The 227,291-nt window shown below is 41.8% G+C and overlaps 5 protein-coding genes across 7 annotated transcripts; 3 read left to right on the top strand and 2 right to left on the bottom strand.

The window, feature by feature from the left end:
* Positions 1-14,049: 14,049 nt before the first annotated feature.
* Positions 14,050-21,717, bottom strand: DNAJC25 (DnaJ heat shock protein family (Hsp40) member C25). The gene is made up of 4 exons (XM_081943562.1): positions 21,170-21,717; positions 16,856-17,008; positions 15,217-15,687; positions 14,050-14,358 (listed from the first exon to the last, which is right to left on the bottom strand). Exons 1-4 carry the CDS (start codon positions 21,488-21,490, stop codon positions 14,236-14,238), a joined length of 1,068 nt encoding a protein of 355 aa, XP_081799688.1. The 5' UTR covers positions 21,491-21,717; the 3' UTR covers positions 14,050-14,235.
* Positions 21,718-29,619: 7,902 nt separating this feature from the next.
* On the top strand, positions 29,620-118,009 carry ECPAS (Ecm29 proteasome adaptor and scaffold). Of its 3 annotated transcripts, none has more exons than XM_081941601.1 (49): positions 29,620-29,706; positions 38,216-38,346; positions 38,860-38,976; positions 41,161-41,279; positions 41,843-41,992; positions 45,700-45,871; positions 46,648-46,787; positions 48,834-48,915; positions 54,423-54,542; positions 55,165-55,250; positions 56,008-56,086; positions 57,491-57,540; positions 59,518-59,584; positions 59,688-59,810; positions 65,217-65,320; positions 68,168-68,291; positions 68,704-68,784; positions 71,002-71,221; positions 74,372-74,463; positions 75,336-75,470; positions 76,047-76,212; positions 77,462-77,634; positions 78,184-78,285; positions 79,215-79,338; positions 80,123-80,268; positions 84,326-84,380; positions 85,275-85,389; positions 86,137-86,205; positions 88,515-88,632; positions 88,934-89,101; positions 90,191-90,270; positions 91,112-91,217; positions 91,794-91,841; positions 91,986-92,107; positions 93,085-93,235; positions 93,952-94,017; positions 94,623-94,712; positions 96,059-96,125; positions 96,713-96,804; positions 96,893-96,959; positions 97,198-97,389; positions 102,341-102,549; positions 103,117-103,160; positions 104,836-105,028; positions 107,072-107,216; positions 108,365-108,470; positions 108,850-108,938; positions 117,195-117,266; positions 117,716-118,009. In XM_081941601.1, exons 1-49 carry the CDS (start codon positions 29,673-29,675, stop codon positions 117,853-117,855), a joined length of 5,541 nt encoding a protein of 1,846 aa, XP_081797727.1. In that variant the 5' UTR covers positions 29,620-29,672; the 3' UTR covers positions 117,856-118,009. The 3 variants fall into 3 exon arrangements, with proteins under 3 accessions (XP_081797727.1, XP_081797726.1, XP_081797728.1); XM_081941600.1 differs by lacking the exon at positions 29,620-29,706 and adding an exon at positions 29,858-30,327; XM_081941602.1 differs by lacking the exon at positions 29,620-29,706 and adding an exon at positions 30,511-30,529.
* Positions 118,010-123,187: 5,178 nt separating this feature from the next.
* Positions 123,188-156,220, bottom strand: SMC2 (structural maintenance of chromosomes 2). The gene is made up of 25 exons (XM_081943561.1): positions 156,080-156,220; positions 154,767-154,978; positions 154,086-154,235; positions 153,750-153,872; positions 152,548-152,586; positions 152,351-152,461; positions 152,189-152,233; positions 150,195-150,428; positions 148,847-148,996; positions 147,874-148,107; positions 145,083-145,242; positions 143,957-144,074; positions 143,618-143,756; positions 142,287-142,406; positions 140,793-140,997; positions 136,887-137,022; positions 135,473-135,597; positions 134,955-135,148; positions 130,131-130,274; positions 129,014-129,208; positions 127,816-128,016; positions 127,107-127,223; positions 126,273-126,433; positions 125,377-125,524; positions 123,188-123,900 (listed from the first exon to the last, which is right to left on the bottom strand). The coding sequence occupies exons 2-25, from the start codon at positions 154,932-154,934 to the stop codon at positions 123,709-123,711; spliced, it is 3,609 nt and encodes a 1,202-aa protein (XP_081799687.1). The 5' UTR covers positions 154,935-154,978; positions 156,080-156,220; the 3' UTR covers positions 123,188-123,708.
* Positions 156,221-165,553: 9,333 nt separating this feature from the next.
* Positions 165,554-188,111, top strand: LOC309387500 (uncharacterized protein). Its single transcript, XM_081944003.1, has 8 exons — positions 165,554-165,627; positions 166,255-166,338; positions 167,054-167,113; positions 168,534-168,599; positions 182,300-182,365; positions 183,075-183,128; positions 185,089-185,251; positions 187,779-188,111. The coding sequence occupies exons 1-8, from the start codon at positions 165,618-165,620 to the stop codon at positions 187,930-187,932; spliced, it is 657 nt and encodes a 218-aa protein (XP_081800129.1). The 5' UTR covers positions 165,554-165,617; the 3' UTR covers positions 187,933-188,111.
* Positions 188,112-191,480: 3,369 nt separating this feature from the next.
* Positions 191,481-223,991, top strand: SNX30 (sorting nexin family member 30). Its single transcript, XM_081941324.1, has 9 exons — positions 191,481-192,043; positions 204,693-204,881; positions 205,738-205,848; positions 207,389-207,547; positions 208,023-208,218; positions 208,596-208,795; positions 213,816-213,902; positions 215,887-216,039; positions 217,512-223,991. The coding sequence occupies exons 1-9, from the start codon at positions 191,873-191,875 to the stop codon at positions 217,569-217,571; spliced, it is 1,326 nt and encodes a 441-aa protein (XP_081797450.1). The 5' UTR covers positions 191,481-191,872; the 3' UTR covers positions 217,572-223,991.
* Positions 223,992-227,291: the final 3,300 nt, after the last annotated feature.

Genomic DNA, 227,291 nt, shown 5'->3' with positions numbered 1-227,291 from the left:
TATAGGGTTTCCTGTCTGAGTAGGGAGTCAGACTAGTAGACCTCCAAGGTCCCTTCCAACCCATTCCATTCTATTCTATTCTACTCTAATAATTCTCTGAGTTTCCAAGCACTGATAAATCCACCCAATTTGTTATTCATTACAAATTGGCTGGATTTGCAAAAGCAGGCTAAGTCCTAAACCACGGCTTACGAGCTCAAAATGATTAGATTCAACAGCAGCCTAAGCCAAAAGAACACAAATCGCATTAAAGCGTTAAGGGAGGAGGGGGAGGAACTGGCTGCTACCAAGATATGTATAAAGATTTTACTTAATGTTCCAGCAGTCTTGTATTCTAATTCAGCAATTAAGCTGAATACAAGGAGAAAAACAACCTAGAACTAAGGAGAAATTTCCTGACAGAACAATTAACCAGTGGGACGACCTGTTATGAGTGCTCCATCACTGGAGGGTTTTAAAAAGAGACTGAATAGCCATTTGTCTGAAATGATATAGTGTCTTCTGCCTGAGCAGGGGGTTGGACTAGAAGACCTCCAAAGTCCATTCCAATTCTGTTATTCTATTCTGTTAACCTATATGTACCTAGATATAATACAATATGTTACATCGGGTAATGGAAAGGCACACAGGGCTAAGGGCAACAACAGCTCTTTATTATAATACAATAAGTAAGAACAATCCAGCGAAGGTTGATGTTGTATTCCCTTTTCTTCCTCGACTTACGACCGGGGATTCCCTTGCTGCCGGCTAGCAACAGCCAAGCCGCGTCTTAGCCAATCAGGCGCGGCTTGGCTGAAGGCGGGCTGTTCGCGCTTCCCGGTTGGTCTCTCTGCTTGACAGCTCTTGTATAAATAGCTGTCAAGCAGAGGGACGCCTGCTTCTCTCCTGTATTGCCTGTTGCTGTGTGTTAAATAAATTGTTGGAAGTTTCCTCAGCTGTGTCCAGCCTCGTTCTTCCCCACTATTCATCAGTTGAGTCTGACAGCAGCCCTTTTATAGGGAGCTGTCAGATCCTTCGACCAATGAGATTAAACCTCTGTTCCCGCCGGAACAGAGGACTTTGGTGGAAACCACTATAACTGAAGCTAGTATCTAACACCCTTCCCCTCTTAGATGGAATAATCCTACTGGTAACGTAGTCATGCAGGTAGGCGGGCTTTTTGGTAGCTCTGCCTGACCTGCGCAGTTCAGTCGGAGGGTGTTCTTCAGACAGATCGGACGGACCTGTTTGCTCCGCAGCTCCACTTGGTGGAAGCTCCTGGAACCTTTCGCAGGCCGCGCCAGGAGCTTTTAGAGCCGGTTCGCTCGGAGGTCACTGCGGGCCTGCAACACAAGAAGCTAAATATCCCGGTGACTTTGGGTTTGAGTTAGCTGTAGCAGGAGTGGCTTTGTGCTCCTTTTGGGTAGGGCTTTGGCTAACTCATGCAGGAGTTACCTCTGGCTGCCTAAGAGTGGAGTTGGAGAGGCGGCCACGGAGTTGGTCAACGTCCCTTCTCTAATTCCGACCGTCCTCGAGCTCAACGAGATAAGAGCGAGGCCTGGTGATGCCTATCACTGTGGCAGGAATCCACAGAGTTCCCCTGGCGTAGTTGTGGGCGTATACTGAATCCCCTATGTTAAAGTTCCACATCTTGCTTGTGGAGTCGGGGCGATGCGGCAGAACAGTTTGGGTGTAGCCGATATAAGTGGGACCTTAGCTAGTGACCCATGAGAAGCCCGGAGGGGCTTCTCCCTGTAGTGGCACTGGGCGTGATATGTTGGATTAGTAGATAATGGTCAACCCGTGTTTGCCAATCTCCCGGGCCCATCCTAGATAAGGCCTCTTTTGCAGATCTCACCATTCTCTCCGCCTGACCATTGGAGGCCGGATGGAATGGCGTGACCAGGGCATATCTGATTCCCTGTGTTGCTAAGTAGGTCTCGAATTGCATGGCCATGAATTGGGGCCCGTTGTCAGAGACCAAGACGTCGGGCAGGCTGTGTGTGGAGAAAAGTCTCCGTAGTACCTTGATGACCGCTTCTGCCATGGTGGAGGTCATCAGGACTATCTCTAGCCATTTCGAGTAGGCATCCACAACTATGAGGAATGTCTGGCCATGAACTGGGCCAGCAAAATCAATGTGCACCCTAGACCACGGTGCTTGAGATTGCTCCCACTCCTTAGCGGGCGCCTCTGGGGGAGCTGGTCTGAACTCCTGGCATGGTGTGCAGATAGCCACCCATTCTTCGATCGCCCTGTCCATGTTAGGCCACCACACGTAACTTCTGGCCAAAGACTTCATCTTGACGATTCCAGGATGCCCTACATGTAAAGCCTCTAATACTGCAATGCGTAGTTGGGGTGGAACAATGACCCGGTCCTCCCACAGCAAACAGCCATTCACAACAGGCAATTTGTCTCGCTTAAAATGGTACATTTTGAAATCAGACCCAGCAGGCCCCCTGGGCCACCCCCTCCACACCCAGTTCAAAATTTGTTTGATGGTGGAGTCCTTTGCAGAGTGGCGGGCAACGTCACTGGACGAGACAGGACCAGTCTCTAAGCAGTCAATGAGAAGGACTGGCGTCTTGGGGGTAGGATCAGCAAGAAGTTTTGGCAATGGGCAGCGGCTCAAAGCATCGGCGTGCCCCAAAGTGGAGCCTGGTCAGTGGATGAGATGGTAGGAATAGGCAGCTAGGAAGATGGTCCATCTGGTCATCTGCAGTGATAATGACACAGGAGTAGGTCGGTCCCCAGCCAGTAAACCCAGTAGCGATTTGTGGTCCGTAATTAGTTCAAAATCATGGCTGTATAGGTACTCATTGAACCTTTTTACTCTGGCCACTGCAGCCAAAGCCTCACGGTCCAGCTGGCTGTAGTTCTGCTTGGCAGCGAACAAGGTCCTAGAGTAAAAGGCTATGGGAACCTCGGTTCCGTTGGGCATGTGGTGGCTGAGGATGGCGCCGTCGCCGATGCCAAACGGGGAAGCGTCGCAGGTCAGCACCAGTGGCAGGGTCTGGCTGTACTGCACCAGGAACGTGTCCGCCGGGAGTCTTTTTACCGCGGCAAATGCGGCAGCCTCGGCTCTGCCCTAGGACCACTTCGCGTTCTTTGCCAGGAGATGGTGTAAGGGCTCAGCAATGGTGGCTTTTTGCTTAAGGAAGACGGTGTAGAAATTAAGGAGCCCAAGGAACGCCTGTAGTTCAGTTTGATTGCGAGGTGTAGGGGCGTCCTGAATTGCTTTAATTTTTCTCATGGTCGGGTGAATCCCAGAGGCATCGATAACGTACCCTAAGAATTCAACCCTTGGCACGTTAATTTGGCATTTTTCATTTTTGAGACGGAGGCCTTTGTCTCTAATTCTAGCCAAAACAGTTTGTAAACGTTTGAAAAGTTGCACCTCATTTGCAGCTGATACCAAGATGTCGTCAAAATAGGGGATGACTCCTGGAATCCCCTGCAAAAGCCGTTCCATGACGCTTTGGAACAGTCCAGAGGTGATACTAACACCAAATTGCAGACGGTGACATTTGAATGCACCCCTGTGCATCACAATGGTTTGGGCCTCCGCTGTAGTGCCATCTACAGGCAATTGTTGGTATGCCTGTGCCATGTCCAATTTAGCGAATACTTTGCTGGGGATCTAATGAATGTAATAGATGCTGTACAATTGGTATAGGGTAAGCGCTTTGTTGTAACGCTTTATTGATTGTGCATTTGTAGTCTGTGCAGATGCAGACAGACCCGTCAGATTTGACAGGTGTCACTATAGGGGTCTCCCAGCATGTGTGATCAACCAGCTCTAGGATTCCCTGGCCTACAGCTTGTCAATTTCCAGATCGATTTTGGGGCAGAGAGTGAAAGGTACTCTCTCGGGCTTTAGCCTCATGGGGGCTATGTTGGGGTCCAAATTAAAAGAGATTGGAGTCCCCACATACTTACCCAGACCGGTGCCGAAGACGTCTTCGAACTCCTTAAATATTGCTTCGCCGCTCTTGTCTTTCAAGGTGTTGATACCAGTCACTTCTAGCCCCAGGGCTTCGAACCAGTCAAGCCCCAGGAGGCTCTGCAGGTCCCCACTGACCACCGTCACTGGGAGCTGGCCTCTGTAGTCTTTGAATTGCACCCAGAAGGTACCCTAGCCCACGATGGGGACTCGGTTTCCCTGGTAATCGCGAAGGCGGATGTCAGTGTGCGAAGGTGTTGCTTCTTTAGGCTAGGGATAGCCCGCTTGAGTGTAGACCATGGCAGGATGGTTAGTGATGACCCCGTGTTGATCTCCATCCCGCATGGAGAGCCCTCGATGAGGACTGTGACCTTCAGCTTTTTTGACTGCCTAGTGTGGACCGATTGAGGTGTGGTAGGTGACACTGGTGTCACCCTCTGAGCACCGTGGTGGCTTCTGCCATGCCCCTTGGTTGGGACTCTGCTGGCGGTTAGCTCGGCTTCTTGGCTGCCAGGTCGTCGTGGGATGCTCGCTTCTGCAAACTTTGGCGATGTGCCCCTTTCGCTCACAGCACTGGCAGATAGCGTCACGGAAAGAGCAAGCCAATTGGGCATGGTATCCTCCACAGCTAGCATAAGGCGGGAATCGTGGTTCAAATTTGTGCAATGGCTTGGCGTGGCTACTGCGCATGCAGCAGCTGTCATCTTCTTCGCCTTCAGAACTCTCGGCCTCTGCAGCCTCACTATGTACGCGTGTGCTCTTCCGTGCATCTTGCTGAGTGCTTTGACACTGCAGGGTCTCTGTGGACTTGACGGCCGATTCTGACACCCTGGCTTCGTCCAAGGCAATTTGTAGAGTGAGGTTAGATTTGGCAAGGAACCTCCTCTGTAAGTTAATGTCCCGCACACCACATATAATGCGGTCAAGAATAAGTTCGTCTAGGTCTCGGAACTCTCAGTACGCTGTGGCCTTTCGTAGCGCCGCAACGTACTCGTTGATTGATTCACCTTCCTTCTGGTTGCGAATATTAAATTCGTGCCAGTGAAAGTGCTTAGATGGCTTGAGAGCGTAGTGGGTCCTCAGTGTCTGCTGGGGCACGGACCAAGCAACCAATTGTAACAGCGTTGGTTCAGAGAGGTCTTTGGCAGTTTCGAACACTTCCTGTCCACAGTAACCGAGGAACATGTTTTTGCGGCCTTCAGAAAGGCCCATGAGGTTGTTGGCTTCGAGGAAGCAGTTGAACCTCAGCATATATGAGTCCCAGTGCTCAGTGACTGGGTCATATGGAGTCGGTGGGGCGTGCATGGCCATTTTGTGTTCTGAGGGCATTTTGAGTTTGCCGATCAAAAATGGCTGCTCGAAGCCATGCTGAGCTCCGGGCTGGATGTACTTGCTGGATTGCTATGCTCTTTTTAGTTCGCCTAGTTGCCTTCCAATCCCATCCTCGTCGCCAGTGTTACATCAGGTAATGGAAAGGCACACAGGGCTAAGGGCAACAACAGCTCTTTATTATAACACAATAAGTAAGAACAATCCAGCGAATGTTGAGTCTGACAGCAGCCCTTTTATAGGGAGCTGTCAAACTCTTCGACCAATGAGATTAAACCTTTGTTCCCGCTGGAACCGAGGACCTTGGTGGAAACCACTATAACTGAAGCTAGTATCTAACACAATACAATACAATAGCAGAGTTGGAAGGGAACTTGGAGGTCTTCTAGTCCAACCCCCTGCCTAGGCGGGAAACCCTATACTGTTCCAGACAAATGGCTATCCAACATCTTCTTAAAGACTTCCAGTGTTGGGACATTCACAACTTCTGGAGGCAAGCTGCTCCACTGATTAATTGTTCTAACTGTCAGGAAATTTCTCCTCAGTTTTAAGTTGCTTCTCTCCTTGATTAGTTTCCACCCATTGCTTCTTGTTCTACCCTCAGGTGCCTTGGAGAATAGCTTGACTTCCTCTTCTTTGTGGCAACCCCTGAGATATTGGAACACTGCTATCATGTCTCCCCTAGTCCTTCTTTTTATTAAACTAGATATACCCAGTTCCTGCAACCGTTCTTTATATATTTTAGTCTCCAGTCCCTAATCATCTTTGTTGCTCTTCTCTGTACTCTTTCTAGAATCTCCACATTTTTTCTACATGGTGGTGACCAAAACTGAATGCAGTATTCCAAGTGTGGCTTTACCGAGACATTATAAAGTGGTATTAACATTTCACGTGATCTTGATTCTATCCCTCTGTTTATGTAGCCTAGAATTGTGTTGGTTTTTTTGGCAGCTGCTGCACACTGCTGGCTCATATTTAAATGGTTGTCCACTAGGACTCCATGATCTCTCTCACAGTTACTACTATTGAGCAGGGTACCACCTATACTGTACCTGTGCATTTCGTTTTTCTTGCTTAAATGTAGAACCTTACTCTTTTCACCATTGAGTTTCATTTTATTTGATAGTGCCCAATGTTCAAGTTTGTCAAGATCCTTCTGTATCTTAAGCCTGTCTTCTGGAGTGTTGGCTATTCCTGCCAGCTTGGTGTCATCTGCAAATTTGATGAGTTCCCCATTTATTCCCTCATCCAAATCATTGATGAAGATGTTGAAGAGTACTGGGCCTAAAACAGAGCCTTGGGGTACTCCACCAGGGACGTGCGGTCAGGGGAGGCAGGGGAGGCAGAGCCGCACCACTCTCATCATGAAAAAAAAAAGGGAAAAGGCGCTGAGGAGCCTTCTGCACACGTGGTGGGGAATGGGAGCGCTCCGTGGTCCCCTTCATGTTGACTCAGGAGTCAGGAAGAAGAGGAATGGGACCACGTGTGCAGGAGGCTCCTCTAGCCTCAGCCTCCCTCCTGCGCACGTCCCATTCCCCGCCTTCCTAAGTCAACATGAAGGGGACCGCGGAGCGTGCTCCGCGGGACCGCGGCTCACGCTGCGCGATCCCTCCTCCGCGATCCCTCCAGCCTCCCTCCTGCGCACGTCCCATTCCCCGCCTTCCTAAGTCAACATGAAGGGGACCACGGAGCATGCTCCGCGGGACCGCGGCTCACGCTGCGCGATCCCTCCTCTGCAATCCCTCCAGCCTCCCTCCTGCGCACGTCCCATTCCCTGCCTTCCTAAGTCAACATGAAGGCGGGGAATGGGACGTGCGCAGGAGGGAGGCTGGAGGGATCGCGCAGCGTGAGCCGCGGTCCCGCGGAGAGTCCCCTTCATGTTGACTCAGGAGTCAGGAAGGAGAGGAATTCCCCTCCTTCCTGACTCGTGAGTCAACATGAAGGGGACCGCGGCTCACGCTGATGACGTCACCAGCCTCACCAGCCGTAAAGCTCACTGCATGTCACTGTACTCCACTCCATACTTCCCTCCATGTAGATGCAGTTGAGGTCTACACATTGAGTGTGGTTGGTCAGCCAGTTATGAATCCATCTGCTAATGCTGTCTAACCCACACTCTTCTACTTTATCCAGTAGTAGGTTATGGTCTACCTTATCAAATGCCTTACTGAAGTCCAAGTAAACTATATCGACGGCATTCCTCCGGTCCACTAATTTTGTCACTTTGTCAAAGAATGCAGTAAGATTAGTCTGGCATGATCTGTTTTTGACAAACCCATGTTGGCTTTTGGCTATTACTTTGTTTACTTCTAGGTGTTTGCTAATTCGTTGCTTGATTATCTTTTCCAGAAACTTTCCTGGTATTGAGGTCAGGCTGATAGGTCTGTAGTTTCCTGGATCTATTTTTTTTCCTTTTTTGAAGATGGGAACCACATCAGCTCTTTTCCAGTCCTCTAGCAGTTCCCCGGTGCTCCAGGATCTCTGAACAATATAATCCAGTGGTTCTGAGATCTCATCTGCCAGTTCCTTCAGATCCCTGGGGTTTAATCCGTCTGGTCCTGGTGATTTGAACTTGTCTAGGGTAGACAGGTGCTCACTTACCATTGTGGCCCTGTCCGTGTTGTTCAGGGAGTTGTCGATTTACAACTACAATGGAGTCTGCCTATTGTGTTGTGAGATTGTAAAATGGAACACCTTGCAACCAGATCCATTTTATGACCGTTTTATGACCGTTTTTGTGTTAAGCAAATCCATTGTTTACCATGGGGCTTTTTTACCCAAAACTAGAATGCAAATGCCGATTTTTAGCAAAAATGTAAATAGTGATTATGGGATGCTGCAAATGACTGTAAAAGTGAGGTAGTTGTTGAACACCTGGAATGTGATCATGGGAGGCGGGGGGGGGTGGCCATTGAAACTTCAGAACCAAGTCATACATATTTTCGGGAGGAGAGATTTGTTGTAACTTTGAAATGTCACTAAATGGTCGGCCGTAAGTCAAGAACTGCTGTATATGTGCCTTGGTCATGTCACATCTGAGCCTTTCATCTCCTGTCATATGTAGGACAAAAGCAAATACTAAGAGAAGCCCAAATCAACTGTTTGGCCCCTGTTCTACTGTTCTTTGCAAAAACATATGGACTTTTCAATTTTTGAAAATTATTGTCACGTTTGTCATATTCCAATGAATAGAAGAATGTGCTCTTTAATCAAGGAGGATCTGGATTAACAATCAGCAACAAAACCAGTTATCTCAGGATAGATGAAAATTTACTGGTTTGTTTATTGTTCCCCAATGTGGGGATCTACAACATACAATAAAGCATCCAATTTCAGAAGATCCACACCCTTCCAAATTTGATAGAAAGGAACACTATTTTTGTATTTTCTCAAATGATCTTTCTGTCTACATTTTCAAGGAATATTATTTCTACAAAGATGCCATAACTAACATTAGCCTTGAGAATATTCTCTCCATAAGGCTCCCACTAAAAATTTCATAATATTTACTTCCTTCCCACTGGGTATGGTGTGTGTGTGTGGGGGGGGGGGGGGAAGCAAAAAGCGACAATAATGCTTAGCATCTGTTGGACCTTTTCGTTTTAAGAAATATTTTGTCTATGAAGACAGCAATTAAATAAACTACATGTCGGCACCAAGTAACTGGTTTTTTTTTCTACTACTGCATTTGCATTCCTTACACCAAAGCACTGTATGTAGCTGGCAATTTCACGATAACTAGCGTCTGAAAACAGATGATAAAAACCCATTTTGGACAGTTCTGTATTTGCTGTTTAAAGGAAGTCAGAGATTTTTTTAAAAATCCTTCAAGGCTGATGACTGTTTTGTGGAACTCCTAGAGCCAGGCAACATTGAGAAACAGTAGCTGATATCCAAAGCCATCTTTTTTTAAAGCTTTTCATGTTCCAGTACTTTGAGCATAGTCAGTGGAATGTTTTGACTTTCTTTTTCCAAACAGCAGAAACGCAGACAACCAGGATCTATCGTTCCTCAGTTACAAATGAGGCTTGCAGGTACAGTAGCTTCTTAAGAAACACAACTTGGTAGCCTTGGGAGTTACATAGGTGTGTCATTTTTTTAAAAAGCAGGGCATAAATGAGATCCTAAACAAGACACGAATTAGCTAGCACTGTGATTAAAAGCTACTTATGTGAGCCACTCTTTAATTTTGTGACATGTAAAGCTGTGTTATTTATTATTGGGACAGAAATAATTTCCTCTCTGGATGGATGGCTCCCCATTACCATTCCATGGCCATTCCCCTGCTTTCTCCTCTTCTTTTTACCTAATATAAATAAAAGAAACATATATGAATGTCCTGTTTATGCCGTAGGACAATGAAAGGAAAAAATGTCTAATTCCCATTCTTCTGTATGGCATAGAAGAATCTTTTCCATATTGCAGAATAAAGAATTTCCTCTCCTTTTCTGCTTCTCACCTTGAGAGCTGGATAAAGTTCCTCTTTCAGCCAATCACTCGGAGCAGTGAGAAGGAAAAAGATTTTCGTCTTGGTTCCAAATGTGCTATTATTATAATTCATTGCAATCAGCCAGATATTTAGAGTGTATTTGACTCCCGAAATAAGTGCTTGGCCTTATTTTCGGAGAGGTCTTATTATTTTTATGGTGCAGGAGGCGGCAAGCGTGGTCACCTCATGGCTGCTGCTATGTTGCAATATTTTTGTGGAGGGCTTATTTTGGGTTGAGCATTCGCTCAAAAGCACGATTGGGCTTATTATCTGGGGAGGTCTTATTTTTGGGGAAACGGGGTATTGAGTCCTTCCTAAAGGACATGTGATAGGCAGATGTTGTTGCTTGATGGTGTTAAAAGTATTGTTGCAGGATGTAAGCGTTCCAAGTAAAACTGCCTTTTGCAATTGACCGACAGTGATTTTGTCAATGCTGACAGACAGATGTGTCAGACAGAGCATCTGATGTTCCAGATGTTTGGAGATTGCACCCAAGCCACCAACCACTATTGGTACTGTTTTTGTTTTCTTTTGCCATAATTATTTGCAAGACTTTGTATTTTGTGATTTTCTCCAGTTCTTTCTCCTTTGTTCTGCTGTCTCCAAGTTCTACTAGGTCCATTATACAGACTTTTTTGTCTTTTTTATTGACATTTTTGTCTTAACTTATTGATACCTGGGTTGTGTGTTTGTGCCTGCTTGTTTGAATGCTAACGTTATAGAGCATTATGGCATTTATCATTCACCTTATATACAATGTAAATCTTTCTTCCTCAGCAGAATGGTCATTGCAAAACTATTCTGAATATGAAGTTTGAAGCAGAATAGATTCTTGGAAGATCTAAGCACAGAAAACACTTCCTTTAATTTTTAAAAAGCTTTCCTTCTAGCAAGACCATGAATAATCCAGAACCATCTTCCCAAGCTTCAAAACCAAGAAAGAAGAATCACCATCACATGCCCATGTGTATATAGTGGAATATGTTGTATATGAAGCTGACTGAAAAATAGCAAAAATAGGAAAGGGCTGGAGGCAGGAAGGTTGAGGAAATTGAAGCTAGTTGAACACAATGGAGCAGCTATGATTCTCACAATTACTTTCCCGTTTAGAAAACAATTTATCAATAATACAAACATCGGCAGTCAGGTATAAATGTGAATCCTAAAGTCAAAGGCTGAGATGACTGCAAATAAATGGGATTACATTTCTTGAAGCTATTTCACAAAGCGAACTGAATTTCTAACAATCCAAATGTTTGCTTTTAACAAGGTATGGGTGGCACACTTACTAGAATATGGAGCAAGTTCCATTGGACTTGGTGTAATTTACTTCTGAATAAACACACTCACTGCAAAGAATTGTAGCAGTAGTTGTCTGAAGAGGAACCTAGACATTTTCCCTTATAGACCTTGTCTAATATAAAATGTTAACTGCCATGTTTCTTGGGGAAATAATTTCTGATTTAATTAATATAGAACTTAGTTTTAACCTTTTCTGTCACAAGTTCTACCTGTCAAATTGATGAAGAAGCTGCATCTTACCATCGATGATAGAAACAAAATGCTCTGAAAATTTCAGTTTAGAGACATTGTGGTATTATTTTATCATTTTCATTGAAAGTTTAAATTAAACTGGCCGTCTTTTTCTTTGTCCCACATCTGGTTACCTCTAGATTCCATCTTGGTATACTAGCAGCAATTGAAATTCCAGGTTTAAATACAGTTACTCTGGACTTGTTATGCCAAGGTTCTGAAAGCACCCATTTTACACTTCTGAGCAAAATAACATAAATAAAATTCAATATGGCTTTGAGGTTGTAAAATTACTCATGACTCATCAAGTCTTATTGAATGGGAAAAAGTCTTCTGTTCTAAACACTGTAGGTGTAAGGTGGTAAAAACGCCTTGCGAGTTCACAAAAAAGCAAGGCATGTAATTAGGGAAACACTCCAAAAACAATGTATAACAGGAAAGCGTAGAAACATTTTACCATAAACTACTTTAAGGGTACATGTTTATATTTGAAGAAATCCTCATCTGATCTGAGAATCATTCAAGTCCTAAGGAAAGATCTCTCATGCTCCTGCAAGTCTAATATATTTCTGTCTGCCACTTGGCTGAGATGCGCAACAACCTAGGCAAAGGAAGCAAAACACCATTTTTTTAGTTCAGAGAAACAAGGTAATAGAGAGGTCCCCAACCCTCGACCTTGGGCTGGCACTGAGCCGTGGCATGCCAGAAACTGGCCCATGCAAACAAGCAAAGTGCCATCCGCAGGATGCAGGCAGCATGCTAAACCACGCCCACTCTGGTCCACGGAAAAACCTCTCCCCGTGGAAACAGTACTTGGTGCCCAAAAAGTTGGGAGCTAGAGGTAACATACTGTAAAGCAGAAGCTCGGGTTGATCACTCTTCTCTATAAAAGCAGGCTTAGCCTTCCTTTGGAGTGGATTTCTTAGTTCTATCTGCCTAATGAGATTAACAGCTACACTGTCCATATTCCCCTTTTACTGCTCCTCAGCAGCTTCATTCATTATCCAGAAAGTGTGCCTGCCTGGGGATAATAGGTGCTGTAATTAAATACAGCTAGACATCAGGGGGGGAATGGGGACATAAGGTAATGATGATCCTGATTTTGGTCTGTTTACATTAGAAATTATGCTCATTCAGATATTTCTCAGTTTAGCCTTAGATGGTCTTTATGAGCATTTATCTGGAGAAATGCTCCCAAAAGCAGCCCAGATGGATTGTTTTACGTTACATTCACATCTCACTAGTCACAGTGGAGCTTTCCCTAATGAATAAATATAAAAGCTCTCTGTACGTGAGAGTTAATGTGTTTCAGATTCTAGGGTTAATATCTGTTTTATTCAAATGTTCTTATTTTAATACTTACTGGTATATTTGTAATGTCAAACAAAGGAACTGGAATTTAAACAATAGAAGATAGATGTAATTTAAACAATAGAAGCAGTGGTGGGTTTCCAATTTTTTTACTACCAGTTTGCTTGTATGCGTGCGCCGCTACTGTGCATGTGCAGAAGCCTCCGGGCAGGTGGGTAGAGCCTCCTGCCACCGCTACTACTGGTTCGCCCAATCCGGGCCAAACTGGGAGCAACCCACCTCTGAATAGAAGGTAGTTTATCATCAGCCAAATTGCACACCAGTTATTAATAAAGGCAGTTTAAAAGTTAAATATTTTTTCAGCAGTAGAAATCTACCTGTTCCACTGTACTACATACACTAAGGTTTTGAAAAACCTAAAGACTGTAAAAGATATAAGGCATACTCCATTAACATTTTAACTTCTCCTATGTAGATTTAGCCAAACAATTCGTTGAAATAATTCTGACTGTTGCAATTGTACATGTTTCACTAATACTATGGAATTTTAGCAGATGCTTGCCAAAAGTACTATTCCTGCTCTTACTGGAAATCTGTCTTTGCCAGCTCAGGCAACGATACAACCAACCTGCCATTGCTTTCAATCTTTAATAATTATTGTTTTTCCTGATATATAAGCAAAGGTGACTTTCATAACAGGATTATTCCTCCAAGTGCTGAGATTGGGTGATTTCAAACTGGAAGGAGATTGAAGTGAATGACATCAGAGAAGAGTAGTTGCGGCACCAGATTTTTCTTTTTTAGGTTTTATGGTTTCTTGTGTTTTTATTGCTGTAAATATTGTTTGCTTTTTGGACTGTAAGCCAACCAGAGCTCAACTTTAAGGAGGGTGACTGTAGAAATGTTTTAAATAAATAAAAATAAGTTTATAGAGAAGAAAAGCAAAGACAATTGCATTCCCAAGATTTGTTCAATACCGAAAAGTTTTTGCAGATTATATCTAGATGATTACAGGCCGTCATCGATTTACGGCCACAACTGAGCTCAAAATTTCCATTGCTAAGCGAGACAGACAAATGAGTTTTGCCCCATTTTACCTTTCTTGCCACTGCTGTAAAGTGAATCACTGCAGTTGTAAAGTTGGTAATACAGTTGTAAAGTGAATCTGGCATCCCCTTGACTTTGCTTTCAGGTCACAAAAGATTATCACATAACCCTGGGACAACCGTCATAAATATGAGCCAGTTGCCAAGCATCTGAATTTTAATCATGTGACCAAGGGGATTCTGCAATGGTCATAAGCATGAAAAACTATCATAAGTCGCTTTTTCACTGCCACTGTAACTTTGAATGATTCCTAAATGAATCGTTATGAGGACTACCAACATAATAGCAGTATAAAGGAATTAATGCATCTGCCTCAGTTTTAATTCCATAGCACATCAAGAGTGAAAAAAATATGTATAATTAACATATTTACTTTTATTTGTATGCACATATATAAAATCATAAAATGTTACTAGTTTTCTCCCTGATTAATTCCTGAGTTTTAGGACACCACTGAAACACAGCAGTTAAACTCTGAACATTTTAGATATGAATAATCCTGTCAATCATCTGTGACATGATTGTACATGTTTCGCGCATGTCAATCATCAATAAATGTCAGTCTTCCAGGGCCTTCATTCCTCATCCACCGCCGGTATCTTTTCCATCGAGGATCCATTGCCATTTTTTTCTTCAGCTCCTCCTCTTGCTCTTGTTTATAAAGCTAAAAAGGGAAGGTTTAATGAAAGCCACATCAGTCTGCAATAGATACCTACACAAACTCATTGCAAATTTCAGTGCAGACACATCACTTTCAAATGAAGACTCGTCCATATATCATCAGGTATTTCAAATAAGATTATTCTGAGTTACATAACTGTTGAGTGAATAACTGGTTCTAGAACTCTGCTTCCTGAATTACTATCTTGTGTTTATAAATAGTGAATAGCAATAAGCAGAACAAACAGCTTTTAAAAAACGTCTCCATTAGAAATCTATTAACTAGACATTATAGAAACGAACAAAAATGTACCTTATGAGACTATAGTGACTATGCATTTATTGTGTATTATTTAAAGAGAAAGTGACCTTTCTACACCAATGAAAAGTAGGAGACTATCTGTTGCACCTTAACTGTCAAACCCAGATAACAATTGCACTGTGGATGATAAAACATTAAACAGCTTGCCTCCAGAGGTTGTGAATGCCCTAACACTGGAAGTCTTTAAGAAGATGTTGGATAGCCATTTGTCTGAAACGGTATAGGGTTTCCTGCCTAGGCAGGGGGTTGGACTAGAAGACCTCCAAGGTCCCTTCCAACTCTACTATTGTATTGTATAAACCTGTGGTTCAGTATAAATCTATTAGTAATTATTTGGGATTTGCTGGGATTTGGGATTATTTATAATTATTTGGGATTATTTATAATTATTTGGGATTATTTATAATTATTTGGGATTTGTTGGGATTTGCTGAATGAGACCAATGCTGTAAAATTGTGAAAATCATCTCTATAGTTACTCTCCAGGCCTAGATTATGGGGGGAAGGGGGGGTTACTTCTCTGGTGCCACCATCACTCACCTCGTAATTTTCTTTTATCCAAAGCTGCCGTTCAAGAAAAGACTCTCTCTGATGATCTTCCAAAGTGTCAAATTGGGATTGTGACATTTTCATATGTTTGCGTATAATGTACAATTTCTCTTCTTCACCATACTCTTGCCTTTTGATATTGAAAGAATAAATCCACCAAAAATACCACGCTATGTATTTGCACAGATAAAAAGGTGTTAAAACAATTTGAAAGAAGAGAATGTCAGAGATTCGAGGTTTCTGGTAGCCACCCTTGATATCTATTTTGGTTTTTATTACCTTTTTGATAATTTCTTCTTCTTCTTTGCGGATTTCTTCCTTTGATCGCCTGCTTTTGCCCTTTTCTTTGGCTCTGTTCAATAGCCCCTGTTGCCTAGCAATCTCAGTAGCTTGTATTCGATATTTTGGCATAGTTGCTAGGTAGTTGATAGCTTCATTGTAGCTAGTCCGCCAGCTGAAGAACTAAAACATGAAATGGCAAGTTCAAATTTATCTACAGTTTTAACTTTTGAGAATCCTTTAACCTTTATTTTCCCCATACTATTTGGTCTAAATATAAAATTCACTTTGTTGAGTGTGTTCTTTTTGCCTGCATAAGTACAACCTTGTTCATTTCGTATTTTCTGAAATTCTGCAGCTCCTATGTATCTAGAGGTATGAGTCACGACATGCAATTTTTAAGGAAATCAAATACATTATTTTCATGTGATACTTGCTTGTGTTTTTATCACATTCTCTTTTTGTTCAAACATGGACAGATAATCCTCACCAGGCTGAATTGCAGCCATTATGTGAGGATTACCTGACTACGTACTTTTATACATAATCATGTCATGACAAAAAACAAAGAAATGTGTAGTGATCTGAGGCTTTATGAATCATGATACACAAGTTCCATATTAATAAATGACACAATTCCCAATATGTGGCAAGTCTACATACCAAATTACAGATAGTTCTCAACTTATGAGCCCAAAATTTATGTTGCCAAGTGAAATAGTGAAGTGAATTCTGCCCCTTTTTCCAATCTTTCTTGCAGTTGTTAAGTGAATCACTGCAGTTGTTAAATTAAATTAAAGTGAATTTGGCTTTCCCATTGCTAGTCAGAAGGTTGCAAAAAGTAATCATATGACCCCCCCAACCCTCCACCCCAGAACACTGCAACCACCATAAATATGAGTTGCCAAGCATCTGAATTTTGATAATGTGATCATGGGGATGTTGCAATGGCCATTAGTTTGTAAAACAGTCATATGTCACTTTTTTCATTGCTGTTGTAACTTCTAATGGTCACTAAATGAACTTTGTAAGTCAAGGACTGCCTGTATGCACTGTGTCTTGACCAAAGAAAATCTGCACAAGAACAATGTTACAGGCTTTATTGCTTGCTATTCACATAAAGAAGAAAAACACTTAGCATATTTACCTTGGCCTACTGAGCTGTAGCATGAAGGGAGAAGTAATCAATTCCCTCTTCCCCATGTAGGCTCCCCACACAATGGGCACTAAAGAGAGAAGGAATTTTCCTCACCTCCACCCTCCAATTGGAATTCTGGATCCAATACCACACAGTATGTCCAAACTAGAGGAGAATACTGGAACAGGTAGGATATAAGCATGCAGTACTTACCTGAAATAAAGAAATGGCACACACAGTGACAAGAATCACTATTCTGACATCCACCTTGGGTGCCAATCTTCTAGAATAATAGTGATAGTAATGGCTGTAATACTCCTCAGGATGATCCAGCATATAATCATAATCCTTACGAGTTTCTTCATCCTGAAAAAAGCATTGGCAGTTTTTAAAATGTTGAAATATTTCATTTCAGAATGAAAGAAAATAAATTGTATGTCGGTATAAGTAAATGCTTTTTAATGTAGTTTTTATGGCAATTATATATCTATCATTGCTGATTTAGCAATTAAACTGTCAAAACAAATTAATTATATTTATGCAATAAAACAAAACAACTAAGAAAGCTGAATTTAAACAAAGCAATACATTTTCTTTTACACACAAATGAAAAAATACTATGTACTTTCAGAATAACATGATAACTCCATGGCTGGAATGTTTCCTTAGGTAAGATAAAGGTCCCAATTATGTTGACTAGAGGACATACATATATATTTGACAAATTGCCTGATGCTTTTACAAATGTCTGGCAAGGAAAAGTTTGGTAGTTCATAAAATGACTGCAATAAATAATATGATCAATCACAAATTATATCTGAATGCTTCCTTCCATTCCATGTAGTCTTCCTGAAGGGTACACTTTACCACCCCTGCTTATATTTGTCTTTTTTACCCAAAAGACTTCCAACCAAGCCACTAATCTCTAACCATCCATTAATTTTATTTTCTAAAATAAAATGTTTATTTTTCTAGAAGAAAGGAAAGCACTGCTCTTGAATTCATTTGCTTTGAAGACTTTTAGCAACTGCACTCGCACAACTCAGAAATCCTCTTCAATTTCCTCACATATTACTTATAGTGTGATTAGACAACATCATGTTACTAGTTTTTTGTCCATACTGAACTTAATGAAAGAATGCCCTAGCTCTTAAAATATTCGATGTACTGAAAGGATAGAGAAATTACAGAGCATCTGCTAAGTTTCCTAAGATTTCCATTGCAGTTATTTGGATGAAGAGCTGAGATACTTTGTCTACTCATGGATCAATTTACTATTCCTCATCTGATGCAGATGAAAAAGATTTATCCCAACCTTCACATACCAAAGAGGTCTGGTTTTGAAAGAACTGAAACTTCTCCACTCTTGCACCTAACAACTAAACAGATGTACCCCTCCCCCTTACATTCAAGAATAAATGAAATAGAGAAGATGCTTCCTAAAAACTGAAAGCAAGGTAAAGATTGCTCCTTTTTACAGCAAATCTCAACACCACAGCCTTTGTAGAAAGGCTGCAAATACAGAGGGAAGCAAAGAAATACACAAAACACTAAAATTTTACTGCTATGTACTCATCATCCAGATTTTTAAGACATTGAAAATGGAAAGCCCTTTTTTAGAGATACTTTAGAAGAGGTATAAGAAATAAGGGATAGAAAATTGATTTAAAGATCAGACCACTGCCATTCATCTTGGTTACTTTCCCAAATATGAATGACAGTTACTCTTTGCTCATTTCAATTTTTTTAAAAGTCTCTATTGGAGATGGAAGATGTTGAATACTGTATGGGACTTGCTTTTTGTCATGTTACAGATAAGTAGGACTGGAGAAATTCCACCATGAAGCTATCGCCCACTCAGTGTTGAATTTATCTTAAAAGAGGAAGCAGGAATATTTCTGATAAAATTGATTCCTAAATAAAACTTTTTAAATATATGTATTACAACCACTGTATTTTTATAGTCCTCAAAGTCAAGCATTACCTATATTTAATAATTCAAAGGATTCTTTACTACTCGAAGTCCTTCATGGACTGGTTTGCAATTATCTAACTTGGCTGAAGTTTTTCTTAAAACATTCTCAGTCCTCATCCAACATTTTGAATGGTCTTAAAAGCACAATATAATTGAAGCTGGAGAGAAAAAGTAAAATTAATGATTTTATTTGGATTTCAGCCTATCCAGAAGGCATGTTTTAATATATGATAAAATCCTCAACTTGGGTTTTGGGGACCTCTAAAAATAATGCTCATAACTCATTTTTTCTAATCTTGTCAAGTTCAAGGGATTTTCATTTCATGGCTGACTTTCATCATTTTTAAATATGCTAATTCAAATTATTGGAAATTAATGATGTTACTGACTATCTGTATTTTGTCATTCTGTACACTGCCTGGTGCAATCTAAAGAGCTATTTTAGACTCACCCATGAATCCTGGCATATCACAAATATGATACCCTACACTTGTTTGTTTGTTTTAAGTCACAAATCTCTTGCTGCATAAAGTTTAGAGGACAGGATTACTTTTACACCTAAATTGCGTGTTTACATGAATACACCTCTTGAAAAAGCATATATAGAAGTGGTGGGATTATACAATGTCTCTAGGACATCTCCAATTTATGACAATTGTTCTTCATTGCTAGGAAACATTCACTTCAAATAAATGATCTGTCTCAAAGCCCTCTTCTTTGAAGTTCTGTTTCTTTTGAAGTTTGAGGATGAAACTTAACCTTAAATTAGAAGTGTAGACACTACTAAAGTACATGGGACACTTTAAACACCTGCATGACGTGATGTGTTATTTCCCATCTCAAATCCTAATGCTGACATTTCAAATATTCAGAACATAGAAAAGCCTCAAAGGGATTTAATTTTAAAACTTTTCTGCAGGCTCCCTTCCTGAAAACTGTGGTGTTGAGACAAGTCAAAGATTTGTCTAGCCCAGATGTTGTCTGTTACTGCTGCTAGGCAAATGCTCCTTGAAGCCCGCGAGTATAGTACAAAAGAACCCATCTTCCCTTCTTGTTGTCCCTAAAAGCTGGTACCAAATATAGGTAGTCCTTGACTTACAATAGTTCATTTAGTGACCATTCAAAGTTATAATGGCACTGAAAAAAGTGAGTTATGATCCTTTTTCACATTTATGACTGTTCAGCATCCCCATGCTAACACGATTTACATTTGGATGCTTGACCGTTGACTCACATTTATGACAGTTGCAGTGTCCTGGAGTCATGTGATCCCCCTTTGCGTACTTCTTCTGACAAGCAAAGGCAACAGGAAAACCAGGTTCACTTAACAACCGTGTTGTTAATTTAAGAATTGTGGTGATTCGCTTAATAAATGTGACGAGAAAAGTTGTAAAATGGGGCAAAGCTCCCTTAACAAATTTCTCACTTGGCAACATAATTTTGGGGCTCACATGCAGTCGTAAGTTGAGGACCACCTGTATACTGCTTCTAATGCACGACGGTTCCATTTATCGGTAACTGTCAAAGCTGATTGTCCCGAAGGGGCTTTTTCCCCCAAGAGGCAACTGGACTTTCTTGTTTTTGTTTGAAGATGTTTTGCTCTCAGCTAAGAAGCTTCTTCAGCTCTGACTGGATGGTGGGGAATGGAAGGATTTCAAGATGGCTTTAGGTTAGATTAGAATTCTTTATTGGACAAGTGTGTAATTGGACACACAAGGAATTTGTCTCAGGGGGCCAGAGGGACACAAAACATTATTTCTAATAACGCATGCTGGATAATTGAGAAAGCCGAAGATTTATACTCAATGAAGACAACTGGCCATCCCGTCAAGGAGTATAAATCCTTCCATTTCCCACCATCCAATCAGAACTGCCTCTTGGATGAGAAAATGTCTTCAAAGAAAAACAAAAAAGTCCAGTTGCCTCTTGGTGGGTAAAAAAGCCCCTTTGGGGCAACCATAACCTGGAGGACTGAAAATCTCCATAGACATTTGCCAAAGCTGAAGGCTTTTCCTGAAGAAGCCCTATTTTTTAAGCTAAAGCAGGACAAATTTCTTGATTTTATGGGAAAAGCAAGACTGCTAGATTAGAAAAGACTTGTAACATGATGCAACAGAGCGCACTCTCTCTCTCTCTCTTTTAGTTTTGACTTTAAGTAACCTTTCCTAATTTGACACCTGTGGGTCTGCCTAGCCCTGGCATCGCTCCATTAACATGGCACTACACTTTGCATCATCCCCAGCCAGCCCGTACAAGCACAGCGACTGGGGACGAAAGGACCTGCAATTAAAGGAAGGAAAGAAGAAGAACCCAGCATCCTAAGGAAATACTCCAGAGACCCGAGCAACCAAGGCCACTTCTATCCCTGAGTCCTCCATATCGGCGTCAGCCATTCCTGGCCCCCTCAACAGCTGCTCCATCCTCTCTCAAGGCGACCGGCGGGAGGAGATGCGCGTTCGCGGGAAGGGGAGAGGGAGCCGTGGGGGATCTTACCGGAGGCATCCGCCCAGGCCGGGAGGAGGGAGGGGGCGGTCCCGGCCCCACTCTCTCACCTTGAGGGTCTCGTAGGCGGTCGCGATCAGCAGGAATTTCTCCTGAGCGGCCTCGGCTCCTTTGCCATCCCGGTCGGGTTCCCGCTGCCGATCCGGATGGTAGCGCAAAGCCAGCTGCCGGTAAGCCCGGGCGATTTCAGCCTTGCTGGCGTCTCGGCTGACCCCCAGCACGTCGTAGCACACCAGCTTGCCGCAATACAAGCCTTCCACCAGGGCTTCCGCCGGCCGCGGGCACAGGCACTGGAGGGCCCACACCAGCAGCAGCGGCCAGTGTCCCGCCCGCCGCCGAAAACGGCCCCGGGATGTCGGCGCTGCCGCCATCGCCGCGGCCGCTCCCGGGAGGCTTTCGCCGTCAGGCCTGGCGGGCGAGACGGCCGCAACCTCCGCCGCTCCTCCTGGTCTCCTTTCTGCCCCGCCGCAGCGCGAGCCTAAGGGCGGGGCCAGAACGTTTAGACGTGGACAAAGCGAATAGGGCTAGGCGAAGCTGCCACCTTACCTTTCCCCGAACCGCCCGGCGTCAAAAGGGAATGGTCGGGAAGGAAGAATAATCGGCCAATCGGCGAGCGGAGGGAGGAGTTCGCAGGCAGAGGCGGGATGCCGCGCGGCACAGGGAAGAGATTAAAGACGCACGGGGCGGGGGGGGGGAGGCGGGGATAGAGCGACCCGAGCGGGCCAATGGAATCGAATGGATGGGGTTTAGAGGGAGGCGCCTATGGCATGGGAGCGACACGTGGAGCCGCCTCAGCCAATAGATGGGAGAGAAAGTGTGCCAAACTCCCAGATGAAAGAACCAAAATCAATTGTATATAAAATGAGGCGCCCAAGAATGTGGGCAGTGCTTTTTTTAAAATAATTGATTGGATTGTGCTCGACTCTTAAGGATCACTTAGATAAATTTTCTCCAAGACGACTGACGGACTGTCTAATCTCAGCATGTAGGTTGAATAAACGACAGTATACAGCTTTGTCTCATTTTCTGCGCAGACTGCCTTTTTGACCTGCAATAGGTTTTTGCATGAGGACAAGGAGATGATCTGGGATTCCCATTGCACGGCTTGACACATTTACACGATCAAAGGCCTTTCTATAATCAGTGGGCACATATTAACCTTGATTCTGGTATTCTTTGGCTTTCTCAATTATCCAGCGTGCATTATTAAAAATGTTTTGTGTCCCTCTTCCCATCAGAGACAAATTCCGTGTGTGTCCAGTCACACTTGGCCAATAAAGAATTCTAATCTAATTTAATCTAATTTAACCTAACCTAATCTAATCCCATCTTGAAAGTTGGGCTTCTCCCTTTCTATGCGTGACTCTATTTTGCATTGGGTGATTCTAAGCATTATTTGGCTAGCAGGTAGAAATTATGAAGGCATACTGCTGAGTTTCCTTTCTTTGGTATTGGTATATAGATTGATGTCTTCTAAATCTGTTGGCCACTGTTGTTCACTAGACGTGGCATAGTTTGGTTGGATCTTTTACAGGTTCCTCTGTTACTTGCCATAGTTCTGAAGATAATTCTACCAATCCCAGAAGCTTTCTGATTTGATAATGACTGCAATGCTAATCTAATCTGATGTTCTAATGCTAAATGTAAGCAAATATCTTCCAATACATCTTGGATGTTGACATCTTTAATCCTTCCATCTTTATGCGATGTTTGTAATCAGTTATTATCTGTTGATTAGAATCCTACAAATTCAAGGTTGGAACAAATTCCAGATTTCAGTCAAGATCTTTTGAAAGACCTTGTTTTCTATGTCTGCTTCCATCTTTAACGTCTTTACAGGTATCATTGTAATACTCTTCTGGATCTCTTCTAACAAGTCTGAAACTCTCTTCTTTCCTGAGATGTTTGTCTTTCATAGCTTTGGTTTCTCTTTTTTATTTATTTTTTGGCTATTTTCATAGTTTGTTCCAATATCCAGTTGTTTTCTTCTGCTTTTGGGTCTTTGGTAGTCTCTTTTCACATTCATCCTTAGCAACATTTGTATTTATTCCACAGTTCTCATTCCCCATCAAGGAAGTTCAAAACTTCAAAATGATTCCTGATGTCCTCCTTGAAAATGGTAGGTATTATGCTCAAGTTCATATTGTAAAAACAGATTGGTTTTCTGCTCCGTGACTTTAACTTTCAACTTGCAACATGGGTAATTCCTGCTTTGTTCTTCAAGCAGCCCCTGACCACATCTTTTTGTTATAACTGAGCTCTTCCACTTCCTTGTGCCAGTCATGTCATCTGTTTCATTTCCAAGTACTCCATTTGGTGCTGTCACTCATCCGATGACAGTGATAGCAATTAAGAAATATTTGGATTAGGAGACATTGCTGAGTCATTCTCTTTTATTTCATTTCTTCAATTCAAATACATTTTCCTCTGTATTTCCAACTTTGGCTTTCCAGTTTCTAATGAAAAGCAGCACATCTTGCTTTTATGTTCTGTCAAGTTCAAACTGAATATAGCATATTGAGTGCCATCCACCCTAAGGGGCTCATCATCCTGCACTGAATTATCAATAACTTCATGTTGGCTCTCCATGTGGTTTTCTTGGTAAAATACAAAAGTGTGGCTTATCATTGTCTTCTTCCGTGAAATGATGCCTTTATTGTTGTTACTAAAAGAATGATCTGCCTCCAGTATCTTATATCACTGCTATCCAATATAGGTGTTTGCTTACTTTAGCTGGTCACCTGGGAATGACACCTTTGGTGTCATGCCTTGGGGTTTTTAATCGTGCTGGAATAATATGCTTTGGACATATACTTCTGGTGTTCTCATCATTCCTGACATTGGATGACAATGAACATTTATGGAAGATAGGGTATTTTGAATTATTTTAGGATAGGTTTTTCCATCCTGGACCCTTCAGTTACATTGACAGTAACTCCCGTTATCTGAACAGCATGGCTAATGACTATGAAGTCATTACTGCTCTTCTTAAATAGCATTGCTCATTTGGAAGGGCAAAGTTCCCTTCTGGTGAGGACCCTTGTAGAACGCTTTTGCTCTATTCTCCTCTCCACACAGTGAGTTCTTGGGAGGGGAGTGGCAGTTTAGACTCCTCATCTTCTAAAACCAGTGACAGCTGTGTCTCCTTGGTACCAGGCAGCATAGCTTCCTCTGCCTGCAATTCCCGAATGGCTAAACGACACAAATTGATTATAATTTGTACTGATCATAATTAATTATCCAAAATAGCACCTGTTTTCTGGACAGAACTAGAGGCCCAAGGATGCCGATATATGGGGCTGTCTGCTTTTCTTTCCAGTTCCAGAGATCTTCCAAAGATAAGTACATGATCAGTGATGGGGGCCAGGAAGAGTGTGGGATTCAGTGGGATAGGGAGCAGATTCAAGGTATGTGAGGGACCTGGTTTGGTGGGGGAAAGTGTTAGATACTTCCCCTCTAGTTGCTTCAGGACAATGGCAGTTTTCACTCTGGTCCTCTATTTGCCGGCGGGAACACAGAGGCTCCTGATTGGCTGAAGCGCAAGACAGCTCCCCTTTAAAATGGAGCTGTCCAACCCTGCATTCAGTGGGTGCCTGTACTTGACCAAATAAAGAGCTATTGTTATCTCTAGCCTTTTGTGCCTTTCATTACCCGATCTAACATTGGCGACGAAGGTGAGATTGGAAGGCAATTAGGCAGACAAAAGAACGAAACTCACTGACAAAGAGAAGAGCGAAACTCACTGACAAAGAGCTGGTCACAAGGCAGCATTCCCCCCGGAGCGCAGGAAGGCATCAACAGGCCATTACGAACCCAGAGAGAAGCACAATGGCCACCTATGCCCAACTGCCTCCGTTCAACCCAGCCACGGATGACTGGGACACATATCTGCTGCGGTTCGAGGTTTTTCTGGAGGCAAACGATCTTGGCGGTGTCCCGGAGGTCCAGAGAAAGAACCTGTTCCTGGGTTACTGTGGCCCCGCAGTCCTAGAAACTGCCAAGAACCTCTCTTAACCGACGCCGCTGCATGCTGTCTCCTGGTCAGCGTTGCAGCAAACCCTGAGGACTCACTACACCCCGAAACCATCGAAATACGTCCGGCGCTACCAGTTCAACATCCGGAACCAGATGGAAGGCAAGTCCATAAACAAGTATATCGCAGCGCTCCGGAAAGCCGCAGCCCATTGCGAATTCCACGAGCTGGACGACCTCATTCTGGACCGGATAATACTGGGAGTCCGAGACCGGGGCCTGCAAACGAGACTGCTGGCGAGATCCAACCTCTCTCTCCAGATCGCTCTGGATGAGGCAAGGGCTGCCGAATCAGCGAACAAGTCCATGGAGACCCTCCAGCGGCACAACGCGACTGCAGAGGCACCCAAGAGTGCCTGAGTCCACTGCGAGACAGTAGAACCAGAGAGCTCCGAGAGCAACGAGGAGAGTAGCCACCGCATGTGCAGCAGCCGCACAGCCCCGGCGCGAAAATTCAAGTCGCCCGGCCTAACCTGTGCTAGCTGTGGAGGCGACCACACCAGAGCAACCTGCCGGTTCCGAGACGCGACGTGCCAGCAGTGCGGAGAGGAGACATCGCCAGGGTATGCCGCAGCGAGTTCCCTGCGACCACCGGTCGCCCCGAGAGAGCTGAGAAAGGACCAAACCGGAGGCAGCGACCCAACCAGAGACACCTCCGGAGGTCAGAATCCGATGATCAAGTGGCCAACCTCACCGCGTCTGTCTGGGGGCACTAGGGTCACCACCAAAAGCCATACGTCACGGTTCTGGTGCGGCACATCCGAACCAGCCACCCCAGGAAGCTAAAAATCACCGTTTTCCTCGAGGGCGCCCCTTGCGAGATGGAGATTGTCTCTAACTATTATCACATGGCCAGTGTTGAAACGGACAATCCCCAAGACCCGGAAGAAGGATCTCAGAAGCCCTGACGTTCGCCTTCACGACTACCAGGGCAACCTAGTCCCCCTCGTTGGTCAGGGCACGTTCACGGTACGCTACAAGCAAATCACGAAGGAGCTGCAGGCAATAGTGGTCTGGGACAATCTCCAGAGCCTATTTGGACTGGACTGGCTTCAGGCTCTAGGGATGGTCGTGGCCGAAGTGAACACCCTGAACGAAACAATTTTTAGGGAGTTTGAGGACGTTTTCGCCTCCGGTCTGGGTGAGTACAAGGGGGACCCCATTTCCTTTAGCCTAGACCCCAATGTGGCCCCAATTCGGCTCAAACCCAGGAGAGTGCCTTTCGCCCTCCGACCAAAAATCAATAAAGAGATAGACAAACTCGTGAGCCAGGGGATCCTCGAGCCCGTCGATTACGCCCGCTGGGAGACACCGATCGTGACCCCGGTCAAGCCTTACGGATCTATCAGATTGTGTGCCGATTACAAATGCACAATCAACAAGGGGTTACAACAAAGCGCGTACCCCGTATCCGTAGTCCAACATTTGTTGCATTCCCTCAGCCCGGGAAAAATATTTGCAAAACTGGACTTGGCGCAGGCATACCAGCAGCTGCCAATAGATGGCGCTACGGCGGAGGCCCAAACCATCGTAACACACGGGGGGGGGGCATTCAAGTGCAACTGCCTGCAATTTGACATTAGTATCACCCCTGGGCTGTTCCAAAGCATTATGGAACGACTTTTACAGGGGATACCAGGAGTCGTCCCCTATTTCGACGACATACTGGTATCCGCCACAAACGAAGCGCAACTTTTGAAATGAGTTCGCGCTGTATTAGACAGAATCCGGAACAAGGGTCTTTAAAAAGGGAGCTGTCCGACCCTGCATTCATTGGATGCCTGTACTTGACCAAATAAAGAGCTGTTGTTATCTCTAGCCTTTTGTGCCTTTTATTACCCAATCTAACAGAAAGTAGCCCATGGCCTACAGGGAACCCAAGGGATGACAAGTGGGGAAGGGGATGCCTCAGGGGATGGGAGAGGTATTGAAAGGCCTGGGGCAAATAGGATGTGCCTGTGCTAGATCTCCCAGATGTCATGTGAGAATAATTAGACCCATACCTGAAGAATTTTAACTAGTTTAAATTATCTAGTTTCTATCTAAAGTATGTAAAGATTCTAGACTACTCTCTTGCTTGACCCTTCCTCCCAACTGTGCCAATCTCTTTCCAACATCAGGGTCTCTCCCACCCAAGTCACCCTGTGCTCCACTTAACGACTGCATCAGAGAGAGGACAGGTGGGAATCATTAAGTGAGGCAATTATGTGGCAGGCTCCATTAGTTGAGGATTATCTATATGGCCACTTATTTTGGCTATCTTCTGTTCTTTTTCTCCATAAAATATGGTTAAGCCTAGGATTATTGATTGATGGTTGATCAATCAATAATCCTAGTCGCATGAAAGACATTGCACAAATCATTTATATGTGTAGCCGGCACAACCTTTTTGGATATGAGATTTTAATCCCAGTGGTGAACTAACAAGGAACAAAAGCCAAAAGAAATTCCTTTTGCCCCTTTCTGCTTCAAACCTGTGGTGGCCTAACTCAGACAACCACATATCCTTGAACCATTTAGTTAACAGACTTCAGAAAGTGTATAGAGATGAACTACGCAAATCTCAAGGTGAGTCAAGATAGTGAAATACAGCAGCTATGAAGATGAGAAATAATCCACAAGTAAATACTAGCAATTTATGGCTATAGACAAAATGCTATATGTAAGATACCTGCTATATATTCTTGCATTCTACCTTTACCATCACTTACTGGGATCGCACATGTATGAACATGGACAGTGCCTTTCTCTATGTCCCAACTGCCTTCAACTAATCCTGATAGAATGTCTCCAATAGCATAGTTAAGTTTGCAAGACAAACTGCACAGGATATACATTATATACTATATTGCAAGCCTCTAGAACAGTGATGGCGAACCTATGGCACGCGTGCCACAAGCGGCACGTGGAGCCATTTGTCAGGGCACGCAAGGAAAGCCTCCGGACGGTCCCTGAAGCCTTCGGAACGCTTAAAACCACCCTCCGAACAACCCAGAAGTCACTTCCGGTTTGCTCGGAGGGTGGTTTTAAGTGCTCTGAAGGTGTCAGGGAAGCCTCCGGACGGTCCCTGAAGCCTCCGGAGGGCCTCCGGGGGGGCGGGGGAGGCTCTTTTCGCCCTCCCCAGGCTCTTATAAAGCCTGTGGAGCCTGGGGAGGGTGAAAAAAGCATGTAAAAATTGGGGGGGGGGTCACGCGTTGTGTGCGCATGCGCACTGGGGGATCGCGCGTTGCATTATGGGTGCGGCACACCCACACACGACCCCCCTGCGCTCCCCCCACTTGTGGCACGTGAGCCAAAAAAGGTTCGCCATCGCTGCTCTAGAAACATCGTAACAGTGAGATGGGCAGCATAAAAATTTAACAAACAAACAAACAATACACCAACATTGCTTTGCATTGCAAGGATTTTACTGCCTGGAGCTGCTGGCTCTTTTTGAATGGAACACCCTGCATTCTTGCAAGAGATTTCTAGAAATACATAAGACCTTTCTTTACATAGAGTTACCACATTTGTACTATTGCAAAACCTGGATAGCTAGATGGCAATAAAATGAGTTTTTCACCATCTAGTAGTCATAAGGACTACATTTTATATCCCATGCTTGCTAGGACATCAACAGCAGCCACATTTTAGAGATCTAAAACGACTACTTTCCTAGCTGTCTTAAATATCCCTATTTTCCCTTTATAAATTTACTAGCTGGATACCCGTGCTTTGCAACGAAACTGTGATCGGGAAATGCAGGATAAATCCGTTTCACTCCAGTTCAAACCGTTGGCTCAGTAGTGATTGAAACACATAAGGGAATATCGTTCCCGACGCCTTGAGTCCAGAAGCAGTTCCATTGGTGGAAGGCGTAGACATGTTGGTGAGATACCGATATTTAGTACTGTAAGGAGCCCCAGACTGCTCCTGAGTAAAGAAGTGGAACGTCTGCCAGTTTGAACTAAGGTAACTAAATGTGAGGCAACTGGCAGTCAGAACAGAGTTCTTTTCAAGTGGGGAGGGGGAGTAGAACTCCTTAGCATCAGAGCGTAATTATTGTATTAAAATACTAATGATCTGATGGTCATTTTGAAAAATCCTTTCTTAGCGAGCACCTAGAAGCCAAGAGAAACGTACATCTCAAATTTCAAGTTTGTAGGCTTTACGGTTTTTGTGATGAGTGAGTAGTATTTAGCTTTATATGTATCTATAGATATAAAAAAAATTTGAGCAGAAAAAAGGTACAGTACATCTCTGCTTGAAGATTGTTTAACTACGTACCTGGCCCCAATGGATAGCATACGTTTAGGAGGCCTGTGCATGAAACTTATCTCAGGTTTTTCTAAAACCAACCTAACTGAACACCTTTCAAGGTAGGGATGAGTCAGCTTGTAAGAAATACCTTCTGCAGATAGGGGGAGAAACTCATTAAAAAAAAAAAGAATGCTTACCCTTTCTCCACCACCCCTTTTGGTGGTGGTGGGGAACGTGTAGGAGTGTGTGAGTGTGTGTGTGTGTGTGTGTGTGTGTGTACATATGTTGCCAATCATGGAGGTCAGCATGGATTCAGGTAATTTCCTATATATATATATAAATAATTTCCTATATATATATAATTTCCTATATATATAAAAAAATGTGCCTTGGCTCCAACAGTTACGTGGAGCTGTAAGCTTGGTTCGCCAAAGGAGACACCATTGTAGCTGTGTAGGTAGTCCAAGGAGGAGGTGGTTAAAGAGAAGGAGCTGGACACGATCGCCGCCCCGTTCTTTTTCAATCTATAAAAAGTAAAAGTAAAAAAGGCGGAGAGGGTGGAGTGCATGTGTGCACGAAGCCGAGGCAGGCAAGGAAGAAGAGATTTGCCAGGTTACTTAAGCTTTGCGTGTCTCTCAACTGCGGTTGGCGTTTTGAGGGGAGAGTCAGAGGAGGGAGGAGAAAAAAAATCAACCATCGGCCTCCCCCCCACCCTTGGACGCCTTTCTCTGGCAGCTCAGTCGCGGGGGGAAGCCTCGAGGAAGGGGCTGAAGGCCAAGGAGGACTGAAGCCCCCACCCCGGTTGCCTTCTCCTCCGCTCCCTTCGGCTCCATCGCCTCGCAGCCCAGAGCGAGGAGAACTGCCGGCTTAAAGCCGCCTTCTCTCTTCCCAGCTGACAACATGGCTGCGGCCGCTTCTGCAGCCCAAGACGAGCAGAGTAAGTGGGGGTCCGGGGCGGCGGCGGGGAGGGGAGGACATTGTTCGTGCGGATCCGTTGAAAAGGGGGCGATCTGGCCTCCTCGAGCGTGTGAATCCTTTCTTTTAACGGATCGGCTTAAGCGCGTACTCCGGGCCTTCGGGAAGCACCCCTGGGCCTTTCTCGGGGAGGGTGTAATTCCTTCCCCCTCCCGACTGGATGGGTACTTTCCACCTCGGAAACGGGAGACCTTTACAAAAAAAAGAAGAAGAAAGACAAGGAGAGAACTGGGGGGTGGAAGGCTGGTTGTCTCCTAAGCGATGCAGGATCGGGAGAGTGGGGAGAGTGAGGAGGAGCCCCGGCCATTAGGCCTCGGTTGTGCAGAGTCATATTAGGAAATGGACCTTAAAAAGCTTCAGGAGGATAGAAAGAGGGGACGATCTCGTCCTCCGAATTAGCCTCTTCGGTTACTGATTCTCTCCCTCTCTCATTCTCTCTCTCACACACAAATCTCTTCTTCCTCTCGCGCCCCCCCCCTTTTAAAGATACGTGGGTACGGGCGCTTTGGGTCACTGTTTTGCACACACACACCATCCCACACATCCCTTCCTTTCGCCCCCCTCCCCATTTTAAAGATATGTGGGTACAGCGCTTTGGGCCACTGTTTTACACACACACACACACACACCATCCCACACATCCTTCTCTCGCCCCCCTCCCCATTTTAAAAATATGTGAGTACGGGCGCTTTGGGTCAGTTTTACACGCGCACACACACACACACACACACACACACACACATCCCTTCCCCCCCCCTTTAAAAGATTTGCGGGGTATGGGCGCTTCGGAGATCACTGATACATACACACACACCACACCACACATCCCTTCCTTCTCTCGACCTTCCCCTTTAAAGATATGTGGGGACAGAGAGTTCGTCCTTGCGAGGAGGGGGGGATTCCTCCTTCCCCCCCCCCCCGGGGGGACCCCTTCACTGGAGGAAATTCCAGATTGTCTTCCTCCTCTCAAAGTCGGATTCTTAAAAATCTGGTGGGAAGCGCAGGCCCCGCCGTGACTTTGCTTTTTCTCCGGGGATTAAGATCCGGCCTTGGGAGAACCGTGCGGGGTGTTTTTGAGTTGGAGGGCGGGGAAGAGGAGAGGCCCTCCGCCCTTTGCAGTGCCCAATTTGGCGACGGCCGGTCTTTCCGATGTGCCTTTACACCCTCGCCCTTAGTCCCCCCCCCCCCCCAAATAGGAGAAGGGTGTTGGGTATTGCAAGTGCAGAGGGTGGCTTGGCCGCTTCGAGGCGGATTTTTGCCGGTTCCGTCTCGCCGTCCCTCTTGGCCTTTCAAAATGTGGTGCTCCCACTTCCCACTCCACATCTAAGGTATTGAGGCCTCGCTCGGTGAGGCGTGGTATGGCCGGAAAATGCTTCTTTGTGACAGGAAATGACTATAGTCTTTGCCACTGAGGCAAGCTTGAGAGTGTGTGTGTATGTATGCATGCATGCATTCGTGCACAGTACATAAATAGAGGTAGTCCTTGATTTATGACTACAATTGAGCCCGAACTTTATGTTGCAAAGCGAGAAATGTGTTAAGTTTTGTCCCGTTTTGCGACTTGTTTGCCACGTTTCTTAAGTGAATCACTGCGGCTGTTAAATTAGTAACAGCCTTGCTCAGTGAATCTGGCTTTCCCATTGACTTTGCATGTCAGAAGGTCGCAAAAGGGGATCACATGACCCCAGGACACAGCAGCCGTCATAAATATGACCCAGTTGATAAGCATCTGAATGTAAATCACATGACCGTGAGGAGGCTGCAACAGTCATAAGTGAAAAATGGTCATGTCACTTTTCAGTGCCATTGTAACTTTGAATGGCCGCTAAATGAACTGTTGTAAGGCGAGGACTAGCTGAACATATGGATACATACCAAAACACATGCACATAAGTGTGTGTGCACTCACATATAGGGGTGTGTGTGTGTATGTAATATATATGAGTGTGTAATATATACAAAGAAGTATGGTATCAAAAATATACTTGTATGTTTATATTACACACACAAAGTGTCAAAAATGTGCAGTTATTTATTGCAGAGTTCAAGAAGGCTAGGCATATTAGCATACACGTGATCCTCGACTTACAACAGTTCATTTAGTGACCATTCAAAGTTACAATGACACTGAAAAAAAGTGACTTATGACCATTTTCACACTTGTAGTAGCATCCCAAGAGTCATGTGATTTACATTCAGATGCTTGACAGCTGGTTCATGCTTATGACGGTTGCAGTGTCCCCAGGTCATGTGATCCCCCTTTTGTGACCTTCTGTCATGTAAAGTCAATGGGAAAGCCGGATTCACTTAACAACAGTGTTACTAAATTTAACATTGCAGTAATTCACTTAAATGTGGCGAGAAAAGTTATAAAATGGGATAAAACTCACTTAACAAATGTCTACATAAATTTTGGGCTCAATCGGGTCGTAAATGAAGGACTATCTGTAGTAGGCCCCTTTCCTCAATTTTATATCCACAATACAATCCTGTGAAAGAAGCTGGATTGGGAGTGGCCCAAATTCATTTGTGTTCACAGGTACTTGTATATATGTAGGGAAGAGGTACTAATGAACGTACAAGATTATGCAATAGTTTAGGAGAAAGTACCATTGCACTCGATGGAATTAAATGTTTTTGGAGGAGGAACAATTGCACTTTAATTGCAGTGTCTTTGATGTTTGGATAAAGCATCCCTGTAATAATGTTTTTGACTTCTTTATTTGGAGTAGATATTATCCAATCTAGTGTAGGTAATCCTTCTCTTTAAACTTGCATGATTTTACGCCATGCCTGAACAAAGAATGTTGAGAAATTTAGTGATACATATGAATGATTGTAGCTTTTTCAAACCTGTTGGCCATGATTCCTAGTCAAAATCTACTCTGATTTGGAATTGTGGTCATTGTAGTCCATTAGGGAGGAATCAGGAAGACTAGTTTGGAGAGCATGAAAGACAGCACAACTTTTCTGTTTGTTTATTTCCAGAATTGTTAAGAAAACACTTCTTTCTCCTGTTATCTAATTAGTTTAAGTAAATGTTTAAAAGTCAACATCTATTAGCCTATACTAATAAAGGATTCTAATACTATAAAAATATTATGGCTGTGCAGGACAGCCCTGTCCATAAAGCCTTGTGCAATTAATTTAGTACTTTGCAAGACATTAGATTACATCCGGTACCACCTGCATAGCTAAGATTTAATCTGTCAAACCAGTATGAACATGATGAGAGAGCCTGCTTCTAATTCCTTCACATATTGGAGGTTGAGGGCGAAGGACAAGAAGACTGTCTTTTTGGATGTAATCCTCATGTTGTATAACTTACTTGTGGTGCTTCATGCACTTTGGAAGATGATTTCAAAAAAATATGCTTTGCTATGCTTTCAGTTTGAGTTACCTGTGTATGATTATGGTTCATCCCACAGTTAGATAGATGTTCAGACTGGATTTGACATTTTTATCTACCTTCCCAAAGATCTGCGATAGGCATATGTTAATTGTATTATTATTATTATTATTGTTGTTGTTGTTGTTGTTGTTGTTAGTAGTAGTAGTAGTATTAGTATTAGTATTTATTATTAGTATTAGTATTACTTTGTTATACTCTATCCAATGTTATGCACTGGGCCAGGCTACAAAACTGTAAATAAATAAAATAATCATTAATACATCTATAGATGTTGGTACCCCCATGGAAGTATGTCTGTTTATGTAGACAATTGGGAACTGCTTGATGCTTGTAGTATGAGTACTTTAATCTTTAATCCTAGCCCCAATATCAAGAAACTATTATTTCAGTATATAACTGTATGCAGTAAAGATCTTAAAACAAAAGGAAAATATATGTGCTATGCTATTAGAGATTTGGGACAACAGTGGTGAAGAAAATCTTTACACTTGGATTGTGAAGTTTGGAAACCTGGAACAACATTGGTGGAGAAAGATGTTAACTAGGATATGAGAAAGCCTTGGGGGAAAAACTGGGGAAGGAAATCCTTATATTTCCCCTATTTTTTCCATTTTATTCTAAGCCTATTTCTATCCACATGATAGGTCCCAGAATGTGTCATTATTCCAATGGTAGAGGAAGAGGGATATTGCATTTGGAAGTCATCCAAAGGGTTTTCTGCCTCCTCTTAAGTTTATTTTCTACTGATATTTATTCTCTGCTCATGCATTGATTCATGGCACTTTTCACTAGAGATAGTCCTTGAGTTACAACTATTTGTTTAGCAACCGTTCGAAGTTACAGTGACACTGAAAAAGTGACCTACAGCCAGTTGTCACACTTAAAACTTACAGCATCCCCACATGATCAAAACCCAGGTGCTTGGCAACTGGCATGTTTCTCTAGCAGGTGTCGCTTCCTGGGATCATGTGATCATCATTTGCAACCTTCCCAGCTGGCTTCTGACAAGCAAAGTCATTGGGGGAGCCGAATTCTCATAATGATCTCATGATTCATTTAACAACTGCAGTGATTTGTTTAACAACCATGGCAAAAATTGTAGAATTGGGTGCAACTCATATAACAACTGCCTTGCTTAACAGTTGTTAAGAATTTCTACAAATTCTGGTCTCAATTCTTGTAAGTTGGGAATGACCTGTTCCTTCTTTTGTCTATTTATCAGATCAGTATTTTCTTCCATTTTTGAAAAGTTTCCCATATTGCACTATAGCCCTTTATTTTTCCTAGAGTGAGCGGGGCAACTTAGCTTCATTCTTTCTTTTAAAAATTAATCTATATTTTTCCCTGGCTCAAGGTATTTTATTGCTCAAACTAAGAAATAAGTTAGACATTGTCTCAGTGTTTGATTGAATAAAAACAGATAAAATGAATAAAAATAATAGGATTCTCTTTTGAAATTAAAAATAATATTTTAAATAATACACAATTTAAATAATTCCCTGAATTTTTTTCCTATTTCTACAACCACACCTTTCACTCTGTGTATTTGTAATTGTTAACATGTCATGCCTTTAACTGAATAAATTATAGGAAGATTTAGGCTGTAATACTGTTTTCTCCAACCGTGCACTAGACTAGACAGTATTCTCCTGCTATGGTGGTTACAGGTTGTCCTTGCTAAGCACCCACAGTTGGGGTTGTCAACCTGGTTGCTAAATAGAAAATTACATGAGTGCAATTGGATGTATAATTTTACTTTCCCTTTGGTCTTTAAGTAAAACAGTTGCTAAGTGAATTGCTACTGAGCTTACAATTTTGCTGTATTGTATTAACTCTGCTTGTCGCAAGGAAAAATGTGTGCTGGTTGTGAAGCACATGAATAGCAATCATGACTGCAGCGGTCATAAATGCACACCTGTTGCAAAGCACATGATGGCTACTGTGTTGTTGACGGATGCCGCAATTGTAAATGCAACAATCAGTTGCAGAACTATTTTTTAAGTACCATTGTAACAACAGTTGCTGCATGAGGCAATCAATAAGTGAGGACACCCTATTAACTATATGGTTTCATGCAATACAAGTTGAAGTACTCTACAGTATATATAGAAAATTCCTGTTGGGTAAACTTGCCATAATTTGTCATAATTTTGTACAGTTTAAAATTTAACAGTTGGTTTTGGTATATCAGTGGGAAAAATGAAAATAAGTACTCATACAATGATTTTGTTGCTGAAATATGGTTTTATGCTAATTTGTATGGTCAAGCTAGAGTTTCTGTTATATCAAAGTTTTGAAATATAAATTACTAGTACAAGCAGTTGGAAGTTTAGCACATGTAGATGCTATATGAAACTGAATATATTTATATATATTGAAATGTTATATAACCAATCTCAGATTTAAGATTCATTTTGTCATAAACAAACAGCCCATATTTTGTTTTTTCATACTCCTAGAATGGCTAAAATAAAACCTTTTTTCTGTTAAGATTACAATAGAATAATTTATGTTTGCATTACTCAGATCCATTTATGTTGTCATTTTGCTCTTTTATGATTACCATCTTGTGTCTACTGTGTTGGAGAACTTTCATTTCTCTTGTCAAGGAGAACATTGTGCCTTGGAACACGTGTGCATGCATGCGCATGCATACACACACAATTGTGAAACATTCAAATTTCCCTCCTCACTTTAACTAGGATATTTTGTTTTCTAGATTAATGCTATTAGATTTTACATACCATATTTATTTTCTCCCGTACTTTTCCTCTTATCAGACTTAATAATTTTAATTTTTAAAACCAACGTGTATTCTGTTTACTTTTGAATAAATTGATTACATAATGAAATATTTCCTCTTACTGTATCAAAATATATTAGAAGTCTCTGAAATCCATTTATCCTGATTTGTCATTAAAAAAATAAGGAAATTAGGTCTGTACAGGGTATTTTGACTGGGTTTGAGTTCACTTTCAAATGACCCTGGTTTCCCTTTTCACATCTGAAATTTGGCTTGGAGTAGTACTCTCTGGTTTGTGTCCGTCTTAGATTAAGTAAGGAATAAATGTTTTTTGTGTTTATAATCCTCCCTGGATGTCACAGCATGATACATTGAGCAATTCAAGGTAGATTGTGTAAACTACCTCAGAGTAAGACAGTTTGCATTTTTCTAATTATGGCTGAGATTACCCTAGGCAGAAATGTGTACAGATAGTCCTCGATTTATGACCACAATTGAATCCAAAATTTCTGTTGCTAAGTGAGACTTTTGTTAAGATATTTGTACATGATTACTTGTACTGAATTTAGGTAGTGAACAAATCTTGGAAGGTTTGTAACATATGCCATGATGCAATCGTCCCTGCTTTTCTTCTCTATGAACTTATTTTTACTTATTTAAAACATTTCTTTAGCCATTCTCCTTAAAGCTAAGCTCTGGTTGTCTTACAATCCAAAAAGAAAACAATATATATAGTCGAGAACTATCTGTATAGACAGTCCATGAAGTTCTGCAGTCTATTAATCTAGAATCGGGAAATATTATATTATAGCATGAAATTATTACTTCTGAATATAAGGGATATACTTTGCAAATTAGTAAACTGCTTTATAAGGAAAACATCATATGTTTTTTTTTAATTTAAGAGGAAATTTGACTTCATTAGATTCAATGTTCTCAGAGAATCAAATGATATAACTGAAGGCAGTGCAATCTATAATAAAAAAGAAAGGCAATTAACTTATTTTGTTTTAAATTTTGCATATTTACTTCTCAATAATAGCGAGATCTAATGCATACGTATTATACATGACTTGTCTTTTAATACATTGATTACAAAAAAGCAACTATTTTTTCTATTGTACTACTGCAATTATTCACCAAAATCTGAGTACATAAAACAATGTGTCCTGAGCCTATCGTCTGTTTGATTAAAAATTTCCTTCATTGATCAAAGTAGCATTTATTTCATAAATTGAAATTTGCATTTAATAGAATACATTACGATTTGTGTAAAAGAAGAAAAAAGTATGTGAGCCAAAAGCAGTGGCAGAGTTTTTATGCTCCAAGTGTGGTTCAGTCTTACTTGTTCAAGAAACCTTTATCCAATGATGCACATATGTAATAATCACAGCAAACTCGAGTGATCAAATTAGAAACAGATGGGTCTCTTTTTTCCTTCCCTTGAACAAAACAAAGAATCACTAGACAGGGAGATATAAATTTAATACATAATTCCCTAAACTTTCTGATATTAAATATGTGTTACATCTGTGTAAAACACACATGACAAATGTAGGGTAACCTTGCAATAAGGTCATTAGTAAAATCAATTGAGAACTAAGCCACTATTTAATGCTGAGCTTGCTGGTATAACAGTGCTTCTTTGAACTGTTTGCTGTTAGTTATAGATCAGTTTTTCTTCCTTTATTTTAGATCAGCTTGAACGTGTATTCTTGCGTCTTGGCCATGCAGAAACAGATGAGCAATTGCAGAATATTATATCCAAATTCCTTCCCCCTGTTCTTTTGAAACTTTCCAGTACACAGGAAGGAGTGCGTAAAAAGGTATGAATATTATCTGTATACTGAAGTCTGTCAAATATGAAGTGCTTAAAAATCCTCCCCTGTTGGTTTTATATATAGATAGAGTGTCCTTTGAGACAAATTTAACTCATGATCACTTGATGAAAACATGTAATTTTCAACACAAAGCTATTGCTTTCATCCGGGGTGCATTTTCAGTTGCCCATTCCAGTCTAGAGTTTGTGTGATGATCTTCTTCTATACAAGTACTAACCAGATCCGACCTTGTTTGAATAAGGTGTGTTTCCCTCAATCTGGAAGCTGTATATCATAATAATATATTCCTTGAAGCCATCACAAGTATTGTTACCTTGTAATTCTTTCTCAGGTTCCGGTCCAAATAATATAGTCACTTGTTTCTTTTTTTTCTCTGAAAGGTCAAATGGAAAGACAAATAGGACATTTGATAATGTAGATATTTTATTTATTATATTTCACAATTGGGAAATGAAACCTAGATCAATAAAATGAAGGAATGATATTTTTTCTTTTTAGGTTATGGAATTGCTAGTTCATCTGAACAAACGAATCAAAAGTCGCCCAAAAATCCAACTTCCAGTGGAGACTTTATTAGTACAATATCAAGATCCTTCTGCGGTCTCCTTTGTTACAGTAAGTCCTTTCTTCTTAGAGAATTTTACACATGAATTCTAAGGTTATGATTGTCTTTGCACATCGTGCTTAAGTATAATAGCTGGTTGTCTCCCGCCTAGGTATTCTTTGTCTTGCTTTTGAATAATAAGCCTTCTATATAAACAGCAGATAAAGAGAGGTTTGCTGGCTTGCAGCTGCTAGGAAGTTCTTTCCTAAATGTAACCCTTGAAGACTCCAATTGTGTTTTAATGAATGTTTATATGTAACTACACCCATTTGTCATAGTTAAATAGTCCATTGAAATAGATAGAAACAAAATATTCTGTGTTTTATTTTTGTATACATTTAATGTTCTTGCCAATAACTAAATCTCATTAGGAAAGTTCTGTTTAACAAGTTAATGTCAATGCTCTGTCCTTGCAGTTTAAGTTTACACATAACATATTACAACAAAGACATTGTGGCTTTACTGAGAATTGGTAGAGTTAAACAGTAATGTTAGGGTTATGGATTGCCACCACACTAACTTGGTTCATGAACCCTAAACTATAATTTGTATAATTTTGGTGTAATGTATGTGAACTGCACTATTACCCCACTTGGTTCACACATCACTCTAAGCCATGGATTATACAATTATAGCATATGGAATAAATCATACTTGGTGGAGTCTATGCAACACATTAAGCCATGATTTAAAACGTCAGTGGCTGGTACACTCAATAGATGTGTGCATTTAGTCACTGATAGTTTCTGTATGTTTTCCAATTTATCTAAAGATGCAGGTGGATTGAACTGGGATTTCTGCCCAAAAGTCTTTACCACTGAATGTCAGCTTTTCTCAAATTGCATAGGAAATATATAAATATTTATATAGATGGGTATGTAAATAGGGCAGTTTTTAGTGGAAGTTTAGGTAAAGATAATCCTTTAGTACATGATTTTAGATTTATACCTAGTCCATTCTAGTGACAAAGACCTTATTTCATGTCCAGGTAAGGTTTTAATATACTAGTGCAGTATGGAATGCTTAGACATGAACTGTAATACACATTTTGGCCCGTTAATAACAATTGCTTTTAGGTGGCACTAAAACTTTCTCAGGTAATTGCTAAGATGAAGTGTCCTTGATATAATGGTCCACATCTTTAAGGTCATAATTGGTTGGAATCAGAAACTTGAAGATAATGCAATCACTAGAATGCAGGCATAAGAGGCTCCTAGTATGAGGAGTCTTTTTTATTATGAAATTGGTAGATGCATTCCCCATGTCAACTGTTAGCTTTAGAGGAGGAAAACAAGAAAAAAATATCTGCCTCTGCCTCCCAGCATCCATTCGGTATTTATCTGGCTAGCATCCTTGCAGCAAACAGCAAACAGCCTGGTCAGCTTCAGGACATCATCGCAACTCCAGCACTTGGCTCGTCAGGGTTCCTCTCCATTGCGCCCACCACCAGTCAACTGAGCTGAACTGCTGCTGCCACTGAGCCTTTGCTGCCGAGCAGCTGATTGGCAATTGGATTGACCTCCCTGAATACAGCCAATCAGCTGTTGTAGGCAGCAGGGATCACCGCCGCTGCTTGCCACTGAAGCCAATCGCCACTGCCCCATTCGGCGGCGGTGATTGGTGGTGGCGGCGGCGGCGAGCGACAGCAGTGATCCCCGCTGCCTAGAACAGCTGATCAGCAGTATTCCGGAAGGCCGATCCAAGCACCAGTCACCTGCTCAGCAGGGAGGGCTGCAGCATTCTCCAGCAGCAGCGAGTGGTGGCAGTGGTGACAACCCTCCTCCAGCCCCGCCGCAATATTCGCTGTATAAGACGCACAGATATTTCCACCCACTTTTGGGGAAGTGAATTGCGTCTTATAGTGCGAAAAATGTGGTAGTTCAAAGACATAAATTTTGGTGAGTTGCCGTTTATGCTGTTAATAAAATGTGTTAGTTGGAAAAGGTGCTATCAGACCTCATCTGCTCTTTTCCTTCTGTAGACAACTCCTACATGTGAGGAGTATTTTTCTAAAGTTATCAAAATAAATGAAAATTGTGGAATATTTTTGGTGAGCTGGACTACTTGAACAATGTAAACATTTCAGTGGTATTCATCAATGAATTTTAGTCACAAGTTTCTTACAATTTGTGGATATTGTACTATAGGGCTGTTTTTTGTAGTGGTTCTTTTCAGATATATCTTGCATTTTACAGAATTTTACAATAATATATGTTAAGATGGGTTACCCTCGTTTGCCTGTGGAAAAGCAATGTGAGCTGGCACCCACTCTCCTTACTGCGATGGAAGGAAAACCTCAACCCCAGCAGGACAGGTATAATATTCTTAGCAGAAAGCTTTCATTGTTATATTTTTTTAAAAATACATTCCTTTTAATAAATTAGCCATTACAGACTGCAAATACATGTTCAGAGAAATGATGGTGTAGTTCCCTTATTGACCTGAACCTCCACTCCTTCTTAAATCCCAACAAATGCGGGATTTGTCTGAATATTATCTTGTTTCCTGGGACCTAAAAAAAAAAGGTTTCAACCATCTTTCCTAGGCAACGGTTATATTTTAAATACCTTGCTTTTTTGCCATCCAACTTTTTGTCATACAGGTAAATCTTAATTCTTGGATCCAACCTACTTAACATTTAAAGTTTCAGTTTAATTCATTTCAGAGCAATTTGAATAATACAGATCCATTTAGAATTAGCTACTAAATATGAAAGAAAGGAAAGTGGTTTCATGAAAGCCATGAAGCTTTGTGGTCTTCCTTGTCTGCAATTCCCACTTAAAGTTTTTAAAAATGCAAATGGAAACAAATGAAAATGTTTATGAATGTTTAGGCAGATTTTTACATATAATTGCAATGTAAACAATTGTTTTGCAGCCTAATGCAACTTCTAATACCAACACTTTTTCACATGAAATATCCTGTTGAACCTCTGAAAGCAGCTTCTCCGTTTAATCTTGCTGAAAAACCAAAGACTGTACAACTGCTGTTGGATTTTATGTTGGATGTTCTCCTCATGCCTTATGGGTAAGTAATAATGAAGTTTATCAGGTGATAGGTACTACTGGTACTAGGAGAGGGAAGACTCGTCTTTAAAGTGATATTCTGCCATTGATGACATTCTCTAGAGAGTATTTTTGTTTTTATTGTTTTTTTAATGAAAATCATGTTTTTGCCTCAGATCATTTAAAAATCCATAGGCAGCTCAGTGAATGCAGATTCTAAAGGTACTATAATCACAGGGAAAGTGCTAGAAGCATTGAGTGTCTTACCCAGATATTTGTTAGCTTTTCAGCAGGAGTCACATATCACATTAAGTTCTAATTTGATTGGTTTAGTTTTGGCTTACTTTCTCATCATTGAGGGAAAGTTTGTGTAGTGCAAATCACTGTGATTGGCATGGTTGACTTGCCATCTTAAAGCCAATTATAGATAGCCCTTGACTTAATTAAACCTGGAATTATGATCATAAGTCGTTAAGTGGCATTTAACCAAACACCATAGTCATTAAGCAAATGCCACAATTCTTAAATGAGTCCATTATACTCAGTGGGTGTTTTTTGTCAGAAATAAATGTCAGAAACCACATAACCATGTCAGCAAATAGCCCAAATCTATAAAGATGAAGTCAGGAAAGCTAAGGCTCGAAATGAACTAAGGCTTGCAACAAAAGTCATAAATAACCAAAAAAGCCTCTTTCAATATCAAGGAACAAGGAAAAATAAGGAAAAAAGACAAGGAAACAATTGGTCCATTAATAGGAGAAAAGGACAAGAAAGTGATGAGTAGCAGGGAGAAAGCAGAACTGTTTAACTCATTTTTTGCATCTGTTTTTACACAAAGAAAAAAAACACCAAACCAATATATATAAAAAATACTGCAGATTAAATGCAGATTAGAAATGCAAATAAAAAAGCAGAAAAATGATAACACAACACCTATCCACTCTAGATGAGTTCAAATCATGAGGACAAGATGGATCGCACCCAAGGTTCTGCAGGAATTGGCAGACATGATTTCACAACCATTGAACCATATCTTTCAAAGATCCTGGAATAGCAGACCACTGGAAAAGGGCTGATATAGTTGCCATCTGCTAATCTATATCCAATGCTGTGGATATAATTTACTTGGACTTAAGTAAGGCATTTGATAAAGTAAACCACAACCTACTACTTGATAAGATAGACATTTGTATATTAGACAGTATCACCACCAGATGGATTCATAACTGGCTGATTAAACGCACTCAACAGGTAGACCTTAAAGGAACTGCATCTACATGGGAGAAGGTATGCAATGGGGAATCCCAAGGCTGTGTCTTAAGCCCAGTATTCTTCAATATCTTCAGCAGTGATTTAGATGAAGAGATAGAAGGGGAACTCATCCAATTTGCAGACAGCACCAAGCTGGCAGGAATAGCTAACACTCTAGAAGATAGGCTCAAGATACAGAAGGCTCTTGACAGACTTGAATACTGGGTCCAATCTAACAAAATGAAATTCAGTGATGAGAAAAGTTAAGCTCTATAAATTGGACAAGAAAAACAAATGCACAGGTACAGAATATCTGGCTCTATTGTAGTAGATGTAAGAGGGATCTTGGAGTCCTAGTGGATACTTATTTAAATATGAGCCAGCAGTGTGCTGCAATTAGAACAATTCATCAGTGGAACGACTTGCCTCTGGACCTTATGGGTCCAACAACGGAGATTTTTAAGAAGAGATTGGACAGCCATTTGTCTGAAATGGTATAGGGTTTCCTGCTAGAACAGGTAGTTGGTCCCTTCCAACTTTGTTATTCTGTTCACCAGCAAAACCCACCAGAAATTGCCTTTACATGACTCTGGGCTGCAAATGGCTGTAAAGGCAAACTGGTTGCCATGCAACTAAAGTATGATCGTGTTATCACAAACGGGTGTATTACTGTCAGAATTTAGAAAACAGATTGTAAATAGTTCTGGAGAGAGATGTTGTAACTTGAAACAGTCGCTAAACGTCTGGTTCTTAAGCGAGTACTATCTGTGCCTGCTTAATTAGCATTAGTTTAATAAGGTACAGCAGGAGTCCCCAAAAGTTAAATGGGACTTCTGCTTCAGAGAAATCTGTGTCCTAGAAGGTGATAAAATACACAATTGCTTAAATGCAGTTAAATTTCATGCCCAATCTGTCACTTGCACAATCTAAAAGAAAAATCATAATGAAATGCACCCGGAGGCTACAGTTGATCCAGAACGCAGCCGCGCGGGTAATTATGGGGAGTACTAGGTACTCCCATGTGACACCGTTCCTGCGCGAGCTGCACTGGCTTCCTGTGGTCTATCGGATGCGTTTCAAGGTTTTGATAACAATCTTTAAAGCACTCCATGGCTCAGGACCTAGTTACTTGCGGGATCGTATTCTGTCCCATACATCCCTGCGACCAATCCGCTCGCACAGAGAGGGCCTCCTCCAGGTGCCGTCCACCAGACAGTGTCGGGGGGCGGCGCCTAGGAGTAGAGCCTTCTCTGTGGCGGGCCCAGCCCTGTGGAATGACCTCCCTCCGGATATTAGGAATACCTCTGACCTCCGCTCCTTTCGTATAAAGCTCAAGACCCACCTATTCCAAGTAGCTGGCCTGGCTCAACTTTGATCTAACTATATCGCTCCTGACAGGTTTTTATTTGGGTATTTAAATTGCATTCAATTACTTAGGGGTTTCTAAACATTGTATTTTATTGTTTTTATTCATTAGCCGACCTCCTCCTTGTACATGTCTTGGTATATGTTTTTGTAATATGTATGTCTTGTCTATATATTTATTTCATATGTTTTGTTGTACGCCGCCCCGAGTCCTTCGGGAGAGGGTGCGGCTAAGAAATAAATATTTATTATTATTATTATTATTATTATTATTATTATTATTATTATTATTATTATTATTATTATTATTATTATTATTATTATTGTAAGTACTTCATTAATGTACAAATGGTCCAGCAGCATTGTAAAAGTCCTCAAATCTTAGGAATCAGTAGATTTTTTTTTATCTTGTCTGCTATGCACAAAGACATCCAAATTTAACTGACAGAAATTAATACTGATCAAGTTAACAGCCTAATTAAAATGTATTCTGTCTAGATGCTTTTTTTATTGGTCTCTGGAAATGGATTCTCTTATACAGGCGTCCTGATTAACTAATGTAATTATTTATACAGTTTTTAAAATGTTATGTTCTGCCTTTATTATTTTTTCGAATAAAGTGGCAAACATATCCAACACACCTTCCCCCTCCTATTTTCCCCACAACAGCAACCCTGTGAGATGAGTTGACCTGCGAAAGAGTGACTGGTCCAAGGCTTTCCAGCTGGATTTCATAGCTAAAGCAGGACTAGAACTTACAGTCTCCTGCTTTCTAGTCTGGCCCTTCACTTAGTAGACCAAAGTGGCTCTCTAGATTTCTATTATTTTAGAAATGTGTAATCTCAAGGCCTCGGAGCTTATATGGTTCCTGACAGCTTTGAATAAGGCCTCCCAAATACTTCCAAAATTGACAAAATAGTGTTTTTTAATGTGACAGAAAAATAATTATCTATTTTAATACCTTGCTTTTTCAAGTCCAATTTTTGTTTCCATAATTGAGGTTATGGCTGAGTTTTTCAGACTGACATAATTTAAGCTGTGCAGAGGTCATAGACTGATACACTCACTCACCATTCCTAATAGAGGATTTTATAAACTTTCCCCCCCTCCTAGATATGTGTTAAATGAATCCCAGAGTCGCCAGAATGTGCCAGTGGGCCAGGGTTCCTCTTCATCAAGTACTTCTGGAGGATCTGGGATCCCTCAGCCTCCTCCTGGAATGAGCTTTTATGCAGCCAAGCGGGTAATTGGAGACAGTCCATGGACACCTGAGCAGCTGGAACAGGTAAAAGCCAAATAATTATAGCCCAATGGGTGGTGGTGTGGAAGTAGCTTAATTATAACAAATTGTCAAACATAATGCATATTAACTTATCTTGTGAACTTTTGTCTCCAGCTCATGCATACTCTAATTTAATTATATTGCATCTTTCTCAGATTGTTAACTGAAATAAAATACTAGAATATAAAACCAAAACTAAAAAAAGCGGTAAAACTTAGTAGCATCAGCATATGATGTTGCGCCATTCAAAAAAACTGAACAATGTAATGTGCATAATAAACAGCATATTTTTTATGGGGATGAGAGGTATTTTGGAGAATGTCATCTTAAACATTTTAAACCAGGAAGTAATAGCATTCCATGCAACTTGACATATAGTCTGACCATGGAAAGGGTCTTCAGCAACGCTGGTTCTCAGCTAAGAAGTGGAGATGAGCACTTCTCTCTAAAGTCAGAGATGACAAGACAGAAGAAACCTTTACCTTTACCTTTAAATGACTGAAAACCTCTGACCCTCCACATATGGTTGGATCAGAATTCCCATTTATGGCGCACAATTGCTTAGATTGACTGATGTTATTGAGAATTCTCCTCCTGTAATGTATTAAGCCTCATAATTTCCCCATCTCTGCTTTAAGACAAAGACTTTTGTTATTTCTCGGATAGAAATAACTCTATCCAGTTCTATCACTCTGTAATTATAATAAAATAATTCTTTCTATAGACAATGTATGAGATTGTACTGAACAACTTTTATTTTCTTCTGCTTTATTGGACAGTGTAAATTGGGTATTGTGAAGTTCATTGAAGCTGAGCAGGTGCCTGAACTTGAAGCTGTCATACATTTAGTTATTGCATCTAGTGATACACGGCACAGTGTAGCTACTGCAGCAGATCTTGAACTCAAAAGCAAGCAGAGGTAATGGGCTATAATATAGATGTTTGGAAACAAAAGTGATGGTTTATTATACATTTTAAAAAGGTTAGCTTTGTTTAATACAAAATTATTTTGTTTATCACAATGGAACATTTCTGGAATTGCATTTGATAGGATGTAGACATCTCTACATTTGACCACAATGATAGCAGCACTTCATTCATTCTAGAATATTGGCATCCATATATTAGTATAAATTGTAATACTGTATCTCCTCAGGTTTGATAAATGCCTGCTTCTTAGCAGGTAATTATTATCATTACGTTTTCCGTGCTGTATTTGCTAATAAAGAGCCTGCCAAAGCTTTTATGATCAGGGATTCTAAGCATATTTAGTTTATCTCACTCTCCCAATGATTAAAAAAATCTGATTGGGGAGGATTTTAAGGATATTAAGCTATCTGCAGAATGAGGCTCCTGTTCAGATTTCATTCATTGTAGGAAACTCCAAAATGAAATTGTGTCCATGGCTTCATTGCTCCTAAATACAGTAGGTTTAGTGCAGAATATCTGAATAAAGGTAGACAAATTTCATTCATATGGCCATTCTAGTAGTTTGGGGAGTTTTTAAAAGACCAGTGCTTACATGAATATTAATCAATCTTTAACAATGTCTCAATTTATGTGAAGCAAAGCCTTGTAGTGTAGTGATTTTACTTAATCACACTGTAGGTTTTCAGAATTGTGTATGTCATAATTTTAAAGGTGCTTTTCTAAATAGGTACAGTATTAAATTTCTTTACAATATATTTAAATGTCCCCATAGTTAGTATTTTATGAAATTATTGAAGATATATGCTAGGAATGACCTAGATTCCAGTATTAGTTCCCACAAGTTCCTGGTAACTATTGGTGGTTTGTAAGATTACAGGAGTGTTCCCTAGTATAGCTATAAAAATAAAAATGGATTGTAAAGATGAGAACAAAAAACATTGTAAGGTACAGATAATTTTTTAAAAGTTAATTCCGAGATCCAAGCACTTGTTATTTTCAAAAGGGGCAAATAGACAGCAGTTGTTGCTAATTCCAGTACAAGTAGTCCTCTCTTAGTGTCCATTCATTTAGCAACTGAAATTATGATAGTGCTGAATGAAGGAGTTTAGGACTGTTCCTTAAAGTTCTTTCAGTTGCAGTATCCCCGCAGTCACATGAACAAAATTTCCTCCCACCCTGCATTCACAGCCAGTTTTGCCTGTCTTCTGCTGCCCGTGGCTCCTGCTGTCCAGTTCTGCCCCCCTCCATAATATCTCCTGAAATGTATTCCAATATTGTACCAGTGGAATCTTCTTTCACATCGCCTTCTTTTGTACCAGTTAAGCTAGGGCTTCTCTCATGCCCTGACCAGAGCCTCTATTAATGCGCCAGCCAGGACTTCTGATTATGTTTCAACCAGAGGTTCCAGTCACATGCCAGGCAGGGCCTCCATTTGTGCTCCATCCAGGGTATTATTTTGTGAAAATAAGGCATGCATGCAAAAAAAAAACCCAGTTGCATGCCATAAGTTTAGCCATATCCTTCCTTTGTGTTGGCTTAAAAGAAGGAAGGAAAGAAGGAAGCTGCACTGGTACAAAAGAAGAAAGTGTGAAACAAGGTCCCAGCTAGTACTACAGGGGGGTGGGGGTGCAGATATGGGAGGCGAGGCTGGGGGGGGGGGCAGCTGATGCTAGTGAGAAACAGGTAGCCAAATGGATCCCAAAGGTGCTTTTCCAAATGGCAACTGTATTCTCTTGTTTTTTTTCCTTGAAAATGTTTCGCTTCTCATCCAAGAAGTTTCTTCAGTTTTCAAGGAAACATTTTCAAGGGCTAAAAAAACAAGAAAGTCTACTTGCCTTTTAGAAAAGCACCTTTAGGACAACCATAACCTGGATGATTGAGAATCTCCACAGACATGCTTAACCGAGAATCAGTAAAGTTTTCATTTGGGCAACTCAATTACTGAAAAGAGAAAATATGGAAGAAGAAAAATACATTTTGGCAATCAATTTGATTTTTAGTAAATTTCTTCTCCCTCTTTCCCTTCATCCCTTAGTTTAATTGACTGGAATAACCCAGCCATCATCAACAAGCTGTACAAAGTTTACCTTGGGGATATACCACTAAAAACTAAGGAGGTAAGAATTGCTTATCTAAATCTGCATTCCTTCTTCTTTTCTATTTTTTGCACTTTGTGTATCATTTGGTATTATATATTGTATAATATGGATTATTTGCTATGGTAGAGAATATCATTTTCAGAGTTATTTACATCCACATTTTTCCTACTCTTTCATTAACCTAGAAGTAAAGGAAGAAAAATGTTTTCTAGAAAAAAGTTTCTGTTCCTTATTCCAAGCAACTGGACATAGGTAATCCTTGAGTTATAACCGTGTGGATCCTCCCTATTATGGTTGTAAATTGAGACAGCAATAAACTGGCCATGTTACTACTTTTTTAATGGTTGTAAACAATCATAAATGCAAACTGGTTGCTGAGTGGCCAAAGTGTAGGCTTAGGACTTGGGGAAGGGGGAGAAAGGGCCCTCACCATTAGAACTTTGAATCTTGTTATCAGGCAACCGTAGGGCGCTTTGATTGGACCATGTGACTGATTATTCACCAGCCTGTGCAATATGATATATCCAAATAAAACTATTCTTTGAGGAATCTGCCTGCCTTAGAGTTATGTTCGTTATGGGTGTATTACTTGGAACCCTGACATTAAACCGACTCTGAATGTTCCCACGGGTGAATACTAGTTCTGCCACAGATTGCTTATGCTTATCTCTCAATCACCCTGTTGGTTATTACTATTTCCTCCAGAGAGCTGAATGCAATCTGTTACATCAATGGATATTAGTGCTGCCTTCAGATTGTTTGTAGTGATTAGAGCCAGGTACGAATCATCTGCAGGCAGAGTAGTGTCCAGAAAATGCAGTAAGGTTATTGAATAAACATGCAAAGCAGAAGAGTCCTAAAAGCCACATATTAAAAGAGGGCAGTTCCCTCCATTAATCACTGTTAGAGGGGCTCAGAAACTAGCTGTTGCAAAGAAGCTGCTTGGAGCCTTGCAGCTAGACTAACTCAGATCTTTTATAAGTGAACAATGAAAAAGAGAAACAGATCCAGCTGTACTGTGCAGATGAAGCTCTGGGAGGAAGACAATGGCTGTAGGCTTTGCAATCTTATCCTCCAGTTCCCATAAATGTGAACTCATCTCATTATTTCAGGTTTTGTTATTCAGTTTTATGCTGGATCAGAACCTCTACAAATAATGAGAATTGTCAAGAATTCTCCTGTGCGCTGCTTGGAGAATCCAAGCAAGCATGGGTTAACTTTGTCCATTAGCTAGAGGCTGAGTTATAAAATTATTGGCCACGCCTCCTCTGACTGGAAGGGTTCAGGTTTTTAACTCAGTCCAGCCTGAAGAGATGTATAATTTTTCTCTCTAGAATAATAGACAAATTAACTTTTATTGACTGTAAGTATTTTTTCCTTGTAGCGTGATATTTCTTTCCTCAACTACAGCTCATTTAAGATAGGCTGTTCCGTTCCGATGGACTGCCTTGCCAGGCTGTTTCTCAGCGTGTTAATGACACCCCTTTAAGGTTGAATCGGCCGGAATGGTGGCAATTTGCCCTTTTTCACCTACCAATCGCTGCAGCTGAGAGTTGGTTCACCACTCTCGTGTCAGCTACCGCGGGCGCAATCCGCTCATCCAGCGCTATCAGTTCCCTCGCCTTATTGTTGCCGCTGGGCTTGCCTGCTCAAGCACGACCGGCTTAACTGTAAAACAACATGAAAGTCTTTGCCGCTGGGCTTGCCTGTTCAAGCACGATCGGCTTGATTGTGGAAGAGCATGTTTGGTGTTCTGCTGCCAGTACTATAGCTGCCGCCATGATTGTTGCTGCCGCGAGGAAAAGCGGCACCGCAGCTTTCATCACTCCCGACGATGTTTGGAACGGTGGCCATTTTGGAGGCGTTTGAATTTCGCGCCCTTTTAGAACCGGCCGAAGGGGGCAGCCGGATTCTTCACGCCTAATGGAGTGGCACAAGATCACCTGAGGGCGGAGTTAACTGTTTCTGATTGCAGGCCGCCATTGCGCACGAGGTTTCGTCCGGTGCAGTTCTGCGGCTCGTGTTCTCTCTCTCTCGCTTCAATGTGCAGTTATTGTGAAGACCTGATGCCAGAATGAATCTTCTAGTCTATCTGAGTGAGCTTTCTAATACTGATAATGGCAGATCGCTTGGAGGCTGGGAACAATTCCAGGACAGAGACTTCTCCCTCATTGCCACCCATTCAGCCCAGAACCAGTGATAGGATTGGAAGGTAGGTCACCAGGACCTCCTGCAAAACTAGGGGAGGCGCCTCATCTGCGGCCCCAGACAGAGCCACAGGGCGCAAAGAGAAAAATAAGAGGGGGATTAAGCCTCAGACCACCTCCACTTCCAGCAGGTCGCCACCAGCTCTTACGGTACAGGGCTCCCCACCTGCTTCACCGCCCAGCCTGACAGGGGTTTAGAGTTGGCCTCCTGATATTCCTGACACTCTGCAGCGCCATGGGTTTGTGCTGAATTTTCCAAAAAGCCACCTTCAGCCAACGACGAGGCTTCTCCATCTCGGGACTCTAATAGACTCTGTCACATGCGAAGTGGCATTATCTCCGGAGTGGCGCAGCAGCATCCTGTCGCTGGCGAGTCACATTCGAAGTCAGAGACTAATACTGTGTTGTGCTTTCCCAGCTTCTGGGAAAATGATTTCGTGAATAGACATTGTCCCCTGCTCGCGTTTCCATGCTCGTCCCCTCCAGTGGTTCCTTCTCTCATTCCAGAGGGCACACATTAGCCACTTTCAGGTCAACGTGCAAATTTCACCCAAGGTATACACATCACTCCACTGGTGGAAGGCCTCCAATCTGAGCCGGGGATCCCTCTTTAAGGAGCCAAACTGTATTGTGGTAGCGACCGATCCGAGCCTGTACGGATGAGGGGCGCAGTCACTCAACCAGGTGGCCCAGGGTCGTTGGACTCTACAGGAGCTTAGGAACAGCATCAACTGGCTATAGCTGCGTGCCATCCGGTTGGCACTTCTTGCATTTCAGGACTTGATCAGGGCCAGCCATGTGCTGGTCCTCACCGACAATGTGGCTTCCAAGGCGCATGTCAACCACCAGGGAGGCACACGGTCCAAGTCACTGATGATGGAAGCGGAAAGACTCCACTGTTGGGCAGAGACACATCTTCTATCAATACGAGCAGAGCATATCTCGGGGACTGCGAACGTCCAAGCGGACTGGCTGAGCAGGGAAACAGTGGATCAGACAGAGTGGCGTCTAACTCCGGCCCTGTTCCAGGAGCTGTCCTGCAGATTCGGCCACCCAGATGTGGACTTCTTCGCGTAACCCCACAACACTCACCTCCCGCACTTCTTTGCAAGATTCCAAGTACTGGGGGCGGAGGGCATAGATGCACTGCACAGCCCCTGGCCCCCGGGCTTACTTTATGTGTTCCTGCCTCTTCCAGTAATCCTGCATGTCATTTGGAAAATACTGGCGGAACGGGCGGAGGTCCTGCTAGTCGCCCCGATGTGGCCACGGCGTCCCTGGTACGCCGACCTACTAAATCTGTCTATCTCTCGCCCTTGGAGAATACCGGATGATCAGATCTCTCTCTCCTAGGAGGCACTATATCGTCCGAGCCCCCAAGACTTACAATTAGCCGTGTGGCATTTGAAAGGAAGATCTTGATCAAACAAAAGTTTTTGGCTAAGGTCATAAAAACGATCCAGGCGGCTCAACGTCCGTCCACAACACGGATCTACGAGGCCAACTGGAGAGCCTTCTGCAGGTGGGCCCGGAGAGCCAACATTGACCCCGTTTTGGCCTCTGTGCCGCAAGTACTCGAGTTTTTACGAATAAAGGACTTACTCCCAACACTGCGTTGTCAGGTTGCTGCTTTATCAATGGTCATTGATGGCAGATACAGGTGCTCTTTGTCTCACCATTCACGGGTATGGTCATTTCTCAAAGGGGCTTCGAACCTCAAACCCCCAGCTATCCCATGTGGGTTCTGGCTGTGGTACTACATGCTCTTACTGCAGAGCCCTTCAAGCCCCTCCGCTCAGTTAGTCTCAGATTGTTGACCCTTAAAACTGCCTTTCTTGCAGCCATTACGTCGGCTTGGAGGGTGTCGGAGCTGGCAGCCCTGTCGGTCCGCAAGGAACTCTGTATTTTTCATCCAAACAGGGTGGTCCTTCGCTTAGATCCGACATTCCTCCCCAAGGTCAACTCATGGTTTCACCGGGTGCAGAAGATCATTCTCTGGGACTTCTGTCCGCAGCCATCGCACCCGACAGAGGGACAATGGCACCATCTTGACATTTGCAGAGCACTTCACCGTTATGTGAAACGAACCACTTCATTCAGAAGATCGGAAGCCTTATTCGTTTCCTTTCAGCCATCAACTATGGGACAAAAAGCGTCCTCCAACACCATTGGATGTTGGCTGAAAGCATGCATTGCCCTTGCTTATGAGACTCAATCTAGACCTATGCCCAGGCTCATCACTCCTCATTCCACCAGGAGCGCGGCCACCTCGGTGGCCTGGGCCGCTCAAGCCTCAGTTGAGGAGATTTGCAGGGCAGCGACCTGGTCATTGCCGTCGCCCTTTGTCAGACATTATAAATTAGATGTGTTTGCCTCGGCAGAGGTCTCATTTGGGCAGTGGGTCCTTCAGAGGGTTCTAATGGCATCTCAGACCCCTGACCAGCCTGGCTCCCACCCTTGAACTCTATTGCTTTGGCATGTCCCATGCTTGGATTCTCCAAGCAGTGCACAGGAGAACGACTGTTGACTTACCTGAACAGTCCTTCTATGTGTGCTATGAGAGAATCCACCCCACCCTCATTACGGCTTCCAGTCAGAGGAGGCGTGGCCAACAATTTCATAACTCAGTCTCTAGCTAATGGACAAAGTTAACCCATGCTTGCTTGGATTTTCCTTGTAGCGCACATAGAAGGACCGTTCAGGTAAGTCAACAGTCGTTCTAACCCTTGAAATAGATGCAGCTGGTTTAAGGCATTTCAGGTAAATGCTTTCTTCACACTTTCAAGTGTCATTAGGAGATCAAATTCAAAGCGTAGGATAACCTGGATGTATAGTTTCTTATCTTGGATAATTGCCTGCCATGTTGGGAGTGGTCCTTGGTTTTCTTTGAATATACATGTAGTTCTCAAACTAGGGTACCACTGGATACAGTCACAGGAACACAATGGCATATTTTGTTGCCTAATAACTGGAGCTATCCGAATTCTCTCCTTGGTTCCATAGTGCACAGTTTGGGAACTGCTAGGAACACCATGAAAAAGTTATTGAGACACTAAAGCCAGTGTGAACCAAGAACATTTGGGAACCTCTGTGGTACACTAAGTTGTATCTTACTTTGTAGTAATCTCAGTAGTGTGTGTGTGTGTGTAACTTATACAGTTCCAGTGCTTTGAAACATTGTAGTTATATGTACATTGTTACCCTGGTCAATGACCAGAATAAAGATTTGATGTGTACACTGTGATTCCTTTTCTGAGTGATTTAGTTTTTTTCTAATCACTTTATGTTTCAAAATATTCATTTGTGTGTTTATAACAGGGAGCTGTTCTGAAACCAGAACTGAAACGTGATCCTGTCAGTACTCGGGTGAAGTTAAAGATTGTCCCACATCTTTTGCGTTCCAGGCAAGCTGCAGAAACTTTTCCTGCAAATATTCAGGTACTGGGTTTTTTTTGTTTGTCTCTTTACTGTATTTCTTAGTGAATTCAGTATTTAACAGTGTGCTTGTAACTCATTCCCCTACATGAGGGGTGAGTATTCTACACATAGATTGCTTACCTTGCTTACCGACTGTTTTATGCAGCAATGTTTGAAAGTATATGCAAAAAACAAAACAAAAAACCCAGCATTCCAGTTTTGCTACCACTCCTCATTTATCCTATACTCAGCATACTTCCCTATGGATTTGTGAGGAGCAGAGTTAAGGAAGAACATAGAATTAAATTGCAGAACCTCCACAATTGCAGTCACACAGTGATTTGCTTAACAACCAAATAAGAATTACCATTATAACACTGTTGCGGTCATATGATTTTCCACTTAGCAACCATGGTGCTTAATGACTGTCCCATTGTGATAGCTAAGCAAGGACTGCTTGTATCTTCAGGATGTCATTTATCTATTTTTTAAAAAAATAATTTTTAAAATTGAATCAATTTAATTTAATCAAACTTATTTGAGATGCTGAAGACTTTTTGGTATTATCCTCATTATGAGACTTGAAAAATAGTTTGAAATAATATTTCTCTTGAAATTTTTTCATTTATTTTATTTTTTAAAGGTTGTTTATGATGGGCTTTTTGGTGCAAATGCCAATGCTAAACTGAGAACTCTGTCTCTTCAATTTGTGCATCATATTTGTGTAATGTAAGTATTTTTATGTCATGACTTTTTTTTTCTTGTCAAGTTTTTTAAAGATGTGGTTTGCTATTGTCTCCTTACTGTGCCTGGGAAGAAAGTAACTGGCTGGAAGTCACCCAGCTAGCTTAGTGCCAATGGTGGGACTAGAACTCACTGTCTCCCAATTTCTAGCCAGATGTCTTAACCACTGCACCAAGCTAGCTCTCCTATAACATCATATGTGCAATTGGAATAGAGGTTAAGTAATTTCATGTGAATACAACATAAAGTTTAGAGATGTAACTCAAGAAAAATGCATTGTTGTTATTTTAATAACATTCTTATAACCTGCAGTTTAGTCTGGTCCTACTTGGTGTAGTTGTTAAGGTACCTAGATAGAGACTGGAAGATGGTGAGTTTTCTGAAAAAAGTTCTCATTATCTGCCAAAAGAAGAACATTGCCACACAGAGTGGACCTGGGCATTTTTATGGCTTCAGATTGCATCTGGCCCTTTGGCTGTCCTGTCTGGCCTTCAACATCGAGGTGGCATCAGTGGCGGAGTGGTGTCAGCGGGGAGTGGGGCAGTGGCAGGGGTGGGGTGGGATAGTGGCAGCCTTTCACAGCAGTCCCAAGTTTCTCATGTGGCCTTTTGGCCACATTAATTTCCCACTCCTGATACACAGACATCTTTTGAAAAGAATTTTCTTACATATGAAGGACAACTCTTATTATTAAAGCCTTTTGCTTGTTCACTCATTACTATTTTCATATTTTGAATTTTAGTTGCCCTGACAGCAAGATAAAACCCTTAGGCCCGATGCTTTTGAATGGACTGACGAAACTGATAAATGAATATAAAGAGGTGAGTACAAAGGGAGCCTTGTAAAGCATCTTACTTATTTGTGGAACTTAGAATGTTAAATGTTCTTATTACTTGCACTTTTTTCCTAAAGAACTAATCTCTATGGTAGTACTAGTATAACTAGTTATAACAAAATGCATTTACTATATTTGGATTATTGAATGCTGATATAATCAACCAAGATATTCCCTTTGCATATCTTTATCTATATCTGTTGAAATTCTGTTTCATTCTTTTGTTGGTGCATGTGGGAGAACACGCAAATAAACTGTGATCATAATTAAAGCTTCTTGGGTAAAACCATGGCTTCCTGGCTTGTTCCCTTGTGCAGATGGAGGAAAGTCGCTTCATATCAGTTTATGAGTTTCTTCCACTCCTAGATTGATTAGTAATTTTCCAGTCCTAGTAATGTTTCATTGTTTCTTTCCATCAAAAAGCATTGAATTTTATCCAGGGCTTAAAGCTGGCCATTCTGGGTTTTTCCACTTAGTAAATTTGAGACTGACCAAGATGTGTTGACACTTCCTTCTTATGATTATTTGTGGCTTAAATTCTTTCAATACTTTTAATTTCTTGTTAGTTAGATGATGAAATGATTGAAGGCTTGTCTGTTGAACAGCTAAAAGCTTATTTGTTCTATTGAGAGTACTTATGGCTGTAGCGCATGTTTAGTGCCTATGAGTGTAATTCATAGAGTAATTAGTTGCAAGGATAACTTTTTCCCCTATTATTTATTAGCAAGTTCCTATCTAGGAGACATTGGTTAATGAGCTAATAGATGTAAAACCTCCAAGCTATGTTTCTTAAAAAATTCTGGAGACAAGTTAGCATTCAGAAAGGCAGTAAAAGCAGGTTAAGAGATAATTGGCATGTCTAGCTAGGAAGTAATAGTGTATTCTTTTGCCGTGCTCATTATATGTACCAATATAAGATTCAGTATTTCAAAAGGTTGACGTACATGTACATTGTTATAACATTGAAAATGAAGTAAAGTAAAATCTATTTTAGGTACATTGAAATTGTTTTTTTCCAGATTATATCTGCACTTTTGCTCAAATCTACACTTCCAATTATTTCTCTAAGGCATTGATATAATGTCTGTCTTCATGTGCAGTTGTGTACTCTCTTCTATGACAGAAGTCAGAAGTAGTTTTATTGCTATGTGATGCAGTTATTTTTGTGTTCTAATTGTAGAACACAATTCCATCTATTTAACAGTAACAAACAGGCCTGTTTTAAGCTTATTCAACGTTTAGAATGTTTTGTGTCTGTGAACCATATTTTAAGATGAATACAGATCACACGACAGAAACATAATTGTCAGGATAAACATGAATGTATATTGTCTCTTTGCTTTCATAGCTCTTTGCTTATCTCACAGTTGTTTTTTTTTAATAATTGAAGGATCCCAAACTGCTTTCAATGGCCTATTCTGCTGTTGGAAAACTTTCCAGGTAACAAAATTGCATTTAGACTGGTGAGATGTCAGTTTATTGTTCTAAAGCAATTGTTACTCTGTCAGCAAGCAAGCAGGTTGTCTTAGTGTAAAGGGTTGATCAGATGCTATCTTTTGACAGTTCTAGAATTATAAGTTAATATGTGGAAAGGTGAATGGTAGAAATAATCAATTTTTAAGAAAAGGGGGAATCAAATTGAAAAAATGGATTCTTCTCTACATTGCTTGTGGTACACATTTAAATTTAACTGGAGTAAAGACAGCAACATCATGCTAAAAAATTCCAAATGTAAAATCTGTCCTTAAAAAGGCCTGTGAAAATTGAGCTGGTTATATTCTTTTTTAAAACTGTTTTTGCTCAGTATTAGGAAAAGTAGAAATCTTCTATACAGTTATTCATTTGGCTGATCTCAGAGAGATAACCAGGACTATATGTTATTAATTATCGAATAATGATGAGCTGTGGTGGCACAATGGTTACAGAGCAGTACTGCAGGCTATTTCTGCTGACTGCCGGTTGCCTGTAATTTGGCAGTTCAAATCTCACCAGTTCAAGGTTGACTCAGCCTTCCATCCTTCTGAGTGGTTAAAATGAGGACCCAAATTGTTGGGGGCAATATGCTGACTCTGTAAACTCCTTAGAGAGGATTGTAAAGCACTATAAAGTAGTATATAAGTGTTATTGCTCTAGTAATGCACAAGCATGTCTATGTAGTAACCAAGCCTGAAACTCAGAGAGCCTTTTAAGTAGGGGGAAGCCCATGTAAGTCTATTTTATGTGCAAATATAAATTATTAGCGTTTGACATTATTCTGTTTGAGAGCTAATAGTGCAAAAAGGGCAAAGGGTTAAAGATAGTGAGCTACTAAATTCTCATCCCTATCTGCAATCCTAAACAATCTCAATATAATATAAACAATGGGATGCATTTCAAAGCAAGCATGTAAAGGATTGCATAGCAGGACAAATAGCTATCTCTCACCTTTAAGTTGTAATCCTAGGTTTATTAATAATATAGCAATACAGATAAATTATTCTATCTGACTCCCACTTAACGGAAAACTGGCTTTGTAGTTGTAAAATCTATCCTGACTGAAGAATCCATTGTACTCTTAATTCAGACTTTCCCAATTGTTTCCTATCATTTTTCACTCATCTGCACATTGTTATTTTAACCTTTTCATTGATCAAAAATGGGTTTAGGTATTTTAATCGTTACTGGTAGTTTTTAATCTAGGTGCAATATAACATGAGATAAAAACCACAAAACAGAACAGAAATCCATTTAAATATCTAATCTCAGTGCTATGATACTTTAACTAGCATGTTAAGGACCTTTTTATATCTTAAGGTATGAGATCCAAATATAGTTTTAGGGTGGGAATTGATTCCATAGATTAGGGGCTAGATGGGATAAAGCTCTGAAATGAAAGATGGCCATTTCAATATGAGGAAAAAGTAGGAGATCCTGATTGGGTGAATGAGATAAGTGAAAAATGATAGGAAACAAATGGGAAAGGCTGAATTAAGAGTACAGTGGATTCTTCAGTCAGGATAGATTTTACAACTACAGAGCCAGTTTTCCATTAAGTGGGAGTACATAGAAGAATGAATTGTGATGAACTTCAGAAGCCAGTGTCAGGAATTTTAATTGGTAATGCTTCTAAAGTCCTAATCACATGGTTTGGCCAAAAGAAGAAATACCGGTAGTGGTGAATCAGAAAACAATTTATTTTTACTTCAGTAACATGTGGTATTTAACATTTTGGAACCCAATATTTTTGGTGTTGACATAAAAGTCTCAAAATGTAACAAATAAACAGAAGTTAATAATTCTGGGGCACTTTACAAATTTCCATTAGAACAAAATAACGAGTATATGAGAAATACTATTTGAGAAAATGTCTAGTTAATAAGTTAACTGAAATTCCTACTTTGTTTCAAATAAAATCCTTTTAAAAATACTTTTTTCCAGCCGAATACCTCAACTGTTTACCAAGGATCTTGCACTGGTCCAACAATTTTTTGAAGCCCTTTCTAAGGTTGGTGATTTTATTTTAATTTACCAAAGAGTTTATCTAAAAGGTTTTTTTTCCCTTATTTGTGGGATACTTATTAGATATTAATACCTACATATCATTTCAGGAAGACCCTGATACCAGACTAGCTATTCAGGAAGCTCTGTCCATGATGGTTGGTGCATACACCAGTTTAGAAGGAGCACCTCGTACTCTCATGGAGGCACTTGTAGCCTCTAACCTAATCAAGGTATGTCACCAGGATATAAAAGGAGTGTGAAAACTGGGCTTGGTTTCCCTTTAATCACTTGTACATAAGAATGGTTATATTAATTTATGGTATGCAATTAGGAGAAGAAAAATCTCTTTCTCCCTCTCTCTTGTGCCTGGTCTCCATTCTTTGTTTCTTCATGATTTACATACATACACATAAATGCATACAGTCAGTTATGTTGGTTTATATTATTTTAGAATTTCCAGGCAATATAGAAATTTCAGCTAAGGATTTTGGGGATTATAGTCCAGTGCATTAAGAGGGAATCATGTTGCTTAAAATTAGTTTATCATACTATATACATAAAAATATGCTTTTTTATTATGGAACTTCCACTTTAATAATTGCATATTAATTGATCTTGAAAAATATATGCAAAACTTAATAAGTGGAGTCACAAATAATGCCAGTTGACCACATACAGGCAAAATTTGATCTATGCGATATTTTGTTAAAGACTACTTTTAGAACTACATATAAAGCAAGCATAAGCATATTTTTAACCCTTCAATTATATCCTGGAAACCTGAACATTTTATGGCAGACATAAGATGCTATATTGTGAGGGTGAGGGGAGGAGCTTCCGGGGGAAATGGCGGACCTTCCCAGAGCTCCGTAAACGATGGGGCGCTCTGGCGGGGATAGCAGGCATTATTGGCCCCCGTTGGTCATCCTGGGGGCCTAGAATTATGTAGTGGCAACCCTGGTTTGTTTGATGTACAGCTGGGATCCGGATGGACCCGCTAACCAGGAGAACGGGAGACGGAGGACAGCTTAGGGACAGGAACACAGAGGCCGAGCTGTGGCAGCTATGGCAGCTGCGGCAGCAAAATGAATAAAAGAACTGACAGAGCAGAAAGGAGACGTTTTGGACGTTTTGGGCGGCTGCCAGGCGGCGGAACAGCGCGACAGCTAAGGAGCGAGCCAGAAAGAGAGAACAACGTACAGGGAGACCTCATCTTACCGGCGATGGCGACGGAGCGGCTGAGACGGCGCTGGAATATCGGGCGCCATATTTCTTTCCAACTGCCAGGTGGAGAGGCCATTGGGGGCTGGAGGTCGGGAAAGAAGCTGCAGGGATCGAAGAGGGAAGCCGGGGGGGTCGCCGGAGGCTCGGGGCGACCCCTGAAGAGCAGTAGGTCGAGCAGCCGGCCTTGGCACCTCGTCTACCCCCCCCCCCCCGCTGAGGTGCGATTCCTTCATACTCCAAGAACTGCTTTCGGGCCTCTGGGCCTAAAGAACTGCCTAAAGAACTGCCCTGGGCCTCACTGGTGGAACGTAGATTATTGTGGACTGTGAGGTCTGTCCCCTCCCATCTTATTATTTGCCTTTTAAATATCTCTCTACTTCATTCTTTGTTAATCTTACATCCTAGACCTGCTACAAAGAGAGACCCTGCCATAGCCATAATCATAGATTGGTCATCATCCCAACTTATTCAAGGTCTGACATCCTTCGACTGCGAGGTTCCCCCCTCTCGCAGGCGTGCCCCCCTGCCCTGACGAAGGCCCACCTCAATGAGGGGTTTATTAACCCAGAGAGGTGGAGGAAGCGGGGGATTAGGGGTTTTTTAGTAAAATGTTTTGTAAAGCTTTTAAGGGGTTCCAGGGAGCGGGGAGGGTTGGTTTGGCCCTGGGGTATGGATACAACCAGGCCAACATGTAGGGTCAAGACGGAAGGGAGGGTCAAGACGGAAGGTAGCGAAGCGGAGCGGGTGGGAGGAAATAACATCCCTATAAGGGGAATTCCAATCACGACGGTCGTAGGGAGGGGCAGGCGCGAGGACACCAGAAGAACGTATAGTCGGTTGGCAGACCGGGGCCACTGGATACGCCCGGTCGCTTGCACCAACCCCCGCAGACTAGGTGGACAGGATCAGCAGAGCCTGGGCCTTAGGCTGATGTTATGTAACGCGAGGTCCGTGGTTAACAAGGCCCCCCTCATCAGTGACTTGATCACAGAGGGGGAGCCGGACCTCGCAGGAATAGCGGAAACCTGGTTGGGCCCGGAGGGGGGGTTGCCCCTCAGGGAAATGTGCCCTCCAGGTTACCGTGTATTCCACCAGCCACGGGCCCAAGGTAGGGGTGGGGGGGTAGCAATTATCATCCGGGACGATCTGACACCGAGAGAATTCACTGTGTCGCAGACATCTGGTTGTGAGTCTCTGGGCGTAAAGTGGGGTCCAGGGAGTCAGTTGGGCCTGTTGATAGTATACCTGGCTCCCCGCCATACATCAACGGCCCTGCCCGAGCTCCTCGAGCGGATCGCGGAGATGGCGGTTGAGACCCCCAAACTACTAGTGATGGGGGATTTCAACCTGCCGTCAACGGGAAAGGCATCCGAGGTAGCCCGGGAATTCATGGCTTCCATGACAGCCATGGGTCTGACTCAAGTAATTCAGGACCCCACTCACGAGCGAGGCCACATTCTGGATCTTGTGTTTGTCTCCGACCAGTGGACGAGTGATCTGGGAAGAGGGCATTTAGTCATCACGCCCCTGTCATGGTCAGATCACTCACTTCTCCAGCTTGACTTCCCTGGCGCTACTCCCCACCGCGGGGAGGCGGAACCAGATTATCCCAGATGGTTCCGCCCCAAGCGCCTGATGGAACCGGATAGGTTCCAGGCTGAGCTTGGGCCATTTCCTGCTGACCTGTCCCGCTCCCGGGCTGAGGATCTGGTAGCCGCATGGAATAGTGCGGCTGCCGGTGCCTTGGACCGGGTGGCGCCTTTGCGGCCTCTCCGACGGCCACGATCGACCCGGGCCCCCTGGTTTAACGGGGAGCTAAGGGCGATGAAACGCCTTAGGAGATGCCTGGAGAGTAAGTGGAGATCCTCCCGCTCCGAAGCTGACCGAACACAGGTAAGAGCCTACATAAGGACCTACCTTGTGGCAATAAGAGTGGCCAAACGTCAGTATTGTGCCACTCTTATAGCGTCCGCAGAGAACCGCCCTGCTGCCCTGTTTCGGGTGACCCGCTCCCTTCTGTCACAGGAGCAGCGGGACCCCCCATTGCAGGGCAGGGCAGAGGAATTTGGAGAGTTCCTGCAGGATAAAATCGATCATATCCGGAGAGGTTGGACCCACTCCAGTGCTCCAGTGGGGACGTCCGAGACTAGTCTTGAGAGACCATGCTGGGAGGAGTTTGACCCTGTTGTCATCAAAGATTTGGACAGGTTGCGCGGGCGACTGCGGGCCACCACATGTTTATTGGACCCGTGTCCCTCCTGGTTGGTGCTGGCCTCCTGGGAGGGCTCACGAGGCTGGCTACTGGGGCTGGTGAACGCTTCGTTGGGGGAGGGCCGGATGCCGGCCGCCCTGAAAGAGGCGGTGGTCAGGCCCCTGCTCAAGAAGCCTTCTCTGGACCCAAAGGAACTAGCAAATTATCGTCCTGTCTCCAACCTTCCTTTTTTAGCAAAGGTTGTTGAGAGTGTGGTGGCTCAGCAGTTTCCGCGTCACCTGGAGGAAGATGATTATCTAGACCCGCGCCAGTCCGGCTTCCGACTCGGTCACAGCACGGAGACGGCCTTGGTCGCGTTGGTGGATGATCTCTGGAGGGCAAAGGATGAGGGTTGTTCCTCCATCCTTGTTCTATTAGATCTCTCGGCGGCCTTCGATACCATCGACCATGGTATCCTATTGCGCCGGCTGGAGGGGTTGGGGATTGGAGGCACCGTGCTACGGTGGTTCCACTCCTACCTCTCTGGCCGGACGCAATGTGTGTTGACGGGGGAGCAGAGGTCGACCGCAAGGCCCCTCATTTGTGGGGTCCCACAGGGGTCGATTCTCTCGCCTCTCTTGTTCAACATATATATGAAGCCGCTGGGCGAGATCATCCGTGGTTTTGGGGTGAGTTACCATCTGTACGCTGATGATACTCAGTTGTACATTTCCACCCCAAACCACCCCAACGAGGCTGTCGAAGTGATGACCCGATGTCTGGAAGCCGTACGGGTCTGGATGGATGACAGCAGGCTCAGGCTCAACCCCTCCAAGACAGAGTGGCTGTGGTTCCCGGCTTCCCGATTCAATCAGCATATTCCATCGCTGACCATCGGGGATGAGCAATTAGCCCCGGTGGAAGGGGCGCGCAACTTGGGCGTCCTCCTTGACGATCGGCTGACCTTAGAAGATCACGTGGCGACCGTGGCAAGGGGGGCGTTCCTCCAGGTTCGCCTCGTGCGCCAGTTGCGGCCCCTTTTGGACCGGGAGGCCTTGCGCACAGTCACTCACGCGCTGGTGACGTCCCGCCTGGACTACTGTAACGCTCTCTACATGGGGCTCCCCTTGAGGTGCGCCCGGAGACTGCAGTTGGTCCAGAATGCAGCCGCGCGGGTTATTATGGGGAGATCGAGATTCTCCCATATAACACCTATCCTGCGCGAGCTGCACTGGCTTCCTGTGGCCTACCGGGTGCGCTTCAAGGTACTGGTTACCATCTTCAAAGCGCTCCATGGCACAGGGCCTAGTTACCTGCGGGATCGCGTCCTGCCCCATACATCCCTGCGACCCACTCGCTCACACAGGGAGGGGCTACTCCGGGTGCCGTCCTCTAGAGAGTGCCTGGGGACGGTGCCCAGGAGTAGGGCCTTCTCTGTGGTGGGCCCTACCCTTTGGAATGACCTCCCCCCAGACATCCGGACAACAACCGATCTTCGCTCCTTCCGTATGAAGCTGAAGACCTACCTGTTTTGTCAAGCCGGCCTGGCATAACGTTACTATCTTGCCACCCCAGGTCATTTTACAATGGGAAATTTTGTTTTTAATATTTTTGGGGTTTTAAACTTTGTAAGTATGCTTATTTATGGACTTATTTTTACCTCCTCTGCATGATTTTATGGTGCTATCTTGATTATTGCTCTGTACGTCGCCCCGAGTCCCTGTGGGGAGAGGGGGCGACTAATAAGTTCAATAAAATAAATAAATAAATAAATATTGTGTTTTACATTGTGTTGCATCACACCTATAATTACTGACCTGATTGTGCTTGCTCTTGCTGCACCAAGGGAGCAGTAAAAATAATTATGTGTGCTATTTCAAATATTGAGAAATATTGATTCCTGAGAAAGAATCTTAAATGATCTGTTCTTTGTCAGGTAAACTATGCATGAGCAGAGATCTATTATTTATTCACAAATAGGTTTTTTCATATTTTGTTTAATTACAGCATATAATTAATGCCTAAGTCATTAAAGGAGGTTCAGGAAAAAATATTTTAAAAAATCATAACAATGAAACAAAACATACTATAAATGAGACCTTTTTGTGCCTGCCTTTTTACTTTTGGTGCATACAGTATTTTGAATATTGCATGTAAGTGCCTGATTTGGTAAATAGTTTCTTTCTGATTATTTCTTTGTCTTTCTGACTTTTTTTTTTAGCCTCAAGTCCAAGTCCGCCAAGTAGCTGTAAAATTTGCCAGCACAGTGTTTCCTTCTGATCACATTCCTTCAAGATACTTGCTACTTCTAGCTGCAGGAGATCCGTACGTTTAATATTACATTATAGACTGGGTATAAAACGCTATTGTTATATAACAATATCTTAAATAGGGATCAGTAATTCTTATTTTGAGTCTTTTAAACTATTACTTCAATTGATACCCATTTTACTTGTTGTGTAAAACATTTTTATTCATTTATTAGAGTTTTATTTTGCCTTTATTATTTCACCTCAAATCACTGAATGCACATAATCCTTCCTCCTCCTCTTATTTCTCCCACAACAGCAACCCTGTGAAGTGAATTGGAATGAAAAAGAGAGTAACTGCCCCATAGTTACTCAGCCAGCTTTCTTGCCTAAGGCAGAACTAGAACTCTGGTTTCTAGGCCAGCACCTTAACCATTGTACTGAACTGGCTGTCTTTTAATTGACATACTTTAGACATCAAACATATAGTATGGGATTATATTGATCCTTGGAAACTTACTTTGCATCTTTATTTATATTTGGCACACACCGTTAGTACATGTTATTGATGCCAGTTTGTATATCAAATCTAAAACTCATTGCTTTATCTCAAAAATTGCTTCCTCCATCACTATCAGAGCCTGGCCTGGTAGACAACAATTAAAAAGATGTTTGGAAAGTCTTTTAGTAAATAGTATCATCTTTGATTTTGAAGCTAATATTTATAGCTTTCGCCATAGACAGAAAAAGACAACTGGGGCTTCTTGCCACCCTGCAAGGCAGGGTGCCCCAAGCGGAACAAATAAAGGGAGATAGATTAGGGGTGGGGTGTGTGTGGCCAAAGTATACTTTGTATACTTGTGGTATACCAAAGTATATTTTGGCCACCTAATGAGCAGGAAGGACTCACTGGAGAAGAGCCTGATGCTGGGAAAGATTGAGGGCAAAAGAAGGGGACAACAGAGAATGAAGTGGCTGGGTGGAGTCACTGAAGCAGTATGCGTGAGCTTCAATGGACTCAGGGGGATGGTAGAGGACAGGAAGGCCTAGAGGAATGTTGTCCATGGAGTCGCGATGGATCGGACACGACTTCGCAACTAACAACAACAAGATGGTGGGGAGGTGGAGTTAGAGGCAGTCCTTTATCTTATTGAGACTCAGGCCTAGAAGGGACCAAGCCTGGAATGGCTTGGCCAGGAGTGAGTATTTGGTTAATGACTTGCATTTGTCAGTTAACAACTGCAGTGGGAAGTGCTGGGATTGCCATTGTAAATTGGTGTGGTCCTGTGAAGTCTTGCTTTACAACCACCCAACCTATGACTGCAATCCCACTCCCAATTGGGGCCATTAACACATAATAATTAGGTTTTAATAAGTGGACCCCAAAATGGTTGAATACATAATAATTAGGTTTTAAAAAATGAAAGATCTGTAGAAAGCTGATGAAGACGAGAAAATACTAGCTAAAGTTATGTCTAAAACTAACATTGTAGGCCAAAATCATAAAGGTACTGACCCCTTTAGACCTGTGGAAATAGTAAAACCATGGAAACAATTTTTATAAGAGTGTGTGTAATAAATGGTGTGTTAGGGTGTGAATTCCGCCCTGAATTAAGGAGGTGTGAATCTTGGCATCCCTTGTAGCATACTTTAGAAATAAGCGAAAATAAACCCGAACCAAGATCTAATAAAAAAACATTTTTAATATAAAAGAAAATAAAAATACAAACTTGCTAACTTAATTAATTACATCTTGGCAAAGCTATGTGCCTGCCTCCTTCGGCAGGCGAACAGAAGATCAGAAGAGAAAGTTAAGAAGAATGTGAAGGAGCATGTGCACTAAATCACTTGCAGATAAGAACTGTGACCTGCGCAGTAAATCTCAGCACAGCTAGCAAACCAATTAACGCAGTGACATGGTGTTCAGAGTTGTATGAGTGGTTTAGAAAGTTGGTAAAAAAATTAGAAGCAAAGCACTGATGTCTAACCTATGAGTAGAAACAGAAATAATATTTGCTGTATTTTAGAATATAGAAAGCTTTGCTAGATCAGATAAAACGTTTATTTAATTTAGCAACACATTGCTCAAGATTACCAGGCATAATAATATCTGATTTACTCTTTGTCCAAATTTTTAAATTCTAAACCTCACCTTGCATCAACAATTAGATGACTTTAGACACCAAGAGATCTTTTCTATAAGGTTTTGTCAAAATAAAAAAGTCTGAAAAATGCAATGTCCCAGTTCATATATAATATAAGCTAGGAATTTAAATTATGTATCTGCTAAAAAATGTTTTCCTCTTTATTGCAGCTGGCACAATGAATAAATCAGAATTAATTTTTATTTTTGCATTTTCCAAAGTAACTTACATTTATGAGGTGTTTTTTTAAGTCAAATTGTAAGTAAAATCAGCTTTAAGTCATGGGTGATTTGTTTAATGTCTCTGTTAAGATTTGATAAATCTAGAGTCTACTGAACCAAACCAAAGTTGAGTTTATTGTTAGCCAGTGTCTAAATAAGAAGACATTAGAAAGAGGATCCTGGCTGTTTCTTGTTTGTGCATGTAATGCTAAATAATTGGTTCTTAGGGTTGTGCAATCCTGCGGAAAACATTTCAATCAATGTATTTTGGAATGCAAGGGAGCCCAATGTAAAAGAAGTGTCTTTTCCTAGAATTCCATGGCTTCCCTCTTTGAATTATGTATGATTCCAGGAGAGGATGCAGCTACTTTAAAGAGTTGCAGACGGGTGCTACATTCTACATTCTGAATTGCCTTTTTGAAATCAAATCCAGAATATAAACAGCCCTTGCATTAATATGAACTGACGTATTAATTAATATTATTTAGTGAGGCTGATGGAGAAAAGGTTCTATTTGATTGTGCATATATGAAAATGTTGTATTTTAATTTCTGAAAGGCGGGAAGAGGTACATGGAGAAGCACAACGTGCTCTGAGAACATTTCCTGGTAAAAATGAAAAGGAAAGTGCTGATAAACAGATGCCTTCGTTCCCAGAAATGGTTCAGTATATTCAAGAGAAGGTACAGGACTTCAGCTTAAAACTCTGTAATACTATGGTACACACTGTGTTCAAAGTACAGCCATAATACCGAACTCCCAACCCCGTTCCCTATTGAGGACATGAATTGAATTACATGTAGTCCATGTTTAGTGACTACAGTTGAGACTTTAAGTGGTCTCTAAATTAAAATCATATGACCATGATTGTTTTTATTATTTTACTTCAGCTTTCCTTTGCTTTACAGCCCTGCAAAAATTGTAAATGCAGGCATTGGTCGCAAAGTTTCTTGGTTACTGTCCAAGGCAGTCATTAAGCAGGGACTACCTATAAAGGCATAGGACTAGTTGTAAAGTCCAGTAATTTGTATAAATTGCAAAACATTTGAGGAATAAGCATCATCTTCTGTTAAATGCATAAATACTTTATTTTAGGCCTCTCACCGAATGAAAACTCCTGCTAAATATATGACTGGAACAACAGTAATGCCTTTCAACCCAGCTACTTTTGGAGAGGTATGCATCTCAGTTACAATTTAGGGAAAGCCCCATTTGTTAATAGCAAAATTATCTTCTGTATATATTGTGCCATCTTGAAATAGCATATTTCACACGAGCACGTACTTGAAATTTAAGATCTATATCAGAAGTTTTATTGGGCTTTTTTGTGGGTTATGAGTGAGAAGGCAGCATTTTCCAGCCCCTCTGCAAGTTGCTCCTGATATACAATGAGAAAATGGGACGTTATTTTTTTCCTTTGCTCAATAAACAAACAAAAAAATGTTAACTCTATGGTAAATTTAATATGCTGATATATTTTAGGTGAACCAATTTGGTGTGATTAAGCTACAGGGTATAGAAACCATGAGTTCTAGTCCTGCCTTAGGCATGAAACCAGTCCTTGGGCCAGTCATTCTTTCTCAGCGCTAGGAAGGCATTGGTAAACCACTTTTGAAAATCTTAACAAGAAAACTGCAGGGGCTAAATCCATGCAGTCACCTGAAGTCAAAACCGTTTAGAAGGTGTCCCCCCCCCTCCTCCCCCAAAAAAGTATTTTAAAAACTACTACAAAGCAAAATGGAAACCTCTAAACATTATCAGCCATGCCTTCTTCCAATGCCTAATAAATAAATAAATTTAAAAAGTGATCATGAAGAAAAAAATGATGTCTTTTCCTTAGTTAGACATTTATTAAAAATCGGGTAGAAATTCGATATTAAGAAACTTTCTATATCCAATATCTATATGCTTTGTTCTTTTCTTTGTGAAATTGTACTATTTATGCAACATGATCTGTCTATTTTAAAATTATTTCACTAAAACTGACCGGCTACTAGAGTTAATATATTCCCAAAGAAATAAATGAGACAGCAAAATTCAACTCTACAGTCATCTCTGTAATAGATTTTCTTCAGCAGACTAGGCCAGCTTTTGCAGCAGTAGCTTCAAGCAGAATAATGTATATTTGTAATTTTAAGAGTAAGGCTAATTCTGCTGACTGCCAGCTCCTTTAATTCTCACCGGCTTGAGGTTGACTCACCTTCCATCCTTACAAGATTGGTAAAATGAGGACCCAGACTTTTGAGGGCAATATGCTGATTCTGTAAACCTCTGACTCTACAGAGCAGGCTGTAAAGCATTATGAAGCAGTATATAAATCTGCTATTGCTAAAAAAAACCCACTCATTTGATAGAAAACAAACTGTGTGTATGTGTGTGTGTGTGTGTGTGTGTGTGTGTGTGAGAGAGAGAGAGAGAGAGAGAGAGAGAGAGAGAGGAGAGAGAGACCACCCTCTAAACCCCCTAGATCAGTGATGGCTAACCTTTTTGTCCTCGTGTGCTGAAGTCCACACCCACAATGCTATGCACCCCACCCCTGTGCATGCTTGCATGACTCCTCTTGTGCTCTGCATGTGCATGCGTGCAACCACCCCTTATTTGGGCCTATCAGGCCTCCCTGAAGCCTCCTGGGACCAAAAATGGGGCCTGGGGAGGCGTCGCACCCTCCCACAACCCGTTTTTGACCTAGCAGGCCTCCTTGAAGCCTCTTGAAAGAAAAAATGGGGCATGGGGGAAGCACCGCGCTCCCCCCGCACATGCATGCATGACAACACCACCACCCCCGCTGCCGGTGGGTGATAGCTCGTGTTCCCGCAGAGAGGGCTCCGCATGCCACTTGTGGGATGCGTGCCATAAATTCGCCATCGCGGCCCTAGGATCTTCGTTATTTTTCAGGCCAGGTGGAGGGTGAAATAGCTTGAGCTACTATTGCTTATCTTTTTATTCAAAATAAGCTTATAAAGTCCAAAAGCATTCATAGAAATGGTAATTTGTTCTTGAGGGAGTTTATTTTGCAGCGCATTGACTACTGTTTTATTTTATTTTGTTTTTATTTTTAAAATCTTTAAAAAAAATAGGTTTGGCATAGGGCATCAAATTTAGGTATCCAGGATACAGTGTGGCAGAGAGCTTAGTTTAGAATATGACATGTTTTTAGGCAAGTTACTGTCAGCCGTCACTTCCTTAACTTTTGAACATTGGGATAATTTGGTTGATTTGTCCTAACAGACCCTAGTAATGAATGAGACCGTGACATCTTTTGGACATTTTAAATCACAGTAACGCAATAGATGTGATTATTGTACTGTGATTCATGGCTGAAAAAAAGAATCACTGTTGTTTATTCTGTAAGGGAAAGTTGGTGATCTATATTTTTTTTTCTGCTTTGCTTAGATAGTGCTGTATCTTCGGATGTGTCTTGCTCACAGTGCTGGTGTGGTGCCTACTTCTCAGAGCTTAGCTGATATGCAAGATCACGCTCCAGCCATTGGCCGTTATATAAGAAACCTCCTCTCTGGAAATGTTATAACATCCTCATCCTCAAAGGGTGGTGAAAGCAATCCTGTACAGATCTATATAAGTCTCCTTCAGCAGTTGCTCTCTGGTGTTGGAGGTGAGAAACACACAGGTCACAAAGCTTTAAAAAATGTTTTATTGCCTTTATCGTGATTAAGTAATATGCTGCTTCAAAAGATGAATTCAGCATCCATTGTTGGTCATTTTGTTAGTATGAGCAGATTCAGTTCCTAGAAATGTAAGGTCTGTTTTAATGCAATAAATTAGGTCAAAGCCACCTGTCTTTATGAGGCTGATACTTTGAAGCTCCAGTGGTTCCAGTTTTAGAAGAACTAAAAAGTGTATGTTCAGCGAGTATATTTTTGGCAAACACATTGTTTAGAAAATTACATAATTTTGACAGGGTGATTTTATTACATTAAAAAAAAACAAATTTTATATTCCAGTGGCCTAATTGGAATATAAATTGAGTGACAGACCCTCTTACTGTAGCCCTTGGCCAGTAAAGAAGGAAAAAAATGGAAGTGTAATTTTTGGCAGAGAAAAACTGCCCATCCTGCATGAGAGCTAAGCCAAGCTTTAGCTGATTTAGAATTCTGTTCTCATTCGCTAGTCAGATCTGTCTGTCCTCAAACCAGGCATAAAAGCAATGTATTTTCCCAATTACTTACTACCTATCGAGGTTCTGTGCAGATATCAAGTGGCATAATCAGTGTTAGACCTAAACTTTGTTTTTTCTCCCAGTCCTTTCAAAAATAGATGCCTTAAATTTTAGGCTATTGACAGCACTTCTACCTTACCACGTGTTTAACTGAACTTTTTTGTTACCGTAGCCGTATACTGATTCAAGATACTAGATAATAATTTCATCTTCTGACTGGGGAGTGTGGATAGGAGTAAAAAACTAGAAGGGAAGCGGCTAACTAATTTTCAGAAATTAATTTGCTAAAGATAACTGAAAAAAACACGCAGGTTTTCTAATCTTGCATTCCCTGCTATATATTTCCTTTTCCACTCTTTGGCATCTCTTTCATTGATTCCAGCATTCTAGGCTTTCCCCATCCCTGTCTTACTATCATTTCCTCTTATCACAGCGACACCGGAAGTGGCATCACTTCCAGTATCGCAAGATTTTGGCAGCTGCGCCACTCATTCTTCCATCTTCCCTGCTTTTGGGTTCTGCGTGGGTGAGTCACTGACAGTGTGGGTTCATATCTTACTGCTTAAGTTTTGAGTTGCATTTAGGTTTATGTCTCATTTTAAGATTGGGAGTGGGGGAAGGGATCCAAACTGGCCTTTCTCCAGTTTTTTTTTTAATTGTAAGTATTAAATGCTTACAACCTATCTTTTAAGCAATTACAAGAGATTTATTATAAAACAGTCAATCTCAAAATCAAATAAATTTGACTTTGAGATGTTTTGGGCTCTATAGATAAGTGCGCCACTTAGTCTTGGAATGTGTTTCATTCTCGTTGCCTGAACTGAAGTGTCTGTTACGAATGATGAGATGAGCTTGGATTGGCTACGGTAGCTTTTTTTTTCCCCCAGGAATGATTTGCTAGCGCATCCAAAATGTTAGTAACATAGAATAAGTTGTGGCCTTGAAATTCAACAATAGCACACAAGATTTTGTTGCATCTCTATGTCATAACATTTATTAACAAAATACTTTGCATGCACAATGCCGATTGCTGTGTGGGTCAACATATGTTGCACAGCTAAATCCTCGACTTACGACCACAATTGGATCAGAATTTACATTGCTAAGCAAGGCGGTTGTTAAGTGATTTGTGCCTGATTTTATAAGCTTTGTTGCCACTAATGTTACACAAATCATTGCAATTGTTAAATGAATCACATGGTTGTTAAGCAAGCAAATACAGCTTATCCCAGTGACTTTGCTTGTCAGAACCCAGGTGGTAAAGTGATCACATGACCCTGGGATGCTGCAGCCATTGTAAATACAGTATATGCCAGTTGCCAAGTACCTAAATTGTGATCATATGAGCGTGGGGATGCTGAACTGGTTGTAAGTGTAAGAACTGGTCATAAGTCACTGTTTTCAATGCTGCTGTAACTTTGAATGGTCATTAAACAAATGGTTGTAAGTCAAGGACTATCTGTAGAGCTCAGTATGGTTCAAATATATATTCCAATATTAACATATTGAATATTGTTAAGATATTTTGTACAGAATCCTAGATTTCATTTTTGAATATCTTCATCTTATATTTGAATTCTCAAGTTTCCTGATGAGATGACACTTTTTAGATGGAGGTTTCTTTTGCCAGAACTTTTTGACATCCATCCATACAAACCCATTAAGCAATTCCTTTTCAACAACAACATTCAGAATGCAGGGGGAAATAGTAAGAAATAACAAAAGAAACTTAACATTAGAAAAGAATAAAGGAAATACATCCCCTCAGTACCTGATCCCATAAATTGTTGCGAAATCATGTCCGACCTTTCACGATCCCATGGACAATGTTCCTCCAGGCCTTTTTGCCTTTTGGTAATGTCCATGGGGCTTTCATGGCAAAGATACTGGAGTGGGTTGCCATTTCCTTCTCCAGTGGATCACGTTTTGTCAGAGCTCTCTTCTATGACCTGTCTGTCTTGGGTGGCCCTGCATGGCATAGCTCATAGCTCATTGAGCTAGGCAAGCCCCTTCACCATGACAAGGCAGCAATCCATGAAGGGAGATCCCATAAATACTGGCCTCTTAACACCTATTGTAGCTTTGGCCAATTGAGCTTTTTAGTAAGATAGAGGATATTTTTAGGTTATATTACTAGCTTAGTTGTAACTATGCCACATGCAGCATTTCCTGCTGCAAATAAAGTCTCCGTTCATCAATTTAGGTATGTTTTTACAAGTATACTATAAGTGCAACAAGGATCCGTTTTACTGTGGAAGTTGAATTTCTACTCCAGAAACAGCTTCGAAAGACAATGTATAATTGTCTGCATCCCATCCATTATGAGGTACATGCAGTCGGTCGGTGCAAAATATATCTAATAATATTATTAGGTTACATGGTAAAGTGAATGTAAATATTAGTTTCGAATAATTTTGGCATGCCTATTATGAAGGCAGTAAATCATATTTGTATGCATGGTGATTTCATTTAGCAAGTTTAGCATTTCATGGTGATTTCATTAGCAAATTCATTTACGTAGAATACGATAATTTCTGTTCAAATTTTGGTCATTTTAATAATTTGAGAACTTTTTTAAAAATATAGGTTTGCCGGTCATGTACTGTTTGCTGGAAGTTGTTTCAGTCTATCCTGAAAAGCTGGCTGCAAGATTTATAGACAAGATGGATTGGATAAAGGTATGCTAAAGAAAGAGATGGTTTTATTCCAAAATTTGGCACATCATTCCAGTAGAACAGATTTTTTTCCCCATACCCAAGAAAGGAATGATTGTGATAGGATTAAAAGTATGTATCTCAATAGTTCCTGATCTGTTAAACGTAATTTCATGGAAGCCAATATGGCATCATTGTTATCCACATACTTTTAAATGTGATGTTTCTCAGTGAATTATATAGGCCTCTATAGATAAGTCATAAGGATATCTTTACAATAAGATTTTAAAGAAAAATTCAGTGAGTGTCAGGAAAATAACAACTTCTACTAAGAATGTCGTTATCTGAAATAAAGATTCAGAGGCATCATTAGTCAGAATTTCTATTAAAGCACCAAAAATAATGTGATAATTAATAGATTGTGGTTTTGTAGTGAATATTTGAATTCCTGTCCCTAGTCTAGTTTAGCTGCATTGCACATAGTATTGCAAAAAGCTGTGGTGACACAGTGGTTAGAATGCAGTATTGCAAGCTACTCACTGCCAGGAGTTCGATTCTCCCTAGCTGAAAGTTGACTCAGCTTTCCATTCTTCCAAGGTTGGTAAAATGAGGACCCAGATTGTTGGGGGCAATATGCTGATAGTAAACCGCTTAGAGAGGGTTATAAAGCTCTCTATTTAATTGCTATTGCTAATGGTGTTGAAAAGCAAGACAGGTGCAGAATTCTAAGTATCATGGTTCTCCTTCCTCTTCAATTAAATATTCTTTGGAGAAGATGCTGTTTAGCCATTCCCCACAGAAAACTTGGATGTAATTGGATCAGTCTTTTTATTATTTAAAGGCTAGTAGGGTACTATCTATTTTTAACATATTGTATTCCTTTATATTGTTTTCAGAATCTTATGAATACTAATAAGGAAGAAATGCGGGAACTGGCTGCTCTATTTTATTCAGTTGTACTTTTGACAGTGTCAGAAAATGAATTCAAAACATCTGTTCAGCACCTGATAAAAACAGCAAAGGACAATCATGTAATATTTTTGTTTTTACTTCACACCACTTTTATGAATGAAAGTATAATAGTATTATTATGTATTTTAAATGCATAAATGCATATGCATTTTAAATGCATTCCTTTTCTGTTTAAGGAATATTGAACTAAATTAAGAGTGAAGAGGGTTTTTTTTTATGAATATCAAAAAACTGGAAGAGGTCAATAGTTATGACTAAAATTGGTTAATTAAATGAGTGATTCAGTTCAAATACAGTTGTATATAATGTGAAGTCCTTATCTGAGGAAAAAAATCTTTGCTTTTAGTTAGTGCATATATGTCACAGTAACTTAGAAAAAAACACTTTTATCAGAATGAAAGGATTGATTTTTCTAAGAAGCTATATAGCATGTTTATAAGTAGATGGAGAAATAATCAATATGCATGGACATACGATTTTAATTTTAGGCTATTAAAACTCATACTATTATCTTTAAATATAAGAAGACTGTTCAAGATGTTCTAAATGCTCGTGTACACACATACACACACATATATAGATATATCTTAATGAATTGTTAACTTGTTTTTGGATTGTCATTCTTTTCACTGCAGAATCTGGAAATGCAACATGGATCATTATTGGCTCTGGGGTTCACAGTAGGACGGTACTTGTCAAAAAGAAAAATGAAAATAGTAGAACTACATGGTATAGAAGACCGAAATACCATTGTAACACCAGAACAAGATCAACTGATAAAATCAACAACAGAAACTATAGGTCAGTCTGCATGTTTGCACTTTCCCTGTGTTCTTGGCCCATTTTGCTCACACTGGTTTTGAAAAATGAAATAACTTTTGGCCCATTGTGCTGCTTTACCTATCTCTTCCTTGAACTCTTTGTCATAAAACTCATATAACATACTAGTAATCTCAAACTCTTCTCATTTCATTGTTTAATGATGTAATATTTGATTCACAAATCATATGAAAACAGATTTAACTAGTTGCAAGTAATGTACCTGGCATTAAAAATGTATTAGTATTATCTGAGCATGAGCCACTGGCAAATAAAGCCACATAATGGGCTGCTATTTAATTAGCATTGAAGATTCTGTCTTGAAATAGATAATGAGATAAAATGTAGTGTGACTGAATATAAAATTTTAAATGAACTAGGATTATGTATATTAGAATAAAGTATCTTTGAGATTTTATTAGTAATAATCTTGAACTGTACTCAAATATGTTGCTCTGCATGTTGCAAAACGTACCGTATTTTTCGGAGTATAAGACGCACCTTTTTCCCTCAAAAAAGAGGCTGAAAATCTGGGTGTATCTTATACACTGAAAACAGCATTTTTTTTGCCTCCCTAAACCCCACCCCCTTCACCAAAATGGCCGTGCATAGCCTTTAGGAGGCTTATAGGATGCTCCTTGGGGCTGGGGAGGGCAGAAATGAGTGACAAACAGACTGTTTTTTGCTAAATTTTGCCCCCCCCCCCCAGGCCCCAGGAGCATGCTATAAGACTCCTAAAGGCTATGCATGCCCTTTTTTGCTTGTTTTGGGGGGGGCTGACCCCCCAGGAGCACTCTACAAGCCTCCTAAAGGCTATTTGTGTCCTTTTTGGGGGGGGGGGAAACCGGGCCATTTTTGGGAGGTCTGCAGAGTGCAAAAGTTTTTTTTTTTTTTAAATTGCCTCTTCAAAATCTTGGTGCGTTTTATACTCCGATGTGTCTTATAATCCGAAAAATACGGTATTTTTTGCCTGTACAAATGCTGGGAATTTCCGTGAATTTCTCTGAAAAATATACTTCTCCCACTTGAGGCATGTGTTCAGATGAATGCAAAAGGTATTAACTGTTTTAAGTTTGGCCTGATAAAGGCATCAGGCTAGAAACAGACCATGAGTTCAAGTCCTGCCCTAGTCAGTTATGGGCTAAAACCATCTTAGAGGCTGTTCCTTCAGGATACAATCCGCTGGATTTTAAAGAGAAAAATACCAAGTAATCTTTCTACCTTTCACTAGGTTCTTTTTTGGATAGTACATCACCACTTCTAGCAATAGCGGCATGTACAGCACTGGGAGAAATTGGCAGGAATGCACCTTTGCCCATCCCCAACGAAGGCAGTGGTTTTACAAAACTCCATCTTGTTGAAAGTTTACTGGCCAGAATTCCCTCTGGCAAAGAAACTAATAAGGTAATGTTTTGCAACATTGTTACAATTCCCCTATGATTAAAAGATCTTTGAGCTTTATTGTTCTCTTGTAGACGTTTCACTGCCCAAACTAGGTAGCATCATCAGTACTAGAAAGGAATGGGAATTGCTTTCACTTATATTCTAGTGCAGGGCTGTCAAACTTCTGACTTGTGGGCTGGATGCATCATGCGTTGCCACGCTCATGCCCGGTTTAGCAGAGGGGAAAAAAGTCCCGATACGTCATGTGATGCCGCAGTGACAATGTGAGTTTGACATCCTTGTTCTAGTGGCTTACTGTGTCAGTGTTGGTGGGAGTAATCTTGGTCAGTTCTTTTTGGTTAGGCTATTTACTATTAGCTAGTTTGGCAGTTCTTTGACTAGGGTATTGTTTATTTCTTGATTGTTGGTCTGATGTTAATCTTGGTATTAATTTATGCTCATCTGGGTTTTTTCCTGATGGGGAAGTGTTTTGATTTTCCCATTTTAATCTAGTAGATTTAAAAATAACACTCTCACTCTTACTCTTCCTCCCCTCATTATATTTTTAAGATGAAAGAAAGAGCTATTCAAACACTGGGCTACTTTCCAGTAGGGGATGGAGATTTTCCTCATCAGAAGCTACTCTTGCAAGGATTAATGGATTCTGTAGAGGTAATTATTTAATTGTCCTCTTAGAATATATATGTGAAGAAAGGGTTGTTTTATTAATTTATGCCAATTTCTTAAACTGTGTCCTAAAATATTTTTTTTTGTTCCATTATTATCCCCAGTTATAAATGTTTGTAAATGTTGAAAAAAAGCGTCAAATTTAGGGAAACAACACTAATGGCACACAATGCATAATTATTCTTCACAGTTGCGCTACAATGAGGAAGTATTGCTACCTTGAACAAGAAGTTTTTGTTGAACTTTCTATGCTTCTACATTTCCTGATAGGCAGAAGAAAAAATGTCCAGGCCTTGTGTGTCCTTTCAAAGAACTGATCAATCCATTCTTTCGTAATCATTGAAATGATTTCCTCCTTTGTGCTGCAGTTTTGTTCCCATATGCCTTTCCTCCCATTTAAAATGGGAGGGGATGGATGGGTGGAATCAGCATCCAATTGATTAAAATTGAAAGTGTGGGCTCTTTCCATTTATTTATATGGCGGCCCTACGACTGACCAAGATACAAATGTTAAAAACCAGCATTAAAACCCATGATTCCCCGATTAAATGATCCAGTCACCATAAAACCATGAACAAGGCTAACCTAACCTGAATGCCTGGGCAATTTTGTGGCTTTGGAGTGTCCCTATGGGTTGATGAGTGAAAATAAATATCATGGTACCTTTCAACTTTTAGTTGGGAAATGGATGAAAATAATGCTATGAGACTTGAAATTAATTTTGACTTGTGACTTAATTTTAATTTAAATGCAGGAATAATTTTTCAAATCAGCTGAAAATTATGGTAGAATGTGTAATGATGTATAATTTACTTCTTTGTAATAAATGTAGCAGGTTTCTTGCCTAGAAAATGCAACTGGTTTTGATAGTGAGTGAACTGAAATTTAATGTTGTTTTACTGTGTGTTTCTCAGGCCAAACAAATTGAATTACAGTTTACAGTTGGTGAAGCTATTACCAGTGCTGCAATAGGGACCAGTTCTGTAGCTGCCCGTGATGCATGGATAGTAGCTGAAGAAGAGTATACTGCTCCTATTGGTAGGTTTGGACATAGGAATATCTAATAATATGTTTCAGAGAATGATTTTAGGTCCTGATGTATTAAAAAAAGAGCTTCTGTTGTTGATCAAACCCAGAATGACAGATTTCTGTTGAAATTTCGCTTCTATTGTTATTTTGACTTTTGAAAAGTCACTTAATATGGAGCCTACTTCAGCATAATTTTTGCACCTACAATTAGCTTTGTGCTCATGAGTGCTATAACTCAGTCAAACGACAACCTAAATTCCAAAACTAATCTAGTCTCTGTGATGACTTAGAAGGCAAATGCATACTTGATATCCCAGGGTAGTTTGTAATGGTTTTTCATCTATTCATGTTAAATATGTATATACTTTTTTCAAGAAAACAAACTTTTAAAGCACCTGTCAGGCTTGAAAGTAGTCTGTATGATAAAAAGAATCCTGTCATTTATGCCTCTTGTAAAATCTGGTATAATAATCTGGCAGTATACTGGATTGCTTTGGGAAACATTGGAGAGACTGATTAAAAAGAGAGAGAGAAATAAAATATGATGAAATAATCTATATAGCCCTTATTTGTGTATCACTGTAAACTGTAAAAATGTTGCATCTTTTGGTAAGCACAAGTGTACATCAACGTACTTGAAATGGGAGAAAAGTCCAGAATTTATATATTGAATATTTATAGGCAGAACCCATAAATATTGAAAGTGAAAACATGGCTGACAAGGCTGTATTTTTCCAATCCTTTTGTTTGCATTATACTTAACTTCTTCTCTGCAATGGTTTCAATGTAACAGATGTGAAAATTAATGATGTGGTTCCCTGGGTCCTGGACGCCATTTTGAATAAGCATATCATAAGTCCCAACCCTCACATAAGACAAGCATCCTGTATTTGGTTGTTATCACTGGTGAAGAAGCTGAGTGCCCACAAAGAAATTAAGGTAGGAAGAAAAAATTATGTTCCATTCTCTTTTTTGAGATTGGAGGGGATCTGATTTAGTTGACCTTCTGTGATTATAGGATGCAGTCTTTTGTCCTCTTGCTTGTCTGTTTCTGAATTCCCATTTTTCCTCTTGTTCTCGAAGTACACTTGCTGGGCAAAAGGGATATGGGTCCATTAATGGAGTTTTTTTTCCAAAACTCATAGAAAAGTAGAAGAAATTTGTTTGAGACTCACACTTTATTGTTTTGACAGTGAGGTTGCATGATTCCTGTATTAGCTTGGAAAAAAAATCTGCATGTTCTGACCTCTAATCATATTTCAGAGGATTATTACCACATCCTTCTCCCAAGTTGGTGGAGACAGCGGTCATGCATGGGTTAACTCAGTCAGTAACCAATAGAACTGAGTCTACCAAAGTGATGTCTTCGTCTCTGTGGAGCATGCTCCCGCTTTTCTAGACTCAGTTCAATTAGAACTGGCTGTGCTAATCGCTTCTCCTCTACAAAATTAGATATTTGATCATTTTAATTCGAATTTGAACTTAATTGGACTTCTCTACAAAATACTTCTAAATTGTTTGTCTCCATTGGGCTCCTGCTGAAGTTCTCAGCACTCTCAACAGCCTCTGGGACTGTAGAGGATTGCCTCGCTTTGGCGAGGCCTGCCTTGCTTTGCCTTCGGGCTACTAAGGCTCCCCAGGCAGCAGCACCTTTGGAAGGAGCCAGAAGAGGCTCTCCAACGAGGGGTTCTCAGCCTCTGATCCCCTTTCTGCTGCGCTGACTGCCGCTGCCACCGCCAGAAGCCTCTGATCGCCGCAGGGAACCCAAAAAGCCGCGTGGAGCTGTTTCTACACTGGGAGGCTCCGTTTCTGCTGCCGCTTTGCCTCAATCGTCGTTCAGGCCCCAGCTGTCCTCCGCAGCTTCGCCCTTGGCCCCACAGACTTGCCGCAGGGCCTAACCCGCCCACGCTATCAGCGCGGCCTCGGCTACCTCGTGGTGCCGGCCCATAGGCTTTGCAGCCTCAGCGGCCATTTTGTTTGGGCACGAAAGTGTTCAGCGGCCATTTTGGACACCAACTGTGAGTACTGGCTATGGCCTCCTCTCCTACTCCTAGCTCTCAGCTGCCTCCAGTCCCTGTGACTCCTGCCCCTGCCACCGAGCCTCCTGCTTCTAAGGGCTGCAAGCGCAGGCCTGCCCCAGGGGATGCCATCCAGCCCCCTCCCAGGGATCCAAGGCCTGACCAAGGGGGCGCTGAGGAACCCCCCCCCCCCGGGAGGATGGTAGGACCCCTCAGGCCCCGGCTAAGAAGGCCAGATCCAAGACCAAGCACACTGAGCCTTGCCTTTTCCAGGCCCAAACGTCTACCCACTCTAGCCCCGCTCCTGATCTATCATCTGACTCAGAGGAGGACTTCTTTCCTGCTGCCTGAAGAGGCCAGGGGCACAGAGGCCTTGGATGACAGTGGGGATGATTCAGATTGTGGCAGGAGCATTACCCCTGATGAGGATCCCCTCTACCAGGAAGATATTTCTCTCCATCCCCGCCATCGCCGCTCCTATTCGCCAGGCAAGGCTGATATGATCTCTGAGGCCATTGAACGTGGGATTGCGGCTGGCCTTAAAGACAGGTCTTCTAATCGCTCTGATTGTCGCAGGTCTGCTTCTTCCTCCAGCTCCAGGCGCAGGGATGGTTATCTCTTGGCTTCTTTGTCGAACAACCTACCCAGCACCTCCAACCAACATTCGGTCTTCGGGGGAGAGGATCGCCCGGCAAGAGACTCAGATCGATCTGAGGATGAGGGTCTTCCCCCTGATTCACCTCCCTTTGTCGGTTTGTTTAAACCTGCTGTCTTTCACTCTCTCCTTTTTAAGGCCAGGAAGATTGCAGGCATTCCTTCTCCTAAGACAGCTCAGACTGCGGAAGCAGACAAGGCTGACACCACTGACCCGCTCTTCACCCAGCCTACGGTGGAAAAGGAGGTGATCCCATCACCACGCTTCTTCATGGACGTTGTCCAAAATCAATGGGCATATCCAGGTACCGCCCCCCTCCCCAATGGTACCTTCTACTCCTGTGGCTGCAAACAAACAAACAAACAAAAAACAAACAAACAAACAAGACCTAGCAGAGTGGAGCCTGAATCGCTGCATCTTTCTGCAACTGTCGTCCAGGTATGGGACTCCAACCCTGGATCTCTTCGCAGCTGCGTCCAACCACCAGCTGCCCAAGTACCTGATTCGATACACGACACCAGGCGCGGAAGGGACGGACGCCCTACGGTGCAGGTGGCCTCGCGGTCTCCTGTACGTATTCCCTCCCTTCCCCCTGATTCAGAGGGTAATTCGGAAGGTGATAGAGGAAGAGGCCAAGCTCATCCTGATTGCTCCCAATTGGCCACGCCGCCCATGGTATGCAGACCTAATCAATCTGTCTGTGGAGCCTCTGTGGCCTCTACCAATGATTCCCTCCCTCCTTTACCAGGGCTCCCTCCACCACCCCGACATGCACTGGCTATGCCTAACCGCTTGGAGGCTGAGTGGGCGGTCCTGAGGGCAGACAATCTTTCCGAGACTGTAATCAATACCGTTTAGGCCTCCCGCCGCCCAGCAACTAATAGAATTTACGAATCTACTTGGCAGACCTTCGTGGCTTGGTGCCACGCCCGAGGGATCCCTGAAGGCTTCAGTGGCCCCACTTCTCGATTTTTTACAACAAGGCCTTAATAAGGGGCTTTCATCAAACACCTTCCGAACCAACATCTCTTCTGTTCTTTCACTTCACCTGGATGAGCCCATCTCTCTGCACTCTCACGTCCGCAGATTCATTAAAGGGGCATCCAATCTCTACCCTCCGGTCATTCATCGCTTTCCCTCCTGGGATCTGACCAAAGTCCTGGACTTCCTTACTGACCCGCCCTTCGAACCTCTCAGGTCGGCAACCTTACACCACCTCACACTTAAGACAGTCTTTCTGGTGCCATAACCTCTACACGGAGGGTCTCAGAACTGGCGGCCCTTTCCATCCGTTCTGACTTATGTGTATTCCACATGGACCGAGTGGTTCTCCACATCGATCCCACATTTGTCCTGAAGGTCAATTCAGCATTCCATCGCTCCCTAGATATCACTCTCCCAAACTTCTGCCCTGCCCCATCTCACAGGCTGGAGCACAAATGGCACAAGCTGGACGTCAGGCAGGCTCTTAAGATCTACATAGCCGTGACGGCGGCCTTCAGACGTACCGAAGCCCTCTTTGTATCCTTCCATCCTACCAACAAAGGGCTGAAAGCTTCCCCTTCCATGATTGGCCGGTGGATTAGGTCGGCCATTGCTCAAGCCTACATCACGCATCATCTCACTCCTCCGCCTAACATTATGGCTCACTCCACACGAAACGCGGCCACGTCGGCAGCGTGGGCAAAGCAGGCCTCAGTGGAAGAAATCTGCAGGGCAGCGTCCTTCAACACGTTCTTCCTTCTTCCAGCTCCTAGGCCAGTCTCATGCCCTCCCGGGGACACTCCAGCTTTGGTACGTCCCATGCATGACTGCTGTCTCCACCAACTTGGGAGAATGGGGCGTTGGGCAGGTGGAGACAGCGGTCATCCCCACCCTCAGGGTTCTGGCCTACCTCGCAGGGAGGATCTGGGAGCATGTTGTGTAGTCACCAAACGGAGAGCGATTGTTCACAGCACAGCAGTCTACTTATCTCCTTCGTCACGAAAAGCGGGAGCATGCTCCACAGAGACGATGACATCACTTTGGTAGACTCAGTTCTATTGGTTACTGACTTAAGTTAACCCATGCATGACTGCTGTTTCCACCTGCCCGGAGAAGGGGCGTATCAGGTAAGAACCAACACCCCATTCTACAGAGGATAAAAGAAACTAACATTGTGTTCCCTCAAGAATAAACAATCAAGAGGCTTTGCACCAAAAATGTTGTTCTTCCCTGCTCACAGAGCAAGCCAGAAGAGGGGAGAATTATTCTTATTGGTGAGATTTTAAAATTGGGTTTCAGGTAACAGGTATAAGTTAAAATCCTCTTTTTTCTTTCATAGTCACATCTCAAAGAGATTCAAACTGCATTTGTATCTACTTTGTCTGACACTGATGGTAAGTAGGAATATGCCTGCATTATTTTGTTCATTGATTAAAAATGCAAATCTTTATTAGAAACAAAAGTGCTTAAGCTTACAGATGTGGAAAAAACACAAGATTTCAGTACATAGATATTATTTAAATTGTAACTTGCTCTAAAAACACTGAAATTTGACATTGAAATTATGTAATACCATTGCATAGCATTATTATTTAAATTAAAGATTTTTTCGACTTGTGATTTTTTTTATAAAGCCTTATATTTTTCCAAGTAAAATGTTATTTTACAAAAACTAAATATGCATCATTCTTGAACTTGATCCTGCACCTGTTTTTAATTACATATAAAAATGAAATATGTTGCTGTTGCTGAATGCCATCAAGAAAAAGAAAGGAAACCAAATTGTAGAAGTTCTGCAATGATTTCTATTTGATCTGAATTCTAGTCTTAGTGAGGATTGAAACCAATGTATATAGGAGTTTATAGTATTACTGATTAATGTAGCAAAATCAGAAGTATAGCTGAGAGGTTTTGTTTGTTATCATTTAATCATGTAGGCATTTCAAGTGCAACTGCTTGTCTCTCAAATAAGAACCTCCAGACCTCTGAACTTTCTGCTATTTCAGACATTTTCAGTCTAACTGAGAATTACTTCCATGTTGCGATATGAGAGATTCAGAGGAAACTGCTTGTTATTCTTTTCTGAGGAGTTGGCTTTCTAGCGTTAAAATCTCTGGCCTTGATTTAATGAGTTCTATTATTTCTGTGCATTTGTGATATTTATATACTTTTGATGGGTATATGTGATTGAACTGGTATTGCGCTGGTTAATGTTTGGGCATGGAGACCCATATATAGATGTAACAATTGAGCGTAGTAACATTTAATTTGCTTTCTATTTCTTATAGAGCTCAGTCAAGATGTTGCTTCTAAAGGTCTTGGTTTGGTGTACGAGCTTGGAAATGAACAAGATCAACAGGAACTAGTTACTACACTTGTTGAAACTCTTATGACTGGGAAAAGGTATTTTAAAGAAACCTTAACTGATATAATATGTATCATGAGGCACGGAATAATTTAAAAAGGGATTAAAAGTAAGTGAGTTTAAATATAAAGCAAGTTTGGAGGAATGCTTCAGAATATCTGAACCCTTCTGTTCACGTTTCCTATAAATTATATTGACTCAATATGAGCTTTATTTTAAAATTCTGAAATTATAAGATGTATTTGCTTTCTTCCTGTGTGGCAATCTATAATTTGATCTCAGTATCTTATGTTTTCATGTAATTTATTTGGGACTTGAATCCTAAATACATTAAAGAACAAAGAGCATCTTAGGATAGTGTGGAATGGGTTTGAAAAAGTAATAAAATCCCTTTATCTGTGCGGTGATATGTTTATATTAATAATGTTTCTTGTAACATCTGTATATGATATGTTCAGATACTTTTTGCCTTTTTAAATGGGCAAAAATCTTGCCAGTCATTTGTTAAAGTCTGAGAGAATAGTCCCTATTATGCAAGATCCCCATTTGCAGTGGTGTTTCAATATTCAGGTGAATTTCCGCCCCAAAATGCACACGTATTCTCTTAAAGATCTTAACCTCTTATTTTTTCCAATTGATTTTGAGATGTAGATCTGCATAAAAATGAGAAAAAATTTGACATGTATAAGTGAGGCAGAACCAAGAGGTTATATAATCTGGTCCCAAAGAGATACAAAATTAGTCTCCTTCACAAGCTTTCATATAATAGACCCCTCTCTTTACAGAGTCAAGCATGAAGTGTCTGGGGAAACTGTGATGTTCCAAGGCTCAGGCCTTGGCAAAACTCCAGATGGGTAAGTTCATTGATTAATCATGCTATTTGTGAGCCATTGTGTTACTTTAATCTATGGCAGGGGTGTCAAACTGAATTTCTTCGAAGGCTGGATCAGATGGGACAGATGCCTCCAGCACTCTGCCGGCCAAAACAGGGCGCAGGGGGGCTTGTGGCCATGCCTCATTTTTATTAGCAGAGGTACTGTGGGCCGGTCCTTTGGTATTTCCAGGCAGGCCCCTGGGCCAGATCTAAGCACCCCATGGGCAGATGTAGTCCACAGATTTGAGTTTGACACCCCTAGAGATGTTTTCAAATCTCATAGAAGTTCAGTCCTAAACGTTCATGAGATTTCCTTAATTTCACATGATTTAAGCCTCTCTTTTTTTTAACATTGAAATGCTTATGGGTAGCAGTTGGGAGTTTCTTGTCCAATGTCAAATTTGGCCCGTTATTCCCTCCAAAACATTCCATTGAAAGCTTGGGCTCCTCTACAGAAATCAGTTCCTGAAACGGCCAGCTTTATGGGGAGCCATCGTTCAAAGGCACTTGGTTCATCCTAGTAAATTGATTCTCTGAGCTGCTAAAATGTTCCGTGAGCAGCAGGGAATGAGAACGTCGTGAAATATTAATACCATTATGGCAAGTAACAAGAACTGGGAAAATAAGGCTCTGCAATGATAATTGTCATCTTTATTTCAAGTGGGGTATATTTCAAGTGGGGTATATTTTAACCAACATACCACAATCTTCAATCTTCCATACGGGAGCATAAAGAATAGAAGAAGCTTCATAAACCTGGAGGGACAGTTCAGTTGTATAAACCATGTTTGCGCCTGTGGCAACATTAGTGGCATCTAAGCAGAGGTTAGCAAAATAAGTCACAATGAATTTTGTCAGGCATGCCAGTGTCCAAGTTCAGTGGAGAACAGGTTAGAAAAGTGTGATGCATCAGCCTTTTCATACATGTCATAAAAGTCCCTGTTCCAGTTCGTTATGGCTGAAACCCAGCACAATCAACATTGTCTGGATTATAGTTCTGTTAAATCACAGCTCTAGCTGGAACTGTTTGCCAGAACTTCCGAGACATTAAAAAAAAAACTCTATTTGTTCTGTTTTGTGCACTCACCTGTTAAGCATTGTGTTCAAAGAGCAAATGTCTCCTGTTGGGAACTGTGATCACCTGTCTTTCATAGCTGAGCATGGACTAGAGCAGTGATGGCGAACCTATGGCACGTGTGCCACAAATGGCACGTGGAGCCATTTGTCAGCTGAGTTCACCTTTTAAAAGCTATTTTTCGCCTTCCCCAGGCTCCAGAGGCTTTATAGAAGCCTGGGGAGGGTGAAAAAGAGCCTCCCCCGCCCACCCCCGGAGGCTTCAGGGACCGTCCGGAGGCTTCCCTGAAGCCTTCGGAATGCTTAAAACCACCCTCCGAGCAAACCGGAAGTGACTTCCGGGTTGCTCGGAGGGTCGTTTTAAGCTTTCCGAAGGCTTCAGGACCGTCCGGAGGCTTCCCTGACGCCTTCGGAGCGCTTAAAACCACCCTCTGAGCAAACCGGAAGTGACTTCCGGGTTGCTCGGAGGGTCGTTTTAAGTGCTCCGAAGGCTTTAGGGGCTTCCCTGAAGCTTTCGGAACGCTTAAAATGACCCTCCGAGCAACCCGGAAGTCACTTCCGGTTTGCTCGGAGGGTGGTTTTAAGCGCTCCGAAGGCGTCAGGGAAGCCTACGGACGGTTCCTGAAGCCTACGGAGGGCCTCCGGGGGTGCGGGGGAGGCTCTTTTCGCCCTCCCCAGGCTCCCATAAAGCCTCTGGAGCCTGGGGAGGGTAAAAAAAGCATGTAAAAATGGGGGGGTGCGCGCATGCGCACTGGGGGATCGTGCGTTGCATTATGGGTGCGGCACGCCCACACACGACCCCCCCGCGCGCTCCCCCCACTTGTGGCACGCGAGCCAAAAAAGGTTCGCCATCGCTGGACTAGAGGCAGCAAAGGTGAAACCAAAAAAGAAAATGGAAAGCTTTTCGCTTTTATATTTAGAACTGTACTGAAGCCTCAAAAAACGAAGAGGGAACAAGACTACAGCCTTGCCTCTTAACTGTATGATCATACTAATTCTGAAAGACAATGGTTTGCTTATTTGATGTTACAGAATATGGAATTGTGTAATGGGGAAAAGATTTTGAATTATTGCATAATTGTCTTAACAAATTTGGTTCAAATCTATAATTGAAATATTATTTTGACCCCCATCTCTAAGTATGCCCTTATGATTATTTCAGCAAAATAGGACATGTAAGAAGTGGCATTAATCATTTGTTTCTGTTTTCCCAAGCCAGGGTCTTTCTACTTACCAGGAGCTTTGTTCACTTGCAAGCGACCTCAACCAGCCAGATTTGGTGTATAAATTTATGAATTTGGCCAATCATCATGCAATGTGGAATTCTCGGAAGGTATTTGCATGAAGTGGGAATGGTAGAAATTAGAAGCAAACAAAAAAAAACCATCTATGTTTGGGATAACTTTGAAAGACTATATCTTCTGTTCTAAATTCTGAACTGAAGCTCAACATTATGAGTAATTGGGATGAATCCATTACAATGGGAACCATATATAGAAGAGCTGTTGATTCATATACAAAATACATAATGTTCATTTTGCTTGAATAATTTATGTCTCTTACCAGAAACCTGATTGAACATAAACAGGACACCTAAGTGTCATATAATAATTCTTTTTTCTTGGTTTTCTCAGGGAGCAGCTTTTGGTTTTAATGTGATTGCTACCAAAGCTGGGGAACAGCTGGCTCCTTTTCTTCCTCAACTGCTTCCTCGTCTCTATCGATACCAGTTTGATCCCAATCTTGGGATTCGACAGGCTATGACCAGCATTTGGAATGCACTTGTTACAGATAAATCTGCTGTAAGTGAACACAGAATAATTATGTACCAATGTCGTCACCTTTTTCCATTGAGCTGCCACAACTTAAAAGTTAATTGTTGATTCTCTCAAATGAAAAAAAAAAATCAAGGGAAGCCTTGTTGGAGAAAAATAATGTCCTTTTCTAAATGCAAGAGGCACAGTGTGTAATCTTGGATGAGGAAAATGCATCAATTGCTTGTTTTTTCTTGTTTAGAACATCAATTTAATCTAAAGAATTTATCATTCTTGGGTCCTGGAAATTAGCAAGATGATACAATAGGATGATGCATTCCAGTGGAGTTTAGGAGGGTGGTGGTCACAACTGCATCCTCTTTATTTTAATAATGTAATATTTATTTGTAAGATTTCTGATACCTGTTTCCCCAAAAATAAGACCTACTTGGGTAATAAGCCCAATGGGCTTTTGAGCGCATGTGCTAAAATAAGCCCTCCCCCCCAAAATAAGCCCTCCCCAAAAATATTGCAACATAGCAACGCCATGAGGTGACTATGCTTGCCGCCTCCTGCACCTCAAAAATAATAAGACCTCCCCGAAAATAAGGCCAAAAGAAAATATGGTAATTGTTTATTGTTAAAATATTCCAAAAGCATTAATACAATACGCAGTGAAAACAATTTCCTATATATACATTGTATAAGAAATTGTTTTCCTTGTCTATTGTATTAATGCTTTTGGAGTGTTTTATCAATAAACAATTATTAGAATACAGTATATATACACACACATATAGTCCTATATTACATACTTCCAATATATGTTGTTTATAGGAATATAGTAAATACATATGAAGAAGCCTAAATTTTTCTGAACTAAGTTCCTGCCTGCATTAAGGATTACAGTCAAAAAAACAATACTGGTTTTAATTATCTATTTATCTATCTGTATAAAAGAGAAGAAAACATGTGATAAGTACATGTGTGAAGTATGAGAACATAATTTTTTGCATTAAGTTTCTGTTTATTGTAGTTTATTGTTGAGTTATAATTATCGCTATAAATGTTCAGTTTCTTCACTCTTTTGGGTGTGTGAATGCTTTTAATAGTTCAAACTGTTTTCTACTGGTTCAGGTGGACAAATACATGAAAGAAATTCTTGATGATTTAATAAGCAACCTGACTAGCAATATGTGGCGAATTCGAGAGTCAAGGTATGCATTTCTAAAGTCAGCTCATTATTAAATTAAAATAATTGGTGTTTTGAAAATCAAATGCTTACTTGTATATTTTCTCTATATTGGGTTTTCAGGATTTATTTATCTAATTCTGTAAGTTATGTGAGCTGTACATTTTGGGGCTGGGGCAGATTTTGTAATATTAGGGTACAAATATTTGGAAGTAAGTCATACAAGTTAGCAGGAAAGCTTAATTATGAAAAATATATTATGCATAATTTTTTTAATGTTTTGTACCATATAATTTAAGTTGATATGAGCTGTACTAAATAATTACATTTCTGGAACTTTTTTGACATTGATACAAAGTACCATTAGGGACTTTATATAATACCACCCATAATATTTAATTAAGAGGGGTATTCTGCTAAACTATAGCAAATAAGCCCTGTCTTTGCATGCACACTCCTACATAGCCTAGCCTTTAGTTCTGCTGTGGGAATGAACAAGGAAATATTTATTGTGTTGTAAAACTAAGTGAGTTGTGGTTTTTGTTAAATATGGTTTGTTTAAAACAGTTAATTTAAACCATTGACGCTAGTTATAGATGAATACATAATCACATTAAGTGTTTCCTTAGAAATAGAGAACATATTATAAGCACTAATTATTGTAAGATTGCAGTTTATTTTAAAAAGGTAGCTTGAAAAGGGAGATTAATTTTACTTTACGAAATTTAAGTGTACAGTCATTACTGTCTGGCAGTTAGGTTATTCTTCTACACTTTTAAATATTGTACATGTTTGGGGAAACAGAATTGTTTTATGTTATTGAAACTTCATATTATGAAAACATGGTAATTAAACTCTTTCCACAGCTGTTTAGCACTGAATGACTTGCTAAGAGGAAGACCTTTGGATGAGATTATTCATAAACTTCCAGAAATATGGGAAACCCTCTTTAGAGTGCAAGATGATATAAAGGTACTAAAAAGTTTCATTTTCTAATATTGGGAAATTACTATAATCATTATAGGCAAAGAATAGCTCACAACCAATAAGGCTTGTATGCTTCCTCTGGTGTTATGCTGGGAATTCTCAGAACTCAACATTCCTGAATGATAAACACACTTTTGTTGTCCATTTTGGCTTTCAACCTTCATGTCAAAAATATCTGAGCTTTATATATAAAAGGGAAATACTTAGACTAGAAAATGACTGTTCAGCCTAGTAATTGGGCTGTGTTTTGAAAAGCATTTATAGAACATCAAAGGAGTCGGATAAGCATTGTTTTTTATTTAGATTCCTTCCTTTCTCCTTCTTTCTGTAAAGCGGGATTAGCAATATTATTCTCTGCAAGCTTTATAGACACAACCCCTTGATATCAAGGAATGTAAATTTTAAATTATTTTTGTGGGTTTCCAAACAAGCACCTTCATTTGAAAAAGAGATTTATATTTTCTTGAAAATATACACCATTCAGGCAAAATCACTCCATTAATAGTGTCTGAGATTAAAATTGGAAACTTGAAATTTTTCTTTTCTCCTTTTCTTTTTCAGGAATCTGTACGAAAGGCAGCAGAGTTAGCCCTGAAAACACTAAGTAAGGTACATTCTCATAATCACTCCAATAACTTTTTACATCATTCTGTGACTCAGTTTGAGCCATAGCACAAAGAATATCTTCAGAACATCTGTGCTCATAATGGTTCCCATCTCTCCATCTGCATGTTGTTGTTGTTTTGTTTTAAGGTGTGTGTGAAGATGTGCGACCCATCTAAAGGAGTTGCAGGCCAGAAAATCATAGCCATACTTTTGCCATGTCTTCTTGATAAAGGAATGATGAATACGGTGACTGAAGTGCGGACCCTGAGGTACCTTATCCTTACATTTTTCTTCCCTTCTCACGTTTCGAAATCTCATATCCCGAAACGATTTCAGCAGGACTTTACCCATCATTCTTTCTCTTCGTAGCTGAAATGAAATAAATGAATCCAAGGAATATATATTTACAATAAATGATAATTTCTAGATTCCTCTATGGTAGCATCCAGTGGTGGATTGCTGCTGGTTCAGACGGTTCAGGCGAACCGGTAGTTCCAACAATCAACTGGCCCCGCCCACCTGCACCCGCCCTATCCTGTTCTATATTTCCTTTCTGGCTATTTCCTTTCTGGCTCCGCTGATTCACGCGGCACAGTTGATTTCGCACCTCCACTGTTCTACTTACGGGGCTGCCTTAGAAGGTAAGCAGCTGAGCTTCAAATTGCTGTATTTTGGTCGCTGCATGCAAGCGTCTTAGGCGCGTAAGCACGCGAGCACTGAACCTCTTGTTGAACTGGTTGCAGCCCACCACTGGTAGTATCCCATGATTTGCTTAGGTGTGGTTTTCCAATCGAATCATAGTTGGCTGGCCTTGCACCACCCACTAAACTGATTATCATGATTTATGAACCAAAGAAAGTCAATGTAGAAAATATGCTTAATTATATGCATAATATGCAACCATCTAAGCTTAGGTGGGAAAATCATGATTGCACCAATTAAAGAGTCCTACAGTTGCTTCCACCAGCTGTGGAAAGAGCCATTCTAACCTGCTATAAGTACAGCCGCTGAAATTAATAGACTTTTTGGTGAGAGAGACATTTATGGCCCAGAAAGTAGATAATATAAGCTTCCTGAGAATTTGCTGCATTTCATTTATCTTTTGAACTACTTTGTTTTAGCGAATGGAAGTTAAATTCGGTAGCAGATTGTTTTCTGACACTAAAACAATATTCATGATGTGATTGGATGTGGTTGCAGTGAAGAAGAATGCAAATGTGCTTGTCTTCCACGTTTTTATTTATAGCATTAATACCCTGGTGAAGATCAGTAAAAGTGCTGGGGCCATGCTGAAACCACATGCACCAAAGCTCATCCCAGCTTTGTTGGAATCCCTGAGCGTTTTGGAGCCTCAGGTCCTCAACTACCTGAGCCTGCGTGCTACAGAGCAAGAAAAGGTAAGGGCACCATTAAATAAGAAGGTTTCTCATTTATAAAAAGCATTAGCTATGCTGGACTAAAGGCTGTGTAGCAGAGGAGGGAATGAGATTAGTTACATCATCAGTTATTTTCATACAGTTGAGATATCTACATGATATTTTAATTTTTAATTAAAATTCATAGTAAATACAATACAATAGCAGAATTGGAAGGGACCTTGGAGGTCTTCTAGTCCAACCCCCTGCCTAGGCCTATACCGTTTCAGACAAATGGCTATCCAACATCTTCTTAAAGACTTCCAGTGTTGGGGCATTCACAACTTCTGGAGGAAAGCTGTTCCACTAATTAATTGTTCTAACTGTCAGGAAATTTCTCCTCAGTTCTAAGTTGCTTCTCTCCTTGATTAGTTTCCACCCATTGCTTCTTGTTCTACCCTCAGGTGCCTTGGAAAATAGTTTGACTCCCTCTTCTTTGTGGCAACCCCTGATATATTGGAATACTTAACAGTATATACAAATTAGCTTCACTTAATTTGTTTATACTGTTTAACTAAAATATTGCCTTGAGTTTAAAAATTTCATGGGAATTGTTCCTCTTTTTAAGGGAAACTTTTGTCTTTTCAATCGCTCTTAACACAATATTGTTTGTTACTATGCATCCACATGGGCCTTCTGTTTTCTCTTGTCACCTTTTAAACTCTAGATTTTAATCCTTTTTTCTTTTTATCTTTAAGGCTGCAATGGATACTGCAAGACTAAGTGCTGCTAAATCCTCCCCAATGATGGAAACTATAAATATGGTAATAATGGACTTTAAGAAAAGTTTTATATAACCTGTCCAAGAAAGATTGCAAGTAATAGTGAAATTACTGTGATTATAAGTGATAGCAGAATATTGGTATTTCATATAATTATTTTATTTAGTAAAGGAAAGCTGGTGTTATAGCAGGAAGTTATCCACTTTTAATAATATCTTGATCAATAACCAGGAAGACAAGATTCACAAGATTGTTTCATGAGTTTTTAAAACAGGCTAGCTTTCCTGACATAACAGGGATGCAAATAAAGTAAGGGGTAAAATAGCCCTGAACACTTAACACCTCTCCCTCCCCTTGCACACTTACATATGCACACCCATACAAAGGAAAGAAAATAGTGGTTGTCATTTCTGTTTTTATGATAAGCTACACTTTAAAAATGGATGGCGAAGCAGCCATTGCTAAAAGAAAAACATTTTTGCAAAGAAAGTACTGGATAAAAGTGGATGTATTTTAAATTGCTCCTGCTCCAACAGTTTTCTTCCAGCAGAATGCTAATAAGCAGCTTGTGGGCAACAGTCTAGCAATTTATTTTATTATATTAATCTCTTTGGATGTTTTGATTTCTTTTGGTTTTGTTTCTCCAGTGCTTGCAATATTTGGACGTGTCTGTTTTGGGAGAGCTAATTCCTAGGCTCTGTGAACTGACTAGAAGTGGATTAGGCATTGGCACCAAGGTATGCTTATGCTTAGGAAAGAAGGGTTTTGCATGAAAGTTAGGAAGGAAGCACATATTGAAATTTGCATAGCCACCGACATATATCTCTTTATTTGTATAATTATAAGTATACAATGATGTCATCTTGTGATGTAAGTGAATGCAGTTTGTAAGACCTATCCAGAGATGGGCTATTGGGAAATTCAGGAGAGAAATTCAGGAAAGAATGATAGTGTTATGTCTTATGCCAGGGCTGTCAACCTCGATTTCATTGAGGGCTGCATCAGGATTGTGTTTTACCTCAGGGGAGAGTGGGGGGCGTGGCCAGTTCAACATCACTCATGTCGAGGAGACCTGTGGTGTCCTGAACACTCTGCCAGCGAAAAAGGAGTTCAGGAGATCCACACACTCCGTTTTCGCTGCCAGAGGCACTGCTGGCTGGTCCTTCGCTGTTCCAGGGTGGCCCCGTGGGCCAGATCCAGCCTGCGCGCCTTGAGTTTGACACCCCTGTTTTATTTAGAAGGTGATGCAATGATATCACATCAATTATGTCTTCCTTGGCAGTGCCATTGGTGGCATGCTGTGGGGACTCTGCCATTGCCATTCTACTGAGATGAACAGTGACTGTGAATATGAGGAAGTCTTAATGCTTGGGGGAAGGACACTTGGGAGGGGCAGATAACATTGGGGCAATTCAGCTAACCTAGCATTTTTAGATATTCTGTACTTGTAGATCCTGCGAATAAAATTCAATAATGAATAATATGATGGCTATTTCCCTGTTATTCATACTGTCAGAATTCTGACTAGTGGTCTGATTCTCTATGTAGGTAGCCCTCATTTACCGACTGGCAACTCTGTTGCTAAGCCATGCCATGGTGAAGAGAAAATTAAATGACTATGATTTGCAATATTACTTTGTCGGGCATGAAAGTGGTTGTTAAGTGAATCACATTGGATCATTAAGCACAATGTCATGTGATCACATTGTCAGCTTCCAACTGGCTGTCAGCATCCGCAATGAAACCAGCTAGGAAAGCTGCAGAAGTTGATCATGTAATTGTGGAATGCTGTGACCGTTGTAAATATACAGCAGTTGGCAAGCATCCCTAATCGCAATCACATGACTGCGGGGATGCTCCAATGGCCAGAACTTTGAGGACTAGTCACAAGTCTCTTTTTTTTCAGTACCTTTGTAACTTCAAATGGTTGCTATGTCGGTAAGTGAGGACTACCTGTGTTCATTCAAAGTAGGCATCACAGAATTCAGAGGGGCTTGTTTCTAAGTAAATGTGCAAACATAAGCTTTTTTTTCACCCAGAAGAATAAACTAATCTCTGCCTTTCCTATTTTTACTCTTTTTAGGGTGGTTGTGCTAGTGTAATTGTGTCACTAACCACTCAGTGTCCCCAAGATTTGACACCATATGCTGGTAGGTTTTAGACCACGTTTTCTTCCTTTTAAACCTTGCCTGATTAACTCTTTTTCTTTTTTTCCGTTTTGTGAATAAACCCCTAAACATTGCTAACACACAAAAGATTTTCCTAATCTGCCATAAGGATTTTGAACTTCTGTTTCAATGGAACCTTTTATATAAGATAACTCTTTTTAATAAAACAACTTTTCAACAAAGTGGTGAACGAAGGATAGATTACTGCTCCTCCAATTAGAGGAGAAACAGAGGAAGCTTTCCCCATTACATGGATTTAAGTCAGCATAAAGCCAGAAATCAATTCCTATAGTCAACAATGATCCCTTTATTCGAACTAGCTGTTACAAACCAATACTCTATGGAAACCTATTTGAGGAAAATTACATTATAGTATTGGTAATCTGCCACTATATTTTGTTGTTTTGAGCCCTCAAGGTGTATTGTAGCTGGTCGGAGTAGTTGTGTAATACATTACACCACATCTTTTTTATTGTATTAATTGTATCAGAAGGATTGGGAATTGACTTTTTACTTGCCTGTACAGAAACTTACAGTTGATTGCTAAAATAGTTTCCTCTCTTATATAGGTAAACTCATGAGTGCGTTACTTAGTGGCCTAACTGATCGCAATAGCGTGGTGCAGAAGAGCTTTGCATTTGCCTTGGGACACTTAGTTAGAGTAAGTCATGCTTCTTCAGTTTTAAGATTTTTCTCTGTGGTTTTGTGGGTTCAGAAGTGACATGAGTTTTTCTGGGTTTTATTTTAAGACTTCACGAGACAGCAGCACTGACAAATTGCTCCAGAAGCTCAACAGTTGGTACATGGAGAAGGAAGGTATGCACTATTTTTAAAACATTGTTGCATGTTAATGTAATTGCAATGTAATTCTCCACCTACTAAAAGTTACGCATCTTTGATTTATAGGTTTGAAAATCTATATCCCCTGTTTTCTAAATAAGCAGAACTTTGAATAATGGTTTGAGCATCGTTAGAAAGCAGAACACTGAGCCCCAGTGAAAGCAGGGAGTCATGTTTTTCTCACTGTGGTTTTTTATTATTATTATTACTTTAGAGCCAGTGTATAAAATGGCCTGTGCTTTAACTATGCATGCTATTGGACGCTACAGCCCAGATGTACTGAAGAATCAAGCCAGGTGCATTTTACCTCTGGCTTTTCTGGGCATGCATGAAGTTCCTGAAGAAGACAAAGGGGAGAAGGAGGAAGGCAACCTGTGGACTGAAGTGTGGCAGGAAAATGTACCTGGTAAGTGGATCCACCATTCATGGTTTTCACCCATCCTGACCACTTTAATAATACAAAAACCCAAAATACAAATCCTAAAATAAAATAGTCGTCTTGGTCTCTGAAGGTAGAGATTATGCAAAATCCTCTTCCTTCATTTTATTATTTATTTTCCCTCCTCACTCTCCCTCCCCCAAAAACCACACAGATATCCCAATGTCATTGTGCGTTGTTGTTGTTTTTATAATTTTAGTTATGCTCAGACTTCCTTTTTCCAAGTACAATTTGAACTGGGACTTTTTGCCTGTTTATTTATTTAATTATTAAATTAATTTCATTTATATCCTACCTTCTCCTCTTAAAACCCCAAAGTAGTATATATTCTTGTTAATTTTAATGTAATTGTTTTACTCTTTTATATTACAGTGTTATCAGATTGTAAACTACCCAGAATTGTGTAATTTAAATAAATAAATAAATAAATAAATAAATAAATAAATGGGTCAACTCTAATTTTATTCACGTAGTAATGACTGATAGGGTATGTTGGTATGAGAGAAAACAACTGGCCCAAAATCACAGTGAATTCACTTTACATACTGAACCGTTTAATCTCAGTCTCATTTGCAGTCTAACATTCAACCATAAACCATTGCTGGTTTACTTAACTTCTCCTAAAGCAGGAATCGCTGCACCAGGCTACCTCTCAGTACATATTAGAGGCTTTGTCCCCAAACTCTGTACCGGTAGTTCATGGTTAACGACCACTTCTTCAGCAACTGCTCAAAGTGGTGGAGGAAGCGGAGACTTAGGGGTTTTTTAGTTAAATGTTTTTTAAATTCTTTTAGGGGTTTAAATTCTTTTAGGGGTTTAGGGGTTGGGGGGTGGGTGGGTCAGATCAGGAGCGATGACAGAGCCAGGTCACCAGGTGGGGTCTTGAGCAGAAGGAGCAGAGAGGAGGAGGGGGGAGAGGATATCATTCCTATACAGGGCTCCTTGATTCCAACAGTCGTAGGGAGGGGCAGATACGAGGACAGATTAACAACTCGCAGTCGGTTGGGAGACCGTGGGTGCTGGTTACACCCGGTCGCTTGTACCAACCCCCGCGTTCTAGGTGGTCAGGATCTGCAGGCCTAGGGCCTGAGGCTGTTGTTATGCAATGCGAGGTCCATTGTCAATAAGGCCCCCCTCATTCATGATCTAATTTTGGAGGGGGAGCCGGACCTCGCGGGAATAACGGAAACCTAGTTGGGCCACGAGGGAGGGTTACCCCTCGTGGAAATGTGCCCACCAGGTTACCAAGCATTTCACCAGCCCCGGGCCCGGGGAAGGGGCGGTGGGGTAGCAGTGATTATCCGGGAGGACTTAGAGCCGAGGGAGTCCACTGTGCCACAGATGTCCGGATGTGAATCCCTTGTTGTGAAATGGGGCCCTGGGAGGCAGTTGGGCCTGCTGATAGTATACCTGGCTCCCCACCATACATCAGCGACCCTGCCTGAGCTCCTCGAGCTGATCTCATCGGTGGCGGTTGAGACCCCCAAACTTCTAGTGATGGGGGATTTTAACCTGCCGTCGGTAGGAGAAGCATCAGAGGGGGTTCGGGAGTTCATGGCTTCCATGATAGCCATGGACCTGACTCAAATGATTCAGGGCCCGACACATGAGGGAGGTCACACCTTGGACCTTGTTTTTGTCTCTCGCCAGTGGTTGAGTGATCTGGGAGGAGTGAATTTAACCATCACTCCTCTGTCATGGTCAGATCACTCACTCCTCCGACTTGACTTCCCTGGTGCTACCCCTCACTGCGGGGAGGCGGAACCGGAAAACACTAGATGGTTCCGCCCCAGGCGCTTGATGGAACCAGACAGGTTCCAGACGGAGCTTGGGCCACCTCCTGCAGCCCTGACCCGCCCTCGGGTAGAGGACCTGGTGGCCGCGTGGAATAATGCGACTACCGGGGCCTTGAACCGGGTGGCGCCTTTGCGGCCTCTCCGGCGGCAACGATCCACCCTGGCTCCTTGGTTTACCGAGGAGCTAAGGGTGATGAAGCGCCGCAAGAGATGCCTAGAGAGTCGTTGGAGATCCTCCCGATCCGAATTTGACCGAGCACAGGTACGAGCCCATTTAAGGACGTACCTAGTGGCATTGAGAACGGCCAAACGTCAATATTGTGCCGCTCTCATTGCATCTGCAGAGAACCGCCCTGCCGCCCTGTTTCGGGTGTCCCGCTCCCTTCTGTTTCAGAGGCCGCGGGAGGCCCCTCTACAGGGTAGGGCAGAGGAGTTTGGGAAATATCTGCAGGATAAAGTCGCTCAAATCCGGAAGGATTGGGTCCCCTTCAGTGGCCCAGTCGAGACGCCAGTGGCGAGTCTTGAGAAACCTTTTTGGGAGGAGTTTGACTTGGTTGTCATCGAGGATTTGGACAGATTGCGTGGACGACTGCGACCTACCACATGTTTACTGGACCCGTGTCCCTCCTGGCTTGTACTGGCATCCTGGGAGGTTACACGCGACTGGCTACTGGGCCTAGTGAACGCTTCGTTGGGTGAGGGGTCTCTCCCGGCCGCCTTGAAAGAGGCGGTGGTGAGACCCTTGCTCAAGAAGCCTTCCCTGGACCCTACGGAGCTGGCCAATTATCGTCCTGTCTCCAACCTTCCCTTTTTGGCGAAGGTTGTAGAGAGTGTGGAGGCTTCTCAGTTTCCACGACATCTGGAGGAGAATGATTATCTAGACCCGCGCCAGTCCGGCTTTCGCCCTGGGCACAGCACAGAGACGGCCTTGGTCGCGTTGGTAGATGATCTCTGGAGGGCCAGAGATAGGGGCTGTTCCTCTATCCTGGTCCTATTAGACCTCTCGGCGGCTTTTGATACCATCGACCATGGTATCCTGTTGCACCGACTGGAGGGGTTGGGGGTCCGGGGCACCGTTTTGCGGTGGTTCGGCTCCTACCTCTCTGGCCAGACGCAACGTGTGTTGGCAGGGGAGCAGAGGTCGACCCTATGCCCCCTGACTTGTGGGGTGCCACAGGGGTCGGTTCTCTCGCCACTCCTGTTCAACACATACATGAAGCCGCTGGGTGAGATCATCCGTGGTTTCGGGGTGGGATATCATCTGTACGCTGATGATACTCAGCTGTACATTTCCACCCCGAACCACCCCAACGAGGCCGTCGAAGTGATGTCCCGGTGTGTGGAAGCCGTACGGGTCTGGATGGATGACAACAGACTCAGGCTCAACCCTTCCAAGACAGAGTGGCTGTGGGTTCCGGCTCCCCGGTTCAACCAGATAATTCCATCCCTGGCCATTGGGGGCATTCAACTCGCCCCCGTGGAGCGGGCGCGCAATTTGGGCGTCCTCCTAGATGCCAGGCTGTCCATGGATGAACATGTGACAGCCGTGGCCAGGGGGGCGTTCCACCAGGTTCGCCTGGTGCGCCAATTGCGCCCCCTATTGGACCGGGACGCCCTATGCACAGTCACCCATGCGCTGGTGACATCTCGCCTGGACTACTGTAACGCTCTCTACATGGGGCTTCCCTTGAAATGCACTCGGAGACTGCAGTTGGTCCAGAATGCGGCCGCGCGGGTGATTATGGGGAGTACTAAGTACTCCCATGTGACACCTCTCCTGCGCGAGCTGCACTGGCTTCCTGTGGTCTATCGAGTGCGTTTCAAGGTCTTGATTACGATCTTTAAAGCGCTCCATGGCTCAGGACCTAGTTACCTGCGGGATCGTATTCTGCCCCATACATCCCTACGACCCATCCGCTCGCACAGAGAGGGACTTCTCCAGGTGCCGTCCACCAGACAGTGCCATGGGGCGGCGCCTAGGAGCAGAGCCTTCTCTGTGGCGGGCCCAGCCCTGTGAAATGACCTCCCCCCGGATATTAGGACCACTACTGACCTCCGCTCCTTCCGTGTTAAGCTCAAGACCCACCTTTTCCAAATAGCTGGCCTGGCTCAACCATAACTTCGTATCGCTCCTGATGGGTTTTTTAATTTAGTAATTTTATTTAAGGGGATTTTAAATTGTGTTTTTAACTGTCTTTCACTTATAAGTCAACTCTCCTCCATGCACATATGTATATGTCTCTGTTCTTTTTGTATATATGTTTGTCTTATGTGTATTTTTATCCATTTTGATTGTACGCCGCCCCGAGTCCTTCGGGAGAGGGTTGCGGCTAATCAAATAAATTATTATTATTATTATTATTATTATTATTATTATTATTATTATTATTATTATTATTATTATTATTATTATTATTATTATTATTATTATGTTGCTGTTGAACATGCATTTCTTAGGACCAGTCACCAAAGTTCTGGCCGCTGCAGCACCCGGGCGGTCACATGATCACAACCTGGGTACTTAACAATTGGTTCACAATTATGATGGTTGCAGTGTCCTGTCATCATTTGCAACTTTCCCAGCTGGTTTCACCCAAGCAAAGTCAATGGGGAAGCCATCAGGGGAGCTTAGGTTGCCAGTTACTCTCGCCACTTGATCTCCCAAGGAGCCCTGCTGCAGATTATGAGATCCCAGGCAGCCCTTCCCCTGCCCAGCTGCCTTGCATGGTGCTGCAGCACCCACTCACAGGGCAGCAGCACCCCCTCCTCATGCCCTCACATGGTGTAGCAGCACGCTCTCTCTCTCCACCCTGCATATACTGTACTCTCCATAGCAAAGCAGCACTCTCCCGTGCCTAACTCCCTGGTACTCCCCTGCCCTCCAGACTGCTTCCCCATTAATGATCCACAATCCTTACTTAACGATGGCAATAGGAACTGCTAGCATTGCCACCACTAGGTGCCACAGCCACATGACATCAGACTTTTTTAACCACATGCCTTAGCGATAAAAATCCCAGTCCCAATTGCCACTGTTAAATAAGGACTATCCATATTAATATCCATCAACGGTGGTGGTTCTCTTATTCATTCTAGCAAATGCTGTGTGTCTCGATACCTAGGTACCTACGGTGGCATTAGGCTCTATATGGAGGAATTGATCGTAGTGACCCAGAAAGCTTTGCAGTCTCCATCTTGGAAGATGAAAGCACAAGGAGCAGCTACCATGGCATCCATAGCAAAGCAGACTGGCGCTCTGGTACCTCCACACTTAGGCATGGTGCTCACGGCTCTGGTGCAAGGTCTGCCTGGAAGAACATGGGCTGGAAAGGTAAAAGCACTGACCTATGCAGTGGGTTGTCTCATGGTTGGAAATGGACATTTAAAAAAACACTGCAATTCTTTGCATTTCCTTTTTCATGACTGCCTGTAATTGGCTGAACGGCTTTTGTTTTATAAACTGTCCAGAGGTCATTAAGGTGAGATGAGCAGTGTATAAATTTGATAAATAAATAAAAATGCCCTGTTGTCAAATAAATTCTAATGTGCTGGGGTATACATTTGTGAGTTTAATGGATCTGTGTTTGCAGAATCATTAATATGCTAGCTAGTGTTTGAGGTTAAAATGAAATTCTATGAGGCCAATTGGGAAAATCATGTTTACCATAGAAGGAATAGCTGTTTAGTATTATAGTAACGTAATGAGTTGGCTCTGCTGTCGTGCATTGTTTTTGTTCTCTCAGGTCTTTCACCCAACTCGATATCATTATAATTCACAATCAAATGTTCATACAAGATGTAACTTGCATATTTGACTCTGCACTTCTAAATTTTTGTGGGGACAATATAGAAATCACATACTGAAATCTATTTCTTGTGTTCTTTATAATGATTTTAGGAAGAGCTGTTAAAAGCAATTGCCAGTGTCGTCTGTTCATGCAGGTAAAAATATTTTCATTTCCTAGTCTGAAAATTTCTGTTTGCATAAACACTTCGGGGTGAGATGAATTTCCTCATTGATTCCTGGAGACGTACTGAAGGGATTTTAGGTACTGCTACTACGGTCTCTTACTTATTAAAAATATTGTGGAAGTATTTTTAAAATTATTTGAATAGAAATGAACTAGAAGATTTCTAGTAATTGATAGGATCAATGAAATTGAGTTTGATCTAATGGTTAAGACATCAGGCTAGAAACTGGGAGACCATGAGTTCTAATCCTACCTTAGGCACAAAGCCAACTGGGTGACCTTGGGCTAGTTCCTCTCTCCCAGCCCCTAGGAAGGAAGCAATGGCAAACCACTTCCAAAAAACCCTTCAAAAGAAAACTGCAAGGACTTCTTCAGTCAAGTCCCCAGGAAATCAAAACTGACTCTTAAGCATCCCCCTCAACACACACAGTGGATGTTAAATAAAAAGGATGAAGTAGGGAATGGACAAGTGCATTTGAAATGCACGTATATTCATATGCACAACACACTTCCTCCATATTTACACGCATTCCTTATATAGATATCCATGATTCTTTAAACAACCAAGGAGATAGCACTCCTTGCTTGGTGCTGGACCTTTACTTGGTATTCTGGTTTTTTTCCCCCACTGCTACTTTACACAGATACTGTATTATTCTTACTGCATTCAGCAATGAGGTTTAAAGTCCACACTTTTAAAAAATATTTCATATTTACTTTTAACATATGCTTTCCCTAAATCAACAAATAAATTTAGTTTGTACAATTCTTTTCCCCTGACTTGCTGAAGAGCAAAAAAATCTACCAACTTAAAAGTGCCTTGCACTGCCCAGATTTTTCTCAATGACACATTTAATTGCCTTTTCATCAAAAATATGCCAGGGACCTTCCCAAGCACAATTTAGAAATGAATTTCCTGTAATTTTGCATATCTGCTTCCTACATTTCCTTTTTTTATGGGGGAATAGTAGTGACAATATTCCAATCAGAGGTAGACTTCACATACAGGTGAAACTAGTTATAGCTCTACTCAGTTATACTGTCTACGCCAGTGATCCCCAATCTTTGTGGCTTGGCCCAGCTGGGGGGAGAGAGGAGAACTGGGCTGTGCAGGCAGTGCGTCGGCACAGCTCAACTTGCACAAGCAGCGGGTTGTGTGAGTGCCCGCCAGCCCGCCACACACAGCCCAATTCCAAATAGGCAATGCCTTTTTGGACTTCTCTCTTAAGATAATTTTTCCTGAAAACTATTGTAAAGGAAATATTACTTTTAAAAATCAATGCTGCTTCTCATTTGAGCTTGACTGGTGCAGTTCTGGGATATGCATTGGAAAAAAATATATAGTTGCTGAATAAGCATGGGTATAAATGATACAGCTTTTCTTCATTAAAGGAAGAATGAAATTGCAAACTGTATCCTTTTCAGTGTTCCATTAGCTGATCTTTTGAAAATTCAAAGCATTTTACAATAAAATAAAATGCCAAGTTGTCTATACAGCCACATGACAGGCTTTACGTACCTAACGTAAAGGGAAAATGCATATTTTGCAAGAGATATACTTAAGGTGAGCTAAATTAAGAGGCTCGGTGTAATATCAAGGAGACAAATTGATTAGTCATGTCCTGTTCATCCTTTATTGGTTTTAGTGCGGAACTGCGCAAGCCTTTGCCCAACCAGCCCAGTGTTGATGATGTTGTACAGGCAATGTTGAAAGAATGCCGCAAAGAAAACCTCCGGTACAAGATTGTGGCGCTCCGGTGTATGGCTGATGTGCTTAAGGCCACCCAAGAAAATAGGTTCCAGGAACTGACAGACATAATCTTTCCAGTAATAAAGAAGGTGATCTTTCAGCCCTCCTTGGATTTGAATCATAGCATCACTAACAATAGTACATTGTTGGATTTGCTACTTCTGTGAATTGTTCTATGTAATCCATATAAAAACCTTTGTAAATCTGTTTGGGATTAACTTTTATGTTGTGAAAAGAGGGGAGGAGATCTCAAGCTGAGCCAGGCTGAACTAATAAGATCCCCCATTGAGGTGAAAGCAGAAACACAGCTTAGTTTGCTGCTCATTCTTGCTTTTAAAAAAACTTACTGTTCAGTCTGACCAAAGAAGAACTAACAATCTCTTTAGAATGTTTAGACCAGTGTTTCTCAAACTTGGCGACTTTAAGTCCTGTGGACTTCAACTCCCAGAATCCCCCAGCCAGCATAGCTGGCTGGGGGATTCTGGGAGTTGAAGTCCACAGGACTTAAAGTCGCCAAGTTTGAGAAACACTGGTTTAGACTAATAATTTACAGCATTGCCAGCTGGTGCTAGGATGATATATGGCACAGTGATTATAATGCAGTATTGCAGGCTAATTCTGCGATCCCGACCAGCTCAAGGTTGACTCAGCCTTCCTTCCTTCCAAGGTCAATAAAATGAGGACTCAGATTGTTGAGGGCAATTATGCTGACTCTGTAAACCTCTTAGAAAGGACTGTAAAGCACTGTGAGGCGGTGTATAAATTTAAATGCTGTTGCTATTGTTATGTAGCAGAAAGGCCTCATATGAATTGCCTGCTAACTGGAGGAAGCCAGAAATTGTTAATGCCTGTGTACTTCTTGTTTCTGAAGTCTCAGTCTTAATCCTATATCTTTCTTTGGAGAACAATAAATTTAATCAGCCTTTTATATGTCACCTTCCTCTTTGAAGGATGCTGCTTTCAAATGGGTTGCAGATCCTTAATAAAAATAGGGCAGATGTCAGCTAATGCACCTATGGCAGAAGGACTATTTTCAACTTTCTTAATATCCACTTAGGTTTTTGGGACACTTCTATCTTAGTACAGTTCCATAAAATTTTACTTTTTTCTACATTGATTACTAGTTTTTTTTTTATTTCCTTGGCTGACTTCCTTCTCAGTGAAGGTAATTGAGAGCCCAAAGTTGTAAAAACAATGTGTGAAGCGTACAATATCTTGGGATCTATCTCTTTATAAAACAGGTATGTAGTGTGACTTTTTGGCTGAACTGTGAGATTAAGAAAATGGTTCCTGCCATCATCTATTGCAGCGATGGCGAACCTTTTTTGGCTCGAGTGCCATAAGTGGGGGGAGCGCGGGGGGGGGTCGTGTGCGGGTGTGCCGCACCCAGAATGCAATGCGTGACCTGTAGTGCACGCGCGCACTACAGGCGTTCCCTCCCATTTTACATACTTTTTTTGCCCTCCCCAGGCTCCAGAGGCTTTATAGGAACCTGGGGAGAGCGAAAACAGCCTCACACGCCCCCCCAGACGCCCTCCGTAAGCGTCAGGGAAACCTCCGGACAGTCCCTGAAGCTTTCGGAGCACTCAAAACGACCCTCCAAGCAAACAGGAAGTGACTTCCGGTTTGCTCGGAGGGTCGTTTTGAGCGCTCCGAAGGCGTCAGGGAAGTTCATGAAGCCTCCAGAGGGCCTGGGGAGGGGGCAGGGGAGGCTCTTTTCGCCCTCCAAAGCCTGGGGAGAGCGAAAAATGGCTTTAAAAAGGGTGAACTCAGCTGGCCAGCACCTCGCGTGCCCTGACAAATGGCTCCGCGTGCCACCTGTGGCATGCATGCCATAGGTTCGCCATCACTGAACTATTGGATTTAAACCATTATTTTTATTGGTATGCTAATTAAATTTTGCAATTTTGATCTGAAGTAGAGATGCCATGATTAGCTTTCATGTAAATAAACTGTTTTACATTTCAATATATTACTCTGAATTCTTTGTTACTAACAAAATGTAGAATAATTTAATGGAACTGTCAGGATGTTTGTAAAAAAGAGAAGCATAAAAGCTAAACCACCATTCTTATTTTTTCTTCTGCTTGTTCTTTCTCTTTCAAATTTCACACCCTCTGGTTCCACTGCAGAATTGTCCTGAGAATGTAGGAAAAAATTCGTCACACAACAACGATGAGGATGAGAATGAAAATGAGAAAGAACTCCAAGTTGAAGCTCTCCTCTGTGCCTTTGAAAGTTTAGGCAAAGCCTGGCCTAAAAACTCAGAAACACAGTGTAGGTCTAATTCCAGGAATTTGAACTATTTTATCTTTAGCTTTTGTAAGAGCTCATAGGAGAGGAAGGAAATAATGTCATTGTATTGGTTGTTGGTTTTATTGCAGTTCTTTTGCTTTGTATTTTTTTAAGGTTACCTTTCTTAATGTCTTATGATGTAACCTAAATATAAGGATTATAATAAGTGGGGCGAGCATTTTTTTTTAAAGTTCAGAACGGAAGCAGCAAAAATGGAAAGATTACAATCTGAATATTTCAAGGGAGAAGCCAAATTTTGTCATTTGTTTTTAGGTTCCTGTCTCTGTTCCTGATCTTTAGTTTTCTTAGAAGCTATATTTATTTAAGCTACTGGGAACAGTAAATCTGCTTGGAATAGAATATGAAGATTCATTTGGGAGATTGTTGTCCAGAACATAGATGGGTGGCAAGGATACGGGACTGAGAAAATGGAAGTCAGAAGAGGAGGCGACAACTAGAATGTGTTCTGACCTGGCTCCCAAACACAACAAACGCTCTGTAGTTAAATAAATGTTCTCTTTATTAGGAGCGCCAGCAGTCCTGGCAAAAAGACACTCTCTCTCTCACATGGACACCGTTCATGTCCGTGAGGGAGATGAATAGTTGTCTGCCACACCTATTCATCTCCGCCCTCTCCCTTTTATCCCCAGAGCTAGGATGGGGCTTTGCTAGCAGCGGTGGCTCTTCCATCCCAAGGATCGGCCCATAGAACCGTTCTTTTCTGCCTTGGCACATCCGTGCATCAGGCACTGGTCCCAGCCGTTCCTCCTCTTCCTCATCAGCCACTTCCGGACCTTGGGGCTGTTGACACTCCATCTGAGAGCTCATGGACAGCCCAGGCTCTGCGTCTTTCTCTATCTCTGACAGCTCCATTCCCGCTTCCCCCTCAGGTTGCCTTGAACCTGGCCCTGACTCCCAAGCCGCCTCCTCATCTGATTCGGCTGTTGGAGGAGCCGTCGACAGGACATGACAGAATGCGTGGCAGCTCTGACAGAAAAGTCAGACTGGCTCCTGCCTCCTTAAACAACCCAAGTGCCATTATCAGATCTTCTAAGGCTCCCTGTAACTGAGCACTAACGGTTGTTGGGATACAGATTGTCTATATTTTGATCTCTCTCTCTTTTTTAAAGGCTGCTATCGGCAAGAGCTATGCAGATTAATGTGTGAGCGTCTGAGACTTAGTACATGGAAAGTACAGCTCGGCGTTCTCCAAGCCATGAAGGCTTTTTACCAAGGGTAAGTTTTCTACGGGTGCTGGAACTCCTGCTTCTATTCTTGTTCATTCACTCCTCCCTTACGGTAACATGTGGAGATGAACAGACTCAAAATCCTTTGCCTGGGCTTTGTGGATCTCATTGCCTCTTCTCCCTACCTACTTCCACTGGCTGGCATGGGGAAACTGTCATGTTTTTAGTCAGGAGTAATGTATGTGGAATTGAAAGTTCCAGCTCCACAAGGCTCACCCGATAACTGAGTATGTAGTATCTTCGGTATTTACAATTGCCACATGAAAGGTCTCTGATGATGACTACAGCTTGCTCAGGTGGAATTTTAAGACAGTAAAGGCCCGTGTTCTTTGGCGGGGAAATGATGCTTATATTCTTCCATTTGATAGGTTGTTATTATTTGAAGCCGAACACTCTGACCCCGAGGCTTTGGCAAGAATATTGTTGGAAACCTGTTCCTCCATCACTCATTCACTAGGTAAATCTCTTTTCAGTCTTGTGCTTTCCTTGTCCACTTATTTTTGTTTGAAACCCAAATGGAACTAAATAAAATCTTCCGAAGATTCATTGTGACAGCCAACTGATCAAGAATTATGATTGCTTCTCTGGCCAGCAGAGCAGGATTTGCCTATATTCATATTGTATCTTTAAGATGTTCTCTTCTTATTTGGATGTTCTGCTCATTGGATTAGATGTAAGAAAGTTTGGGATTTCATCATTCTCCTGTGCGCTGCTTGGGGAATCCAAGCATGGGTTAACTTTGTCCATTAGCCTAGAGACTGAGTTATGCAAATTAGATGACCACGCCTCCTCTGCCTGGAATACCCAGTTTTTTAACTCAGTCCAGCCTGAAGAGACGCAATTCTAATCTTCTCTAGACTAATCGACAAAGTAAGTTAAAAGATTTGGATTCCTCTAAGCCTGGATTTACTAAGACCTTGGAAATGGAAAGAAGAGCTCATTTAACAGCTCAGCCAAGACGCTGATCTCCGGCAAAGCTCGCACAGCAGGAGATTGCTGTTTACTCCTTCGGCTGTAACAGAGGCTGGTTCGCCGCCTCTTTAGCCGCATTGCTGCGCTCGGGCTGGTTCGCCGCTCCGTTCCGCGCCTTTAAGGGAGCGATCCACTTTGCGAAGTGCGATCTTTCTCCCAGCCCGATGCCATCGGTTTCTGACTAATTTCGCTGCTCTCCGCTGCTGTTTGCACAGCGCTGCAGTCAAGCCGCATTTTAAAAGTCCCGCCTGAATGGCGGGCGCCATTTTGGATTGATTTCTTCGCGCGCTTTTGCATGGGGGAAGGAAGGCGGGGCCTCCTTTCCCTCCTAATTAGCGACGCTGCGTCAACGGCTCTCTCCCAATTTTCTCACTTGCCTGGTTCGCTCGGCTAGAGATAGTTCGTTGCAGCTGCTTCTCAGTGTTACTGCTTGCCTTCGTTAAAGGTGTTTTGTGAGGAGATTGAGCTTTTCATTTCATTCGGCTTTAGTATGGCAGAATCCACTAATTCTGGAGGTATTGTAAACACCACCAATGTGGCCCGCTCTGAATCTGAGGCTGATGTTCCCCCCAGGGTGGGTAGGGCCGCAACCAGGGCCTCCACCCATGCTTCCCAGGCCTCCTCAACAGCCCCGGACAGGGTCCAAAGGTGCAGGGACAGAACCAGGGCACCATCCAGAGCCCCCAGGGCGGCCAATCCCTCGCCTCCGGTGCTGACCCCTCAGGGTTCCACACTGCGTTCCCCCCCCCCCGCTTCTCCTGGCAATCGAGGCTGGTCTCCGGACCTCGCCTTACCACAGGCCCCAACTGCCGAGGAGGGAGACTTAGAAGGCCAGTCTTTCCCGATTTTGCCAGCACAGGGCGTGGCTTCGGCCCAGCCCAGGGCTGGGCCTTCTGCAACCTTCACGCCCACGGCTGCAGGCCTCAGGCCTCCGGAGGGCCAGGAAATGGGCCTTCACCCAGAATTTTATCAAATGATATCTGATGCCATTTCGAGGGGTGTGGATGCAGAGTTACAGCGTAGATCCAACACTCCCAGGGTTTCTTTAGCGCCTAGGGATGTTTCCACTTCCCAGGCCCAGCCCTCCTCACCTTTACCCTCTGAATATAGTGAGGAATCAGCCTTGATGGAGGAAGGTGAGGTGTTAGATATTGAATTATCCGATGATGAGGGCATTCCAGTGGACCAACCCTCCTCAGGGTTATTTCGCCCAACCTTATTTAAGTCTTTATTATTTAAGGCCAAGGCTACCACTAACATGGGCGGTTCCACCACCCAGGATAGCACCGCTGTGGGATTGGATGCCACGGAGCGCCTGTTTGCAGAGCAGGTTTCAGAACAGGAAGCTATTCCTTTTCCCAAGCTCTTTAGCGATGTTATTCAGAAACAGTGGGCGCAGCCCACTGCTGTGGCCCCCCCTAGCAATGGGGACAAAAAATTATACATTTCCACTCCGGAATTGGAAAAGATTCTCTAATTTCCTTCTGTGGATGCTCCCATTGCGGCCCTGGCCTCCCCTACACTCATTCCTTCGGAGATTTCTGAGGGATTGAAGGCTGAGGACCGCAAGGCCGAAATGGTCATACGTAAGACACATCAAGCAGCGGCCTGGGCCTTACGTGCCGCCTCTGCGGCGTCCTTCTTTAATCGCACATCTTTGGTCTGGCTCAGGCAACTACAAGCTAGGCTTGCCCCTGAAGACATGAGACTTCACCAGGACGTCACAAAATTGATGGCGGCTCTGGAATATTCTGCGGATGCCACTCTTAACGCGGCCAAGTTCGCTTCCCGAGCCGTAGTTTCTAATGTAGCCTCTCGTCGCCTGTTGTGGCTTCGCCATTGGCAGGCAGACGTTCGTTCTAAATGGCGTTTGGCTTCCACGCCCTTCAAGGGTGAGGCCCTGTTTGGTTCCGTTCTTGATCCTATTGTTATCGAGACTAGGGACAAACGTAAAGTCCTTCCTTCTGCCACCAGACGCAATGATAGGAGACAGCAACCATATAATAGACGCCAGAACTTCAGGGCTGGGGACTCGGGATTCACCACCACTCCTTACGTTCCCCAATATAACCGAGGTAATCAAGCTCAGGATAGGGGCCAGGACCGCTTCGGTTCTAGGGATAGGAGTCGCCAGCAGTCTCAACCACAGGCTCAGTCTAGGCGGCCCTTTCGAGGGGGCGGTAACCGGTCCTTTCGCAGGTACCGGTGACTCCCAAGGGGAGGGGGCCATAGGCGCTCGGCTTCTGGCCTACGCTCATCAATGGGCGGAGACCACATCCGACCCCTGGGCCCTTCAAGTAGTGAGGCAGGGCCTCACTCTGGAGTTTCTGTCCCTCCCACCAAGACGCTTCATCCGTTGTCCGGTACCCAGGTGTCAAGAAAAAAGGCGCCTAATGAACGAAGAGATTCAACACCTCCTGTCCATCGAGGCTATAGAGCAGGTTCCAAAAGGGCAGGAGGGGCTAGGATTTTATTCAATCTTATTCCTAGTTCCCAAAAGCTCAGGAGGATGGCGGGCCATTCTGGATTTAAAGCGGCTCAATCTCTTCATAAAATACCAAAAATTCAAGATGCAGTCCCTCAGAAGCATCTTAGCATCCATACGCCGCGGCGACCTGATGACATCGGTCGACATAAAGGAAGCATACCTCCATGTTCCGATACATCAGGCCCACAGGAGGTTTCTCCGCTTCCACTATGCAGGCCGTCATTTCCAATATCGGGCCCTGCCTTTTGGCCTATCATCAGCCCCTCGCACGTTTACCAAGCTCCTCGCAGTTGTGGCAGCTTCGCTTCGCACAGTGCCCATACGGGTCAACTGTTATCTAGACGACATCCTACTTCTGTCTTCAACGCGTGCCCAGGCGGCAAGGGACTTGGAAGTCACAATGGACACTCTGCGCCGCCACGGGTTTGTCCTGAACCTCACCAAGAGCCACCTACGACCAACCACGTCGTTGCTCCACCTGGGCACGATCATCAACTCCAGGACGTGCGAAGTGTTCCTGTCCCAGGACAGACGGCAGAGCATCTGCGCGCTGGTGAGTCGAATATCATCTCAAAGACTCATCCCCTTGGCCACTCTTTCCCAGTTACTCGGAAAGATGATATCGTGCATCGATGTGGTTCCCTGGGCCCGATTCCACTCTCGCCCTCTCCAGTGGTTCCTGCTACCCTTCCAGAGAGCTCACACAAGCCACACCCAGATCAAGGTGCGTCTACCACCCAAGCCACTCCGATCCCTCCGGTGGTGGGCTTCTTCCAAACTCCTCAGGGGGAGCCCGTTCAAGGAGCCGGATCGCATCCAGGTGACAACAGATGCCAGTCTGTATGGGTGGGGAGCCCATGTACTGGATCGGGTAGCACAGGGCCGATGGTCCAGCCAGGAAATCAACAACAGCATCAACTGGCTGGAACTACGAGCCATCCGATTGGCCCTACTGGAGTTCAGGGACATTGTGTCACACAACCACATTCTAGTTCTGACGGACAATGTAGCCTCCAAGGCCCACGTAAATCGCCAAGGGAGCACCCGTTCCAAGGCCCTGATGCTGGAGGCGGAGAAGTTACATCACTGGGCGGAAGCCAGACTGCTGTCATTGAAGGCGGAGCACATTTCAGGCGACTCCAACACGCAGGCGGATTGGTTGAGCCGAGCAACGGTCGACCAAGTGGAATGGCAGCTGCATCCCTCCCTCTTTCGGGAGCTAACTCACTGGTTCGGCACACCGCAGGTGGATCATTTTGCCCAGCCTTGCAATGCTCAGACAGCCAGATATTACACCCGGTTCCGGACTCAGGGGGCGGAGGGCACGGATGCTCTACGCAGCCCCTGGCCGCCCGGCCTACTGTACGCTTTTCCGCCACTACCGATTCTCCCTCTGGTCATCCAGAAAATAATTTCGGAACAGGCGGAGGTTCTCCTAGTGGCGCCAATGTGGCCTCGACGTCCCTGGTACGCCGACCTCGTCCACCTGTCCATCAGCCGCCCTTGGCGCATCCCGGACAATCAGATCCAGCTCAACCAGGGGGCTCTCATTCATCCGAATCCTCAGCTCTTGCAGTTAGCTGTGTGGCACGTGAGCGGGCTAAGCTGACCAGTCTTCATTTCTCCAGCGCTGTCATCGACACCATTCAGGCGGCCCGCAGGCCTTCCACTACTCGTATTTACGAAGCCACGTGGCAGGCTTTCTGCAGGTGGTGCCGTCGCAATACCATCGTTCCGACCAGAGCATCAGTTCCCCAGGTCCTCGATTTTCTACAATCGGGCCTAGAGAAGGGATTGGCACCGAACACTCTACGCCGTCAGGTCGCCGCTCTGTCCACAGTCCTTAGTGGCGGTCGGGCCCGGTCCCTAACTCAACACGCGCGGGTCAAGGCCTTTCTGAAGGGCGCCTCCAACATCCGGCCTCCAACTGTCCACCGTTATCCTACCTGGGATCTTCCGTTGGTACTCAGGGCGCTTACATCTTCGCCTTTTGAGCCCATCTGCTCCATCAGCTTGCGACTACTCACGCTCAAAACAGCATTCCTGGTGGCCATTACTTCTGCCAGGAGAGTTTCGGAACTGGCCGCTCTCTCAGTTCGGTCTGATCTATGCATCTTCCATTCCAACAGAGTGGTTCTCCGTTTGGATCCATCTTTCCTGCCCAAAGTCAATACCTTGTTTCACAGGGCGCAGGAGCTTGTCCTCCCAGACTTTTGCCCGCATCCTTCTCATCCGCAGGAGCGACAGTGGCATCATCTGGACGTTCGGAGGACCCTTCGTCGCTATGTGAAGCGCACGGCTGTATTCCGCAGGACAGAGGCACTCTTCGTCTCATTCCAACCTTCTTCCATGGGGCAGAAAGTTTCCCCCAATACCATCGGACGTTGGTTAAAAGCCTGCATCGCACTAGCTTATGACTCTCAATCCCGGCCGGTTCCCAGACGTATTACTCCTCACTCCACCAGGAGCGCGGCGACAACAGCGGCCTGGTCCACTCAGGCTTCGGTTGAGGATATTTGCAGAGCAGCCACTTGGGCGTCGCCATCCCCATTCATTCGGCACTACAAAGTGGACTCTTACGCCTCCTTTGGGCGGCGTGTGCTACAACAGGTACTGGCCTCCTCTGCGGGTCCTGACCAGCCTACTTCCCGCCCTTAGGTCAACTGCTCTGGCATGTCCCATGCTTGGATTCCCCAAGCAGCGCACAGGAGAACGACCGTTGACTTACCTGAACGGTCCTTCTATGTGCACTGCGAGGGGAATCCAATCCCGCCCGATGATTGGGCTGGTCCGGGTCTTCTCCTCGTGACTTTTGACTTTTGACTTCCGTATTCTGGACGTGACTTATACTGGACGTGACTTAATGATACCTTCCGACTGCCGTCGTGACTGACTTTGACTTACTTCTCCAACGGCTGTCCTTCGTGCAAAACTGAGTATTCCAGGCAGAGGAGGCGTGGTCATCTAATTTGCATAACTCAGTCTCTAGGCTAATGGACAAAGTTAACCCATGCTTGGATTCCCCTCGCAGCGCACATAGAAGGACCGTTCAGGTAAGTCAACGGTCGTTCTGCTTCTTCCCAACTTTTTAACAGAGAGAGAAAGATTGTCCCTGTCTCACTCATTGTCAGGCACACTCGATAGACCAAGCCATGAAATTAACTATCCTATAACTTATTTTTATTGAGAATGGCTAAATAGCAGAGTCTTGCACATTTGATTTTGCAATACCTCTTCCTCCTCCTCATAGTTCAGGATGAGGAAGGTCTTTTCTGAGCCACTTCCAAACAAACCGAACATGTTACCTGGATACTCTTGGCTTAAAAATTGATTTAACCTTCTTGCCTTGGCCGTGGAGCCTGCACATCCCTGTCAAGGTCATATTCCTTGCTATCCACATACGGGTAATCCTTGGCTTACAACAGATCATTTAGTGACCATTCAAAGTTACGACAGCACTAACAATGTGATTTATGACTGTTTTTCACACTGATAACCATTGCAGTGTCCCCATAGTCACATGATCAAAATTCAAACGCTTGGCAACTGATTCATATTTATGACGGTTGCAGTGTGATCAACTTTTGCAACTTTCTCACCAGAAAGATTAATGGGGAAGTCATTTCACTTAACAATTGTGGCATGAAAGGTTGTAAAAGGGGCCAAAATTCATTTAACTGTGTTGCTTATCAACATAAAGTTTGGGCTCAGTTATAGTCCTAAGTTGAGTATTACCTGCATATGTAGGGAGATCAGACCAAGAGCTATTTGTCCATGGCACAGAATGAAGAGGTAGGTCGATATGATTTAAGGTTCTGTCTGCAGACTGTATACTACAGGTATAAAGAGAATAAAAGGGGCGCAGTGGCTCAGTGGTTAAGACGCTGACCTTATCGATCAAAAAGTTGGCAGTTCAGTGGTTCGAATCCCTAGCGCCGCATAACAGAGTGAGCGCCCGTTACTTGTCCCAGCTTCTGCCAACCTAGCAGTTCGAAAGCACGTAAAAATGCAAGTAGAAAAATAGGAACCACCTTTGGTGGGAAGGTAACAGCGTTCTGAGCGCCTTCGACATTTAGTCATGCCGGCCACATGACCACAGAGACATCTTTGGACAGCGCTGGCTCTTTGGCTTTGAAACAGAGATAAGCACCACCCCCTAGAGTCGGGAACGACTAGCACATATGTATGAGGGGAATGTTTACCTTTTATAAAGAGAACATTAAAAAAAACTTTAATAATGCAGAGGACTGAATGTATCTGCTATCCTTTTTTTTATATTAGGATAGAGATAGATAATTTGAGAACTCAGGGCTTCATGTAGCCTACAAAAGGCTTGGGTACAGCCCCTAGAGCAATGTTGGCAAACCTTTTGGTGCTGAAACAGGAGCGTGTGGGTGCGGAGGACCAGTATAAACCAGAAGAGCAGCTCCCTGACGTGCATGTGCAGGAGTGCCGGAAACCAAAAGAGCAGTTCTGAGGTTCTGGTTTCCGGCATGTCCATGTGTGCCAGTCACTTAGTCTTCCAGTTTCTGGCACACATGCGCATACGAAGTCCAGCTGTCTGGTGCAAATGCATGCCAGAACCAGGAAGAGCAACAGGAAACGGCTGGCATGCCTGGAGAGACGGCTCTGCATGCCACTTCTGGCACACGTGCCATAGGTTCACCATCACGGCCCTAGAGATTTTAAAAGCTGTACTTATTTATCATTAATCTGACAAAATGAGAATTATTGAGAGCAAACAAAGATAGTAAATTACATTAATTATTTTACATTAAATTGTATTACCTGTAAATTATAAATTAAGTCAGATTTAATTTTTGTCTTAGGTACCACCAGTAATTCTTTAATGGATACTTCCTAAAGCATTATGGAAATACACAGAATAACTTACACCAGAAAGATCATCCATGTTGAATTAACTTTAGGTGGATAATGTATAAACCAGTCGCTGGTAATCATCTAGCCATGCAACAATTACTTACCGTTGCAAGTTCATTTCCAACACAAATCAATTAATTTGTTCAAATAACACTATTGTTTGATGAATAGTTTAACAATATTACTTAATAATAATATGGTCTATTATTAAATCCATGCTAAAATTGGGGTTAGGAAAAAGTAAAAATTGAGATACTGCATATCACTGTCAAAGTTGTATAAATTCTTCATGCTAGTATTTCAGGCACAAAACTATATTATTATACACATAATTTGTATTCACCATTTTAAATGTAAATCTTATTTCATTAGAGAATAAAAGTTATACTTCCATAAGGACTGAAGCTTTGTCAGTAATAGAGGTGCTGCTCACCAAACTTGAAGGTAAGAATTACAGTTCTGAAAATTAAGTTGATTCCTTAAAACTGAAGATTGAAGGACAGGATTGTATCCCATTTTGCTTTAAAGAACAGTTTCGGCCAACCTGATTCCTGCTTTGTTTTTAAGTTTTTAATTATTGTAGTTTTTAACTTGAAGTTGTAATTTCATAAAATAGCTGAATTTGTCCTACAACAAAGATTATAGAACAATTTTACAAAATGCTACTATTTTCATCATTATTAGGCAGTCATGTTGCATTATTTGGAGAGGATCTCTCATCAATTGAAATTTGATGGTGGGGTGGGATACTTAGATCAATTGTGTGTTTACCACTATCAAGTGATGCTAGCATGTTAATGATTAAAATTGTATTTTTAAGAGCTAATTTTACCTGAAAATGTAAATAGAAAGGTTAATGGCGATATCCTTCTTTTTTCTCTTTTCTTGTGTAGAATCCAAACAGTGGGGAAGCCTGAACACTGAAAGTAGAAAAGTCCTCATTGGCTCTTTAACAGCACTGACTTTGGACAGTAGGCCTGAACTACAAGAAAAAGCATCTTTATTAAAGAAAACTTTAGAAAATCTTGATTGAATTGAATACCAATCAAGTGCCACGTGAAACAAAGCAAGCAAAAAAAAAAGTGCAATGAGCTCCATATTACCTAGAGGAAAAGTAAAGATGATTTTTGTAGCATGCATAAATTCCCTGGCTGAAATAAAGAACACCTTGATTCTCTTCCCCATTATTTCCTTTTTTTTCCTTAAAAGAAACAGTAATAACCTATGAAGCAGTTTACTTAAAATGCAAGCCTTGAAAGTATTAAGTGAAAAATACCCAAGCTACATAAGGACATTTTTGGAAATTGTTCGTTTGTGAAAGAGAACCTTGTTTTGTGACTTAAGACTTGCGGAATCTTTAGTTTACACAAAAATGTCCCTTATTATATAAATCTAATGAATGAAAATCATAGCAAAACACCAGAGAGCAAACTTTTTGTGGATTTCATGTGGGCCAACTTTCGGTATTGTGTCATGATGGCAGTGTTATAATTGGTATCATTACTAATGTTAGTACAAAAGAACAAAGTTGCCAGATATTAGAGAGCAGCAAAGAGTAAGAGTTTTGTGTATCTTTTTATTGCAACTAGTGAGTACCTAGATTTTTTAGCCCAAACCTCATAGCCCTACCAATAGGTTAAAAGCATGGGTGTCCAACCTTTTTGAAATTGACATTGTCTTGGGCCACATATAAAATATAATATAGTTAATGTATATAAATAACAAATTTCCTTAAGTTTAAGATCTCGTGGGGACGCCTTATTAGCTGTGCAGGGCTGCATATGGCCCATGGGCTGTGGGTTGGACAGGACTCCCTTAAAGGGACTTAGTTTGCCTCTTGTTTTGGAATGCCACTAGTCAGTGTTGGTTGCTTTGGACCATAAAATATCACTTCATCTCATATAAACAGAGTATATAAGATTTGGAAAAATCTATGCCTTCCTGCGTTAAAGCATGAGATTTCTCTTGGATAAAAATGCACACAAGAAAGCACTTTAATTGTCTGGATATAAGGGTGTATAGATCAGTTAGGTTTGTAAGACCTTACATAAGGTATGTTTTTTTAAAAAAAAATTCTACATTTTCCATGCAAGAATTCATAGTTGAATTAACCTTCTCACAACAATAACCACTTACTTATTTTGGGAAATATTCTTAAATAAAAAAGGATTGTGCTGCTAAAACATTATTAGCCTCGGCCCCAGCCATTTGCATCTTCTTTCTAGAAAATACTTTTGATTTTCCTGTGATCATAAAGACAGCAGCCAGACTGGGTATGCTCTGTCCAGTAACCAATCGGACTGAGTCTACACTTATGATGTCATCGGGCCCTGGTGGCTCCTCTCCAGTTTTCAGACTCAGTCCAACCTGGACTGGCTATGAGAATTGATCTTTCCTCCAAAATTCAATTATAACTTTCATTGGCGATCTTTTTAGATAAGCGAAAGTATTATGTAAGAATCAATATATTACTTTGTGGTAGATTTTTCATGCTAAGTAAATTGTAGTCTACCTCTAGGTAGGGCGTCTTGATTTCTGTATGGAAATACATATTCTGTGTAGGAATTTTGGAACATGCAAAACTGACCTCCGAAGAAATTTTATATACTTGGGGTCTACCCCTGTAGTATTTGTGAGATTGGGCTAGACCATCAGTGACTTTTAAAGCTACCCCAGGATCCTTCAAATGAATTAGTTTATTAACGAATATCATTTTGGGATTTTTTTTAAATTCTCAAATTTTTATACAAATATAAAACATAATCGCTGCAACTTCATAATTGTCTTAGATTTGTACCCTAATACCCCGTATCTGAGTTTGGAATGATTTTTCCAGTTAAAAAAAATAAATTTTTACTTTTGGGAGGGAGTGCTTTCGTGCTCTATGATTATATTATAGATATAATCTAGGTATAGGTTCTGAGTAGAGTAAGAGAAACCTTGATTCTCAGACAAGAAGGCCTCTCAGTCCCCGACAAGTTTGCTTTCTCTGGAGTTGAAATAAGAAATGCTGCTGAGTGCATCTTTCTTTGCCAGCTTTGGTTGGGGTGGTGGTGGTACTTTCACTCTTCAAAAATCCAGTAGATTTCAGGAAAAGAAATCTGAAGATTTGCATGCTGCTGCCCAGATATTCAAAAGCGTAAATAACTCTCTTCTTATATTCATGTTACCTCAAGAGGGACGGTGGGATCCCATTCTAGGTGTCCCATCCTGTTTTTAGGGCTGCTAGAATACGTTAAGAATTTGAAGTAAGTAAAAAAAAATGTTTATGTCATTGGACTGCCTTTAAAAAAATTACCTCCTCTAATACCTGTAATTTTAAAAAATGGTAAGGTACCATAAACTGGTTTAAAATAATTTGACATGTCATAGAAGGCAGCTTTCTATTGACTTTGCCCGGAAGAACCATAACACTGAATGTAGATACAAGATCTTTGTGATTCTGTTGTCTAGCAGCAGCATATATTTTTTTGGTACTAAGCAGGAATGTCAAATGTTGCCTTTTTTCCTTGAGTGTTTTGTAGAAGCCATGATAATTGTAAAAGTGCTAAGTCTCTCTAGACCAGTGATGGTGAACCTTTTCAGCACCTAGTGCCCAAACCAGAATGTCTGTGCATATGTGCGTGCCAGAGCGCCAGAAACCTGAAGACTAGCTGGCCAGCATGCTCCTGCCTGTTTTGGGGCCATATTTCAGGCTGTATTTCAGGCCATTTTCAGGGCCAAAAACAGCGCGGAAAACAGCCTGAAAATGGCCTGGAAAACAGACTGGTTTTTGACCGTTTTGGCCATTTCCAGTGCCCGCGAAGACCAGCTGGGAATGGCACGGGTGCCCACAGAGACGGCTGTACATGCCACCTTTGGCACATGTGCCATAGGTTCACCATCACATCTCTAGACCTTTGAAGCAAGAACTTCAATATTGAGAAATCTAAATAAGTTTGCAGTTGCTGCTGTGCCAGATGTTTCCAAGTAGAAATGTTTTACTTATGCTGAAGACCTGGGGGAAGGAATTAGCTAGTGTAATTTTAAATAGTTTGGGATTTTTTTCCCCCTCTTCGAAATTTATTAACAAAAAAACGTGCTTCTGTGAGAAACCAACTTACAATATTTTATTTAGAGGTTAGATACTTGTCCCTTATTAAATTTGTAAACTTGAGAGGGAAAAAGTGGCCTTTGGAGTTTCCTCTGAAAACAATTGCACTATAAAACACCGTTGCCCAGATACGGGCATCTGTGCTGTTATATAATGCTGCTTTGTATACCTGGATTAAAGTGTGAAAATTTGACACTATAAAACCCCTGCTGACTTTACAAAACTGTTTTATGTTGAAAGATTTCTAATGTTGCAAGAGCTCCATTAAATTCAGTGCATTGAATTTTTGTATCTGGATGTTGCGTGTGTACATGAATTGACTAAAACCTTTTTTTTCCTGCATAAGGAGAAACATTAAATAAATAAAGGAACATGAGCTTTCTTGGAATAAACGGTAATTCTGTTGCTGGAAGAGAGCCTACAGAGTGAATTATCTCTATTTGGCTGAATTGTACCTCTTACACTGGGCTTCCATTTTGAGGATTATGTAATGTCTCTTCGGGGTCTTTACAGTCCAGTTCCTGCCAGTCCAATTATCCTTTGAGTTCTTTCTTACAAATGCCAAAGAGCATATTAATTCCTACTTGCATTTAAAATATTTTTAATTCCATGTAGGTAGTTCATGAGAATGGTTGATTTTGGAATCAGGATTGGAAGGGGCCTGGTCTAATTCCCTGACCTAGGCAGGAGACCTTATGCCATCTTGGACAACTTTTTCTTTAAAATTTCCAGCGATGGAGCATCCACAATTCAGAGGCAAGCTGTTCCATTAATTGTTCTGTCCGGAAATTCCTCCTTCCAGGTTGTATCTCTCTCTGACAAACTTCCAGCAACTGATTCTTATCCTACCTCAGGTAGGAGTTAAAAATGATTTGATTACATGTGAACAGTCAATTCAAAAACTCAGCTCCTTTGACAAGTCCATAATGCTGCAAAACCTATTTGTGAAGATTCCCCCAATGTAAAATAATATTACCATTGGGTATAAAGAATTTGCTTTATATGATACCCTCTTTCCCCAAAAATAAGATGTCCCCGGATAATAAGCCCAATGGGGCTTTTGAGCACATGCACTAAAATAAACCCCTGAAAATAAGCCTTCCCCACAAATATTGCAACACAGCAGGAGCCATGAGGTGACCGCCTCCTGCACCTCAAAAATACTATTTTCCTGAAAATAAGGCTAAGCGCTTATTTTGGGGGTCAAAAGGAAATAAGATCCTGTCTTATTTTTGAGGAAACATTATTAAGTTGTTTTACAGTCTTAAGCGTTATCTGTAAGAAGCTGATGGGTTTGTCTCCATGCTGTCAAGGGAGGACCAGGGCAAGGCGGACAATGTAAAACTAAAAAATAATTTTATCCTCGAAACGTTTAATTAACTATTAATATAGTAGCTGCTTGAACAGAATTAAAATTCCATTTAATTCCCCTAGTAAAAGGTTAAAATACATCGTTACTCCAGGAAAATGTAACTCTTGAGTCCATCAATTCCTAAGAGGCTCCTGTTGTAGACTAAAAACGATGTGCTGAAGTTGAGATTGTGCCAACCATAGTTTTAGACCAGCATGTTACACATATTTAAACCACATATATGATTTCATATCTAAATTTGGATTGAATAAACTATAACATGATTTATGCATATGAACTCAAGCCAATATGAAATAGAATATTTGCTATCTTAGCCAAAAGTGATAAACTGTCCCACCATTTAATACCAATTCCTGATAAATTTTTAAGGCTACATAAAATCGGTGAAGTTTTTTTTTCTTCTCCAAAGGAGCGGGTCAAAGGAAAAGGTGGCTTGTTTTACAGGCACTTCCCACTCAAACGGTCCATATAAAACTTAATATTTGAGCAGTTGAACTTTTTAAGTCGAAATCAGGATCTCCTATTTTCTATTGGTGAGTCTGAGAGTGGATCAGACCCTCCCACAAAATGGCTGTGAGGTTAACCACAGTCTGACGTGAAACCTGTTTCAAATGGTGTTGCCACTCCTCAATCTCTTGCCTTCCCAGCATGCAATGCACTTCTGCCTCATTCATTTATTCATTCATCTGGGCAAATGTTACAGTTAAAGCAGCCATCTCTTCTTCCCTTCAGCTATTTCCTGCTTTCCGAAAGGACCACTTTTCTAATAGCTTGGGACCTCCAGCTCTGAGACAATAACAATAACTAAAAAGGCTTCAGGTAAGCCACCAAACCAGCTTGCTCATATAGCAATCCACATTAAGTTCTAGTAAATAAAGGTTAAGGAAATCCAACAGCAAATAAAGGCAGTATCTGAGAGGATTTTATTACTAATACAAATATATAAGGACAGATTTTGCTGCTATACAAAATCACACATTTAAATTTAAAACGAGAGCAGAGCTCAGAGTCAAAACAATGTTACATAGTAGTACACAATTTTATAGTTTTCTGGTTATGTATTATTTATTTTTATATGGTTGTGGATTCCTGGCCAGTAAGTAGTTTGCTTTTTGGAAACAGGTAAATTTTATGGGGGTGATTTTGTTTCTTAAACAAGTGCAAGCTTTTTTGTAATGAGAAAAAAAAAATAGAAGAGATATTTACAAGTCTTTAAAATATTTCTAATCTAAATTAAGAAAAATAGCTGCACTTACGGATTAACCTTTCTGTACCTCAAGCTGTTGAGTACAGAGAATCTCAATGCTCTATAGAGATAATACATCGATATTGCTATGCTAACGAAGAGGCATTTCTATATTTTAATTGCATCCCATTTTCTCTTTAAAAATATAAGCGAACCACCAAGCTACAAATATTTTTCAACCATCCACTGGTATTTTTAGTCTCTTTTCTTTCTTGCTTAGTTTATCGGCTCTTTGTTGTGCAGCTCCATTACTTCCGTTCTGAGCCTGTGTATATCGTGCCACGGTAGAAACACCATCCAAAAATTTGGTCTTGTACAATACATTTGCATTGTTGAACATACCATCCTTCAATGAAACTACAATAAACTAGAAGAAAAAACAGAAAAATCATGTTAAACTATTAAACTAGGCTTTCAGCTGAACCTAGCGTTATCTAGTTTTGAAACAGATAAAAAAAGTAAAAATAACCATGTTATCAAAATGTTAATGTACAAATTTTATCCAGGCTGGACATCATCATAGTATGTGAAAACAAACAAGATACTTAAATAATACATATTCATGCATATATTTCAATTATTTGTGTTTATACTTAGAGTTTGAAACACTCTCTAAAATGTTACCTTTTTGAGTCTCTGATTAAAAAAAAAAGGTTTGAAATAGTTCACAACTCTGGAAGTATCCTAAGACTATGCAATAGAAGAGTTAGCTATTTTGGAAAAAAAAGGTCTCTAAGGAATGTCCAGTTTTTTTATTTGGGATATTAGTAAAAATTCTTCAACTTTGCTGAAGTAAAATAGCCAGCATGATAGTGAGAGAAAGTTACTTCTGTGCACCTTGAAAAAACATGCATTAAAAAAGCAGAGTCAACGAAGTGTAACTACATAGATGGTCCTTGTTTAACCATTTGTTCAACAACTTGTGATGACAATGAATGAGTGGTATTTACAAGGTTCTGGCCATCTTTCTGCCCTCCCCCGTTCATGCGATTGAGATCCAGATGTTTAGCAATTGGCCATGATTTACAATGGTCACACTTCCAGTCATGTGATCACAATTTGCAACCTTTCCTGCTGACTTTCCAATAAGCAAAGACCTTGGGGAAGTTGGCAGGAATTTGAAAGTTATGATCACCTGGGGTCCTCACTTAACTGGTGAGGTCCTTGCTTAATGATGGTAGAACAGCTGTTAAGCGGTGCAGACACATGACATTGTGCTTTTCCACCAATGAAAATTCCCATCCCAATTAGTATCCTTGAGAACTACTTGTAGGTGCTGACAAATGGCCCATTAATTTAAAGGCAAAGACCCTTTCAAATTAGGCACAAGGCTCTCAGTGATTCCATGGAAATATCCATGTAATCTTCTCTACCACAGTATAAAACTGGTTTGCTACTTCAGCACTTTTTTGAACTCTGCAGTCTAGTCTACTGGGCTGGGATTTCCTGTTGGTCTCCCATTTAAGTTCCAATTAGATTTGACCTCATTAAACTCTGAGAAGCAAAAATAAAATAAATTCAAGAATCAACCAATGACTTATGGCAACTAAAATGAACTGTATCTTATGCAAATTGTCTTTTTACACAAAATGGATTTTCTTTTCTTTTGCCCATGCATATAGTGGCAGACCACCAGAAGCTGAGAATAGAAAAAAAAGGCATTTGTTTTATGTGAATGACAACCTAGGAGAATAAGGGATCCAATTCTGGAGCAAAGACATAGGAGCTGTTCGCCTGTAAAGCAGAGAAAATTAATTCAGGAACAGATTTCCTCTAGGGTAAATAGAGAAAGGAAGAGTTTCAAAACTTAGTGCAGAAGATGCTTTTGGTAAATTGTTGTTACCTGAGAGTGTCTGAAATGGGTCCGAAGCATCTGCCCAATATTCTGAGTATGTGAAAGATCAAGGGCTGCATCCACTTCATCCAAGATGTAAATGGGAGCAGGTTTGAAGAGAAGCATGGCCAAAATTAAGGACAAAGCTACAAGGGATCTAAAAAAAAAATTTTTTTTAAAGAACCGTACCAAAAAAAAATCCCATCAGTATGTTAACATCAAAGAAAATGCCTTGCTTTTTTATCAGCATAGTTTCTCAAAACAAAATTCTTGTAACAATTTTAAGAATCACTCTTTTTTCATTATATCAAGCTGAGCTCTTGATAAGAGTCTAATTTTTAAATTTCTCCTTTATACTTTTGCTCCCTTCCCTCTTTGTATGCAGAATAAATTTTATTTCATTCTTACTCTGAGTGTACTGTTTAACTCCTGGTGACATTAGCAATTTATCACTGTAAAAAAGACGTAGGAACCCTTTAAAAAATGTTCAAGGTTATCCAGAAATTTACAAAGTATGAGGCACAGTTTGAAGCTGGAATTCATGTTGCGAATAAATGTATATTCTTCCAGGAATAAATATTAGACTTAAAACACCTAGCAAAACAGCATATTCCACCGTGTAAAGACAGAAAACGTTCCATTTTTTGTTTTACTTCATTTACATATCATTCAATCCTGAAGACCTTCAACCAATATATTATGGTTCAGGTACCCATTATCTTCTTGGAAGCAATCCTCCTCAAAACATTTTTGTTCTTTTTCTGGACTTACGCATTTTATATTTGTTGCACTCAAATTACCCATGTTCTTTGCACGCTTTTAGAGAAACGCTAGAAGAAGTAAAAAGAAAATTTCAAGCCAGAGTTGTCTTCTTTTTGTTTGCTCTTTAAAAAAAAAGTACTAACCTTTGGCCTCCACTTAATTCAGTTAAATTCTCCTTCCAAGTGTTCCCCAGGGCAACTTTAAACTCCAAACCATCAAGGACTGTCTGCCCTTCGGGAGGTGACAGCATAGCATTGGCTCCTGGCAGAAGGGTGGAGAAAATGGATCCAAAGTCTTCATTTACCTAGAAAATTGAATATTTATGTCATCACAGAAATTAATTTGCATCCAAGGAATATAATGGAATCTGACGATTCAAAATTGTAGACCATTTCAGCCTAGCAATATTATGTGAATTGATTCTTGCTTCTCAAATAGGGTTTCCTCTTACCCCTGGGCCTAAATTATTCCTTCAAATTTGATTTGTGTGTGCTTAAGAGGAGTTGAATCCACTAGCAGATATGTTCGAGACCATGTGAATGATTCCTGCAGCCTTTCCAAAAGTGGTGATGTCACTTTATTAAATATTTGGAGAATTATTATTTTAAACGTACCTAATTTTTACTAAAATGAAAGAAAAGCGAATTTTGGTCTTGATCGCTCTGATTTTTTGGAATGCAATCCCAGCACATCAATGATTAGTCAAAATGAGGCTACCAGTCACCCAAACGTGTATTCCTGCATTCGTAGGCATCATGTAATACAATTAATAAAGTCAGTAGATGATGATTCCTTGTTCACATAATTTTGTTGGACTGGATCTCTGGGCATGGTAGGTGGGATGGTAATTATCAGAGTGGTACATCTTAATTAATTAAGGATGTACCACTCTGGATAAAATTAAAGGACTAAAGGATGAAACAAGGTATGATCTTGAGTCTGTTTTAAAATCATAGCTAGGAAGCATTGAGACTTACTTTTTTCCATGCAATATTTAAAGCTTCATTTTTCTTTTGGTCAAGCTCCAAAATTGTTGCAAGAATTTTAGATTTATCATTCTCAACAATTCTCTTCTTCTTCATCAAGTCATTGTACTATACAAGAGGAGAATCAGGATTAGGCACAGAATATACAGGCTAACGATGGGCAAGGAACTGTTTTTGACTAATCTAGGAAAGGATCTCTGTCAATCTTCCTTGATATCACTGTTATCTATCAGAGAAAACCAGTCTTTGTAAATGCCTCTCAAGCTACCATTGATTTACCATTTGACATGAAATTAATTTTCATGCAATTAATCAATTTCATGTAATTTAATTAGGGCATTCTGAAACCAGGCCTCTTAATCTTTTGAGCATCTAGTTGTTGAATATTTGATAATTAGAACTGAGGTTTGCATAGGCATTCACTGACAGGATTACTGATGAATGCCTACAATGAATTGCATGTGCAAACACTACCCAAATGAACAAAAAAAAAACCATGTTACTTCCACATTACTCAAACAAATGATACACAAATCTTCTCCAATGTGGTACCCTCCAGATATTTCTAATTTCTACCATATGCCATCTAGGGATTGTGGAAACGTGATTGCCCAGATTTGGGAAACGTTAGATTGAGAAGACTCTTGTTTATGGTAGCATGGAGGGGTAAGGGTGGGGAGTGAAATAAGAGCAACTCAACTCTTTCTTCAGCTTCTGAAAGCATATTCATGGCTCTCATGTTGACATTCCTGCCCAGCTTCTCCTTCTTCTCCTGCAGTTTCTGAAGCCTCTGACCAGCTTCCTTTGGATTATTGGTTTTGAAATCATAAGCCGTGTTTGGCTGGCCAAAAAGATGTTTCTCTGAAGATATCCATTCATAGTCTGTAAGCATCTTAGAAACCTGCCAATATGCATAAAAGGAACAGAAAGCATTTGGAAATGTAAATCAATGCACAAATCAGATGCAATGTTATCAGCATGGAAGCCTCTAGATTGCACGGTGCGGCACACAAGTCGAAGCATCAAAACCCACACCATTTCTGCTGCAACTTTCTGGTGAACTGAAATAATTAAAAAGATTTTGCTATTCCTTTCTCTGTTTGCCTGTTTTGAAGAAAATATCTCTCTGCATCATGCAAATACGAGCAATATGAATTGTGACATAAAACCAGATAGTCTTTATTGGATGTTCCATGTACCCACCACTGTAGGCTCCTGAAAGTAAGAAAAATATCTGAGTAGCATTGGGGATTTAAAAGTACATCATCCTGGCCTTGAAAGAGGCCATTCTGAATGTTCCAGTTACCAGAATCAGCCAGGAGCTTCAGACTTGACATCGTATATATTGAGACCTCTTGAAACAGCCCATTTTGATATTAAGAATGCCCCATGGAATATTTTGTGCACACCTAGGCAAGATGCAATTCCTCAGACTTGGTTTAATATTTTATCTGCTTCCATAAATGGAGTCTTCACTGATTTAGCTACACAATTACAGGTGTTTCCCAGTCCGGTAACAACATGAAAGTACAAACAATGTTATGTCAAGAAATACACTTTGGTGGTTGAGGTCCATAAAAAGAAGTCCAATCTGGTGTGGGAGGTGGCCCTAGGTTTAAATCTAAGTATAATGAAATTGAATAGAATTAATATGAGATTTCTCCTCATGTATTTAGAAAAATATTCCCTTCAGTCATAATTAAAAATTGCACCATAATATGGTGGCAACTATTGGAAGAGTTTTAGAGGCCAAAGCCAAGATTGTGTGTAACTGCAAGTTCTGTACCAAATTTGGGGATATGCTTTGAGATATTTGAGGGGCAAGTTTTTATTGACATGAAATATTAACATTGCAAACTATAATTGTTGGCAGGGAAATATATGTAACATTAACTTACTTTTGCTGAAGCATCCAGAGCCTCTCGCTTGTGTTTATTGATGTTGTGCTCTAGTTCTTTAATTTTAAGCTGCGATTCATTATTCTGTTCTTTATATTTTACGGCTTCTGCAGATTTGCCTTTAATTGCTTTATCTTGAGCTAGCACCATCGCTTTTTGCTTTGCCAGTTCTTCTTGCGCTTTCTTCACAGATTCCTGAAGATGAGATATAACAGAAAGCTCCCCAGTCATACTACCACTAAACTAAAGGATAGGTCATTTTTTTTTAAAGTCTAAATCTAAAAGACTACAAGAAATTGAATTAGATAGCTGGAGGTTCTGTGGAAGACCCATTTAAAGGGCAGGACCTCTAGTCAATGCCATATATGAAATATAGACCAATTTCTAATAACTACAGTAAGATTTGCCAACAAGATACTTAGGGCACAATGAGTTGTTCACTATGAAAAACTGGAAGCATTTAATATTGGAAAAGCTCCCCTCCCCATTTTTTTTCCTGTGTTCTAGGTAAGGCATATTTGGTTAAGAACCAATTTGGTGTGCTGGTTAAGGCAGGGGTCAGCAAACCTAAACACTCAAAGAGCCATTTGGACCCGTTTCCCACGGAAAAGAAAACACCAGGAGCCATAAAGGTCCTAACCGGAAGCCCCCTGTTCAATTCTGGAGCTGATCAGAAGTTGAGTTCCCCCACCATAGTGGGGGGACTCCTAGCGTGGCGTACTTTTTCCTCTACCTGTCATAACCGAAAGCCCTATCAATTGTGGAGACAACTGGAAAACCCTCCCCTTGCCATAGAGTCTTCTCCTGGCGTACTGTGCTTCTCTCTCTCTCTCCCACCCCACCCGGAAACTCCTTTCAAAATTGTGGTGCCAACCGGTGACGGAGCCGCAGCAGAGGGAGAAAAGAGCCACATGCGGCTCCACAGCCGCAGTTTGCTGACCTCTGGGTTAAGGCGCCAGGCTAGAATTCTAGTTCCGCCTCAGGCATGAAAAGTGACTGAATGACCTTGCGCCAGTCACCCGCTCTCAGTCCAACCCATCTCACAGGGCTGTGAGTTGCAATAAAGGAATTAATTAATTAATTCAGTATTTATTTTAGTAGTTAGAATGAGACTAACCTTATTTTTTGCTACCTCAGCTGATATGGTCTCAATTTGTTCTTGGAATGATTTAATGGCTTCATTCACAGCCTCCATCTGTTGGTCATAGGAGGCTGCTTCCTGTTTCAGTTCTTGAAGCTCCAAAACAAGTGCTTCAACCTCCTAAAAATATATAATGCAGATATTAACAATAAAATCTTATTCACATCTCATGAGAGTGAGTGCTGCCGAGTACAAAGGGGTGTCTGTATTAGTATTTAAAGGCTTGAGCTGCATAAATAATTATTCAAGCTAATTGTATGGTGTGGTATAAATTTGGATCTCAGAGAGGAATTACATTTCGTTACATTAATGCAGGACTTCACTTATAGTTTCAGTTTCTTGTTCCATTATCTAAGAAGGATTTTTCGTATCTCATATCGGGACCATGTCACAAACGAGGAAATTCTATAAAGGACTAAGACTCTCTGACATAGTGGCCGAATGAAGAATGCGCTTTGCTGGACATGTTCTCTGCATGAATGAGTGACATCCAGCAAAGACCATAATCAATTGGATGCCACCAGATGGTCGGAGAAAAAGAGGAAGACCAAAAAAAAATCTGGCATCAAACATTTCAGGAAGATCTGAAAAACATCAGCCTTAAATGGAAGGATGTGGAGACTGTAACTCTAAACTGAAAACTGTAGAGTACGCTTGTAGACCAATGTGCTTAGCCCAGGACATCATCATCATCATATTCATGTAAAATTTGCATTTGCATATCTAGTTCCTTAAAAGAAACGCAAAGCTTAATTTTAAGATATATTTTCTCCTTATGTGATGTATAAATCTATTGTTTGTCACCCTCACCTGAATTAAGTTCAGATCATAGATAATGTACAGATAGGACAAGCTGATATCAAGGGAAGTTGATACCATCGAAGAATCCCAAATAAGCTTCTAAGAAATCTCAAGCTTCCCTTGGCCACTAATAACCCGTTCAAAACAAGACAAGAAAAGCCAGTTTCCTAAATCCTGCTTATATATTGAAACCCAACTCATACATAAGTATGCATCCTAGCAGTCATCCAAGTGAATTCAGAGTACCAAGTTTAATTTTGGGAACATCACAGACTTGGTTCATAAATCATCACTTCAGCAGTTCTGATGGTTCCTCACTGATTTTCTGTTGAAAATCAGTGGAACAAGTTAGAACGATCAAAGCTACAGTATATAGAATTGATTATCATTAATTCAAGGACAAACTGTTATTTAGAATAACCGTTGATTTACCTGAACGGTCCTTCTATGTGCACTGCGAGGAGAATCCAAGCATCGGTTAACTTTGTCCGTTAGCCTAGAGACTGAGTTATGAAATTGTTGACCATGCCTCCTCTGACTGGAAGAGTTTAGTTTTGTATGAAGGCTCAGTCGAACTAAGAGATGTAGATTTTGCTGTCGGGTCATAATATAATAGAAATAGTCCAGAAACAGTCCAATCCTCAAGACAGGTGTCAAGCTCCGAATAGGGCAGACCGGAAATACAAGTCCCAAAGTCCCCTGGACCAGCTGAAGCGAGGGTGGGGTGGATTCTCCTCGCAGTGCACATAGAAGGACTGTTCAAGTAAGTCAATGGCCATTCTCCTGTGCGCTGCTTGGAGAATCCAAGCATGGGACATGCCAAAGCAATGAAGCTCAAGGGCGGGAACCTGGCTGGTTCTGAGATGACTGCTGCTGATTCTGTTGTCTATTTCTGTCCTGGGCCCCCGACCAGTCCTGAGCACGGTCCTGCCCCTATGTGTATGGCCTATTATACTGGGGAATGTAAGGTGCTGTTGTGAACCCAGAATCTGTGGCCCCAAAAGGCCGCCTCCTGAAATAAGACTGGTGTCTCCTATCTGAACGCCTGTTGATGGATGGGAGTACCTTGTGTTTATATCTTGTTTCTATTAAGATGGGGTCCAAGGCGGCCACCCTTGAATAGGGTCGAAGCTAGGCGCCATTTAGATTTTATATCCGCCTGCCAATGGCGGAGCCATAGGAGGAGGCAGGAGGTGACATTGGACGCTATAGCTCGAGACACGAATTTAGTCCCGTTAAGAGTAGCATCAGAGGAATATTCCAAAGCTGCGACCAGTTTGTTAATCTTGGTGCAGTCGCATATCCTCTGGAGCAACTCTGGCTTGGAAAGGTTTAAGCCATATTCAGGGATGTTCGATTGAAAAAGGAGGCCACAGCCGCGGAACGTAAAGCCCAGGCGGCAGCCTGGTGTCTTCCGAATCATCAATTCGGCTTTGCGATCCTCTCCCTTGAGGCCTTCCGACAGTTCAGATGGCACCAGGGCTGGGGTGGCTAAAGCAGCAATTGGTGGATCTACATGGGAAACTGAAGGATCCCATCCACCTCCGGGGTTGAACCATATAACTTCCTGTCACTGTTGCTGGGAGGTGGAATTGAAGCTGTCTGCGTCCATTGTCTCTGCACTACATCTACAAATAGTTTAGGGAAAGGAATAGCGTCCTGCTCCTTAACCTGTTCAGCAAAGAACCGGTCCGTGGAGTCGAGTCCCACTGCTGCACTGGCTTGTGTGGTAGAGCCGCCCATGCTGGCGGTGGTCTTGGCCTTATTTAATAATGATTTCAATAATGTAGGACGAAACAGCCCAGAAAAAGGCTTGTCCTGCGCTGGACCATCATCATCAGAGAGCTCCAACCCGCTCAGGTCTTCCTCATTACCCAGCATAGAACCCTCACTGTGGATTGAGGGGAGTGGGGATGGAGAATCCCCTTGTGAAACAGATAGTTCCCTGGGCAAGGCGAAATGTTTGGGACGTTGCCCCCTTCGCTGGAGTTCAGCATCTACGCCCTGAGTTATGGCCACAGAAATCATGTCTCTGAGCTCAGGAGGAATACTGATGGTAGGTGTTTCCTCAGGCCTCAACCCTGCTGCAGTGAGGGTAAAGGTGGCCGACGGTTCTGAGCGTCTAGGCGCGGGCGCCTGTCTGAGGCCTCAAACAATGAATGGGGTCCCAATCCTATGTCCCCAACAGAGAGGCCCTGTGGCAGGGAAAGATCTGGAGACCAACCCTGTATTCCTGCCTGTCTGGGTGGGGAAGCCGGTGGAGAGGCTGCAAGGTGAGGACTGGTGGGGACCTGCTGGAAGTAGAACTAGCCGGAGGCCTAGTTCCGTTCTTGTTCTTATCTTTGCACCCTGCGGCCTTATCTGCAGCCGCAGAAGAGGTGCCTGATCTGGTCCTGCAGGAGGTCCTGGTGACAATCCTCCCAACCCTATCGCTGGCCCTGGACTGAATAGAAGGCAATAAGAGGGAGGTTTCTGCCCCTGAGTTGTTCCCAGACGCCAAGTGATCAGCCATCGTTAGAATATGAACTCACTCAGAATAATCAGCCAAGCTGAGAAAATGAAGGTTTCTTCTACAACCGGGCTTCGCAAAGGAGAGCACAGGTCAAAGAAACACGAGCCGCTGCTGCACTGAACGAATCCTCGTGCGCAATGGTGGTCAGCATCAGGCTGCCGTTAGTACCGCCCTGGGTGATCTGACATCACGCGGGCTGGGCGCGAACAGATCAGCCGCCCTTCAGTCCTCTCGCAACGGTGCGGATTTTAAATAGGCTTCCAAAATGGCCACCGTTGCAATTTTGACAAGGGCAATGGCCGTCTCAAAACTCTTTTCCTTGAGTCCGCCGCAACAGTAACTGCTGCTCTATCAGCAGGACAGCGATTGCGCTACTTCTAGTGAATTGCGCCTACCAGAGAAGCTGAACTCGCCCAAACAGTGAGGCTCAGCAGCAAAGCGAATTTAAAGCGGTAGGGACTGATCTCACTGAATCAGCGGATCGCACCCAGCGTGGCCGATACAAGAGTGGGGAACCAGCTCTTCATTGCGGCTATCGGTAGGGGATGAGGTCAACCGCTACCCCTTTTGGCAGTTAGTCTTCAGGGGCACTGGAATTGCACCGGGAAAACAAACGGCCCAGCAAACGCAGTCCGTCAGAACGGAACTGCCTGCCCTCCAATTCAGTAGTCACCTAGAGTAGAGGAAAAAAACCTACAAGGGAAAATACTTACAGTTGAAAGAGTTAATTTGTCTATTATCCTACAGAGAAAAATGATATGTCTCTTCAGGCTGGACTGAGTTAAAAAACTGAACTCTTCCAGTCCGAGGAGGCGGTCAACAATTTCATAACTCAGTCTCTAGGCTAATGGACAAAGTTAACCCATGCTTGGATTCTCTAAGCAAGCGCACAGGAGAACTTTATGTTTTCTATTTAGCCAAATGCTATGAAAGGAATATAACTTTGCCTTCTAAGGGAAAAAAGATAATACTGTATGCATGTATGTATGTATGTGTATATGTATGTATTTATGTGTATACATGCATACATACATACATACATACATACATATGTTCCCCTCTCACATATGTGCTAGTCGTTCCCGACTCTAGGGGGCGTTGCTCATCTTTGTTTCAAAGCCAAAGAGTCAGCACTGTCCGAAGACATTCTCTGTGGTCCTGTGGCTGGCATGACTAAACGCCAAAGGCGCACGGAACGCTGTTACTTTCCCACCAAAGGTGGTCCCTATTTTTCTACTTGCATTTTACAAGCTTTCAAACTGCTAGGTTGGCAGAAGCTGGAACAAGTAATGGGAGCTCACTCTGTTATGCGGCGTTAGGGATTTGAACCGCCAAACTTTCTGATCGACAAGCTCAGCGTCTTAGCCACTGAGCCACTGCGTTCCTCTTGAATACAGATAGACAATTTTAAAATAAATCTTATTTACTAGTTGAGTCTATTTCTTTTCTAGGCTGGCCTTACAGTGACCTTGCTATCAAGTGCTTACCTGTTCCTTTTCCTTCATCTTCTTAGTGGAAACATCGGCCTTTTTCTTGGCTCCATTTAGTTTCTGCTGGGCGTTCTTCAGTTCTTTCTCCCTTTCCGCTTCAGCGTTTTTCATTTTATTTTCCAGCACTTTCAGTTTTTCCTCAGCCTTTTTTTGCACTTCTTTTGTTTTCTTTAGAGTCTCCTCACTCTCCTCTAAAAATAAAGAGAGCTTTGATTGTGGCTTTTATACAGAAATGTTATACAACAGAAAGCAAAATATCCCTTTATGAAATTTAAGGGGAAAAATTACTATTCTAACTAAAATAATATCCAACGACATCATTAATATTGTAAAATAATTTTAATTATGGCCTTTTCCCATTTTGAGCTCTTGGTACTTAAATTCCATTTAGATTATTTTATTTGCTTAAAATGTTTTACATTTTTGGTTCAAAGCCAAGTTTTCTTCCTAAGCAATAGGTTGCAATTCAAGTCAGTAACATTTTAATAGTATTTACAACTGTTTTCTCTTCTCACCAATGGTTTTTTTCAGGGCATCCAGTTCTTCCTGATGCTTGTGATAAGTGCTTTGCTGTAACTTGGTTTGTAACAGATCAGCTTCTTCAGATTTCATTTCCCATTGTTGCTTCAGTTGATGATACCTTAACAGATGTAATGATTTAAACACATATCTATATTCCACCAACAAAGCTTTGATACCTTTGAAAACGGTTCATGTTATTTTCTGATTATGAACATAACGTTCCCAAATGATGTACAGCCTGCTTTAATTTTGTCAGATTTATAATCAAGAAGTAATAATAATGTTATTTGATAAGGGTGCACGTAGTTCTCTTAGCTTTCAAAAGCAAAACTTTCATAGGCAGTCCTCATTTGTTTAACGACTATTCATAGTTATAGCTCTAACTCAATGAATTAATTATGGCCAATCCTTGAAATTACAGCCATAGCAGTGACCCGAAATCATGTCATTAAAATTAGATGTTTAGCAGCCCATTTGCATTTGAGTGCAGGAGATACTTCGACAACCCCCACCCACTTCCCCCAATATCTGCCCATTTGGCTATCCTGTGTTCTGCTGCTACCCCCAGCTGGCCTTCGCTATCTTCTTCCTCAGTGGTGGGTTCCGGATCCTGTTCCAACCATACCGGTCCACATGGATGTGTGCAGTGCTCGCGCACATCACAAACATGCGTCTTAGCGCCTCCATGAGCCTCCGCGATGCTTCAGCTGTTCCGCAGAGCGTTGCGCAGGTGCTGTACGCGCCATGCACGTAAGCCTTAAAAGACAGGTAAGGAGCTCGGGAGAGCCCTCCAGAGCACCGGAACGGAACGGTATCCGGTGCTCTGGGCAGGCTCCAGTACACTCGTACCGGGATTACCGCCTGCAACCCACCACTTCCCCCTTTACAAGGCCATCTGCTGCATTACAGAGGCCTCATGAGACCTTGCCTTGGCCAGGCACACTTCATCAACAGCAGGAGGAAAAAGGCAGTGAAAGTCAGCTGGGGCGGACAAGGAGTGGCAGAGATAGGCAGTGGTGGATGACGGGGCAGCCAAAAGGGCAAAGGTGAGGATGAAATGGGAGGGTTGAAATGGAGGCGAGCATGGAAAGGCAGGAGAGGCCTGGCATCCTTGCCTAACAATGGTGGGGTCTTTGCTTAATGACTACCAGGATTGATGTTGCTAAGTGGGGCAGCCATGTGACTTTTAGCTTAACGACTGTATCACTTAGCAAATGGAAATTTTGGTCCCAATAAGAGTTGTAACGTGAAGTCTACCTATATACAAATATAATCTTTTTACAGATTTTTGTCTAGAGGAGATCCACCTTTTTCATGTATTAATTTATAAAAACCAATGATACTGAACTAACTTCCTTCCTATTCCCAGAGTTCCTGAATAAATAAAATAAATTGGTCAGTGCGTACTTTTCAAGAGTCACTTGTAGACTTGCTATCTCTTTCCCCGTCGTCTGTAGCTCAGCCTCTTTTGCTTTCAATTCATCTTGCGTTTCTTTCATTTCTTGAAGTTTGGACAAAACTGAAGCAGCCTGAGACCGGGCACCTAGTTTACAAAAGACAGACTTGCATACATGAAAACTAGTTCAAATATGAGTTCCAGTATTATTTGTTCAAATCCCGGCACATAAATCCTTTGGATTCCAGACAAATGTCATAATACTGAATCTGTGATACCTGGGCTACATAAATTCATACAGCATCTGACTGCAATGATACATACAGGATGGTATTGGTGGATTATGAAGATCCTAGAACGATCTATCCAAGAGTCTGCAGAGATTCTCAGTCATCCAGGTCATGGTTGTCCCAAAAGTGCTTTTTCAGGAGACAACTGGACTTGTTCTTTTTTCTTTTGAAGATGTTTCACTTCTCATCCAAGAATCTTTTCCAGCTCGGACAGGATAGTGGGGAATGAAAGGATGTATATTCCCCTTTCAGACAGGTGATCATTTGCACCCTTTTAGAGGGCCATTGAAGCATTTGGAGATTTATGTGTGTCCTCAGGGTCATCTGAGTAGTGCTCTTGGTTCCTTGTAGTCTGCCATTTTTGTTTGCTTGTTTTATTGTTTTATTGGATTTATATGCCGCCCTTCTCCCAAAGGACTCAGGGCGGCGTACAGCATTAAAAAACACGTATTACAAAACTTAAAAGAAAATTAGAAACAATCCAAGAAACAAACCGAATTAATATAACACTAACATTTAAAAATTAGATAAAATTAACAGGCCAGGCCGGCTTGCTGGAAAAGCCAACTTTTTAGGGCGCATCGGAAGGACCGGAGGTCAGGGATTATGCGAAGCTCCGGGGGCAGCTCATTCCAGAGGAAAGGCGCTCCCACAGAGAAGGGTCTCCCCCTGGGGGTCGCTAGCCGACACTGTCTGGCCGACGGCACCCTGAGGAGGCCAACTCTGTGGGATCGCACTGGACGGTGGGAGGCTACTGGTGGCAGTAGGTGGTCTCGCAGGTACCCTGGGCCTAAGCCATGGAGCGCTTTAAAGGTCATAATTAGTACCTTGAATCACACCCAGAAAACAACCGGCAACCAGTGCAGGCTGCCTAAAAGGGGTGTAACATGGGAGCACCTAGGTACCCCCATGATAACCCGCGCAGCCGCATTCTGGACCAGCTGAAGCCTCCGGATGCTCTTCAAGGGCAGCCCCATGTAGAGAGCGTTGCAGTAGTCCAGGCGAGAAAGGACAAGGGCATGAGTGACTGTGCACAGAGCATCCTGATCCAGGAAGGGGCGCAACTGACGTACCAGGCGAACCTGGTAAAAGCCCCCCCTGGTCACGGCTGTCAGGTGTTCTTCTAAACTAAGCCGCGTGTCCAGGAGGACTCCCAGATTGCGGGCCCTCTCTGAGGGGGCTAAAATTTCTCCCCTTATCATCAAAGATGGAACAAGATGCACAAATTGGGATGATGGAAACCACAGCCAGTCTTGGAGGGATTGAGCTTGAGCCCGTTCCTCCCCATCAGGATCCGCACAGCCTCCAGGCATCGGGACATCACGTCGAGGGCATCGTTTGGGTGGTTTGGGGTAGAGATGAAAAGTTGGGTATCATCAGCATATTGATGATACTGTACCCCAAAACCACGGATGATCTCGCCCAGCGGTTTCATATATATGTTGAACAGGAGGGGTGAGAGAACCGACCCCTGGGGCACCCCACAAGTGACACGCCTCGGGATCGATCCCTGCCCTCCAGTCAACACGAACTGCGACCGATCCGACAGGTAGGAGGAGAACCACCATAAAACGGTGCCCCCCACTCCCAACCCCCCGAGTTGTTGCAGTAGGATACCATGATCGATGGTATCGAAAGCCGCCGAGAGGTCTAATAGGACCAGGACAGAGGAGCAGCCCCTGTCCCGGGCCCGCCAGAGATCATCGACCAATGCCGTCTCCGTGCTGTACCCGGGCCTGAAACCCAACTGAAACGGATCCAGGTAGACAGCTTCATCCAGGTACTGGGGAAGCTGACGTGCTACCACACTCTCGACAACCTTTGCTACAAAGCGAAGGTTGGAGACCGGACGATAGTTGGCTAAAGAAGCTGGGTCCAGGGAAGGCTTCTTAAGGAGGGGCCTCACCACCGCCTCCTTCAAGGCACTGGGAAAGAACCCCTCTCTCAATGAAGCATTGGTAATCGCCTGGAGCCAGCGTTGTGTCACCTCCCAGGAAACCAAAACTAACCAAGAGGGACACAGGTCCAGCGCACAAGTGGCAGCACTGAGTCTCCCCATAATCCTGTCCATGCCTTCGGGGGTCACAGGGTCAAACTCATCCCAGATTGTCTCCACAAGATTCATCCCTGTCGATTCGCCCGAATCTACCCAGTCAGAGTCCAAGCCTGTCCGGATCTGAGCGATTTTATCCTGCAGATACTGAACAAATTCTTCAGACCTACCCTGCAAGGGGTCTTTCCTAGTTCCTTGGTTAAGTAAGGAACTGGTCACCCTAAACAGGGCAGCTGGGCAGTTATCTGCGGACACGATAAAAGCAGAAAAATGTTGCCGTTTTTATCGCCACTAAGTAGGATTTAATATGAATTCTTACTAGTGTTTGATCAGATTCGGACCGGCTGGCCCTCCAACCACTCTCTAGGCTTCTTTTCCAGCATTTCATCTCCCAGAGCTCCTCGGTAAACCAGGGAGCCACCCGGGATCGACACCGGGTCAGAGGCCGCAAAGGCACAATGCGATCCAAGGCCCCAGTGGCCGCCCTATCCCAGGCTTCCACTAGGGTTTCAGTCGAGTGTGAGCAAGGGATTAGGGAAAAGTCCCAAGTTCCATCAGGAACCTTTCAGGATCCATCAGGCGCCTGGGGTGGAACCATCTAGTTAGTTCCGCCTCCCTGCGGCGAGGGGTAGCAGTATGGAAGTTAAGCCTAATGAGGAAATGATCAGACCATGACAAGGGTTGAATAGAAATATCCCCTAAATCTAGATCATTCATCCACTGCCCAGAGACAAAAATCAGGTCGAGCGTGTGTCCCCTATTATGGGTGGGGTCTTGAATTAACTGAATTAGGTCCATAGCCGTCATGGAAGCCATGAACTCCCGAGCTGACTCGGATGTCTCGCCAATGGAAGGCAGATTGAAATCCCCCAGGATCATAAGCCTGGGGAAATCAACCGCCAATCCAGCTAAGACATTCAGCAGCTCCGGCAGGGCCGATGAAACGTAGCAGGGAGACAGGTACGTAACAAAAAGGCCTACCTGAACTCCAAGGCCCCATTTCACAAAAAGGGACTCACACCCGCCTATCTGAGGCACAGTGACCTCCTGAGGTCTGAGACTTTCCCTAATAACCACCGCCACCCTCACCCCCGCCCCTGCCCTGGGCTCTCGGCTGGTGAAACCCCCGGAAGGATTTTCCTCTGGAAATCCATTCCTACTCCCATTCAAAGGGTGTTCATCCCAAATTGTATAGTTAAAAGTCTGTAGAGATAAAAGTCCAAGTGCTTCCCCGCCCTCCAAAAGGATGCAAATGACCAGCTGTCTGCAAGGGGAATATAAATCCTTCCATTCTCCACTATCCTGTCAGAGCTGAAGAAGCTTCTTGGGTGAGAAGGGAAACGTCTTCAAAAGAGAAAAAAACAAGAAAGTCCAGTTGCCTCCTGAAAAAAACACTTTTGGGACGATCGATCCAAGACCCTCATAATAGGTTGGTCACAGGTGAATTTACACATGTAGGTTTTGGACAAACAGATAAATGCAGTTCAGTAAAAGAAAACTCGATATTTTCCTTAAATATAACAGAGACTTGTCAAAAAGTGTACTGTAGTAAGGAATAGAAAATTAGCCAGTACCTCCACTCAGTGTGCCCTGAGGATCAAATGTGTCTCCACCTAGAGTGACTGTTTTTGTCATTATTCTTTTGTCAAAGGTGACTCTCTTGGCATTATCCATGTTATCGCAAACCAAGGCCTGCCCAAAGACATACTCCATTGCCTTTTGGATTTCAGAATCGTAGCCCACCAGACTAAGGGCCAGATTAACATTGTCATCACCAACCTAGTACAAAAAGAGAAAGTGCAAACTTCAGGAAAAGAGGGCCTGACTCAGGATTTATTTTTTCCTAAATTCTATAAGAAAAGTGTATAGAGATTTGTTTTGAGCTTATGGTCATTATATCATAGTCTGCTGCTGGTTCAGACAGAAGCTACTTATAAACATCAACCAGACTGCATCCTAGTATGGTAATTGGGGATATACAAAACGCAGCCTTGAAATTTGATGTCAAGGAAGTCTGTTTGCCCCCTAGAATGCCTCTGTTGTGGGCCAGTCATGGAGGCTGGGGAAGGTTTCGACGAGGGCTCTGCATTAGAGGCAGAGATGGGGCCAAGGCCATCTGGCAGTTTTCAGCTGCCTTTGGAACTAGACAGCAGTGAGGCAGAGGAACAGCTGGAGCCTGTTCCCAGTGTGTGCATGTGCAGAGCTGTCAGAAGAACAGCTAAGAAATCAGGGTCAATTTAGGAGTAAAGCCACAGGTGGATGGTGAATTCCCCCCCCCCCCCATAGGAAATAAAAGAGGAGCCAAAGGGGAGTGGGCCTTTGCAGGAAACAATTCGTTTGTTTGTTCATTTGTTTCAGGAGTGTGAAGATCTATCCATCAGAGACTCTGTGCCAAGTCTTTCCTTGCATAGCACTGCATTTGGAAAAGCTAGATATAAATTCACCTTTGAAAGACTGTTTACCAGGCCTTTGCTGAACGTGAATGAGAGGAATTCACATTCGTTTAATAAAAGTAGTTTTGTCGGGATCAGGATTCTGCATCGTGATTTTTTGTGGAAGCCTAGGTCAAAAAAGCCTCATATTCAGAATCCTGCAAACCATTTTTTCTTCTGGAATATTTATTTGTGAGAAATTACAATGTCTTTGTAACAAATGGATGATAATATTCCAAGTGAAAAATGAAAAATTCCCTCCCTAAAAATAATGCATTTGCGCTGAGTGGTAACTGCAACTCCCAGCATTCAATGCAGATTGTGAATTCTGGAAGTTGTGATCCCCCCACATCTGGGCAACGCTATTTGGAAAGGGTTAGTGAACTCCATCTATTTTAATCTCAAAGCTACCGCTGCTAGGATAATCACTTTGCAATTGAAATATTAAATTTAATATCATTAAAATAAAATTACACTCTGATGGAGATATGTATTAAGAAAAATAAAGAACAAGAAAATACATATTAAAAATAATTGTCTGGTTCATAACAACATGCGGAAAGCTGAGAAAGAGAATTTTTAAAAAAACCTCTCCGTATAGAAATATGTTCAAAACCTCCACCAAAGAAAATATACCAAGGTTTTGGCCACTTTGATAGTTTCTTTTCCAATACATCTTGATGAAATTTTATTCAGTGGAATAATAGTATATCGACGTTTCAGTTCCCCTTTTTCTAACAGCTTTTTTCCAGTAACCTAACAGAGAAGAATTAAAAAAAAATCACGTATTTGCTAATCCATTTTAGCTCCAGCTACTGCTAAATTTATTACAGTAACAAAATATATAGTGTTAAAACATGTCTTGTTAAAACATTTTTTTAAGATTCATCTAATTTATCATTAATAACTATATACAATATTATATACATTGTACGGGTAGTCCAAGACTTAAGACCACAATTTGGCCCAAAATTTCTGTTGCTAAGTGAATCAGTTGTTAAGCAAATTTTGTCCTATTTTACAACTTTTCTTGCCACAGTTGTTAAGGGAATCAAAGCAGTTGTAAAGTTAGTAATATGGCTGTTAAGTGAATTTGGCTTTCCCCATTGATTTGGTTCGACGGAAGGTCTCAAAAAGTAATCATGTGACTCTGGGACTCTGCAATCCCTATCATACATATGAACCAGTTGCCAAGCATCTGAACTTTAATCACATGACCATGGGAATGCTGCAACGGTCTTAAGTGTGAAAAAGGGTCATAAGTCACATTTTTCTGTGCCATTGTAACTTTGAACAGTTCACTAAGTGAACTGTTGTTGAGGATTATCTATATATTTTTCTCACACACAAACTCTCTCTACACCAAGGATGTCAAACTGGCAGCCCACAGACCAGATATGTCATGCACAGGCCACTCCCACCCCAGCTCCGCGAAGGGACAAAACTTCACAAAACATGACAGTGTGACACCATGCGTTGACACCTGTGGTCTACACAAATGCTATACAGTAAAACTTCTGGTCACAACCATAATTTGTTCCTTAACTTTGGTCGTACACAGATTTGGTCGTGACCCAAACCTAATTTAGGAAATTTGGCGCTTACAAAAAAAATGGCCCTGAAGAGGAAATCGGCTGCAAAAAAAATAATAATGAGAATTTTTTGGTCAGAACCCGATTTGGTCCTGGTCAGAAGCGTTCGTGACCAGAGATTCTACTGTATGCAAGTTATTAAATATAGTTTAAATGGTCATCTTAAATATTACAAAAATAATACAATTAAGAAATAAGAACTCTTTTTTAATTTATCAGAATCATATGCTTAAGCAATTACAAGTATATCATTCGGATACACTCGTTAATACAAGTCTAGCTCCTATTTGCTATTAGATCTGTGTTTGGTTTGCTGTTAAACAATTGAGAAAAGACCAGAAGTGATATGTTAAATAACATCTTTGAGAAACGCACCTCAGTGTCCACCACAACATTATAAAGTCGACCACCAGCCACTACTTCTAGTGCTGTTGCTGTAGAAACATCTTTCACAGTAATCAGAGACGCAACCAGTCCTTTCACACGATCTGCATTCCAGTTTGTTTCTGGATTTCTTGAAATCAATTAAGAAATTGTTTTGTGAGACTACATGAAGGCTTTTAGTATGTATATTTCATTGATACTAAATAATATTGTGAAATCTCTTGCCAAAGACAGAATGTTTCTTCCCAGTTTCCAAGTTGAACTGTAAAACATTTTAACATAATTCTTGTCTGGGAACAGAAAATACAATTTAATGTTCTGTAGTTTCACCTGTATTCAAAGCGTAGATTGGGGAACCTGGCCAGGAAAGTTTCATAGGATTCCCTCAAACGATTTACCACACGGGATAACTCCTTTTGCTTTTCTAAAAGACGTTCTTCTTTTTTATCTGGAAAAGACAAGGAATAAATAACATTATCCAGAGTATTTATTTCTAAGGATTCAGAAGAAGCTGATTAGACAGAAGCTTATAACCTGATATAGAAGCTACCTAATATAAAATGGGCAAAATGGGCACCATCCAGAGGTGGTATTCAACAGATTCTGACCAGTTCTGGAGAACCGGTAGCAGAAATTTTGAATAGTTCGGAGAACCGATAAATACCACCTCTGACTGGCCCCGCCCCCACCTATTCTCTGCCTCCCGAGTCCCAGCTGATCGGGAGGAAATGGGGATTTTGCAGTAACCTTCCCCTGCCACACCCACCAAGCCATACCATGCCCACCAAGCCACACCATGCCCACCAAGCCATACCATGCCCACCAAGTCACACTCACAGAACAGATAGTAAAAAAAATGAATCCCACCACTGGCATCATCTGTTACTAATTGATCATATATTCTAGCTCATATAGATGCAACATCACACACCTATGTACTAGTAGTCCTCGACTTACCATAGTTCATTTAGTGACCGTTCAAAGTTACAACGGCATTGAAAAATGTGATTTATGACCATTTTTCAGTTATGACCTTTGCAGCATCCCCATGGTCACTTGATCAACGTTCGGTTGCTTGGCACAATCAGTTCATATTTATGACCATTGCAGTGTCCCAGAGGGTCATGTGATCACCTTTTGCGACCTTCCGACAAGCAAAAGCAATGGGGATGGCAGATTCACTTAACAACTGGTTACTAACTTATCAACTGCAGCGATTCACTTAACAACTCTGGCAAGGAAGATGGTGAAATGGATCAAAAGTCACTTAACAAAGGTCTCACTTTACAACAGGAATTTGGGGCTCAATTGTGGTCTTTTGTCAAGGACTACCTGTGCTACTGTTAGTGTAGAAGATGTTCAAATTGAGCCTGGGGTTACTGCCCTCCAAGTAAGCAGCACTTCGTCTTGTTCAATGTGTGAAACCAAACCCCTCCATTCGAGAAAGCAAACAAACCTTCATAGTTGAGCTTCTTCATTTCGTGTTCAAGTTTCTCTTTCTGTTTTTTAGCTGCTTCAAAGGATTCTTGATCTTTCTTGTAGCCACCATCCATTTTTTTAACTTCACTTTGTTTAGTCTTGAGCTCTTGCTGCGCGTGTTTCAGCTTCATCTGAGCCTTCGAAAAAATGAAATGTTTAGTGTGAAGTTAGGATTCAAATGTTTTACTCTGGAATGAAGTTGACTTTCCTAGAAACAGTCATAAAAAAGTAAGCATTGTAAAGATTCTGCCTTTATATGCACCAAACATCTTTACAAAGGTGGGGAATGTTGGCCGTTTAAATGGATAAAACTGTCAAAGGAAGATGGTCCTGACTGTAAAGAACAGAAGGGGAAAACCACAAACCCCTTGAAACATAAAAATGAGCCTGAAAATGTCAGCTCTGCCCTCTCTATAGATGTCTTTTTGAAGGATTCCCCAGAAACAGGAATGGTTGCCCCCAGGTCCCAAACGTTTATCCAGTCTGGTAGGGGAAACAATATTTCATGCAAACATATCTTATAATAGTTGAAGGTAAGACAAGAACATCCTGCAGAAAAGAGTTATATCCTAATCCTAAAAATAGGAAGATGTGCAAAACATCTTATATACCAATGATGGCTAGCCTTTTTGTCATGGTGTGCCAAAAATGTGCGTGCACACCCATAATGCAATGCGTGTGTGACATACACACCCCACATGCCCTGTGTATGCAAATGAGACCCCCCTTGTGTGCACTCCACGCATCGCACTTGACCCCCCCATGTGCCTCGCCCCCACACGTGTGTGACCCCCCTGCGCTTCCCTGCCCCCTGGGCATGCATGCACAACATCCCCATGCATGTACATATATCTCCCATATGCGCCTGCAGTCTCCCATATGCACCTGCCCCTACGCATGCGCTGCAGAGACCCGAAAACCAGCTGGCCAGCAGGAGGCACGCATGCATGTGCAATGGAGCTGAGCTGGGGTGCCCGCAGAGAGGACTTTGCGTGCCACCTGTGGCACGCCTGCCATAGGTTTGCTATCACGGTTATATAATGTTTTCCCAAATCCACATTAAGGAAACAATGATTTCCAAGAGAACAATTTGGGCAGCCAACTCCTTTCTCCAGCTGTAATCCTCAGTGCTAAAATCTAATGACAATCTGGCCAAGAGGGAATGAATCAGGAAGAATCGGACTTCTCTAAAGTATAGAATAAAATGTACAAGTGGCTAGAAAACAGAAGCCAAGACAGAAAATAGAGAATACAAATATATGGATATAAATAATGAATACTATTATAAGTGTTAATACTATGTTTGTTAAATCATAGGACAAGGTCATAGTGAGAGGAAGGCAATGCAGAAGGGAGAATTACAAAAGCTAAGAAGGAAAGCCGATAGAGAAAACTGTAAAATTATTGTATATTGTTTTGTATGTTCTGTGTTTTGTTTTGTCTTATTGTGTTTTTTTCCCTTTGCTGTGTCTTCCCTATTGTTTTTAAAGATCAAAACATTTAATAAAAATTATTTATTAAAAAAAAAGAATCAGGAATTAATATTTAATCAGAGAAAGTGACTATTGCCAAGAATGTTCTTAACATGCAATCGTCAAGGGAAGGCTGGTGGGGATTACTGTGCCTATGAATCGCTCCCCTATTGCAATTTTTAACAAATGCCAATTTAGAAAATGGATGCTTTTAGGGTCTGACCAATGAATGTGGGCAGAGCAGAATATATTTTACAGTAGTACCCATTGGCTCAAATGTCCTGATGGAACGTCAGAGAAAACATTTCAAAAAATGATATTTACATTCTCTTCCAGCTATTTAGGGGCATATTAATAGAACTCGGGAAGAGGTGTAGAATCCATGGCAGCAAATTAAAATTCAAGAGAGCCCATAATAGAAGATGAAAAAAAAAAAAAGCTCATCTTTAATGTAGAAAATATATACTGGATTCCAAAAAAAGAAACCCTCTTCTTCAATCCCTTCCTTATTCCGGATACTTCTTTTTATCACTGCTTTTGTAGTCAACTATCTGCCTTCATGAGTTGAAATCCCACAGCTCACAATAGTGTTTAAGTTATTTTTGATACAGGTACTCCTTGCTTAACTATTTGAAGTTATGAGAGACCCCCTCCACCCAAAAGCTACTTACAACCCAATTTTAGAGTTCCGATGGACACTGGCAACTGTCTCACTTTTATGGCCGATTGCAGTGTTCTGTGGTCACGAGACCACAATTAACAATGTTTTTCCCCATTCCTGACCTTTTTAAAGAGTTTCCAGCAAAAAACACCTATAGGAATACATAGATTTGCTTCTTCATGTCCACAGCATTCCATTAACAACAACTGCATTCACTTAATGACCACAGCAAAGAAGTAATAAAAGTGTCTGGTCACATGACTTACTACCGTCGTGACTTATGGCAGAAATTTTGGGCTCCATTACGATCGTAAGACGGAGTGCTGCAGTGGCCTAGAGGTGGAGCTCTCGCCTCACAATCAGAAGGCTGTGAGTTCGATCCTCGGTAGGGGCAGATATTCCTCTCTTTGGGCACACTGAGAATGTATCTGCCGAACAAAACTCCACATTGGCGACAGGAAGGACATCCAGCCATTAAAACACTCTGCTAGGTCCATTCGGTTGCTCAGACTTCACCCGGCAAGGGATTATGTGGTCATTAAAAGGAGATTACGATAGTAAGACAAGGACTATCTGTACATGGCATTTGAATCATATGGTGCACCAATTTGCCCAGACACACATTTATTACTTACTTGTTTTGCTTCTGTCTCTGCTTTGCTTATGTCATTCTTGCAAGTCATCATCTGTCCAGCAAGAGTAGCATCTTCCCCATCTTCACTGCTGGACAGTCCAGCTGACACTGCATTGAAATGCTGCTGTGCTGCAGCCAGACCCTCGGTGTCTTTATTGTTTTCCTCCTGAAGAACACTCAAAGCATCTCTCAACTTCTTCACTTCTTTTTCCTTCAAGGCTAAAGCTTTAGAATCCTAAAACAAAACAAAAGTATGATTAAAAGGCTAATTTAAAAAAGGAAGAAATATACAAATTAATAAGAAAAGCTAAGTGCAAACCTACTTAATAGTTCCATAATAATAATAAAGTTCCAATGAAAGTCGAGAATTAAAACAACAGTAACCCTAAAGGAATAATTAATTTGGCTGGCCAATCCTGAATCCGGGGCTGTTTTGGCGCTTTTCTGCAGTTTACATCACATCTACATATAATTATTTAGAGATAAGCCTCATAAAGTTTATTTATGTGGTCATAAAGTAAAACGTCACATGACTGTGCCAAGTTATATCAGTTTCAGCTGTAGGTCATTAAATACAATGTCATGTGACCAGGTCGGCTTTCCCATTCGCTTTGCTTGCCTGAGACCAACTGTGAAGGTTGTAAGTGGTGACCACGAGACAGTGGGATGCTGTAACCGCCGTACATGAACACTGGTTGCCAAGCAACCGAATCGCAATCACTTGATCATAGGGACGCTGTGACGGCCACATCTTTGAGGACCAGTCATAAAATCTCCTGTTTCGGTGTCATAACTTTGAAGGATCACCAAACTAGGGATCAGTAAGTGAGAACTATATGTACTTTTAAAATACTGTGGTATCCTAGTGTAGAAGTATACAGTACACTATATATTTTCAAACATACGCTTATCAGGAATATAATTGTACGAGGGGGGAAATAGTGTATATTTTAAAGAGCATTTCCATTGCTTACCTCTTCCATTGTTTTAATCAATTCATTCCGCTTTTTCTCTTCACTTTGTAAATTTTGCTTTTTGATAGCAAGGGTACTTTGTACTTTGGTATCAGTTCTCTGAATCTCAGCAAGACCTTCCTCTAGAGAATGGAGTGCACCACCAAATTCCTACGGATACAATTTGTTTTAATAGAAGCAGATTTATGTTTGCAATAGTACCTCTACACATCTTCCTCAGGGCCTTCACTCTCACAAGAAAAATGAGAATGAAACAAAAGACAATTAACAATTAAAATCCTTCCCTGAATGTCAACTTCTTGAATGATTCTGTGCCAAACAAAATCTAAACAGGAACCTAACTGTGGAGCACACGGAAAAGATCTTTTCACAGAAAAGCACATTGTCTATGCTTACACATCATACAAATAGTATGATGCTTACTTCATAGTATCGGCTTAACATGCTCTGTGATTGTAGCCCGTTCAGTATTTTATGCCAGTTTGTGAGTTAGCGCTCTATGAATCCAAATATTAAACATGCTTGCTCAGGGTCCTGAACTATAGCAAGTTTGAGCCTTTTTGACCTGGCTATAGCAATATAGCACTTAGACTTATATACCGCTTCATAATGCTTTACAGCCCTCTCTAAGCAGTTTACAGAGTCAGCTTATTGCCCCCAACAATCTGGGTCCTCATTTTACCCACCTCGGAAGGATGGAAGGCTGAGTCAACCTTGAGCCAGTGAGATTTGAATTGTCGAACTGCAGGTAGCAGTCAACTGCAGTCCAAACACTGCGCCACCTCGGCTCTGTACCACTGTTTAGTGTTCAAAAGTGGATTAACACTTACAGGATTAGAAACAACTTCTGGACAAAGGCCCCTCTTTTTTGTTGTAACCCATTGTTACCTAGTTCACTGGTCCCCAACCTTTCCAGCTTGGCAGACTTGCAAGGGGGGGATGGTTCTGTGAGAACGGCAGGTGCATGGCTGAATGTGGCTGAATGTGGCACAAGCATGAGTACTTTCCACTCGCACAAATGGAGCTTCGCACGCACACACACACCCCTGCTTGTGCAGCCCAATTCCAAGTGGGCTGCAGCCCAGTAGTGGGCCGTAGTTCGGGTGTTGGGGACCCCTGATCTAGATAACTGGATAGATGTACTGTCAATCTGAACACTTTACTAGCTTCTAGTTGTTCAATTAATTGTATTAAACATGTTTCTAATGTCATCATTTCTTCAAACAAATAAAACTTTCTAGTTTTATTTTTTACACATGGGCAGCCTATAATTTTAATAAAGTGGATAAAAAATGAGTTTTACTATTTGTACTAGCATACTGTAATAAAGTAACTGGAGGGGTCTTACTTGATCCCTTTTCTTTTCCATCTCTGATATTTCTTTGCTAAGGTCCTTCACTTTCTTCTCATTTTCAGTCATCTCTTCTTGAAGTTTTGAAATGCTGTTTTCCATCTCCTTTAGCACCTCAGCAGAATGTCCCTTGGTTTCTTCAGCTATTGTAAACTGATACGCCACATACAGACGGTTCAGATGTTCTATCTCTCTCACAACTTTTTGGTATTCCAAATAGGAGGATCGTTCCTGGTTAGGCAAATAAAATAATGCATCATTGACAGCTACAGCAAGCCATAATATACAGCACGGGTGTCCAAACTTGGGAACTTTAAGACTTGTGGACTTCAACTCCCAGAATTCCCCAGCCAGCTTGGACACCCCTGATATACAGGAAGTCTTCCACTTACAGTAGTTTATTTAGTGACAGTTCAAAGTTGCAACCACACTGAAAAAGTGACATGTGACCATTTTGACACTTCTGACCATTGTAGTATCCCTCTCATCACAACAGAGGTGGGTATTCAGCAGGTTCTGACCAGTTCTGGAGAACCGGTAGCAGAAATTTTGAGTTATCACCTCCGACTGGCCTTGCCCCCATCTATTTTCTGCCTCCCAAGTCCCAGCTGATCGGGAGGGAATGGGGATTTTGCAGTAACCTTCTCCTCGAGTGGGGTGGGAATGGAGATTTTACAGTATCCTCCCCCTGCCATGCACACCAAGCCACGCCCACAGAACCAGTAGTAAAACATTTTGAATCCCACTACTGCATCACATGATCAAAATTCACTTAACAAGTGGAACATGAAAGGCTGTAAAATGGAGCAAAACTCACTTAACAAATGTCTTGCTTAGCAACAAATGTTTTTGGTTCAATTGTGGTCATAAGTTAAGGACAACCTTTATTTCGTTAGAATACAGGTAGTCCTCAACTTACAACCATAATTGAGCCTAAATTTCCGTTGAGACATTTGTTAAGTGAGTTTTGCTCTGTTTTACAACCTTTCTTCCCCCAGTTGTTAAGTGAATCACTGCAGTTGATAAGTTAATAATAGCAATAGCACTTAGACTTATGTACCGCTTCACAGTGCTTTTACAGTCCTCTCTAAGCAGTTTACAGAGTCAGCATATTGCCCCCAACAATCTGGGTCCTCATTTTATCGACCTCAGAAGGAGGGAAGGCTGAGTCAAACTTGAGTCTGATGAGACTTGAACTGCCAAACTGATGGCAGCTGGTGATCAGCAGAAGTAGCCTGCAGTACTGCATTCTAACCACTGCACCACCCGGGGCTCCACTAGTAACCTGGTTGTTAAGTGAATCTGGCTTCCCCATTGACTTTGCTCGTCAGAAGGTCATCGCCAAAGATGATCCCATGACCTTGGGACACAGCAACGGTCATCAATATGAACCAGTTACCAAGCATCTGCACTTTGATCACATTATCATGGAGATGCTGCAATGGTCGCAACTGTGAAAAATGGTTATAGGTCACTTTTTGCAGTGCCGTTGTAACTCTGAATGATCACTAAAACTGTTTTAGGTCGAGGACTAGCTGTATGACAGACTAACTGTTCTGCATGAAAGAAACTGAGAGATTCCTTCTCTTTCTTGCGATTCTCCAGTTGCCCAGCAGATGATGAATCGAAGGAAAGGGGGGAATTTTTATTGCATAAACACTTTTCCACTTCCATATTTTTGGATTTTGCCCATGGGTCCAATAGAAATGAAATGCAAAGTGTAATCGCATTGAATCAAATTATTTCAGAATTTCCATTAGCAAGCTAGGATTTGTAACTTGCTTAATAGTAAACCACACTGAATTCAGTAGGATTAATAACAGTATAATAAGCGATAATGTTCTTTGCTTTTGATTGAGGTTGCTTGAACACAATGATTTTTTTTATTAAATAGACAATAGTTTATAATGCTGCACACAATCAGTTCATAGGACTAAATCTAATCAAAGATGGAGTTTTATTGTAAACTGTTCAGTTTAAACTGTAAATACCTCTTTCAGTTTTTGCAAGGTGGGTGTGATTTCTTCCTCTAAAATCTGTAAATGAAAAGCAAGATGTACTTAATTTTTCTATTCTCAAATTGAACCATAGCAATTTTGTTTTCTTAAGAGGACTAATATAAATATAGGATCAAGTAACCATAATGGTGGTACCGTGCAAATTTCTTTGAGTTTTGCTTCTTTTTTCTCAATAGTTTTTTGTGCTGCTAGTTTCTTACACTCATACATTCTTGTGCCAGCTGCTTCTTCAATCATAGCCAATATCTAGAACAGTAGTAATAAAAAAATATAATACAACCACAGATCAAGCTGTTTAAAAGATAATCACATTAATAGAAAGTCATGCTTACCTCTGGAGGCTTCATATTGAGTACTTTGGTAATTCGGCCCTAAGATAGAAAGGAAAATAGCCAGCCATTAATATCTTAGTATTTTAAAGGCCTTATAATAATCTACATATAGTGAATTATGGTGCACATTTCCTTTGGAAGAGAAAGGAGCATCTAGAGAGTGGGACAAAAATTATCATAGCACATTTGGAACAAAACAAATTGGGCAGGATGGTAGCTCATGGAAAGCTTTGTTACTATGTTTTTCCACCTATAGTTTTACAAGGTAAAGAGAGGGATCTTGGAGTTCTAGTGGACAACATTTAAATATGAGCCAGCAGTGTGCAGCAGCTGCCAAAAAAGCCAACACAGTTATAGGCTGCATCAACAGAGGGATAGAATCAAGATCACGTGAAGTGTTAATACCACTTTATAATGCCTTGGTAAGGCCACACTTGGAATACTGCATTCAGTTCTGGTCGTCACGATGTAAAAAAGATGTGGAGACTCTAGATAGAGTGCAGAGAAGAGCAACAAAGATGATTAGGGGACTGGAGACTAAAACATATGAAGAACGGTTGCAGGAACTAGGTATGTCTAGCTTAAGAGAAAGAAGGACTAGGGGAGACATGATAGCAGTGTTCCAATATCTCAGGGGTTGCCACAAAGAAGTGGGAGTCAAACTATTCTCCAAGGCACCTGAGGGTAGAACAAGAAGCAATGGGTGGAAACTAATCAAGGAGAGAAGCAACTTAGAACTGAGGAGAAACTTCCTGACAGTTAGAACAATTAATCAGTGGAACAGCTTGCCTCCAGAAGTTGTGAATACCCCAACACTGGAAGTCTTTAAGAAGATGTTGGATAGCCATCTGTCTGAAACGGTATAGGGTTTCCTGCCTAGGCAGGGGGTTGAACTAGAAGACCTCCAAGGTCCCTTCCAACTCTACTATTGTATTGTATTGTAAGGTGATCAGAGATATTCCTACAATATCCTTTTTGACACTAGAGGCATGCAACCAATTGCAACCAATGAAGAAAGAACAAAATATCATATGTTTCATTCTGGGCTAAATTAGCAGAAACTAATTAGGTTTTGACAAGGAAAGATGAACTTAAAAACAGGAGAAGGGCATATCAAATGATAAAAAGCACCACAAGTTTAAAATCTAGAAGAACAATATAATTTAAAAAAAGGAAGGTTATGAACATATATACTTCATTACCTGCATAATAAGAAAATGAGGATTATTGACATTCAATCCAACAGAGCAGAAGAGATCTTGTACTCTGGTATTGTTTGCATTCACACCATTGATTAAGTATTTATTTCTGCCTCCAATCACCACCTTGAAAATGAATGACAAAGGACTATTAGCATGTATCATCTATCATCTCAAACAAATTGACTATTTAGCATATACTGTTTTTTAAATGACTTAACTTCAAAACTATTTGGAAAAAAGAAATCAAGGTATCATTTTTCTACTTGCACCAATTTTTAAAAATACTATAAGGACATCCTTTACAGAAATGTTTAAGACAGTATTACATTGGCTCACCTGTCTTGTGACCGTTATCTCATCATGATTCTCAAATCCTAGTGGACTCTGCTTCTTATCAAAATTATCAAAAGTGATAGAAACAGAAGCCTTAGTAATTCCAGCCTGCCCATTTTTGTAAACAAGATCTTGCAAGTTGGAAGCTCTCACCTAAAATGAATTTTAAGACAAAATGATATTACTAAGATAAACAGATAGGGATGCTTGGGTTATAGGATTGCATCACAAAGTAAATGTACTGATTCTATCAAAAACAAATATTATGCTACATTTTACATGTGTTGTCAACCCATCATTCCAATCTACAATTTAGTTCACTCAAGAGAGATTGGGTAAGCCAATTTTAAGGGATGTGGTATAGGCAAAACTTATTATAAAAGTTTATCAGAGTCTGTCCTTCTCAAAATATTATGTTTATAAAAATTATTTATGAATAGGCCCATGGCCAAAATTCAAATGAATTTTTCCCCAATGTTATACTTTTATCAGATGAATTTGCCATGTTAAATTTTCATTCTCTTGCAAATAAAGATCAATGTTTAATACATTATCAGGATTTATGTTGAATTTTAAGAAGAGAACCTTCCTAAAATATACTTCAGAGCTAGTCCAAGAGGCAGTAGTAAACATGCTAAGAGCAGGATTTTAAAGGTAGCCAATATTTGAGAGATACATTCTTACCTGTGACAGATTGGTGATTCCCAATAAAAAACAGATGGAGTCCAGGATATTTGATTTGCCACTTCCATTTAAGCCAGTAATAGCATTGAATAGAGGGTCAAAATCATTAACCTCTGTCCTCTGAGCGTAAGACTTAAAACCTTCAAGAACAATTGACCTGATGTACATTTCTGCTTATTTCCCTATAAATTACAAATAAATTCACCTCCAACCTATAAAACAAACATTTCTTCCATTATTCAACAGATCATTTCTATATAAATGGATCATATTCATCCTCTTGATACCAAAAAAGCAAGATCACAAATTAAGTCCTACTGACTTCATCATTATTAGACCTCCCATATTATGTGGGAGCAATTAATATTTGCTTTGTAGCCAGAGAATATATATGAGGAGTTGACAGCGTATCTTTAAAAACAAAAACATTTGACAAAAATGTATCTCAACATGAGAAACAAGCTTATATTAACTATCCTCATTGAGACAAAACCCACAAAATTCTTGGTACTATTTAGGTTGCAGCCCACGCTCTTGTTTATGAGTAAATGCAGTTAGAATAAACAGGTAGTCCTCGATTTATGACCACAATTGAATCCAAAATTTCTGTTGTTAAGTGAGGCATATGTTGCATAAACAATTTGGCCCCATTTTACGGCTTTTCTTACCCCAGTTGTTAAGTGAATCACTGCAGTTGATAAGTTAGTAACACGGTTGGTAAGTGAATCTGGCTTCCCCATTGACTTTGCTTCTCAAAAGGTCCCAAAAAGGGGATCACACGATCGGGACGCTGCAATGGTTATAAGTATGAACTCATTGCCAAGCATCTGAATTCTAATCACATGACCACGGGGATGTTGCAATGGTCCTAAGTGTGACAAATGGTCATAAGTCACTTAGGTGTGTGACGCTGCATCTAGATGAGCTAAATAATAAAGATGCCTATGTTCAAAACACAAAACTTGCAATAAGACATTTTAGATATTTTCCAAACTGCCTATCCGGCATAAGCCAAACAATTGACAAACAAAAACTATAGATCCATCCACGTCTGGCATACCCCGCCCTGCCTTTAAAAGTTTCTACTACGGGTTTTTTTTTTCTTCTAGAAAAGGGAATCCGAATCCGAAGTGTTGGATTTAATCGGATTTACGTCGACCTAAAAATCCCTTGATTGACAGTCTAAAAGTATCCTTTGATTAGTTTAAGATGTGGCGGGAGGAAGCAAAACAAAAAACAAAAACCCTGGCGGATATTTGGGCCCCTAATAATTTAGGGGACTCCGATTCCCCCAAAACGGCATTAGTTCTCACCGCCAGGCAGGGCTGCCTTCCCTCCCAACCGACTCGACCAGCAGCCGCTCCAGCGCCTTTTCGGCTTCCTCCGCTTGAATTTGGCGCGGGGGTCCTTTCGTTCCGTTCCGCGCAGAAGTTCAACTTAGGGCTGTCCCGCATATTGCCTGATTTCTTTATTTTTTTGCTTCGTCAAGAAATCGAGTGAGTCAGGCAATTGGGAGAGGCTACCCAACGAGGGAAAACAACCCGACGGGCTTCTACGCTCCCTTTCATGCAGCAACGCGATTGGTGGGAAAGAGTTAGACCCCAAGCGGAGGGCGGGGCCCGAGAGATTAACAGAGCCCCCTTTGGATTTAAAGCGGCAGTAGCTCCAGAAACTGTTAAATTTTGCAAGGAGGGAATATGGCTGTGGTTGGAGCTCTGGATTAGATGAAGCTGTAGTTTCAGAAGGCTGCCTTATTTTTTGTTAACCCTCAAGTTTCTTTATTATTATTATTATATTTTACCATGATCATGTGACCAACATTCAGGCAGTTGGTTCATTCTTATGACAGTTGCAGTGTCCTGGAGACCAGATCATAGTTATTAAGTAATGGTTGGAAACGTGGGAAAAAATATGGGTTCAGAATGTTAAATTTACAGAGTCACAGAATTTAAGGGAGAATTTTTATAAAATGTTTTACAGATGGTATTTAGATCCTAAAAAATTATCATGCATGTACCCAAATGTTCAACCAAAATGTTGGAGATGCGGGTGCCTAGATGCCACCTTTTTCATGTATGGTGGACTTGCAACAAGGTTAAAGCTTTTTGGACAAAAATATGGTGGGTTATGCAGAATGTATTTAAGAAAAGAATACAATTCACTCCGCAAATGTTTTCATTGGGTATAGCTAAGGATTTCACCAAAGGGGAAACAAAATTGGTCTTGCATATGGTCACAGCAGCTAGGTTGTTGATTGCGCAACATTGGAAAAAAGATTTTTTTACCGACAATTGATCAATGGATTCAGAAGGTGGCGGGGTTCGCCGAAATGGCAAAAATTTCAGCTTTTTTAAAAGCTCAGAAACAGGAGGATTATACACAGGAATGGGTAAAATGGATTGATTACATACAGAATAAATACCAGACTAGGAAGTACTATATAGCCTTTAGGTAAGAATGTTTAGATTGATAGATGATCAGAGTAAATAATATATGGGATGCTTGGAATTGTTAGAGTGGTATACAGCGGAAGTCAGGGGGGTGGGTTTGTGTGGGAGGTGGGGGAGGGTTAGGGTGGAGGGCGGGGCAATATATATGTATGAATAAATTAGAAGATGGGACTAATGAAACATTGTTATTTTAGGAGAAATTTATATTAAGAGTTATATATGTTAAATTAGCTTAGAAGATGAGATCAATGTGCTATTATTAATCTAAGAGAAATTTACATTGTGTTTGTTGGGAGGAGAGGGGGTACAATATGTGAACGAGTAATTTACTTTAAGACGGGGGAGGGGAGGGGGCAAAGTATTTGGTATAATATTTGAATGTGAATTTTTGCGGGGGTGGGGGTGGGGGGGCATAGCATTTGTATGAGATTTACATTGTATGGCGGGGGGGTTGAAAAGGGGGAAAATCTGTTTGTATAAAACTCTTTTAATAAAAAATAAATAAATAAATAAATAAAAGGGGGGTTCAGAACACGCTCTGGGCTCACTCGCCCCGAGGATAGTTATTAAGTAATGGAAGTTACTCCAGCTAACATTTTAAAGAGAATGTTACAGGTAGTCCTTGACTTACTATGATTAAGCCCAAAATTTATAATTATTAAGTGAGACATTTGTTAAGTGAGTTTTTTACGACTTTCTTGCCACAGTTGTTAAGTGAATCACTGCAGTTGTTAAATTAGGAACACGGTTGTTAAATGAATCTGGCTTCCCCGTTGAGTTCACTTGTCAAAAGGTTGCAAAAGGGGATCGCGTGATTCCCAGGTTTGCAGCAACCGTCATAAGCATGAAACAGTTTCCAAGCGCCTGAATTTTGGTCACATGATCATAGGGATGCTACAAAGGTAGTAACCGAACAATGGTCATAAGTCACTTTTTTCAGTGCCTTTGTAACTGAACGGTCATTAAGTGAACTATTGTAAGTCGAGGACTACCTGTATTTTTCAGGTTGTAAACCGTTTCGTGTTAACGGGACTAAGGATTGGAAATTTTACTTTTGTAAACTATAAGAAGCACCTGCTGAAGAAATATTTTTTCCTTTTAGAAAAATAAACATTTTGGGCAATAAGGATAAGAGTTGGGCAAAGTTTAAGAAAATTACATCCTAAGAACTGTAAGTCCATTTTAAGATAAAGCACAATGGTGATATGGGTTTTATTTCAGAAAGCTGTTTTTTATTAGAATATAGGTCTTTTAAAGTTTTTCTTAGTTTTGCTTTTTAAAGCAGAGATGTTAGCTTTTTTTAAAAAATGTGAACTTCTTTCAGAGTTTCCCCATTTTCAGGTATATCTCTCTTTTTTTTGCAAGTAAGTGTCATTTGTGCCCATTAGTGACATGGATTAACCTCAAAAGCTAGTGGGGCTGGAATTGGTTATTGGCTGAAGGCAAGGCAGAGGCATATCATTTAAGTAATAGCCCCAGGAAAATGATTGCATAGCTCTTGTTTAATAAATCCATAATTATTCAGTTGTTAACTTTCCTGGCTATAGTGAAATAATTAGATTTGAGACCTGTGTTGCATCTACTGTTAGATTTGCAAAAGCGCAAGATTTAGGAGGACCCTTGTTCTTTTTGTGCTAGCCAAAATGTTTTTGCCCATCCATGAGCTTTGTGCACCAGTTGATTATGTTTGCTTATTTCATCTGTTTTGGGGTTTTTTTTCCACCTAAAAGGATTAGGGTTATCAATCAATGGTTGACAATTACCTCTGCAAATGTATTCACCCATCCACAAGTCACAACAAGGACATCACTTCAATTCGTAATACTCCCATGGTAGGCAAAAAAAAAAAAAAAATTTGGACCCCAGCCTTTCAAACTTTTTGGAACACCTTAAAAGGTGGCTTTTCTCCTAGGCTTTGGAGCAGGATAAGGCTGGAGCCCAGTGATTGATATTGCTTAGGTACTGAAGGGTATTGTTTTAGGGAGCTGAAAGGGGGGGGGATGGTTTTTAATTTTTTATATGGTTACCACCAGTGGCGGGATTACATTTTTTTTACTACCTGTTCTGTGGGCCTGGCTTGGTGGCCGTGGCAGGCGAAGGATACTGTAAAATCTCTAATCCCTCCCCACTCCAGGAGAAGGTTACTGCAAAATCCCCATTTCCTCCCCATTAGTTGGGACTCGGGAGGCAGAGAATAGATGGGGGCAGAGCCAGTCAGAGGTGGTTTCTACTGGTTCTCCGAACTACTCAAGATTTCCGCTATCGGTTCTCCAGAACTGGTCAGAACCTGCTAAATACCACCTCTGGTTACCACTGTTGCTGTGAGTCATATCTTTATGGCTCACTAGATGGGCAACCATGTTAGGTCTAAATACAAATATTTTTACACTAATAACAGTTAGCAAAAAAAGGAACAAGGGACCAGAGAAGTTAGCTCAGTTTTGTAGCATAAATGTGTAATCAGGTTCTTGAATTATATGTGCTATGTCCAAATCTCAGGATGGTTATTTAGTTACATCTGTTTGTTTATTGTATATGCTATTTAGTGTAATGTTGCCTTTCTATCTTCTTTATTATATATGTATGTATGTATGTATGTATGTATGTATGTGTGTATATATATATATATATATATATATATATATATATATATATATATATATATATATATATATATATATATATATATATATATATATATATATATATATATATATATATATATGTTTTCGTAGATTTTCACGGGTGTAGGTATGCTGGTTTTGTTGTATTCGGGTATTTTCCCGTGTAAGGTTGAGATCGTCTTTGCAACGTTTCGGCAGGATCTCACCTGCCATCTTCAAGCTGTGGGCTTAAAATGTTTTAAGTGTTTTTTATATATATATATATGTATATATATAAAATATATATACATATATATATATATTATATATATATATGTATATACATACATACATACATACATACATACATACATACATATATATATATATATATATATATATTGAGGTTTTCGCGGGTGTTTATATGTACGTCTTTGGTTGTTCGGATTTTTCCCCGCGTAGAATTCTACGCGGGAAAAAACCCAAACAACCAAAGACGTACACACACACACACACACACACACACACACACACACACACACACATACATACATATATATATATATATATATATATATATATATATATATATATATGATTGAGATTGTCTTGGCAACGTTTCGGCAAGGTCTCACTCGCCATCCTCAGGCTGGTGTTTTTGGCTTAAAGCGTGGCCGGAGCTGCCATCTTTCTATAAATCTTGGTGGGGGTGTGTGGAGTGCTGGCTTTGTTTCAGTAAGTGGATTGATTGGGTATGTGGCTGTATCATGATTGGTAGTTTGGTGCTGGTTGGTGCTGGCTGTGGGTCCATTGTTGTTTTGTGTTGTAACAGCTTGGGTGGTGGGTGGAGCTCGTTTGTTTAGCAGGGCTGGTTTCCAAATGTCTGGTAGGCGGGAGGTATCGTCAGTTTATTCATGTTGAGGGGTGTTTCTCTATTTCGATAGCATCCATAATTATTCTCTTGTTGAAGTGCTCAGTTTTGGAGATTAACCTGGTTCCTTCAAAATTAATTTCATGTCCTGTAGCTTTAAGGTGCTGGAAAAGGGAGGAACTTTTTTTCTTTTTTTCTGACTACATTCTTGTGTTCTGCGATACGTGCATTTATTCTCCTGTTCGTTTGTCCTATGTATATTGCAGTGCAGATTTTGCATGGTATTTCGTAGACTCCTTGGTTTTCTAGCTGGATTTTGTCTTTGGGGTTTCTTAAGATGTTGGCTATTTTTTGGTCAGTGTTGAAGGCTGTCTTGATATTGGGTTTCTTAAGATGTTGGCTATTTTTTGGTCAGTGTTGAAGGCTGTCTTTATATTGTATTTGTGGAGAATTTTGCTGATTTTAATCTGTGGTGGCTTTGATGTAAGGGAAAAGGGCGATGCCATTGTCCTGTTCTGTGTCTCGATTTTTGGGGAGAGTCTCCCTTTGGATTTGGTTGGTAATTGTTTTTCTTTGGAATACGTTGGAGATTAATACATTTGTGAGAGTGTGTAATTCAGTTTTGAGGTGGTCTTTGTCAGATAGGGGTTTGGTTCTGGAGATGAAAGTTTTTCTTTCCCGTGTGGAAAAACTGGACAACTTCCTCACACATTTCAACAGCGTACACCCCAAAATACAATTCACTTGGATGTCCTAATCTACAAAAATACCCAATGGCTCCCTAGGACATACCATCTACCACAAAAACACACACACCAACCACTACTTAAACGCACAATCCCATCACCACCCTGCACAGATCAACTCTGTAGCCAAGACCCTCATCTCCAGAACCAAACCCCTATCTGACAAAGACCACCTGAAAACTGAATTACACACTATCACAAACGTATTAATCTCCAATGTATTCCAAAGAAAAACAATTACCAACCTAATCCAAAGGGAGACTCTCCCCCAAAAACCGAGACATACATACATGTACATATACATATACATATACATACATACATACATACATACATACATACAATATATACTGTATATCCTTCTTTTCATTAAACTAGACATACCCAGTTCCTGCAAACGTTCTTCATATGTTTTAGCCTTCAATCCTCTAATCATCTTTGTTGCTCTTCTTTGCACTCTTTCTAGAGTCTCAATATCTTTTTTACATCATGGCGACCAAAACTGGATGCAGTATTCCAAGTGCGGCCTTACCAAGGCATTATAAAGTGGTATTAACACTTCATGTGATGCAGCCTATAACTCTGTTGGGGTTTTTTTTGGCAGCTGCTGCACACTGCTAAGTCATATTTAAATCGTTGTCCACTAGGACTCAAAAATACCTCTCACAGTTACTGCTATTGAGTGAGGTACCACATATACTGTACCTATGCATTTTGGGGTTTTTTTTGCCTAAATGTAGAACCTTACTCTTTTCACCATTGAATTTCATTTTGTTAGAGAGCGCCCAATGTTCAAGTCTGTCAAGATCCCTCGGTATCTTAAGCCTAACTTCTGGAATGTTGACTATTCCTGCCAGATAGCATTAGCATTTTGTTCCTTATATGCTGGTAAAATATCTGGATAGTATTTTCACTTTTGTCTACCACAGTGTAGGCTATTATTGAATTTTTGCACATGTACGTATACTATACCACACATAAGATGTTAACATTTTAATAATTTTTCTTTTTTAAAAATTGCAGAATGTAGTACCCTCAATAATTCATTCAGTCCAATCTTTTTCTGAAAAGCTGTCAACCATGAGATAATATTTAGATTTTTAGTTAAAATGTTATCTCCCTGTACTGATAAAACATGAAGGAAATGTTTTGGTATCATTAAATAAAGAAAAAACCTTGATAGGATGCAAAAAGTTATGTTTTGGATTTTTACAGGTAATGTTCATAACTTCTAGTCCGTTTGATTGGGAAATTACAAATATAATTATTTGCATTATAATCAAACTGTGATGCTGGATACTTCAATATGTCCTTTAATTTGTGATATTGGAACTCCAGGTTGTATAGTAAGATAAACTGACAATATCTGAGAAACATATGGAATAGAACCTGAATAAATTGAACAATAAATTTTAATTTTGAATGACCTCTTTAAATATTTGCAGTTATAATTCCATTTCAGCCTACTTTTCAAAATAAAGTTTAATTAGCCACTTTTAAATAGGAATTACACCAAAATGTCAATTTCTCTTAAGAAACAAAATCAATATTTTCTGCCCAAAATGCCTACCATAGTTAGAATCAATAAGTCATCTGAACTTTAAGAGTGGCACATACTAATATTTGAGTTCACAATGTATTATTGAGGTCATTTTCATTCCAATATGTTGCTGAAGTTAGTAAATATGTTCAATAATTTATTTTAAAATAGCAAAATTAAAACTATGGAAGATTTTAAAGGCAATTTTTAAATCCAGCCTTTATCTGTCATGTTGTCTAGGCAGTATAATACACATAATAAAGAAAAATTATTTGTGGTACGGTATTAAAAATATTACAAATTAAGACCCAGTGGAGTAATCTCCCACATTATCTACAGCTTTTATTGCCATCCTTTGAAATAGTCCCTGTTGGGAGTATACTCCTAGTGTTGGGTAGGCAACATATATCTATATACAATAACAAATGGTTGTTGTTGCTTTAAATGGGTGAATGTACTTATCAACTGTAGGGAGTCAGGAGAGCTCACTCTCTCTCTCTGCTTGTCCTATGCTTGATAACTACTTGCTTACTTGATGACTGGAACGTGAACTGCGACTGTAAGCAATTGTTTGTTCTTGAATTGTGTTTGGACATATCTCTACTATCACTGCTTGTGAAGCAATTATTAGTAGTAAAGCTACTTGTTTTTTAATAGCAGTGTTTGAAACTCTATTTGTGTGTTTTTCCTACTAGCAACGTTCTTTCTCTCTAGCTGTACATTCTGCTGCGCCACTTTCTGTCTCCCAACGGAGATACCCCTAACAGTTCCCTTCCCACCCATCCATTCTGGAAATTCTGGAAACATTATTACTTTTCATATTTTATTTTGGAGTATCAAACATTGGTTATCAAACCATAGCAATATGACAAAAAATGAGAAAAGCTTATTTCTCAGGTTTAATTTAAAAAATTGTATGCCTTTGTAATTAAATCTTCAGACCCACCTGAAAATCTCTGAGTTGGTTTCAGAGTTACCAAATATAGTAATCTACAGGTGAAACTCAAAAAACTCAAAAAATTAGAATATCGTGCAAAAGTTCATTTATTTCAGTAATGCAACTTAAAAGGTGAAACTAATATATGAGATAAGACTCATTACATGCAAAGCAAGATAGTTCAAACCGTAATTTGTCATAATTGTGATGATTATGGCGTACAGCTCATGAAAACCTCAAATCCACCATCTCAGAAAATTAGAATACAGTATTACATGCAATCAATAAAACAAGGATTGTACATAGAACAATATCGGACCTCTAAAAAGTATAAACATGCATATGTACTCAGTACTTGGTTTGGGCCCCTTTTGCAGCAATTACTGCCTCAATGCGGCATGGCATGGAAGCTATCAGCCGGTGGCACTGCTGAGGTGTTATGGAAGACCAGGATGCTTCAATAGCGGCCTTCAGCTCTTCTGCATTGTTCGGTCTCATGTCTCTCATCTTTCTCTTGGCAATGCCCCATAGATTGTCTATGGGGTTCAGGTCAGACGAGTTTGCTGGCCAATCAAGCACAGTAATCCCACAGTCATTGAAACAAGTTTTGGTGCTTTTGGCAATGTGGGCAGCTGGAAAATGAAGTCAGCATCCCCATAAATCTCGTCTGCAGAAGGAAGCATGAAGTGCTCCAAAATCTCCTGGTAGACGGGTGCATTGACCCTGGTCTTAATGAAGCACAGTGGTCCAAAGTTCTGTTGGTCAGTAGTCCAAAGTCCTGTTGGTCAGTGGTCCAAAGTCCTCTTTTCTGATGAGAGCAACTTTTGCATCTCATTTGGAAACCAAGGACCCAGAGTATGGAGGAAGAATGGAGAAGCCAATCAAGCACAGTAATCCCACGGTCATTGAACCAGCAACAAAAGTTGCTTTCACCTGTATGCCTTGCTTTAGTATCAGAAAAGTGTATACAATCCCTAACCAAATTGGAAGAATTTTGTGTAGCCCCATAAACCAATATTTGGCTAGAAAACAAAACAGAGGTAGCAATGGGATCATTATGATAGTCAATTTTGACATTGTAAACAATGAACAGTAAGAGTACCAAAAACACAAATCTTAAAGGATCTTCTGATTATGTTGCTGATACAAATCACTCTTCCAGAACTAAATCTTGTATATTACATACCGATATTTATCTATTTACACACTCAGTTTAAGGAGCCAAGCCATGTTAACGTGGTGTTGGCCCATTGGTAACAAAATATATATATATTTAAAATTAGGTGAACAAATGACCAGATTTTCATTCTTCTCCAGCTGGTTCATTGTGACTCTGGAACCTTAGTGATGTCATAGAAAGTGACACAAAAGGCTGGGGGGGGGGGATGGGAAAATACAGTGAAACTCACTCTGTTTCTTGTGAAGTTGGGTACTTTGGATATTAACCATGGATCCCCCATTTCACATATTTTTATATTTTCTAATATGTCTAGGAGCAGTTGCTAAAGGTACAGATCTATAAAATCTTTGTTAGGATATAAATTTATTCTGAAATAATGATTTTTATTTGCTAGATTTATATTGTGACTTTCCCTCAAAAATCTTATGATGATATATGTTTTCCATTTTACATTTCCCCCCGTAATAATATTTGGGATAGGTTGAACTGAGAATAAGTTAATGGCCTCAAACGAATGAGCTTCCATGGCTCAGGGTAAGTTTCCATTATTCTAGTTCAGCACTTTAGCCATGATTATACAATGCTTAAAAATTGTATTTTTGAAGTATACATTTGAGGAAGATATTTCATATTTTCTCTTGATTTTGCTGTTTGACAGCCTGGCTTTTTACCCCCATTTATGTAGGACTTGATCACAAAAGAGTTGACACATGCACAAAAAAAACTCATCCAAGCAAGAGGGGCCGCCAGTTACTCACTTCTCAAAAATACAGAAAGCATAATTTGAATCTTGGATTGGACCTGACCCACTGTTTAGCTGAGTGTAGGGTTTAGCATCTTCCAGTGCTGCTATTCATTTATACTCTAATTCTAGTTTATTCATCAATCAGTACGCTTATATGAATGTAATTAATAACTGTATATGCCACTCATCTCATTGTCAGGTGACTCTTGAGTGGCTTACAAACATCATAAAAACAATGATAGAAAACATTAAATTATTATATCTTCCATTGTTCTTGGTCAGCTATCTCTTAGTGTAATATTTTAGTGAATTTGCTTTCTCTTTTTCTTTCTTTCTTTCTTTCTTTCTTTCTTTCTTTCTTTCTTTCCTTCCTTCCTTCCTTCCTTCCTTCCTTCCTTCCTTCCTTTTTTTGTTAGGAATTCCATTAAAGAATTCAGCATTAAAGGAAAATAAGGAAACCGAGAAGCTAAAACAAAGCTTGAAGATCTTACGGGATTATTGTAAGTTGATTGATGCTGCAGTTGTTCTTTCATTGCATGACCTATTTGATTTAATCCTCTAGTTCCCCATCAACCCTTTAAATCATCATTTTTACTGTTTGGGATGGAGTTCCCTTATCAGGATACAGAAGATGACATTTTCAATATCATTATCTTAGATTTCTCTAGCCAACAACTTCCTGAGGGAGAGAGACAATACTTGTTTTAGCAGAGAGCAAAAGACTGATTCCTCAAATCTTCTTCTTTAAATAGAAGAGATATTTTTGGGGGCGGGGTTTGTGTGGTGGTGTGTGGGGGTTTTGTTTTGTTTTTTAACTGCAGGTAACTCTTAGAGAGGAAGAAAATAAGCCAGAAGTTGGGTACTGCGGCTAAGAAATATTGTTCCTCTGTTGGCCCCCTATTCTTTAACTGATTGAGGATCTGATGTTATATCAATATATGATTGAGCTGTGTAAAAGACATAGTTTATACAGTACATAGACAATTACAGTGAAATGTAGCCAACAACTCTTTGTTGAGACTGTTATGTAGAATGTGATACATATATACAAGAGAGAGGGAGGGAGGGAGGGAGAGAGAGAGAGAGAGAGAGAGAGAATGAGATGACTATATATGTGTATATATTTCTTGTTATTCTATGTTTGTTTCTTTTCTCTTTGTTGTATTTTATTAAATAAGCTATAGGCATACTAAAGAAACATACGTTATCTTGCAGTGGATGAGCTTGGCATCAAACAACCCCCAGAGACACAAACCGAGTACCCCATTTTAAAGGGTAAGATTTATTAAGGGGCTATCAGATCCACAAGTCATAAAACAAAAGCCAATGTAACAGGCTAGGTAGACATAATGCCAAAGTATTGCCACCTGGAAAATAATGAGGTACTTCTCCAGCAGGGTAGGGCTGGAGGGCGGCGTACAACATTAAAAAACACACATCCCAAAAGTTAAAAAAGATTAAATCCATATCCAAAAAAACAAACCGAATTAAAAAAAAACAATACATTTAAAATAAGTTAAAATTAACAGGCCAGGCTGGCTTGCTGGAAAAGCCAACTTTTTAGGGCGCGTCGGAAGGACCGGAGGTCAGGGATTATGCAAAGCTCCGAGGGCAGCTCATTCCAGAGGGAAGGCGCTCTCACAGAGAAGGCTCTCCTCCTGGGGGTCACCAGCCGACACTGCCTGGCCGATGGCACCCTGAGGAGGCCAACTCTGTGGGATCGTACTGGACGGTGGGAGGCTACTGGTGGCAGTAGGTGGTCTCGCAGGTACCCTGGGCCTAAGCCATGGAGTGCTTTAAAGGTCATAATTAATACCTTGAATCGCACCCGGAAAACAACCGGCAACCAGTGCAGGCCGCCTAAAAGGGTGTAACATGGGAGCACCTAGATACCCCCATGACAACCCGTGCGGCCGCATTCTGGACCAGCTGAAGCCTCCGGGTGCACTTCAAGGGCAGCCCCCATGTAAATCCTTCCATCCTTTGCTTTTAGGTTAAAAGCACCCTTGCTTTTAGGTTAAACTCTCCTTAAAATGAATATTGTGGTTTCTGAATATTGCCAGTGCTGTAAGTCTATAAGGTTTATCAGTTCAAAAAGTTTTAAATATCAGGTGGATTGATACATAACCTATAAGTAGAGTAGGTTACTACAGAAACATACATTATTTTGCAGTGGATGAACTTGGAATCAAACAATCCCTAGGGATGCAAACCGAGTACCCCATTTTAAAAGGTAGGATTTACTAAGGAGCTATTAGATCCATTTTTACTTATAGTTGCTAAATCTATAAATCTATAATAGTCAACAATGGAAAAGTTTAGATAATTTAACAACTGGAAACTGGCATTTGTGTGTGTGTGTGTGTGTATATATATAAACCCAGCCTGAAGATGGCGAGTGAGACCTTGCTGAAACGTTGCCAAGACAATCTCAATCTTGCACAGGAAAAGACCCGAATACAACAAGACCAAAATATAATTAGAATTTTTAATACAAAGAGGGCCAAATCACAATTTTATCAAATCTGGTGCAATTAATGTACTCTCTAGGGTGTAAAAAATATTGCAATATTGTAATATTGCAATATGGTCTATGAAGTTTGAGTATCAGTTCATAAATTTTAAAATATCAAATGGGTTGATATATAAGCTATAAGTAGACTAGGTTACTAAAGAAATCAATGTTATCTTGCAGTGTCAGTGAACCTGTTTGGTGTTGGTCAATCCCAAAAGATAGAAAGCAAAGATAACCCTTCAGAAGGTAAGATTTTCTAAGGGACATGACATTCTGCAAAATATATTATTAAAATGCTGGGTTAGGATCCTTTGATCTGTCAATAAGAATAATAAAAAAGTAGTTACTATACTTATGCAGAAGAATATAATAACCTTCTGAAAATGTCCTGATCTTTCAGAATGGATTATATCATTTTAGGCTGCAGGTGCTGGTTTAAATTGCTTCTTTAAAAAAAAAAATCAGAAAATTATTACAAAATTGTTTTCCCACTTCTGGGCTATTAGAATGTTTGCACAGCTTTCAGTTTTCATTCAGAGTGAGAAATCATAGTAAAAAATGAAGACTTTCGTGCAAATGCAGTCAATTTTCTATCACTGGAGCTTTTGATCTTCCTTCAGGAGTTCCAAGATTGAAAAATTCTGAAAACTCCTTCTGTAGAGCCCAGAGCAGCTCATTCGATTTCTGAGTGACAGGGGGGGCTACAGTTTAAAATCTGGAGCTTGGATAAGAACAAGCTTTGGACTCAGTTCTCTTAAATTTCATGGGATCATAATAGACAAGACAGGCATATTTTCAGCAAGCTTCCTGGTCTTTATTTTACAAGGACTTTATTAAAGAAAGAAAAAAGAAAAGAAAAAAGAAAAGAGGGTGTGCAATGATTTCAGTTTTACAAAGACATAGGAATCTGTTAAGTGAAGCCTATATGGGGAAGCCTGAATAAAGGATATTTTTGTATAAAGATTTTTTTAAAATTTTTGAATAAACACAAACAGACAAAACACACACACAAAAAAAAACCCGCACAAAACCATCTTCCATTACAAATTGTAGAAAGTGTGTAGTTTGGTTACAAAAACTTCCGTGCATCCCTTCCACAGTCATCACCTACAATTCATAACAAATCATATATTTTAAATCAAATATATTTATATATATTACTATCTTCATACCTCAACCTTCATTTGACTATAATTGTTTTTACATCCTTTTATATAAAAAATTCCAGATTTAAAGCAAAACCACATAATGGCAATATGATCCAGTAACATTACATCTTTATAACATGTTCTAAATAAAAATTGGATATATTTAATAACAGAGTTTCTAAACCTCCTTTCATAGTCACCATTTGCAATTTATATCAAATTTCCTCTTATCAAACCAATACATAGATATGCATTATTGTTCCGACCCCCCCTTCCTCCGTTGCCCACACAGTACACACACTCCGGAACAGTACAAGGGAACAAGGTTTATTACACCAACAGACAAGAGGCTTTGTGGCAGCAAGCCACCAAGACAGAACTCACAAAGACAGAACACACAAAAGCAGCAATCCAGCTTGCCAGGATCCCAGACTAGAGTTGCTGTCCAAAGTCCTTTGTTGATTGCTACGCAGAGCCTGTCCAGAGTCAACCCTTTTATAACCTAAAAAGGGTGTCTCCCAACAGCACCTGAGAGCTCTTTACTGCCTATAATTACGCCCACGCTCCTTGCGTTTGTGGGCGCGCCGGAAACGAGCATCCCGAAACGCCCTACTAAGTCCTGAGTCACTATCCTCTCCGCTGCTCCAAGGCAGGGCAATGGGTGTCCTCCTCCTCTCGCTCTCACTGCTGCTCCATGCCTCTGGCGCCACCTGGTGGCCGACCAGATTCTCGGATTCCTGCTCAGCCTCCGAATCCTGTCCAGGATCGCACATCTCTTCTGTAGCTGACTCGTATGGAGTATCACTCTCGGAGTCTGGTGACAGCGGCACCGGCTGGGCCACAACACTATCCCTCACCGCAGGGCCCTTCCCCCGGGCCTGACGCTCGGGATGCGGTCGAGAGGGAAATTGTCCATGATAGGCCCGCACCAAAGCTGGAGCATGCACAGCCGTCGCATCGGTCCAGGACCCCTGGTCCGAGTCCTCGTCCGCCCAGTCGACCAAATACTGGAACCGACCCTTGAGCCATCTCGAGTCACGGATCCGGGTCACTCTGTGCGATGGCCGTGCGTGCACGTCAGGCGACGACGGCAGGGGTGAAGAGGGACGTCGGAGAGGACAATCCGACCGCTCAGGGATCAGGAGCGAGCGATGGAACACCGGGTGTACTCGCATCGAGCGCGGGAGGGTCAGGCGATAGGCCACCGGATTGATAACGGCCTCCACAGGGAACGGCCCCAGATACCGGTGGTCCAACTTCCTCGTAGGCCGGTGGGACGGAAGATGCCGCGTGGACAACCACACGCGATCACCCACGGCCAATTCCGGCACCGCACGGCGAGACCTGTCCGCCACCCGCTTGTAATCCTCCTTCGCCTGATTCACGTAGCGGCGCACCATCTGGTGAACCGCCTGAAGCTCAGAGAGGAAATCCTGCGCTGGGGGGACCGGAGAGTCCACGGGGGTGAGAGGGAAAAAACGAGGGTGGTACCCGACATTCGCCATGAAAGGCGTCGTCCGTGTGGAGGAGTGCTGCGAGTTGTTGAACGCAAACTCCGCCACGGCGAGGTACTCCGCCCAATTGTTCTGCTGCTGGTTCACGAAGCAGCGCAGATATTGTTCCAGAATCCCAATCACCTTCTCCGTCCCTCCATCGGTTTCGGGATGGTGCGCCGAGGACAGACAAACTTGAACGTCAAGAGCGGCCATCAGCCCTTTCCAGAACTGGGCCGTGAATTGTGTACCACGATCGGAGACGACCCGGTCAGGTAGGCCGTGCAGCTGGAACACGTGCTGGATGAACATGCGGGCGGTGGCGCGGGCTGTCGGCAATCTCCGGCAGGGGATGAAATGCGCCATCTTGGTGAGCATGTCCACCACCACTAGGACCGTAGTGAAACCAGACGACGGAGGCAGTTCCGTCAAGAAGTCCATGGACATGGCTCCCCAGGGTCTGTCCGGGGTCGGCAATGGCTGTAGCAAGCCTGGAGGAGCTCCCGTCGCTGATTTGGCCTGTCGACACTGCACACATGACGTGACGTACGTCTGCACGTCATGTCGCAGGCGAGGCCACCAAAACGTACGGGAAACCAGGTGCAAAGTTTTGAACAGGCCAAAGTGTCCCGCTGCCGGAGTGTCATGACATTGGGAGAGAACCAATCCACGGAGCGGTCCTGCAGGCACGTAGAGCCGATCCCGATACCTCAAAAGGTCCTCGTCAAAGGTCCATGGGGATGTCGGCCCTACCTCTGCCCGCCGTTGTTCCACCCACTCGTCGTTTCGCTGCGCATTCCGTATCAACGACCGTAAATCCACGGGTTCCTGGATTGCAGCGAAGGACTCGACGGGTAGGACCGTCCGGGGGGGCAGGGAGTCAGCAGGGTCTGAGTACTCCGGCTTTCTAGATAGGGCATCCGCCCTCTGGTTCAAGGCACTGGGGATATACGTGACCTTGAAGTGGAACCAGGCAAAAAACAGAGACCACCGGATCTGGCGCTGATTGAGCTTCCGCGCTGTTGTCAAAAACTCCAGATTCCGATGGTCTGTCCGGACTTCGACCTGATGCCTGGCCCCCTCCAGGTGATGTCGCCAGGCTTCGAACGCCGCCTTGATAGCCAGCAACTCCTTCTCCCAGATGGTATAATTGCGCTCGGAAGGATTGAGTTTCCGAGAGTAATAGGCGCAAGGGAAAAGGGTGCCATCAGGGGCGTGAGCCTGCAATAACACCACCCCCACCGCGATGTCGGACGCATCCGCCTCGACTACAAAGGGGCGATGGGGATCAGGGTGTTTCAAGATCGGCTCCTTTGTAAAAGCGCGCTTCAAGGCCACGAACGCTTGTTGTTCCGTGGACCCCCAGTGAAACGGCACTTTCTTTTGCAGGAGTCGAGTGAGGGGCGCGGTCAAGAAAGCAAAGCCGGGGATGAAGGACCGGTAGTAGTTGGCAAACCCGAGGAGTCTCTGAACGTCTTTCATCCGTCGAGGAGATTGCCAACTTCGTAATGCCTCCACCTTGCCTGGCTCCATCGCAATTCCTTCAGGGGATATACGGTGCCCCAGGAACTCGATGGTGGTCTGCCAGAACTGACACTTCTCCAGCTTGGCAAACAAGCGATGCTTTCGGAGGCGCTGCAAGACCTGACGCAAGTGCTGTTGATGATCCTTCCGGGACGTAGAGTAGATCAAGATGTCGTCCAGGTAGATGACGACAAACTGATCCAAAAGGTCCCGAAAGATATCGTTCATAAAATGTTGGAAGACAGCTGGGGCATTGGTCAACCCGAACGGCATGACCGTATACTCAAAATGTCCGTATCGGGTGCCAAAGGCTGTCTTCCATTCGTCCCCCGCCCTGACTCGGACCAGATTGTAAGCTCCACGTAAGTCCAGTTTTGTAAACACCACGGCCTCCCGGAGCCGCTCCAACAACTCGGGAATCAGAGGCAACGGGTAGCGATTACGGATCGTGATGGCGTTCAAGCGCCGGTAATCGCAACAAAGTCTTAGATCCCCGGTCTTCTTTTTGACGAACAAAACCGGGGCAGACAAGGGCGAAGACGAAGGCCGGATAAAACCCCGGGCCAGGTTCTTGTCAAGGAAGTCCCGCAATGCGGCCAACTCCGGTTCAGACATGGAGTATAGGCGGCCCGTCGGGAGTTTCGCATCAGGTACCAGGTCAATGGGACAGTCGTAAGGCCGGTGCGGTGGCAGTTGATCCGCCTCCTGCTCGCTAAACACGTCCGCGAACTCCGCTAAATCCGGCGGCACTGTCACCTCGGCCGAACTGGGCACCTGAGCCGCGCAAACATGACGGGTATGGTCCACGCATTGCAAGGACGGGAACGAGATGCGGTTCTGCGACCAGTGGATCTGGGGATCGTGCGCCCGCAGCCAAGCCAAGCCCAACACCACGGGGAAATGCAGACCCGAAGCCACGTAAAATTGAATGGCCTCCTCATGCTCCCCGAGGATCAGGCACAAAGGCTGCGTGGCGTTCTTGATGGGCCCAGACAGAAGCACCCGGCCGTCAATGGTCTCCACTCGCATCGGAGGGTCTACTGGGCACAGAGGGACGTGATATTTCGTGACAAACGCTGCATCCATAAAATTCGTGGTAGCCCCGGAATCGACCAAGGCATGGGCTGGTATTCCTTGCGGACTACCCGACAAGAGAATGTGCGCTGCAAGAATCAGATGTCGTGGAGGCCCCTCCGCCTCTGTTCCAGCCTGTGCCCGACCCGAAGTCTCCCTCAGATCGGGCTTTCCCCGTTTCCCGAGACGGAGGTCCGTCGTTGAGGGGGGGGCGTAGACCGTGCAGCCCCTCTACCTCCCTTCTTGGGGCAACCCGTAGCCAGATGTCCCGGATCCCCACAGTAAAAACACAACCCCCCTGCACGCCGTCTCTCCATCTCCGTGCGTGACAAGCGGGGTCTGGCTGCACCCAACTCCATGGGCTCCTCTCGTGGGACAGGAGTCTCTCGTGGAACTGGCACTCTCAGCACCTCCCGGGACGCTCGGCGAGGCCTCCACCTCTGCAGCCGGCCGTCAATCCGGAGGCATAGATGAACCAATGCGTCAAACGTTGGAGGCCTGTCCACTCTCACCAGCTCATCCTGCAGGTCCTCTGACAGGCCATCCTGAAAAGCATCCATAAGGGCTGGCTCATTCCACTCAGAGTCCTGACTGAGCAGCCGAAACTCGGTAATGTAGTCCAGTAAAGAACCACGCCCTTGGTGCAACTCTTTCAGGAGTCTGGTGGCTGTTTCTCCTTTGATGGGGTCTTCGAACGTCAGCCGAAGATGAGTGCAAAAACCCTGGAAGTCATCCAGCAGGGGGCTCGGCTGAGTCAGCAAAGGCGTAGCCCACCGTGCTGCTGTGCCTGAGAGCAAGCTTATCACAAAGCCCACCTTCGTCTGGTCGGTGGGAAAGTCCTCCGCTCTCAAGGCAATGAACAACCGGCATTGGCCCAGGAACGCCGGGAAAAGTTTCGGACTGCCATCAAACTTATCCGGCATGGCCACTGGGCATTTCCTTCGTTGCTGCTGGGGGGGTGGGGGGTTGGCAGGAGCAGACAGCTGTGCAACCTGCGCTGTTAGCAAGGCAAGTTGCTGTGCGAAGAGAGCATTCTCCGCCTGAAGTTGCTCCATCATAGCTGAATGGAGATACGTTTGGGGTAGCAATCAATCTGTTCCGACCCCCCCTTCCTCCGTTGCCCACACAGTACACACACTCCGGAACAGTACAAGGGAACAAGGTTTATTACACCAACAGACAAGAGGCTTTGTGGCAGCAAGCCACCAAGACAGAACTCACAAAGACAGAACACACAAAAGCAGCAATCCAGCTTGCCAGGATCCCAGACTAGAGTTGCTGTCCAAAGTCCTTTGTTGATTGCTACGCAGAGCCTGTCCAGAGTCAACCCTTTTATAACCTAAAAAGGGCGTCTCCCAACAGCACCTGAGAGCTCTTTACTGCCTATAATTACGCCCACGCTCCTTGCGTTTGTGGGCGCGCCAGAAACGAGCATCCCGAAACGCCCTACTAAGTCCTGAGTCACTATCCTCTCCGCTGCTCCAAGGCAGGGCAATGGGAGTCCTCCTCCACTCGCTTTCACCGCTGCTCCATGCCTCTGGCGCCACCTGGTGGCCGACCAGACTCTCGGATTCCTGCTCAGCCTCCGAATCCTGTCCAGGATCGCACATCTCTTCTGTAGCTGACTCGTATGGAGTATCACTCTCGGAGTCTGGTGACAGCGGCACCGGCTGGGCCACAACACTATCCCTCACCGCAGGGCCCTTCCCCCGGGCCTGACGCTCGGGATGCGGTCGAGAGGGAAATTGTCCATGATAGGCCCACACCAAAGCTGGAGCATGCACAGCCGTCGCATCGGTCCAGGACCCCTGGTCCGAGTCCTCGTCCGCCCAGTCGACCAAATACTGGAACCGACCCTTGAGCCATCTCGAGTCACGGATCCGGGTCACTCTGTGCGATGGCCGTGCGTGCACGTCAGGCGACGACGGCAGGGGTGAAGAGGGACGTCGGAGAGGACAATCCGACCGCTCAGGGATCAGGAGCGAGCGATGGAACACCGGGTGTACTCGCATCGAGCGCGGGAGGGTCAGGCGATAGGCCACCGGATTGATAACGGCCTCCACAGGGAACGGCCCCAGATACCGGTGGTCCAACTTCCTCGTAGGCCGGTGGGACGGAAGATGCCGCGTGGACAACCACACGCGATCACCCACGGCCAATTCCGGCACCGCACGGCGAGACCTGTCCGCCACCCGCTTGTAATCCTCCTTCGCCTGATTCAAGTAGCGGCGCACCATCTGGTGAACCGCCTGAAGCTCAGAGAGGAAATCCTGCGCTGCGGGGACCGGAGAGTCCACGGGGGTGAGAGGGAAAAAACGAGGGTGGTACCCGACGTTCGCCATGAAAGGCGTCGTCCGTGTGGAGGAGTGCTGCGAGTTGTTGAACGCAAACTCCGCCACGGCGAGGTACTCCGCCCAATTGTTCTGCTGCTGGTTCACGAAGCAGCGCAGATATTGTTCCAGAATCCCAATCACCTTCTCCGTCCCTCCATCGGTTTCGGGATGGTGCGCCGAGGACAGACAAACTTGAACGTCAAGAGCGGCCATCAGCCCTTTCCAGAACTGGGCCGTGAATTGTGTACCACGATCGGAGACGACCCGGTCAGGTAGGCCGTGCAGCCGGAACACGTGCTGGATGAACATGCGGGCGGTGGCGCGGGCTGTCGGCAATCTCCGGCAGGGGATGAAATGCGCCATCTTGGTGAGCATGTCCACCACCACTAGGACCGTAGTGAAACCAGACGACGGAGGCAGTTCCGTCAAGAAGTCCATGGACATGGCTCCCCAGGGTCTGTCCGGGGTCGGCAATGGCTGTAGCAAGCCTGGAGGAGCTCCCGTCGCTGATTTGGCCTGTCGACACTGCACACATGACGTGACGTACGTCTGCACGTCATGTCGCAGGCGAGGCCACCAAAACGTACGGGAAACCAGGTGCAAAGTTTTGAACAGGCCAAAGTGTCCCGCTGCCGGAGTGTCATGACATTGGGAGAGAACCAATCCACGGAGCGGTCCTGCAGGCACGTAGAGCCGATCCCGATACCTCAAAAGGTCCTCGTCAAAGGTCCATGGGGATGTCGGCCCTACCTCTGCCCGCCGTTGTTCCACCCACTCGTCGTTTCGCTGCGCATTCCGTATCAACGACCGTAAATCCACGGGTTCCTGGATTGCAGCGAAGGACTCGACGGGTAGGACCGTCCGGGGGGGCAGGGAGTCAGCAGGGTCTGAGTACTCCGGCTTTCTAGATAGGGCATCCGCCCTCTGGTTCAAGGCACTGGGGATATACGTGACCTTGAAGTGGAACCAGGCAAAAAACAGAGACCACCGGATCTGGCGCTGATTGAGCTTCCGCGCTGTTGTCAAAAACTCCAGATTCCGATGGTCTGTCCGGACTTCGACCTGATGCCTGGCCCCCTCCAGGTGATGTCGCCAGGCTTCGAACGCCGCCTTGATAGCCAGCAACTCCTTCTCCCAGATGGTATAATTGCGCTCGGAAGGATTGAGTTTCCGAGAGTAATAGGCGCAAGGGAAAAGGGTGCCATCAGGGGCGTGAGCCTGCAATAACACCGCCCCCACCGCGATGTCGGACGCATCCGCCTCGACTACAAAGGGGCGATGGGGATCAGGGTGTTTCAAGATCGGCTCCTTTGTAAAAGCGCGCTTCAAGGCCACGAACGCTTGTTGTTCCGTGGACCCCCAGTGAAACGGCACTTTCTTTTGCAGGAGTCGAGTGAGGGGCGCGGTCAAGAAAGCAAAGCCGGGGATGAAGGACCGGTAGTAGTTGGCAAACCCGAGGAGTCTCTGAACGTCTTTCATCCGTCGAGGAGATTGCCAACTTCGTAATGCCTCCACCTTGCCTGGCTCCATCGCAATTCCTTCAGGGGATATACGGTGCCCCAGGAACTCGATGGTGGTCTGCCAGAACTGACACTTCTCCAGCTTGGCAAACAAGCGATGCTTTCGAAGGTGCTGCAAGACCTGACGCAAGTGCTGTTGATGATCCTTCCGGGACGTAGAGTAGATCAAGATGTCGTCCAGGTAGATGACGACAAACTGATCCAAAAGGTCCCGAAAGATATCGTTCATAAAATGTTGGAAGACAGCTGGGGCATTGGTCAACCCGAACGGCATGACCGTATACTCAAAATGTCCGTATCGGGTGCCAAAGGCTGTCTTCCATTCGTCCCCCGCCCTGACTCGGACCAGATTGTAAGCTCCACGTAAGTCCAGTTTTGTAAACACCACGGCCTCCCGGAGCCGCTCCAACAACTCGGGAATCAGAGGCAACGGGTAGCGATTACGGATCTTGATGGCGTTCAAGCGCCGGTAATCGCAACAAAGTCTTAGATCCCTGGTCTTCTTTTTGACGAACAAAACCGGGGCAGACAAGGGCGAAGACGAAGGCCGGATAAAACCCCGGGCCAGGTTCTTGTCAAGGAAGTCCCGCAATGCGGCCAACTCCGGTTCAGACATGGAGTATAGGCGGCCCGTCGGGAGTTTCGCATCAGGTACCAGGTCAATGGGACAGTCGTAAGGCCGGTGCGGTGGCAGTTGATCCGCCTCCTGCTCGCTAAACACGTCCGCGAACTCCGCTAAATCCGGCGGCACTGTCACCTCGGCCGAACTGGGCACCTGAGCCGCGCAAACATGACGGGTATGGTCCACGCATTGCAAGGACGGGAACGAGATGCGGTTCTGTGACCAGTGGATCTGGGGATCGTGCGCCCGCAGCCAAGCCAAGCCCAACACCACGGGGAAATGCAGACCCGAAGCCACGTAAAATTGAATGGCCTCCTCATGCTCCCCGAGGATCAGGCACAAAGGCTGCGTGGCGTTCTTGATGGGCCCAGACAGAAGCACCCGGCCGTCAATGGTCTCCACTCGCATCGGAGGGTCTACTGGGCACAGAGGGACGTGATATTTCGTGACAAACGCTGCATCCATAAAATTCGTGGTAGCCCCGGAATCGACCAAGGCATGGGCTGGTATTCCTTGCGGACTACCCGACAAGAGAATGTGCGCTGCAAGAATCAGATGTCGTGGAGGCCCCTCCGCCTCTGTTCCAGCCTGTGCCCGACCCGAAGTCTCCCTCAGATCGGGCTTTCCCCGTTTCCCGAGACGGAGGTCCGTCGTTGAGGGGGGGGCGTAGACCGTGCAGCCCCTCTACCTCCCTTCTTGGGGCAACCCGTAGCCAGATGTCCCGGATCCCCACAGTAAAAACACAACCCCCCTGCACGCCGTCTCTCCATCTCCGTGCGTGACAAGCGGGGTCTGGCTGCACCCAACTCCATGGGCTCCTCTCGTGGGACAGGAGTCTCTCGTGGAACTGGCACTCTCAGCACCTCCCGGGACGCTCGGCGAGGCCTCCACCTCTGCAGCCGGCCGTCAATCCGGAGGCATAGATGAACCAATGCGTCAAACGTTGGAGGCCTGTCCACTCTCACCAGCTCATCCTGCAGGTCCTCTGACAGGCCATCCTGAAAAGCATCCATAAGGGCTGGCTCATTCCACTCAGAGTCCTGACTGAGCAGCCGAAACTCGGTAATGTAGTCCAGTAAAGAACCACGCCCTTGGTGCAACTCTTTCAGGAGTCTGGTGGCTGTTTCTCCTTTGATGGGGTCTTCGAACGTCAGCCGAAGATGAGTGCAAAAACCCTGGAAGTCATCCAGCAGGGGGCTCGGCTGAGTCAGCAAAGGCGTAGCCCACCGTGCTGCTGTGCCTGAGAGCAAGCTTATCACAAAGCCCACCTTCGTCTGGTCGGTGGGAAAGTCCTCCGCTCTCAAGGCAATGAACAACCGGCATTGGCCCAGGAACGCCGGGAAAAGTTTCGGACTGCCATCAAACTTATCCGGCATGGCCACTGGGCATTTCCTTCGTTGCTGCTGGGGGGGTGGGGGGTTGGCAGGAGCAGACAGCTGTGCAACCTGCGCTGTTAGCAAGGCAAGTTGCTGTGCGAAGAGAGCATTCTCCGCCTGAAGTTGCTCCATCATAGCTGAATGGAGATACGTTTGGGGTAGCAATCAATCTGTTCCGACCCCCCCTTCCTCCGTTGCCCACACAGTACACACACTCCGGAACAGTACAAGGGAACAAGGTTTATTACACCAACAGACAAGAGGCTTTGTGGCAGCAAGCCACCAAGACAGAACTCACAAAGACAGAACACACAAAAGCAGCAATCCAGCTTGCCAGGATCCCAGACTAGAGTTGCTGTCCAAAGTCCTTTGTTGATTGCTACGCAGAGCCTGTCCAGAGTCAACCCTTTTATAACCTAAAAAGGGCGTCTCCCAACAGCACCTGAGAGCTCTTTACTGCCTATAATTACGCCCACGCTCCTTGCGTTTGTGGGCGCGCCAGAAACGAGCATCCCGAAACGCCCTACTAAGTCCTGAGTCACTATCCTCTCCGCTGCTCCAAGGCAGGGCAATGGGAGTCCTCCTCCTCTCGCTCTCACCGCTGCTCCATGCCTCTGGCGCCACCTGGTGGCCGACCAGACTCTCGGATTCCTGCTCAGCCTCCGAATCCTGTCCAGGATCGCACATCTCTTCTGTAGCTGACTCGTATGGAGTATCACTCTCGGAGTCTGGTGACAGCGGCACCGGCTGGGCCACAACACATTATTATCATGATCAATCAATTATTTAACTGTATCCATTATCACTTCATTTTATACATAGTGCTCTAAATTTAACTAAATTTGACTTAATTTTTTATTATAAGCTTTCATTACATCAACCTGTATCTTTCCAGTAATAGTGCAGTCTTATGTTTCTTGCCATTTGTGGCATTAGTATTCTGGTTATTTCCTTAGTAAGTTTTGTATGGACTTCTCTTTGTAACTTATTACTTATTGCATATCTTGTACACGACCCTCCATCTGCTTCTTCGATCAGCTTATCTTTGGTTATCACTAATGCTTCTGACAAAATTTCTCTCCTTATAGTAGTTCCATCAATTCTTCTCTCTTTTCTTCTTCTATACTTTGAAATCTGAGGTAGAGCTCCAGTCCATCTATCTCCCCTTTCCATATTCTACTCTTTCCATTTCCAACCACACTCAGTTCACTGTCAGTATCAACCATTTTCTTGTCTCTTTGTTTTTTTTTTCCTTCAGTTTTTAGAACTCTGACCTCCGCTTTCTTCATTTGATGAACAGCCTCAATTTTTCCATCAAATTTTACTGTTCTATGATCTATGTTCTCCAATCTCTTCTCAATTTTCTCTGTTACTTCTAATAATTTTTGAATTTCAAACATAATCTTTTGCAATGTTAAAGTTTCTTTTTCATGTTGCGCCATTCTTCCAACTTGTAAACACTGCCACTCTGGCATTGAAAACTTTTTATTAAATTTAAAGCAAGTTTATAATCTTTATAATCTTTCAAGACAAGGCTTTGTTTTCACTCCACTCCAGCTGCCAATAAAGCTCCCAAAGAGCACCTGTATAAACAAACCATGCTCTTCTCACTATCACTCTCTGTAAACAAGCCGAGGAACCTTGAAATGCAAAGTCAAATGATCAAAGAGAAAAAAGAAAAGACAATATTTCCAAGCCTTTCAAGCGTCCAGCCTCCAAGTAGCAGTGTTACTTCCTTTCCCTCTGTTATTACAGCCTTCTTTGTATTCCTTTTATATCTTCTTTATATTCCAAGCTTAAAAAAAACAAAATTCTTAAATGGAGCAAAAAAACCCAAAAACCATCCAATCCAGCATTATAAAAAATAAGGAAAAAGATTTTAATCCATAAGTATAAAAAAAAGAATATAAAAAGTAGTAGAAGAAAAACTAATCCATTCAATTTAAAAAATAGGAAACATTTGCAAAAGTTCCATCATTAAAAGATTTTTTTTAAAAAAGAATAACACACTATCTAATGTAGCTTAATTTTGCTGCTTGTTCTCTTCTGTTTTTAAATTTAATTTAGCTTTAATTTTTGGGGGTAGTCTCTTTTATAATAAGATTTCCTCACCAGATGGACACACTTTCTCTTTCCATTTTCCTCCCATTCCGGAGTTGTCCCAATTTCAGCAGCATCAATGGCAAAAAGAGATTCTCCTAAATCAATCAGGGACTTTGCGGTGTACCTGAGATCAGCAGGACGTACTTTTCCCTGTCACCGTCTCTTCAGGATGGTTTAGGTCCAAAAGGACCATCCAGTGGCAAAAGTATCGACTCCGATCTTGGAGCTCCGAGATTGCATGTCATGTTGTTGCGACGTCAGCTCCTCCTCCTGAATAATGATATTCTTGTTGGTTTTCCACAAAATCTTTTTCTATTTAATTCTTTATATACAGTGGTATAGCTGGTGAAATGTTTCTCATTCACATTTATGATTTAATTAAAGATCATTTCCAAGGCTGAAATAAAAAGTCCTTTGTGCATATGCTAAGAACTTAATATCTAGACAAAACTAGGATATGACTGGTCCCAGTGATCCTACTGTACTGGGACATTCTTGGTAGAATGGGTCTTAAAACTTTGAAGTTTTAAATAATTAACTCTTTTGGGGAATAAAAGAGGCTTTGGCTTTCAAAAAAAGGCAGCAGAATAATATTATGGAAGGGAGGGAGGGAGGGAGGGAGGGAAGGAAGGAAGGAATTCTGGCAAACGAAACCTATTACAAATATTGTAGCTTAACTTTCTTTCCAACTAACTTACATGCAGCATCTTTCTTTCCGAAGTCTTGTTCTATCCTTGTTGTTTTGAATTTTAGATATATTCGGCCCTCATTATCCTACAGTGAATACAGACGAGCCCCCCATGGACCTTCCAATAGAAGGTACACTTCTGTTTAAGATGAGTGATGCTTGTTATAGATCTAATGACATGTTTTGTTACTAGCATTTTCACCAGTATTTTCCCAACACAACTGCCTTCTTTGGGGGAGCAAAGAAACTTCAGAATCAAGGCATTCGGGTAACATTTGAGAAAAACTGCCATACAGAATAAGATGCAGATTTAATATCTGAGTTTGTTTTCAATAGGTCGCTCATAATTTGTTTGAATTAGCTACACTCATAATGTGGGTGATGCCTGAAGAATGTTTTATAGCACTGTAGCTACTGCAGCTTATGTAGGTCATGCTTACAGATCTCAGGGGTGGACAATTTCCATCTATGAGCCTGAGCGTGTCTTAAATTGTGCAGCCAACATTTGGTGGCACAGCTGACAATTGTGTTTGGGTGTGCATATATATTGCAGGAAAAAGATACACAATATGTACATCAAGGTTCTACAAGATTTGCATTTTAAACCAGCCCCAAAAATATAAATGACCCAAAATGTAAACTTCACCCACAGATGTTAGTGATTTACAAGTATGCTTTTTGAGTTGTCTCATAGATATAAATAAAAAATATGACTAGAAGGAACAGAAGCATTGCCCAACTATGAAATGAATCAAAATAAAGGTAATTTACTTTCTTTTGAAAATAAGCATGTATCGTTCTGAGTATTTTAATTGGATTGCTTATTTACATTTATTACAGGATTACGGGATGATCAAGATATTCCTCGAAACTTGTTTTTCCAACCAATACCAAGTAAGAACATGATTTAGCATAGTTAAATCTCATGTTATATGAATCTAACTACATTTATAATTATTTGCCACAAGGATTATATAATCTGTAAATCCCATATTTACTGCTAGTAAAGAGATAATACCAAATTCTAAGGAATCTGACCTGAACAGTCAGAAATTGGCACTGTTCATGAAGCATTGTTTAAATTCCTTGGCATTCACAGCAGACATTTTTAGCATCAGAAGGACACAGTGTCTATAATTTCCACAACCCCATCGATATGCCTAACAGTATCTCTGAGTGCAATAAAAATGTATTTATTCACACATTTTATAAAGCTGGAGACCCAGCTTTGTAAATTACTTCTAAATTATCCTCTTCTGGGGATACATTTCATTTTGGTTGACACAATATAATTTGCTGTTTGTATTAGGAAAAGTTTACCCCACAATTATGACAGCACTTCCTCATAAAAAATGACATGAAAAATTGCAATTTTCACCATAAATTCATGGAATGATTTTAACATCTACAAATGTATTTTATACAATTTATATATTTTTATTTCTAATTTATTTCTAATTCAAATTTTACTAAAAAGAAATGCCACATAAGAAGGGGAACCCATATTTCAACCAAAACAAGCAGTACATATCAAACGATTACAACCACAAGCTATCTTAGATCTGGAGCATGCCTACTCTATCCATTCTGGCAGAACAGGCAGATAATCTAGGGGGGAGACCATTCTACAAATAACCTTGTCCTGTGGCTACACTGTAGAGCTTTAAAAGTGATAATCAGCACCTTGAATTGCATCCAGAAAGAAACTGAGAGCCTGTGCAGCTTGCACAACAGACGTGTAACCTGGGTAAACCTAAACGCATCCAGCATTGAGTGCAACACTGCATCCTGAACCAGTTGCTTCGGTATGATTTTCAAGGGCAGCCCCATGCAAACCACATTTCAGTAATCCAAATGGGAAGTCACCAAGGCATGAATGTCCGTGAGCATGGCTTTCCAATCCAGAAAGGATGAATCTGTACAAAGACCCATGAATGAGAGCCATGAGTTCAGGAGAGAACTCAAATTGCACATCTGCTCAGTCGGGGAAATTCAACCCCATCCAGAATTAAAAATGAAATATCACCAAATTCTGGAGGGCTAAAACCCAAAGCCATCTTCCCAGAGCTGAATCAAAATTAGTTCCTCCCCATCCTGACCTTCACAATTTTTTTTACCATAATAAAAACCCTTCCCACTCCTCGTGGCAGCAACAACATCACTTGATCACCTCCATCTTCATTTGTGGTCCCCAGACCCACAAAACCAATTTTAAAGGCCTTTCAGAAAAGCAGCAGGATTGGAGCCAACTGTACCTCAATTTTGGTCACACCTGTGTCATAGGTAGCATATGTGGCTAACAGCAAGAACAGTACTAGTCTGTTTTTGCACATTTGGGCCAGTATGCTGTTCATATAATTAAAGTCCTGTTTTACTTGGACACACTCACAGCTGGAATCTCTAATCTAGAAATTATTCTGAAAACCATCAAAGTTTTCTATATCCCACCAAGAGACATATGCAGTGTACTGACACAAACTCAATATATGGTAGGAGAGATTTTTCTGTTTCTTTTTCACTCAAGCACTCACATATATACATATACACAGTAGGTTTGTAAGTCACAATAATAGATAAAACATAAGAAATAGTAGAATTGTTCTGTTTCAGGCTACAAAGAAAGATAAGTATTTGAGTGGTTCCACATTGCATTCTTTCTCCTCCTCCTCCTCCTCTTCTACAGACACAAAATCAGCACATGGAAAAGAATTGAGTATTAGTTTTGCAATTATGATTAGTTTATATTTTATACAAATAGATAATGTAATTATTTCATGCAATTACATTTAAGTATGTCCACTTGACTCATTTAATAACATTTTTTAAATTTTCCCCAACCTCCATTATGTTTAAGTTTCAGACAGATTACATCAGATTGAAAGAAGTGGCCAAGTTCATCAGAAAAAAGGAATTGAGGAAAAGATACTGCTTCCCATCTCTATTATTACATTATTGATTTCATTAATTCTTCTTGGGTGTTCTGCCTTTGGAATCTATGAATGTACCAAAGAAAAGAGGTAAGTTTACCCCTCAGGTACCCCTTCTAAAGGGGTAATTCCCCCCATATGCATTTTTGTGTAGCACTAGCTAAATATTATAAATATCATAGTAGAGTCAGATATGCCATTGCTGATGGAAATGGAGGAAGGTTTTAGCAGATTTCCAGATATGCAAACACAGGGCAACAGCAATAAGTTTAAGGCAGGTGACCTTAAAAACAACTGATTGAGATCTAAGCATAGCAATAGCACTTAGACTTATATACTGCTTCATAGTATTTTACAGCCCTTTTTAAGTGGTTTACAGAGTCAGCATATTGCCCCCAACATTCTGGGTCCTCATTTTACCCATCTCAGAAGGATAGAAGCCTGAGTCAAAATTGAACCGGTGAGGATCGAACTGCTGGCAGTGAGCAGTGAGTTAGCCTGCAGTACTGGATTTTAACCACTGTATCACCAGCATATAATGTATCTGGCTGGGTGGCTCATAATAATCAGGGCCATTCCAGACTCTTGTAGGCCCCACATAATTACATGATGAGATGTTCCCTCCCCTAAGGGTCTTAAAAACATTTTCCCTCAGCACGTCTTGATGATGATGATGCATAGTCTTATGTTGACTTTTTAATTCATCATTGCTCACTGCCTGGACTTGGAGCCGTTTACTGAAGCAGTTGCAACTATTGTTGGTTGATCGATTGAGAAACCAAATGCTGATCTTGGGTGGTATAAGATAAATGGAAGGAACGTGTTAGCAAATTCAGAGCAGCTGCCAGATTTGAAGAAAGAGAAATATCTTTTAAGGGCAAATGATGTCTGATTTGAGTCTGTTAATGGTTTGGAGACCGAGAATAGAAAACATGAGATAATAAAAATCAAATTGAAGACTTTGAAAGAAAGCCTGATAAAATGACTAGGAATCTGAAGCGGGCCATTTGACTTTGCAGCCTTTTGCTGTAATGTCTTGTCATCATTCAGTCTACAAATAACGTGCTCATTCTTGGGAGGTCCAAAGCTTTCCAAGGGCCTTTTGAAGCATCGTGAGAACAGAGTGTACTACTTGGGAGAATGAATAGTGTGCGCTATTTTGAGAATGGCACAAGTGGCCTTGGGAAGAAGGCCTGGCATGACCAGGAACTGCTGTCAGGGTTCCAAGTAATACACCCATAGCAAACAAAACTCCGAGGCAGGTAGAATCCTCAAAAAATAGCTTTATTGGATATATCATATTGGCACAGTTCTGGTGAAAACCGATTCTGAAGGTTCCTGCGATGTTCACCTAATTTAAAAAAAATCTCCTTCCCCAGTCACATGGTCCAATCAAGGCGCAGTCCAGTTGCCCGGTAACATCACTCCTCCTCCTCTCTCTGACCAGGTGTGAGAATGTCCTTGGTTCCCAGGAGAAAGTATTTTGTTTTGGCTACAAAAGCTATCTCTATTCCCCCCTCCCTATCCCTCAGCTCCAGTGTGGCAACACTGAAGCCTCAAAATGGCTTCGTTCAGTTCAGCTTCAGGGTTGACAACTGCTTTGTATACAGTTATGTCAGGTCAGGTGTATCTCAGCAGCAGCAGAGAACAGCGAAGGTCAGTTTAGGTAGGCAGAGTGCAAGGCAGTGAAGGGGGCTGGACTGGGCCAAGCTAGGCTGGCTGAGGCTTTGCGCTGTGCTGCAAACTTCGGTCACTAAATGAACTATTGTAAGTTGACAACTTCCTGTATCTGATTTTATGCATTGAGGTCCTGTGCTTTCAACTGGGGGGTGGGGGGGATCCTGAAGTTTGATCTAATTTGAGAGCCAGTTCATGTGTACTAGAAACGGCACAAATGTGTGATCTTTGTGTTTCTACCCATCTCCCTTTGGAATAGTTCTCAGGTAGGTTGGCATTTTGGAAAGCGGCTTAGACCTAGTTTTTCTGGAACACCTTTAATTTGGCAGGGTCCCTGTTATTGATTTTCCTGTGTTAATGGATGGATAGGAAGGTAGTCATTGGTTTGGGGAATTAGTTATTTTTATATTCTTGTAGTCCCTCCTTTGGAGTCTTTTTGGAGTAGCACAGAAATTGCAATAATAAATACATAAACATAAAACTTAAAAAGATTATGGAAAAACTAAGAAGCCTCTGAATATAACAGTGTTTCTCAATCTTGCAACTTTAAGATAAGGGAATGTCAACTTCCAGAATTCCCCAACCAGCAAGAATTCTCCCCCCACCCACGTCCCTCCCATCCCCCAAGGCTGACTGAAGAATTCTGGGAGTTGAAGTCCCCTCATCTTAAAGTTGCCAAGTTTTAGAAACACTGGAATACAGAAATGGGATATAATGGACCTAAGAAGTGCTTTTGCTCACTTTCCTGTTTTTTAACAATTTGGGCCTTTGCTGTAGGCACAACTAAGAAGAGTGTGCATACATGTGCATACCTGGTGGCTTTTAAAATCATCATTACGTAGTAAGATACATAGCAAGGTATTTTATGATGATATGAATGAGATTAAATCATGTGATAAATTGACTGTACTTATTTCCCCACACCATTCTACAATCCTAGAGACCAGGGTCCAGGTCAAACCAGATGTACACAAACAGATGAACACGAAGTAATATCCTTCAATGCTATGGTGAACATTGTGGATGAAGTAACATCATATTCAGATGAGTCAGAAGGCTCGCAAGACAAACATGAAAATAGACCACCCCATTAGTCTAAAAAAGCAGCTTGAACCTAGTTAAAAGAAGTAGCAAAGAGTGAAAGCAGTACGTATCTATTTAGCTACGTGCCTATAACTTTGTTTTAAATGTAAAGAATTTCAATAGTTTTTAATTATTCTTTTATATGTAATGTAAAATAATAGAGCTCTATTTAAATAATGATGTGATTCAACTTTTAAGCAATTGTTGTAATTCTAATAAACGTGTATGATTTTTATTCTACTTTTTTGTACCTTTTATTTCTTTCCATTTATATAGCTAACCATCTCATATACAGTATATGACTCTGGGCTGCTTACAAACAGTTAACACAATATAAAACAACTGAATGATAACAATATAACAGATTGAAACAATAAAAAACATTTAGTAGGTAGTGAGGATTGTTGTTATGGTTTCCTTTGGACATTTGAAGGCATATGGCTGAATATTGTCTTTCAACGTTTTTTCCTCTCAGGAAGTGCCTCCTACAAAAACCTTGAATAAATTGTTTGAACTAAAGAGAAGCTACCCATAACAAGACACCAGCTTAACTTTTGAGGCCAACCAAGATCATGTACACCAGCGGCCCCCAACTTTTTAGGCACCAGGGATCAGTTCTGTGGAGAGAGTTTTTTTCATGAACCGGAGAGGGTGTGGTTTCACATGCTACCTTTATTCCGCAGATGGGGCTTCGCTTGTTGGTGCAGACCGGTTTCTGGCATACTGCAGCCCAGTGCCAGTCCACGGACTGGGAGTTGGGGATCCTTGATGTACACTACCTTGGATTTCAGATCTTTTCCTTAATCTACTCCTGTGAATTTGTTCACAGATGTCCATTTTGTATTTCAAAAGTATGTTATCTCCGCTCTTATGAACCTGGAGGGGAGCCGATTTGATCTCACTGATGGACCTCCTCCTTCCAAAGCTCCCCTTTTAAAGAACAACAGCTGCCATCTGTAAGGTTAACTTTTCTGATATGGTTTAATCAGCTCCCCTGGGATGTCCTTGTCTTTTTCTCTACAGACATCACTCACATATTAAAAAAACAAGGCAGAGATTTGACTGCATGATTGCAGCTGACGTGCTGATTTTTTTGATACCTCATCCCAGTGTTGCCTTTGTATCATACATGTCCTTAACATACATGTCTTAATACTCTGTCTCTTTTAGAGGGCGGTTTTCGGATTAAATAAGGTCCTTGCAGTACTAATTAATTTATGTAAGTTCAGGTGATATTCTGCTCCATTCAGGAGACAAATTAATGGTGATTTCCAGAGGGACTGAGAAATTATTCAACCAGCTTTGCTATCTTGATATTGCTGTATAATATTATATTTCTTTCTGCTCAATATAATATTTTCCAGTTTTTTTTGGAAAAGTCAATATTGTGGTTTTTCTTTAAACAATCTACTTCCATGGTATTTTCAGAAAATGGTTACTGCTTTATTTGTAGCCATGTTTGACTTCCAAGAGTAGTCAACAGCCTTGCAAATCTCAGGTGGTCTCTTACCCAGGTTTTAACCAGACTCAATCTTGATTAGTTTCTGAGTTCAGCCAACATCTACTTGGCTACTTGACATTTTCTGAAGCACATGCAGATGATGGTAATTCAGTTTATAAATGGGAAACCTTATTTTATAGGCAAGTATGCATCGTCACCAGGTGTTCTTCTTTGAGGCCCTATGTTCTGGCAGGTCACCCATCCATACAAAGTGTTTCACGTGTGGATTTTTATGGAACAGAAAGAACTTTTCAGGATTGGTTTTAGTTAGAATTGGCAGCCCAAGGGTGACATGATGGGGGAAAGGGTATTCTTCCTATGAAAAATTGCCTACTTTCCCCCCTTAACCCAAATCTCCTTTTTGACTGTTAGCTGAGATGTATTAGAACAGGGGTCCTCAAACTTTTTAAACGGGGCCAATTCATGGTCCCTCAGACTGTTGGGGGGCCGGACAAGCTGGGTGAGCATGGCTAGGTGGTCATGTGACCGGGTAGGCAAGGCCAATTTAGCAGTCCAAACAATGCACACAAACTTTAATTTGTTTTGCTCCTGGGGGTGGAAAGCAAGTTAGTGAAGAGATGTGGCTGCCCTGGGGTGTGTATGAGGGACTTCCGTTTGTGTGTGTGTCTCTCTCTCTCTTGCCCTCTCCCTCCCTCCCTCTCTCTAGAGGCCGGGGAGGAAAAAAATGGGCCTGTTTTTGCCCCCTCTGGCCTCCAGAAGGCGGGTAGGGGCCGGGAGATAGGCAGGGCGACGTGGGTAGGGCAGCCTCATGGTCCCCTGTGGGCCGGATTAATGGCTTCAGCGGGCCATATCTGGCCCCCAGGCCATAGTTTGAGGGCTCCTGTATTAGAATAACATAACAGTATCAGAGTAGGAAGGGGCCTTGGAGGTCTTCTAATCCAACCCTCTACTCAGGAAGAAACCCTATATCATTTCAGACAAATGGTTATCTAATCTCTTCTTAAAACTTCCATGCTGGAGCATTTACAATTTCTGGAGGCAAGTTGTTCTACTGATTAATTGTTGTATAGGGAAATTCTTCCTTAGTTCTAGGTTGCTTCTCTCCTTGATTAGTTTCCATCCATTGCTTCTTTTTCTGCCCTCAGGTGCTTTGGAGAATAGGTTGACCTCCTCCTCTTTGTAGCAGCCCCTGAGATATTGGAACACTGCTGTCATGTCACCTCCAATCTTTCTTTTCATTAGACATACCAAATTCCAGCATCCTCTCCTGGACTAAATCCTTCAGGTCAGGGGGTTCCCAACCGGGAGTGTGAAAAGATATTCCAGAGAGTGCGAAAACCTGGGTTTAGAAGTTTCAAAATGATAGTGTATACGCATAAAGATAAAGATTCTCCTTGCACATATGTGCTAGTTGTTCCCGACTCTAGGGGGCGTTGCTCATCTGTTTCAAAGCTAAAGAGCCAGCGCTGTCCAAAGACGTCTCCGTGGTTATGTGGCTGGCATGACTAAACGCCGAAGACACACGGAATACTGTTACCTTCCCACTAAAGGTGGTACCTATTTTTCTACTTGCATTTTTACATACTTTCGAACTGCTAGGTTGGCAGAAGCAGGGACAAGTAACGGGAGCTCACTCTGTTACGCAGCACTAAGGATTCGAACAGCCAAACTGCAAACTCAATGTCTTAGTCACTGAGCCACTGTGTCCCTTTGTATATGCATAATTATATGCATATAATTATTTACTTTTGTAAGGAATGTGAGAATACATCAGAAGCATTCTAGGGGTGCAGGGTATAGAAACGTCTGGGAACACCTGCTTTAGATGGACTGAACCACCCCTACTAACGACTCCCAGCCAATGCTATTTGGAATTGATGGGATTGGTAGTCCACAAACTGGACGGCAAGGGGGTGAGGTGGAGAGAGAGGCTGGCACACTGTGTCCAAGATGCTGTCGTTGCCAGGAGGGCTTATTTGTTATGCCAAGACCGTCGTGGAGGTCGCAGGCAGGCAGAGCCAAAGGCCTCCAAACAGCTACGGCGCAAGCGTGGATGGCTTGGCGAAGGGTCCCTCAAGAACGTCGGGGAAAGGAGGCGCAGTCGGCGGCTGAGCGCGGAGGCGACAACGCGCGAAGGAAGCAGCGGCAGATTTCCCCCCCTCCGCCTATGGCCGCCCGTTCTCGGCCGAGGGCGGAGTCTCCCCGGGTGAAATTGCTCCGGGTGCCGCCGCCGCCGCTACGTTGTATCTTCCGCGACTTCGAGGGAAGGAAGGCGGGGAGTCCTCTACCCGCGGGAGGAGGCAGGTGGTGACGGCGTCCCCGTTGCAAAGCCACCGCCGAGGCCGCGTCCCTTCCGCCTTTTCCTCCCGCGGAGAAGCGGAGGCGGCTTTGCAGAGGCCGCGGCTCTCCCGCTGAGCTTCCGAGCGGCCTCGGCGAAGCTTGCGGAGGGCTCCCCTTCGGCTCCGGCTCGCCCCTGCTCCGCCTCCACCATGTCTGTAACTGGGGAAGGCGGGGCGGGGACTCCCAAGGCGCTCCCTTCGTCCGGACCCAAATCCCTGCAGGACATCCCGCACCCGCTGGCCGTCTCCAGCAGCGAAGAGCTCAGCGTGGAACTGACGCTCAGCCCGGATTTGCAACTGCCCCGCAGCATCGCCGACAAGGTAGGGTGGCGAGGAGCTCCCCCCTCCCCTCCAGGGCCCTCCGGCTTGAGCTTATGGGAAGACGCGGCCCCTTTTCTTATATTTCGGGGAAACGAGGATCGCCCAGCGACCCAAACATGGACGGAGGGTGTGTGTGTGTGTGTGTGTTAGCTACTTCTCTCTTGAGCCAAAATGGTGGGGATCCTGCTCTTGGCTGATCTGGTTCTCGTGACAGCCCCTTTGTCGGGTGGGGGAGCCAAGTTGGCCTTTTTATTCGCAGGGTCTGCAAGTTTAGGGGTCCTGCGAAAGCCATCATGCGTGGAAGAGCTGTGAAACGCCCGTATGTTATTCGTGTCGTGGGATTCATGGATCTTTGGCCGGTGGGAGGCGGTGTGTGTGGGTTGGTGCAGAGCTCAGTTTCGCCGTTAACAGTTTGCCGTGGTTTCATAAACGTGTGGAATATAATTGTAAACATAGTGGTCGATGAAGCAATCTCTGTATCGGGCCCTTTGAGGAGCCAGTTCTGGTGAACACTTAAAGGGTCACGTAAATTAGTGGCTTGCATTCATTTGTGTTATCGTGCCTGTTTTCAAGGGCAGCTGTCTCCCAAAAGCTTCAAGAAGAGGTGTCAATTGTATGGTTGATAAACAAAGATTATGGTGCACTAGTTTTAAACTGAAGTCAAATGAAGGTAGTAGCTGCTCATACCTTTTCCCCGCTTGACTTTATTATGTGCTACAGGGAGAATTGGGTCTTTGCCTCCTCTTCCTCTTCCTTCCTTCCCCATAACATTTACAACTACTATGCTTCCTTCACTGAGTAGTTGTGATGGAGCAATGGACTTGTTGCCGTTGTCTGCAGCTGTTCCCCTTGCACTTTTCTGTAAAGTTTTGCTCAGAATCTTCTCTTTGCGTAACAGAACAGGATGGATTGGGCTGACCACCAGCAACTGATGGTGAGACAATAAAGAGAATAAGAGGAGACACTGCTGCTTAATGGCCCTCTTCAACGGAAGGAGAATAAGCAGAGTAATTACTCCTTGCAGAAGCGGTGGCTACTCAGCTGGTTGCTTGAGCTCTCTCTCATCAAAGTCCATGTGAGGATGATGTCATTGCATCTTTGTCAAAACAGGGGGAAGAGACCAACAGGAGTGGCTGCAAATAGTAATCCGCTTTTTATTCCCCGGGTTGCCTAGAGAAGGTTGTAAGGATAACCATGTCTGCCTTTTTCTCTCTCTGCCCCATTGGTAGACTGCAGTATTAGCTTGTAAATAGCTTGACCCAAAATATTAGAAAAGGCAAACAGCATCGCACTGTCTAGTGTAATTTGTCTTTGTCTCTGTGTGTTGTGTGAATCCACCTCTTGCAGCTTTTAAACCATGGTTTATTTTTATTGAAATTTATATGGCTGCCCATTTCACAGACTTACTATGGGCAATGTGCAACAATCCAATAAAAGAATAAATATAAAACAGTTATCTAAATTCATTATTTAAAAAACATTTAAAACAATAAAAACAGAACTGAGCAAGAAAGAATAATAGATGGCAGGATGTTAATAACAGTGGAGCTACCTCATGAGTTCACCCATTCCCTGGGGTCCCCAGGCCTGCTGGGATAACCAAGTCCTTACTTAAGTTTTTTGAGAGAATATAGACTGATGCTTTGCTAGCCACGTTCCTTCCTTTATTCGAGCTGATCTGAAACCATTTTTGGCAACAGATATTACTCCTTTATAGATTGCCTGTGGAGCAGGATACCTACAACAACAAGTAATATGGTTAGAATTAAGGGCTAAGATTTACCATCATTCCTTCTCTTGTGGCTCTCCTGCTAACTGTAAGAATATGTATATTATGGCAAACTTCCTTGACCTAATTTTCACAGTTGTTGTCTGTTTCTTGAGAAATGATTCCTGTATTGACTGATGTGTTTTATTATAAGTTTTTCCAAGCTGCTATTCTACATTTCAGTCTCCCAAAATTGGTGATAATAAGAAAACAGCCTATAATTTCCAGCACAAGAAACAAAACCACAATGCTATACATAAACAATTACTGTATTTTTCAGACTACAAGGCGCATCGGAGTATAAGACGCACCAAGATTTTGAAGAGGTAAATTAAAAGAAGTTTTTGCACTCTGCAGGCCTCCCAAACCCTCTGCACATCCATTTTTGTGAAGGGGGCGGGGTTTCAGGAGGCCAAAAATGCTGTATTCAGTGTATAAGACGCATCCATTTTTTCAGCCACTTTTTTGGGGGAAAAAGGTGTGTCATACTCCAAAAAATACAGTAATTTAAACCAGGCCAGCTGTAATAAAATAAAATCAGACTGCAACATGTAACCAGCCAAACAGCTAATGAATGAATGACCTTAATTGTTCAGGCAGTATTGTCAATAGAGATCATATGTGGATTGATAAACTAATGCTGCAACATTAGTGACTGTAACAAACAAACTGAATAAGAAATGGTTTTGTTTCATGTTTTTGCTTTACAGTTTGGAAACTACAATTTTTAAAAAACAAGATCCTTTCCAAATGAGTACATCCTTTAGTGAATGTTCAGACCTTAAGGTCTTAATTGAGGTTATTGTACAGACAAGATAATTACAGTAATCACACAGCAAATCCTGCATGGTTTTTGCTGAGGTATCAAATAAATTTGGCATGTGAACAGGCAACAGGTTCACACTCATTTTGTGAATGTGAAGCCAGAATTTGCCATTTCTCAAGAGCCAGCTGTGCAACTTTTGCTATAAACTAGTGTGCCAAGCCTCTTATTCCTGGGGAAAGATTTTCTCCATAGATCTACCTTCCAAATGATCTGGATTAACTCACTTGTAAACTGCAAGTGTGTAGTGTTGCTATCGAGGGGCATAATTCAAAGTTCTCTTTTCAAAGAGTATTTGTTCAATAGAACCACACAATGCAGCTATACAGGTAGACCTGAAGTTTTAACCATTTGTTCAATGATGGTTTGAAGTTACAACACTGGTGGAAAAAAGTGACTGTCATCTGTCCTTGAAGTTGCAACCGTTGTACCACCCCCATGGTCATATGATCACAATTTGGGTGTTTGGCAATTGACTTAGTATTTACAATGGTTGCAGCATCCTTTTGCCTTGTGATCCTGGGTTGCAACCTTCCCAGCTGACCTTTGGCAAGCAAAGTCAGTAGGGAAAGCTGGATTGCATAATGAAAATGTGATTCACTTAACAACTATGGTAAAAATGATAAATTCTGGTCACTTGATGACATAATTAAGGAACACATTGCTTAGGGACCAAAATTCTAGTTTTGGTCTTATTCTCATGAGTCAAGGACTATCTTTAAACTTACTGGTCTGGAGGGCTATTTTAGCAAATGTTCCTCTCTATTTAGATAATGTTGTGATGTATAGACCAAGTGTAAGAAGATATTTCTTTGCTGGAGTGGGAGAAAGAGCATGGTGTCAAAGTCTGCCTTTGATGTTGGTCCCCCTGTATCTTAAAAAATAACCATGGATGTTGGAGAGGCTGTTGTGTTAATCTGCCCTCAGGAATTTACCTATACAAGTAGTTCTTGCTTAGAAACCAGAATTGAGACCAGCAGCTTTCTCACTAAGTGTGGCGGTCATTAAGTGGAAAATCATGACTATGACAGAGACTTAGTGTCATTTGTTATTCAGTTGTTAAGCAAAACACGTGACTACTATTTGAGATTTTACTTTAAAGCATTCTCCAGTACCTCTGCTTGTTAAAAATCAGGATTGATAGCAAAACAGTTTTTGTTTATACTGTCATAACTGTGAATAATTGCTAAATGAGATAGTCGGTAAATGAGGACCACCTCTAATGTTTAAGACAAAAGTGAGAAACTAGATAATGTCAAACCAGTACTTAGTAGCTCCAACCAACATAAGCAATTTTTTAAAAATGTAGTCCTGGAAATCCATAGATTCCTCATCCTTTGTTTAGAAGTTGTAATTCCAAGAACCTTTAGATCAGATTTCCCCAGTGTAGAATGGAATGGAATAGGAATAAGGAATAGGAATAGGAGTAGAATAGGAATATAATACTTTATTTGGCCGAGTGTGGTTAGACACACAAGGAATTTGTCTCCAGTACAAAAGCTCTCAGTGTACATGCAAAACAACAGAATAATGATAATCATAATACCAATAGGAGAGGGAAGTAAGAAGGATAATAAGGATAAATAGTAATGCTACAGTCATACTGCTTGAGTAAATACACATAGACATTAGATAGCACTGTGACAATTAGGTGCTCAGCAGAATGATGGCCTGAGGGGAAAAACTGTCCATGTGTCTAATTGTTTTGGCCTTGTGGTGTCATCCTGAGGGAAGCTGAAACAATTTATGTCCAGTACGTGGGGGCTGCAGATATCTCTTCAGTCCTCCTTTTGACCTGTGCAATATACAGGTCTTCTATGGAAGGCAGTTTGGTTGCAATAATTCTTTCTGCAGTCTTAACTATCCTTTTGAGTCTGTTCTTGTCCTATTTGGTTGCTACACCAAGCCAAACAGTTATATAGAAGTCCATATGACAAGCTCAATAATTCTTCTGTAAAACTGTTATCTATAGTTCCTGGAACAGTCTGAACTTCCTGACTGATGCAGGAAGAACTTTTTTTGGTGGTGCCCTTTAAATGATGATTCTAATGTTAAGTGTTCAAGTCCTGGGAGATTATAGAACCCCACAATTTAAAGGACTCTACTGCTGATACTGTGCTGTTGAATATGGTAAGTGGTGGTAAAATAGAAGGGCTCTTCCTAAAATCCACTCTCAACTCTACGTATTTAAGCATATTGAGCTCCAGATTGCTACGGCTGCACCACAGGGCAAGTTGTTCAACCTCCCGTCTATATGCTGATTTATCACCATGTCTAGTGAGGCCAATGATTTATCATCTGCAAACTCGCCTCACAATTAATAGGTTGTGAATTCGATCCTAGGTAGAGGCAGATGTAGGGTCTCCTGCTTGGGCAGGGGGTTGGACTAGATGACCTGTAAAGTCCCTTCCAACTCTGTTAATCTGTTAAAGTTCCATCCAGGTCCCATCTAGATTGGTTGAATAAGGGAATGCTTGATTTTTTTTTAAATAGTTCACAGATTCTATTGCATCCACCTGCCTCAACATTGGAGTGTACTTACCAAGACAAAGTTGAGAAGAACTATATCTCATCTGCTGCCAGAGTAAACATCAATACTGCTTGGCTTTTACGGTCTGATAATGTAGGTTGCTTTATCCTTTTTAGCCAATATCGATATGGAGAAAATTAATTACAGTAACTGCAGTCTGATGCTGGATATTGTCCAGAGATAAATCTATATATTTTAAGTCAACACAGATAACTTAATGATTTTCCCCTCCCTCTAAAATAAGTGTTGGTTTAGGTGATTACAGGCTTTCATTTACAGCTAATTTTGGAGAGGGAACTTGAAAGATTCAAAGTAGTGATAATACCTCAACGTTTTAGCAAGGTATTAAGTATGACAGGATAACATGGAAACTATTAATTATTCTTGTTCCTCTTTAGTTGTACCTTTGAGACTGTTGAATTGTTTCAGTTCGTCCATATTGAAAAGAGTAGAAATGACTACACGAGAACTGAAATCTTTTAGTTTATTCTTATAGCTACTGGTTTCAACACCTCTTTAATCTTGTCTAGGTTCAGAAATTAAGGAGGGTTGAATATGGGAATTCTAAGGCCAAGGGTATAATGGGAAGTTGAAAAATATTGGAAAGGAAAGCAGTGAGGAACATAGTTGCCAAGAAAATTGCCTGGTTATACTTATTTAGTTATCAGAAATCAAACTTAACTTGAGATCTTTACCTTCTGATAATGCTGAACCCATGCAGTAGCAGGGGTTCAAATTTAATAAAATCCATAATCAAATACCAATGTAGAAAAGCAGAATATTTAGCTCATGCAGTGATGTGTAGAAATGTCTCAGATATTTGTCAAGTTGATATAAATACTTTTGAGGGAAATTGAAAGTTTCCATAATTTCAATAAAACATATGATACAATAATTTACACATAACATTATTAACATATTGCAAAGATTACATAAAAATCTGTCCTGATTGACAAATATTCATTTTGCATAAACTATCTTGCAGAGATGAGAAAAGAGGAAGTCTGGGATGCTGTTTTTTCCTTGAATGACTAATTTGGGTCATTTGCAACTAGTGGGATGTTCTCTTGTCTCTCTATGTTACCAACTTTTGCTTCTCCCACAAATACTCTGTTAAGATAATATTTGCTAAGTTGTAGATATTGATGAGGTTTTATCTAGCAGCTATGCAGTTTTTAGTTGCATGCAGTCTTTCTGTTTAAGGAAAGGCAGTGGCGGATTAATTGTGCTCTTTAGTCATTGGGTGTTAAAGCATAATTAAAGATTAAGCAAAACTTAGAAGAGATTGCATTGCATTTCATGAAAAAGTGAACTCTCTAGAACAGGGCTGGCAAACCTTTGGGTTCACAAATTCAGAAAACGTCTAACTTGACTCTGCTGGTGTGTCACCCTTCCTCCTGAATAAAAGAGAAATGATTCTTTGCATATTCATTTATAATTTGACAAACTTCTTGTTCACATGAATGCAAAAGTTTTTCACACAGTCATTAGATAATGTGCTTATTTTGGAGACTGTGGTTGCAGATAACCTGTGCTTTTGCACCTTGAAGACAAATGCAAACCATCACCCCAGGCAGTGTTTTGAAGACAACTGAACTGTGTGACTGTCACATTTCCTATCACATTTGCAAGTTACCCTTTCATGTCACCACCAATCACAATTCTCAAGATGACAGATTGCATACTGATACAGATGGCGAGAATCCATTTTAAGCTGTGACTGGTCCAGGGTCACATATTTCTTGCATTTTTGTTCAGTATCTTTAATAACTCAAAACAATTGTTGTCAGGTGTTGGTGAAGGATGTGTCACTCAAAACATTGTGGCATATCACCTTTGACATGTGTGTCATAGGTTCGCTGCCACTACTCTAGAAACATTCAGCTTGGCATAGGGTTAGAGTTCATTGGTTTATTTGTATACCTGTAGCACTGGCACAGAATTAGCAATGTTATCAAACAAAACGTGAACAAATAGGACTTCAGATAGGAACGTGGTGCTTGAAAATTCTGTGCTATCTATTCTTCATTCAGAGAGAAAGTTACTATCCCTGCTTTGTTCTTTCCCATCTTCTCAGAGGAAAAAGAAGAGTTGATCTAATTTCCCACTGGATTTTTTTTTTTGAGGAGTGCAACAAGGTACTATTGGTATTGTCTCTGGACATTCTCCTTGCAAAAGAGAAATATATGACTAAAGAAAATGATTTTGGCCAGAAGTGGAAAAACGACATTACCCTTTTCTACTTCTGTGGAGGAAAAGAAGGCTGGATTCTTTTCCATGAGCATTATGGAAAAGTTATTTTTTGGAAGCACTGCCCAGTTGGGGAGGGAGTGTTCACATCTGTTGCATTTATGACATTCTTCTTGAAGACAAAGTCTGTTGAGAGCAACCTGCCCTTTGATAATAAATTCTAAGTTATTTATTAGTAGTAGTTATTTAGCATAAACCCTGAAGTTAGAGTGTGCAGGTGGGTTCCTACCGGTTCAGCTGAACCGGTAGTGCAGTGATGGCGAACCTATGGCACGTATACCACAGGTGGCACACGGAGCCATTTGTCAGGGCACGCAAGGCACTGCCCTGTCACCCTTTTTTAAAGCCATTTTTCGCCCTCCCCAGGTTCCAGAGGCTTTATTGGAGCCTGGGGAGGGCGAAAAGAGCCCCCCCGGAGGCCCTCCGGAGGCTTCATGAGCTTCCCTGAAGCCTCCGAAGCGCAAAAAACCAGCCCTACAGGCAAACCGAAAATTTGGGAACAGACTTCCTGTTTGCTCGGAGGGTCGTTTTGACTGCCCCGAAGGCTTCAGGGAAGCCTCTTGAAGGTCCCTGAAGCCTTAGAAGCGCTTACAAAGACCCTCCGAGCAAACCGGAAGTAACTTCCGGTTTGCTCGGAGGGTTGTTTTGACTGCTTCGGAGGCTTCAGGGAAGCCTCCTGAAGGTCCCTGAAGCCTCCGGAGGGCTTCCGGGGGAGGTGGGAGAGGCTGTTTTCACCCTCCCCATGCTCCTATAAAGCCTCGAGCCTGGGGAGGGCAAAAAAAGCATGCAAAAATGGGGGGGTCGCGCCTGTAGTGCGCGCATGCGCACTGGGGGGGGTCGCGCATTGCATTATGGGTGCGGCACGCCTGCACACGACCCCCCTGTGCTCCCCCCACTTATGGCACGTGAGCCAAAAAACGTTTGCCATTGCTGCGGTAGTGGATTGGCAACCTGGGTCGCTGCAACCGGCTAATCACCTGTTCTCCTGGTGGCGCCATAGGCACCACCATCTTATTTTTTGCTTCTGCATAGGCACAGAGCACTTTTATTGCACTGTGCATGCGCACATCAAGCGCGCAGCGCAGCCATGAGCAAACCAGCAGTAGTGATTGCCAGAACCCACCCCTGGTAAAGACCATCTCATATTTATGGTTGAGATATTTCTTGATATCTAAGAAATACTGTGTATGTGCCAAGCACAATGATGCTAAACCTTGTGTAATAACAGAATGTGCTAATCACTGGTTAAATGGAATGATACAGGAAATAGACATTGCATCTATTTCCTGTATCATCTTCCTTATTAACAAAAGGTCCTTATTCCAAGGAAGATTGCACTGCCACAAAGTTTCTGCTGTTTCTTGAGAAATGAGTTACATTGTTCAACAAACCAGATAACCTCTCTGGTAATGTATATAATATAGAGATAAGCCAGAAAAAATGTCTGTGTGTATTTTGGGCGGAAGATACTGGAGAATGCATACAGGAGTTACATAAAAACAAGTGTATTTGTAGTTGCAATTCAAATGGGAATGGGAATTGTGACATATTCAGATTGCTTAAGAGCTGTGATGGCACAGTGGGTTAGAATGCAGCGTGGCAGTCAAATTCTGCTGACTGCCAACTGCCTGCAATTTGGGTCTTACCACCAATAATTCAGGCATTTGATTCTGACTGTCTGACGGTTGTCTCAGTCCTTCCATCCCAGTAAAATGAGGACCCAGATTGTTGGGGGCAATATGCTGGCTCACTGTAAATCACTTAGAGAGGGCTATAAAACACTGAAGCAGTGTATAAGGTTAAGTGCTATTCCTATTTTTTCATAGCACACTAACATTTAATTTTTTAAGTAGAGGTGGAAGGCGACTGTAATCACATTAATGCTTTTGCAGTGGTAAGTTTCCAAATTTTTTACTACTGGTTTGCTCGTGCTCACACACGTGTGCAACACTTCTGCATATGCACAGAAGTGTCTGGACAGGTGGGCGGAGCTTCCCACTGCTGCTACTACTGGTTTGCCCGATCCGGGCCAAACTGGGAGCAGTCCACCTCTGTGCTGTTGGATACTGGATGCTAGTTATACTGAGATCATAGATATAGGGCCTCAGTATAACTAGAAGATCAGAATTGTTTCTAGCCTTTCTTCCATTGCTACAATCTGGTAACCTTCCTTAACCGAATCAACAAATTGGCTAGCATGTAAGAAATCAGCCCATCTAGAATGCTCTTTCCTTTGCCTGTCCGTAGGTGTTCAATCCTCTCTATCTATATGGAGAGAGTATTAGCCAGATTAGCTGCCCACTTTTAACATGGCAAATAGAAAATAAGGTTAGAAAGTTAGATAAGTAACTTAAAGCAGTTCAGAAAAACTGACAAAATAGAAATTGTTGCTTCAGTGTAATTGTCTAAAATACTAGTAATATTACCTAAGGAAGAGGATATTTGTATTAGCAACGATATTCCTTATTCTAAAGAAATAGGAAAAAGTCTGAAAGAAAAATCAGCCTTGCGATGCATATTGCAGTACAGGTAGTCCTCGACTTAAAACAGTTCATTTAGTGACATTGAGAAAAGTTGCTTAGGGTCATTTTTCACACTTGCAGCATCCCCAGGATCATGTGATCAAAATTCAGATGCTTGTCAGCTGACTCATATTTATGACACGTTGCAGTGTCCCAGGCTCCTGTGATCACCTTTTACAACCTTCTGACAATCAAAATTAATGGGGAAGCCAGATTCACTTAGCAACTATGTTAGTAACTGAACAACTGCAGTGATTCACTTAACAACAGTGGCAAGAAAGATTGTAAAATGAGGCAAAACTCTTTTAACAATTGTCTTGCTTAGCAACAGAAATTTTGGGTACAATTGTGTTCTAAGTCGAGGACTACCTGTACTCAGGTGAGACATTCCACATTGTCTTCTGAAATACTTGTTTTCATATTACAGTACTCTTTCCCAAGAAATCAGCAAGATCATTCCTATCACACAAACTTGGTTCTTATTTGGCTACCATTGAAGTCCATACCTCATAGCATCTCTAAAAGCTTTAGTACTCTTGGGGCAGTATTTTCATGTATTTCTTCTAATTCACAAGGAACCCTTTCCCTCATCTTAATTCATGGGTAGCTATTTTTGTCTTGAACACATCTTTAGCTTCTGTCATTCTGCAGATCCTGAAATTCTTCTAAGCCAGTTGATGGAACTATTCTATACAGTAGCATTTGGAGAGTGAGTTCAATATAATTTGAACACAATATAAGCCCTCTCTGCGGTCATGTGAGCTGTCGCCCAACTCAGCTCTACCGCGCATGCACGTGTGCCTCGCTGGCCAGCTGATTTTCGGGTCTCTGCCGTGCCTGCGAGAGGCATATATAGGGAGGCAGGGGGTCATGCGTGCATGCATGGGGGCGGAGGGAGCATAGGAGGATGGGGTGCCCCCTCCCACATGCCCCATTTTTGGCTTCAGGAGGCTTCAGGGAGGCCTGCTAGGCCCAAAATGGACTGGGGGGTCATGCGCTGGGGCAGTGCAGGGAGTGTCATGTGCGCATACACAAGGGAGCGGGGCACATTGCATTGTGGGTGTGGGCACACGCGATTTCAGCACATGAGGACAAAAGGGTTAGCCATCACTGATTTAGGATATACTTTATACTGTATGTAATGCAGTATCTGGATTTCATCTTTGTAATATAATTTTCGGCCATTTGTTGTCTTTATCTCATCTGCTCCCATGAGCCTCTGATGTTTTAAAAACTGACAATTATGCAAAATTGACAGTAACATGTAATCTCTGATGAGTAAGATTTACTTTCAATTTATTTCCTTGATAAAGAGGCAACCGAAATTGAAGAATTGTCTTTGCTTTTTATTTTAAACTATTTTTAATTTGTGTGCAATTCTGTAATTTGCACCGGGAGATGGGAAAACAAAACAACACAACACAACCAAATGTTATGAATTAAGAACTCCCATGGTTCTTCTAAAAATGCCAGGGTTGTGGGCTAAACTGGGAAATGGAAAAAATATCATAGAAGAAAACAGTGGCAAACCACTAATTTATCACTGCCAGGAAAGCTACGTGCTTGAGTTCATTTAAATCTCAGGAGTTAAGCATCACTTGTTTTACCTTTACGTACAGACAGTGCTTTCTGAAACGAAAGGATCATTTTTAAAGTGTCGGAAGAAAAATAAAGAGAATCAAAGACCATGGTGGTAAAAAGCTCGTACGTTTTGAGAATAGAACATTCCATTTCCTCATTGAACCATGCCAGACCTCTTCCACACCATGCTGTTGTGGGCATGGTTCAGACTTAAAAGGATTACTTTTTGGAAGCCATCGAGGGCCTTTAAAATGGTATCCAAAGGAGGCTCAGCAGGGTCTGGAGGGGGAATGAAACATTCCAGAGCTCTATGGAAAAATTCTTTTCTTGAACTTGTGAATTTTACATATCCCTGCAGAAGATCGTAAATATTCCTTCCTCATGCCAGTGGTATTGATTTACCAATCTCAGATTTTCCAGAGGCATAGAACTGGGCATAAGGAGAATGCCCAAATGCTTGAAGCAGCAAGAAAAAGAATCCTTAGCCAGAAAGCAATCATGAATATAGAAAGCATTGCCTTTTGCAGAGACAGCTGCAGAAAGAGCTCTTCCAACTTCTTCTGGAGGAATTGGAGGAGGTAAAATCAATTGGCTTAGAAGGGAATTCCTTAGCTGAAGGTTTTGGCTGTAGTCCATTTCACTAAAGTTATTAGGGAAATACTGGCACTAGTAATTGAACTCTATCTAAAGACTAGAGAAACAAAATCTAAATAAGCACATATGTATCTGACAGATACATAAGGGACATGATTGCTCAGCGGCTAAGACACTCAGCTTGTCAATCAGAAAGGTCGGCGGTTCGAATCCCTAATGCCGCGTAATGTTGTGAGCTCCCATTACTTGTCCCAATCTAGCAGTTTGAAAGCATGTAAAAATGCAAGTAGAAAAATAGGGACCACCTTTGGTGGGAAGATAACAGCGTTCCGTGCGCCTTTGGTATTTAGTCATGCCGAGGTATTGAGATGTATTTTTTTTGTTTCGGGGGGGGGAGGGTGCACCAAAGGAGGCTCATTTAATTTCATTGTACACATGTTGTGCATTGACAATAAAGGTTTGATTTGATTTAATTTAGTATTCGATGTGTGGCTCTTTCTGCTGATTCATTTCTCTGGATGAACTTCAGGAACTGGTTTTTGTCCCTCTTTCCCACACCTGATCGTTGTGTCTTCCTCCAGGATCTCAGTTTGCCCAACGGTACTCCGGCAGATACTTCTAGTCCCGCCTCTTCCTCCTCGCTTCTCAATAGACTACAACTGGATGATGACTTGGATGGGGAAATGAGGGACCTCTTTGTCACTGTTGATGATCCCAAAAAGCATGTCTGTACGATGGAGACTTACATCACTTACCGAGTCACAACTAAGGTACCACAAGTTAAGTTGCTCTTTTCAGAAATATTGCTTTTATTGAAAACAACTCTTATTTCAGTTTTCTTGAAATGCAAAGTAGCATTGGGATTCACGTGCATTCTCAAAGTTTGTTTCTTCTTGTCCTAAGAATATTTATCAAATTGCCAAGTCAGAGTTGATTGCATTCTTCATATAGAAGAATGTAAAAGAATGTGCATATTGGAAGCATGCAAGAGCCCTCTTGCAGTACATTTTGTTTCCTTGGTTAAGATCTAAAATATTTTTCATTTCTAATTGGTGTTAGTTGCATGTTTTGAACTTCAACAATGGAAAGGTTTCTGCAGCCCACCCAATTTCAAATAAGACAGAAAATCTTGGCCCTTTCTCACTATGGCTATATGAAAAGTAAAATAAAACACTATCCTGGAAAAAGACACTTTTGTATCATATCCAAGTAAACAGCATCAGTATGTTTCTGTAGCCCCCAGGAGTTGAGCTTAACTCAAAAAAGACATTTGTGAATTGTGAATCTATGGAAGTGACAACAATTTGATTTTGGATTTGTTATAGAAAGAAAGACCTTTTTCTTCTGCCTTTTGTGCATATAATAATAGGACCATAAAACAGTATTCCAGAACCTTGTATCTTTGTAAGTTGCCTAAGAAGGGAAAATTCATAATTTGTTTAATTTTCTTCTGTTGCTTGAGTGACTCAGCTTGTGAAATGCTGCATGGTTTGCAAACGGAATTAAACAAGAATTTTGCAGCATTCAGAAAGAATGTGTTTTATTTAAGAAATGCGAAACATTAGTTTTCATACACTCGACTTTCTTGTTCTCTTACCACTTTTGATGTTTATTCTTTCATTCCAGACCACTCGAGCTGAGTTTGACTTGCCAGAGTATTCAATGCGCCGAAGATACCAGGATTTTGATTGGCTCAGGAATAAACTGGAGGAATCTCAGCCAACTCATCTCATTCCTGTAAGTACTAAGACAGAGCCACTAGCACGTTATTCCTTTTTAAACAGTGTTTATCTCCCATTAGGGGTCTAGGACGGAGGCCTATTGGCAAGGGTGAATGCGTGGGGGCATGTCAGCCAACGAGAAAAGCTAGAGGTGAATCCCCAGAGGGAGAACCCTGGTGGAGAAGCAGGCACAGCCAAGAGTAGGAGCCGAAAAGTCCCATTCCACCCATTATAGGTCCACAATGGCTTGAATGGTTGGAATGCTGGACAGGAGGTTAGAAAGCCCACGTTTGAGACCCAAGAGCTGCCGTGAAGTGAGGTTGAGCTCTCGTCCTTTATTGCAGCTCCTGCGGGGACATGAAAGGAGCCCCCAACTGGGCGTCCCCCCATGCAACGGTGATGTCACTGGCTAATCCTTTCAGGAATCGCCTCGGTGCTTCTGACACAAGTGAAAAACAAAAAAACAACGCTTCCCATTATTTGTCCAGGCAGTCTCTGAGAATTGGACACAATTTGAATGGAGGGAAAAATGGATTCAGGATATATCAAGATGTTAATTCTGCGCTGAACAATTTTCTGTTGAACTAAGTTACCTTGAGATTATGATTCAAAGTTTTTATTTTATAAAATTTCGATTTATAGCTTCCCAATAATTGATTTAGATTTAAATTTGAGAGTCTCATTGGACTTCATGAAGCTGCAGATTTTTATGAATAAATAACAAAAGTTCCTTGGACTGGAAACAGTCTTTGCTTGTTGTTGATGTACTATTCCATTTTACACGCTCACTTTCAAATCATGTTATCTAATAGCACTCCCTTTTTTTATAAAGTGGGTTACTGGATAAATACATCTATTAAATTAACTTTATCTGCTGGGATCTTTGAGATTTTTAACCTGCACTTTAATTCATCTTCTACTTCATGCCTTTGCCACTACTAAGTGAGATTTAAAATGCATGTTTGGAGAGCACTGGTGGCAAAATTGTTGTCCCCATAAATGTAAATATTAATATTCAGAAATGGAAGGTAATTTGCAGTTGATGTGATGTTATGATGTTAGCACTGCAGTCTTAACTATATTTTACTGTTAACTTGGAGATTGCAATGATAAGCTGGCAACTAATGCAGGCCGCGATGACCGAGTCGCAGCTTCTCTTACAGCTCTGCAGGGAACAAAGTGTACTTAAAACAACCCAGATGTCCTTGAGATAAAGCAGAAGGACAAGGCAGGTTGGGGCAGGGAGGTAGTATTGCATGGTTAACTGGCCTGAGATTCTAAAGTCAGAAAAATCCAAAGAAAATCCAAAGCCTGTGACTCTTACTGGGTGGGGACCAAGGAAAAAACTCATTCTGCTACAGAACAGGTGTAATCTGAACATCAAGGAGATATGTCAGGTTCCAAGATAGATTTTAATTCTTCCAGAGTTATCTAGATAATAATGCAAAAAGTACTGTACACACACACACACACACACACACACACACACACGTATATATGCATACACACATACGTATGAATCTAGCTTCCTGTAATTTTCTTCCTCCCTTCCTCAGCCTCTTCCAGAAAAATTTGTAGTTAAAGGTGTGGTTGACCGTTTTTCAGAAGAATTTGTTGAGACGAGGAGAAAGGCCTTGGATAAATTCTTAAAAAGGATTGCGGATCATCCAGTACTTTCTTTCAATGAACATTTTCATGTATTCCTTACAGCCAAAGTAAGTGCATTGAATCCACACAGATTTTCTGCTTTTCAAAACGTGTAATTAGAGGTGCAAGCCCTTAGACTAAGAACATTTTCTTGCAGCAACATAAATATATGTCTCTTTAATTCATTAGCCAACTGTTTTGTTAAATGCTAGCTTTAGATTCTGGTAGGTGTTGAGTATTGTCTTTTAGTGTACGGCTTGTAGTGTTTAGAACAATAAAATAAACCCAGCTGAATTTTTTCAGTAGCCAAGAACATCCTTCTTTTCTTCAAACAGTTACTTCACTTTGACGTCTTCATTGCTTTAAAATAGTCACTAAGATATTGCTAAGGATTTTCTACTTTTTAAAAGCACTCATATAGTCCACAATTTAACTATAACAAATTCAGTGGTATGAACGTGACTGTTTCTTGCTCAGACAGTTGTATGAGAGTGAATAGTTTCAGCAAAGCTGCAAATGTATTAATCATTCTATTGATACCAGGATCTTAATGCTCACAAAAAACAAGGAATGGCTTTGCTTACCAAGATGGGAGAATCGGTAAAATATGTCACAGGAAGCTATAAATTAAGAAGTCGACCGTTGGAGTTTGCTGCCATGGGTGAATATCTAGATACGTTTTCTCTGAAGCTAGGAACTATTGATAGAATAGCACAGCGGATAATCAAAGAGGAAGTGGGTAAGTAGGACTTCTAGCTTTCCTTGTAACTCCCATTTTGTTATTTTTGTTTTCAAGAAACAAATTGTGAAAGATGCATGCATTCCTCGTCTCTTGGATGTAGACTTGTTACGCTGCAGAAGTAGCTCTGCAAAAAGATTTTGGAAATGTTGGGCATGTTTTTAAAATCACTAAATTCTTATATATCTCTTCTCCTTATTTTGCTTCTTACAACACTGTTCTTCATGGTTTTCCCAAGTGTAAATAGTTTCTTATTTGCCTCGTGCCTTGCCGAATATGAATATTTTGACTCAAAATTGGATTTGAATTTATTTTTTAAAGGGCTCATAATCTTGAAACACAGAATTTTCTGTCCCTAATTTTTTTATCTGCTGCAGAATATTTAGTGGAACTACGAGAATATGGTCCCGTTTATTCAACCTGGAGTGCACTAGAGACAGAGGTGTCTGAACCTCTTGAAGGAGTATCAGCCTGCATTGGAAACTGTTGCACAGCTCTTGAGGAATTGAGTGAAGACATGACTGAAGACTTCCTGCCTGTTTTACGAGAATATATCCTGTATTCAGATTCCATGAAGGTAATGTAGAGTTCGTTGCAGAAAAATCTAATCCAGAAAGCACACAAAGATAACTGATTCAGCTGGATTCATTAACTTCTTTATATACATAATAACAGATGAATAAATGTGCAGTACCAATAGTAGATTTTTCTCAATGTGGTGGAAGTTACAAGCAGGAGAGAACACTTAGTTTCATCTCAGAGTTCAGAGCAGACAGAGTAATTTCAGATTCAATTCTCAGGACAGACTCAGATCTGTTTAAGCCCCCTTTGGCTGACTTAGTTGCTATGCTTATTCATTGGCTGACCTTGTTACCATGTCTCTCCCAGTCATGAATATTCTAACAGAATTGCAAGACAGATGTCTACATGCCTTTAAAGGAAAAGTAGCTCTGACCCATCCCTTTACACGTTAATTTAAAAAAACTTCCACTTTAGCATCCCTGAAACTACTCTGTGTGTTTCTGCCCCCAGAACACGAACTGACTGAACAATGAATGCAAACTTTTATGGCTGGCAATAGATGGAAAACTGGCTTTGGATTAATAATAATAATTCCATCATCAGAGCTATTTTCAGAAATATGTTCTTTTCTAGAGCAAATTTCCTTTTCTATGTTACTTAATATGATTTGCTCTCAGTTTAGTGGTACTTATAGTTACGCAGAGTTATTTGAAACCTTGGGCCTGGAATGTAATTTATGGTTTTATTCTTCAAATCCTGGAGTGGTACCAGTCATGCTAAGAATTGGGTAGGCAGAGATTGATGGTTTGTCAACAAACTGCAGATGAGGACAGAGGATTATTACCCACTACTTCCCCACAAAGGTCTAGCATATCTATTCTATATGGTATCTCTTAATTTTGGCTTACAGTAATTCACAAACGGCATAGGAATTTTACAATGTATAATGTGGTTTTTTTCCCTCTTAAAATCCCTGTCTTCAAAATATATATACATGTGGGTTGTTGCCATCAGAATAGAGAGTTAAAATCTTGCCGGATTTTGCTGCACATCCCTACTATATTTAGATTTCATGGCTAACCACAATACAGGCACTCTGTAAGCCTGTTTTCCTTGACCTTAAATTTATTTTAATGCTATTTGCATGTACCAAGAGGTTGGAGTCAACATAACACATGAAGATTTGCTGTTTAAATGTAATCCAATTGTGTGTTTCTGGTGTATGACTTAACGATATGTAGGTTGTGGGAATTACAAGAGGGCCAGGTTGTGTAGTCTTCATGCTGACTGCTGTTGCGTTTTTTTTAAAAAGCAGAGCAATAAGAACTCTTGGGCTGAGACAGAACAACTGGGCAGAGTTAGTACAAACAGTCCCCAATGGAATGTTTGCACATTAGGTAAGGAGTTAGTTTTTAAATGTTAATATTGTTCATGCTAGAGTAGTTTAAAATATATTTGAAATACTCTCAATAGGCAAATGCTCTCAGTTATCCTTGCTCTGTCTTGAGAAATTGCACTGCTTTGTATGGTGTTTGAGAGATCTGCAATTTTTCCAGTCTTAATTTTAAAAGGAGGGATGCAGTGGCTCAGTGGTTAAGATGCTGAGCTTGTCGATCAGAAAGGTTGGCAGTTTGGTGGTTCGAATCCCTAGCGCCACACAACGGAGTGAGCTCCCATTATTGTCCCAGCTTCTGCCAACCTAGCAGTTTGAAAGCAAGTAAAAAATGCAAGTAGGAAAATAGGGACCACCTTGGTGGGAAGGTTAACAATGTTCCGTGCGCCTCTGGCGTTTAGTCATGCTGGCCACATGACCATGGAGACCTCTTCAGACAGCGCTGGCTCTTCGGCTTTGTAACGGAGATGAGCACAGCTCACTATAGTTGGGAACGACAAGCACATATTTGCGAGGGAAACCTTTACCTTTAATTTTAAAAGAAAAAAAAAACTTGACATGTCTTTTATCAATAAAACCCAGAATAATACAGGGGTGGGCAATTAATTTTCCCCAGCTGGGAGTTTGTGCAGGGTTAAACCAATAGGCTGAGTTTAATTTAATCATGTTAAGGGAAGAGGGAGGAGGGAGTTTTGCCTCGCCTGGCCACCACTTTCCTACCACAGGTGCAGAAAAGCTTTCTCTCCCCAGCCAAGTAAAGGAGTGCATTTGGCTTCCTTTCCCTCCTCCTGTGGCCCACTTACTTACATTTCTATTTCTACTTTCTTATTGACCGCATATTGGCTAGACAGGAACAGTCAAAGGGAGTGGCCCCAGGAGCTATAAAATGCCCAGATCATATGTGTGTGTGTGTATTTATATGTATGTGTGTGTGTGTGTGTGTGTGTGTGTATATATATATATATGTATGTATGTATGTATGTATGTATGTATGTGTATACATATATATATATATATATATATATATATATATATATATATATATATATATATATATATATATATATATATATATATTTGTGTGTGTGTGTGTGTGTGTGTGTGTATTCATTCAAACTCAAAAGGAATAGCTTTTGTATTGTACCATGTTTCCCCGAAAATAAGACAGTTAGGGTCGTTGCAGCACTCCCAAAATCACTTGATCAAAATTCTGGCACTTGGCTGCCTGCCAGGACTTATGACAACTGAGGTGCTTCGATTCAACCCCCCACCACACACTTTTTGGCCATTTGGCCACCTCTACCAGTCCCAAAAGAGCAGGGATTGTGGTAGATAGTCAGGGGAATTGACTATCTTACTGTGGCTTGGGACCAAGCTGGGATGGTGACAAATGGGACCAGTATTACAGTCACTAAGTGAAGTGATTACATGAGGTCACGCTTTTTACAATTGCATCGCTTAGTAATGGAAATTCTGGTTCCAATTACTCATTTTTCAGCTGAGGAGTACCTGTATTATGACAAATAGCTGAAAATCCTTAGCCTAAACTGAAGTCTAACTTAATTCTGTCTAGGCTGATTTTTTTTCAACTCTGCAACCCATCTTGCCGAATATATATTTGTAAAAAGGCCTCAAAATATCATTTTAAGATGTAAACCCGGAGTGGGGAACTATGGCTCTTTTATGACCTGTCGACTTCAACTCCCAGAATTCTTGAGCCAGCATGGACATGGGAGACTTGAAGTTCACAAGTCATAAAAAAAGCTGCAGTTCCCCACATCTGATGTAAATGAAGAAGATAGATGTAAATAAAGGAAATATGTTTTTTTTGAGTTTGTGCATTTGCTGGCTATGCACCTATCATAATTGCCAGTCATTTTTCAATCTGATTTCCGTAGTTGGGTAAACTGGAGATGGATGTGTTGAGGAAATGTGAGGCATTTAGATTGTTAATTATTGTTGGTGGGAGGCAGTATTAGAGATGATATGACCATAGATGTAGCCACATAGAACTGTCTTTCCACTAATGGGATAAGTGGTTGGGTTAAGCCCTATTGATACATTGATCTGAACACATCAGGCTCAAATTGCGAGGGAGATTGAGCTGTGGACGTTGCATCTGTTCTCTGTATTTTTTGTCCTTTGTCAACCTTCAGTCTTAGACTTGGTCCACTTAAGTACCAGGTGTCAAACTTGCCGCATCACATGACGTTTTGCGACGTTTTTCCCATTCGCAGAACTGCATGTGATGCATCCGGCCCGCAGGCTGCCAGTTTGATACCCCCCTGACTTAAGTGATGAAGGTTGTAGTTTTTGCTCATATATTGCTGAAGTGAAGAAGCACTGACTCTAGGCATAGGAGCTGAAGAATATATAGATGAATGGATGAATAAATAAATAAAATATGGATGCAAAAGCAAAAGAGATGTATGGTTATTAACAAAAAGAAACAAATAAGGGAGTCTTTGTTTAGAAAACTTGTAACTTGGGGGGGGGCTGATAGATGTTATCTTCTGAAGGAACCTCGCCTCCTCTCTCTCTCTCTCTCTCCTTTTGTAAAGTAAACATCTTTGTATTTTCAAACTGCATTGCAATGTTCTAAAATGTGAAAAAGAAGAGAAACTTACATTAGTTGTCCGTATTTTATAGATAAATCAGAGTCCTGAATCAAAGACTTGTGCTGCCAACTTCCTAGGATCTCTGGAGGAATTTTGAGAAATTAGGAGTGAAGGGCCAGCATAGCACATGGTTGTATGGTGCAAAACCAGGACAGGTAGCTCCGTCTACCGATCAGTTTAGATTTTAGCCTATGCAATTGTCAAGTGAACTTTGCCCCATTTTGCAACATCTCTTGCCACAGTTGTTAGTTGCAGAATTACTGGAGTTGTTAAGTTAGAAACACATGGTTAAGTGAATCTGGCTTCCCTGTTGACTTTGCTTGTGAAAAGATCACAAAAGATGAACGGATGACCCTGGGACACTACAACTGTCAAAATACATGCCAGTTGCCAAGCGTCTGAGTTTTGATCATGTGACGGTGGGAATGCTGCAATGGTCATATGAAAAAGGTCATGTCACTTTTTTCAATACCATTGTAATTTTGTTCACAAAATAAAGGCTTGTAAGTCAAGGATTAAGGTAAAGGTAAACATTCCCCCGCACATGTGTGTTAGTCGTTTCCGGCTCTAGGGGCGCTGCTTATCTCTGTTTCAAAGTCGAAGAGCCCGCACTGTCCACGTCTCCATGGTCATGTGGCCGGCCTGACTAAACACCGAAGGTGCACAGAACGCTGTTACCTTCCCACCAAAGGTGGTTCCTATTTTTCTACTTGCATTTTTACATGCTTTCGAACTGCTAGGTTGGCAGAAGGTGAGACAAGTAACAGGAGCTCTCTCCTTTACGTGCGTTAGGGATTCAAACTGCTGACCTTTCTGATCGACAAGCTCAGCATCTTAGCCACTGAGCCACCGCGTCCCTCTCAAGTCAAGGACTACCTGTATTATTTTTCTGAACCGCTGTTGTTTCAAATAGATTATGCTTGTCATTGCTATACAGAATATGATATCTAGAAAAATGGAAGCTTTCCTGTAGTATAAAAAGACACCATTGATTTTTACAGTTAATTAAATTAATTAATTAATTAATCAATTGCAGCGCCTCTTTCTCTCTTCTCCCCTCTTAGAATGTCTTGAAGAAAAGAGATCACGTTCAAGCAGAATATGAAGCCAAACTAGAAGCCGTGGCCCTCAAAAGAGAAGACCGTCCCAAGGTTTGCTATGGGGGAGAAGCTTTTAAATAGAATGTGGGGTCTGTTCCATAGTTTATTTTACTGAAGCTTTCCAATATCTTTTTCTGTTCTTTGAGTAGTAGCATCTTATTTCAATTCAGAGGCTAGGATGTGGGTCAGTTTTGTGAAAGAAGTTATTTTGAAAATAAGCAAGAATTCTTATGAAGTATAGTATCTCAACTCTATTTAATTATAAGAAGCATTTTCTGTTCGAATTATAAAACTGTGTCTTGATAGGTGAATAGAAGCTTTTATGCAGTTGATGTATTTTGGGTCATGAAGTAAAGGAGATGAAGAATTATTGGTTTCATTTCTGGACATAATAGCACATCTCCTTCAGTTTATTCTTGATAAGTGTTCTGAGTTTGCTTTGTCGCTATTCGTTCTTGCCCAAGAACCTACAGGATTAAAAAAAATCAGTGCTATTTTGTGGAAGGATTATTAATTGCTTGCCTTGGGAATAAGCTTCATTGGATTTAATTTACCAAATTCTGTATGTAATAGCCTGAAAATCTCTCCCAGGATAACATCCAATTGTAACTCCATTTTGTTTTTTGAACAATCTCATGTTGAAAGCAGTATTCACCCAAGGCTACCCAATATACTTTAGAACTGTGCTGAGAAATTTATATCATTCAATCTTGGCTAAAAGCCAATACCTTGTTTGGTACCTTAATTTTAGAATTTCTTTATATTTCTATAGCTAAGAAAGCAAAAGATCCTTAATATATACGGCTCTTATTTATACTTTGTACTTAATCATCATATTGTACTTACCATGGTAAGTACAATGGTACCTCGGTACATGTTAATTGGTTTCAGAAGGTGCGTCAAGTACTAAAACGCACAAATCCCAAACGAAAAATGTGACTTACTACCTGACCCTTTGTTTTGGCTGGGAAGAACTTTCTGTGTGTCTCTTTTCCCTGTCAGTGACCTTCCCAGCATGGCCAGCTTCCTATCCACCCTCTGTGGCCATCCCCTGCTTCCTTTTGCAGTGACCTTCCCGGGATGGCTGACTTCGTGTCTGTTCTCTGCAGCCATCCCCCTATCCCCCTCTTCCTGTCACAGCATGTTGCATACTAAACAAATGCCAAGTACTGGGACAACGTTTTCGAAATACGTTGAGTACCAAATTCAACGAATTTTGAAGCAGTTGAATATTGAAGTACCACTATAATGATTTGAGTATATATGTTACTGTGAAAGTCCGAAATCTGGTGAATGTCGACATTCACCGGTGAATGTCGACATTCACATAGTCGCTTGGTGTATCCGTGAAAGACCGAAATTGGTGAATGTCGACATTCACCGGTGAATGTCGACATTCACATAGTCGCTTGGTGTATGTCCGAAAATACCCTTATCCTCTCGACACCCTTACCCTAATCCCCTTACCCTAATACCTCGGCTCCTCGCTTCCTTTGAAGCGTCTTCTATTCGCGGACTTTTTTTAAAAAAAAACTGCGATCCTGCGCGGTTAGAACGAAAAGCAAAAGTAAAGCGTTACGCTGACTCGTTATATATATGTCACCGTGAAAGACCGAAATTGGTATGTGTCGACATTCACCGGTGAATGTCGACATTCACCAACATTCACGGGTGAATGTCGACATTCACCAATTTCGGTCTTTCACGGTGACATATATACAGATAGAGTAGACCGGGGGTGTCAAACTAGCAGCCTGTGGGCCAGATGTCTTACGTTCAGGTCAGGCCCACCCCAGCTCCATGAATGGGAAAAACGTGGCAAAACATCACATGAAGACAAGGTGACGTGGCGAGTTTGACACCTGTGTAGTAGACTGTATGAGCGGAACTTTATGAAGTCTGCAGCAGGCATTAATTAAGTTCCCTGTGAGAAATTGGAAGGTATTTCTGATTCTTCTCAGTGGGAGGCATCTTTTGATGTCTAAAAAGCTTTCAGAACTTATTTCCACAGCATTGCTTCCTTTTTGGTTTTCAGATGCCCACAGAAGTTGAAAAGTGTCAAGACCGGGTAGAGTGTTTCAATGCTGACCTGAAGGCTGACATGGACAGATGGCAGAACAACAAGCGGCAAGATTTTAGGCAGCTGCTGATGGGAATGGCAGATAAAAACATCCAATATTACGAGAAGGTAATACTGTGAATTTGCCACTAAATGCAGGAAAGCAATTGAATGTAATTTACTGATTAACTTGCTTATGCCAGTGCATAAAGCTGATGCAATAAGATTTAGAATTGCTCTCTCTCTCTTCCTGTTAAAGCTTTATTAGTTTTATATTTCCACTGATGAGGCCGAATCCTGTCCGCAGAGGTAGAGCAGGGAATGACTCTTGTAGTTTGCCAGTAAGTGACGGCCATAGCATAGGTTAACCTTGCATATCATGGGCTAGATTGGTTGCAAATTCTGGGAAATGTCCTTCCAACACATTTGGAAGTCATCAGGTTATAGAGGACTGACTGCCAAAGGCTATTTGCAAGGCCACCATTAATTCTGTTCTGGGTAGTACCTTGCAGAAGTCACATGTTAACACTGATCAAAAAGATACTTGTGTATGTTAAAATGATTGAGATCTGCCAAACAGTATTGGCATTGCGGGGCCGCCCAATCAATTCCCCCCACCCCACCCCTGCACCCCATTTTCATAAAATTTAAATTTTAATCCCTAGTTTCCTTGAAGAATTTGACATATTTTTGCATGCTTTTGCAAAACTTCTGTAAAAGTTTATCCTTTTAAAAATGTCAGAGATGATTTAGGAATCGAGCAGTTGGAATAGACATTGTTGGACCTAAATAAACCCCAGTGCTATTAAGTAGGATCTTAAAAGTATCAAAACTTTCAGAGCAATAGTGCTACTACCAAATAACCCAGATACTATTGGAAATGCAAACAGGTTCATTAGTGTACAGTTGAATGAGTTGTAAATTGTGTGAAACCATATGTGGGTAAGTAATTTTTTACACTGTAAATAAGACTAATAGATATTTTTAACTTGTCAGGACTTCTTTCCACATGGGCTTTTTTCCATATACTTTTTTGGCTCTCCTTAATATCATCTTATATTGATTTATTACAAAACAAATAAATATTGTATATTTCCTATGCTCCTTCCCACAGTGTCTCTTCCACATAACTCCTTTGTTCCTGTTCGCCTTCATGTTTGTTCACTCTGGCCATGCTCCACCTACCATGGGGCTAAAAAGTTTTATGAATCTTTTTGAATTTTCAATTTCAATTCACAAGTATCACCCAAAATATGATCTGCCCTACCCACAAGTCCTAAAACTATATAAAGAAAACCCATTTAAACAAATGAACTTGTTCTATGATTTGTTGAGGAAAATGATCTAAAGCTACAGATGTCTGTGTGGCAAAAGTACCTGAACCTTTGATAGGTGGGAAATCTTGAAAATATAAGCTCCAATGCAACTGGAAGGTGCTAGCTTTGGAAAGGATGTGAGATATCCCACCTAAAGGAAGACAATCTTCAAGGTTGTTATTTAGGCCTGCTTCAGTTTTAAATGACATTATTATAAGACCATTCTTATGACTACTTGATTTAAAATGGCATTGTTAATTGTATCTGTTTCTTTGGTTCAAATAGTGCCTTACAGCGTGGGAGTCTATTATACCACTGTTGCAAGAAAAGACTGAGACCAAATAAACAGTAGCTTTTTTTCTGAATTTCTTCCCTGCACCATGGACATTCACCAAATGCCCAGAATCACTACCACTAATTATATTGAAGATTTACTATACACCTTGATGTAGGATTTTTTTTCTCTCCCGGAGGAACACCAAGTGTGCTAATTCTGAACTGTACATTTTTTGCCACTTTTTAACCAAACCACCTTGGACATTCTTACTTTGGATGATGGAAGTTAAAACAAGAGCACTTTTTTCTCTTGGACCACTTTATATTAAATGAAATTGATGAATGGAACACTAAAATCGTAATAATAATAAAGACTCTTAAATGCAAGGTGCCAACTTGCCCTTCCTTTTTGTTATTGGTCAGGATAAGGTATGTTGATTGTAAAACAAGCATCTTCAAGCCATCCGGATTTTGCTTCCCTTCGCATCTAGAAAGGGAATATGATTGATGTAAGATACCTGTTGGATTCTGTAGCATCTCTTTAATGTGAGCTTTTTGTGCAGAATGGGAAATATTTAATTTAATGTAGAAACAAGAGTTGCTATGGTCTCCATATAATATATTGGAAATGTACAGAATATTTGTAAAATAATGTTTCTAATCTAACCTATGGATATGGTGCATACTCTGACTTCAACTTTGGAATGGTAGAGGAAAGAAACTTATGATTCCCAAAGTTTGTATCCAGTATTGTTTACGGTTTTTTTCCTTTAAAAAAGAATGGAAAGCCAGGTAATTTCTTGATTTCTCAAAATGTTTGGTTTGTGTGTGTGATAAGCTACTCTCTATGTCATGTCTTAGCTCATGCCAAACTTCTCATTGTCACCTAACCTTTTTTTTTTTTACTGTGGGAATCTTCTTCAAGATAAATTAGTATGAAGTATTTAAGCAAGCAAATAGTTAACTATATCTGTAGGTGGTTTTTTTACTGAAATAATTCTGAATTCTGAAATAAATTCTTGACACATTTAAGGAATCTGGAGGGAAAGTACCACTTTTCCCTACTAAATGGATCAGCTCAGCATTTCAAGCACTTATGATTCTGCCTTTGTTCTTGTGTTTCTTTTTAGTTCAATAGGTATTTATTTTGCGGAATTCTGAATTCATTGTATCCTTGAAAGGGAGTTGTACAACCAAAATGGAGCCTTGATCTAAAGTTTCTTGATTTATATTTTTAAGAATTCCTTGGATTTTTTTTTTATACGATAGCCATAAAAAACCCAGAAGTGTAAGATTTGAGAGTAGTGATTTGTTCAATAGCAAAAAAACATTGAATTAAATCTGAATTTATTTCTGTATGACATTTTGTGAACTAGAGCCAACATCATTAGATGTATGAGATAACGTGGACTATAAGCTCTGAAAACTTTCTGCCTTCCTCAGTGTATTGTCTTCCAGACCGGTTAGGCTACAATTCCCGTCCTCAAGCAATTTTGGCTGCCATGCTTGGGCTGATAAAAGTTAAAAGATCTGCATAGTATGACATCCATCATGTTAATGAAAAGTAGCTTAAATAATGCTTTAAAAAACTTTGAAATACTTGATGGTTGGCTGCTCAACAGACTTACATAGTTTTGTCAGCGTTGCTCTATAACAGCTATAACACTGTTTAACTAGCAATTTGCTATTTTTATTATTACCTACGATCATCGAGTGTTCAAACTATTAGAATGCCAGCACGTAAAATGCACAAAAAGCATTGTTAAAAGCTTCAGTTACATTTTTCTCAGTTTCAATAGTTTGGACACCAGTACCCTAAATCTCTTATTAACTTGAAGGAAAATTGAAAATCTGTGTTAGGATAATTTCTGGAAATGAACTTCTGAAATCATGGCCCCCATAGCGATCCTCAGTTTTTAGAACCTGTGACGCTTGAGTCTAAATTAATTAAAATCAATAACTTAAAATAAGTTATTAAAATAAGGTGTATTTTTATATATCAATTCAGGCGCATTTCTGGTAGTGGATCTCACATGTGATACTTGCTTAGGGGAAGAATTTTCACTTGCTCTAAGTTTAGATGATTAGATATACATAAATATATGATCAAACAGTAACCACAAAAAGTGTGGGAAACAATAGTTTGTAGTTCAGATAATAGATGTTGCCACAAACGCCTTGCTTGTTTGTTTTAAAAAAAGGCAAAAAAGAAAAAGAATTGTCTGTTCCAACACCCATAAAAGCACCATAGAGAAGAGGTGCAGTTGTTCCTATATGTATCTGAATAGTATAATTTAATTGTATTAGAAAACTCTCTCCCATTCATTTTCAGAGCTGGGAAAAAGTCATTCTTCTCCCTGCAGTGTTTTCTTTTTCTTAATTCTTATTAGTGTTAGAATTTAGCAGCTTCTCTTATTCCAACTGTTCGTATTTCTAAATTCCCTAAGCAGACTTATTACTTCATTCTGCTCTAATAAGAATTGATAAGCTATATTTTTTTCTGCTCTGATCTGCTCATTCTTTTGGTTGAATACAGTAGAAGCCAACTTGGGGACTAAATGGACCAAACAAAAATAAGGCAAATATTCCTGCTTATTCCACTTTGCCCCAGCCCATTACTCATAGATGTATCACAATTGCCAGCCCTGTATTTATTATCTTAATAAACCAAACTGAATCCTGTTGTCAATGTTTGACCACTGGGGGGAGAAGTAGCACACATTTTTCAGTAGCTATAATTTTTTTTCAATTTATAGCCAAAAGTTTTTATTTTAAATGTTAACTCACACAATTATAAGTGTTTGTTATAATTGTTAATTATAACTGCTTGGCTTGAGAAATGGCCTTTTTCTTCGGAGATCTTGTTTTTTCTAACCCAGGCTACGGCTGCTTCTGTGTTTCCTACGTGCATGGTTGTAGATCAAGCTGATATTTTTTTGAAAGAAATACTAGCTAATTAAAACTTGGCAGTAGATTTGTTACTACTGGGGGATTACTACCTTACCCCATAACAGATGATGGAACATATTTATTGCTGTGGTGTTAAGCAAGCCTTCTGTTTTTGTGCCAGCTTGCTAACTCTATAATAATTTAGAGAAATGACCAATATATTACTAAGAAAAAAACAAATGTGAATTACTTTCTAAAAAGATAATGATAGTAATGTCATACAAAGTTGTTCTTGTAAACTATGTAATTCTTTATGTCTGCATAACTCCGATGGCCTGTTTGTTTTTTAAAAAAACTGCATGTAACACCTGAGGCTGGCTTGCACTGGGACAGATCTGCATACCTGGTTATTAAACAAGGCTCTATCTCAGTAGACAATCTCTCCAACACATTCCAGAGTTGCTATCACCTGGCTTCCATAACCAGCACATGAGGACTTTTGAAATAAATCCTTGTCTATTTAACCAGTGCCAGATTTAGACTTGGTGAGCTATATAGAACAGAGCCCTTTGCTAAAACATTACACCTGAATCTGAATATCTCACAAAAGTGTGTACCAAAATAAGACTTTGGATTATCAAACAAAAACAATTGTATACAAACACAAACACAATTTTTTGTGTATTCAAAATATGTATGTATAATTTTCAGCGAGGTATTTAAAGTGAAAAATGCGAATCATTTTCAAATGGTTTTATTGATTACATATTAATCATTTGGCTGGCTTGATCTCATAGATGACAATATAATATGCCTTGGAAATAATACTTAAATGTAATTTTTAAAATAATGTTAAGGCATATTTCATACACACAATGCTGACAAAATAATCAAGATCATTTTTAGTAAGTAATAATACACATATTTGCAAAATCAGAAAACTGACATCAGATACAATTTAAAACATTTTCTTTATTGATTTCTCAAAAGCAAAATAATTCTGGAATTTTATGAGGCCCTAAACTGCAGCTTGTTTAGCTTTTGCATATATCTAGCCCTGTGTTTAATTAAACACAGATATAATTTCCAACATTGTGAAAAGAAATGACCCTTTAAGATTTGATTTCTTTGGGGCTTATGTAAAATGTAGCAAGAAGTTTGATATGTGCTTTTGATTCATGGGACTTTAATGCTAGGTTTCTCTTCACTCATGTTCCCCAAATTGTTAATATGCTTATATTTTGCTATTGTCAAAGAGTTGATTTGACAAACCTCTTATTCAGGGGTGATTTCTTTTCACAAAATAAAAATCTTTCAAAAGACGGTATATAAATAGCACTTTGCCCAATATTGGAGCAAACGAAACAGGAGTGATTTTTCTCTCTGAATCTTATGCTAAAACGTATGGACATAGGTATGGACATTTTTCTTTGCATTTTACAATCAACATTAATAATAGAGGTCATCTCTACCTGGTTTGAAGTCTGGAAAGCAATCTTACTTTAACTATTTAGCATTTACAGATGTTCTATTGTGTTGGCTTCTCAACTCCCAATGCTTATTCCAAAGATGACTGACAGGTCAATTGAAATCCATCTTTTGGCATTTTCTCATAGGTTTTTTAACGTTCCAAACTTTACATTGGAACTTTAGATTGTAATGTAGTGATGCATTTCCTGAATTGCACTACAAATGGTGTTTCCTGTTGTATACCTGATAACAGTGTGCATCTTAAAAAGGGAAAAAGAAGCCCCTTTGAGTGTGAGCATGTTCCTTTGCCACCCAATGCTTAAGTTGATTACAGCTTTTAACAGTAATATTAAATGATTTGCTTAAGACCATTGCTAGAAATTGAATTGCCCATGTGGACCACAAAAACTGGGGCCAGGTTGAATTTTTTCCCAGGAGCTTTAGGAAAGCTATGGCTTTGTGGGGCATCATTATTAAATAAAAAAAGAAAAGAATGTTAGGAAGTTGCCTTAAATCAGATTCTTCAGCCCATTCAGCTTTTTTAAAAATAAATATTTCACAAACCATTGAGAAATATTTGATATTTTCAGTTGGCAAACCATGCAGTTTACCTCTCAGCTGTTTGTTTTTGAAGGTGGGTCCTGGCTGCCTGCCTATTTTCTGTACCTCTAGATTTTAAAGCTCCCTCGGCCATCAACATCTAGCAAGAGGCACACATGGCCACCAACAGCCATTTTTCCCCCTCAAGTTGATGCCAGGCAATTTCTCTCTGAACTTGGCATGAACCGATTTAAACAGAAATACAACTCCACCCTGGGAGTTACCATAAATGCTTTGCTGAAAGAGGCTATTCATCTTCTGAAGCTGCTTTAGACATTTCCTATTTTGTCTCTGAAAGAATCTGATATAGTAATAACGGGAGAAGAAAGGCTGCAAAAGCCGAGGTTAATTCCTCCTATATCCTTGTGGGCAGATGCCAAATCCAACTTCTGCAGTGATGCTTAGCAACAAAGCAGAAGCAATAAAACTTGTACAATGCTTGCACAGCAAAGATACGTGTGACGTTCGGAGGGCATGATAGTATGACAAGGTTAGATATAGATGTGTTCCATTGTGCTACCTGGCTTCTCCCCACTATATCTTTACTGGATTGTTTAATATCATCCCTTGCTAGCCAGAAACAAGAACAGGAACAAAACACCTTAAATAAGTGTATTCAAACTTATTTAAATAAGTTACGTTGTATGCTGTGGTCAAGCAAGCTAACCGAATGTGAAACAATGCCAAAGATCTAATTCCGCGATGACGAACCTATGGCTCTCCGAGGGCATGCGAGCCATCACCCCAGCTACTGCGCATGCACGCGCGTCTCCTGTCGGCCAGATGGTTTTTGGGTGTCTGTCACACATGCACGGGGGGCAGGGTGCACACGGGGGTCGCCTGTGCATTGCATTATGCCAAAAAGGTTTGCCATCACTAATCTAGTTGATTCAATCAGCTATCTTCAATGAATAAATGAGTTGGCATGTCATCTGAACCACATTTATCATAGCGATGTAAAAATTAGTTGTTATTCCTTGGCATGCATTCCATTAAAGATCCTCAGGTACCTGAAACCGAATCTCGCAGATTCTGGAAGATAAAAGCTGTTTGTTATATGCTATGGATTGGGCCTTTTCAACAGTTCCTGTTTAGGAAAACTATTTAGGATAGTTTTCTAAAAGACTATTTAGCCCACGTCAGCTATTTGTTTCCACTTGAACAAAATACGTAAATGGATTTCATTTTGTGATCAGATTTGGGAAATCTAAAGACATGCCTCGGCAAAAAACAACAACTGCCCATGCCATACTTTGCACCAGCACTGAGGTGAGGCTTACCAAATATTTTTTTCCAGTGAATTTTGTCCAGGTGCTAGCATGGTCACTCCATTTTGGGCTTTTTAAGAAATGTATAAATAGTATGTTTAAAAAAAGGATTCTGTGATGTGTTTCTTATGTAGTTAATATTTTGTGGGGAAAAGGGAAGTAAACTAATTTATAAAATGTGGGAGATTCTTTGTGTATCTTCATGAATACAGTTTCTTTTGACAAAAGGACATTCAATAAATGTATTTTTCTCTACCAGTAACCTGGTGTTTCAGTGTATGATGTTGGACTAGATCAGGGATCCCCAAACTCTTCAGATCATCAATCCCTTCATGAAGTTTCAGATTATTCATTAATCCAAAACATTTATTATATGGAAATGATTTTATGAATACTAGTACTATGAATAACAACTTTGGATAATCCAGGATAGTCAACATAGTCCCGTTTTGGGAAACCCCGCACTAGATACCATACTTTTTGGAGTATAAGACACACTCCCCCCCCCAAAAAAAAGAGGGTGGAAATGGTGCATCTTATACACCGAATACGGCCATTTTTGGCCTCCTGAAACCCCGCCCAGCACATCCAGGGCACACAGAGGGTTTGGGAGGCCTGCAGAGTGCTCCTGGGGGCTGGAGAGAGCAAAAATGACACTCCTGAGGGGTTTAGGAGGCCAAATACGGGCCTATTTTTCACCCATTTTTCACGAAAACAGGGCGTGCAGAAGGATTGCAGAGTGCTCCAGGGGACTGGAGAGGGCAAAAACCAGACATGCGGAGGCCAAAAACTATTTTTTTTCTTGTTTTTCTCTTCAAAATCTTGATGCGTCTTATACTCCAGTGCATCTTACAGTCCGAAAAAGACGGTAATCCCTGACATTTTGCCTGTTGTTTTCCCCACTTTCTTCGAGATCTCAGGATTCACTCAGAAAGTTCAAGAAACCTTTTAATTCTTGGGGGCGGGAAGTGGAAATTCCTGTGTTAATATTGGCAAGAATACAAAAGCAGCAAGCCAATTGTTACGCGTAGTAGTGTAAACGTTAGCCATTTTCCGAAGGAATTCTAAAGCATGAGCCTTTAGAAGCAACCTAAAACCTATTTCAGAAGAGTCTTTTTAATTGTGGGTGGAAATGCTGGTTTTATAAATCAAAACAAAAAATATCTTCAGTTTTGACAGGCAGCAAATCTATTCTAACGTTTAGTTCAAAGTTCATGTTTAATATGTTGATTAAGCTAAAGGCAATATTTTAAGAGGAATTGTTCTGTCTCCATTGCAGTCTATGACTTTTGCCGCATTTTCCATTCTAAGCAATTCAAAGTACTGTATTATTTACTGCCAAAAAGCTGGAGATTTGTAAACTCCCTCTTTTAAACTTTATTTTAGACATTTTTATTCACTACCATAAATTCTAATTCCAGTTCTAATACAACAACCACCCCAAATAAAGTAGCTGAAAGCTTTCTTGATTTATTTTATTTATTCATTTATTTGGAGTTTTTGCTGTGGTTGATAGCTTTCTAACATTTTTACTTGAGTAAGTTCCTTTGTGTTTATCGTCTGGGAGTATTTAACTATTGAATAGTTACACATTTTAAGAATTTGTAGCGTTTGAACTGGTGGAAAGTTAGCAAAACAGGAACAAAACGTTTTAAAATTAAGCTGTGGAGATCTTTCATTTGATTTCCATTCTCCAATACACAACAATGAAAGCCTACATGCCTGACAGTGCAATCATTGTGAGACAGTCACAATACTATACTCCACTTTGTGTTCATGAATGGACTCTTGTAAGCCCCACTGCAAGCAAAAGGGGATATTCAAGTGCTATTAAACCTGGAATCAACATGAAGGATTCATATCCCAAATACATTTCCCTCATCATCCTCAGATTTCTGCGCAGTAGTACACCTTCTCAACTGAAAATCTTGAAGTGCCATTTTTGCCATTGGTTAAACAATATATGCTTAGCAGAACTTGTATATTAAACTTGGAATCAACACGATCACATATTGACACTTGCCAATTGGGGTTTCTTGACCTCAACTATGGATTAATGACCAATCAGTGTGTCTGCTCTAAATTCCAAATTATTATTTTTTTAGATTTTTATCCCACTTTTTTCATATACAATTCAAGGTAGCAAACATACCAATATTCCTTTCTTTTCCTATTTTCCCCACAATGGCAACTCAGTGAGATTGGTTAGGCTGAAAAAAAAATGACTGGGCCAAAGTCACCCAGCCAGTTTTTCATGCCTAGAACATATCTCCTGAAACAAAGACATACCTTCTGGTTTCTAGGCAAGCATCGACTAGCTCTTGTACATGTCAATAAGAAACAAGCTAACTTTTCCCTCCTTCCTTCGTAGATTGGGCGCAAAAGCTTTAGATAAGGCAAGGACTGATCTTATATCCCCAGGTTTAGGAGCACCAACTTTAGGTACACTCTTTTTTAAAAATTACATTTTCTTTTTGCAGAATGAATGCAAACTCTTAGATACGCCAGAGGGGAAAAAAGACGCAAGCCAACTACTGTGTTTTGAGGAGCTTTTAATAACAAATGTTCTTCCCTTTAAAAAAAATTGCAAATCTTAAAATTACAAAATAACTTAGATTGGCAAATAATGACCCTCCCTACGTTGATAGGTTTGAACTTAAATCATGCCTATTTGTAGTGTTAAGGTCCATAGGAGACCAAGTCAGGCAGAGAACATGGCTACTAACTCACTTTAATAGACAACTCCAACATGATATGTCTCCCTCCATGCTTTTGGGGGATCGGTTATGGGTGGGGAATCAGATTATATACATGGCAATATTTGCAGATTTCTTAACTTGCACATACAAGTTATGAACAAGTGGGAACACAATACAGACTTAGTCATTACACCTTACGCAAGGAGTGATTAGGTTCATCTAGAAGACCTGAAAAGAAGTGACGTCTTGGACAGAGGAGGCAAAGCTAAAGCCTCAAGCTTGCCTTGACTGAATTGATTGGCATGTTTTTGAAGATGCCTCTGCAGACTTGGATGAACTCACAGATACTGTATCATCTTATGCCAGCTTTTGTGAAGACCTATGTGTGCCAACCAGAAACCTGCAAATATACAATAACAACAAACCTTGGCTCACAGCTAATCTTAAGCAGCAGCGTCGTACCAAGACGAAACCTACAGAAAAGGCGATAGAATGCTGTACAATTAGGCGAGAAACGTATTAACAAGGGAGATCAGAGCAGCAAAAAGAAGCTACTCTGAAAAGCTGAGGAATCAGTTCTCAACAACTAAACCAGCAAACATGTGGAAAAAGCTTAAAAATATCACCGGTTACAGCAAACCTCCTTCCCATGCTGAAGGAAATCGACAACTGGCAAGTGACTTGAATGTGTTTTACTATAGGTTTGAGAGAAAAGTACTGCCACCCATCTCCAAATCCCCATCTTATACATACCTACAACAGCCAAGCCTCTACAACTGACCCCATCCCATTAGGCCAACCACCTCTGGGGATTACAGAAAATGAGGTGCAAGGTCTATTTCACAGACAAAAGCCAGGAAAAG

This window comes from Natrix helvetica (assembly GCF_964273705.1).
Source record: "Natrix helvetica genome assembly, chromosome: 2".
NCBI classification, from domain to species: Eukaryota; Metazoa; Chordata; class Lepidosauria; order Squamata; family Natricidae; genus Natrix; species Natrix helvetica.
The sequence above is the reverse complement of the archived record's forward strand: the minus strand, read 5'-3'. Positions and strand labels throughout refer to the sequence as shown.

Bases quoted from the DNA above. Each gene is read 5' to 3' on its own strand.
- DNAJC25 (XM_081943562.1), bottom strand. From the start codon at position 21,490: ATGGCGGCAGCGCCGACATCCCGGGGCCGTTTTCGGCGGCGGGCGGGA. The intron at 17,009-21,169 runs GTGAGAGAGTGG...TGCTTTTTTCAG, and splicing joins CCGCCTACGAGACCCTCAAG to GATGAAGAAACTCGTAAGGA. The intron at 14,359-15,216 runs GTGAGTGATGGT...TTCCCTTTTTAG, and splicing joins GGATAAAAGAAAATTACGAG to CTTTATAAACAAGAGCAAGA.
- ECPAS (XM_081941600.1), top strand. From the start codon at position 30,291: ATGGCTGCGGCCGCTTCTGCAGCCCAAGACGAGCAGA. The intron at 55,251-56,007 runs GTAAGTATTTTT...TTTGAATTTTAG, and splicing joins GTGCATCATATTTGTGTAAT to TTGCCCTGACAGCAAGATAA. The intron at 59,585-59,687 runs GTTGGTGATTTT...ATATCATTTCAG, and splicing joins TTTTTGAAGCCCTTTCTAAG to GAAGACCCTGATACCAGACT.
- SMC2 (XM_081943561.1), bottom strand. From the start codon at position 154,934: ATGTACATCAGGTCAATTGTTCTTGAAGGTTTTAAGTCTTACGCTCAG. The intron at 154,236-154,766 runs GTAAGAATGTAT...AATTCATTTTAG, and splicing joins GAATCACCAATCTGTCACAG to GTGAGAGCTTCCAACTTGCA. The intron at 152,462-152,547 runs GTAAGCATGACT...CTACTGTTCTAG, and splicing joins TCAATATGAAGCCTCCAGAG to ATATTGGCTATGATTGAAGA.
- LOC309387500 (XM_081944003.1), top strand. The intron at 166,339-167,053 runs GTAAGTTGATTG...GTTATCTTGCAG, and splicing joins GAAGATCTTACGGGATTATT to TGGATGAGCTTGGCATCAAA. The intron at 167,114-168,533 runs GTAAGATTTATT...GTTATCTTGCAG, and splicing joins CGAGTACCCCATTTTAAAGG to TGTCAGTGAACCTGTTTGGT.
- SNX30 (XM_081941324.1), top strand. From the start codon at position 191,873: ATGTCTGTAACTGGGGAAGGCGGGGCGGGGACTCCCAAGGCGCTCCCT. The intron at 207,548-208,022 runs GTAAGTGCATTG...TATTGATACCAG, and splicing joins ATGTATTCCTTACAGCCAAA to GATCTTAATGCTCACAAAAA. The intron at 208,219-208,595 runs GTAAGTAGGACT...TATCTGCTGCAG, and splicing joins GATAATCAAAGAGGAAGTGG to AATATTTAGTGGAACTACGA.